Raw genomic sequence first — 241,820 nt, 5'->3', positions numbered from 1 at the left:
TGTACAATGCCAGGGACCTTGAAGTGAAACTGTGGTTATATGCATCTAGAGTAGTCCCAGATTTCAGGTGCACCATGAGGAGCTGCATTGCAGCATGCCCTGAGACACAGAGAATCAGAGAATCAGCCAGGTTGGAAGAGACCTCCAAGATCATCCAGTCCAACCTAGCACCCAGCCCTAGCCAGTCAACCAGCCTCATCCAGGCTTTTCTTCAACACCTCCAGGGAGGGTGACTCCACCACCTCCCTGGGCAGCCCATTCCAATGCCAATCACTCTCTCTGCCAACAACTTCCTCCTAACATCCAGCCTAGACCTCCCCTGGCACAACATGAGACTCTGTCCCCTTGTTCTATTGGTGGTTGCCTGGGAGAAGAGACCAACCCCACCTGGACACAACCTCCCTTCAGGTAGTTGTGGACAGCAATGAGGTCTGCCCTGAGCATCCTCTTCTCTAGGCTGCACACCTCCAGCTCCCTCAGCCTAGAGGGAGTTGAAGTGCCACAGAATTGCTTTTTCATCTCTCCAAATACATTAATACTGATATAGAAATCAGTAGGTATATCAACCTTTGGATGTAAAAAACTCACCTTCACTCTTGACCTTTCAAAATAGGTAAAGGTAATAAATACCTCCTCTAGAAACTAAAAACAGCATGAGCAATTTCTCTCCTCTTTTCAGATCTTGCTGTTATTCCCCTGGAATACAGTGACCTTACTGGCTTTGCTTACATAAGCAGTAAGATTGCCTGCTTGGAATTTTGCACTCCACACAAGCAATTTTACACACACTTTATGCCAGACTGATCTTTCTGCTCTTTGCATAGCTGAGCTTTCACACATCATCTCCCACAGCAGCCTGCAGAAGAAAAGCCTTGCTGCAGCTACCCAGCTGCACAGGCTTTTTATGCACAAAGATGCAGGTCACAGCAAACTCTGGAGACAGGCCTGAGTCACCAGCTGCTAGTCCTTTGCTTGAACACACTTGTAACAGCTGAGCTGCAGCCCATCATGCCCAGTGCTGCACCGTGGATCCAGCCAGAAGCTGTGGCTCCTGCCTGGCACCTATGGCTGCCCAGAGTCCTTCAAACAAACTCATCCCAGGGGGCAGGTAGCAGTAGACACACATTACTACCAGTCACATCAAACCTGTCTTAACAGCCACCTTGATTTATTTTTGCCTGATCAGTGAAGGCACATGTGCTAGTTTGAAGCTAGCTAGAATGTTTTGGTGAGAAGAACTAGATCACTACCTGAGGGGTGGTTGTGGCCAGGAGGAGGTTGCTCTCTTCTCTCAGGTGGCCAGCACCAGAACAAGGGGACACAGCCTCAAGCTATGCCAGGGGAAATTTAGGCTGGAGGTGAGGAGAAAGTTCTTCACTGAAAGAGTCATTGGACACTGGAATGGGCTGCCCGGGGAGGTGGTGGAGTCGCCGTCCCTGGAGCTGTTCAAGGCAGGACTGGACGTGGCACTTGGTGCCATGGTCTGGCCTTGAGCTCTGTGGTAAAGGGTTGGACTTGGTGATCTGTGAGGTCTCTTCCAACCCTGATGATACTGTGATACTGTGATCATAGGCTGTGAAAGGAAAACAATGGTGATGTCAACTTCCCTCAGAGTCTTGCTGAAGAAGAAATGAAAAGATTAGATAATACTCTTGCCATTTTGTCTCACTCTGGCTTGGGCTGCTGACTGAGCTGCATCTCTCTAACCTCACCTTCCATTTGGCCTAACCCACTTTGCTTCTTAACATTTTAGCCAAACCTCCATTCTTCCTTAGGACTGGGGTAAGGTTGAGAGTGGTAGGGGGAAGGTGAAGGGGTGGTTGAGAGCCCCTCCTGGGGACTCAGGTTTCTGGGAGGGCTGTTGTGTTTCTGCACTACCTTTAACCTTGTTTATTTCTGTCTATAACTGTATATGCTATAAATATCTGCTTGTACATTGTGCCAGCTGTAAATAAATAGCTTCATTTATATTCCCAGAGCCAGCTGAGTCTAGTCTGGGTGACCTCTAAAGTGTGTGTGGGGGGGAACACCCAAACCACCACAGCACATTTACCTGTTGTGTCTCTTTGCAACCAGTGGTCCCAACAGGATAGGGCAGAAACTCATCTTTAACCCCTCTCCCACATGCAACTCCTTCCTTTCTTCCTTGGAGGGCTCAGCCCATTTGAAATAAACTCTCAATTGAAGGGCAGTCATTCCAAGAGTCACAATCCTCACCCATCTGTTGTCTCCTAAAACACACAGAGAGCTTCTGACAGTTAATGGGAACATAATGCAGGTATCCAAGCTATTCCCAACTGATTTTCCATTTACCTGCAGTTACATCAGAACAGCTACAGGTGTGCAGGCAGTGCTGCTTCTTTGCTTAAATTGGATCACCAATAGTGTCAGAAACATGGACAGCACACCTGATACTTTCACAAGATCAAAGGTTAACGATTGGACTTGATCTTGGAGGCCTTTTCCAACCTTTACAATTCTGTGATAAGGACAAATGGACCCAGAAGCAATCTAAGGACCCACACTACACATGCAGTTCAACTTCTCTTGTTAGAAAGGCCCTCAAATCAATCTCCAAGGAGGCACCTGACTCTGTACAGAGGGGTTTTGTCACACATCATTAAACCTCATTACAAATGACCTCCTGTGATGTATGGAAAAACAACTCATAGAATTGACCAGGTTGGAAATGACCTCCAAGATCATCCAGTCCAACCTAGCACCCAGCCCTAGCCAAACAACCAGACCATGGCACTAAGTGCCTCATCCAGGCTTTGCTTCAACACCTTCTGGGACGGTGACTCCACCACCTCCCTGGGCAGCCCATTCCAATGCCAATCACTCTCTCTGACAACAACTTCCTCCTAACATCCAGTCTAGACCTCCCCTGGCACAACGTGATACTGTGTCCCCTTCTTCTGTTGCTGCTTGCCTGGCAGAAGAGCCCAACCCCACCTGGCTACAGTCTCCCTTCAGGTAGTTGTAGACAGCAATGAGGTCACCCCTGAGCCTCCTCTTCTGCAGGCTGCACACCCCCAGCTCCCTCAGCCTCTCCTCACAGGGCTCTGCTCCAGGCCCCTCACCAGCTTTGTCGCCCTTCTCTGGATACCTTCCAGCACCTCAACATCTCTCTTGAATTGAGGAGCCCAGAACTGGACACAGCACTCAAGGTGTGCCCTGAGCAGTGCTGAGTACAGGGGCAGAATAACCTCCCTTGTCCTACTGGCCACACTGTTCTTGATACAGGCCACTCATCCACAAGGTAGGCATTCAACACTAGGGTACTTAATAGCATGTTAGGAAAATGAACAAAAATTAAACCCTGTGCAAAAGAAAACATTTTAATACCATATTTGATTTGAAACTTTCAAGCACTGAACACCAGAAAACCGTTTTCCTAAATACATCCATGATAAGCACAGAAGCCACTAGTTCTGAAGAGAAAACAGAGATGTCTTTCATCATCTAGTTACTGCTGATGGCCTTTACAGCTACCAGTGCTGTCTTGGGTTTTGAGTAATCCCAGGGTCTCCTGTTCTCCGTGTACCCATAGAGCTTCCTCAGCGCCACGCGGGCTGCCTCTTCCTCTGCAGCGAGCAGTGTTTCACCAGGACCTTCAGCTATGATCTTCTTATCACTTGGGGAAGAAGGAAAAAATAAGATTAAACCCATTTTCCTCGTGGAACCCTGAGCACTGCTGTGTATCACAAACAAGGTCTGCCAGATTGCTTTTCACTTTCTATGGACACACAGATGTACAAACATTCCTGCTGGTCTTTCCTGCGATGACAAACAATTGTACATTCAACAATGGGAACTGCCATCAGAAATGCACTCATTTCCTGGAGGAGCACAGCTCTGTGCATTGGGATTCCTAGCACATCACTGATTCTTTTTAGCTCTGTTAAAAACATGCCAAGTTGTTACTCTGGTCAGTTTAAACAAAGAAGTTAAATGCTTCTCCCTATGTATTTTCAAACTCCTTCACAGCGTCCATGGGGAAGATGTCTATGTTAGGAAGAATGTACTCAGCTCTGTCAGATCAATATCTGTGGGCATGCAACAGGAACAGTTTGTGAAGGGACACAAGAGATCCCAGAAGAAAAATAATCAGAGTTCCTTTCTTTTATATAAGATAACAAATCTTAGGAGGCATACAACGCAAGGTATGATAAATCAGAACAAGCTACGGCAGTCTTCACACATTTACTTGCCCCTCACATGGCACAACAATGTGTGTTTTGGAGGAAGAAGGTCCTGTTGTGTTCCAGAGGAGTGATATTCCCCCTGGACAAGAGACCAGGACAAGTGCTGGCCACATCTGACACAAGCACACCAGGTATGATTGGCACTAAGTCATGTTTGGATCACTCTGCCAGACTTTACAGTGCCTGTGACTTGAACACTACTAAGTTTCTCTGGAATATAAACCCAGTCTCCCTCCAGTCCCACCTTCCCAGATGTCTGTGTTTTCTCACCCTCCTCTAAGCTCTGGATACAGCTGTGGCACTTCCAAAACTGTTCAGCTACGCTGCTGGCAGAGTCCATCTGTCAGCTCACCCAAAAGATACACCCAGGCTCTTCCATGCACTCAATTTATGCTTCAAAGCCCTTCAGCCAGAGACTGTTGGGGTCTTCTTATGTGTCACTGCAGCAAGCCCTGGGCAGCACTCAGAAGGCTGATTTTATATGGAACTCACCCTAAGGTCTCTCTTCTGGAATAACATGACCACAGAGCAGAAGCAGAAAAGTAGAAGAGCATCTTCCTGCCTCCCCTCTCCCACAGCTGAAATCCATTTCACTTCAAATTAACAGGGTACTAACCAGTACAAGCCAACGAAGTACACTGGCAGAACTGTGCTGGCTCCCAGCTGTCTGGTAATTCTTGGTTCTGGAGCAGAGATGTTCCTCTTGGTCAGTTCTTCCACAAGTAAGCCCATAGGATTTATTACTTCCCACATCTCAAACAGGTCTTTTCCAATCAATTGGGGAATAAAAAAATCCTGAACAAGGGTATTTAAAAGTTACAATTAATGGGAAAGACAACAAAGGCTCCAATTTCTGGTGTTTCCAGGTAACAATATGACACAGAGAGGCATTAACACAGCTGAGAGAGAAGAGATGAATGATGAAACCACCCCCACCACAGAAAGGAGTTCTTCATGATGGGAAATCATAGAATCAACCAGGTTGGAAGAGACCTCCAAGATCATCCAGTCCAACCTAGCACCCAGCCCTAGCCAATCAACCAGACCATGGCACTAAGTGCCCCAGCCAGGCTTGGCTTCAACACCTCCAGGCACAGCGACTCCACCACCTCCCTGGGCAGCCCATTCCAATGCCAATCACTCTCTCTGACAACAACTTCCTAACAACATCCAGCCTAGACCTCCCCTGGCACAACTTGAGACTGTGTCCCCTTGTTCTATTGCTGGTTGCCTGGGAGAAGAGGCCACCCCCCACCTGGCTACGATGCCCCTTCAGGTAGTTGTAGACAGCAAACGGAGCAAAGCCGAAGGTGGGGAGATTCAGACTGGACATAAGGAGATTCAGACTGGATGTGAGAAGGAAGTTGTTGAGCATGAGAGTGGTGAGAGCCTGGAATGGGCTGCCCAGGGAGGTGGTTGAGGCCCTATCCCTGGAGGTGCTTAAGGCCAGGCTGGATGAGGCTGTGGCCAGCCTGATCTAGGGTAGGGTGTCCCTGCCCATGGCAGGGGGTTCGAACTAGATGATCCTTGTGGTCCCTTCTCAACCCTGACTGATTCTATGATTCTGATTCTATGATCATGGCTGGACACAGGTGTCATTTCCTCATTGCAAAGTTAGTGATGTTTCACTAAGCAAAAAGGACAACTGGAAGGAGAGGAGTTGCTAAAATGTGTTACACTGTATTTGAATTTAAGCTGTTCATATGAAGTATCTTTAGGTGCTTGCACTCCTATGTAGAATCAACAGAATTGTTTTAACTGGAAAAGGTCTCTTCCAACCTGGTTGATTCTATGAAAAACACCTTAAAGATCATTAAATACAACCATTAATCCAGCATGGAAGGTCATCACTAAACCATGTTCCTCGGTGCCACACTACACAGCTTTTAAACCCTTTCAGGGGTGAGGACTCCACGACTGCCCTGGACAGCCTGTTCCAGGGCTTAACAACCCTTTCAGGGGAGAAATTGCTCCTAATGCACAGCCTAAAGCTACCCTGGCACAACTTGAGGCTGTTTCTTCTCATTATGCCACTTCCTATGAGGAGAGGCTGAGGGAGCTGGGGGTGTGCAGCCTGCAGAAGAGAAGGCCCATGGGTGACCTCATTGCTGTCTACAACTACCTGAAGGGAGGTTGTAGCCAGGTGGGAGGTGGCCTCTTCTGCCAGGCAAGCAGCAACAGAACAAGGGGACACAGTCTCAAGTTGTGCCAGGGGAAAGTGTAGGCTGGATGTCAGGAGGAAGTTCTTCCCAGAGAGAGTGATTGGCATTGGAATGGGCTGCCCAGGGAGGTGGTGGAGGCACTGTCCCTGGAGGTCTTTAAGAAAAGCCTGGATGAGGCACTCGGTGCCATGGTCTGGCTGACAGGATAGGGCTGGGTGCTAAGTTGGACTGGATGATCTTGGAGGTCTCTTCCAAGCTGGCTGATTCTATGATTCCTTCTTGAGAGAAGAGACTGACCACCCCATCTTACCTCAATGTCCTTTCAAGAGGTCCCCCCTCAACCTCCTTTTCTCCAGGCCAAACAGTCTCAGTTCCCTCAGCCATCTCTTACAAGACTTGCTTTCTAGACCTTCCATTAGCTTTGTTGCTCTTTTCTGGAGCCACTCCAGCACCTCAAGGTCTTTCTGCACTTCTTACCCATGAGCTCAGCCTTTGCTTTATGTAAAATGTTTGAAAACTGAAGATATGCCTGACCTTACAGACAAAGATTTTACTGACAGTGCAGTGTGTGGAGTAGAACACTCCCCCTTAGCAAGTGTCACCAAACACTGAGACATCACCTTGACACACCAGAAATGCTTGATTTCCTCTGCTTGACCACTGTGTGCATCTTTAAGAGAAGAACAAACACAAACAGAACAAAAACCTCCAAAACCCACTCCAGAACACACCAAACTCCCCCAAACTACCACCTGACAGACCTCTGTTGTGTTATAGCTATCGTTGAGCTTCTGCCACTTCCTTGCATCAAGATACAAGACAAAATATCTGTTTTTTGGCCTTTTTTCCCTGCAGTGTCTGAGGCTTTTAAAGGCTACTGTTATCAGTACAAAAAAATAACTGACCAGCAATGACTTACCCTGACAAAGATCTCTGTTTTCTCAGGCCCACTGCTGTCGAGCAGAGCTCCTATCACAGCAAAGAACGTCCTCCGCAGCACATCTGGTGGGACAGGAAAGTCTCTGCAGAGCGTCAGGTCTTGTATGGACAGGTTTTGAGCCACGTAAGAAACTAGCTCCTGACTGGTAAGGAAATCAACGAGTGCTCCTGTTCCTGCTGCAGGCAGATCTGGGTAGGCAGCTTCAAAGCACCGTGTCAGGTAGCAGCGTGAGAACGCCAAGCCCTGCTCACTAAGCTTGCTGTTATCCTGGAGGTGAAGAGCAACCGCTTCCTTGTCCAGCCCCAGCTGCCGGCGCCTCTCCTCCTCACTTTGGATGTAACAGCAGTTAACGAAGGCTGTCTTGAGAAGGTCCAACGAAAAGTTCTCATGCAGGCGGTGGCAGAAGGCTTGTATCTCGGCATGGTAATCCCAGTTTGGTTTCTCTGACCTAGAGAGGTGGAAAAGAAGTTCAGTATCGGGACGAGCAGTGAGCCATGCCGCAAGCACCACGCCGCCCGGGTATGCGAAAGGAAAGGAACGCGGAACTGCTTCTATCGAAGCCCATCCCGAGAAGCCCTGGTGCCAAACACGGCCGCTTCGCCCACCGCCGCTTTCCTGCTCCCTCCAAGCCGGGGCCGTGCTGAGACGCGGAGCTAAGGTCGCCCTGCTGCACACCGGGAGCAGACGCTGCCTGGGCGCCGAGATTCCACCCGCTGCTGCCGGCTGCGCTCCCTGCCCCGAGCCGCCCCCGGCGCCCCCACCCGCTCCGCCCAGCCCGGCCCAGCCCAGCCGGGCCGCGCAGCGCCGCGCCGCCTCTCACCGCCGCCGCGGCTGCTCCTGCAGGCGCTGCTGCTCCAGGTAGGCGCGAAGCCACCGCTTCTTGTTGGGGTTGGGCGCGGTACTGAGCGCGGCCCGCCCGGGCCGAGTCCCGGCCACCAGCCGCCGCGCCGCCGGCAGCAGCAGCCGAGCGGCCATGGTGCCCTCTGCGGCGAGGAACAGTCCGGCGCAGCTCGGCCCCGCCCGGAAACAGGAGCCCTTCCCTCTAGTTCCGGGCGGTAGCGTTCCCGGGCGGGCACAGAGCGAGGGGAAGCGGCTGCGGATGCCGCCGCGGTGCATGCCCGCAGAAGGCAGCGGGGCAGCGGCGTCTGCTGAGCTCGGTCGCGTCTGCCCCCGCCTGCGCTGTCGGCGGTGGCAGTGTGGGAGCGAGGAGCGGCGGCTTCGACCCGCCCCCGTCAGGCCAGACCGGCTGAAGGGCCCCGGGAGCCTGGAGCAGAGCCGCGTTCCAGCGCCGAGCTCGTAGCTCCTGTTCGCAGCACAGCCGTGAGGGGGGCCTGAGGGCCCCGTGCCGAGTTCAGCGAGGAGATGGAGGCGCTGCGGCAGCATCTCCTGCCGAGGCGAAGGCGGGCCGCTGCCCTGGGCTGCCTGTGCCCGGGCTCCGCAGCCGCACGCAGGCAGAGCGTGCGGATCAGAGAGGTGGTGGAGTCAGCGTCCCTGGAGGTGTTGAAGCAAAGCCTGGCTGAGGCACTTAGTGCCATGGTCTGGTTGTTTGGCTAGGGCTGGGTGCTAGGTTGGACTGGATGAGCTTGGAGGTCTCTTCCAACCTGGTCAATTCTATGGTCCTATGATCCGAGTGACTAAGGACACCCGCAGCCGCCCCCAAACCGCAGAGCTGGGCATGTGCCTAAAACGTCTGCCTCGGGTTTCAGTTCCATTGGCAACACCAAGGCTGGGTTTGGTCCCATAAAAGCAGCTTGCTGGGGTTGTGGCTGCTGCGGTGCTGCCAGGGGTGGAAGTGCCAGCTGCAGGTGTACAGGTCAGGAGGCCTCCACCAGGCAGGGAGGCCGAAGTCCCCCGGGGCAGCAGTGTGCATGGCTTAGTTCCTCAGGCTTCATCTACCACAAACCGGCTGAAGTGACACCAGGCTCCTGTCTTGTGCCAGTGTCCTTCAGCATGTACCCAGCTCCACACCACACAGGAGAGCCTAGCTGCTGCCTTGTAGTTTATCCTTACTTCAAAACCTGATAGCTCAGATGAACTCCCAGACTTTCTAAAATTATCCTTCACGGAAGTGGCAGCCTAAGTTCTAGCTGGGCCTTAGCCTCTCTAATTTTTCTCCTGCATAATCTGGCTATCTCCTTAAACACGTCAGGAGAAGCCTTCCCCTCCTTCCAGAGGTGATACACCCAATTCCTTCAGGAGCTCTTTGCTCATCCAGGCTGGTCGCCTCCCCCTGCGGCTCATCTTTCGGCACATGGGAACTGCCAGCTCCTGTGCCTTCAAGAGCTCCTGTTTAAAGTAGGTCCAACCATCCTGGACCCCTTTGTTCTCAAGGACTGCTGCCCAGGGGACTTTGGAAATAAGTTTCCTAAGCAAATTGAAGTTTGCCCTCCGAAAGTCCAAGGTGTAGGTTTTGTTGTAGTGCCTCCCTACCTCCCTGCATATTGAAAACTCCACTAACTCGTGATCACTACACCCCAGGCAGCCTCCCACTGCCACATCTCCTACCAGCCCTTCTCTGTTGGACAGCAGCAGGTCAAGCTGAGCTTGACCCCTGGGATTGTTTAGCCTGGAGAAGAGGAGGCTCAGGGGTGACCTTATTGCTGTCTACAACTACCTGAGGGGTGGTTGTGGCCAGGAGGAGGTTGCTCTCTTCTCTCAGGTGGCCAGCACCAGAGCAAGAGGACACAGCCTCAGGCTGCGCCAGGGGAAATTTAGGCTGGAGGTGAGGAGAAAGTTCTTCCCTGAGAGAGTCATTGGATACTGGAATGGGCTGCCCGGGGAGGTGGTGGAGTCGCCGTCCCTGGAGCTGTTCAAGGCAGGACTGGACGTGGCACTTGGTGCCATGGTCTGGCCTTGAGCTCTGTGCTAAAGGGTTGGAGTTGATGATCTGTGAGGTCTCTTCCAACCCTGATGATACTGTGAGACTGTGAATACTGTAAAATTAATACCCAACAATGTTTGGGGTTTGTTTTTTATTTTACAGTTTTATTAAATACACTACATCAGCACCTGGTACCCCACAGTCTTTCCATCACTCGCAGACTGACTTGCTTAAAAATTTATTTTATAGAAAAAACACCTGCAAAATTAAAGCTGAAAACAAACAAAACAAACCAACCAAAACATGACACAGCTGTGGACAAGCTGCAGGTTAGCAATGAAATAAAAGGAATTACCTCCGCGTGCTCAGGTGAACTGCTTAGAACAACCAAAGCTTTTCACGCTGCAATCTGCAAGCTGGGTTCATCCACACAACCTCACCACGTGTGAGAAATGTAGCACAGAAACCACAGCCTAGGAACTTGCTTCGAGATTTAACAGCAGCTTTGACATTCTGAGCAGTTAAAAGTGCTGCGTATCTGACCAGAAGCCACACAAGGGCAGCGTGAGATGGATTTCAGTTCAGAGCTTGGGGGACCACTCCGCTGCATGGCTGCCTTGAGGGTGGCTGTTTTTAAGAATCACCTTTTGAAGTGATTACTTTTTAAAGTAATTCCTTTTATTATGATCTGGACGTGGGCTTAAGCAAGGAACACACTCATGAAACAGAACACACTCCTCGGGTACGGCACACCTCAAACTATCACACTACAGGAGAACTTCTGCGATCACGATTAATGGCATCTAACCACAGAACAACAAAATGTACACTGTATTCCTTTGTCTTCCTTACTTTTCCCAAGCCCACTCTGTGCATTCTTTTCCCAGCTCCACAAAATGTCTCAGTGGTCATTCCTGCGGGTCACAGTCCTTACGCTGCGTGAGGCCAACGTGGTGCTGGCCGAGCCGCGCTGACACTGAAGCATGCAAAGGAGGCTACTGCGAGCGCCGGCGATGCGAACCTACCGAGCAGGGTATGACTCAGCACAGGGTGTCCCATTGCTGCAGCCCTCAGCTGTGGTGGCAGTTCCCAGTGTTATGAATTATAAAACAGCATATGATTCAGAAACAAAAACAAAGGGCTTGGAGAATTGGTTGTTTCCAACTGCCGGCTCTCCAGAGCGGTGCCTAGCGCCGGAACCAGAGCCAGCTGTTGAGCAGCCAGAAAGCCACGGTGATGGAATACATGATCATCTCCCTTTTGGCACGCTCTTTGTTTTCTTCTTCCAGGAGCTGTAGACGGCGATTAAGTTTGATTATCTAAAAATAAACACAGGGGTTTAATACTTCCTTGAGAGCTGCCAGACTCCAGAAGCTTCTGAAGAGTGAAATAAGATAAGATAGGTATCTCAGGCAGATGGATTTTAAAGATAGAGACGCTGGATAGGACTGGGCCCAGCACTGTTGGAGAGTAGGAGAGCCCTGCAGAGGGACCTTGCCAGGCTGGATGGGAGGGCAGAGGCCAATGGGATGAGATTGAACGAGGCCAAGTGCAGGGTTCTGCACTTTGCCCACAACAACCCCAAGCAGCACTACAGGCTGGGGACTGAGTGGCTGGAGAGCAGCCAGGAAGAAAGGGACCTGGGGGTACTGATAGATAGTAGCTAAACATGAGCCAGCAGTGTGCCCAGGTGGCCAAGAGAGCCAATGGCATCCTGGCCTGGATCAGGAACAGTGTGGCCAGTAGGACAAGGGAGGTTATTCTGCCCCTGTACTCAGCACTGCTCAGGCCACACCTTGAGTGCTGTGTTCAGTTCTGGGCTCCTCAATTCAAGAGAGATGTTGAGGTGCTGGAAGGTGTCCAGAGAAGGGCAACAAAACTGGTGAGGGGCCTGGAGCAGAGCCCTGTGAGGAGAGGCTGAGGGAGCTGGGGGTGTGCAGCCTGCAGAAGAGGAGGCTCAGAGGTGACCTCATTGCTGTCTACAACTCCCTGAAGGGAGGCTGTAGCCAGGTGGGGTTGGGCTCTTCTGCCAGGCAACCAGCAACAGAACAAGGGGACACAGTCTCAAGTTGTGCCGGGGGAAGTACAGGCTGGATGTTAGGAAGAAGTTCTTCACAGAGAGAGTGATTGGCATTGGAATGGGCTGCCCAGGGAGGTGGTGGAGTCGCCGTCCCTGGAGGTGTTGAAGCAAAGCCTGGATGAGGCACTTAGTGCCATGGTCTAGTTGACTGGACAGGGCTGGGTGCTAGGTTGGCCTGGATGATCTTGGAGGTCTCTTCCAACCTGGCTGATTCTATGATTCTGTGATAAACACTTCAAGATAATGTGACTATTTTCCATTGCTAGCAGTCATATCCTGCTGTTCCCTAACAAGCAGGAGCAGACAGGGTGTCAACTTTCTGCACTGTCAGAACAGTTCAGGACACATGAGGATAAATCCAGCAGGGGTACAGAGAGGATCGCTCCTTCATCACTCCCTCTGCAGGTACCTTTGCAGCCCCAAGGAAAGCCTCTTCCCCCATTTTACCACTGGAGCTGTTTCTCAGTGCTACCAACAACCCTGCTTTACGTACCTGTCGCCTTAAGGAAGCAGCATCTACAACTGTCATGTCATCTGGTGTTCCCTCCAGCGTCGTATCCAAGTTGGAAAGACCGTACCTATGGAACAAGGGAGATGGCTTAGATGTCTCCTCCTCCCACCCAAGCCCCAGCAAGAACCACACTTTATCAACATTCTGGTAGATGCATTTTTTGGTGGTGATGGAGAGAATCACAACCTGTTTTCCTAGATTTTAGGGAGTTGTCGGTTTCATCAGGTTGTTTAGCCTGGAGTAGAGGAGGCTCAGGGCAGACCTCATTGCTGTCTACAACTCCCTGAAGGGAGGCTGTAGCCAGGTGAGGGTTGGTCTCTTCTGCCAGGCAATCACCAATAGAACAAGGGGACACAGTCTCAAGTTGTGCTGGGGGAGGTCTAGGCTGGATGTTAGGAGGAAGTTGTTGGCATAGAGAGTGATTGGCATTGGAATGGGCTGCCCAGGGAGGTGGTGGAGTCGCTGTCCCTGGAGGTGTTGAAGCAAAGCCTGGCTGAGGCACTTAGTGCCATGGTCTGGTTGATTGGACAGGGCTGGGTGCTAGGTTGGACTGGATGATCTTGGAGGTCTCTTCCAAGCTCATTGATTCTATGATTCTATTAGTCTTTTTAACTGAATCAAGCACAAACACACATTAAGAGGGCTTGACTTCAACTGGTTTATTGCTCTATACATTTAAGTATTTCAGAAGATTTTCCATGCAGACAGACTTCTTGCTGTCATTTGGTCCCTCAAAAGACTGGTCCCAGTTATTTAGCTACTTAATGAAACCTGAAAACTGCCTGAGCTAAAACCACAACAGATTCTAAAGGGAGGCTGGGAAAGCCTCAGGTATCTTGCATTTGGTACCTACTTAGTATCCCAAAGGACACCCACTGACATTCATGATCCCACTCAGTATTTTAGGTAGAGAACCTTGCAAATAAGGAGTCAAGCACTGAGACTCTGCTTCCTGAACCCTGTGTGCATTAGAAAGTTTGATCTCTGAGCACCTCTCGGTTCTCTCAATGCAGTGATTCAGAGGAACCATTATTCCAACTCCAGGGCAAGTCAGTTAATTATGGCACAATTAGTGTCTGTTGGGAAGTGGCAGAGAATCCAGACAGAGTATGTGATAGCTCTTAACAAGATTCTTTTCCAAGAGCTAACAAGGAGCTCCTGATGCTGCACCCTCCACTGAATTTCTCACTTGCTATCTGAAACCCTTAGCTTCCCATTGAAGCATATGAACCAACAGCTTAGGCCATGGAACACAACAAAATACACCTGCAACAATGTTGAGCATTTAGTGACAGTTAATGGTCAGCTTTGACTGAGGTGCATACAAGCACAACTCTGAAGCCTGCAAAACACTCAAGTGCCAACACTGCTTCTGTGCTGCTGGTTCTTCATCACTTCTACCGAGTGTTCTCAGCTCAGGCAGGATTCCTGCCCCCAACAGACAGCTTGACAGAAGTCTCCCTGTACTCTTATATTGTTTATAAACAAGAACTGATTTTTCTAGATGAGAGTTACATTAGTCTGAACATAGAAATGATGAGATCTTTGAGTGACACTGTAAAAGAGAAGCAGCTAACTACATTTGCTCTGTGGGTTGTGGGTTGAAGAGCAAGGAAGGGGAAACCTTTTCCAGGTGAGAGCGTCATAAACCAACTTCTTGTGAGGGAACAGTCAATAATCAACATCTGTCCATAAAGTCATTGCTGCTTTAAAACCATGGTATGAGACAAACCCCTCACAGTTTTGGCAATTCTTTTTGTTGGAAGATTTTCTCATTCAGGCTATTATTGAGTTTTGATTCTAAGGGGAGTCCATGCATTCATTTAACTATAGCTTATGCTATTTACTACTTGTAGTTCTTTCAGTATGGGCAATATCAAAGGCACTGACATTGTTTGGCTTCCTCAGTGCTGTGAAGTTCACACTGCCAGCTCAGTTATTGGAAAAGTTGATTATAAAGTAATTCAGTTATTTCTACTATTAGGAAGTCCAAAGCTTTGCAGGCACACACAAAACAAGTCTTCCTTAGTCAAATGACCTATAGGCATCTGAAAGCCAAAGATGTTTCTCAGGACATTTTTTTCTGCATTTTCTTACTTGTAGTAGATGCTAGCAAAAAAGTAATGAACAAATAGGACAATGCCATCAGCTCCACAGCATTGTTGTCCATCCCCATATCCTGGCTTCCCAGTAGAGGCTCACCATTTCAGAGAGCTGGGCAGAGTCTTTCAGAACATCTCAGCTTTGCTATTCTCCAGTCTTCTCAGTGAGGAACATTCTAAAGCCTGTGGTAAATCTTAAAAAGGCTTTCTTTATTTCTCTGTTCTCTAACTTTGTCACAAAAGCTAACTGTTTGAGGGCTAATAACTTTGCAGATGACACCGAGCTGGGGGCAGATGTGGCTGGGTTGGAAGGCAGATGTGGCTGGGTTGGAAGGCAGAAGGGCTCTGCAGCAGGACCTTGACCACCTGGACAGATGGGCAGAGTCCAAGGGGATGGTGTTCAATAGCTCCAAGTGCAGGGTGCTGCACTTTGGCCACAACAACCCCATGCAGAGATACATGAGGAGAAAGTTCTTCCCTGAGAGAGTCATTGGACACTGGAATGGGCTGCCCGGGGAGGTGGTGGAGTCGCCGTCCCTGGAGCTGTTCAAGGCAGGACTGGACGTGGCACTTGGTGCCATGGTCTGGCCTTGAGCTCTGTGGTAAAGGGTTGGACTTGATGATCTGTGAGGTCTCTTCCAACCTTGGTGATACTGTGACTCTTTAGCTGAGTTTAAATCATAAGCTGAGGAACATAAGTTTTCAGCACATCTAAATCAAAAAGTTCCAAAGTTAATGTTTAGAATATATCTTTGTCTGCTTTGTGATCATCCATGGTTTGCATATAAATAAAGAACTTCAGTTTGCTTATATCAATCAGCTTTAGGTTACTGGGTATTCATTTAGAATATAGTAGCTATACTTTCTTTTTTTTCCAAGTGGTCAAAAAATACTGCAGTAAGTGGAAAGCCTCCTCTTGATATGCCACATTTTTACTTCAGTCTCACCAAGGCTGACCTCAGTGCTTTAAGTAGAGGAGGCAGTTTTCCACCTTTGCAAACTGAAGGCCATTTAGGAGCTGACTTGAAATGTGTCTGAGTTAAGTGCCTACTAGAAATACACACAGGCAGACCCATACAGAACTGTCACAAACCTACCATCTGCTGCTGTTCCCTTCTCTACAAAAAGCATTGTTATTGAATGCACATGGCAATTGGCAACCCTGCAGCCCATCAAAGTGGTTTCTTCTGGAAGGATTTGGGCAAGTTGGCTGAAAATCAGGCATGTTTTCAGTTTAGGTTTACACCGTACTTGCTACACCTGTGATTATTTGTTGTTGTGATCTATCAAGTCAGCGTCACTGCTGCTCTGTCAACTTCCCAACCGTTTCAGGAATTAAACCAAGGAGGGTAGTAGCAAGAAATCCCTTGAGAGAATCTCTTGGGCTGTTACAAGAGGTGAATTCTCCTGATAGAGAAGAATCTCTTGCCTGGATCCCGTCTGCTTCAGCAGAAATGTAACTGCTATTTTAATCGACACACAGAGTGCAGTGGCAAATAGGAGCAACAGATTGGGGAGGGACTGTTTTATCCTTCATCCTGACTGTGAGATTCTGTATCAGTCTTGACCAGTTCCACTTAAATTATGCCAGTCTGCCAAAATACAGGCAGTGAAAAGGCACCTACAGCTACGACTACCAACCACTGAGATCACCTGGAAAAATAAGGTGATGTCGCCGTCTCTGGGGCACTTCAAGGCAAGGTTGGACATGGCACTTAGTGCCATGGTCTAGCCTTGAGCTCTGTGGTGAAGGGTTGGACTTGATGATCTGTGAGGTCTCTTCCAACCCTGATGATACTGTGATACTGTGTGATATTGTGATACTGTGAACTCACTACTACACTGAAAATATTTTAAGTATATTGCTAATGTAATTTAGGAGCTCTCCTCACACACAGAGTCAAAATTTTGCAGCATACTGTGTCTATCAGACAAGTGAGGTCTTTGCAGGTGACCTGGATGGGCAAGGAATAAAAGCCTGAAACACCTCAAGAGCTGAGAGGGAGGACAGAAGTGAGAATTGCATCTGAAAATAAGGCCACTAGAAAGAAGGAAGCAGAAGTGTGAATTTTAGACTCTAGTGGATCATGACTAACAGAAAATCATTCTTTACCTGGTGTTGTCATGATGAGGGTTAGAGGAAGTGATAGCAGCTGACCCACCACGTAACACTGGCCTACAGCCGGGTTTGGAGGTAGGAAGCACAAGACAGAAACAGGAAATGACAAACAAAGAGAAGAGGTAAGCCACAGAGAACAAAGGAGCATAAAAACACTGCCACTTGTAGACTGTTTGCACACAATGTAATCTGCAGTTATCCTGTTGTGAATTGCACTTTCACAGCTCTCTCATTCAACTTTAACCACTTCAACACTGAATGTTTATGCAGCTACAATGTGTAGGCAAACTGTGGATTAAACAGCTTCATTTACGGAAGACAAATTGTTGCAACAGAGCTTTGGGCAGAGGTTATCCACTTTACAAACCACTAGGTTTAAAAAAATAATAATCACCCTCCCCAAACTCCAAACCCCACAAGAATGGAAAAAAAGCCCCAAAATTTTATCTACAAATACTTCTAAAATCCTTTTAAATATTTCTCTCCTCCCTCCCAGGAAAATGGAGATTTGTGTTCTCTTCATTCATCTAAACCCTAGGCCAGCAGCCAAAGGACCATTCATTGGATGTGGCACTTGGTGCCATGGTCTAGCCTTGGGCACTGTGGTAAAGGGTTGGACTTGATGATCTGTGAGGTCTCTTCCAACCTTGGTGATACTGTGATACTGTGATACTGTGATAGTCTGAGGAGAAGGAGATCCCTCCAGGAAGAAGTGACTAAGTTTCAAGCAGATAGTGTGAACATCCCTTGTAAGAGTTGCTCTTTCAAGTTCTTCTCTTTCTAGACAGCGAGGAAGGAAAGGCAGAGCTTTCCCAGTTGCTGCAACTATATAACGCACATGAACTTTGGGATAAGGAGTTCCTGTGTCCCATGTCATGTGGACACCAGCAGTACCTCCTGCTAGAGCCAGTACCCTGTTTTCAGCACCTCTGGCAATGAGGCATCAGTGTTACACATCCACAATGTGTAATAAACTGATCAAGAGCCTGAAAGGTTGCAGTTCCTTCTGTGCTCCCAATGCCAATAAGGGCTACCTGTGCCTGTACACTTAACTCTACACTCCAGGCTATATAGGTGTGAAGATCTTTCAGGCAGGTACATGCAGGAGGCATGGGGTGGTTGGGAGAGCATTGTAGCCTGGCTGAAAACAAGGAAGATCCATGCAAAAAGTATCACAACCACTAGTTTCCTAAGAAGGACCAGGATCTAAGAGTTAGTAAAACTACTCAGTGTTAACTAACTCACGCTGCCCTTCTCAAGGAGAGATGCAGGCCAGCAGAGCACTTGGATCTGTGCAGATCAGGAACCTGACTTAAACCAAATCCTCAACCCCTCTTCCCAGCACAGCCAGGCTGTTAAGAAGCTGCACATGATTATCTTCCTTTTGTTTGCAGTTCACATTTTATTTCTTTACAGGTGGACCCAAATGGATCACCAGACATTCCCCTGCCCCTCCCACACTTTTTACTTACTTGTTTGTGTTTTTTTATCAACAGTAACAACAAAAAAAAAATCATTATATAGGTCACAGTGACCTCATGGCTGATACCTGCTCACCTCAAAAATCTGCAGCAAGTATTTTGGTAAATACAGAATGCAGAAGTATGATACAGTCAAGCTGTTAAACACATGGTTGCCTTTAAAAAACTAACCAAGAGCACATTAAAACTTGGGAGTTTTCTGGCTCCTTCTGTCAATCCCATCCCAAACATTAACTCATGATCAGAAGAAGCCATAACTAGAGAACAGGAATACTCATCACTTCAGTATTTCATTGCAAACACAGTGGCAGCCTGAAACACGAAGGGAATGCACAGTAATTCAGCTTAATAATAGGCAATAAAGCACAGACCAATCAGGTCTGTCTTGTGCTGCTCAAGAGTGCGGCGTGCACTGGAAATACCACAGTGGTAATGCACTCAAACACATGGTCTGGGAGGAAAACCACACTGTGTGAACAGCCTAGGTACCTGGGTTGGCTTCTGTTGTGTCTGTGCATGTGCACTGGGGCCTGAGGCAAGCATGTGCTCTTTGCTGAGCAGAAACAGCAGCTATGAGCACCCCCAGTCTACTTTAAAACTCCTCTGGAAATCTCAGAGAGGCTGTAAGAACAGGCTCTAGGACTTCACAGGCAGGTTCTGGATGTTACCTGGGTAAGAAGCTCAGCTTTTGCAGCACAGGAAGGACTGGTGCATCGAGGAACCAGTGACTGGATGAAACTGCTCTCCTCACTTGTCTCCCTGCTTTACCTGGTTACTTCAGTAAAGCAACAGGCTGCTGCTTTCCCCAGGCTCCTTCACCTCTCAGACACATTTCACTTTCTTCTGAGCTCGCTTGTCTCAATCTGAAGCCGTGTGTAGCCCTCTTTGTTCACATCTTGTTTTAATTCTACCATGGAAATTGTCACCTACTTGCTCAATACAAAAAGTAATCTCATAACACCTCAGGATATGATCATGTGGGAGAAATTTGATGTTTAAGAAGGGTGGTGGCTTTTTAAACAGGGCTGTGCTGAAGAAAGGAACCAGTGATACAGTTCCTTATTTTCTTCTCCTGTGGTAAAGGGTTGGACTTGATGATCTGTGAGGTCCTTTCCAACCCTGATGATACTGTGATACTGTGAAAAAGGTACTGACTCAAGAGATGAAATTCATATAACTGAGATTTCACTGCAACTCTGTGCAGATATGAAATTGCCTTTTCTCCTGCACTCAAGACATCACTAAAGTCTCCTCAAATGCCAAGTTTGGGGGTTTTGTTTGGTTTTTGATTGCCTAGACCACAAAAGATCAGCATTTCCAAGACACTAGACACAGCTCCCGCAGTACTACTCAGCAGAAGTTGAAACAGAGAAATGGTTAGAACTACAAAACCAAAACTGACCTATTGTTCTTGTCCAAGCTGAAGGAAATGCAAGAGTAAACAGAGTGTTGAGAGTGACCATTAAACTGTTGTCCATTAAGTAACCTATTGTGCAAGCAGTGCTGGCTACACGAGGTATAATTCATTACCTGCAGTAGCAGCAGCAGCAAATCAGCACCTACCATGAGCAGGTTTAGTAGGTGGGAAAGTACTTGGGATCAAAATAAAATAAAGCAAGCCATGAACCAGGTTACAAATATTTACAGCAACAGATAGTCAGACATTGTTCATTTTAAAAGGTTTCATCCAGTATTAAGCATAAAACATTAAAGTAGAGAAGGTTTTGAGATAGAGAGCACATTGCACAGAGCGAAAGAAGAAAGTGCATAGTTAGAGCAATTATCAATCATTTTTTGCAACCATGCAAGTGGATCATCCAAATTTCACATTCCTGTGCCAGCTTGGAGTAATAGTGGCCATCTAAACAGCCACTAAGAACATGCTTGCACCTTATTGAAGGGCTCAGTATTTTTGCACCTGCTCGTTCAGGGGTGTCTGGAAACAGGTTTCCCATTTCTTCTGGGAAGGTTAGTAGGAACCCAAAGCAGGAAGAGTGGTGCAGCTTTTGAGTTCTAGGCATTTTCTGACAGCTGAAGCAAGCTGAAGGTGTGTGTCTGCACATGCCTGTGCCTGCCAGAATCCAAGGAAAGGCAGGCAAGGACATGCCCAATGGCAGCCAGGAATGAACCTGTCAGCTCTGCTGCAGACTGGGGCAAGGGCTGGGATTTCAGTCTCTATTTCAGCAAGGACCCTTGGCACAGTATCCACAAGTGCTGTTGTTCATAGATCCCAGAATTCCTCCTTAGGGGGAGCTTTAATTTTGTCAAACAAAATGAACTTGTAATTCTATCTAACTGTTAATACTGACAAGGGAAAAAAGGTATTGATGTCTAACTGGCATCAGTCCCACTTTAAAAACATAAAGGCCAGTAAGGCTGGAGTGCTCTACACACACTTCAGGGACGTTAATATGGACATCCATGTACTGTTAGATCAGCAAACCTGGTGAGCTACAGGTGGTGCCAGCTTGGGAAGTGACTGCAAACACACAGACATTCACAATAAGATTGGCTTGATAATCACTTTTTGTGACCAACCAACTGGAAAGCAAACAATTTACCCACACTACAAAATACTGAGAGTGCTGCTAGGCTATCACCAACCAGATGACAAGTTTCAAAGAACTTCCTAATGCAGGCCACAAGGATGAGTTGCAGGAGGAAGGAGCTGTACTCCTGATATTCTTGCTAGTGATCTCCTCTAACTGGACCTCTTGGTGAGGTCTTGGCTAGCCCTATGCTGGAGATGAGTGCAATTTGTACCTGAACCTCTAGCTGGCATGCTATTGACATGGAAATTGCTTCTGGTACATTAACCTTGCTAGTCTTAGTCTTTATCAATGTGTCTATAACATAAAACATGCTGTTCTTTCAAATGCCAAATCCATAAACAGTCCAGCTGTGCTAGTTTGAGCCTAGCTAGAATGTTTTGGTGAGAAGGACAAAATTATAGGCTGTGGAAGGAAAACAAGGCTGATGTCTACCTCACTCATAGGCTTGCTGAGATGTATAAAAACAAAAATCCAAACATAGATAAGGGAGTCTCACTTCTGCTGCTGGGGCGCTCTGAGCTGCATCTCTCTAACCTCACCCTCTGTTTTGCCTTCCTAATCCACTTTGCTCCAAACTTCCATTCTTCCTTGGGACTGGGGTAAGGTTGAGAGGGGTAGGGGGAAGGTGAAGGGGTGGTTGGGAGCCCCTCCTGGGGACTCAGGTTTCTGGGAGGGCTGTTGTGTTTCTGTATTACCTTTTCCCTTGTCTATTACTGTCTATAACTGTCTATACTGTAAATATCTGTTTGTATATTGTACTAGCTATAAATATAAGCTTCATTCACTTTCCAGAGCCAGCTGAGTCTAGTCTGGGTGATTTCCAAAGTGTGTGTGGGGCAGGGAACACCCAAACCATCACACCAGGGATATTAGCAAGTGGGCCTAACGCCACAGAAGAGCACAGAAATACTACATGCCACATACATGGAAATACTACAGCCACGAGGCTGGGTTTGGGTCACTGTCACTCAAGGTACCAGCTCATCCTTAAATTCAGGGGCAGCATTAAGAGAGGAGCAGCCAGCCCCTCTGTATGCATTGCCTTTCTTCCTGCCAGCATCCAGCAGCAAGGTCACCGTCAGCTCCCTACCAACCAGAGATAATTGTTCCCAGCACAAACAGTAACATCCTCAGCTCTTGACATGTTATCAAGAGCAGTGCCTACAACCTCCAGCACAATGTTCTACCTTGTTGCTGAACGTTTGTTTTACCCCATGACACCATCAAACCAATCTTATTGATGTGCACCATCACTCACCAAGGAGAAAGCAGAAAACAAGGCTAAGAAATCTGCAGGCTCAGGGTCAGGTGTTAACTGCAGGAAACTGACATTCTGGGGCCAGCAAAATCCCTTGCACTCACAGATCAACACTTGCTATTTTGATTTTTATTGGGAAGGAAACCCAAACAATGCTGCCTTTGACTGGAACAAAAGCATTTTGAAATGTGAATTTTGGACAATTAAATTGCTTACGAAGAGTGAAAGCAAAGGAAAAGGAAAAGCAAATCATTTCATCTCATAATTTTGCGAAACAGAAACCAAACTTGACTAAAAAAAAAAAGACAAGAAAAGGAAAAGAAAAATACACCAAAACCAAATCAGCAAAAGCTGGCAGAGTCAGTGACAACCAATCACCTGCGGTTTTCATCCAGCACATCCAAGACCTGCTGGTAAGCCCTACGAGTGGAAGACTGGATAAACGACAAAATGCCACGAGCAGAGTAAAGATTAGTCCCATCTTCAGGTAACATATTGGGAGGACAGACACGAGCCTGTTGCAGTGATGGTGTCACACTGTTTATACAAGCACAGTAAATGGAGAGAGAAACACTACAGTCAGCTTTGGAATTGGAGAAAAAAAAAAAAGAGCAAGAAGAGCTTTTCAGATAGACCCCATTCCAAAATGCTTATTGCTTGCTTTTGGTTTACCCTTCTCCCACCACTCCCAACTTCTAGTCACGCAGGGATCGTGTTTAGACATGTTCTGCAGAAACAAATATGAGTAACAAACCAAGCACAAACTAACAAGTTAGTTTCAGAAAGTCCTTGGTCCAGCTAAATCTGTAGCTGTTGCAGTCAGTATTCATTGTCATTAACAACTCCTACACATAGTCCCTTCTCAGAACAGGAGCAGTTTTCAGTAAGGAGAATCTCACAGACAACCTCTTCAACCAAAAATGTTTCTTTGAGCTGAGACTAAAGATCAGGACATGATTTGCACGTGAACAAAGTTTAAAGGCAACTGCAAGAAACATCAGTCAGTCCCAGTGTTTGGAAGCAAAACAAACATGGAATCACAGAAATGAGCATAATAATCTCCTCTGTTATTCAGAGTTTTTATCATGCCAATGATCTCTCTTAAACCTCCTGAAAGCATTTGTGATTGGCACAGGGTTTAATTCAAGTATTTCTTTTACAGTTCTGGGTGGGGGTATCAGAGGAAACAGCTTTAATTCAGGTTAAAGGCAGCCACACAGACAGACTGTCTTCTCATTAAAGACGTGCACACTCATCACCTTGTCTCCAGACTGGCATGAAGGACAGAATTTCTCAAACTGTGAAAAGTGAACTCTCCAGAGAGATTCCCTTTCCTAAGGGAAAAGACTGGAGCAGAAAAAAACCCCAAACATTAAATGCTGTCCCCTTTTCCATGTACTTTTGATGGCTTATTGGCTTCTGATGTGGAATTGGAATCCTTGCATTCAGAATTGCCTGGCAGTGGCCAACAAAGAGCTGTTTCTCCAGCTATTCAGAACTAGCCAAAGAAAGAAACAAGCACACTAAAGCTATTTTGAAATGCATTTTTTCCTTTGCAAATCAGTTCTGAGTTGAAATTATCCCTTTCCTTTGCCATCAGGTGTTCTTCCTCCGTGTTCTTCACACAGGGAAATGATTTGGTCGAGTTTGAGAAACCCTGAAGCACCATTAGAAACCACACACTCAGTGTAGCAAAGGCTCTTGCCAGTTTCCTATATGAAACTAGAGATGCTTAGTCAGAAAATTAGTACTGCAGAGAGCTAGAAGATGAAACACACTCTTGATTTTCATATACCAGGTAATATTTAGGCTTACGTGCAATCTTGAGTCGAATGAGGTGACTGGAACCGTGGCATTTTATTTCTTGGGACAGTACCTGATCCGTGCCACCTTGAATAATAATTGTAAGCTCTTAAGTAAGCATTCTTGTCTGTAAAGGGATTGTAATGTACAGAGCTGACATTACTGCTACACATCATTATTGTACAAGGTACCTGCTTGGCAGCCTCAGGTTCTGTTAAAGAATTGGGGTTTATTGAGAATTAATGTCTTGGGTGAAGCCCAACTCCTGAGACGTTCTCAGACTTTTCTTTATGTGCAAGTGGATGACAGAAGAGAGAGAAAAGGAAACAACCAACTGTTTGTACTCTGTAAAGAACAGTGTGAGAGGGACCCCAGACAACTTCTTCATTTCAATCTCACAGTCTATTGCAGAACATTTCATTTTGCACTTTGTAGGTCAAGCAAACTGCACGGTACATCCAAATGGGGGCACTGGTAGATAGCAGCTGAACATGAGGCAGCAGTGTGCCCAGATGGACAAGAGAGCCAATGGCATCCTGGCCTGGATCAGGAACAGTGTGGCCAGTAGGACAAGGGAGGTTATTCTTCCCTTGGACTCAGCACTGCTCAGGCTACACCTTGAGTGCTATGTCCAGTTCTGGGCTCCTCAATTCAAGAGAGATGTTGAGGGACTGGAAGGTGTCCAAAGAAGGGCAACCAAGCTGGTGAGGGGCCTGGAGCACAGCCCTGTGAGGAGAGGCTGAGGGAGCTGGGGGTGTGCAGCCTGCAGAAGAGGAGGCTCAGGGGTGACCTCATTGCTGTCTACAACTACCTGAAGGGAGGTTGCAACCAGGTGAGGGCTGGTCTCTTCTGCCAGGCAAGCAGCAACAGAACAAGGGGACACAGTCTTAAGTTGTGGCAGGGGAGGTCTAGGCTGGATGTTAGGAGGAAGTTGTTGTCAGAGAGAGTGATTGGCATTGGAATGGGCTGCCCAGGGAGGTGGTGGCGTCACTGTCCCTGGAGCTGTTCCAGAAAAGCCTGGCTGAGGCACTTAGTGCCATGGTTTAGTTGATTGGATAGGGCTGGGTGCTAGGTTGGACTGGATGATCTTGGAGGTCTCTTCCAACCTGGTTGATTCTATGATTCTAAATATATCATCCAAGAAGGACAGCAGTATCCTATATTAGAGCTTGAGTATTATAGTCCTATTGACAAAAGAAAGGTTTAAAAGGGAGTGCTCCATGTGGCTCTTCAATGGAGTCCTCATCACAGCATCTGAATGGACCACCCTGTCTATTGGGAAGTTGAATCCAGGAGGTAAGAGAAATAAGCATTGAAAAGAAGTATAATTTTCTATAGGAACTTAATATATTCATTCCAAGAATACATTTTAGTAGAATGCATTGACCTAAGTGGTCTAATTTATAAACAAGGAAGCTAAACTCAGAAGACAGAGACCACATTTGCAATGAACCTCTAATGGAAGTTGAGTTAGGTAACACTCAGTGCCACCTGAGCTAGCAGAAATTACACCAAGCAGGTGCTTGCTTCTGTTGCCTGTTTTCAGCCATACAATGACACTTTCACATGTGCAGCTTCTCTTAAGTAACTGCCACAACGAAAGCTGTATCACTTTTGTTTCCACTTGTGGTTTTATTTCCATGCTCTCTATAACTATCTGAAAGGTTGGAGCAAGGAGGAGGACAGCCTCTTCTGCTCAGTGTCAAGTGACAGGACTAGAGGAAATGGTTTCAAGCTGCACCAGGGAGGTTCAGGATGGATATTAGGAAATACTTCTTCATTGAAAGAGTTCTTAAACATTGGAATGGTCTGCCCAGGGAGGCAGGTGGAGTCACTGTCTCTGCAGCAGTGTGGGGACCTGGCGCTTAGGGACATGGTTTAGTGTTGACCCTTCAGTGATGGGTCAAGGGTTGGACTGGATGCTCTTGGAGGGCTCTTCCAACCACTGTGATTCTGTGAAACTTAAAATTCCTTTTTTGTACAGTCTATGTCCTGTGGGCCTACACAGTAAGGAAATGAGAGTCCAGAGATATCTTTTTCACCAAGTGCAAAGCTTGACTTTCCTGCATTTGTGTGAGCCATGCGACAACCAAGTGGCACAATCTGAACTGACAGAACCTTCTCCTGAGAGTCACCCAGGTATAGATTCATACCCTGCACTTAAGAGACTTGCAAAACCTGGATGAGGGACAAATGCCTGACTCAGCATCACTGCAGGTGTCACTGCACATCTAGAGAGACTTCTTTCTTTGGGTCACACTGAGCCAGGAGCAGCAATTAGCACAGAAAAGCAGCAGTTTCTAGGAACCTCAAGGATTTCAAAGCAGATGATTGCTGCATTAGGCACAGCATAACTTCTGTCATAAGAAAGCACTTGGGAGGACAGAGAGAAATGAAATACTACAAAAATGGGTTATCTGCAGGTCAGCAAATGTGGAATGTGCAGTGAAGAATGTCAGTTCCTTCTAACACGGGCAGTGGAGGGCACAGACACAGCAGGTTCCATAGCAGCTAACTTGGTGGTTTTATTCATACCAACAGAAGAGAAGAGCTCCAGGATCAATCTGAAGTTTATGTCATTTACCCAAAAGACTACTCATCATGGAAACTGCTGGGCATTAGAAGTTTGATGACAAACATTATGCAGGTACTGACATGGGCATCAAGAGAGGAGAACTCTTCTCCAGATGTGTCATAATTTCTAGGCTTCTGTAAATGCTAAGCTGAGTACCCCAAGCTGCCAGTTACATGTTCACTGATCACATCCATTCTAACTGTACAGGATTCTAGGTGTGTAGTGTATTGCAGAGCCTCTGAAGGACTTGCAAACTGACTGCAAATAATATTTAGACCATTTACAAGCAATACTTCTATAGGCAGCCCTTGAGCTGCAGCAAAGCACAGGGCTGAGTTTTACAGAATTGGGATATTCAGATTCAAGAAGCTAATAAGGACCTTAAAGGTAGGAATCAGCCCAATTAATCCATGTGACTTGGAGGACCTGAGGAACCTAGACATTTGCAGTCTGTAAGCTTGTATGACCCAAAAGTCTGATGAAGTAAGAAGATATGCAACAGTACTTCCACAAATATCTGGAGGAAGAGAAGGAGAATTCTAAGGTCTGGAGCATGCATCAGAATACATTGTCCAACACTGGTAAAAAGTAAACAACAGACAGGTCTGGAGCACACAGAGTACCTCCTAGTGTCCCTGATGTAAACAGAAGGAAACAGACATTTCTAGGACATAATCCACTTGATCTATTTCAGACTAAAAATAGATAGACCCTAAGTAGGTCATGCCCTTATTTCCCTCTGGTTACTGCAAATTAAGTTGATGGTGATTTAACAGTAATGTTGCACAGCCTACATTGTGACAGATGCATCAAATCTTTTAGGTCTTAAACCTAAGATCTTATATAAAAGAAGACTCCTCTCCCTTTTCTAAAAAGATTTTTAAGGGTTACAGCACAAAACCAGTTCCTGCCAGGTGGAAAGATGCTGCCACTCAGAATAAACCATGACTGATCAAAGATTATTGTGTCTAGTAAGAATATATAGATGAAGAGAATTGTTACATCAGATGGTAACAACACACAAAGCTGCTGTTTCTAGTAGGAATAGAAATATTCTGCTTGTCATTTTGGCCTCAAAAAAGATTAAGATTTCAATAATTAAGTAAAATTATTCTAATGATAATGTGAAAATACATATACATATATTTGCTCCCTGGGGTAGGACAAGGAGCAATGGATGTAAATTGCAGCACAAGTTCTGCCTCAACACAAGGGGGAACTTCTTTACTTCCCAGAGAGGCTGTGGAGTCTCCTTCTCTGGAGCATTTCAAGGGCTGTCTGGATGTGTTCCTCTGTGATCTGTGTTAGGTAGCATTGTCCTGCTCTGGCAGGGGGATTGGACTCAATGATCTTCTTGGGTCCCTTCCAATCCCTAACATCCTGTGACAGTCCTTCTTCTATGAATGAAAATCATTGTAATATTGAGAGTGGGAGAAAAAGGAACATTTTTGATGCACAGAGAATTTAATTTCCTCAAAATTCACACCCCATACTACAGCTCAGAAACTGAAAAATCTCCTGTAGTAACAGTTCATGAGAACTGGTAAGGCCACAAACAGTCACATCCACCCCCTGCAAGAGAATCCTCCACAAACGAGCCAGCCTTTCTAAACAGAAAGGCACAGAAGCGATGTAAAACGCTGCCCTTGTAATACTTTCAATTCTTTACTTGCCACAGCACACAAAATGCTCGCTGGAAAAGCCAGCTAGCAAGGAGCTAAAGAAGAGAGGAAATGGGTCAGGCAAGTGAGGCTGTGTGCCTGCACCCTGCTGTACTCACACGGAGTCGTTGCGGGCCAGCTGGCCGTTCTGCCGCGCCGCGTTCTCGCTCATGGAGCGCTCTCTCTTCAGTCTCCCCACCGAGCGAACCTGCGGGAACGGGGAGGAAGAGACAGGCAGAGAATCCCAGGAAAACACTTAGTAGTTTGCACTGGAGAGCTCTAAGTTAGATCTGCATTTTCACAGGGATCAGGAGCACAAAAGGCAGCAACAGGATCTGACACTGGCGCATGTGAAACCAAAGTCTAACCCTTATTGTAGTCCTGTTGTGATCTGTCTGTGAGATCTGAGGCCAAAATCCAACAGGATTTTGGTAAGAGAGAGAGCAGTATTCTGTTCAATGTTACTTCCTACCACCAGAGAGAAATCAGTTCCACTCCATATTTTGTAAGTCCCTCTGGCTTCATAAATGTTGTCTGGTTACTAAGATGTCAACTCCATCGCCCCCCCCAGGTGCCCATGTGAAACCCTTCTTTGAGTTAGAGCTCAGTAATTCTATGGCTGTAACACATCTGGACATGAACTCCAAAGTTAACATCTTTGGCAGTGATATGGACAGAGGAATCGAATGCAGCCTCAGCCAGTTGGCAGATGGCATCAAGCTGTGTGGCACAGCTGACTTACTAGAGGGAAGGGATCCATCCAGAGGGACCTGGACAGGCTGCAGAGGTGTGCCCAGGCCAACCTCATGAAACTCAACAAAGCCAAGTGTAAGGTCCTGCACCTGGGTTGGCACAATCCCAAGCTCAAATCCAGGCTGGGTGGGGAATGGCTGAGAGCAGCCCTGAGGAAAAGGTCCTGGGGGCCTGGGGTGGTGAAAAGCTCAACAGGAGCCTGCAGTGTGAGTGCAGCCCAGACACCAACTGTGCTGGGTTGTAGCAAGGGCAGTGTGGCCAGCAGGGCAAGGGAGGGGATTCTGCCCCTTTACTCAGCTCTCCTGAGCTGCAATACTCTGTGTAGTTCTGGAGCCCCTAACACAGAAAGGACATGGAACTGTTGGAGTGAGTCCAGGCTTCAAGGAGACCTTATAATGACCTTCCAGTATCTGAAGGGGGCCTATAGGAAGGCCGGGGAGAGACTATTTATAAGGTCTTGTAATGCCAGGATGAGGGGGAATGGGTTTAAACTGGCAGAGGGGAGATTCAAACTAGATGTTAGGAAAGGGTTCTTTGCATTGAGGGTGGTGAGACACTGGCACAGGTTGCCCAGGGAGGTTGTGGCTGCTCCTTTCCCTGTTGGTGTCCAAGGCCAGGTTGGATGAGGCCTTGAGCAACCTGTTCTAGTGTCTAGGTGTCCTGCCAATGGCAGGGGGTTGGAACTGGATGAGGTTTGAGGTCCTTTCCAACCTAAACCGTTCTATGATATACATTAAAAGAATGTTTTTGTTTCCAATAACCTGCAGATAAAACCAAGAAGCATGCAGCTTTCTCTGCCATCTAGAGACACAGAAATACCTAGATTGAAATCTAGACATTTAGTTAAAAGTGTTTAGAGTAGTTCTAATGATGACTTCATTTTTGTAAAGACTGTGCAGGAACAACATCCTTCACCATCTGCCAGTTAAACGCGGAACTTCAAAGGCACTACTAGAACTACTACAGTGCTAATAAAGATCATTTTGCACTTTCCCAACTCATGTTAGCACCAAGGTGAAATAATCACTGGTCACTTCACTTCTTCATTACAGAGAAAAGCAAAACAAGTACTAGCCTCTTCAGTCTGAGGTGTCTGCTGAGGTTTTTCTAGGTCCAAAAAATCTAGCGGTCGATCACTAAGAGAAATAACACGGGGAGGAGTTTTCAGTGCCAGTGGTTTGAATGAAGTAGACTGAAGAATGTCAAGGTCTGATGGTCTGGGAAATGGAATGTCTTCGCTATTACCTGCAAGAACATCAGTTGTCAGTAGAAAGCAAGTTGTTTCGAGGCCCGAGGGCCAATGCTAAAGCTCAAGACAACCCCACAGAAGTTACTTGCCAAATAATTAAGTCTACTTGTCTTTAACAGGGTCTGAATGTTAAAAACCATGGTTCAAGTTCGCATCAAGAGCACATGCATTGATGCCTATTGGAGCAGCCTCTGAAACAATGATCCTAGCGTCAACTATTACTGCAAGTGAGTGCAGTTTTCATCTCTAGATGTAGTCTTACTGAAGGTGGATGTGTAGATGTCACTCTGTCAAAGCATACCACACACATCACATGTTTTGCAAATGGTACAGTCTGCAGCACTAGCAGGTCTGTCACTGTAAAAACCATGACCATTTACAGTCATGGGCTGCCCGGGGAGGTGGTGGAGTCGCCGTCCCTGGGGCTGTTCAAGGCAAGGTTGGACGTGGCACTTGGTGCCATGGTCTGGCCTTGAGCTCTGTGGTAAAGGGTTGGACTTGACGATCTGTGAGGTCTCTTCCAACCCTGATGATACTGTGATACTGTGATACAGTCTAGCCAGTAACAGACAGATCCTTAACAGAGTTTACACTCTGTTTAGGAACAAATACATCTTGCACAGCTAATACACAGTGCACCCACAAAACTTGTGATAGATACATTGGCTTATACTTAAAGAAGAAACATTAGGAGTAAATCAGTAAACATTTGTGGTTTTTTTTTCCTCCTGAAATGGTTTAGTAAGGTGGATCTAGGTTTAGTAAGCCTGATCTAGGGTAGAATGTCCCTGCCCATGGCAGGGGGGTTGGAACTGGATGATCCTTGTAGTCCCTTCCAACCCTGACTGATCCTATGAAAAGTCAGCAATTAGACTTTCTGCTTGTAGTTCATTCACCAACTGTCTCCACTACAAATGATGTCAAAACTACCCATGGAACCTTTTCCCAAGTCAAAGCTGATAATTCACAGCTTTTTCCTCTTAAAACCCTACCAATATGTACTTTTTTCCAACCAGAAACCTAGGGAACTGCTTTCCTCCTATTGCAACGCAGACATACCTGCCACTACAATCCGCTCGGGCACCTGCATAGCCACAGTGGCATTTGGAAATCCTTCCTGGGCATCCTTCTCCAGGTCAGCATTTTGAGGAGCTACTTTGAGTTTCTCTGGGACCCTCATGCGCTGGCTGATGCCCTCGGTGTACTCCATCTCATACTGCAAGCGGTTCATCTCGGCCATCTCGGCAGCCGGCGACGGGAACGCAGCCCCGCTCATTCTGCCAAAGGGAAAAGCAGCCACATGGGAAACCACTGCAAGGTCTGGCAAGGTGTATAGGGTTAACACTCCGGGGGAGTAACCCTGAACCTGACCCTAGGGGTCTTGGCCCCTCCCCAGGAGTGGGCCACACTCCAGGTGATGGTTAGCCCACTCCCCCCACTGCCTGTCCTATAAAACAGAGGAGCTTCCTGCTCCTCTTCCTCTCTCTTTCCTTCGCTCCCTCTCGACACACACACACACACACACTGCATACCAGCACACCACGTGGCAGCCACACCATCACATTGCTTGGGTTGTATCCATCCCTTGTTGTATTTTGCTGTTTCCCCTTCCTTATCCTTTGTAAACTCCCCTACCTCCAATACCTTTTCTAAGTTATTGTTAAACTTTTCCTTTTTAACTTCCAAATCGAGGGAGATTGATTTATTGGGGTGTGCTTACCTCTCTCTCTCTCTCTCCCTATCTTTGGGAAAAGGAGGGGAAAGAGGGGAGGGCACTCTATAAATTCTCTAAGTTGTCATTGGGTCTATTAAATTTATTAGAGTCTCTGGGAACCTGCATTTGAACCCAAGACACAAGGAAACCCTTTAGATCCCAACTCAGATGATTTACACAGAGGCACAAGTTAGGTTGTAAAATTCACAGCAAGTGTAGGCACAGGAGCAATGACAGAAGAATAAAGTAACGCTGCAGGCAATGCTCAAAGCCACACCAGGAGTCCACAAATGGAGCTGGGACAGAAACCCCAGAAATTCTGCAGGTCTACCATTTCTGGCAGGAAAAGGAACCCCAACAAAGCAAGAAAGCAGAAGGAATGGGTAGGATTGGCAGGAAACCCATTCAGGATTGGTAAGGAATCTGAACTGTTGATCTATATTTACACAGATCCCATCCCCTGGTTTTTCAGAATGTGAATGAAGTCTTACAAAACTGCACACTGGAACAGGGGAGAGACAGAAAAGGCTCAGCATGGGCAGCAGTTCTCTGCTTCCTGGCACTCACTCAGACCCCACCTTGTCTTACAAGGACAAGGTCCTCATCAAGGGCCTCTAAGAGCAGCCTGAAAGCCCCACGTGTTCCTAACCCACTTCACACACAAGTAATTGTGTGGACTTCTCACTTCTGAATTTCTCTGTCAAGGAAGATCTTACTTTGCAGAACAGCTAGGAGGTGGGCAGAGAGAGAACAAGACTTGATTTCTGTGGAGAAGGCTCTGCCTTCAAACACACACTTTCCTGGAAAAGGAGGGGAATTTCAAATGAAGCAGGGGAGCAATCTCCCAGAAACGTGGCGGTGACAAACTTACTGACACCATAACTGCTGGGAGCCCCATGGAAGACAAATGCCAAAACAATGGTGGCTTGAAGTTAGGCTGATAGGTAAGAGAGAAAAAACCCTAAAGCTGCACTTGGAGGTGGGCTGCAAAGGGGACGATGCTGATGGAAACTCAGAACTAGTTGAGGTTAGGCTGATAATTAAGAGCACAAACAAACCCTAGAGCTGCACTTGGAGGTGGGCTGTAAAGGGGATGATGATGGTGATGGAAACATGGAGCTGGTTTGAGGTTAGGCTGATAGTTAAGAGAACAAAACAAACTCTAGAGCTGCACTTGGAGGTGGGCTGTAAAGGGGATAATGCTGATGGAAACTCAGAGCTAGTTGAGGTTAGGCTGATAGTTAAGAGACAAAAAACCAAACCCTAGAGCTGCACTTGGAGGTGGGCTGTAAAGGGGATGATGATGGAAACTCAGAGCTAGTTGAGGTTAGGCTGATAGTTAAGACAAAAAACCAAACCCTAGAGCTGCACTTGGAGGTGGGCTGTAAAGGGGACGATGCTGATGGAAACTCAGAACTAATTGAGGTTAGGCTGATAGTTAAGAGCACAAAAACTCTAGAGCTGCACTTGGAGGTGGGCTGTAAAGGGGATAATGATGGAAATATGGAGCTGGTTTGAGGTTAGGCTGATAGTTAAGAGAACAAAACAAACCCTAGAGCTGCACTTGGAGGTGGGCTGTAAAGGGGCTGCTGATGGAAACTCAGAGCTGGTTTGAGGTTAGGCTGATAGTTAAGAGAACAAAACAAACCCTAGAGCTGCACTTGGAGGTGGGCTGTAAAGGGGCTGCTGATGGAAACTCAGAGCTAGAAAAAGAAGAGGAATAGCTGTGACTACTCACGTGGGCAGTGGTTAGTGGACCTCACCGACTGAGGTGTAAACAGAAATACACTATGTAAATACAGTTTTCCTGCCCTATCTGCCCGCTGCAAGCAGAGCTGACTCTGGCCAGAAATCTTTAGTACTACTGCTTGAGTAATCCCCTAGCTGAAGAACTCTCTCCTGGCAAAAGGCAGGCTTTGCCACTCTAATTGCAGCTGCATTCCTTTGCTATTTTTGGCAGCAAGGCTGTGTCTGTTGCTGGTTGTGTGCACTCAGAAGCTGAACACGCAGAACTCTGTTATCAGAACACCTCGGCGCAGACCATCCATGCGGCAGGCAAGACCAAGCCATTGCTCCACCACCACACAGAACACTCCACCAACACAAACCCAAACTAGTGGTAACCTTCAGATGGAAGCACGTAGAAGGGTCTGGACTATGTTAACACTACATTACATGCACACATTTAGTACAGCTAAGATGTGAGCCACTTGGCAAGACACCCTGGGATCCTCAGTGTTATTTTCAGGACTTCCTATCACCAGAGATCAAATGAAAAAGCCTCATTAAGCTCAAAGTCTCACAGCAGGGGAACTGGGGATGAGGGCAAGGTGGTCACTGTTCCATGAGAACTTAAAAAAGTAGTTATGAAGGATCACTTAGAAAGGAGAACTTAAAAAATAAAGTGATGTGGGTTTAGTCCACCTGTTCTTACTGCTTGTATTCATCCAGAAATGGGGAAAAAACCATTTCCTTAGAAATAGGCACTTGAGAGGAGTTCAAGAAGTGCCTGAGCACTGTCTACAACTACCTGAAGGGGCATTGTAGCCAGGTGGGGGGTGGCCTCTTCTCCCAGGCAACCAGCAATAGAACAAGGGGACACAGTCTCAAGTTGTGCCAGGGTAGGTATAGGCTGGATATTAGGAAGAAGTTCTTCACAGAGAGAGTGATTGGCATTGGAATGGGCTGCCCAGGGAGGTGGTGGAGGCACCGTCCCTGGGGGTCTTCAAGCAAAGCCTGGCTGAGGCACTTAGTGCCATGGTCTGGTTGATTGGATAGGGCTGGGTGCTAGGTTGGACTGGATGATCTTGGAGGTCTCTTCCAACCTGGTTGATTCTATGATTCTATGAGCAGCTCTGTTACTTGATAGGAGTTCAAAAGGTGCCTGAGCAGGTCTGTTACTTCAAAACTCTGGAGATTTTTTAACTGTTTTTGGTCTCTGCCCTTAGGTTTTGCAAGCTACTTTTGCCCCTCTTGCAAGACACTGGCCAGATCAGCCAGAAACATGAACAAAGTACACAGCCTTCTGACACATTCACTCGACAAAAGGTGCTTTTCATTTCAAAACACAGCCTACGATCAGTAAAGCACTTCCAAATCAAGGGGAGTAAAAATCATGTCAATAAAGAGATTGAAACAGGAACTTAAAGGTACCCAGAATATCTAGCAGTAGCTTAAAAAAAGAGATACTGCTCATGAGGCTTGATAAAGGACACCTCACTGCCTGCTCACGTTCTTCTTGTGCAACACCTCCACAGCTCTGTGAGGTATCCACTATACTGCAGCAGGGTTTATACCCCAACTTCTCTAGAGTTTGACATGGCTTGTGTGTGACAACTGCTTTCCAGCTGTCAGGTGCAACACACACACACACACACACACTAAAATAGAGCAGCATTAGTACAGTCACTTTATAAATTATTTATAGACTAAACAGTGCTGTGTGAGTTTAGCTGTACCTGCCAAGGACCTGCACGTACAATATCTCAGGATCTTCCCACTCTTGCCTACTTTTCATCTGCTTTGTGTCGCTGAGAGTTGTATTTGCTGTCAAGATGATTTCAATTCTTACTCTCTTTTACAAGAGAATAGGAAAAGAAGAAACATTTCAGAAAGGGAGAACTAACAATAATTAAATGGGGCTTGTTAACAGACCCCCAATTTAGAGAATCATAGAATCAGCCAGGTTGGAAGAGACCTCCAAGCTCATCCAGTCCAACCTAGCACCAAGCCCTATCCAGTCAACTAGACCATGGCACTAAGTGCCTCAGCCAGGCTTTTCATGAACACCTCCAGGGATGGTGCCTCCACCACCTCCCTGGGCAGCCCATTCCAATGCCAATCACTCTCTCTGCCAACAACTTCCTCCTAACAGCCAGCCTAGACCTCCCCTGGCACAGCTTGAGACTGTGTCCCCTTCTTCTGTTGCTGGTTGTCTGGGAGAAGAGACCAACCCCACCTGGCTACAGCCTCCCTTCAGGGAGTTGCAGACAGCAATGAGCTCTGCTCTGAGCCTCCTCTTCTGCAGGCTGCACACCCCCAGCTCCCTCAGCCTCTCCTCACAGGGCTGTGCTCCAGGCCCCTCACCAGCTTTGTTGCCATTTTCTGCCCACGTTCCAGCACCTCAACATCTCTCTTGAATTGAGGAGCCCAGAACTGGACACAGCACTCAAGGTGTGGCCTGACCAGTGCTGAGTACAGGGGCAGAATAACCTTCCTTGTCCTGCTGGCCACACTGTTCCTGATCCAGGCCAGGATGCCATTGGCTCTGCTGCCCACCTGGGCACACTGCTGCCTCATCTTCAGCCACTATCCACCAGAAAACAGAAATCGAAGTTGTGCTTTCTGCAATGGTCTTGTTACACAAAGCACTTTAGAGAAGACATTAATAATAAATCAGGGAGAAGGAGAAGTTGGATATTTAGAGAAATGAGTAGCTCTAAAGAGGAATAAGCATAAATAAGAAATCTGAGCATGATGAGACAATAAATATAGTTACAAACACAGGACAAATAAATGAGAGCAGCTCAAGTACTAAAGAGCATCAGAGGTATTTATCAAGAGAAAAGGATAAGAGGATCCAGGGGAAAAGGGAGGAGAGAAAAAAAGAAGTTGAGAAAGCTGAATTATGCATGCTCAGAAAGACAGTGGGGTATCTCTTTCTCCCCCTCCTAAGCAACATCAGTAGAATCTACAGGCTGGGGACAGAGTTGCTGGAGAGCACCCATGAAGAAAGGGACCTGGGGGTACTGGTAGATAGTAGCTGAAGATGAGGCAGCAGTGTGCCCAGGTAGCCAGGAGAGCCAATGGCATCCTGGCCTGCCTCAGGAGCAGTGTGGCCAGCAGGACAAGGGAGGTTATTCTGCCCCTGTGCTCAGCACTGTTCAGGCTACACCTTGAGCGCTGTGTCCAGCTCTGGGCCCCTCAATTCAAGAGAGATGTTGAGGTGCTGGAAGGTGTCCAGAGAAGGGTGATGAAGCTGGTAAGGGACCTGGAGCACAGCCCTGGGAGGAGAGGCTGAGGGAGCTGGGGGTGTGCAGCCTGGAGGAGGCTCAGGGGTGACCTCATTGCTGTCTACAGCTACCTGAAAGGAGGCTGTAGCCAGGTGGAGTTGGTCTCTTCTGCCAGGCAAGCAGCAACAGAACAAGGGGACACAGTCTCAAGTTGTGCCAGGGAAGTCTAGGCTGGATGTTAGGAGGAAGTTGTTGTCAGAGAGAGTGATTGGCATTGGAATGGGCTGCCCAGGGAGTTGCCATCCCTGGAGGTGTTGAAGCAAAGCCTGGCTGAAGCACTCAGTGCCATGGTCTAGCTGACTGGACAGGGCTGGGTGCTAGGTTGGACTGGATGATCTTGGAGGTCTCTTCCAACCTGGTTGATTCTATGAAGATCTGAGGAGGAAGCAAGGCACACAGCTTCAGAGGATGGCTTTTTCTCAGCATTGTGCCAGTGATCAGCCACTGGCCATACCTGTGCTGCAGCCGCGAATGCCGAGCACAGTGCAAATGACCCAGTTAACCTGAGCTGCCTGAAGATAAGCCCCGGGAACAGCAGAGCTCTGCCAGAACAAAGAGCAAGCAGATTCTATAGCCTACACTGAGCTAACTCTGACTTCTCTAGATGTGTTACTGCTTGCTCCAGCTGGGGGCATTTTACAGCCACTCTGTTCCAGTGGACATCAGCTACGAAGTGCTGCTTCAGCCAGTGCCTGGGGATCCTCCAACAGGTAAAAGAGGAAGAAAAGAACTTAAGCAGATGTACTCTAGGGCCCAACGCGTCCTGCAAGTGTCCGAATATCTTCTGCTGAGGCATGTGAGATCAGTGGTTGGGAAGTAACGAGGCACAAACAGAACAAACTGAGGGAGAGAAGGGGGAAGTGTGGGGCACAAGGCTGCAGCCTGCTCTGCATGGGGCAGTTCTGAGGGTGAATTGTAACAGCTATCGCCCCTGGCCTTACCACGAGGGTGAGACGAACAACACAACAGCTACTGCACATGAGCAATGCTATAGGAGATTTTAACACCAAAGACTCGATTCCCAACCCCCTAAATAGAAACTATACCGAATACTGTAGAGGAAGCCTGACAATGATCTTTCTGACACGCTGCAAAATGTATGGCGTTGTAAAAGCAGTGAAGTGTTAACGAGAGGGCAGAGCACGGCTGGAGAAGCCCTGCACCGCGGCAGGGACGGCGACACGGGGCAGGACCGGGTGAGGACGATGCAGGCTGGGGAGGGGGCGGGGGACACAGGCAGCTCAGGCTGAAGGGAGGCGTTCAAGGTTGGGGCGGGGGGAGAGGTGTCAGGCTGAAGGGGAGAACGCCAGGTTGAGAAGGGGCCTCAGGCTGCGGGGATCTACGCCTGTGTGGCCGTTCCCCCTACACCACCCTATCTCCTTCCAGCCTGGTTTCCTCACCGGCTCGCCTCACGGACAGGCCAAGCCCGCCCGCCACAACCGGGATAGGGAGCCACCAGGCCCCGGCAGTCCGTACTCACCCAGTGCGGCGGTAAGGCAGCGGGCGAGCCCTGCCGCGGCCGGGCCGTTCAGCTCCTGCCTCGCTCTGACCCCAGCGCTGCCAGTCGCGGGCGTTAAGCGGCGCGACGCGCCCCGGCCCCGCTCCTCCGATAAGACGCCAAAATCGCCCGGCGTGTCCTCAGCGGGCTCCCGTAGGGGCTGCGGGCCGGGGCCGCGCCTCACGTGGTCGCAGCGGGCGGAAGCGGCTGCGGGTGGTGCCTCACGTGCTCGGCGCCTCCGGGCAGCCATTTTTAGTGCGGGCAGGCGGCGCAGACGCTCGTGGGCCGCCCCGGGCCGCCTGCGCCGCCACCTGCGGCAGCGGGGATCGGCAGCGGGGTGCGGCAGCGGGGATCGGCAGCGGGGAGCGGCAGCGGGGATCGGCAGCGGGGTGCGGCAGCGGGGAGCGGCAGCGGGGATCGGCAGCGGGGTGCGGCAGCGGGGAGCGGCAGCGGGGATCGGCAGCGGGGTGCGGCAGCGGGGGTTCGACAGCGGGGGTTCGACAGCGGGGATCGGCAGCGGGGTGCGGCAGCGGGGATCGGCAGCGGGGATCGGCAGCGGGGCGCGGCGGCGGGGCTCGGCAGCGGGGCGCGGCGGCGGGGCTCGGCAGCGGGGCACTCGGGAGAGAAGGGCTCTGCCTAGCTCACAGCCGGCGCCTCGCGTTCCAGAGGCTCTGTTTCGAAGAGCCGTGTAAGAGCACCCAGTCCAACCGGTAACCAGCCGTGCCAGGTCCCCGCTACGCCGTGACCCGCGGCAGCATCTGCGCGGCTTTAAAACACTCCAGGGAGGGTGAGCTCGGCGCTGCCCTGGGCAGCCTGTTGCAGGGCAGGAGAACTCTTTCAGGGAAGACATTTGTTCTGATGTCCAATCTAAACCTGCCCAGGTGCAGCTTAGTGCCGCTTCCTCTTGGCCTGCGATTTGCTATATGGTCGACTCCAGTCTCCTTTCAGGGAGTGGCAGGGACTGGGATGGAGTCCCTTCTTTCCACGGGGCTGAGCAGGCCCAGTGTCCTCAGACACTCCTCGGGAGACTACGTGCTGGATCCTCCACCAGCCTAACTGCCCTTCCCTGGACCCACTCCAGCGCTTCAGTGGCCTTGCACTGAGGGGCCCAAAACGGAGTCCTGTACGTGAGGTGCAGCCTCGTGAGTGCTGCGCACACGGGGATGGTCCCTGCTGTGTCCCAGCTTGTCACTAGGGCCTTTTTGCTCAGGTGGACACATTGCTGGTTCTCCTTCAGCTTATGGAATGCTTCTTTTTATGGAAAGCTGTCTACTTGTTCCTCATCAGTACAGAAATGGTATTTTTCTGGGGTTCCACTCCTGCATTGTCTGCACAGAGGGCAAGCTGCTTGCTTTAGCAGGGTGGGCAGTGCTCTGCGAGGTGCCAGCTGAACCAGCACCTGCTGACAACAGCCACTCTGCAACTCGGGTAGTCTACAACTACCTGAGGGGAGGTTGTGGCCAGGAGGAGGTTGCTCTCTTCTCTCAGGTGGCCAGCAACAGAACAAGAGGACACAGCCTCAGGCTGTGCCAGGGGAAATTTAGGCTTGAGGTGAGGAGAAAGTTCTTCCCTGAGAGAGTCATTGGACACTGGAATGGGCTGCCCGGGGAGGTGGTGGAGTCGCCGTCCCTGGAGCTGTTCAAGGCAGGACTGGACGTGGCACTTGGTGCCATGGTCTGGCCTTGAGCTCTGTGGTGAAGGGTTGGACTTGATGATCTATGAGGTCTCTTCCAACCTTGGTGATGCTGTGATGGAACCACTCCTTATGCCATCCGTCTGTTAAGCATTGGGCTGCATAGCTGTGTAGCTTCCTGTGGAGCACTCCACCTCTGCTCCCATCTTTGTGCTGTGGTGGATTAACATACTATTGTAATATGGAAACAGGAAGGTCTAATTATGTATTAAGTGGGTGGAAAATCTGGCTGGGTGTGTGATGAACCTGGCCTGCCACCCTCCCAGGCAAGGGCAAATGGCCAGCCACTTCAGGGCAGGTTTTCTGTAAGACAGATGGTTGCCTGGTTACTGCCTACACTGCAAAAATCTAGCTGCTAGTCAAGCTCCACACCTTACTGCTTGGTGAACTTCACAAAGGTTGTCTTGTAAACAGTCTCTTTTATATGTCAGTCAACTACACTAGTAGTGTTACATAGGATTTGTCAGCAAAAGTAGTAGACAACCATCCCTAAATTACTTTTGCATGTTGATGCTACTTGGCAGAGCACCAGCTCCTTCTGTCTGTGAACACTTCCATTAGGTGACTCCTGAAACCAGCTCTTTCTCATAGCATAGAATCATAGAATCAAACAGGTTGGAAGAGACCTTGAAGATCATCCAGTCCAATCTATCCCCCAGCCCTATCCAGTCAACCAGACCATGGCACCGAGTGCCTCATCCAGTCTTTTCTTGAAGACCTCAAGGGATGGTGACTCCACCACCTCCCTGGGCAGCCCATCAAGAGGAGCAGTTTTCATTGTGGTATGGGTAACTAGGCCTTCCCCATTTTATACAGAAAAATAAAATGAAAAATGCTGTTATATATAGCAAGTTTGGGATTTTTTTAAGAGAGAAAAGTAGCCTCTGAGCTTTCCCTGCATTTGAGTTATGGTCACAGTCATATTCTGTATCATAGAATCAACCAGGTTGGAAGAGACCTCCAAGATCATCCAACCAACCTCACCTGGCTACAGCCTCCCTTCAGGTAGTAGTAGACAGCAATGAGCTATGCCCTGAGCCTCCTCCTCTGCAGGCTGCACCCCCCCAGCTCCCTCAGCCTCTCCTCACAGGGCTGTGCTCCAGGCCCCTCAGCTTCATTGCCCTTCTCTGGGCACCTTCCAGCACCTCAACATCTCTCTTGAATTGAGGAGCCCAGAACTGGACACAGCACTCAAGGTGTGGCCTGAGCAGTGCTGAGCACAGGGGCAGAAGAACCTCTCTTGTCCTGCTGGCCACACTGTTCCTGATGCAGGCCAGGATGCCACTGGATATCTATGCCAGAGTGATAGGCTGTGCTAGTTTGAGGCTAACTGGAATACTTTTAATGAGAGAAATTAGATCACAGGCTGTGAAAAGGAAACAATGCTGATGTCTGTTTCACTCACAGGTTCGCTGAGACATATAAAAGCAAGACCACAAACACAGATAAGACAGAGTGTCTCTATCTGTCAGAGTTGGTGTCTGTTTTCTCCCTGGGCTTTTGCTGTGTAACCCAACTAATCCTTCTGCTTCCAACCTCCCCACGCTGATCCTCCAAACTCACCCTGCATGCAAGTCACACTCTGGGATAATGTAAAGGGATGGAAATAAGGTGGGAGGGTGTTTGGGAACCCCTCCTGGGGACTCTAATTTCTGTGAGGGCTGTTGTGTTTCTGTATTACTTTTAACTTGTCTATTTCTGTCTATAGCTGTATAGATTTGTAATATATTCTAACTCTCTGCTTGTATATTGTGCTGAGCTGTGAATAGAAAGCTTCATTCCTTACCTTTCAGACAGCTGAGTCTAGTCTGGGTGATTTCATAAGAGTGGAGGGGGCAGGTAACTCCCAAACCATCACATAGGCCTCTGGTGCAGCCCAAGTGGTGAGAGTGAGCATCCTTCTAAGGGCACACTTCACTTACTGTCTTTTAATTACATGACACTGTGTATAGAGAGTGGGAAAGATCCTTATGACTGAAAAGGTCAAAAAGCCAAGTAAATGGGTCTTTAGTCAAAATACTTTTTATTTGGCTGTATTTAGCAGAAGGTTTGCTTTCCCTTCCCCCTCCCCCCCCATTGCTCATTATTTCTGATTCCACATATTTCCATTCTTTCAGTACAATATATTAACACCTTGCACCTCGTCAGCATTGCCCAGTTAAGGCTCTCAAAGCATTTACAGACAGGAGTTAACTAATCCTCACAACAACCATTAGCAGTAGGGAAGTAAAACGATCTGCAGGTGCAGAGAGAACAGCTTAGTTCCAAGCTTTTCTTTGATTTCAGTGCTTAGCTTGTGTTAAGCTGAGCTTGAGAAATGCATATCCCTGCAGTTGTGTTTAGTGCTTTTGAAAGACTTGAGTCTGAGCACTCAAAATTTAAAGCTGTTTTTGGAAGTCTTTCTTTAGCAACTTGTTGAAAGCCACACAAGAAGCAAGCAGTGGACTCCAGAACTAGGAACAAAGCATAACTTCTAGTTCTTTGCTGTGAGACATAACAGCTCTCTTTAGCTTACCTTTGAGCTTTAAAAACAATCATCTGTTCCCTTCTCCTTACACAGTCCTCTACTGGCCATTTCCAGCAGACTTCAACTTCAGGTACTGACATTCTGCATTTCACCAGCACATTTTACATGAGGGCCCTCAGAATCATCCACTAAGTACCCCCTGTGGGTGACTGTCATGAGCCTTAAAGAAAAACACCAAACCCCCAACAACAGGACAAGCAATGTGTGTGGATTTTATCTGTATTTAAAGCAAACTTCAGAGTTCATGGAAAAATCTAGTATGTGATTACTTTGGGGCAAACACCCTCAACCAAATCTGGTTAAAGTGGAAGACTAAGTATTAACTCAACATCAGTACCTTCTTATCAGTAGTGCATCTGCATAGAGAGTCTTCATAAACCCCCTCAAATTCACAATTACACTTTGTGAACAGAAGTGCTGTGACTGTTCAAGCAAACGAGAACTTCACAATACCCATTCCAGCCATGTTAATGGTATCTTCACCTTGGCTCATCAGAAGATGCCAGCCTCAAATGCAGAGGAACCTTCTCTTCATTAGGATAACAGCGAAAATTCAGTCAGACAGACATGATGCAAAGTATTTTAACAGGAACAATATGAAATGTCACTGGCTTAAAAAGTCTAAATGAGAAATCTTGGCTATGTCAATGACGTGCTGGACCCTACACTGAAAATGGTGCCTTCACTCAGGTGAACTAAGCTGCTTCTAGAATGCTAAATACTGGAATTTGGATAGATTGTGCACGTATTACCATTTGAAATGTTAAACTTTACACTTTTAAACAGCCTTGCAAGTGCAATGTTATCAATGTTTAAAACAAAGATCTCAGCGCTACAACTTGATGTAAGTTAGATGAGTAAATGAAAGTGCTCTTCAAGTATTGATGTTCATCTACAGTTGGATTCTCTTTGTATGTGTCAGTGCTCAGATGGTAACAGTTTAAATGTCCAGGGTTTGATTTTTAGGTTTACTGGATGGAATAAATGGTATCATTAGCAGAGATAGGTGATAAATATTTCAAGACAGGATATAATTTGTGATGAGTATTTAAATATGGAATGTTAAAATAGGAATATAAGTGTTCTTGTTAGCCATTAAAAACCTGATTTAGAAAACCCTGATAATGCCACAGGAGCCCTGAAGCAATACAGTAATGGTTAACTCCATCAAAATCCCAAACTCTAATCTGGTACATGTGATCATAAAGGAAGCCCAAAGCTGTTACCTTGTGGGGACTGTAAAATAGCTCATGCTCTAGGTGAAGAGCTGTGGGATCTACTGCAGACTGTCCAGCACTGGGTGCGAGCCAGCCCTTAGCCAGGGTGGCTGTGGAGAACATGGCTAGCACATGTCACCACCACTATGCTGACTGCCTGAGGCATGGTCTTGCTCTTTCCTGGCTAGCCAAGACCCAGCATTATTGCTACAACGATTGTATTCCTGTTGGCCAGTCAGAGGAAGGGTGAGGTAAGTGGGGAGATAGTTGTTTATTAGACAAGAAAACCAAACCACAACAACCCCAAATGAGTCATTGTATACATTTAAAAGTGCACTGAGAATGTTTCTTACTGAACCCTATTTCTCCTAAGTGCCAGTTCTCATCTTACATTGCATGCACTTTGACCACTGAACACAGGCAAGCTGACACCAGCGCGTTTGGTGTGTCCTGCCATCTGAAAAGCATGTGACAAGGCAGCACTGACATCTGTCATGAGAGATCCGGTGGTGCTGTGGCTTTATCACGGAGACACAGCTTAGACAGGACATAGCCCAGCAGAAACCCTGCAGACTGCCACTGCAAGCTCTCTCCAACAAAGTGCTCTGTCATTTGCCACAGACAAAAGCCAAACTGTAGCCCTACCTCACGCCACAGTTATTTGCTTTCCAGGTGCAGCTGGACTTTAATAAATTAGAGCTCCTCAGAGTCAAGCAATTCTTTGTAACAGAAGCAGAGTTCCACATCTCATCCAGAGCAGCTGCTGCTTAGACTGGTCTCTTCATGCAGACCTGGCAACGGCTGATGATGTTTTCTAGTTCTGCTTTCAATGTTTGTGGCAGAGGTCTCCTGAAAGAAAGAACAGGGGGAGACAGTGAAACTTTGGGTATGGAAGAAGTGGCAAGGGAGTGGAACATCTCTCTTATGAGGAAAGGCTGAGGGAGCTGAGGCTCTTTAGCTTGGAGAGGAGGAGACTGACAAGTTACCTTAATGTTTATACATTTGTGAAGGGCAAGTGTCAGGAGGATGGAGTCAGGCTGTGGTCAGGGATGCACAATAATAGGGCGAGGAACAGGCTGCCTGGAGAGGTTGTGAAGTCTCTTTCTCTGGAGATATTCAAAACCTGCTTGGACACGTTCCTGTGTGATCCTGTTCTGGCAGGGGGGGCTGGACTAGGTGATCTTTCAAGGGCCCTTCCAAACTCTAATGTTCTGTGACAACACCACCTGGTTCACTGGAGGCATCTTGATGCTACAGAATGAGCTTAACCCTAACACAGTCTCAGTTGTGCCAGGGGAAGTACAGGGTGGATGTTAGGAGGAAGTTCTTCACAGAGAGAGTGATTTCCCATTGGAATGGGCTGCCCAGGGAGGTGGTGGAGGCACCGTCCCTGGGGGTCTTCAAGAAAAGCCTGGATGAGGCACTTAGTGCCATGGTCTAGTTGACTGGATAGGGCTGGGTGCTAGGTTGGACTGGATGATCTTGGAGGTCTCTTCTAACCTGCTTGATTCTATGATTCTAACAAAGTAGATGCCTGAGCCCAAAGGAATTGCTGTGGGAGCCCCCCCATTATTACCCAGGCAGTTACAGTCTCTTGAGGCAGATGCAGTGTGGTATGATATGCATGGACACAGGGAAGTCTACTTTACCTGAACATTCTTCTTGGATTGAGTGATGCCAACCAGAAGCTGTAGGAGTTTGTGTAGTAGTTGCAGGTCCCCCTGCCATGGCACTCTATGAATGGGATGGCTCGAAATTCTTCCAGACAAGACCCAGGAGATGCCAGTGCTTGGCCAGAAGCTTCTGAGCCGGCGCTTGTGTACTGTAACCACCAACACACGTTTAATGAGAACTTCTCCAGCAGCTTTTAGTAAAGTGCAGGCAAAACATATGAAACCTTTTCTAGAGCATACCTCATGCTCTCTGGGATAGCTTAGAGAAAACAAAATTAATGCAGATTCATTTTAATCAAACTTACAGAGATGCCTGAAGAAAGGTCAAGCACTTCTACAGCATTTAAGTCCCTGCAAAGCCTTTTCTGCTCCAGGAAAAGGCAGAGACTAGAAAGTGGTTGGATTCTGGCCAGTTGAGAACTACAGCAACTCAATTATCAGTAAGCCAAATTCCCTATCTTCTATGTGAGCAAGGAAGGCATTTTCCTTCTCTGATGTTGGTAAATGCTTCTAGAACTAGCTCCAAAATAATTTATGACAGTAGAAAATTGGCTGGAAAATACCACTGACATTTCATGATGTTGGAAGCAAGCAAAATGTTTTAATGAGATGCTGCAAAAAAGCTCTCGTTCTTCTCCAAGGCTGTTATTATTTATAACCATCACTACTTAGGCCTGAACCCCAGGAGAGAGAAGAAATTTCACATGAGATGTGAAAGGACTTGAGATTGTGCCAAAAACCAGGGGGGTTAATTTGGGTTTATACCTTACTTGCTGGCATCCCTATGACATCTCACAGGCATGATGTTGAGATACTGAAATATATCCAGAGAAGGGCAATGAAGCTGGTGAAAGGCCTGGAACACAAACCCTATGAGGTGAGGCTGAGGGGGCTGGGGGTGTGCAGCCTGGAGAAAAGGTGGCTCAGGGCAGACCTCACTGCTCTCTAAAACTACCTGAAAGGAGGCTGTAGCCAGGTGGGGTTGGTCTCTTCTGCCAAGCAACCAGAAACAGAAGGGGACACAGTCTCAAGCTGTGCCAGGGGAGGTCTAGGCTGGATGTTAGAAGAAAGTCGTTGCCAGAGAGGGTGATTGGCATTGGAATGGGCTGCCAGGGAGTCACCATCCCTGGAGGTGTTGAACCAAAGCCTGGATAAGGCACTTAGTGCCATGGTCTAGTTGATTGGACAGGGCTGGGTGCTAGGTTGGACTGGATGATCTTGGTGGTCTCTTCAAACCTGGTTGATTCTGTGATTCATGGATAAAGAAGACCAAGTGCTGTATCCTCTGGTATAGATACATCCTCATTCCCATAACCAATTCTCAGCTTGCAGTCTCATTAAGAACTTTGTTCACTCCTATCTCCTTATGGCATCACAACTGCTGAGGCACTGTCTGTAGACACTGCTCTGCCTCTGTTTTCATTTCAGCTTTCTTTGAAGTTTTAGAAACAGGATTGATAAAAGAACTGCCTGGCATGGGAGTGTGTCAGTGACTTCTCTGTATTTGTGTTCAGGATCAGTTTAACCACTCCCCAAACCTGTTTCCAGGGAAGTCAGAGCATGCAGTTATTTTTGACAGGCTAAAATCCTGTTGCTCTCTTTTCATCTTTTCCTGTTTTCCTCCTGCCACCTATTTTTTGAGGACAGATCCTACCAATGTTTCTAATGACTTAGTGCCTTCTTCCTGGCAAAGGAAGAGAAGAATGTAACAATTTTAGCAATCATTAGGAAACAAATGAGCTTTGAGCAGTGAAAAGTAAGAGAACATAAAATCAGTAATTCAAGTCTTTATATCCTTACCATAACAAAAGAAAAACCTTTCCAGAGAGATATCCAGCCATCTGGGCATGGAGGAACTACAGTTGACTGGCTGTGAACTGCTATGACCATTGCAGCTCCTTCACAGACAACACACCTGTAAGAATCAACATGCATGAATTCCTTGCAGATCTGAAGGAAAACAAGAAGACAAAAGTTGTACCTTCTAGGCTACTGGATGCTGAGGCCTACTATAAGTGTTACAACTCAGGCAGGTTTTCTCTGCTTAATGAGGAAATAAGTAAAGTGAAGGTAACCAAACACTGCTTTGCAGTCTATGCTAGTAGCACCAGGCCAAAGGTGGTATGAGAATTAGCCCCAGAGCATTTGAGCTTCCCAGTTTGCCTCTATTGAAATAACAAGCTGAAGTTTACCTTCTTCATGTGATCAATACTTGGTGTTGCTATGGTGTGCCAGTGTGAGCCTAGCTGGGATATTGTAGTGAGAGGAATTAGATGCCAGGCTGTGAAAAGGCAACAATGGTGAAGTCTGCACTCATAGGCTTGCTGAGATGGATAAAAACAAGAATACAAACACAGACAACAGAGTTGCTCTTTGGCTGCCTCCCCTCTCTAACCTGCTGTCTGTGTGACTAATCCTTCTGCTTCCTTACTCCCCTGGCTGAACTTCCAGACTTACCTTGAATGAAGGGCAAAGTCTGGGGTAAGGTAGAGGGGTGGAAAGAAGCTGGAAGGGTGGTTGGGAGCCCCTCCAGGGGACTCTGGTTTCTGGGAGGGCTGTCGTGTTTCTGTATTAGCTTTTTAACTTGTATGTTTCTGTCTGTAGCTGTAAATGTCCTGCTGGATATTGTGCTAAGCTGTGAATATAAAGCTTCATTCCTTAACTTCCAGCCACTGAGTGTAGTCTGAGTGATTTTCACAAGTTGGGGGGGGGGGGCAGGTAATACCCAAACCATCACATATGGTTTGGAACAAAGTTGTGTACCTCAGTTTGCTACAATTAGAAAAAGTCATCTTTATTTCCTAAACAAAGAAACTATGAAGCTGAACTAGACTGCAACACCTGGGCAGGGCAGGGCAGTCCAAAGCTTGCCTCCCCATCTTTGATTTTGCTGCTCTGTCTTTCATGCTTTTAGAACATGTCTTCTTAAGATACTCTCCATCCTTCTCAGCTGCTCTAAAGCAGCTAGAAAGGGCTATATTTGCATAAGGGTGTTTCATAGCAGAGAACCTTTAGTCCCCAACTTAAATGTTCTTTATCAACTACAATAAATGCACCACACAGAACCAAAGGTAGAACTTGATTTCACAGTATCACAGTCTCACAGTATCATCAGGGTTGGAAGAGACCTCACAGATCATCAAGTCCAACCCTTTACCACAGAGCTCAAGGCCAGACCATGGCACCAAGTGCCACGTCCAGTCCTGCCTTGAACAGCTCCAGGGACGGCGACTCCACCACCTCTCCGGGCAGCCCATTCCAGTGTCCAATGACTCTCTCAGGGAAGAACTTTCTCCTCACCTCCAGCCTAAATTTCCCCTGGCACAGCCTGAGGCTGTGTCCTCTCATTCTGGTGCTGGCCACCTGAGAGAAGAGAGCAACCTCCTCCTGGCCACAACCACCCCTCAGGTGGTACTATACACTGAATAATGAAGCTGTTTTTCTTTGATTTGAGTCTGTTTCTGATATGCACAACAATAGCTTCTGAACAAAATCTCAGTGCAGGCAGCAGGATTGTGTGCTGCCTTCTCATATCAGCCATGGAGATCAAACCCTGCAGTGGGACTCCAGCTTCGACCTAGCTTCTCTTCAGAGTATCACTGAGTATCTGACATATTCAGGGGTTGCTCTGGAGCACTCCAAATTCCTTTTTTCTCTCCCCTACCCACTGTGGGTTTGAATGGGGAGGAGAAGATGGTGTGAAAACTGCTTTCCCTTGCCTGCCCTGCAGGCTTGAAGGGGGAACAGCAGGAGGCCTTTCTGCACATGTGCTGCCCCATGTGGCAGCCGCGCTGGAGGCAGGCTGGTGCTTGGCTGAGGTTTCGCACCCAGTGTAAAAGGACAAATGGACACTTTGTCTAGAAAAGCCTAAATAGAGCAAGGGAGAAGGCACGAGAGGGCTCCTGCCTTGATAAGGTTCCTGCCTTGAGAGAGCTCCCAAGAGGACAGGTTCCTGCCCTGACAGAATTCCCGTTTCAGACCGTCTCTGCTTTTGGACAGCTCCTACCTTTTCACGTGGCTCTTGATTTTACACCGTCCCTGCCTTTGCATGGCTCTCCTACACTAGATGGTCTTGCTCTGGCAGGGGGGTTGGACTCGGTCTCCAGAGGTTCTTTCCAACTCCTAATATCCTATGATCCTTACTTTTGCACCATTCTGTGCAAACTTGCAAGCCTGGCAAGTCCTGGGGTCCATTTGAGAGAGCTGCCAGTGGCTCCCGGGCCCAGCTACTCTCAGACCGTATCACAGCCAACTTCCTGGCTGCCATTCCAAACTGGGCAGCCCCCAGCAGTGTGCCTCTGCCCTGCCCTGCCCAGCCAGTGTCGCTCCCACCAATGCCTGTCTGGTGGCAGCTGTGCCCAGAGGCACTCCTGAGCTTGGCAGCTCTGCCACTCGCCTTGGGCTGCTGCCACCTGGACCCAGGCTATTGGCTACTGCTTGCGGCGCCAGGAGGCAGCTGAGAGCAGAGAGATGCAGCAAGGGATCACTGCCCCATGCCCATCTCAGCTCTGTGAGCACAGCTGCTCCCTTCACTCTCTGCTCAGCCTGACTGACAGTGGGCTAGAGCTGTGCTTGTAGCTTAGCCTCTGCCATCTCCTGACTTCCTAAATCTCTGATTTTGTCCATAACATCCTTTGAAGGACTCCCAATTGCATTAGAATCTGTAAATAAGCCTAAACCAGTTTTGTGTATAGCCTGGGGGCAAGGTGGTCAGGAAAAGAATATAATGCTGTTTTTATCATTCCTGACTCAGCCACATTAACTCCCTGCCTCCACAAGAGGGGAGCAAATGAAAACCAAGTAGTGCTTGTACTGACTGACATGGCTAAGTCTTTGCCTGAGATCTGTGCTCGAAAAAAGTATGATTTATTTCTGCTTCCAAGCCAGAAGAGACAAAATTCTTCTCCTTTTACCTGCTTATGTGGGGCTCTAGTGCCCTGCCAGAAATGGGTGCCATGTCTGCTGAAATTAGTGTTGCAGTTGACAGCCAATACGAATAGTCATTGCGAGAAGCAAAGCTACAGATGTCATTGGTGCTACAGAACAAGAATGGCATGGTGGTGAATCTCTGCAAGCAGCTGCCAGCTGCTCCTAAAAGACAAAAAAGGAGAGGTTTGTGATAGAGCATAGCTATTGTGCCACATTATAGGAGATTGGGGTGGTGTAGTGGTTTGAACCATTACAGGCAATAAACAGAAGAGACACAAAATCATAGAATCAACCAAGTTGGAAGAGACCTCCAAGCTCATCCAGTCCAACCTATCCCCCAGCCCTAGCCAGTCAACCAGACCATGGCACTAAGTGCCTCATCCAGTCTTTCCTTGAAGACTTCCAGGGACGGTGCCTCCACCACCTCCCTGGGCAGCCCATTCCAATCCCTTCTACTACAGTGAGAATTAAAAGACCTGGTGCCCATAAAGAGGTTAAGTGTCTGCTCAAAACAGCAAACTTCTGATGGTGTATACAAAAATGTGTATGGGGGGTGTAGGAAACAATGCTAAGAGTAAAATCTGTTACAATAAAAACGTCTTGATTGATATTGGTCCTAGACACAGTGGTAGGCATTCAGCTACTTCAGGGAAAACTTCTGGTGTCATTTTTAAATGACACCCTAAAGCGTTCTATTTGGTCTCCAAAACCACAAGATTCTCTCTCAGATCCTGTGTTTGCTGCTAGCTCATGTTGTGAACATTTACAGGCTGGATGGGTGGGCAGAGGCTGATGGGATGAGATTGAACAAGACCAAATGCAGGGTTCTGCACTTTGGCCACAACAATCCCAAGCAGCACTACAGGCTGGGGATAGAGTGGCTGAGAGCAGCCAGGAAGAAAGGGACCTGGGGGTACTGGTGGATAGCAGGCTGAAGATGAGGCAGCAGTGTGCCCAGGTGGCCAAGAGAGCCAATGGCATCCTGGCCTGGCTCAGGAACGGTGTGGCAAGCAGGATAAGGGAGGTTATTCTTGCCCTGTACTCAACACTGGTCAGGCCACACCTTGAGTGCTGTGTCCAGTTCTGGGCTCCTCAGAGAGATGTTGAGATAGTGGAACATGTCCAGAGAAGGGCAAAGAAGCTGGTGAGGGGCCTGGAGTACAGCCCTGTGAGGAGAGGCTGAGGGAGCTGGGGGTGTGCAGCCTGCAGAACAGGAGGCTCAGGGCAGAGCTCATTGCTGTCTACAACTCCCTGAAGGAAGGCTGTAGCCAGGTGGGGTTGGTCTCTTCTCCCAGGCAAGCAGCAACAGAACAAGGGGACACAGTCTCAAGTTGTGCCAGGGCAGGTCTAAGCTGGATGTTAGGAGGAAGTTGTTGTCAGAGAGAGTGATTGGCATTGGAATGGGCTGCACAGGGAGGTGGTGGCGTCACTGTCCCTGGAGGTGTTGAAGCAAAGCCTGGCTGAGGCACTTAGTGCCATGGTCTGGTTGATTGGCCAGGGCTGGGTGCTAGGTTGGACTGGATGAGCTTGGAGGTCTCTTCCAACCTGGTTGATTCTATGTTTCTATGATTCTAAATAACTGAATTTCTCCTCAACCATGCCTAAGAACAGCAGAAAGGGGAAACAGTAGTGCAGGAAAGAAAGGTGTCTTTCACACCATGACTCTGAACTTGGCTGAGAACAGCAGCATGCTCTGGAGACTGATGGTTGGAACCATTGCTCATCTCAGGCACTCGCTGTGGGCTTGGTTTTACAGCTCGGAGTTAGTGGCCTGCAAAAGAAACAACTTGGAAGTTTTTAGCAGTACAGTACCAAGGTCTTGTCCATGTGCTCGCTCGTTGCCTTGCACGAAAAGCAGTGAGTAGCCAGCATAGATGGGTGAAGTGCCACCGGGGCAGGAAGGGATCTTTGTTGATTGACTGTGCCGGGTAAAGATAAAACCTCTTCGTGTGGGACCCGCAGCGATAGGACCTGGTGAGCCAGGCAAGCCCTGCAGCCCTGGAAAGCCAATCAGTCCAGGGTGTCCTGTAGAGGGGAAAGAAATAGGGCTGTAAATATTACCATTTTATCTGGAATGTTACTTCATCTAAATTAGTAGAACCACTTGAAAACTAGGAAAAAAAGAATCAGTAAGAAGCTAGAGATATGGAAAAGTGGCTGCACTTTGTGCCAGATGTATTTAACTCCTTCAGACCTAGCTCAGGCAGCTTTACCTTGCATAGTCTTATGGACTAGTGAGGTCTTTTTAGAGAACACAACCCTTTTTACCAAACAAGTTGTAAAGTAAAAACATTTTCTCATGGCTAAATGAAACTAACAGATGCTCAGAGGGCTGCAGCAGCTCTGCTATGAGGGCAGGCTATGAGAATTGGGGCACTTCAGCCTGGAGAAGAGAAGGCTTTGAGGAGACCTTAGAGTGGCCTTCCAGTATCTGAAGGGGACCTACAGGAATGCTGGGGAGGGACTGCTGACAAGGTCTGGTAATGACAGGATGAGGGGGAATGGGTTTGAACTGGCAGAGAGGAGATTCCAAGTAGATGTTAGGAGGAAGTTCTTTACAGTGAGGGTGGTGAGACACTGGCACAGGTTGCCCAGGGAGGTTGTGGCTGCTCCCTGCTGGAGGTGTTCAAGGCCAGGCTGGATGAGGCCTTGAGCGACCTGCTCTAGTGGGAGGTGTCCCTGCCTATGGTGGGGGGCTGGAGCTGGATGATCCTTGAGGTCCTTTCCAACCTAGACCATTCTATGATCTGCAGATTCAGCAGTAGCAGTCAAGCAGAGATGTCTGCTTTCCTCTACCTCTTTGTCCTGGAAATCCTCTGTCTCCTTTTGGACCAGGCAGTCCTGGTCGACCTGGATGACCAAAACTTCCTGGTAGACCTTTTATTCCTTTAGGTCCTAAATTGCAATCAGGAAGAAAACAGATTCATCTATCAGTAGTCATTTGATATGTAAATAACCATTAATGAGTAACACCCCTGTGTGAATATAGCTGTGTTAAAATAAAACCATAAGCATCAATTGAAGTTTTGAGACTGACTGTAGTGTTACTGTCACCATATTTGCTAGCATGAGTACATCTGGAGTACTTCTATGATGTGGTAATTTTCCATCCCCCAAAATGACAGCCTGAGGTGGTTCTGTTTGCATCAAAATTATAAACATTTGGATCCAGTTTGCTTTTTATTCCATTATTTTACCTAGGCTTTTGTTGAGGGAGAAACTCCCTCACTGACTGCGAGAGGTTATAAACATAAGCTTGTTGAGAAGGCACAAAAAAGGCTCTTTTTGAATACAGAGAGGTTATTTTTAAACACATTGCAGTTTTCTATGCAGAAGCACATTTTCTCACCAAACCAACACCTGTCACTTGGCAGCACATGCAAATGTGTAGAGAGATAGAAACATAAGCCACCTTGTAGTCCAGGGATCCCTTGAATTCCTTGATCACCTGGTGTCCCAGGGATTCCTGGCAATCCAGGAGGACCCTTGTGGCCTGGAAGAGAGAATATTCTCCCAGGGACTCCAGGTGGACCTAGCAGCAAAAGTACAATGAAGAGATATTGATTTATATTTAAAGAGAGCAAAGTCCCCAACACAGAAGGACATGGAACTGTTAGAGCCAGTCCAGAGAAGGGCCACGAGGATGATCAGAGGGCTGCAGCAGCTCTGCTATGAGGACAGGCTACAAGAGTTCAGGCTCTTCAGCTTGCAGAAGAGAAGGCTTCAAGGAGACCTTACAGTGGCCTTCCAGTGTCTGAAGGCTGGGGGGGGACTATTAACAAGGTCTTGTAATGACAGGACAAGGGGGAATGGGTTTAAAGTGGCAGAGGGGAGATTCAAAGTAGATGTTAGGAAAGGGTTCTTTGGAGTGAGGGTGGTGAGACACTGGCACAGGCTGCCCAGGGAAGTTGTGGAAGCTCCCTCCCTGATGGTGTTGAAGGCCAGGTTGGATGAGGCCTTGAGCAACCTGTTCTAGTGGGAGGAGTCCCTGCCTATGGTCCCTTCCAATCTAAACCATTCTATGATTCTAAGATTTTTTCCTAGCCTACTAATTTAATCTGAGATCATAACTGAGTTCTTGCAGTTCTACAACACCATAGTTTTAGAGTAGCCTCTGGTTGTAGTCATGCCTGTGGTGATAGAATCATTTGGGTGGGAAAAGAGCTATAAGATATTCAAGTCCAACCCAGCCCTGCTAGGCTGTTAGTAAATCATGTCCCTTGGACCATGTCTGCAGACTTATGCCACTGGAATGGGCTGCCCAGGGAGGTGGTGGAGTCACCATCCCTGAAGGTGTTCAAGAAAAGACTGGATGAGGCACTTAGTGCCATGGTCTGGTTGACTGGATAGGGCTGGATGATAGGTTGAACTGGATGATCTTGGAGGTCTCTTCCAACCTGGCTGATTCTATGATTCTCACATCTTTAAAATTGGAGCTCAGCTGCCCTACAGCTGAGCTTAGATTCTATGATCTAAGTCAGCTGGTATTAGAATGAAAAGGTTGGTTACCATGCTGGCCCTTGGGTCCCCGTGGTCCTTCTGCACCCTGTGGTCCAGGAGGTCCCTGATTACCCTTTTCTCCTAGAAAAAGAAGATTGAAAATATGTCTCTGGTTTAAAAATGTCCAAACCTCTGTCAGAGTTTTAGAGGTGTATTTAAGGTTTAAGATTTAAGAGTTTAGGTTTATTAAGAGTCCTGCCTGACCTATGCAGCTTTCCCTAAGAGTAACCCAGCCTACTGTCAGTTATGCTGATGGCTGTTGGGAGGAGTGTTTCAAGTGTTTGACATTCAAACAGTACTCTTCACTCTGCAAATGATGAGGTTACATTCAGATTGCCCTCCACAGCTTTGCTGGAAATACAAACAATATAACCTATTTTTATCATCACCATCATCTCAGGAGATTTGACTGACCATGTCCTAAAATGAGAACTTTCTTATGCATAAAAGCATTATTACTGTCTGTGTGGTGTGCATTTAGACTGCACAATAATTAGTGTGCTAGTTAGAAGCTAGCTAGAATGTTTTGGGGAGGAGAACTAGATTACAGGCTGTGAAAGGGAAACAGTGGTGATGTCTGCTGCACTCATAGGCTTGCTGAGATGTATAAAAACAAGAATGAAAACATAGATAAGGCACTACTCCTGCAGGGGAGCTCTGAGCTGCATCTCTCTCTAACCTCACCCTCCATTTTTCTGACTAATCCACTTTGCTTCCTAACCCCCTGACCAAACCTCCATTCTTCCTTGGGACTGAGGTAAGGTTGAGAGGGGTAGGGGTAAGGTGAAGGGGCAGTTGGGAGCCCCTCCTGGGGACTCAGGTTTCTGGGAGGGCTGTTGTGTTTCTGTATTACCTTTTACCTTGTCTATTTCTGTCTATAACTGCATATACTGTAAATCTCTGCTTGTCTATTGTGCCAGCTGTAAATATAAGCTTCATTCATCTTTCCAGAGCTGACTGAGTCCAGTCTGGGTGATTTCCAAAGTGTGTGTGGGGCAGGGAACACCCAAACCATCACACCAGGGATATTAGCAAGTGGGCCTAACGCCCCAGAAGAGCACAGAAATACTACATGCCACATACATGGAAATACTACAGCCACGAGGCTGGGTTTGGGTCACTGTCACTCAAGGTACCAGCTCATCCTTAAATTCAGGGGCAGCATTAAGAGAGGAGCAGCCAGCCCCTCTGTATGCATTGCCTTTCTTCCTGCCAGCATCCAGCAGCAAGGTCACCGTCAGCTCCCTACCAACCAGAGATAATTGTTCCCAGCACAAACAGTAACATCCTCAGCTCTTGACATGTTATCAAGAGCAGTGCCTACAACCTCCAGCACAATGTTCTACCTTGTTGCTGAACGTTTGTTTTACCCCATGACACCATCAAACCAATCTTATTGATTTGCTCCATCACTCACCAAGGAGAAAGCAGAAAACAAGGCTAAGAAATCTGCAGGCTCAGGGTCAAGTGTTAACTGCAGGAAACTGACAATCTGGGGCCAGCAAAGTGTGTGTGGGGGTGGGGAACACCCAAACCATCACAATTAGGATGGAACACAAACCAGTAGGTCCAATGGGTAACGACAGCTTTGCGTCACTGTGGATCACGCAGTTGAAAAGTCAGACCACTGGAGTAATGCAGACCTCTGTCAGATTTGCATCTTTAGAAAAGTGACTGAACCAAACAGATTTAAAATTCTGCCATAACACACCATGTAAATGATTGCATTTGGCACACAGAAGTGTGTGGTAATAAATACCTTTTACACCTGGGAATCCAAGAAATCCGGGATGTCCTCTAGCACCGGGGTAACCTGATCGACCTTCTGTTCCCTGCACATCAGATGACAGCAGTGACAAACAGGAAGCAGCACCTACACACTATCAAATACAGTCATAGAATCATAGAATCAACCAGGTTGGAAGAGACCTCCAAGCTCAGCCAGTCCAACCTAGCACCCAGCCCTAGACAAGCAACCAGACCATGGCACTAAGTGCCTCAGCCAGGCTTTGCTTCAACACCTCCAGGCACAGAGACTCCACCACCTCCCTGGGCAGCCCATTCCAATGCCAATCACTCTCTCTGCCAACAACTTCCTCCTAACATCCAGCCTATACTTTCCCTGGCACAACTTGAGACTGTGTTCCCTTGTTCTATTGCTGGTTGCCTGGGAGTAGAGGCCACCCCCCACCCTGCCAAAATGTCCCTTCAGGGAGTTGTAGACAGCAATGAGGTCACCCCTGAGCCTCCTCTTCTGCAGGCTGCACACCCCCAGCTCCCTCAGCCTCTCCTCACAGCGCTGTGCTCCAGGCCCCTCACCAGCTTTGTTGCCCTTCTCTGGACACCTTCCAGCACCTCAACATCTCTCTCGAATTGAGGAGCCCAGAACTTGACACAGTACTCAAGGTGTGGCCTGATAGGTTGGACTGGACGATCTTGGAGGTCTCTTCCAACCTGGTTGATTCTATGATTCTATGAAGTCTATTTTGTTCAGAATGATGCTCACAGAACAAGCTACAAGTAGAAGCCTGTGCTTCATTTGTGAGAATATTAGAAACAGTCAGATGCTGTGGTAGGTGTGCTAGTTTGAAGCTAGCTAGAATGTTTTGGTGAGAAGAATTAGATTACAGGCCATGAAAGGGAAATAATGGTGATGTCTGCTGCACTCACAGGCTTGCTGAGATGGATAAGAAAAAGAACTCAAACATAGATAACACAGTAACTATCTGGGCTGATTTTGGCCCTGATAGGCCCAAAATAGGCTTGCCCAGGCATGTTTTCATGCTCCACCAGAGTAGAAAGTGTGGGAAAAGAAGACAAAAGAAATCTGGAGCCACTGAGACTAAGGACTCTGGCCTGCCCAGACTTGCCTTGGTCCTGCAGTAAACAAGCTTGTGCCTGCCTTGTGCAAGGCCTGTGCTTTTCCCAAATTTGGGTAAAGCAAGCCTATGGCTTTGCCTAACATGGTAAGGTTTGGCTAACTGCCATTCTGATTGGCTATTCCGTGTCAAAAGGCCCATTAGTCTTGGCCCACATTGATAAAAGAGGTACGCAGGTAAGCAATGTGCTCTGCCGTTGCCTGCTGCCTCTGCTTACTGCCTTATTGTTTGCCTGGAAACTCCACTGTCACAAGTTTACCAGGCTCTAAATGCCTCCATGCAATCAGCCTGCATACCAAATGTTACATCATGCTGAGACTGCACACTGCAAGTCTGCTGCTAAGTTGAGAAGTCCTGGAGATACGCAGATCATCCAGAGGAGCCAGGAGACAAGGTCAGAGATTGTCTTCCTCCTTTCCCCAGAAGCCTGGGAAGAATCAAGTCTCAGCAGCCAATCAGACAGAGTTCCTTGAAAGTGTTTGGGCACTATCTGGGTCTGAGACTAGCCCCTGTGAGTTGGGTAATAATCTGTGAGTAATTACTTGAAGTCTCCATTGCCTCCTGCCATAAGCAGAAAGAGCTCCTTGAGTCCATCCAGTGGGCAAGTGGTGTATTGACCAGAAGTGGCATTTGACCACGGGAATCTTCTCTTCCAGATCAATTAATGTTTATATATTTTGCTGGTTATTACTAGATCTAGATATTATCCAGAGAATGTTTCCTAAGAACCTCAGTATTATCAAAACTAGTGGTCAGGGGTGGGCAAAGTTCTGAACATGAAAATTAATAAACAGGATTAATTTTGGAAGAAAATATCATCTCACATTAATTAATTTCCCCCCTTGGTAACATCATATCATTTCAGTTATTCTGGAATATAGAATGGCCAAGGAAATAGCATGCTAGAAACTCTCAGCAGTTTCTTTTTGCTCCATTTAAGCCTACAAACATTCATTTTAATATCTTTCCTCCATTGCAATGGAGTCTGGGGGAGGATGGGAGCAATTTCTGTGTGTTTTGGTTTGCTAAGTGTCAGGGTTAAGTCGTCCTGGGATTTTGATGGTGAGAGGAAATTAACAGTGGTATAAGAAACAAGCAATATTGCTTTCACTGACCTTTGGACCAGGAGGACCAACATCACCAGGTGGGCCTCTTGGCCCTGGTATGCCATCTGCCCCTCTGTCACCTTTGCTTCCTTTAATGCTGGGAATGGAAACACCAGGAGGCCCTGGAAAACCAGGAGCACCTGTAGAGAAACATCAGTTTGAATAAAGGTTAATGCCAGCAACATTTCACATACATTACATGCAATGCAGCACAACACTCATCACTCTGTAGTGCAAGTCATGTTTACTCCCACAGTGATTTCCAGTGAAACAGACCCATTTTAAAACAAATCAACACACTGGCACAGGTTGCCCAGGGAGGTTGTGGCTGCTCCCTCCTTGGAGGTGTTCAAGGCCAGGTTGGACGAGGCCTTGAACAACCTGTTCTAGTGAGAGGTGTCCCTGCCTATGGTGGGAGGTTGGAACTGGATGATCTTTGTGGTCATAGAATCACAGAATCAAGCAGGTTGGAAGAGATCTCCAAGCTCATCCAGTCCAACCTATCACACAGCCCTGTCCAATCAACCAGACCATGGCACTAAGTGCCTCATCCAGTCTTTTCTTGAACACCTCCAGGGACAGTGACTCCACCACCTCCCTGGGCAGCCCATTCCAATCTAAACCATTCTGTGATTCTACATTTTTTCCTAGCCTACCAATTTAATCTGAGATCATAACTGAGTTCTTGCAGTTCTACAGCACCATAGGTTTTGAGCAGCCTCTGGTTGTAGTCATGCCTATGGTGATCGAATCATTTGGGTGGGAAAAGAGCTATAAGATATTCAAGTCCAACCCAGCCCTGCTATGCCATCAGTAAATCATGTCCCTTGGACCATGTCTGCAGACTGATGCTATCTCGCACCTTTAAAATTGGACCTCAGCTGCCCTACAGACCTCATGGGAAGAAAGCAAATAATGCAGTGGAGTGGACTGGACTGCAAAACCTAGTGTTGTTTTCATTTGCATCCCACTGCACTGACCAGCACGGTGCTTGCAGTGGTAACTTTGCATTAAAGGGTAAAGGAATTAACCTGTTTAACTGTGAACGTCTCTTGGGGCCAAGGGCCCTTTCAACCTTGAGTTCTGGACAGACTGAATTCTACTTCCAATTATCAGTATGGTATGTCAGGTAAAGAAGGAGTTATAACAACACACCTGGTCTTCCATCTGCACCAGCAACACCTCTGTTTCCTTTTGGGCCAGTAATTGCCATGCCTGTTGCACCTTGAAATCCAGGTAACCCCACTAAGCCAGGAGGTCCAATGGGTCCTCGATCACCCTGATGACCTTTCACACCTGGGGGCCCAGGAAACCCAGGCAGTCCCATGTTCCCTTTGATTCCTGTGAAGTATGAATATTACACTTGAGGAGAGCTGTCAGGATGGCAAGAGGATGTGACTGCACAGAGTATGTGCATTTACTATACTGCAAAAGCAGAATTCAGCCTTTGTTTTCAGGAAGCAGAGGGGTCCTCAAAAGAACCTTGCTACTCTAAAGCAAAACAGTTGTGAGAAGACAGGACTCACTGCAAGGTTATGGACACACCAATAGAAATAAACTTGAGAGGAAAGTAGAAAGACCAGAGCAAGGAGTATTTCTTGAGGTGGAATAGGAGAAAATGCACATCAGAACTGGTAAATGCTTATAAATGGAACTGTAGCTGAAAGAATCAGTATGAATACAACAGAGCAAGAGAGGACTGCAAAAGGATGTTGTTCTAAGGCTGATCTTAGAGTGCATGGCCTCCTCCTACAGAGGATATGGAAAGAGAATTGTTTTCTAAAGCAAAATAATGTGTTTGTATTAGAAACACAATGCAAGCCCTAAAAAGTGGGGAGTGCCCTCAGACAACTTCTTCAGCAGCATAAAAGAGCAGGGGAACAAAAGGAAAGCGCAATCACTGCAGCTTTCTCGTGGTAGGCTTAGCATTCAGCAGCAGTTGTTGTCCTTAGAACATACTCTGCTAAGCAAATTAAGTAACAAAATACAATCTTTGAAGATTCTAGATGTGCACATCACAAAGCCACAGAAGTTAGCTCCTTCATTTTCCTTGCACAGTAGCCTTCACTCTACCATCGAGAGCTTGTCACATTTAATATGCAGCATCAAACCACTGGTCAAAAGCACAGAATTCCTCTTGATTTCCCCTGACAGTCTTTGTGCCATTTCAAGCATCCAAAAAGGAGGAGGTGACTTCAAGATGAAAATGACAAATCTGGTCTTTAAAAACAGAGCTCTGCTTTTGCCTTCTAAAAGACAACTCACCTTTACGACCAGGAATGCCACGAAGGCCAGGTATCCCTCTGCCTGGTGCTCCTGGAAGATATTAGGTCATGTTATACCTGAAGTCCTCAAACACTGTTAGAAAACATCACAGTCATCTAATAACTCACACATTGCTACAGAATTCACTGAATCAAAACACAGCTCTTAGCTATATGTAAAATATCATTTACTGATCACAGAATCAACCAGGTTGGAAAAGACCTCCAAGATCATCCAGCCCAACCTAGCACCCAGCCCTAGAAAATCAACCAGACCATGGCACTAAGTGCCTCAGCCAGGCTTGGCTTCAACACCTCCAGGGATGGTGACTCCACCACCAACCTGGACTGCCCATTCCAATGCCAATCACTCTCTCTGCCAACAACTTCCTCCTAACATTCAGCCTAGACCTCCCCTGCCACAGCTTGAGACTGTGTCCCCTTGTTCTGTTGCTGGTTGTCTGGCAGAAGAGACCAACCCCACCTGGCTGCAGCCTCCCTTCAGATAGTTGTAGACAGCAATGAGCTCTGCCCTGAGCCTCCTCTTCTGCAGGCTGCACACCCCCAGCTCCTTCAGCCTCTCCTCACAGGGCTGTGCTCCAGGCCCCTCACCAGCTTCGTTGCCTTTCTCAGGACACATTCCAGCACCTCAGCATCTCTCTTGAATTGAGGAGCCCAGAACTGGACACAGCACTCAAGCTGTGTCCTGACCAGTGCTGAGCACAGGGGCAGAATAACCTCTCTTGTCCTGCTGGCCACACTGGTCCTGAGCCAGCCCAGGATACCACTGGCCCTCCTGGCCACCTGGGCACACTGTGGGCTCATATTCAGCTACTATCTACCAGTACCCTCCAGGTCCCTCTCTGCCTGGCTGCTCTCCAGCCACTCTATCCCCAGCCTGTAGCACTGCCTGGGGTTGTTGTGGCCAAAGTGCCTTCTATTTTTCCTATCCTGAACCCCAAATTAAATTGGTACATTTTCCCTTCTGGTAATATGAATCTATATGAATAATTTGAGATACATACAGCAATAATAAGCTTTGTCTTTTTTCAGAGGAAGAAAAATCCCAAGAAAATTAGCATTTGGTAGTTACTAAGAAGAAATGAAGAAGAAATGCAAACACCTAATAAAGGCAAGCACTGTAACAGTGATTACAGCAAACTGAATATGAAAACCCCTGACCAAATGCTACAAATGCCCTCTCAGTATCCTCTGAATCCTAAAATGCAAATAAACATTTTCACTGTAAAATATGAAAACCCTTTCTGTCACAATTTCATAGAATCAGTCAGGGTTGGAAAGGACCACAAGGATCATCTAGTTCCAACTCCCCTGCCATGCATAGGGACACACTACCTGAGATCAGCCTGGCCACAGCCTCATCCAGCCTGGCCTTAAACACCTCCAGGAATGGGGCATCAGCCACCTCCCTGGGCAACCCATTCCAGGCTGTCACCACTCTCATGCTCAACAACTTCCTCCTCACATCCACTCTGAATGTCCCCCGTGAGATTCAGTGACCTCCAGCTTTGCTCCATTCCCTCCAGTCCTGTCACTCCATGAGAGCCTCAAAAGTCCCTCCCCAGCTCTTTTTGTAGCCCCCCTTCAGCTACTGGAAGGCCACAAGAAGGTCACCTGGGAGCCTACTCTTCTCCAGACTGCACAGCCCCAACTCTTTGTCTGTCAGGAGGGATTTGGGGGTGCTGGTGGACAAGAAGCTCAGCATGAGCCAGCAGTGTGCACTTGCAGCCCAGAAAGCCAAGCAGAGCCTGGGCTGCAGCAGGAGAAATGTGGCCAGCAGATCAAGGGAGGTGATTCTCTCCCTCTACTCTGCTCTGCTGAGACCCCACCTGGAGTACTGCATCCAGTTCTGGAGCCCCTATGACAAGAGGGATGTGGAGATGCTGGAGTGTGTCCAGAGAAGGACCGTGAGGATGCTCAGAGGGCTGCAGCAGCTCTGCTGTGAGGACAGACTGAATTTGAAGGACTACATCTATCTGTGGACGTTGATGACATCAGCAGTGGCATTAAAGGGAAGGTTTAAAACCCAAGGGCCAGGCCATGGAAACCTTCCACTCTTCACAGATAAGCACTGTAATTCTTTTTCAAATGCTATTTCCATGTCAGAGAGGAGACCCCTTTAAAGGTACTTTGGTTCTTTTCCTCTCTCTTTGTGATTAAATACACAAAAAACTGTTAACATCAGTACTTTGGCTCTTGCAGTCATTAATGTTTTTAGGTGATGTTATGACAAATCACATGCATAACAGTGACAGATGGATTTGGGTTGTTGATAGCATGTACAATTGCATAAGAATAACCTGTGAATCATGTGTGAGTGAAAAACCTTCTACTTTCTGTTGGGGTAGGCCTGCATAGGCCAAAACAGGCTTTACATGTCCTGCCCAGCCATATTGTTCAGCTCTCCCTCCTTCTGTTTTGGGGGAAAGCAACCACGGGAAAGAGGACAAAGCACCTGGAGCCACTGAGTCCAAGGACTGTGGCTCACCCAGATTTGTTTTGCTCCTGTTTACATCCTGTGGTAAATAAGGTACACACACTTGGCTCATGCCTGCCTTCTGCAAGACCTATGTTTTTCCCAAATTTGGGTAAAGTAAGCCTATGGTTTCACCTAATAAGATCAGGCTTGGCTAACTGCCATTCTGGTTGGCTATACTGTGTCCAGAGACCCATTAGTCTCGGGCTACATAGATAAAACAGTGTGTATCTCAAGCTCTTGTCTTTTGTAACTTTCCAGTTTGTGGGAAAGCTGTATGTATGATTTTGTAGCCAAACTTCTTCACTGCCTGAAGTGATTTGATGCTGGGATTGTCATGACTGTATTCATTTTTAGGTTGAGTGGTAGCTTAGTCTGATGTAGTGGTCTTCATAATATTCCATTACAGTGGAGAAGTTGGACTGTCAATGTTCTCAATGTTAGCATCCTGGCCTCATAAACTATGAACTCTGTTCAAGGCCAGGCTGGATGAGGCCTTGAGCAGCTGAGTCTAATGAAGAAGTGTCCCTCCCTGTGGTGGGGAGGTTGGAGTATACCTGCCTGAACATGAGCCAGCAGTGTGCCCAGGTGGCCAAGAGAGCCAGTGGCATCCTGGCCTGCATCAGGAATGGTGTGGTCAGCAGGAGCAGGGAGGTCATTCTGCCCCTGTACTCTGCACTGGTTAGACCACACCTTGAGTCCTGTGTTCAGTTCTGGGCCCCCCAGTTTAGGAGGGACATTGAGATGCTTGAGCATGTCCAGAGAAGGGCGACGAGGCTGGGGAGAGGCCTTGAGCACAGCCCTACGAGGAGAGGCTGAGGGAGCTGGGATTGGTTAGCCTGGAGAAGAGGAGGCTCAGGGGAGACCTTATTGCTGTCTACAACTACCTGAGGGGAGGTTGTGGCCAGGAGGAGGTTGCTCTCTTCTCTCAGGTGGCCAGCACCAGAACAAGAGGACACAGCCCCAAGCTACACCAGGGGAAATTTAGGCTGGAGGTGAGGAGAAAGTTCTCCACTGAGAGAGTCATTGGACACTGGAATGGGCTGCCCGGGGAGGTGGTGGAGTCGCCGTCCCTGGAGCTGTTCAAGGCAGGATTGGACGTGGCACTTGGTGCCATGGTCTGGCCTTGAGCTCTGTGGTAAAGGGTTGGACTTGATGATCTGTGAGGTCTCTTCCAATCCTAATAATACTGTGATACTGTGAGTAGATGATCTCTAAGGTCCCTTCCAACCTAAGCCATTGTATGAGTTTATTTCTATGAAAAAGAGATGAGCAGGTAACACAACATGCTCTGCCCTTGTATTTGTGCTTGCTTGCTGCTGTTGTCATTGCTCTCTGCTTCTGGCAGTGTTCTGCCTTATTGCATTCTGAACTGCCTGGAAACTGCCTGCCTCGAGTCTACCAGGATCAGGCTCTAACCGCCTCCACACGATTGGCCTGCATAGCCAGTGTGACATCATGCCAAGACTGCACATTGCAAGACATCCTGCCTACATCTGCCAAGATGAGGAGCCCTGAAAGGGATACACAGATCATCCAGAGAAATCAGGACCGGGTCAGAGATAGTCTGCCTTCTTCCCCAGCACCCTGTGGATTCTGGGAAGAATCAGAAACCTCAGTGGCCAACAAGACACCAACAGAATTCCCTGAAAGCATTTGGGGTGGTGTCTGAAGCTGTAGGCAGCCCCACCAGTCAGGAGATAATTTTTGGGAGTAAATACTTAAAGCCTCTTGTAATTCACTAATTGCCTTCTGCCATAAGCAGAAATGCGCTCCTTGAGTCCATCTAGTGGGCAAGCTGTATGTTGACTGCAAGAACCTTCTCTTTCAGCTCAATTAATGTTTATATTTTTGCTAGTTATTTGTTCTAGATCCAGTTATTCCTTTGTCTAATGTTTCCATGACTATTGCAAAAGAACTATTTTATTATTAAAATTAGTGGTCAGGGGGGGTGAGGCTCCTGAATATTGAAAACTATTGAACAATGTTAATTTTGAAAGCTATGATCTCACATCAATTAATATCCTTCCATCTGTTGTGGAGGGCCCATAGGCCTGAAAATAGGCTTATTTATGCTTTGTCCTGCCTGGATGTGTTTTTCTGCCCACACCAGGGGTAAACACATTAATAAGCATAAAGGGGCATAACAGACCTGGTGCCATGAAGTCTGGCCTGCCCAGAGCCCCTGATTGTGTAAACTTGGTTGTATAAGCCCATGCACCCAGCTCATGCTTACCGTGTGCTAGGCCCATGCTATCCCCATATTTGCAAGGTCCAGGCTTGTGGCTTTCACCTAATATGGTATTGCTTTGGCTAACTGCCAAGCTGATTGGTCATTTTGGTGGCCAAGGGGCCAATAATCTCAGCCCACATTTGCTAAATAGACATACACAGGTAAACAAGGAGCTTGCTCACTCGCTCTCATTATTATGCTTAAGCCTGCCTGTATCTATGGGGCTCAGTCTCCCGTGCAGCTGTGCACCCTATTGCATGCCTGCTGCCTTAGCACTGCCTGGTGCACACTACTGCTGCTGAGTTACCAGGAGCAGACCCCACTTGTCTGCACGCGATCAGCCTGCATGGCCAGCGTTAAATCATGCTCCTTGTGCACCTGAGGTCCTGCCTAAGAACCCCTGGACAGAGCGTCCAGAAGAAGCCAGGAGAGAAGGGCAGAGATCACATCCTTCACCAGGAGAACAAGGTCAGAGACTGTCCTTTACCCAGGAGCTGGGAAGATTCTCCTTTCCCCTGAAGCCAGGAAGATTCCAGCCCGTGTCCACGGGGAAAGCTTCCCTGAAGATTGGACGCTTGTAATAGGCTGCGATGTAGCCCCGGAGGGTGATTGATAATGAGTAAGAATCTGTGAGTAAATGCTTTAATGCCTCTGTAATTCTCTATAGCCTTCTGCCATAGAGCAGAAAGAGCTTGGGCCCATCTCCTGGGCAAGCAGCATATTGACCCCAAGCGGTATTTGCCGCGGGGAAAACTCCCCTCTCTGTTTATAGTTGGAATGTTTGCTAGTTATTAACAAGTTACTGTTTGATATTATTTCTATCATGTCTTCTGTAACCGTGTAGAACAGATACTAATATTAAAATTCAGTGGTTGGGGTGGTGAGAGTTCAGAATCTTGAAGTTAATAAATTATGTATTTTGATATATCATCCTCTCTCATCAATTAATTTCTCTCCTCCGCCACAATTGGCGTAGGCGGCAGAGTACCCCTCCGCGACACCATCGCACTTCGAAACTCCTCTTTGGCTTCAGAGAAGCTCTTTGTGAATGTTTCCCAAATAACCCTTTCCAGTTTAACTAGGGGGAAAGAACTCCACAGCTCTAAAACAGAACGAAAATCTTTCCCTGGTGTTACCTGGTTCTCCCTTTCCTCCCGGGGGACCAGGCATGCCGTCTCGGCCTTGACTGCCTCTTGCACCAACAAGTCCAGTTTTGCCAGGGGCTCCGACAGCACCTATGAATTATAACAGACCACAGTATCATTTTCACTTCTATTATTTTCATTTCCATGATAGAAGATATGAGTCTCCTTTATTAGAACTCCATTTGTTCAGCTGCTTCAAAGAGGGAAGCAACATTGTTGGTATATAAGCACCAGTAAAGAGCAACATATAATTTTTATGCAGCTCACTGGACTTCAATGCATTTAACATCCCTGCTGTTTTCAAAGATGGTAACTTCTTGCCTCTCAAAGACATTTTAGGACCCTGCTTTGATTTAACCCATGTGTGCTAGTTTGAGCCTAGCTGGAATGTTCTGGTGAGAAGGATTAGATCACAGACTATGAAAAGGAAACAGTGCTGATGGCTGCTGCACTCATAGGCTTGCTGAGATGGATAAGAACAAGAACATAAATACAGATAACAGAGTTGCTCTCTGTCTCTCTGGGGCTCAACCTCTCTCTCTAACCTAACCTGCTGTCTGTGTGACTAATCCACCTGCTTCCTAATCCCCCTGGCTGGCCCTCCAAACTACCTTAAACATAAGGCAAGATCTAGGATAAGGTAGAGGGGTGGAAGGGCGGTTGGGAGCCCCTCTTGGGGACTCAGGTTTCTGGGAGGGCTGTTGTGTTTCTGTATTACTTTTTTACTTGTCTATTTCTATATATATTGCAAATCTCTGCTTTTATATTGTGCTAAGCTTCATTCAATTCCCAGAACCACCGAGTTGAGTCTGGGTAGTTTTCCAAAGTGTGTGGGGCAGGTAACAACCAAACCATCACATCATGCTGGGGTGGAAGGGAATCCATGCAGGCAGTAAGGTTTCTCTCCCTGGCTTTATGACACATTCAAAGTTTCTCTGAACAGGGAGTAGTTTCTGATCTTTTCTAACTCTGCTGCTATGTCAGTGCAAGTTCACTGAAGTCTACACAACAACAACGTCATTATTTTAGTGAGCATCTCTGAATATAAAAGCATTCAATGCTCTGAGGAGAGTGACTGGCACTCACTTCAACATCTACATTACATACCTCTCCATTGCTGCATATTTACACACTCCCCCCAAAGTATATTTTGAATGGTTTGATTCATTCTGTTGCTTTCACAAACTACAACTCTGTCCCCTCTTTCCACACTGATTCATTTCCTCCTTCTCATCTAGCTACATCTTAGTTTATTATTTTCTTTCAGGAGGTAGAACAAGTCTTACAGTTGGGTGGATAGCACATCTTGAGACCTCTGAATGAAAAAAAGGCAGGCAAAAAAAGCTCCACAGTAGTGAAACAAAATTAAAACCTCTCCCCTCAGCTGAACTGCGATAACATTGAAACCAGGCTGTCAAAGACCTTAGCTGAAACCTAAGGTCTTTGGTTTACCTTGGTGAACTTCACCTCAGAGAAGGTAAACAAAGCCTTGAACTAAGATAAAGAGACACTAAAATTGCATCAGCTAAATACTGAAAAGCTCAGAAAAGCAAAAGCATTAACTGCCTTATTACACAGCAAAAAAACCCCAAACAATCAGAGGCAGGGCTTGGGGAGAGATGCTCTATACCATACCAGGAGGGCCTGGAATGCCCTGTCGTCCTGGGCGGCCTTGTTGTCCTTTGGCACCCATATCTCCAGGAGGTCCAAGCATCCCTGTATAAGAACGAGTTCAGAAGAGAAGAAAAGGATCCACACTCAACCTGAGAAGTGTTACCCTTTCTGCTTCGGCAGCTGAGGTAAGGCAGCCTGGCTGCACTGACTATACAGGAGGCGTTTAGCCTTACAGCAGTTAGACACAAAGGTGCCACCCCACGGGTGGTTTGAGAAGTGTTCTTCCAGAAGCATGTCAACATCTCACCACCCCTCCACAACACCACCTACCCGGAATTCCTGCACTTCCAGATTCCCCTCTCATCCCATGCGCTCCTGGTACTCCTGTATGCCCTGGATGACCTTGGGATCCTTTTTCTCCTTTGCTGCCCACAACTCCTGGGGGGCCTGGATCTCCCTGAGAAACAGCAGTTGCACACAAATGGGTGAAGAATCACACTACATAAAATACATTCCATTCCATATGTAAACCACAAAACCAATAACAACTGCATCTGAAGTTAAAGGTTAAGTAAGTGTATTCATGGTTTCTGATTATTTTCAGACAAAAAAAACCCAAAGTAGGCTAATATGAAGTGTTCTCATCATACCACTGATCCTGCAGACAGGATATCTCTCCTTGATCTGTACAAACCAACTCAAGTATTTAGATGGCCATAGACTTCCCTTCAGTTTTGTTCTAACAGCTCCTCTTTTGATCCAAACACACATTTCTTACAGAATATGCAGCTAGATTAAACACTGAAATGCATATTTTCCCTTGAGTTCCTACTGACTTGAACCACAGTCATCTCATTATGGCTACTGTGCTAGTTTGAGCCTAGCTGGGATGTTTTGGTGAGAAGAATTAGATGATAGGCTGTGAAAAGGAAACAGTGGTGATGTCTGCTGTACTCAGAGGCTTGCTGAGATGGATAAAAACAAAAACACAAATATAGATAACAGAACTGCTCTCTGGCTTTGGCTGCCTCCCTTCTCTCCCTAACCTGCTGTCTGTGTGACTAATCCATCTGCTTTCTAACTCCCCTGGCCGATTCTCCAAACTCCCTTGCATGTAAGGCAAAGTCTGGGGTAAGGTAGAGGGGTGGAAAGGAGGTGAAAAGATGGTTGGGAGCCCCTCCTGGAGACTCTGGTTTCTGGGAGGGCTGTTGTGTTTCTGTATTACTTTTCAACTTGTCTATTTCTGTCTGTAGCTGTATCTATTGTAAATACCTGCTTGTATACTGTGCTAAGCTGTAAATATAAAGCTTCATTCTTAATTTCCAGCTTGGCTGAGTCTAGTCTGGGTGATTTTCACAAGAGTGGAGGGGCAGGTAACACCCAAACCATCACAGGCTACCCAGCTAATACAGAAATAGCTGACAGCCTCCACAATGTAGCAGAGAATCTCTTATGTAAGACTCACAGTTGTCCAACAAGTGGAACATGTGGAGTAAATTCATATCCAAGTGACCCAAAAGACACTGGTTTTCAGTTAGCAATATGTATTACTGAGCATAACACATAATGAAGGAATATATTACTAAGAAAAACCCAATTCATTTTGTTTAACAATATTGTATCACAGTATCACAATATCATCAGGGTTGGAAGAGACCTCACAGATCATCAAGTCCAACCCTTTACCACAGAGCTCAAGGCCAGACCATGGCACCAAGTGCCACGTCCAGTCCTGCCTTGAACAGCTCCAGGGACGGTGACTCCACCACCTCCCCGGGCAGCCCATTCCAGTGTCCAATGACTCTCTCAGTGAAGAACTTTCTCCTCACCTGTGAGGCTGCCAAGCCTAAGGAGCACTACTTTAGTTTCTAAAACTTTCTTCTTTACCATACAGGAATTCCTACTGCTGATTTCTTACATGCAAATCCTTGTTTTTAATGGATTGGCAACTTTCACAGAAACCAACATTTCAAGAGGTTTCCTCCCTACCAATAAGAAACTGAAGAGAAAAATGAAATAGCATGAACACAAAAGTTCCTCTGGAGTAATGACACAATAGGATTGTCCCCTTTCTCATCACTAAAAATTCCTCTGCTTCTGCAACTCTGCAGCTGTTGCTTATCATAGAATCAGCCAGGTTGGAAGAGAACTCCAAGATCATCCAGTCCAACCTAGCACCCAGCCCTATCCAGTCAACTGGACCATGGCACTAAGTGCCTCATCCAGGCTTTTCTTGAACACTTCCGGGGATGGTGACTTCACCACCCCCCTGGGCAGCCCATTCCAGTGCCAATCACTCTCTCTGTGAAGAACTTCCTCCTAACATCCAGCCTCTGCTTCCCCCAGCACAACTTGAGACTGTGTCCCCTTGTTCTATTGCTGGTTGCCTGGCAGAAGAGACCAACCCCACCTGGCTACAACCTCCCTTCAAGTAGTTGTAAACAGCAATGAGGTCACCCCTGAGCCTCCTCTTCTCCAGGCTGCACACCCCCAGCTCCCTCAGCCTCTTTCTATATTCAGAGGCTCTGCTTATTTCCCAGTGTGACAGTGTTTCCATTCCCTTTATACCTTTGGACCAGGTTCTCCTGGAGGCCCAGCAGATGGATGCCCACGATCTCCTTTGTCACCTGGAAAGCCTCTGTAGCCTGGTGTACCAGGGTCACCTGGCAGTCCTGGAAAGCCTGGAGATCCTTTCTGTCCTTTGGGACCTGGAAAAGTACAGATAGTGCTACCACTCTTAAAAGGATCATAAGTGCATACCACAGCCTGTGTCTTGTAAGCTACTGCTTGTGTATTTGTATTTAGGACTTCATTTTTCATTCATTTACACAGGCAGTGATTTTATTTCTAAGCACTTCACAAAGAGGCCCTTGTGTCTAATGTGATGTAAGTTAAAGGAGTTGTATTTTACTCAGGAGGAAGGGAGAACTGCATTCTACAACTCAAGCAGATGCTGGGGTGGTGAGAGGTCTATAGGTATGGCCAAGAACCAATCCCAAGCTAAGCACTGCTTGGTGTGCTCTCAGATCTGTGCAAAGGCTTCAATAGGACTTGACAGAAAATGACCTGGCATTCCCATGTCCCCTTTGCTTCCTGGTGCACCTGGGAATCCTTGTCCTCCAGGAATCCCTGGAAGGCCCATAAATCCTTTGACACCTGCAAGAATGAGAGTAAGTGTCATCTTGACATTTGCCTTAGACACACTGGCTGACAAAGCTCTCAAGAACAGCAAATCCTCTGCTGCATACCTTGTCTTGCTATCTTATAAACACCTGTGCCCCAGACACAGAGAAATCATCATTATTGCTGCCAGAAAGTCAAGAAAACTACAAGCACTTTATATGTTGAGGATCTGGAACCACAGCACTTAGGAGCAGAAGCTGAAATACACTGTTGGAAATTCTGATCAGCATCATGACTTGTATTTACACGCTGAACTCCTTTTTCATTGTCCTCCCAAGTTCAGACTGCTTTCTGGGCATGTCACAATCACATTTCTAGCTCATTACACACTTACCACGAGTAATATGATCAAGAGTTTCTTATACAGCACTTCCCTCCCTGCCCCTATCTTTAACTCAGTGTAGCTAAGTTAGCATTCAGTTTAACGACTACATCTAGAATGTCCAGATGTCTAAACCAGCAGTGCTTGAACAAATAGGCAGGTGAGGTCTTATTTCCTTCACTTAAAAGGTAAGGAAGCAGTGGAGCATTTGCAGTTTTTCCTGTGATAGTTACACTGCAGTGCTAGGGATGCAGTTGCATCCTTACAAAAGATGTTAATGACAGACTACAGCAGTGATGTTATGGCATAGAATAAGTTACTGGCATCATGAGAAGACCTATTTCCATAGAGTCATAGAATCAGTCAGGGTTGGAAGGGACCACAAGGATCACCCAGTTCCAACCCCTCCTGCCATGAGTAGGGACAACCTACCCTAGATCAGGCTGCCCACAGCCTCACCCAGCCTGGCCTTAAACACCTCCCAGGATGGGGTCTCAACCACCTCCCTGGGCAACCCATTCCAGCCTCTCACCACTGTCATGGTGAAGAACTTCGTCCTCACCTCCACTCTGATTCCAAGTTGAAAAAGTATTTCTAATTGTCACTGGGTTTATATAGCTAATGATAGTGTCAAATTCCTTACTACAAAGAAGTTCTCTCAAGGAATCAAAACAACAGCACAGAGAAATGAAGGTGTTTTATGAGCTTGTAAAAACAGATGCATTATCTCACTGAAGGATCAACACATATTGTGGGATAGGAGGTGATGCCAGAGCAAAAAACTTTGTGAAATAGCTTAGGCAGGTTTGTAATTATGCAGGGTTTTTTTCTGTCTCCTTCTCCCTTAAGATCTGGTACTTTCCAAAACATAAACTGAACTTCACAGTCTTACAGTATCACCAAGGTTGGAAGAGACCTCACAGATCATCAAGTCCAACCCTTTACCACAGAGCTCAAGGCCAGACCATGGCACCAAGTGCCACGTCCAATCCTGCCTTGAACAGCTCCAGGGACGGCGACTCCACCACCTCCCCGGGCAGCCCATTCCAGTGTCCAATGACTCTCTCAGGGAAGAACTTTCTCCTCACCTCAAGCCTAAATTTCCCCTGGCACAGCCTGAGGCTGTGTCCTCTTGTTCTGGTGCTGGCCACCTGGGAGAAGAAAGCAACCTCCCCCTGGCCACAACCTCCCCTCAGGTAGTTGTAGACAGCAATGAGGTCTCCCCTGAGCCTCCTCTTCTCCAGGCTAACCAATCCCAGCTCCCTCAGCCTCTCCTCGTAGGGCTGTGCTCAAGGCCTCTCCCCAGCCTCGTTGCCCTTCTCTGGACACGCTCAAGCATCTCAATGTCCCTCCTAAACTGGGGGGCCCAGAACTGAACACAGTACTCAAGGTGTGGTCTAACCAGTGCAGGCTTTGAAAAGGGAAACAAAATCAATCTGATATAAAAAGCTTCTGAAATGTTTTTGTGCAAGGTTGTAATGTTTGTATTTCAGAATTCTTATGATATTGGAAATTCAAACTTCTCTTGGCTTTTATAGGTACCAATTTTTATTCATTTGCCTCAACCAGCTTTTAAAGCTGTTATTAGTCAGGATTTAATCTGATTTTCTGTTTGTAACCCAAAACAATGGTCTATGTGTGGAAGGAAACAAAGAATCACGTGGTGTGACATTCAAACAGCAGCTTCTGAAATTGCTCACTTACAGAATTCATAGAAAAGCTTCAGAGTTAATATAGAGAAGGCAGTGTTGCTGCTAGAGGCAAGGTGATATCATAGAATCAGCCACGTTGGAAGAGACCTCCAAGCTCAGCCAGTCCAACCTAGCACCCAGCTCTAGCCAGTCAACCAGACCATGGCACTAAGTGTCCCATGCAGGCTTTTCTTCAACACCTCCATGGATGGTGCCTCCACCACCTCCCTGGGCAGCCCATTCCAATGGCAATCACTCTCTCTGTGCAGAAGATATGCTAACACTGAGGTGATGTTAACTCTACCCTCCAGGGGAAACAGTAACTCTCAATGCACATGTTCCATACCTGGCAGGCCAGGTATTCCGTCTGGCCCATCACCACCTGGGGAACCTTGCAGACCACAATCTCCTTTTGCTCCTCTTGGACCCACTGTACCTTGAACTCCTAAAACAAAGACTTGTTTTAAAACAGATTTGGACTCGATTTCTTTGCAACCCAGCATCTCATTGGCAGTTGTACCATTTCTGTGCTCACAGGCCAGCAAATGTATTAAACACAGCATGAAGGTTTAAGCCTTAAGGTACTACTGACATCTACTACAGGTTTAACATTACAAGTTTTTCAAGGAATACGGACTCAGAATCATAGAATCAGAGTGTCAGCCAGGTTGGAAGAGACCTCCAAGATCATCCAGTCCAACCTAGCACCCAGCACTGTCCAATCAACCAGACTATGGCACTAAGTGCCTCAGCCAGGATTTGCTTCAACACCTCCAGGCACAGCGACTCCACCACCTCCCTGGGCAGCCCATTCCAGTGCCAATCACTCTCTCTGACAACAACTTCCTCCTAACACCCAGCCTAGACCTCCCCTGACACAGCTTGAGACTGTGTCCCCTTGTTCTGTTGCTGCTTGCCTGGCAGAAGGGACCAACCCCACCCGGCTACCACCTCCCTTCAGGTAGTTGTAGACAGCAATGAGGTCACCCCTGAGCCTCCTCTTCTGCAGGCTGCACACCCCCAGCTCCCTCAGCCTCTCCTCACAGGGCTCCTCACCAGCTTCTTTGCCCTTCTCTGGACATGTTCCACTATCTCTCTTGAATTGATGAGCTCAAAACTGGACACAGCACTCAAGGTGTGGTCTGATCAGTGCTGAGTACAGGGAAGAATAACCTCCCTTGTCCTACTGGCCACACTGATCCTGAGCCAGGCCAGGATGCCATTGGGCACACACACACAGTGGCCACCTGGGCACACTGCTGGCTTATGGTCATCTACTATCTACCAGTACCCCCAGCTCCCTTTCTGCCTGGCTGCTCTCCAGCCACTCTGCCTTGTTGAAATGGAAATAAATATTCAGTGTAATAACCACAGGTTCCAAAAAATCAAAAGGCAGTTACAGTGTTCATCAGTAATCACTTCAAAGCCATGTGAATCCTCTCAGAGGTAGTCAGTTTCTTTCCTGTTTGAGAGCCCACTGGAGCTGCCCTGGAGATGACCACCCAAACTGGCTTTGCAGGACAGAACCATGACTATGTACCTTTTAAGCCTTGTTCTCCTTTATTCCCAATACCAACCAAGGTCTCAGATGGTCCAGGAAAACCTTTATCACCTGGTTCACCTTTTGCTCCAAGAAACCCTTTTCTTCCCTTTATTCCTGGGAAGCCAGAAGAACCTGCAAGAAAATGTAATGATACTTCCTCAAGAAACCTGACTAGGGGATAGCATGAAGCAGGCAATAAAAATCCTGGCTTCAAGGGCAACTATGTATGTAAATATACATTCCAGATCAACCACCTAAACTAGTTTCTAACTCCAGCCATCAACAAAACATCAATTAGCACAGATTATGGCAAGAGACAGTAATTACTATACTGAATATAGACATAATCTTCTGCCTGCTGAAGACGTAATAATGAATCATAGAATCAACCAGGTTGGAAGAGACCTCCAAGCTCATCCAGTCCAACCTAGCACCCAGCCCTAGCCAATCAACCAGACCATGGCACTAAGTGCCTCAGCCAGGCTTTTCTTCAACACCTCCAGGGACTGTGCCAACCCAGGACCTTCCACTTGGCCTTGCTGAATTTCATGAGAAGAGATCATGTTGCTCCTACACAGCCCTGGGGTTGTGTGGCAACCACAAGTGGTGGCAGGTAGGACCTAGAGCAGTGTGAAAGGGCAGTCTCGAACTTAGTAGGGGCTTGTGTCCAGCTCCCAGTACAAATCTGGAAAGGCACATTTTAGTGCCATGGTCTGGTTGACTGGACAGGGCTGGGTGATAGGTTGGACTGGACCATCTTGGAGGTCTCCTCCAACCTGGTTGATCCTATGATTTGCCACAATTTTCTCAATTACTTCAGCCAGCTGCAGCTGGGACAGGTCACAGCGTTAAAAAGACAGGCAGGATTCTGCACCAAAGCTTCTGATCAGCCTACCGTGCAGTATATCATAGAATCATGGAATCAACCAGGCTGGAAGAGCCCTCCAAGCTCATCCAGTCCAACCTATCACTCAGCCCTGTCCAATCAACTAGACCATGGCAACTCCACCACCCCCCTGAATGTTTAGAACATGAACAGGATGGAAAGAACTAGAGTAAAAAAAGCTTTCTGCTCCATTTAGCAGATCTCCAGCCACTTTCACAAATAGCAATGAAACAGAAAAGATGGCAATCCAAAACTGCTAAAACAAAAGAAGTGAAATAAAATGATGTTGTCATTCAGCCTGTAGACTGCAGAGAATCATAAGGGTTGGAAAAGACCTCCAGGGTCATGGAAACCAACCATTAAACCCACACTGTCAGTCACCACTAAACCATGGAATCATAGAGCTATTAAGGCTGGAAAAGACCTCTAAGGTCATCAAATCTCACAGTCAATACACCACCACCATGGCCACTAAGCCATGTCCCCAAATGTCATGTCCACAGGTTTTCTAAACAGCTCCAGGGATGATGACTCCACCACCTCCCTGGGGATCCTCTTCATCGAATCATAGAATCAATATATAATCATATAGCATATGGTATAAATGCAGCATATAGAATCATAGAATCAACCAGGTTGGAAGAGACCTCCAAGCTCATCTAGTCCAACCTAGCACCCAGCCCTAGCCAGTCAACCAGACCATGGCACCAAGTGCCTCATCCAGTCTTTTCTTGAACATCTCCAGGGATGGTGACTCTACCACCTCCCTGGGCAGCCCATTCTATGCACACATATATATATGGCATGTATATCAAAGTCAAAGATTTGCCAAGGCTCAAAGAAATGAATCTCAAGACTTTTCCAGCATGGGATTTCCTATATTTTGAATAATAATGAAAGCAGATATTATGGCTGCTTGCCTGTGAGACCCGGGTAGCCTGGTCTTCCCATCGTGCCAGGGGGCCCAGGAATTCCCAACAGGCCCATTACACCTGGTTCTCCCCTTGGGCCTGTGGAATTGAAGCAACAAGAACATATTTGTTAGTGCTTTATCAGTGAAACAGAAAAAGTCCTTCAGGACACTACATATCTGCCTGTCAGGTAAGTGTTTATTTTTTTGTTCTGTTTCTGCAATACACTGAGTCAATTTTCCAGTCTTCAGTCCTATGAATAATAGAATCATAGAATCAACCAGGTTGGAAGAGACTTCCAAGATCATCCAGCCCAACCTAGCACCCAGCCCTGTCCAATCAACCAGACCATGGCACTCAGTGCCTCATCCAGGCTTTGCTTCAACACCTCCAGGGACAGCGACTCCACCACCTCCCTGGGCAGCCCATTCCAATGCCAATCACTCTCTCTGACAACAACTTCCTACTAACATCCAGTCAAGACCTCCCCTGGCACAACTTGAGACTGTGTCCCCTTGTTCTGTTGCTTTCAGCATCTTCAGTTTGGAAAAGCATGACTAAGAGTTTGTTACAAAGACTGACTCAATTTCTACATAAAAATATGTATTTGGGGAAGCCTTACCTGGGACACCAGTGATTCCTGGCCTTCCAGACTGTCCCTTTGGACCAGGTAATCCTGTATTTCCCTGAAGACCTATTAATCCAGGTTCCCCAGGCTCTCCAGAGATTCCTGGGATACTCATGCCAGGAAGGCCTTGTTTTCCTTTTGAACCTGGTAAACCTCTTCCTCCTAAGAAAAATGCAAGATACTGTAGTATGGTGCAAACCTTCATTGAATCAGTCAGGGTTGGAAGGGACCACAAGGATCATCTAGTTCCAACTCCCCTGCCATGGGCAGGGACACCCTACCCTAGATCTGGCTGGCCACAGCCTCATCCAGCCTGGCCATAAACACCTTCAGGGATAGGGCCTCAGTCACCTCCTTGGGCAACCCTTTCCAGGCTCTCACCACTCTCATGGTGAAAAACTTCCTCCTCATGTCCAGTCACCTGTAGCTTGCCATCACAAGCATGAAACTCTGCCTGTCTGAGGGCTAAGCATGAGATCTGTATGACAACACACATCAGCAGGAAATCTTAAGAGAGCTGTGGGTTATTTTTTTCAAGAGAAGAAAACTAGGCAAGGTTAGGCAATGCAATGGGTACCCAAGGGTGTTTCTTGCAGAAGAGTAATTGTACACAGCACATGAAGATACTTTTGAGACCCTAACCTAACATTCCACCTAGCTGAATGTACAGGGTAAAACCTCCAGGGGGAGTGACCTTGAACCTGACCCTAGGTGGTCTTGACCCCTCCCCAAGGGTGGGTCTGAACACCACCAGGTGATGGTTAGCTCACTCCCCCTTCCTGTCTAAAGACCCATAAAAGCAGGGGGACTCCCTGTTCTCTCTCTCTCTGTGCTCCCTGCCTCCCTGCTTACCAGCATCACCATTCCTGTTCCTGTTTCTCTTTCTTTTACCATGTGGCCATCACCCACGAGGTGGACAAAGCCATCACCACCAAAATCTGGTTGTATCTACACATTTTGTATTTGTTTTTCCCTTTCCTATACCTTTGTATCTTCCCTTCCTCAGATACCTCTTGTATTTACTGTTAAACTTTTCTTTTTAACTTCCAAGTCAAGTGAGATTTATTTATTTGTCTGTGCCTACCTTTTCCTCTCTCTACATCTAATTCCTTTCTCTTGGGAAAGAAGAGGGAAGAGGGAAGGGCACTCTAGAAATTGTTATTTGGTTCTATCAAATTTATTTGAGTCTCTGGGAATTTAAACTAGACACTGAGCTCTTTCTTTCTGACTTGAGAATCAAAGTTTGGCCCCATATAGGAGATGTGCCCAAAACAGCTTTTTTTCTGGTGGAATCCACCTGGCCCACTTTGTGATTATGCTTTACACTGTACAATGGCATCTGTATTTAAATCCATGAGATGTTTCCTCTTACCTGCAGCAAGTGCCTCTTCTAAATGGCCTCCCATTTTTTCCACATACCACAAACAAATTCAGCTCTCTCAAACGATTGGAAGGCAGAAACGAACCCCAGGCCCACCCAGCCAAATGGCACATTTGATTCAGAAGGTTCCTACCTGCTGGACCTGTAGCTCCCTGAACACCTGGCAAACCTGGCAGGCCAATAAGGCATTCAGCAGGTTTCCCTGGAAAACCTGGATCTCCAGGAACTCCAGGGGAGCCACGATCTCCTGAAAGAAAAGAGACTGGATTCACAATGGTTTAAGCAGAAGTCAGGCTTTGGGTGAGCATTGCTTGACTTGGCTTTCCTGCCTTTAAAATAACTTGCTGTGCTCCTTGACTTAGTTTGACAACAGTACCTCTTAAGCCAACATCACCATCACGTCCAGCATGTCCTGGTATGCCTGGAAGTCCTGGAAATCCAATATCACCTTTTGAGCCAGGAATGCCATGACCTCCTGGTGGACCCATTCTACCTTGCTCTCCAGGAATAACCACACCAGGGTCACCCTGCAACACACAGAAGAAGGTAAACAATCCACTTTGCTCAGCAAATCTGGCAAAATATTTTCTCCACTATGTGAGCAATTAACTTCTTTTCTTAAAGTAACTTTCATGTTATAATTTTTAGTGGCTCCCATTCAGCAAGCTGATGGATGTTCCTCATTGAGCAGCTGCAGGTTCCACACCAGAGGAACAATTTGTCTGGACAACTTTTGAGCTCTACCTCCTAACTCTGAGAAACTGCTACTGAGCAATGCAAGACCCTTCCCTCCACTTGGTCTTTACTGCATTGTGATGTTTACTGCAGCTATGAAAAAGCTTTGGAGCTGTACCTGAAAATCTGGTTGAAGTTCATGCAATTGTAACTTTCCCTTCATTTCTACACCACAGTCATATTTTTATCAACACATTTATTTAAATAATCAAGGTCAGCACCCAAATGTGTCTCAGAATAGTCAAAGTTACTGAGCTTTTCAAAATCATTGTTTTCCATGAAGAGTGGTTTTGTTACAAGTGTCCCAGATCTGTTCCCTGAATGCAAAGTCCTCCTATGAGGACAGACTGAAAGAGTTGGGGCTGTTCAGTCTGGGGAAGAGGAGGCTCTCAGGTCACCTTCTTGTGGCCTTTCAGTATCTGAAGGGGACCTACAAAAATGTGGGGAGGGACTTTTTAGTATCTCAGGGAGTGACAGGACTGGGGGGAATGGAACAAAGCTGGAGATGGATAGGTTCAGACTGGACATGAGAAGAAAGGTTTAGACTGGATGTGAGGAGAAAAGTCTTCAGCATGAGAGTGGTGAGAGGCTGGAATGGGTTGCCCAGGGAGGTGGCTGAGGCCCCATTCCTGGAGGTGTTTAAGGCCAGGCTGGATGGGGCTCTGGCCAGCCTGATCTAGAGTAAGGTGTCCCTGCTCATGGCAGGAGATTGGAACTAGATGATCCTTGTGGTCCCTTCCAACCCTGACTGATTCTGTGATTCTACCCATCTCCAGCTTTGCTCCATTCCCCCTAGTCCTGTTGCACCCTGAGATCTTAAAAAGACCCTCCACAGTCCCTCCCTTCAGATACTGCAAAGCCATAAGAAGGTCACCTGGGAGCCTCCTCTTCTCCAGACTGAACAGCCCCAATTCCCTCAGTCTGTCTTGGTAGAAGAGGTGCTGCAGCCCTCTGAGCATCCTCATGGCCCTTCTCTAGATACACTCCAGCATCTCCACATCCCTCTTGTCACAGGGGCTCCAGAACTGGATGCAGTACTCCAGGTGAGGTCTCAGCAGGGCAGAGTAGAGGAGGAGAATCACCTCCTTGGCCCTGCTGGCCACACTGCTCCTGATGCAGCCCAGGAACTCCTGCATACCTTATTCTTCTTAACTTATTTAATTTTATACTTCTTCTTAATTTTATCCTTCTTATCTTCTTAATTTTATACTCCTTATCTTCATAATTTTATATTTCTTCATTTATTATCACATCTTATGAATGGGAACAATGGAAAAGCCAATGCTGTATTTCTAACCAAACCTTTTCTCCTGGTTGTCCCAGGTTTCCAGCTCGGCCTGGATCTCCAGTCTTTCCTTCACAACCTGGTGAGCCTCTACCTCCTGGAAGTCCTTTATCTCCTGCAAAAGGAATTCAGTGGTAGTACAGATATTATGGTTGACATTTGGTTTCACAAATGGGGATTTGGGGGGGCAGATCTGAGCCTCAGATGCTATTAGCACACGAGTGCTAAAAACACTTGCCCGTGTGAGTAATGGCCAGTGCTATGTCCTTAACTTGTTGATTGTTTTTAATGTGGAATAATGTGTTCCCACTTTTTTCTCCCAAAGCAAATCAGAAGAGTTCTTTTTACCTTTTGGACCTGGGTTTCCAGGAAAGCCAAGCCCTGGAAAGCCTCTGTCACCTGTTGGCCCTGGATGTCCTGAATCACCTGGAGGACCTCTTGCACCAACCCTGCCTGTACAAGGGAAATAAATAAACTGGAATCTACCTTACCACAGAACATCCATTTGTAACATTAGGGCATTTACAGTTCACTGTTGTGAATTAGGCCATTGATGCACTGCTCCCCCTCTACTCTGCTCTGCTGAGACCTCACCTGGAGTACTGCATCCAGTTCTGGAGCCCCCATTACAAGAATGATGTGGATGTGCTGGAGTGTGTCCAGAGAAGGGCCATGAGGATGCTCAGAGGGCTGCAGCAGCTCTGCTGTGAGCACAGACTGAAAGAGTTGGGGCTGTGCAGGCTGGAGCAGAGGAGGCTCCCAGGTGACCTTCTTGTGGCCTTCCAGGATCTGAAGGGGGCCTACAAAAAAGCTGGGGAGGGACTTTTTAGGATATCAGAGTGATAGGACAGGGGGAATGGAGTGAAGCTGCAGGTGGGTAGGTTCAGGCTGGATGCAAGGAGGAATTTCTTCATCATGAGAGTGGTGAGAGGCTGGAATGGGGTGCCCAGGATGGTGGTTGAGGCCCCATCCCTGGAGATGTTTAAGGCCAGGCTGGATGGGGCTCTGGTCAGCCTGCTCTAGGGTAGGGTGTCCCTGGGCATGGCAGGGGTTTTGGAACTGGCTGATCCTTGTGGTCCCTTCCAACCCTGACAGATTCTATGATTCTGCATTAGAACTTGGCATTATTTCTCCTCCACACTAGACTTTCACAGTTAAAATGGTGCTTTTCTTCACAGTATTGAAGCAGGCATGAGTCTTTAAGTTATGTTTTTAGACAATCTGCCTGAATTTCATACTTCTGTCTGCATGTAGTTGTTCCTAGAAGTCTTCCACTTGTTGAGAAGATGCAAATCACACATTATAGAGGAGAGGCTTGGAACAGAAGTAACTATAGGAACTGAAGCTACCAAGAAATCTTCTTATGCCATTCAGAGCAGCTTTAAACACATTTGTTCTACAAAACCTAATCAAAGATGCCTTAAGAAAACAAAAGCAATCAAATAATAAAAAATCCCACCTAAAACCAAGCCCAAAACACACCCAAAAGAACAAACTCAATTTCTTAGTATTTAGAACAGTGGTTAACAACAGTGTGCTAGTTTGAGCCTAGCTGGGATATTCTGCTGAGAAGAATTAGATGCTAGGCTGTGAAAAGGAAACAATGCTGATGTCTGATGCACTCATAGGCTTGCTGAGATGGATAAGAACAAGAACATAAATATAGATAAGGGAGTCACTCTCTGAGCTTTTTGGGCTGCACTTATCTCTCTAACCTGCCTGACTAATCCATCTGCTTCTTAACTCCCTTTGCTGACCCTCCAAACTACCTTGAGCATAAGGCAAAGTCTGGGGTTAGGTACAGTGGTGGGAAGAAGGTGGAAGGGTGTTTGGGAGCCCCTCCTGGGGACCTAGGTTTCTGGGAGGGCTGCTGTGCCTCTTGTTTCAGGCTGTGCTAGTTTGAGCCTGGATGGGATATTTTGGTCAGAAGAATTAGATGCTAGGCTGTGAAAAGGAAGCAATGGTGATGGCTGCTGCACTCATAGGCTTGCTGAGATGGATAATAACAAGAACATAAATATAGATAAGAGAGTTGTGCTCTCTCTCTTGGGGCTGCATGAACTTCTGTCTAACCTAACCTGCTGTCTGTGTGACTAAACCTTCTGCTTCCTAACTCTCCTGGCCAAACCTCCAAACTACCTTGAGCATAAGGCAAAGTCTGGGGTAAGGTAGAGGGGTGGGAACAAGGTGAAAGGGTGGTTGGGAGCCCCTCCTGGGGACTCAGGTTTCCGTGAGAGCTGTTGTGTTTCTGCATTACTTTTAAACTTGTCTATTTCTGTATCTGTTGTAAATCTCTGCTTGTCTGTTGTGCTAAGCTGTAAGTATAAAGCTTCATTCCATTTCCAGAGCTGCTGAGCCTAGTCTGGGTGATTTTCACAAGTGTAGGGGGCAGGGAACACCCAAACCATCACAAACAGTCAGGTCAAAAAGGAACTGGGAAACTTAGTAATACATTTAGTTTTTTTTAACTGTGCTCCTGCAAAGCATGAGAAGGGCTAAGAGCTTTGGGAAGATTAAGAGTGCTTTAACCTAATTCTGTTCCTTTTGTTTTGGTGGTTGCAGCAGTCCCAGCATAATTTAGGACTTCACATCCACTCCAGCTCTCATGAAAGGGAACATTACTGCTAAATCCATAGCTTTTGTACCACAAGAAGCAGAGCAACCCAGAGCTGAGTAAGACATCCCAATTGAATTATCTCTGATTTTCACTGTATTTAGTGCAGATGTACAGACCTGGCACTCCTGGGGGTCCAGGTAAACCATGTGGTCCTTGAGGTCCTGGTAATGCAGGTAATGGAGTTATCCTACTGGTGTCTCCTTTCAGACCTTCAGCAAACACATAATCAAAGATCACAAAGGCTTACAGTCAGGCAGTGGGCAGTGTTTAGACATAGTAGTGACCAGTCTCCTCAGTTTAAAATGCACAAGTCTACAGTCCCCATATTTCCAAGGTTCTAACAGGCTTGGGAAATGCTTCAGATTCTGGCTTCATAAAGCCAAACAACTTGATTGACAGCAAGGCCACCTGCAGTCGTTTTCTCAGCCCTCCTGCAGTCTATCAGAGACCCAGAAAAGGAAGCACAAAGTCAGCAGGGAAATGATCCATCGAGAAATGCTTCATCTGCAACTTTGTTCCTCTTTAAGAATCTTTGACTACATCTGCTGTCCAACTCTGAATCCTTCAGCACTATGCTTCCCTATACATGCATACTCTGCTACATTCTTGGCTCTCAAGAATGAAGCCCTTTTTCCCCCTGACCACTGAGCTCACAGTAATGATGGTCCCTGGGTGCATATTTAAAGATATTTTTTTTTCCCCATGGTAAGGGCTGTCAAACACTGGAACTGGCTGCCCAGAGGTGATGGGCTGTCTTTGTCCTGATGTGGGAAAAGGGATAGAGACATAGAGTGCAGAAACCTAGTTAAATCATTAACTATGTGAGCACTGATATAAAGCATCATCAACCAGAGAAACACAAAGGAGATGGGTTAAGCTTGAGAGGGTCTTGAAACACTCTCACAGAGAAAAAGAATTCTGTATTCAAAGATGAGAACATTGGAGACTCCAGCCAAGAATGTGACCCACAACTGATGCCAAGGGGACAAAAGGTAGAGAGGTCAGAGTGAGAAAGAGGTTGGCCTTCCTCCCAGAGACCCCAAAAGGCAACCACCAGGTGGCAATGAGCACACGTAAAGAGGTGGGACAGTATGGAAATGAGTTCCAGGAACTGACTGTAATAACTCCACCTATTCCCAGAACTAATTGTAATCACCTTACTCCTGCACTGAACAGCTGTGATTTTGTAGCACCTGAGCAAGGTGAAGGGGTGCAAGGGCTTTGGAGGAGGACCTCCCCTTGTCACCCAGCACTGATTAAACATATCTTTCCTGATAGCACTCTCCCTGTTGTGAGGTCTCATTTTCCATATGTCAGTCCATGAAGCTTTTCAAAGCCCACCTGGATAATGCCTCAAGTATCTGACCCTGCTCTGACCAACAGTTTGGACCTGGAAGGGTCCCTTCCAATTCCTTTCAATTATTTTAGGATCCTAAGATTCCTTCTGTCTTTTCCAGTGGGATCAAAGTCCAAACAATCTACCTCTGCAATTTCAGTCAAGTACTCTTTAACATAGGTAATACAGGGTCAAATGGGAAGTTACAAACCAGCTTCTCCAGGTAATCCAGGCAGACCAGGAATTCCTTTAGAGCCTTTGAAACCTCTTATGCCTTGTGGTCCATATCCTGGCAGTCCAGGGAGCCCCATCTCTCCAGGAAGACCAAGACTGCCAGGCAAGCCAGGTAGTCCTCTATCTCCTTTTGAACCAGCCAGCCCCTATTAATGATGACACATAGGTGTACACCAAGCATTAATTGCTTTCCACACAAAAGGCCCAGTCCTATGACTGGATTCTTGCATTACTTTAGTAACAGAGTAGCTCTGCAAAAGAGGAATTTTGTCCTCTGATTTACTTGTGATTAGAAGTACATGGATTTTAGTATCAATGGCTACAAATTGATGTACAAGACAGAAATAATATCAGGTTTCCAACAATTCCCTATGAACTGCAAACATGCACACCCACCTCTTCACCTTTAGAGCCCTTGGATCCTTTAGAGCCAGGTCTTCCCAGAAATCCACTTGAGCCTTTTCTTCCTCTGTCTCCCCTGGACCCTGGATCTCCTCGCTCACCTTTTGGCCCTTCTGGATACACATATCCTGGTTCACCTTTTGCTCCTTTATGTCCTTGCTCTCCTCTAAAACCTGGAGGTCCCTGGAATAGATCAATCAATGGAATTACAGTGCTAGATCTGTGTCAACTGTTTCCAAACTTTCCTTTTTTCAATTAAATATCTGAGAGCAGTTCTCTTTATTCACAGCTGTAGTCACTGGAAAGGCACACTTCAATGCATAGGGTTTGTTTTTGTTGATACAGTGTGGGGCAGGGATGAAATCCAGAGAGACCTTGACAGGCTGGAGAGGTGAGCACAGGCCAACCTCAGGAGGTTCAACAAGACCAAGTGCAAGTATCTAGGTTGAGGCAATGCCAAGCACAAATCCAAGCTGGGCAGTGAGTGGCTGGAGAGCAGCCCTGAGGAGAGGGACTTCGGAGTGCTGCTGGATGAGAAGCTCAACAGGAGCCAGCAGTGTGCACTTGCAGCCCAGAAAGCCAAGCAGAGCCTGGGCTGCAGCAGCAGAAGTGTGGCCAGCAGGGCCAGGGAGGTGATTCTCTCCCTCTACTCTGCTCTGCTGAGACCCCACCTGGAGTACTGCATCCAGTTCTGGAGCCCCTGGGACAAGAGGGATGTGGAGGTGCCAGAGTGTGGCCAGAGCAGGGCCAGGAGGATGCTCAGAGGGCTGCAGCAGCTCTGCTGTGAGCACAGACTGAAAGAGTTGGGGCTGTGCAGGCTGGAGAAGAGAAGGCTCCCAGATGACCTTCTTGTGGCCTTCCAGCATCTGAAAGGAGCTACAAAAAAGCTGGGGAGGGACTTTTTAGGCTCTCAGGGAGCGACAGGACTGGAGGGAATGGAGCAAAGCTGGAGGTGGGGAGATTCAGCCTGGCTGTGAGGAGGAAGTTGTTGAGCATGAGAGTGGTGAGAGGCTGGAATGGGTTGCCCAGGGAGGTGGTTGAGGTCCTGTCCCTGGAGGTGTTTGAGGCCAGGTTGGCTGAGGCTGTGTACAGCCTGCTCTAGGGTAGGGTGTCCCTGCCCATGGCAGGGGGGTTGGAACTGCCTGATCCTTGCGGTCCCTATGAAGTCTGACTGATTTTATGATTCTAGCCTCATGAAGTGCAGCACAGATTAATCACACAGGTATTTATCTGCCTTACTGCTTGGGCTGAACTTGTTGCTGCACTGAGCAAACTAGTCCAGCCATACATTACAGCCTCTACCTAGGCCTCCCTATGCAGGCACATTCATTACTACAGAAAGGAAAGTGTTGAGATTGCTCTGTACTCAGCACTGGTCAGGCCACACCTTGAGTGCTGTGTCCAGTTCTGGGCCCCTCCATTCAAGAGAGATGTTGAGCTGCTGGAATGTCTCCAGAGAAGGGCAACAAAGCTGGTGAAGGGCCTGGAACATAAACCCTGTGAGGAGAGGCTGAGGGAGCTGGGGGTGTGCAGCCTGCAGAAGAGGAGGCTCAGGGGGGACCTCATTGCTGTCTACAGCTACCTGCAGGGAGGCTGTAGCCAGGTGGGGTTGGTCTCTTCTGCCAGGCAACCAGCAACAGAACAAGGGGACACAGTCTCAAGTTGTGTCAGGGGAGGTCTAGGCTGGATGTTAGGAGGAAGTTGTTGGCAGAGAGAGTGATTGGCTTTGGAATGGGCTGCCCAGGAGGTGGTGGAGTCACTGTCCCTGGAGATCTTCAAGGAAAGACTGGATGAGGCATTCATCCAGTTTAGTTTGACTGGATAGGGCGGGGTGCTAGGTTGGACTGGATGATCTTGGAGGTCTCTTCCAACCTGGTTGATTCTATGAACATCAGCCATGAGGTTCCTTGTGAAATCTGAAAAACAATCTGAAACCCCAAGGTCTTACTTGAACTCCTGGAAAGCCTGGTGCTCCTGGAGAACCTGGAGAACCTTTTGGACCTGTTGTTCCTTCTCTACCTGCAAAAAAAAAACCCAGCATATCTAGTAAAGAAGAACACAAACAAGGACGTAGATTTTGACAAGATTTGATAACCACACCCAGCATCCAGTGTTTCTGCTTGTTACACTGACTGCATCATCACAGATTGACCTGGCTTCAGGCTGCACCTATATCTATTAGCATTCTGACTTCACCTCTTCTAGAGTTTGCGTTCCTGTCAGTAGGTGATCTCACACTCGTCACCACCTCAGGCTAGCTCAAGGACTGCATGCTGCAAACATGCCCACACCTAATTCTTATGCAGGCAGCAAAATCACTGGCATTTCCTACTGCACTGTGAGAAACAGCAAAGTAACTCACCAGGCACACCATCCCGACCATGTGGCCCAGGAGCACCAGGAAGGCCAGGAATTCCCGGGATGTAGGTGCAGTCAGTACACACGTGAGCTTCGTCACCTGCAACGAAAACAATTCCTTAGTTGTTTCATAGCAAACCACTCCCAAGCTTAATTAACATGTCAGAGCTCACTGTACAGCTTCTTGGCCTTAGTTTTGTTGGTAAATCCCTTCCAGCACAGGACATAGAATCAGGTTGGAAGAGAGCTCCAAGCTCAACCAGTCCAACCTAGCACCCAGCCCTGGCCAATCAACCAGACCATGGCACTAAGTGCCTCAGCCAGGCTTTGCTTCAACATCTCCAGGCACAGTGACTCCACCACCTCCCTGGGCAGCCCATTCCAATGCCAATCACTCTCTCTGACAACAACTTCCTCCTAACACCCAGCCTAGACCTCCCCTGGCACAACTTCAGACAGTGTCCCCTTCTTCTGTTTCTGCTTGCCTGGCAGAAGAGACCAACCCCACCTGGCTACAGCCTCCCTTCAGGTAGTTGTGGACAGCAATGAGCTCTGCCCTGAGCCTCCTCTTCTGCAGGCTGCACACCCCCAGCTCCCTCAGCCTCTCCTCGTAGGGAATTAGTTGTGGCCAGGCAGTCATAACTGATTATATTTAATGGAAAACACAAGAAGATTCAGTCATAGAATAAGAATGGTTTAGGTTGGAAGGGATCTCAAAGATCATTTAGTTCCAACCCTCTGCCATAGGCAGGACACCTCAAATAGCCTCTCCCCAGCCTTCTTGTAGCCCCCCTTCAGATACTGGAAGGCCATTACAAGGTCTCCTCAAAGCCTTCACTTCTCCAGGCTGCAGAGCCCCAACTCTTGTAGCCTGTCCTCATAGCAGAGCTGCTGCAGCCCTCTGAGCATCTTTGTGGCTCTCCTCTGGCCTCACTCCAACAGTTCCACACCCTTCTTGTGTTGGGGGCTCCAGAACTGCACACAGTCAAACCCTCCTGAGCCTTTTTCAGATGCATCCACGACGGATCCTTTTCATGAAGATCCATGAAGGTTACCAGATTGCATCATCTACTACTGAGCAACATCTTTCTGAAACTGACCTTTCACACCAACATCTCCTGGATGTCCTGGAGGTCCCATACACCCTGGCTCTCCTGGAAGTCCTGGTGGGCCTGTTCTAAATGTTACTCTACCTAAAAATGAAACGAGCATGACACCATTACATCAGCTGATTATTCAGACAATTCACTGGTTGCTACATGAAGTTTCAGGGCTGTGAGCTGGATATACTGTTCTGATCCTCAGGGGTCCCTTCCAACTGGAGATATTCTCTGATTCATTTAAAAGAGAACTATCTGGACAAATTCAAAACACCTGCAGTATCTGAAAGTGCTTGAGGATAGATATGACCGTGCCAAAGTCAGTCTCAGCACACTGCTGGATCCATCTGTCTGGCCTTTAAAAAGCATAATCCTCTCTGGAGAAAGCACTTCCACTTTGAATCAGCAGGAAACATCATTCTTTCTTTTACCATGAATGGAAGAGAAACTTCTTGAAGATCCTAATGCTTGCCATGCATCTTGGACAGAAGTGTTCTGCTGTATTTACTGATGCTGGTCATGCATCTTGGACAGAAGTGTTCTGCTGCATTTACTGATGCTGGTCATGTATCTTGGACAGAAGTGTTCTGCTGTATTTACTGATGCTGGTCATGCATCTTGGATAGAAGTGTTCTGCTGCATTTACTGATGCTGGTCATGCATCTTGGACAGAAGTGTTCTGCTGTATTTACTGATGCTGGTCATGTATCTTGGACAGAAGTGTTCTGCTGCATTTACTGATGCTGGTCATGCATCTTGGACAGAAGTGTTCTGCTGTATTTACTGATGCTGGTCATGCATCTTGGACAGAAGTGTTCTGCTGTATTTACTGATGCTGGTCATGCATCTTGGACAGAAGTGTTCTGCTGTATTTACTGATGCTGGTCATGCATCTTGGACAGAAGTGTTCTGCTGTATTTACTGATGCTGGTCATGCATCTTGGACAGAAGTGTTCTGCTGTATTTACTGATGCTGGTCATGCATCTTGGATAGAAGTGTTCTGCTGTATTTACTGATGCTGGTCATGCATCTTGGACAGAAGTGTTCTGCTGCATTTACTGATGCTGGTCATGCATCTTGGACAGAAGTGTTCTGCTGTATTTACTGATGCTGGTCATGCATCTTGGACAGAAGTGTATTTACTATAGCTTTGGGCAAACAGAACATGCACTGAGCTCTTCCCAAGGCACTATTTGGAGGATAGATAGATTTTGCAAGGAAAGAGAAGCACTACATTGGCACTGGATCAGAGGAGCCCGTTTGGGCCAGACCACAAGATGCTGTTAGTACTTAATGTATCTTCTAGAAGTCTTATAAACTGCTATTGCTTTATTTTCATGCTGGCACAACTTCAGACCTGATGTAAGGCTCACTAAGACTTTTAAAGGCATGCAGGTGGTTTCTCCAGTTTTCAGATGAGCCCCTTCTGAACTGAGTTTCAGGGAAATCATTACACATTTTGTAAGTATTACTTTCAAGCAGAGATTTTTCTTTCATTAGTCTTTCCTGAGTTTATGTGGCAGGTTTTTATGGGCACAGTTATATAAAAAGGTAAGAAATCTTTACATTAGGAATGAATTGTATCTTCCCCACAGAATCTCTTTGACAATGGAGCACAGACCTTCACTAGATAGGTTTTCATGAATATCCAAAAAAAGGAAAATTTCCAAAGAGAAATTACATTGTGCTAGTTTGAAGCAGGCTAGAATGTTTTGGTGAGAAGGACTAGATTACAGGCTGTGAAAGGGAAACAATGGTGATGGCTACTGCACTCAGAGGCTTGCTGAGATGTATGGGAACAAGAAATAAAAACATAGATAACCACTCTCACTGGGGCTGCTGGCTGAGCTGCATCTCTCTAACCTCACTCTCCATTTGGACTAATCCACTTTGCTTCCTAACCCCCTGGCCAAACCTCCATTCTTCCTTGGGACTGGGGTAAGGTTGAGAGGGGTAGGGGGAAGGTGAAGGAGTGGTTGGGAGCCCCTCCTGGGGACTCAGGTTTCTGGGAGGGCTGTTATGTTTCTGTATTACCTTTTACCTTGTCTATTTCTGTCTATACTGTAAATCTCTGCTTGTCTATTGTGATAGCTGTAAATATAAGCTTCATTCATATTTCCAGAGCTGGCTTAGTCTAGTCTGGGTGATTTCTAAAGTGTGGGGGGTGGGGAACACCCAAACCATCACATATATTCAACCATATTACTCAAAACATACTCTGTAAGTGTTTAAACAATCTCATACATTAGATACTGGGATGAACCAATTTGTTCTTGTTCATGATATACCCAACACTGGAACGTCACCTGGTTCTCCTGGAGGACCTGGTAATCCAACAGAACCAGGTCTGCCAGTAACACCAGGTAGTCCTGGAGGGCCCACAATACATACTCCAGTTCGTCCTTTCTCTCCTTTAGTTCCTTTTGGCCCAGGAAATCCTGGGGGACCTCTCAGACCAGGTCTTGACACACCTAACCACAGAGCAAAACACATAAACATGAAGTTAAAGAAGAAATGGTGTTACAAAGCAAAGCAGTTGACAGGGTGAGGGAGGGACAAATGTAGTGAATCCATCCATAAAACCTTTTTTACCTTGCAGTATATTAATTACAATGCAAAGACACACCAAAATGGTTTTTAACATTTCCTTAAATGCTTGGCCCATCAAAGCTTTTGGGTGACTGTGCTAGTTTGAGCCTAGTTGGCATATTTTGGTGAGAAGAATTAGATTACAGGCTGTGAAAAGGAAACAATGCTGATGGCTGCTGCACTCATAGGCTTGCTGAGATGGATAAGAACAAGAACACAAACATAGATAAGGGAGTTGGCTCACTGGCTTGTGAGCTGCACTTCTCTCTCTAACCTAACCTGCTGGCTGACTAATCCATCTGCTTCCTAACCCCTCCTGGCCAGCTCTCCAAACTCACCTGGAGTCTGGGGTATGGTAGAGGGGTGGGAACAAGGTGGAAGGGTGGTTGGGAGCCCCTCCTGGGCACTCAGGTTTCTGGGAGGGCTGTTGTGTTTCTGTATTACCTTTAACTTGCCTATTTCTGTGTATAGCTGTATCTATTGTAAATCTCTGCTTGTATATTGTGCTAAGCTATAAAGATAAAGCTTCATTCTTCAATTTCCAGCAGCTCAGTCTCATCTGGGTGATTTTCTTAAGTGTAGGGGGCAGGTAACACCCAAACCATTCACAGTCACAGCATTTTACCACTTAGAAATATGTTTAATGTTATCTGAAGTAAAGATTCCACAAAGTTGACTGAGTATAATGGGCAGGAAGAACAATGCATTTTGCTGGTGGTGCTGGATGATTTCACATACCTGGTCTACCAGCAACTCCAGGAGGACCCTGTGGCCCTGCAAAAGCAATGTGCATAGAATCATAGAACCACAGAATCATAGAATCAAGCAGGTTGGAAGAGACCTCCAAGATCATCCAGTCCAACCTAGCACCCAGCCCTAGCCAGTCAACCAGACCATGGCACTAAGTGCCTCATCTAGTCTTTTCTTGAAGACCTCAAGGGACAGTGAACTGGAGAACTGGAGTTAAACCACTGCATATTCTGCAGAGTCACTACTCATTAATTGTGCTAGTTTGAGGCTAACTAGGATATTTTAGTGAGAGAAATTAGATGCTAGGCTGTGAAAAGGAAACAATGGTGATGTCTGCTGCACTCATAGGCTTGCTGAGATGGATAAAGCTAAGAACACAAACTTAGATAACACAGTTGCTGTGTGTCTCTTGCTGCCTGCACTTTTCTCCCTAACCTGCTGTCTGTGTGACTAATCCATCTGCTTTCTAACCCCCCTGCATGATCCTCCAAACTCACCTTGAGCATAAGGCAAAGTCTGGGATAAGGTAGAGGTGTGCAAAGGAGGTGGAAGGGTGGTTCATATAATCTGTTCATAGAATCAACCAGGTTGGAAGAGACCTCCAAGATCACCCAGTCCAACCTAGCACCCAGCCCTATCCAATCAACCAGACCATGGCACTAAGTGCCTCATCCAGGCTTTTTTTGAAGACCCCCAGGGACGGTGCCTCCACCACCTCCCTGGGCAGCCCATTCCAATGCCAATCACTCTCTCTGTGAAGAACTTCTTCCTAACATCCAGCCTAGACCTACCCTGGCACAACTTGAGACTGTGTCCCCTTGTTCTATTGCTGGTTGCCTGGCAGAAGAGGCCACTCCCCACCTGGCTACAATGCCCCTTCAGGTAGTTGTAGACAGTAATAAGATCACCCCTGAGCCTCCTCTTCTCCAGGCTCAACAGGCCCAGCTCCCTCAACCTCTCCTCATAGGATTTGTGCTCCAGGCCCCTCACCAGCTTTGTTGCCCTTCTCTGGACATGTTCCAGCACCTCAACATCTTTCTTGAATTGAGGGGCCCAGAACTGGACACAGCACTCAAGGTGTACTGGGGTAAGGTAGAGGGGTGGGAACAAGGTGGAAGGGTGGTTGGGAGCCCCTCCTGGGGACTCAGGTTTCTGGGAGGGCTGCTGTGTTTCTGCATTACTTTTAACTTGTCTATTTCAGTAAATTTTGTAAATCTTTGCTTGTGTATTGTGCTAAGCTGTAAAGATAAAGCTTCATTCTTAATTTCCAGCTCAGGTGAGTCTAGACTGGGTGATTTCATAAGAATGGGGGGGTGGGTAACACCCAAACTGTCACATTAATACTGACTGCAAACTTCAGGCTTCTGCACTTACAAAATAAAAGGAGAGGAAAAAAGTGCATGACCATGAGCAGGAGACCTACAGCCCCCACAGTCTGACTATGGCATGTACAAATAATGTGCTGATGTTCACTAAGGCCATGAGACAGGATGTCAGGGAGCTCAGGTGCTCAGCAAAACTGTCTGCATAGGGAAATGTGCCAGCTTCCTTATTTTTAAGTTGAAATACAGCCATGAATCAAAAGTCTCAGGACACACTGCAATCCTGCCATTTGATGAGACTAGTTTGGAACTGTTGTCAAGGCAGAAACAAGTTGCTGGGTGCTCAAAAATGTAGCCTGCAATGAGTCTTTTGAGGGGGCAGCCCTTGCTAAACGATTCTAGTTTGCATGTCCCACTCACCAGGCAAGCCACGACGACCTTTTGGTCCTGGAGGTCCAGGGAGTCCTTCATCTCCTTTTTCACCAACCACACTGTCGTAATACTCCGTCTTCAGAGAAAGATGGTAAGAAAGAGCAGTAAGAATGAAGAGAGAAGCACAGTACCTCATCTTGAACTGATTTCAGCTCACTTCCTCAACTCCTAGAGAGATCCATTTATAAATTCATTGAAGACTAAGAGTATGATGATCCAACATCACTACAAATGACAGGTGAAATTACTGCAGCTCAGTGAGACTTTACCTAGCCCTGATTGTGTATCCAGCTCCATGGGAAGGAAGGTGCTGTCTGTGAGACTCCCAGCAGCACCAGACCTTTGAGAAAGCCTTGCCTTGATTAGAGCATCACAGGACACCAGTTCTTGCCTCATACAACCAGCTTGGCATCACAGGACACCTGTTATTGCCTCATACAACCAGCTTGGCATCACAGGACACCTGTTATTGCCTCACACAACCAGCTTGGCATCACAGGACACCCGTTCTTGCCTCATACAACCAGCTTGGCATCACAGGACACACGTTATTGCCTCATACAACCAGCTTGGCATCACAGGACACACGTTATTGCCTCATACAACCAGCTTGGCATCACAGGACACCCGTTATTGCCTCACACAATCAGCTTGGCATCACAGGACACCCGTTATTGCCTCATACAACCAGCTTGGCATCACAGGACACCCGTTCTTGCCTCATACAACCAGCTTGGCATCACAGGACACCCGTTCTTGCCTCATACAACCAGCTTGGCATCACAGGACACCCGTTCTTGCCTCATACAACCAGCTTGGCATCACAGGACACCCGTTCTTGCCTCATACAACCAGCTTGGCATCACAGGACACCCGTTCTTGCCTCATACAACCAGCTTGGCATCACAGGACACCCGTTCTTGCCTCATACAACCAGCTTGGCATCACAGGACACCCGTTATTGCCTCATACAACCAGCTTGGCATCACAGGACACCCGTTCTTGCCTCATACAACCAGCTTGGCATCACAGGACACCCGTTCTTGCCTCATACAACCAGCTTGGCTTCACAGGACACCTGTTATTGCCTCATACAAACAGTTTGGCTTATTCTTATGCTAATAGTTTAGAAAAATGACATGATGAAGATTAATTCACACTTACTCGACCGCGAGCTCCAGGTGGACCAATGTTTCCTTTCATCCCCTTTATCAGATGACAGAGATAGGTTTGTTAAAAACAATACTTAAGTAGCAGTGGGCACCACATGTCATTGCTCATAACATTTAAGAAGAAATTCTGCTTCTGATCAGTCCTTCACTACCACCATTTCTGTTCCTTACACAGCTATTCAGTCACACTGTTGTGGTAGGTCTGACAGACCCAAAATAGGCTTAAACATGTCCTGCCTGCTCCACCAGAGAGGCAAGCATAGGAAAAGGACACAAAGGAACCTGGAGCCACTAAGCCTGGCCTGCCCAGGGTCCTGTGGTAAACAAGGTACACACACTTGGCTTGTGCAAGGCCTGTGCTGTTCCCAAATCTGGGAAAAGCAAGCCTGTGGCTTTGCCTAATGTGGTAAGGTTTGGCTAACTGCCATCCTGATTGGCTACTCTGTGTCCAAAGGGCAATTAACCTCGGCCCACACTGATAAAAGGAGATATGCATGTGAACAGTGTGCCATGCTCTGCCATTGCCTGCTGCTGTTGCACACTGCCTTATTGTTTGCTGCTAAACTCCACTGCCACCAGTTACCAGGAGCAGACCCTGGATGCCTGCACGGCCAGCGTGACATCGCGTGAGAGCACACAACAGCCTGCCCCTGCACCTCAAAGTCCTGCTTAGAAGAGCCAGGAGACAAGGGCAGAGATTCTCTGCATCCTTCCCCAGAAGCCTGGGAAGAATCAAGCACCACGGCCAACAAGACAGAGTTCCCCCTGAAAGCATGTGGGCACTGGCTGGACTGTGGCTAGCCCCTGTGAGGGTAATAACAATGACTTGTGAGTAAATGCTTAAATGCCTCTTTGTAATTCTCCATTGCCTTCTGCCACAGCAGAAAGAGCTCCTTGAGTCCATCTGCTGAGCAAGCAGCATATTGACCACAAGTGGCATTTGACTGCGGGAATCTTCTCTTCCATTTCAACTACCGTTCATATGTTTTGCTGGTTATTGCTAGATCTAGATACTAGCCATAGAATGTTTCCATGACCATGTAAGAACCTGAATATAATCACCAGTAGAACAAGGGGACACAGTCTCAAGTTGTGCCAGGGGGAAGTCTAGGCTGGATGTTAGGAGGAAGTTCTTGCCAGAGAGAGTGATTGGCATTGGAATGGGCTGCCCAGGGAGGTGGTGGAGGCACCATCCCTGGAGGTGTTGAAGAAAAGCCTGGCTGAGGCACTTAGTGCCATGATGTAGTTCACTTGATAGGGCTGGGTGCTAGGTTGGCCTCGATGATCTTGGAGGTCTCTTCCAACCTACTTGATCATTAAAATTAGTGGTGGGGGTGGGGTGGCAGGAGTTCTGTTTCCCCTCTGCAACACAGGCATACTAAAACATACAGGAACAGAAGGACACCAGTTGAAGCACATGATTTCAGCATATCCATTCCCTGTTCCATTATATCATTATTTATCATCTGTTAGGTGAAGTAAAACACATTGTACACACAGTGGTAAATAATGAGATGCAATAACCCCAAAACATACCTTATCCTCATCCCTGGAATTATAACAACAAACCAACGAGACAGTACCTTAGCTCCTTGCCTGCCAGCCAGTCCTGGCTTGCCCTGTTCACCTTTCTGTCCCTGCAGGTGACAGGACATAATTTTATGGGGGTTAATCTTTTAGCATCATCATCAGTAACATCTAAAATAGAAAGCTTTAATCTTTAATGGCAAGATGAATAAGGCTTGCACAAGAGGAAAATGCTCAGGGAAAGACTCAGACCAAGGTGGAGTTCCATGCCTGTGGGAAGTACTGCCAGTCTCTCATCTGGACCTGCTCCACCAATGCCAAGGTGGAGCTGCTCTAGATAGCACAAATGTAGGATGCTCTGCTTTCTTTTCTCTCTGCAAACTACTCTTTCTGAAAGGGGAGGAACTAAACACAACACAAGGCTCTCACATTCAGCAGCTGCCTCTCCCAGAATTTGGTCTGTTTGCATGATGGTCTGCTATTTTGACAAGAATGCTGATATTTGTAAGGTCACTGTGACCTCCATGATGCTGTTTAAGTAGAAGTCAAGTAAATATATACATACATACATATAAAAGCTGGGGTCAAACCAATTGAATACTGTAAGCCAAATACATTTCAACCACTTTAGCTTTTAAACTAGTACACAAACAAGATAATTTTCAGTCTAAAATGGCATATTTGAAGAACTATCAGATGAAAAGACAATGCTCTCAATATTAAATATATATATAAAAGCTGGGGTCAAATCAATTGAATACTGTAAGCCAAATACATTTCAACCATTTTAGCTTTTAAACTAGCACACAAACAAGATAATTTTCAGTCTAAAATGGCATATTTGAAGAACTATCAGATGAAAAGACAATGCTCTCAATATTAAATATAAACATATATATATAAAAGCTGGGGTCAAATCAATTGAATACTGTAAGCCAAATACATTTCAACCACTTTAGCTTTTAAACTAGCACACAAACAAGATAATTTTCAGTCTAAAATGGCATATTTGAAGAACTAAAAGATGAAAAGACAATGCTCTCAATATCATATATATATACATATATATAAGCTGGAGTCAAACCAATTGAATACTGTAAGCCAAATACATTTCAACCACTTTAGCTTTTAAACTAGCACACAAACAAGATAATTTTCAGTCTAAAATGGCATATTTGAAGAACTATCAGATGAAAGGACAATGCTCTCAATATTAAATATAAACATATATATATATATATAAGCTGGAATCAAACCACTTGAATACTGTAAGCCAAATACATTTCAATCACTTTAGCTTTTAAATTAGTACACAAACAAGATAATTGTCATTCTAAAATGGCATATTTGAAGAACTATAAGAGGAAAAGGTAACACTCTCAATATTAAATCTGTCTGTCCTCTTGTTTCAGGCTGTGCTGGTTTGAGCCTAGCTGGGATATTTTGATGAGAAGAATTAGATGCTAGGCTGTGAAAAGGAAATAATGGTGATGGCTGCTGCACTCAGAGGCTTGCTGAGATGGATAAGAACATAAATGCAGATAAAGGAGTCACACTCTCTCTCTCTTGGGCTGCATGAACTTCTCTCTAACCTAACCTGCTGTCTGTGTGACTAAACCTTCTGCTTCCTAACTCTCCTGGCCAAACCTCCAAACTCCTTGAGCATAAGGCAAAGTCTGGGGTAAGGTAAAGGCGTGGAAGGAAGGTGGAAGGGTGGTTGGGAGCCCCTCCTGGGGACTCAGGTTTCTGGGAGGGCTGCTGTGTTTCTGCATTATTTTTTATCTTGTCTATTTCTGTATCTATTGTAAATCTCTGCTTATCTGTTGTGATAAGCTGTAAGTATAAAGCTTCATTCAATTTCCAGAGCTGCTGAACCTAGTCTGGATGGACTTACAAGTGTGTGTGTGTGGGGGGGGTAGGGAACACCCAAACCATCACAAACAGTCAGGTCAAAAAGGAACTGGAAAACTTAGTAATACATTTACTTTTTTTAACTGTGCTCCTGCAAAGCATGAGAAGGGCTAAGAGCTTTGGGAAGATTAAGAGTGCTTTAACCTAATTCTGTTCCTTTTGTTTTGGTGGTTGCAGCAGTCCCAGCATAATTTAGGATTTTAGCTGCTGAGCCTAGTCTGGGTGATTCTCACAAGTGTGGGGTAGCAGGTAACACCCAAACCATCACACAGGCCAAGGCACTTGTGACTCCAACTGTAATTTTTCTTTGTAAAACATTGTCTTTGACTCTAGTGATTAAAATTTATTCATTTTGCCTCTTTATTTGTGCTGAAGTAAAGGTGTAACTCTTTTGCACAAACCAGAATTAAACTCAGCAGAATTCATTTTGCATAATTTGGGACTGTGTCACAAAGTCATTAGAGACCACCAAGCAACAGGCCTTTTTGTTTTACACAGAGGAGACAATATCTATGAACTTAGGTTCTCTCCTGCACCACCAAGCAACAGGCCTTTTTGTTTTACACAGAGGAGACAATATCTATGAACTTAGGTTCTCTCCTGCACCACCAAACAACAGACCTTTTTGTTTTACACAGAGGAGACAATATCTATGAACTTAGGTTCTCTCCTGCATAAACTTAGGAGGCCATAGTATGTCCCAAATCCAACTGTGTGAAAGGAAATGTTTTGGTGTGTGCAAATCAATCTTTTCAAACACATTCTGCAATGGGAAAAAGCTGTGACAGGAAGATAATGACCATGATAAACAGATGACTATTACTCAGAACATGTTTAGAAGGTTTCCTTCCTTACTGGTAAGCCAGGAGGACCTGGGGCACCTTCTTTTCCAGGTTTTCCCTACATGAGAAGAACACAAAATAAAACAAAACATGATTGAGAAGATCCAAAGAGGGATTTTTGCATCCAAACAGTGTAAGAAATAAATGTTTTGCCTATCACTGTAGGCATATACATGTGTTTACACCAAAGCAACTAATTATTTTTCTTAACAGTATTTACCAAGTGCTTTTCCAGTGCTTTTTCTTTGGAACCAAAAGATTTTGTTCAGGAAATGTCCCAAAACACTTTGGTTTATTTGGATATTTTAGGCTTCTCCCTGATTACATATTCAAAAGCAGTTATAAATTCAGTTTTAGTTAGTAAGAACCTGAACCTTTCACTCAAGTTTAACTGAGAGCCTGGTATTTTTCTATCTAAAGCTCTTCAAAATATAGGTATACTCAAGTAGATTATATTTTTGTGGAGTCTCCCTCTCTGGACATATTCAAAACCTGCCTGAATGCATTTCTGTGTGCTCTGGTATAGGTGATCCTCCTCTGACAGGGAAATTGGAATGGAAGAGCTTCTGAGGTCCCTTCTAGCCCCTGACATTCTGTGATTCTGTAGTATGCTTTTTAAAATAAACATATGATTTTTTTCCCCCTTATATTATCCTGTTGACAGAGTAACTCTTTTGACAACTTTCTTCACAACCTCAAATTCCTGCTGGTTGAACATAGTAATTTAAGCCTGCTACCTTAAACTCAGTGTCTTTAATTCTATTGTACTTAGGCACCAGCACTACAAAACCTGCTGAAACTCAGTGTCTTCAATTCTCTTGTACTTAGACACCAGCACTACAAAACCTGCTCAAACTCAGTGTCTTCAATTCTCTTGTACTTAGACACCAGCACTACAAAACCTGCTGAAACTCGGTGTCTTTAATTCTCTTGTACTTAGACACTAGCACTACAAAACCTGCTCAAACTCAGATGTCTTTAATTCTTTTCTATATAGACACTAGCACCACAAAACCAGCTGAAAGTCAGTGTCTTTAATTCTCTTGTACTTAGACACTAGCACTACAAAAACAGCTCAAATGCAGTGTCTTTAATTCTCTTGTACTTAGACACTAGCACCACAAAACCTGCTCAAACTCAGTGTCTTTAATTCTCTTCTACATAGACACCAGCACTACAAAACCTGCTCAAACTCAGATGTCTTTAATTCTCTTCTATATAGACACTAGCACCACAAAACCAGCTGAAACTCAGTGTCTTTAATTCTCTTGTACTTAGACACTAGCACCACAAAACCTGCTCAAACTCAGTGTCTTTAATTCTCTTGTACTTAGACACTAGCACCACAAAACCTGCTCAAACTCAGTGTCTTTAATTCTCTTGTACTTAGACACTAGCACCACAAAACCTGCTCAAACTCAGTGTCTTTAATTCTCTTGTACTTAGACACTAGCACCACAAAACCTGCTCAAACTCAGTGTCTTTAATTCTCTTGTACTTAGACACTAGCACCACAAAACCTGCTCAAACTCAGTGTCTTTAATTCTCTTTCCTTTCCAGCAAAACAAACAGATGTGCATCCACCACCATATGACCTTTCAGTCACAAGCTCATATACCACGACTTCATAAGAACAGTCATTTTGTTTGCTCTTTAACCTAGTTTGCTGAAGGAAAGAGCTTTCAAATATAAGAAAATTGGCTCTGAGTGGCATTAAAACAGAAAACTAAATAGCAACAGCAATGCTAAATGGCTTTTCAGGAAAGCCTACCATGGGTGTAATGACGGATTCACACATACCGGTGTTCCAGGTTCTCCTCGGTCCCCCTTTTCACTTTGAGAATCACCAACTGGCCCCTGTAACAAAACCACCCAAGATATGCAGATTGAGACTCACATTTTCTAAATTAAAAGTATCTTTTATCTGGGATGATGAAAAGCTCAACAGGAGCTGGTAGCGTGCACATACAGCCCAGACAGCCAACCGTGTCCTGGGCTGCAGCAAGGGCAGTGGTGGGTAGCAGGGCAAGGGAGATGATTCTCCCTCTTTACTCTGCTCTCATCAGACCCCACCTGGAGTCCTGTGTGCAGTTCTGGAGCCTCTGGCACAAGAAGGACATGGAACTGTTAGAGCGAGGCCAGAGGAGGGCCACAAGGATGCTCTGAGGGCTGCAGCAGCTCTGCTATGAGGACAGGCTACAAGAGCTGGGGCTCTGCAGCCTGGAGAAGGGAAGGCTTCAAGGAGACCTTAGAGTGGCCTTCCAGTATCTGAAGGGGGCTACAGGTAGGCTGGGGAGGGACTATTGACAAGGTCTTGTAATGACAGGACAAGGGGGAATGGGTTTAAACTGGCAGAGAGGAGGTTCAAAGCAGATGTTAGGAAAGGGTTCTTTGGAGTGAGGGTGGTGAGACACCGGCACAGGTTGCCCAGGGAGGTTGTGGAGCACAGAAGCACCCAATGTGACCAAAGATCACATTGGGTGCTTCTGTGCTCCACAACGTCCCTGGAGGTGTTGAAGGCCAGGTTGGATGAGGCCTTGAGCGACCTGTTCTAGTGGGAGGTTTCCCTGTCAATGGCAGAGGGTTGGGACTGGCTGATCTTCGAGGTCCCTTCCAACCTAAACCATTCTATGATTCTGTGATTTTTTGTCTCTACACCCAGGGGACAGCTAGAGTAGTATTAATAGATATTGTATTCTAGTCACTAGTTCAGTTCAATAAAGGTTGGGATAAGTAGTATACTATATAAATATAGTAGTATACCATTTAAGTATAGTAGTATACTGTAGAAGTAGTATATTTACTAGCACATACTACTCTAAGTGCTACTCCAAAGAGAATCATTTACAAGGTGACATTGCCTGACCACCTGGATTTTAGGCATTTAGTCCTAGTCACTTACTGTAAACCCCATTGGTCCTGGAAGTCCTCTTGATCCTTTTTCTCCTTTCTCTCCTTTCAAGTCCTATTATGCAGAAAATAATAATTCAATGTGGTCTCTTAAGTTTTTCTGTGTTTATCCTAACACTCGAGTTTTACTAATAGAAAATCCTTATTTTCACCAGCAAGATTCTTTAAGGTGCTTCCACTTAAACGACTAACAGACAGAAACTCTACATCAGTGCTCCTGCCTAAGTCTGTTATATGAAAAAAAAAGGCTCTGCACATACTTCTGACCACAGTGAGCAACCTACCTGTGATTGCACACAAGGGGACTGGAATAAATATCCCCAGAAATGGCAACAAATTGCAAGAAGGGAAAGAAATAAGGCCATCAATAAACCTTAGTTGCTGTATTTGAGATAGTTACCTCCAATAGGTAAATGCAGCAGCTGCCAAGAGGAACTTTGCCTCTGTGAGCTCAAGATTAGGTTACCTTCCTGGGTGGAGCAGGCTGGGGCTGGCTGTGCGGGGCTTACAGTGTCCTCCAGCATCCCTCATACTGCAGCCTGCTCAGAGTTCAGTGTGGAGCAGGTTGGGGCTGGCTGTGCAGGGCTCACAGCGTCCTCCAGCATCCTTCACACTGCAGCCTGCTCAGAGTTCACTGTGGAGCAGGCTGGGGCTGGTTGTGCAGGGCTCACAGCATCCCTCACACTGCAGCCTGCTCAGAGTGCAGTGTACAGCAGGCTGGGGCTGGCTGTGCCGGGCTCACAGCATCCTCCAGCATCCCTCATACTGCAGCCTGCTCATAGTCCAATGTGGAGCAGGCTGGGGCTGGCTGTGCTCGGGTCATATCCTAAATTCAGTGTAGAGCTAAAGTTTATCACTTGGTTAGACTCATGGCCAAACTATTTATGTAAGGAGTTTTTCATGTTTTTTAAACCCTAACACCCAATGTCTGTGAAAAATTGCCCTTCCCCTTGAGAAAGTGCCACAGCTGTGAGTGGGAAGAGTTCCAGATGGTTTGTATTTGGTTTCAACAGGGAAAAGCTGCTGTGCCTAACAGCTCAACTTGTCTTCTGCAATCTCTCTCTTCCCCCCTCAAGACATTCTAGATGCAAAAGTCACTTTTTATTTTAGTATATAGTGGAGAGGGAGCTTTGGTAACTCCATGGATTAGCTGCAAATTAAACAGGGAAAACAGAGTCAAGAACAGGCTGAAAGCTTGTTCTGTAAATATGTGAAGACATGTAACTATATAAGAACAAGACTCAAGGAATTCAATTCACAAAGCAACACCTAAAATGAACCAGAGCATTTCCTCTCTCCAATTCCCATTGTTTTACCAGCATTTTCCATGGTTACTCTTAATCCAGTAAAAACAATGAGAAATGATTAAATGCACATGAATAGGTTGTAAGCTTGCAGCACAGAGACCTGCTATTCTCAGTGACAAGGTCCAGAGATCAAAAGAGCTGTGGCTGTGACAGCCACTCAGAAAATCCACCTTGATTTGGTGAAGCTAGAAGTGATTTACTTTCCATGTAGTCAGCGATTCACAGCAGGTGGGTTGCTAGCAACCACTTAGCATTCCACTGTCACCATGCAGATGTGCTGTGAATACACAGGCCTCGGCTGAGCTGTACAGACACACTCTAAGACAAGCTTAGTATCCAACTAAGCAAGCCTGAAAAACGTTAGGATGGGCAAAGGGAAATGTTATCAGAACAAGGAAGAAGGAAAAAGTCCTCTCAAACTAAAACTTGGCAGGTATTTGAAGGTGACGTTGATCAATTTTCCTACCGTGATGTTGTCTGGTCCACTCAGGGTCACAATAACGGTTCCTGGGGGTCCTGGGGGGCCAGTTAACCCAGTGTCACCCTTGAAAGAAATAAGAGAAATAGAGCAATTACAAGCAGTGTGTTTTTACTGTTTGAAATGACTATTGCTACACTTCCCATGTCAGGAAAATGTTACTTTCATTACGCTTAGAATCATAGAATCAAGCAGGTTGGAAGAGACGTCCAAGATCATCCAGTCCAACCTAGCACCCAGCCCTGTCCAGTCAACCAGACCATGGCACTAAGTGCCTCAGCCAGGATTTGCTTCAACACCTCCAGGCACAATGCCTCCACAACCTCCCTGGGCAGCCCATTCCAATGCCAGTCACTCTCTCTGCCAACAACTTCCTCCTAACATCCAGCCTAGACTTTCCCTGCCACAACTTGAGACTGTGTCCCCTTGTTCTGTTGCTGTTTGCCTGGCAGAAGAGACCAACCCCACCTGGCTACCACCTCCCTTCAGGTAGTTGTGGACAGCAATGAGGTCTGCCCTGAGCCTACTCTTCTGCAGGCTGCACACCCCCAGCTCCCTCAGCCTCTCCTCATAGGGTTTGTGTTCCAGGCCCCTCACCAGCTTTATCGCCCTTCTCTGGACATGTTCCAGCACCTCAACATCTCTCTTGAATTGAGAAGCCCAGAACTGGACACAGCACTCAAGGTGTGGCCTGACCAGTGCTGAGTACAGGGAAGAAGAACCTCCCTGTCCTGCTGGCCACACTGTTCCTGACACTTAGATATTAATACAGTTAACATTTCTCTGTGCCTGCAATTTAGCTTCCAATTAAAAAGGCACATGGAAGACTCAAGACCACAACAACCTCCCTGTAGCTGAAAGAAGTAAAAATGCACTTGCTGCTTTCTGTTAAAGGACTTAGAATTAGCTTCACATTGTAATGCTATTTGTTTCAAAGTTATGCAAACCTATTGTTGTGGAGGGCCTGTAGGACTGAAAGCAGGCTTATTTATGCCTGCTCTGCCTGGACATGTCTCTGCCTGCACCAGGGATAAACAAGAGCAAAGGGACACCTGATGTGCCTGCCTGGTGCTGGGCCCATGTGATTCCCATACCTGGAGTCCAGGCCTGTGGGTTTTACCCAGTGTGGTAGGGTTGGGCTGACTGCCAACCCGATTGGTTCATTCCAGTGGCCAATGAGACCATCACCTCTCGGCCCACAGTTGATAAATAGGGGGGCACAGGCTCATGGGCAGCCTGCCCCACATTACTTGCAGCTCTGCCACATGCTGCCCTGCCTGCCTGTGTACTTCCTTGCAGCTTTATGCCTGCCTTTGTATGAGTGCCTGGTGTGCACGTTGCCCTGGGGAGCTGGGAGCAGAGCCACTTGTCTGCGTTCAATCGGCCTGAGGAGCAAGCATTGGACCCGTGCTCAGACTGCACGGAATCCTGCCTCTGCACCTGGAGATCCTGCCTGTGTACCCCTGCAGAGAGCAGCCAGCAGGAGCCAGCAGCAGTAAGGCCAGAGCCTGCCATTTCCCCTGATGCCGGAGGATTCCAGCCTAGAAGTCCACAGGCAGAGACCCTGAAGAATTGGACACTTGCAATAGGCTGATGCAGCCCCAGAGGGTGATTAATAATTGATAAGAATCGTGAGGAGATGCCTCTGTGATTTCTGTTACCTCTGCCATAAAGCAGAGAGCAGTTTTCAGCTCAGCTTTGCTGGGCAAACAGTACAAGACCTCAGGCAGCACTGAGCCGCGGGGAAACTCTCTCTCTGTTAATACTTTGAATGTTTGCTAGTTCTGAATAAGTTTCTGTAGATATAGATCCTAGAATGGTGTGGGCAGCAGGAGCAGGGAGGTCATTCTGCCCCTGTACTCTGCACTGCTTACACCACACCTTGAGTCCTGTGTCCAGATCTGGGCCCCCCAGTTTAGGAGGGACATTGAGATGCTTGAGCGTGTCCAGAGAAGGGCGACGAGGCTGGGGAGAGGCCTTGAGCACAGCCCTACGAGGAGAGGCTGAGGGAGCTGGGATTGGTTAGCCTGGAGAAGAGGAGGCTCAGGGGAGACCTCATTGCTGTCTACAACTACCTGAAGGGTGGTTGTGGCCAGGAGGAGGTTGCTCTCTTCTCTCAGGTGGCCAGTGCCAGAACAAGAGGACACAGCCTCAGGCTGCACCAGGGGAAATTTAGGCTGGAGGTGAGGAGAAAGTTCTTCACTGAGAGAGTCATTGGACACTGGAATGGGCTGCCCGGGGAGGTGGTGGAGTCGCCGTCCCTGGAGCTGTTCAAGGCAGGACTGGACGTGGCACTTGGTGCCATGGTCTGGCCTTGAGCTCTGTGGTAAAGGGTTGGACTTGATGATCTGTGAGGTCTCTTCCAACCCTGATGATACTGTGATATTGTGAATGTCTTCATAACAGTGTAAAGAGCAATCTAATATTGAAGTTCAGTGGTTGGGGGTGGCAAGAGTTGAAATATTGGAAGTTAATAAATATATATCTTTTCATAACTATCCTCTTGCATTAATTAATTTCTCCCCTCCGCCCAAATAGGCGCAGGCACTGGGAAACCCCCTCCACAACACCATTTTAACTCTGAATCAAATGAAAGCATCTCCTTGGTTCTAATCTTTCCTCTCAAGGATTAAGTCAATCAATAAAGTACACAAACTGTCTTTGGTGATAGCCTCATAGCTGCTGACTGCATTACAGGGAGAGGATTGTGACAATGCTGACAGATAAGGTTAGCTTTCGTGTGTTCTTATCTGAAAGCATTAATACTGGATGATATTTTATCATTAAGGATCTTATAGAACAGGGAAAGTTCTAAAAGTGAACTTTCCTGTGAAGCCCAGCAAAATAAAATTCACAATTTCTGGTGATTTTAAGCCCATGGAATGCTTTTGAGTGCACCTGCAGCACAACAGCAAAAAAACCCTCCTCTCTCCTAAGGAGGCAAAATGCTCTACAATCACCTGAGCTGTTACTAATGAATTATCAATTCTATGTTTTCCCAGGACACTTGCAGCACATTTCTGCTGGCAAAGGCAAAGTTAAAGCCAACCCCATCACCCAGTAGTGCTGTTCCAGCTCCCAGCTGAATCTGTTAGTGTAACTGGGAGATGTCCCTAGCTCTGAAAACACCCTGTAAAGACATTCAGATTGACTGCCCTGCTTCTCCAACTGCAGGTTGAGGTCCTCAGAGACAATATTTGTGCTTCCAGTCACTTCTAGCTTAATGTTAACTATATGGGATACAAAGCAAGACCATGGATGAGCCATTCAGATTGACTGCCCTGCTTCTCCAGCTACACGTTGAGGTCCTCGGGGACAATACTTGTGCTTCCAGTCTCTTCTAGCTTAATGTTTACTATATGTTATACAAAGCAAGACCATGGATGAGACATTCAGATTGACTGTCCTGCTTCTCCAACTGCAGGTTGAGGTCCTCAGACAATACTTGTGATTCCAGTCTCTTCCAGCTTAATATTAACTATATGTCATACAAAGCAAGAACATGGAAGAGACATTCAGATTGACTGTCCTGCTTCTCCAACTGCACATTGAGGTTCTCAGACAATACTTGTGCTTCCAGTCACTTCTAGCTTATGCTAACTATATGGCATACAAAGCAAGACCATGGATGAGGCATTCAGATTGACTGCTCTGCTTATCCAACTGCAGGTTGAGGTCCTCAGGGACAATACTTGTGCTTCCAGTCACTTCTAGCTTAATGTTAACTAATGTCATACAAAGCAAGAACATGGATGAGGCATTCAGATTGACTGGCCTGCTTCTCCAACTGCACATTGAGGTCCTCAGACAATACTTGTGCTTCCAGTAACTTCTAGCTTATGCTAACTATATGGGATACAAATCAAGACCATGGATGAGGCATCCTGGTTTTACTGAAAGTCTTGGGGTTTTCTAACATCAAAAGGCTGACACTCAGAGGATGTTGGCCATAAGAAGCTGAGAGGCTACAGATGCTATATATTTACTAATGTTTACATGCTTGCATCAGCATTTAGGAACACTGTGCAAATGATATACAAATTAATTTAACACTACATATTAGTAAATATTAATGACTTTCTCCACTTGGGTTTCCACTCTTTCATCAGGAAGTTTATATCCTTTACTCTCACATGAAAACAGTTTATCCTTAGATATTAACTGCCATGTTTTCCTTTTCCAATATAAGGCTTCCACATATCGTAGGGTCACAGGATATTAGGGGTTGGAAGGGACCCAAGGAGATCCTTGAGTCCACCCCCCAATACTGAACGTTATTTCACAGCACTTACTTCCCCAAACACATCACCACAGTGCATCAGAAAAGGCAGAGAACAGAAACACATCTTGTAAAATTAAGCATTTCATAGTTACCTTTCTTCCTTTGCTCCCTATGACCTTCAGGCCCATAAGACCCTGTAAAAAAAAAGTTTACATTCCCAAATGTCATTTCATTTTTAATTTTAAAAGCACCTGCAACAGGAGTCAACAACAGGAATTGGTCATTTTTATTACCAATCTGAGACTACCTTAGGTCCAGGAGGTCCTGCTTTCCCTGGCATGCCCTAAAAAAAAGCACAACAAAATGAATGATTCCTTGACTTAAAAAAGAATGACACACTGCAGCACCACTATAAGTCTTTTGAGGCACCCAATTTTCATGTGACTTATGTCACTATTTTTATTCATAGAATCAACCAGACTGGAAGAGACCTCCAAGATCATCCAGTCCAACCTAGCACCCAGCCCTAGCCAGTCAACTAGACCAGGTTTTGCTTGAACACCTCCAGGGATGGTGACTCCACCACCTCCCTGGGCAGCCCATTCCAATGCCAATCACTCTCTCTGACAACAACTTCCTCCTAACACCCAGCCTAGAGCTTCCCCAGCACAACTTGAGACTGTGTCCCCTTGTTCTATTGCTGGTTGCCTGGGAGAAGAGACCAACCCCACCTGGCTACAATGTCCCTTCAGGTAGTTGTAGACAGCAATGAGGTTGCCCCTGAGCCTCCTCTTCTCCAGGCTGCACACCCCCAGCTCACTCAGCCTCTCCTCATAGGGTTTGTGCTCCAGGCCTTTCACCAGCTTTGTCACCCTTCTCTGGACATGTTCTTTCTTCCATCTTTATAAGCACAATTTGATGTTGTCCTGGTAGGGCATAAATCCTGCCACGCCAGTTTAACCCTTGCTCTCCTCCTTCTGTTACAGGGAATCCCTGGGAAGTTGAGTCAGATGAGCAAAGCCTTGAGGGCTAGGGAGCTTAGCACTGCATGTCAGGTGTCTTATGCTGCCCTCAACATGCCTGCATGGTCAAAGAAGGCATGAAGCTTTGAGTTCATTGGCCAGAACAAAAGTGCTAGTGCCTATTGGCCAGTTTGGATTTCAAACTGAAGTATTTAAGGGGGATGATTTAGAAAGCCATGCTTTTCTGCATTCAGCCTTTCTGCATTCAGCCTGGAGCCTTCCTGCCTCTCCTCATTTGTGGCTCCTTAAAGGCAGCCAGGTGTTGCAGCTAACACTAGCAGCTCAGCAGCGTCTCCTTCCCTTCTGCCTGAAATAGCCTGTATTTTACCCTGGGATCATTATCCTGAGTCTGAAAGCATCAGAGCATACAGGAGCCTGACTCAGGAACCAAAAACATCATGAGTACATCTGCTGGAGTGAATGCCCAAACTCCATAAGCATAGTTAGAATTTTTCCTGGGTTTGTGTTACTATTTTCCAAGTTCAGATTATTTAAACTGGTTAATTCTGTGCAGTTGATTCCTGTAGACCAAAACTCCAAAGAATCTCAGGGAATTTCCCCTATTTTTAAATATTGATAATAAAATTAATATTCATACAGAAATTAATATTCATAATACATCACAATTATTAATTTCCAATGCAGATGTGAGTGGGTAGCAGAATGTCTACATAATCTAGTTGCATCTTCTACAGTTATAGATATTAGGAGTTAAAATGAATTTATGGGTAATTATGTGAAAATTGAAATCTGCTTACAGGGATGCATCTGAAAGCACAGAAATTATCATGGACAAAGATAACTCAAATGACTAAACAAATCAAATGTGTTCAAAGTACATGGATTTCACCTACATATCTCTAGACCTCAGAAAAAAAAGGGGAAGTGAAATACTTGTGTTTGAAGCCTATGGAGAGTCCTGCATCTAGGGAGGAATAATAAACTCCACCAGTACAGGCTGGGAGGTGATCTGCTGGAGAGCAGCCCTGTGGAGAGGGACCTGGGAGTGCTGGTGGCTAACAAGTTCACCATGGCACAGCAATGTGCCCTTGTGGCCAAGAAGGCCAATGGGATCCTGGGGTGTATTAGGAAGAGTGTGTCCAGCAGATCAAGGGAGGTTCTGCTCCCCCTCTACTCTGCCCTGCTGAGACCTCATCTTGAATACTGTGCTCAGTTTTGGGCTCCCCCATTGAAGAGTGACAGGGATCTGCTGGAGAGGGTCCAGTGGAGGGCTACGAGGGTGATGAGGGGACTGGAGGGCATGGCTGATTAGGAGAGGCTGAGGGACCTGGGGCTGCTTAGTCTGGAGAAGAGAAGACTTAGAGGGGATTTGATAAATATTTATAAACATCTGAGAGCTGGTCAGGAGAGGGGAGACAGGCTCTGTTCACTGCTCCCTGGGATAGGACAAGGAGTAATGGGTGTAAGTTGCAGCACAAGAAGTTCTGCCTCAACTCAAGGGGGAACTTCTTGACTGTAAGGGTCACAGAGCACTGGTTGTGGGGTCTCCTTCTCTGGAGACTTTCAAGGCCTGTCTGGATGTGTTCCTCTGTAATCTGTGTTAGATAGCATTGTCTTGCTCTGCAGGGGAGTTGGACTCAATGATCTCCTTGGGTCCCTTCCAACGACTAACATCCTGTGAGCCTGTGAATTACACTAAGGTTAAGGTAACAAGCGAGACTTAAGTTCACACTCACTGAAGGTCCTGGAGGGCCCTGTGGTCCATGTTCCCCAGGATATCCTTGAGCACCTGGGGCACCCTGTATGTTAGTAAAGAAACAGAAATAAAGTTTCTGTCAAGGCTATGAGCACACCACAATACTGAGCTCAGTGAAATGAGTATCAGACAGAGTAACAGCACTGCCTCTGAATTTCATTCCCTTGTTTCAGGATAACACAGAAGTGTAATTCCTCCTCACTCTTGCTTGGTAGGTATAGATACTGAAATGTGAGAAAACATACCTATTCTACAACTAAACTGCTCAAGAGAGGTTGTATGTCCTGTTTAACTGTAGGCATCCTCATAATCCATAGTTCTACTGCTGGGCTCTATAATCTCTCTAGTATTCTATGCAATACATTCTAAACTTTAAAGCTTCAAGATTTAAAGAAATGGGAAGTGTTAAAATTGTATTTTCCTTTTAATGTCCTGTGTTTATTGTAACAGTCAAAAGGAATGTCTGCTCTGCCTTCTATTAACCTCCATTTTATAACACAGATCATACTGACCTTTGCTAGTACTGCAGAAGTTGAACTTGTCTAACTGCTCAGTCTTAGGGGGAATTTTTGTAATTGATGGTCATAGAATCATAGAATCAACCAGACTTCCAAGCCTATCCAGTCCAACCTAGCACCCAGCACTAGCCAATCAACCAGACCATGGCACTAAGTGCCTCATCCAGGCTTCGCTTTAACACCTCCAGGCACAGTGCCTCCACCACCTCCCTGGGCAGCCCATTCCAATGCCAATCACTCTCTCTGCCAACAACTTCCTCCTAACATCCAGCCTAGACCCCCCCATGGCACAACTCAAGACTATGTCCCCTTGTTCTGTTGCTGGCTGCCTGGGAGAAAAGACCAACCCCACCTGGCTACAGCCTCCCTTTGGGTAGTTGTAGGCAGCAATGAGATCACCCCTGAGCCTATAGCTTCATCCTTTAACTTCCAGCCAGCTGAGTCTATTTGGGGTGATTTTCTTAAGAGTAAGGGAGCAGGTAACACCCAAACCATCACATCACTGTAAAAAAATATGGTATCTATATAAAATACATTACAATTACATATATCTAAATAATTTTGCTATCTAAAAGGTAAACTATCTTCCTATCTAGCTATCTCAGTCTGAATTATTTCCACATTACCTGAAGTCCAGGCATTCCTGGCAATCCGGGGTCACCTTTTACACCATACCCTTGGCTATATCCATCTGCAGGGCACCCCTGAAAATCAGGTAAAAAGGAAGATTAAAAGTTGTGCTGTGGAACTCTGTAGTGGATCAAATCTTAAAATCAAGTTAATATGGAAACAAGCAACATCGGACTTGCACAATGATGACAACTTCTCACTTTGGATGACCCTAAAGAAAGTATTATTAAGCAGGACATCAATCTTTTTCAGGCATTCCAGTCCTCTGTTAGGAGCAGTCTTCACTTCAGACACATCTACGTTACCCACCCACAGTCTTCACCTGCAATTTGGTTGTTTTGGTGCCCTTGATCCCTTTCAAAAACCTCTTCAGTACATCTGCAGAGTTCCATATGTTTGGAGGATGAGCTTAGTTCTGTGTGCTTAAAAGGGTTAAATTCACTACATTCCACAGCAGCAGTTAAAGGGAAAAATAAATTAACTGAATACTGTTTTGTAACTCAAGATGAATTAGTACAGATGAAGCACCAAAGTTTGTGGTTGCTTCTTCTGGAAAGTAAACCTTTCTGTTTCCCATCAATGGAAACTTTAAGAACTCTTCCAGCACTAAACATACCCACAAATGGTTGTTCACCAATACCTATTTCACATAACATGGTGTAAACAACTGACCTTCTCTCCTTTGATGCCAGCAATACCCTAGGGAGAAGAACAATCTTATTACTAAAAGAAAGAGACAATGGTGAAAGGAACAGTCTGGATATTCGCTCAGCTCAGTGCTCCTAAGTGACTTCATGGTCATAGTGTACAGCCAGGTACAGGTTTACTGTGCCAGACCTCAAATCAAGAAGAATGGGCATATTGTTAACCACTAGTCTGGTCTCAGACTTACAGCTCCACAAGTTGTGGAAGCAGAAGAGTTTGGAAGCCTGATCTTCACAAATAAAAGTCAGGAGAACTGCTTAAGCAAATATCACATTTAGAAGTTACTAGATTTGGTCCACTGTAACCTGACAGCATTCCTTTGCCAATTGCCAAGAAGCTGCTTTTACAAAGCACAACTTTACAGACATAAAAGAAATCCTAGAGTTAAACCACTGCACCCAGAAATTTTGCTTTTAATTCCTGCTTCTTACTGAAATAATTAGGCCATGTCCCCAAATATGTTTAGGTATGAATTGAAACTGCAATATATTAATATATATTGGACACTGTCTCAGTTCTAATTTAAACTCCCAGAGACTCAAATAAATTTGATAGAACCAAGTAACAATTTATAGAGTGCCCTTCCCTCTCTTCCCTTCTTTCCCTAATGAAAGGAATTAGATGGAGAGAGAGGAAAAGGTAGGCACAGACAAACAAATAAATCTCACCCGATTTGGAAGTTAAAAAGAAGAAAAAGTTTAACAGTAAATTCAAAAGGTATCTGAGGTAAGGAAGTTACAAAGGTATAGGGAAGGGAAAGCAAATACAAAATGTGTAGATACAACCAGATTTTGGTGGTGATGGCTTTGTCCACCTCGTGGGTGATGGCCACATGGTGAAACAAAGAGCACCAGGAACAGTATGGTGATGCTGGTAAGCAGGGAGCAGCACAGAGAAAGGGAGGAAACAGGAAGTCTCCCTGCTTTTATGGGTCTCTAGACAAGAAGAGGGAGTGAGCTAAACCATCACCTGGTGGTGTTCAGACCCACCCCTGGGGAGGGGTCAAGACCACCTAGGGTTAGGTTCAAGGTTACTCTCCCTGAAAGGTTAACCCTATACCTTTAGAGATGCAAGTATCCCTCAAGACACTGAAGAGCTAACACCAGGCAATGAAACTGCATGCACTTGTTGGTAAAACATCACTTTCAACTTTGGCTTCTTTACCAAACAGATTTCACATTAAGAAAATATTTGAGCTGTGGTCAACACCAGCTAATGTGAGGCCCTACACTCTTTCAGTGCATGGCTGTAAGCTGCAGAAATAAATGCACAAAGGAATGAAATTCACAGATACCTACTGGGACACCTGGAGCACCTCTTCTGCCAGGAGGACCTGGAAATCCTTGATCACCCTGAAAGCAGTAACAGTGGCCATGAGTGCATATGATTGTTTATTAGTTGGATTAATTTTAGCAATCTGATTACAAAAGAAGTTATGTCATCATACTAAAACTGGAGCTGCATTACCACTGTGTTTGCTGAAAGAGGCACAGCCTCATCTTTCTCCATTTAAAGTGCTTGAACACATCCAGAGAAGGGCACCAAGGCTGGTGAGGGGGCTGGAGCACAGCCCTGTGAGGAGAGGCTGAGGGAGTTGGGGGTGTGCAGCCTGCAGAAGAGGAGGCTCAGGGCAGACCTCATTGCTGTCTACAACTACCTGAAGGGAGGTTGTAACCAGGCGGGGTTGGTCTCTTCTGCCAGGCACTCAGGGACAGAAAAAGGGGACACAGCCTCAAGCTGTGCCAGGGAAAGTTCAGGCTGGATGTTAAGAAGAAGTTCTACATGGAAAGAGTGACTGGCATTGGAATGCCAATTGCCAGGGTTGGATGCCTGGGGAGGTGGTGAAGTCTCCATCCCTGGAGGTGTTTAAGAGGGGGCTGGAAGAGGCATTAGTGACATGGTTTAGTTAATTAGAAGGTGTTAGGTGACAGGTTGGACTCAATGATCTCAAAGGTCTTTTCCAACCCTGTTGGAAATTCTGTGATTCTGTGCCTATCCCAGGCACTTAGCTTTATTAGCTTTATTGGGTTTTATTGCAGGCTTACTGAGATGTATAAAAACAAAAGCAAAACATAGATAAGGGAGTCTCTCACTTCTCTTGCTTCTGCTGGGGAACTGGCTAAGCTGCATCCTACTCTCTAACCTCACTCTCCATTTTGGATGAATCCACTTTGCTTCCTAACCCCCCTGGCTGAACCTCCATTCTTTCTTGGGACTGGGGTAAGGTTGAGAGGGGCAGGGGGAAGGTGAAGGGGTGGTTGAGAGCCCCTCCTGGGGACTCAGGTTTCTGGGAGGGCTGTTGTGCTTCTATATTACCTTTTATCTTGTCTATTTCTGTCTATAACTGCATATACTGTAACTATCTGCTTGTCTATTGTGCCAGCTGTAACTATAAGCTTCATTTGCATTTCCAGAGCTGGCTGAGTTTAGTCTGGGTGATTTCAAAAGTGGAGGGTGGGGGGGGGAGGGGGCAGGGAACACCCAAACCATCACAATAGTAGTCATTCCTCTGACTTCTGAATGTTGGAAATATTTGCTCATAAAGCAAAGGAAACCAAGTCAATCTATAACTTAACCTTCCTCCTTTTAACTGCTTTCAGAGCTTCTGAATTGTCAGCTGCAAGTTTGCAGTGAAATGAATTATCTGTCACTTCTATGATTCGTTTCAACTTGTGTCAACCTGTTGGACAAAACTGATTAGGCCTTTTGCATTTAATAAAATTGGTAATTGCTAAGAACATCATTCTTAACTTTACAGCAGAGACCTGCTGTTATTGAAGTACCTCTCTTACACAAAAAAAAGCAACACTTTTATTTCCTCTGCCCTTCATTTTTTTTCCTAGTTGCTAAGGTCACAAAAGAAAACAAATCAAAGTTGTTGTGTATCAGGGGGAAATTTCAGAATGTTTTTTTGTCCATTCCCAAGCATAGCCAAACACAATCTCTGTAAGAGTCAGGTTGCTTTGTACCTTCGTGCCGTTGCATCCCGGAACACCCAAGCGCCCAGGAGGACCGACACTTCCTGGCTGCCCCTACAAAGAAGCAGAACATTGACACATTCTTTGCTTTTGCATGTTCATGTTGTGGTAGGCCTGATAGGCCCTAAATAGGCTTACACATGTCCTGCCTTGCCTAGGCATGTTTTTCTGCTCCACCAGAGAGGCAAGCATGGAAATGGACACAAAAGGACCTGGAGCCACTGAGTCTGGCCTGCCCAGGGCCCTGTGGTAAGGTACACACACTTAGCTTGTGCCTGCCTAGTGCAAGGCCTGAGCTTTGCCCAAGTTAGGGAAAAGTGAGCCTGTGGCTTTGCCTAATATGGTAAGGTTTGGCTAACTGCCATCCTGACTGGCTACTCTGTGTCCAAAGGGCAATTAATCTTGGCCCACACTGATAAAAGCAGATATGCAGGTGAACAACCTGCTTTGCTTCCCTGCTTTGCTTCCCTGCTCTTTGCTGTGCTCTCTCTGCTGTGCCCAGCCCTGCTGCTGTTGCACACTGCCTTATTGCTGCCTGCTAAACTCCACTGCTGCCAGTTACCAGGAGCAGACCCTGGATGCCTGCACATGATCAGTCTGTGTGGTCAGTGTGACATCCTGCTGAGACTGCACAACACTCTGAAAGCTCTGCTTAGCAGTCCTGGACATATACACAGATCATCTAGAGGAAGCCAGCAGACAAGGTCAGAGATTGTCTGCATCCTTTCCCCAGAAGCTGGGAAGATTCAAGCCTCAACGTCCAACAAGACAGAGTCCCCTGAAAGCATGTGGGCACTGCCTGGACTGTGGCTAGCCCCTGTGAGTGGGTAATAATAATAATCTGTGAGTAAATGCTTAAATGCCTCTTTGTAATTCTCTACTGCTTTCTGCCATAGAACAGAAAGAGCTTAAGCCCAGCTACTGGGCGAGCAGCACACTGACTGCTAGTGGTATTTGACCATGGGAATCTTCTCTTCCAGTTTAATTAAATATACATATGTATATTGCTGGTTATTACTAGATCTAGATATTATCCACAGAATGTTTCCATGACTGTGTAAGATCCAAAATATTATTAAAACTAGTGGTCAGGGGTGGTAGAGTTGAGTATCAACATTAATAAACAATATCAATTTTGGAAAACATCAATTAATTCTCATGTTCATTACTGTCTACAGCAACACTGAATGAGTTTGTGTGGGAGCAGTGTTTCACAAGCCTTGACAGATTACAACGTGTTCTTAAATCATTACAAGCAGTAGTAACTACTGACGTGGAGATTTTTATCTCTAGGCTAACTGACAGAGGCAGTGCTGGTGTGGAGATTAGAGTGAGCACATGGAGCTAAGGATAACTGTATGCTGAAGGCTGTAGAAATGGTTAAATCAGTTTCATTTTACTTACTGGAAGGCCAGGGGGACCTGAAAATCCAGGTATTCCTGGGGCTCCCTAATGATATAAAAACAGAGAAATAATAGCATAACTATCAAACTGGTTAGACCACACCTTGAGTCCTGTGTTCAGTTCTGGGCCCCCCAGTTTAGGAGGGACATTGAGATGCTTGAGCGTGTCCAGAGAAGGGCGACGAGGCTGGGGAGAGGCCTTGAGCACAGCCCTACGAGGAGAGGCTGAGGGAGCTGGGATTGGTTAGCCTGGAGAAGAGGAGGCTCAGGGGAGACCTCATTGCTGTCTACAACTACCTGAAGGGTGGTTGTGGCCAGGAGGAGGTTGCTCTCTTCTCTCAAGTGGCCAGCACCAGAACGAGAGGACGCAGCCTCAGGCTGTGCCAGGGGAAATTTAGGCTGGAGGTGAGGAGAAAGTTCTTCCCTGAGAGAGTCATTGGACACTGGAATGGGCTGCCCGGGGAGGTGGTGGAGTCGCCGTCCCTGGGGCTGTTCAAGGCAGGACTGGACGTGGCACTTGGTGCCATGGTTTAGCCTTGAGCTCTGTGGTAAAGGGTTGGACTTGATGATCTGTGAGGTCTCTTCCAACCTTGGTGATACTGTGATACGTGATGTAGCTCTTCTCATGATCACATTCACAAGGGGGATGACTACAAGTATGATTCTATCTAAAGACCATTTCTTCCTTAACCTTCTGGCTGCAAACCACGTATAAGGGTAGCTTATGCAGAGAGACAGAACACACCCCAAAGAAACTCTTAATGGAATTCTAGTCTGACTTTCTCATAGCATACCCTGTTGGGTACAGTAAAATTAAATACAGTGGTTTTATACAATTGTCTGACTGCGGTACAGCTATTGGAAATTGAAATAGTGGAACATGAGCCATGGACAGGTGAGAGTTCATGAGCTCAGTAAGTTCTGAGTTAAAGTGGAAGGTTGGAAAGACCTTAGAGAATGATGTAACAAATATAAACAAATGTAAGGCTGGAGCCTGTGGTTTTCACCTGTCTCTGCTGACAGAATGCTTAGACACAATACATGTGTTGCTGAGAGAATGTGAAGAATGTCTATGCTAATTAGTGTGTAATCCTAATGCAAATGTATGTAACCAATTAGTGTAACATGATTTGTAACCCTGTTATGTAGCCTTCTGATAGAAAGTATATAAGCCCACGCTTGGGGTGCAATAAACTGGATTGGAACTTGCTTATCACAGTACCACCAAGGTTGGAAGAGACCTCATAGATCATCAGGTCCAACCCTTTACCACAGAGCTCAAGGCTAGACATTAAGCCTTCTCCCTGTCTCTTACCCTATTAGCCATGGTAATCAGCCTGTGGCAATACCCCAGTACTAAAAACATACAACATGAACCTCACCCATAAAGTGTAGCAAAAAAGGAGAAAGTTCTAACAAATAGCTAATGAATATACACACACTCTGTCATCAGTGTTAAAGACCAGTCATCTATGATGTTTTCAGTTTCACAGACTGTGGAACTAAGCTGACATTTAACACATAAAAGTCTGTTTAAAATGTAAATACTTACTCGTATACCCTTGGGTCCAGCTAAGCCCCTAAGCCCTGGAGAGCCCTGCATCACAAAAGGGAAACAAGGCATTTCAATGAAACTGAGAAAAAGCACATCTCTCTCAAAAGAACATGAAATATTTTTACTACTAGCATGTGCACATGAAGCCATACAAACCAATCAGTGGTTTGAAGACACTAAAGCAAACGAGCATTTAAAACAAGATGTATAAATGCTGCCATTTTGCCCTCCTTTTTGATGTCATAGGGAATATAGGATTGAGTCACACTTTGGGTTGAAAGGGACATATTGACATCAGCTACTTCAATCCAGTCACAAATGACAACTGCAGCTGGTGACCACACAATATCATCTTCCTCACCAACAGAAGACTTTGAAACAGGTTCTGGTTTGGTTTTTGGAATAGAATTGTTTATCAAGTCATAGCTCACTTCACAGTCAAGCACAGTAGTCTCTCTCTGTCTGTCACACACTCTTCCTACCTTTGGGCCCTGTGGCCCTGGAGGCCCTTCTGGACCAGGAAAGCCTTGATGACCAGGTGGACCTGGAATACCTGGAAAGCCTTTTTCACCCTGTAAACATTAAGAAAATGAAGTTCTTACTATAGCAAATTTCAGTCTTCAATTGATCATAATGAAATTGCAAGCCTTATCTTGATTAAAGCGATTCAAGCCTAGAAACAGTGTCAGAGCTCTTTAGAGAGCAGCAATTTAGTGTGCTCCCTTCTACATCAGTGCAGAGCTTTTAGACTGCAAAGACAAGAGAGAAGAGGGTTATGGACCCTCCATCATTTTTCCTATTGCTTTATCACAGGAGATTCAGGCAAAAAAGCATGTGAAGTGTTGTTGTGCAGTTTGGGCATCTTACTATTTGATATACAAGATATGATCCAGAAGTCCTGGGGAAGCCAAACTACCTTGACTTATTTTCCCACCAATTCTCACCCCTTAAATTTCCACAAACTCACCAGGTTTCAAATAGCTTCTGTATTATAGAATCAACCTGGTTGGAAGAGACCTCCAAGCTCATCCAGTCCAACCTAGCACCCAGCCCTATCCAATCAACCAGACCATGGCACTAAGAGCCTCATCCAGGCTTTTCTTGAAGACCTCCAGGGATGGTGACTCCACCACCTCCCTGGGCAGGCTCAGGGGTGATCTCATTGCTCTCTACAACTACCTGAAGGGAAGTTGTAGCCAGGTGGGGTTAGTCTCTTCTCCCAGGCAACCAGCAACAGAAAAAGGGGACAAAGCCTCAAGCTGTGCCGGGCGAAGTATAGGTTGGATGTTAGGAGGAAGTTGTTGGCAGAGAGAGTGATTGGCATTGGAATGGGCTGCCCAGGGAGGTGGTGGAGTTGCCATCCCTGGAGATGTCCAGGAAAAGACTAGATTGGGCACTTAGTGCCATGGTCTAGTTGATTGGAGAGGGCTGGGTGCTAGGTTGGCCTGGATGATCTTGGAGCTCTCTTCCAACCTGGTTGATTCTCTGATTCTATTCTGTGAAAATAGAAATAGCAATATGAAGTGTCTGTGCGATAACCTGGATCATAAGTAGGCATAGTTCACAATATTGTGATGGTTTGGGAGTTACCTGCCCCCCACACTTAAGAAAATCACCCAGACTAGACTCAGCCAGCTGGAAGTTAAGGAACAAAGCTACTTTTACAGCTTAGCACAATATACAAGCAGAAATACACAAATATTTACAGTTATATACAAGTTAAAAGTAATACAGAAACACAACACCCCTCCCAGAACAACCAGATTGCCAGGAGGGTCCCTTACCCAAACCTCCATCCCCCACTCCCCACCTCTTTCCCTCCTATCAGAAGTAACCAGATCAACCCTAGTATATCTCACAAGATAAATCTGAAGAGATGGGTCAAAAAGATGACAAGGAGGTTAGAGGAAAAAGGTTTAGGTCTAATTGAAGAGTTAAGGCAGAGGCAACCACACAGACCAGATCACCAGAAAGAAGAAGCAGAACTGAGAGCTGAGCAGTGTGTGAGAAGTGAATATCTTATTGCCTAGTTGCGTTTCTCAGCAGAAGAATGAGGGATATAGATTACTGTCGGGGTTTTTCTTTCCTTTCTTCTCACAGCCAAGGATTTAATTTCTCTCAGTAAAATATTCCAATTAGCCTCAAACCAACACAAACAGCAAATTGTTTGTTTAATCCCCCAGCATCCTGAGAGAGGCACATAAAGTTACAGCTGTACCAAGAGTACTTGAGTACAAGCACCTTGAGTACTGCGTCCAATTTTGGGCTCCTCAATTCAAGAGAGATGTTGAGGTACTGGAAAGTGTCCAGAGAAGGGCAATGAAGCTGGTCAGGGGCCTGGAGCACAGCCCTGTGAGAAGAGGCTGAGGGAGCTGGGGGTGTGCAGCCTGCAGAAGAGGAGGCTCAGGGCAGACCTCATTGCTGTCTACAGCTACCTGAAGGGAGGTTGTAGCCAGGTGGGGTTGGTCTCTTCTGCCAGGCAAGCAGCAACAGAACAAGGGGACACAGCCTCAAGTTGTGCCAGGGGAGGTCTAGGCTGGATGTTAGGAGGAAGTTGTTGTCAGAGAGAGTGATTGGCATTGGAATGGGCTGCCCAGGGAGGTGGTGGAGTCACTGTCCCTGGAGGTGTCCAGGAAAAGACTGGCTGGGGCACCTAGTGCCATGGTCTAGTTGGTTGGATAGATCTGGGTGCTAGGTTGGACTGGATGATCTTGGAGGTCTTTTCCAGTCTGGTTGATTCTATGATTCTAAGAGGTGCCACCAGAGGGAGTACGGTGCCGATGCACACGGGGAAAGCGAAGCAGTCGACTTTGCTCCACGGACCTTGCTGCTCTCTCGCTCGGAGGTTTTCCTGCAGCCCTAAGTATTCTCCGTTCCCACTCACAGAACTCTGTTTCAATAACGAACATACCCCAGAGAATTTTTGCCCATCTTTGAATCTTTTTTTTCCCTAAAACCAAGGCCAGCAGCTTTTACTGTGGTGCAATGTGACATTTTTTTCATGGTACTAAAAGCCCAGGAGGGAAGTTGTGAGTAATTCCTCAGCAGTCAGATGCATTGAGCAGTGAGACCAAGCACTGACTTGTGGAATCTCTTGCTAATGTTTAGCACGGCTGCCACTGTGCCCACAGCTAGCTCGAATTAAGCCATGCCTTCTTTATAATGCCCCTTTCATTGGTGAATCAGCTGGAGTTTGAAGGAATTTTTGGCATTTGTGTAATTCAGGTTTGTCTAAAAGCCGCTGCGAGGCTCTGCCAAGCTGCTGTTGGCAAGAGGCAAAGCTGCAGCTCGGTTCTTTTGATGGATTCAATGCTGCTCCCTCGCTGCTGCCAAGGTGTTTGGGAGCAGGACCCAGAAACTCATCCCCTGTCTCAGGCTGCAGATTTGTCTGTCTGGCTTGGAACACAAACATTATAAGGAGAGGCTGAGGGAGCTGGGGTTGTGCAGCCTGCAGAAGAGGAGGCTCAGGGGTGACCTCATTGCTGTCTGCAACTACCTCAAGGGAGGTTGCAGCCAGGTGGGAGTTGGTCTCTTCTGCCAGACAACCAGCAACAGAACAAGGGGACACAGTCTCAAGCTGTGCCAGGGGAGGTGTGGGCTGGATGTTAGGAGGAAACTCTCAAAAGAGAGAGTGATTTGTCACTGGGATGGGCTGCCCAGGGAGGTGGTGGAGTTGCTGTCCCTGAAGGTGTTGAAGCAAAGCCTGGCTGAGGCACTTAGTTCCATGGTCCAGATGACTGGATAGGACTGGGTGTTAGGTTGGCCTGGATGATTTTGGAGGTCTCTTCCAACCTGGTTGATTCTATGATCCCAGTGCACACAGCTTTTCTTCAAGAGCAGGACAAGGGTGAGGATGAGTAAGGTCCAGAGACAGAAAGAGGGAAGCACTGAACATGACATTCTTGGTAGCAGTCTGAAAGCTGTGACACAAGAGCTGCTGCCACAGTAATGGTATTTGTGGGCATTTTATAGGAGTCAGGAGACTTAGTGCTTCAACCAGTGGTTCTGTTGGTGGTGCTCAAACATGTGATGAAAAAAATATACATTTTATATATATATATGTATATATATCACATATATATGGCATATATACATATAACATATGTAATATGTGATTAAATATACATATATTTATATCACACACACACATATAAATGTGATTAAAAATATATGTGTGTATCATAGAATCAACAAGGTTGGAAGAGACCTCCAAGATCATCCAGTCCAACCTAGCACCCAGCCCTAGCCAATCAACCAGACCATGGCACTAAGTGCCTCAGCCAGGCTTTTCTTGAAGACCTCCAGGCACAGTGACTCCACCACCAACCTGGGCAGCCCATTCCAATGCCAATCACTCTCTCTGCCAACAACTTCCTCCTAACATCCAGCATAGACCTCCCCTGCGACAACTTGAGACTGTGTCCCCTTGTTCTGTTGCTGGTTGCCTGACAGAAGAGCCCAACCTCACTTGGCTACAGCCTCCCTTCAGGTAGTTGTAGACAGCAATGAGGTCACCACTGAGCCTCCTCTTCTCCAGGCTAAACAATCCCAGCTTCCTCAGCCTCTCCTCATAGGGTTTATGTGTATATATATATATATATATGGTTAAAATATACATATATATTTCTATGTATATCACATATACATATGTGAGGCACTTAGTGCCATGGTTTAGTTGACTGGATAGGGCTGGGGGATGGGTTGGACTGGATGAGCTTGGAGGTCTCCTCCAATCTGGTTGATTCTGTGATTTTTATATATATATATATATATATATATATGTATGTGTGTGCATATATATTTATATATATGTTTTTTATATATATATATATATATGTTTAAGTCTCCTTAGTTAAACAGTGTCCCCAGCGTTATTTTAACAAGAGTTTTTTAAGGTAATAACATTTCTATCAGAATTCACTGTAGTACCTGTTGATGGACTATTATCACATAACAAATTCACTCACTGCCTCAACTCAGCTGGTGTATTAACAACTTCCAGGTATAAGCTCATCTTCACAGTGGAAAAATGTCTTTGTTCTTACCTTACTCCCTTTCATGCCATGGCAGAAGCAGGGACTTTTAACTTTGCACACACAGCTCTGGAAGAAAGGCAAAAAAAAAGGTCAATAAAAACATTCTTTTTGTTTGGTGAGGGACAATTGTGATCTGAGGGGTTTTAGCAAAGTAGTTATTTCACAGACAATACAACTGAAAAAAACCAGTGTTCTTGAAGAGTGCTTCATTCTCAGCAGTGTTAAAGAGCTCATGATTCCTCTGCGCTGTCTTTTGGGATAAATCACAGTATCACAGTCTCACAGTATCACCAAGGTTGGAAGAGACCTCACAGATCATCAAGTCCAACCCTTTTTTTTACCACAGAGCTCAAGGCTAGACCATGGCACCAAGTGCCACGTCCAATCCTGCCTTGAACAGCTCCAGGGACGGCGACTCCACCACCTCCCCGGGCAGCCCATTCCAGTGTCCAATGACTCTCTCAGGGAAGAACTTTCTCCTCACCTCCAGCCTAAATTTCCCCTGGCGCAGCCTGAGGCTGTGTCCTCTTGTTCTGGTGCTGGCCACCTGAGAGAAGAGAGCAACCTCCTCCTGGCCACAACCACCCCTCAGGTAGTTGTAGACAGCAATAAGGTCTCCCCTGAGCCTCCTCTTCTCCAGGCTAACCAATCCCAGCTCCCTCAGCCTCTCCTCGTAGGGCTGTGCTCAAGGCCTCTCCCCAGCCTCGTTGCCCTTCTCTGGACACGCTCAAGCATCTCAATGTCCCTCCTAAACTGGGGGGCCCAGAACTGAACACAGCACTCAAGGTGAGGTCTAACCAGTGCAGAGTACAGGGGCAGAATGACCTCCCTGCTCCTGCTGACCACACCATTCCTGATGCAGGCCAGGATGCCACTGGCTCTCTTGGCCACCTGGGCACACTGCTGGCTCATAAGGGCACTGGGTTAATTTTATCACTGGGATAAAGGACAAGAAGCCATGCCTAACACCACCAAGTGCTAAGTGCCAAATGCAAGCATTTGGACTAGCTTAACTAAACCTTGCCTATTCTTTAAAATAGAAACATACATAAATACTGATAGTGGCTGAGGTTACAGTGCTAGTATTGTTAACAGATTATTTTATGACCTTTTGTGATTGTGCTCACCTCCTGACCTTAGCTCCCAGTACCTAATACAATTACAAAGGACCCTCAGCTTGGTTGTTTCTTAATTCTGGAGGCTGTCTGAAACGAGCTGGATGGCAGTGGGTGCCCTCACACAGGGATGTTTCCATATTCCTGCAGCAAGTCTTGGCCTGTTGCTGCTATCAGCATGTTTGTATCTTCATGTGAGACGGGAGTTCAAAGCATCTACATATCTCTGAGTCTGTGATGTCTGTGGCCTCTGCTGACAGAGGCAGCAAGACAGCTGTTTACTAAACATGTGTACATCTGGGAGCAGCTACACTTTGGAAAACCTCAATTATTTAATCATGAGGAGATAGTCAGGTTTTTATTGTCCACACAAGTGAAAAACCAAGCAGCTCAACCAAGGACATTCAGTATGCAACTGGACAAACAGAATGACTCAATTATCTCACTCAAGCTCTAGGCAGTGCTGGTAGCAGGGCTCAGCAGAGCTGCAAAGCCCATCTGAGCTCCTGGGTGGCATAACAACACTTAACCCTCTGTGCTGTCTTTCTGCTCCCACTGGCCTGCACTCAGTACCTGAGCTAGCCCAGTCCAGCCCATCTGGGATAACTCTGCCAAGGACTCTTCTATACTTGTGTGGACATAGCCTGTTTCAGTGCAGTGGAGGACAAAAACCATAATCCTTTGTTAACACAAGTATTATACATACTGAAATACCACTGGGCTTATTTGAAGCCACCTGTTTCACAGAGATGTGGAGTAAACTGCATTTATTGCCCTTCTTTATATACTTAAATTCTTTCCATTGCTTTTGAAGCTCTTGCTGAATGATTTTTTTCAACTGTACCTCTGCAAATAAGGGTTATTTAATAGCTGACTTTAGTACACATGTTTAGACAGTAACCATATATTATGTTGTAGCTCTGTGAAATCTATCAGCCTAGCACTGGAATATCTGAATTCACTAAAGAAGCTAAATGACAGCTATCTTAAGCCTTCAGGTACAAATGCAGAGCTAAAGTGACATATCTCAAACATGTTTTGGAATAGACAACCAATTTTCTTTTTACTGCTCTATAACATTACTGTCCACCCCAAAATACTCTTTTCAAAACAAGTAGAAGCATAGAATCAGTCAGGATTGGAAAGGACCACAAGGATCATTCAGTTCCAACCCCCCTGCCATTGGCAGGGACACTCTACCCTAGATCAGGCTGCCCATAGCCCCATCCAGCCCGGCCTTAAACACCTCCAGGCACTCTCATACTCAACAACTTCCTCCTCACATCCAGCCTGAACCCATCCATCTCCAGCTTCACTCCATTCTCCCCAGTCCTGTCACTCCCTGAGAGCCTGAAAAGTCCTTCCCCAGCATTTTTGTAGGCCCCCTTCAGATACTGAAAGGCTACAAGAAGGTCACCTGGGAGCCTCCTCTGCTCCAGCCTGCACAGCCCCAACTCTTTCAGTCTGTGCTCAAAGCAGAGCTGCTGCAGCCTCTGAGCATCCTCATGGCCCTTCTCTGGACACACTCCAGCAAGTTCACATCCTTCTTGTAATGAGGGCTCCAGAATTGGATGCAGTACTCCAGGTGACATAGGCATTGGTGCTTGTCTGCTAGGTAGTGTTAACAGTGATAACCTTTCAATGTTTAGCATCCCAAAGAATGATGCCAATTCGGTTTGAAACTGATTGGAATACCTTAATGAGAAAAATAAGATTATAAGCTGTGATCACAATGGTGATGTCTGCTTCACTTAGAGGTTTGCTGAGACATATAAAAACAAGGACACAAACACATGCTGGAGTTAATGCTGAGTCTCCATAAGCACAGTTAGAATTTTCCTGTTTTCATTTTCCTATTTTTCCAAGTTCTGATTGTTTCAACTGTTTAACTCCATGTTCATCAATACCCCTGGTACAATTACTTCCAAAGAATCTCAGGGAATTTTCCCAGTTTTAAAAAATATGAATAATAAAAACTAATCTTCCCACAGAAATTAATATTCATAATCCATAACCAATTATTGATTTCCACCACAACATGGGGCTCGGACCCACGACCCTGGGATTAAGAGCTGAGCCAACTGAGCTAGCCAGGCTAGCAGGAGTCTTAAATTGCAGGCACTGCCTGTTACTGCTGCACAGGGCTCATGAGTGGCTCAAGTTATGATGTTCCTAAGGTTTGCATATGGAAATTGTAACTTACTTGCAAGATCTATGAGACCCATCTCCTCAGCAATCACAGTATCACCAAGGTTGGAAGAGACCTCACAGATCATCAAGTCCAACCCTTTATCACAGAGCTCAAGGCTAGACCATGGCACCAAGTGCCACGTCCAATCCTGCCTTGAACAGCTCCAGGGACGGCGACTCCACCACCTCCCCGGGCAGCCCATTCCAGTGTCCAATGACTCTCTCAGTGAAGAACTTTCTCCTCACCTCCAGCCTAAATCTCCCCTGGCGCAGCCTGAGGCTGTGTCCTCTTGTTCTGGTGCTGGCCACCTGAGAGAAGAGAGCAACCTCCTCCTGGCCACAACCACCCCTCAGGTAGTTGTAGACAGCAATAAGGTCTCCCCTGAGCCTCCTCTTCTCCAGGCTAACCAATCCCAGCTCCCTCAGCCTCTCCTCGTAGGGCTGTGATCAAGGCCTCTCCCCAGCCTCGTTGCCCTTCTCTGGACATGCTCAAGCATCTCAATGTCCCTCCTAAACTGGGGGGACCAGAAATGAACACAGCACTCAAGGTGTGGTCTGACCAGTGCAAAGTACAGGGGCAGAATGACCTCCCTGCTCCTGCTGGCCACACCATTCCTGATGCAGGCCAGGATGCCACTGGCTCTTTTGGCCACCTGGGCACACAGCTGGCTCATGTTCAGGTGGGTATCAATCAGCACCCTCAGATCCCTCTCTGTCTGGCTGCTCTCAGCCACTCCGACCCCAGCCTGTATCTCTGCATGGGGTTGCTGTGGCCAAAGTGCAGCACCCTGCACTTGGAGCTATTGAATGCCATCCCCTTGGGCTCTGCCCATCTGTCCAGGCGGTCAAGGTCCCGCTGCAGAGCCCTTCTGCCCTCCAACCCAGCCACATCTGCCCCCAGCTTGGTGTCATCTGCAAACTTGCCCTCATCCAGATCACCTATGAAGATGTTAAAGAGGATGGGGCCCAGCACTGATCCTTGAGGGACACTGCTAGTGACCGGCCACCAGCTGGATGTGGCAATCTCAGCTGCTAAAGCAAAGACTAGGCTTACAGGTTTAGTAGACACATGTTCAAGTCCAGGAAAGGTGCTGCTTACAATATCCCAGATTCCATGAGCTTCCTCAGTGTAACTGGCAGAATACTCAGGCTGACCATAAAGAGCTTAAACAGCTACAGCTGGCTTCTAATCATCCTAGTAGCAGTTATTTACAGATATTGCTACCTGTGAAAGTAAAGCTAGAAGCTGATTCTTCACAGTATTTGTACTCAAAGCCCTTTTCAGGACCTGTAGAGAAATCACCAGATGAAATTACACTCCTACAACAGATATAATCAGCAGAAGACTTGACACAGATAGACACAAGAAAAAACTTTCAAACTTCCAGTCAAAGAGAATTCCATGTGAAGTTAAATGCATGGGGAGGTAGAAACTTACAATGCTACACAACTAACCAAGGTTGTTAAACTATTTAAAGAGCGAGCCTTTGCTCTCCAAGGTGCCAGAACCCTTCCAATTTGCTATTAAGTAAGCTTTCAGATCACTTTAAGTCTCTTTGTGTAGGCATATGACTTTAAACAAAACTGAAAAGACTGAAGATGATTTTACATTACACAGTCAGTTAGCTGGAAAACACTAAGTGTTTTGGCAGAAGATTTTACATAAGATTTGATTATGCCTTCTCTAAAGGAGCTCTGAAACAAAAAATCGTTGCTCATTTACACTGTTACAGGTTTCCACGTCCTTGCAAGGTGCCTGCAGCTCCTTTACCAAAGGATTGTAACAAAACAGTAGTCTATTTCCAGTTGTGCCAGGACAGGTCTGGGCTGGATGTTAGGAGGAAGTTGTTGCCAGAGAGAGTGATTGGCATTGGAATGGGTTGCACAGGGAGGTGGTGGAGTCACTGTCCCTGGAGATGTTGAGGCAAAGCCTGGATAAGGCACTTAGTGCCATGATCTGCTTGACTGGATAGGGCTGGGTGCTAGGTTGGACTGGATGAGCTTGGAGGTCTCTTCCAACCTGGTTGATTCTATAAGGAAACTGAGTACGAGTTATTACCAGTGGAGCTGAAATGCAGGAACACAGTAATCTGCCTGCAGTGGGGCTGGAGTTCACACTTTTGGCCTGATTGGTCTTTCATCCAGTGAGTGAACTCCACTGATTCCAGAGGTAAATCCTGATTAACATACATGAAAGATGACTGTGAAATGTAAATAATGTTAAGATTAATTAAAAGCAGTGCAAGTGATACCCATTAATTGCTCTAGATAGCAGAACCAATCCAGGTGTCTTCTCTCAAGAGCTGTCACTGTCCTTCCCTCGCTGGTGCTTCTAAGAGCTGATCAGGCTTAAACTTATAGGATAGGGCTGGGTGCTAGGTTGGACTGGATGATCCTGGAATCAACCTGGTTGATTCTACTCTATTCTATATACATCTGCTTTTTTCCATTTGACTTTAATGTTTATTAACATCCCACCTACCCTTTGTTTTCTAACTTCACAGATTACTAAATTACAACTCCATCAAACTGTGTCACAAGCCTTGCTGGACAAGATCTGTTTTTCTGTAAGACTGTTTTTTTTTACCTTTCTCTTTTTCCATCTTTCTGCTTGTGATGGTTTAGGTATTCCCTGCCCCCCACACACTTTAGAAATCACCCAGACTAGACTCAGCCAGCTATGGAAATATGAATGAAGCTTATATTTACAGCTGGCATAATGTACAAGCAGATATTTACAGTATAAACAGTTATAGACAGAAATAGACAAGGTAAAAGGTAATACAGAAACACAACAGCCCTCCCAGAAACCTGAGTCCCCAGGAGGGGCTCTCAACCACCCCTTCACCTTCCCCCTACCCTTCTCAACCTTACCCCAGTCCCAAGGAAGAATGGAGGTTTGGCCAGGGGGTTAGGAAGCAAAGTGGATTAGTCCAAAACAGAGGGTGAAGTTAGAGAGATGCAGCTCAGCCAGCAATCCAAGTGAGGGTGATTACCTAATGGATTTATTTCTTGTTCCTACACCTCAGCAAGCCTGTGAGCGAAGTAGCCATCACCATTGTTTTCCTTCCACAGCCTGTAAGCTAGTTCTTCTCACCAAAACATTCTAGCCTGCTTCAAACTAGCACACTGCTCATGCAGTACAGCTATGCAGGTCATCACATCAGTCTTTCTAAAGTGAAAGCTAATTTCAATTCTCTATTCAGCTGATTGCCAGTTTTCTGTAATCTGTCATACTGCACTATTTACCAGGAGTTACACAGTAGTGAACCAGCTCCTTTAAGAGTCCAGACCATGACTTTCCAAGGGGTGCTGACACACTGAGATTTCAGAATTCTTCCTGTGCTCTCTCAGTGTAAAGAAATCACTTCACACATTCCAACGGCACCTATAAACTGCAGCTGAGCACATGGAATAATATTGCTCAAGCAGAATCATAGAATCAACCAGGTTGGAAGAGACCTCCAAGATCAGCCAGTCCAACCTAGCACCCAGCCCTAGCCAGTCAACCAGACCATGGCACCAAGTGCCTCAGCCAGGCTTTGCTTCAACACCTCCAGGGATGGTGTCTTCACTGTCCCTGGGCAGCCCATTCCAATGCCAATCACTCTCTCTGTGAAGAACTTCCTCCTAACATCCAGCGTAGACCTCCCCTGGCACAGCTTGGGACTGTGTCCCCTCCTTCTGTTGCTGTTTGCCTGGCAGAAGAGACCAACCCCACCTGGCTACCGCTTCCCTTCGGGTAGTTGTAGACAGCAATGAGGTCACCTCTGAGCCTCCTCTTCTCCAGGATAAACAACCCCAGCTCCCTCAGCCTCACCTCAGAGAGTTTGTGTTCCAGGCCTTTCGCCAGCTTTGCTGCCCTTCTCTGGACACCTTCCAGCACCTCAACATCTCTCTTGAACTGAGGAGCCCATAACTGGACACAGCACTCAAGGTGTGGCCTGAGCAGTGCTGAGCACAGGGGCAGAAGAACCTCCCTTGTCCTGCTGGCCACACTGCTCCTGAGCCAGCCCAGGATGCCATTGGCTCTGCTGCCCACCTGGGCACACTGCTGCCTCACCTTCAGCTACTGTCTATCAGTACCCCCAGGTCCCTTTCCTCCTGGCTGCTCTCAGCCACTCTGTCCCCAGCCTGTAGTGCTGCTTGGGGTTGTTGTGGCCAAAGTGTAGAACTCTGCACTTGGCCTTGTTCAGTCTCATCCCATTGGCCTCTGCCCATCCATCCAGCCTGTCAGGGTCCCTCTGCAGGGCTCTCCTACTTTCCAACAGCTCCACATCTGCTCCTAGCTTGGTGTCATCTGCAAACTTACTGATGCTGGACTAAATCCCCTGCTCCAGATCATCAATAAAGACATTGAATAGGACTGGGCCCAGCAGTTCATGTTAATACAGTGTTTAAAGTCACAAAGGGCCTGTTTCTCTGCTGGCCTCTACATATTTTCTATACATCTCATAGAAGTGCAGTAAGTGGGAAGTTTTGTTTTAACATCTATTTGCCTTGCAGACCTGTGTTTGCATAGGTAGGCTTCACAAAGGTGTGAAGTGCTGCATCTTCTGAAGGACACTAGGTAAAGCTTCCAGCTTTGGTTTTGAACATAGTGAACTATTAGAGAGGTGTCAGAGGAGAGCCACAAAGATGATCAAATGGCTGGAGCATTTCTCCTATGAAGACAGACAGAGAGTGGAGGTTGTTTAGCATGGAGACGGCTCTAGGGAGACCACAGAGCAGCCTTACAGCATTTGAAGGGGCCCTACAGAATAGCTGGAAAGAGATTTGTTAGACAGGTATGTAGTAACAGGACACAGGGTAATGGCCTCAAACTGGAAGAAGCCCGATTTAGCTTAGACATTAGGAAGAAATTCTTCCCAGGAGTAGTGAGGCACTGGAACAGATTGTCCAGAGAAGCTGTGGAAGCCCCAACCCTGGAAGCATTCAAAGGCAGGTTAGATGGGGCTTTGAGCAACCTTCTCTAGCAGGGGGTGTCCCTGCCCATAGCAAGGGGGGTGGAACTAGGTGATCTGAGCTGGCAGTGTGCGCATGCAGCCCAGACAGCCAACCGTGTCCCAGGCTGAAGCAAGAGCAGTGTGGCCAGCAGGGCAAGGGAGATGACTCTCCCTCTTTGCTCTGCTCTCATCAGACCCCACCTGGAGTCCTGTGTGCAGTTCTGGAGCCCCCAACACAAGAAGGATGTGGAACTGTTGGAGCCAGTCCGGAGGAGTGCCACAAAGATTCTCAGAGGGCTGCAGCAGCTCTGCTATGAGGACAGGCTACAAGAGTTGGGGCACTGCAGCCTGCAGAAGAGAAAGCATCGAGGAGGCCTTCCAGTATCTGAAGGGGACCTACAGGAAGGCTGGGGAGGGACTATTGACAAGGTCTTGTAATGCCAGGATGAGGGGGAATGGGTTTAAACTGGCAGAGGGGAGAATCAAACTAGATTTTAGGAAGAAGTTTTTTACAGAGAGGGTGGTGAGGCACTGGCACAGGTTGCCCAGGGAGGCTGTGGCTGCCCTCTCCCTGGAGGTGTTCAGGACTAGGCTGGATAAGGCCTGGAGTGACCTGTTCTAGTGGGAGGTGTCCCTGCCTATGGCAGGGGGGTTGGAACTGGATGATCTTTCAGGTCCCTTCCAACCTAAACCATTCTATGATTCTATGTTGTTTCCTAACCTGCACTAGCAAAGGACCTTGGAGCAGTGCTGTACAGAAATCCTCACTGTGGAACAGGCTATGTAAGGCAAACCTTTTTCCCCAGTCTGATCCAGAGTATCCCCCTCTACTGGGATACTGAGCTGGACTACAAGGGTCAGTAATTCTATCTAGCCACAGTTAGTAGATACGTGACCTTGACAGCATCGTCCTCATATTGCACAACCATAAATCACCATGCAGCTTGCATTGAAGAATGAGTCCCCTCACTCCAAAACATAGCTATCAAAACAAAATACCAGTCCCTCAATCTGCATACTAAAAGTTTTTCATGCATTCTAAGCATCAAACATGAATTCATTGAAATTATCAAAGACCACGAAGAACTTTGTGTTTTTTTTAGCAGCTGCTGGCCCAGCACAACAAAACCAAATTATTAAGCCTTCAGTAAGTATAGACAACATAGAGTAGAAATAGGAGATGATGAGATGAAGGAAAGCATGTCAGTTCCCCAACCCTGACAACATTGTGTAGTCTCTTGTGAACTGGAAGGCAGCCAGACATTCCTACCTTAGAAAACTCAGAAAACAGTGATGTGTGCTATCAGAATTCACAGCATTCTGCCTACCATTTGAGCACCTAGAAGCTGGCAGCACATCAGCAACTTTAACTGAGAAGCAATTGGTCAATAATAGGGAGATGGGATCTGAAAGGACAACCTGGCAAAAAACTGTTAGGTTACAGCTGTCGAACAAGCTCCACTAAACACTTTTCATGGGAATAACCACTGGATTGCTATTCCTCCTTGCTGACACAGGACCTGTATTACTGCTTATGTGCTGCTTCCAGTGTGAGGTGCAGAAGAAAAGGTCTGAGCATCCACAATCACAGGAAAAGCCTTCACAACAGTCAAGAGAAGCAGAACTTTGTGTTGAACAATTTGTGATTACATGTGAACACACAATACATCTACCTGAACTGGATTAGAATTGTCATACTTTCTACTCCTAAACTGACAGGAGTTCTTTTGGAAGGGATTTACCTCTTTAAGTAATATAAAGTTATATCTATAAAGATATATCTGTATCTACAAACCAACTATGGCAACAGAACAAGGGGACAGAGTCTCAAGTTGTGCCAGGAGAAGTCTAGGCTGGATGTTAGGAGGAAGTTGTTGGCAGAGAGAGTGATTGGCATTGGAATGGGCTGCCCAGGGAGGTGGTGGAGTTGCTGGATGAGGCACTTACTGCCATGGTCTTGTTGACTGGATAGGGTTGGGGGATAGGTTGGACTGGATGATCTTGGAGGTCTCTTCCAACCTGGTTGATTCTGTGATTCAATTCTATCAATCAACAGTAGATCTGTACCCATTTAATTGAGATGTTTTTATTTAACAGCCAAGCTGTGATCATTTGCCTTAAGATCCTATACCAGGCTTGAAAATTACTTCTATGATGACACATAAGCATTAAGAAAAGAGGTTTCACAGTCTGACATATTATTGATCTTGGAGGTCTCTTCCAACCTGGTTGATTCTATGAGGCACTTAGTGCCATGATCTAGTTGACTGGACAGGGCTGGGTGCTAGGTTGGACTGGATGAACTTGGAGGTCTTTTCCAACCTGGTTGATTCTATGACTGAAGAAGTAGCTGCAAGTGAACATTTAAACAAGTTTCTGTTACATCAATGAAGCATGTTTGTAAAACTTCCCCTCTTCAGAGACTGAAACCACTTTGAAAGCCTTCTCTTAGTTTTTAAAGCAAAACTCTGTTTAGGGAGATCCTTACATAATGAATAAATGATACAATCATTCAGTACTGTTAGCCAAAAGCCTTCATTAAACTAGTAATTTCTATCATGACTGCAAAACCCAGCAACACAAACCTTAAGTAAGATGGAAACAAATTTTCACAGAGCTTTTGGTATCTCTTGCTCATGTTTAAATAGAATAAATTATGTGCTTGGGGAAAAAATGCTTATAAAGTTAAACAACCTAACATCAACACCCAAATTCAGACCTGTAAAACACCCTGCCATTTATATATATATATATATATATATATATATATATATATTTATTGTCTAGCATAGCTTTTTTTTTGCTGTCTGTATGGAAGTTACCAGAAACTGCCTTAGCAGAGCTGTTCATAGAATCAAGCAGGTTGGAAGAGACCTCCAAGCTCATCCAGTCCAACCTAGCACTCAGCCCTATCCAGTCAAATAGACCATGGCACTAAATGCCTCATTCAGTCTTTTCTTGAACACATCCAGGGACGAGGACTCCACCACCTCCCTGGGCTGCCCATTCCAACACCAATCACTCTCTCTGTGAAGAACTTCCTCCTAACTGTTGATACTGGTTTTAGGAAAGCCCAGCATTCTGCCATCTTTTTCCTACTCCCACATGCAGCTTCCAGGTGCCAACCATGTCCATGTCCAAGCAGATACACTGCAGCTAATCATATGGAACATCTCCCTGCTCTCCATCTCACTGATAGTGAAGAATTAGGGAGTCTGAGAACAGCAGGGCTTAGCAATCTTCACTGGGCCTGCATGTTAGGATAAAACAGGTAAAAATATCTAATGTGGGTAAAAAACCAACCTAACACCTGGAGATTTCACAAGCTCAGGTGGCTTGTGAGCTCTGCAGTGATGACCACTAAGGTCTGTGTTGTAGAAGCTGCCTACTTTTCACAAGCTCAGGTGGCTTGTGAGCTCTGCAGTGATGACCACTAAGGTCTGTGTTGTAGAAGCTGCCCAGTTTTCACAAGCTCAGGTGGCTTGTGAGCTCTGCAGGGATGACCACTAAGGTCTGTGTTGTAGAAGCTGCCCAGTTTTCACAAGCTCAGGTGGCTTGTGAGCTCTGCAGGGATGACCACTAAGGTCTGTGTTGTAGAAGCTGCCCAGTTTTCACAAGCTCAGGTGGCTTGTGAGCTCTGCAGGGATGACCACTAAGGTCTGTGTTGTAGAAGCTGCCCAGTTTTCACAAGCTCAGGTGGCTTGTGAGCTCTGCAGGGATGACCACTAAGGTCTGTGTTGTAGAAGCTGCCCAGTTTTCACAAGCTCAAATGGCTTGTGAGCTCTGCAGGGATGACCACTAAGGTCTGTGTTGTAGAAGCTGCCCAGTTTTCACAAGCTCAAATGGCTTGTGAGCTCTGCAGTGATGACCACTAAGGTCTGTGTTGTAGAAGCTGCCTAGTTTTCACAAGCTCAAATGGCTTGTGAGCTCTGCAGTGATGACCACTAAGGTCTGTGTTGTAGAAGCTGCCTAGTTTTCACAAGCTCAAATGGCTTGTGAGCTCTGCAGTGATGACCACTATGGTCTGTGTTGTAGAAGCTGCCTACTTTTCACAAGCTCAAATGGCTTGTGAGCTCTGCAGTGATGACCACTAAGGTCTGTGCTGTAGAAGCTGCCTGATATTACTCTGTATTCTATGCACATGAAGCTGGCACCTTGTGTGCAACTTTGAAAAAGTAAGCTGAGACTCTCAATTATATCTCTACTTTTGTTTTTGCCTTTTTTTTGGCGGGGGGGAAGTGGAGGGGGATGCTGGGGAAGTGAATTTGTTTTGGTTCCTAAAGAAAAGAAACATAATTACTCCTCCTTTAAATACAGGGAACAATTATTTGATTTCTTCTGTGAAACCACTTATGTTTACAATGACCAAAATCTTACTCTACAAATAATCATAGAATCAACCAGGTTGAAAGAGACCTCCAAGACCATCCAGTCCAACCTCTCACCCAGCCCATTCCAGTCAACCAGACCATGGCACTAAGTGCCTCAGCCAGGTTTTGCTTCAACACCTCCAGGGACAGCGACTCTACCACCTCCCTGGGCAGCCCATTCCAATGCCAACCACTCTCTGCCAAGAACTTTCCCCAAACATCCAGCCTAGACCTCCCCTGGCACAACTTGAGACTGTGTCCCCTTGTTCTGTTGCTTCATCTCACTAGAGATGAAGTCACTGTGATGATGACTATCAGAAAGTGGAACAAACTGTTCATCCTATTTTCAGAGAGGTTTAATCTCCAGAGGCAGACACATAAAGCCTCTTTGGGTTTCTTCTCTTGGCCTTGAACAGGACACAGGGACAAAATAAATACTCCTCCTTTCCACAAGGAAAAACAGATGAAGCAATTCAGGACACAGGGTTTTTTTGTGTAGCAGTCTCTACAGGGTATTTAATAAGCTTATTCATCTGTGCTGTTCCTTCCTAACAGAAGGTCATCTTAAAAGAGCAAAAAGAGCAATCTAATAACAAGGCACACACACATCATTTAACTAGGGAATTTTTGCTTACCTACCATGATATGGTTTGTATTATATCCCACAATTTCTGCTTCTCCCCAGCTGTTGAGTGTGGGAATGGTATTCGCTAGAATTGTCTCCTCAGGTCTGTGTATTTGTATATTTGTAAACTTCTGTTAAGTGATGCAAACAGCAATGAAAGCAACACTAGCTTGCTCAGAGAAAGCTCACTGCACATGCTTTGTTTGGGGTTTCCTTTTTTGAATGGCTCTGTGATTGCACAGATCAAAAGGGGAGAAAAAAAAAGAAAGTTACTTTTTCTTGCAGCTTGCTCCAAAATAATCTGGGGAAAAATGCAGCATAAAATCCCAGTTAGAAAGCCTTCACTGAACCAGGCCAGATGAAAACCTGTCAACTTGGGAGACTTTTACTCTGTCACAAAACCATGATTAAAAAAAAAAAGACAATGGAAACAGAACTGAAAATTCACTAGTTATGGCAAATTTTCAGTATGTCCACAAGAGACTGGGGCTGGAAACAGTTAAGAAATAGAAAGATTTTTTGTATTTCACCTTCCTTCCATGCCAGCATACTGAGCTTCTAGTATTACTTTGTTAAGCAGCAGGGTGAGAATGTGACAGTCAAACAGATGACCGGACATCCCACACTAGCTGCACTTCATAGCAAAGGATTTTATTTCAAGACATGATAGGATACATCAACTCCAGTTATTGCAGAAGGGACTGCCAGCACAGACCTCAAAATAAAATGCTCTTAAGAGTTGTATGAAACACAAAGGAATGAAGAAAAGACCAGTGCTTGTCTGCCTCTTTTAGTCATAGAATCAACCAGGTCGGAAGAGACCTCCAAGATCAGCCAGTCCAACCTAGCACCCAGTCCTAGCCAGTCAACTAGACCATGGCACTAAGTGCCTCATCCATTCTTCTCTTCACCACCTCCCTGGGCAGCCCATTCCAATGCCAATCCCTCTCTGCCAACAACTTCCTCCTAACATTCAGCCTAGACCTCCCCTGGCACAACTTGAGACTCTGTCCCCTTGTTCTGTTGCTGCTTGCCTGGCAGAAGAGACCAACCCCACCTGGCTACAGCCTCCCTTCAGGTCATTTTAATCCAGCGAGGAAAATAACTTGAACTACAGAGTTGTGTTTCAGTGTGTATTTACCCTGCAGGTCTGTTAGGGAAAGGCTGTAAATCACATGCTACCAGCTCAGTTTTCACAGGAGGTTCATCTTCTTTCAGTTTTATGGTGCAGCAAACAAGTCCCTGGAACATTTCCTGGCCATCAGAGCAAGCCCCATGGGGTATAACACAACACAAATTTCATGGAATCATGGAATGGTTTAGGTTGGATGGGACCTCAGAGATCATCCAGCTCCAACCCCCTGCCATAGGCTGGGACACCTCCCACTAGAACAGGTCACTCAAGCCCTCAATTTGGATGTGCAAACATGAGGGCAACTCTGCCACTTCAAGCTCACTCTTTACCTAGCAGAAACCATCTAGCTCTGCAGTGCTCTGACACAGGCCTCTTTCTCTGTGGAGATGACGGATGAATGACACCTAATCAGAAAGGCAATAAGGGACCAGAGCAGTCCAATACAAATTGGGCACAATTATCAAAGTGACACCCCCACTGGCTCCAGAGCAGGGATCACACTAACCTCACTGAAGAAAGCACTGCACAAAGAACTTGTTTTCCTAATGCAATCAGTGAACTCTTCTGCACCTTCAGGTGCACATCTTCCCTTCTCAGCTGCCTTGTACCACACAGAACCTGGGCACCTCCAAGGCCTTGCACAGAAGGAAAGATCTCACTGTCACCCTTTGTCCATGCAGTGTTTTGATTCACAGTTAAACACAGTGATTCACCCTGCATCCTATTCCTAGCAGCCTTGGAGATGCCCACAGCTGAGCTACCAGAACACTTGTTTTTTAACTCCCAGAGCCATATATTAAGACCTATTTGTGACAGCAATATAATTTGCATACAATTAGGAAAAAGAACATTGGATGAAGACAAGACTTGTTTATAAATATTGGCACCTGCATTCTAACATTCATTAAACAATGAAATTGGGAAATAAGAGCACTTGCATCTAGTCACAGACAATAAGCCTAGAGAGAAAAGGGATGCAAAAGAGGTCACAGGCTCACAGGATGCTAGGGGTCAGAAGGGACCCAAGGAGATCATAGAGTCCAACCCCCCTGCCAGAGCAGGACAATGCTATCTAACACAGATCACAGAGGAACACAGCCAGATAGGCCTTGAAAGGCACCGCAGAAGGAGACTCCACAACCTCTCTGGAGAGCCTGTGCCAGTAGTTTGTGACCCTTACAGTCAAGAAGTTCCCCCTTGTGTTGAGGCAGAACCTCCTGTGCTGCAACTTACACCCATTGCTCTTTGTCCTATTCCAGGGAGCAGTGAGCAGAGCCTGTCCCCCCTCTCCTGGCAGCCCTCAGATACTTACAAACATTTATCAAACCCCTCTAAGTCTTCTTCTCTCCAGACTAAACAGCCCCAGGTCCCTCAGCCTCTCCTCATCAGCCATGCCCTCCAGTCCCCTCATCATCCTCATAGCCCTCCGCTGCACTTTCTCCAGCAGATCCCTGTCCCTCTTCAACTGGGGAGCCCAAAACTGAACACAGGATTCAGGATGAGGTCTCACCAGGGCAGAGAAGAGGTCATCTCAAGCCTTGCAGTCAGAGTGTTATCTCACCTCATCTGCCAGCACCACACGAACAAATACAGAGTACTGAACGAGACAAACACAGACTAGAGACCCTGTGAGCTAATAAAATAGTGCACTTGCACTACAAAAAGTGGTAGTAACATGAGGTGCCACTCTCTTACAATCAAGTAACCTTACTCAGGTAGGAAACCTCTTTAAACTTGTTTTGAGCACATGCTAACATACAATCATACAAACACCAATGCCACTAATAACCAGTATCGATTCCATACTAATGGACCTGGCCTGGGTAATTTTCTTACTAGTGGTACATCTTAGAGAATCTTTTCAGAGCAGTGTTTTGCTTCAAAACATACAAAAAGTACACTGACAGTATCAAAAGTCAGGACACACTCAGGAGAGCTAACTGGGATGCACATGTACAACAAGACAGCATCAGCTCCAGGTACTGTTGGAGAAAAAATACAGAAACAATAAGCAAGCAAATATTTTTTTAAATAGAAATAGGGAATGAGAAAGATTTCATTGCCTGAGGAAACATCCTGACCATTTTTGTTATTCTGCTGAAGTATTTCAACAGTGGGAACATGCAAAGAACCATAACAGCATTTGAAGGACTACATCAAGCAAGCTGAAAAGCCTTTGACATGGGAAGATGGTACTTGTGCTGAGTTTTCAGAAGAGGTGATTAGAGCATGCCAGTGGCCAAGAATGCAGATAATAATACTCCCTAGCAGGTGCCAGAAAGTTCAGCCTCCTCGGGGCAGGGAAGTCTGGGCTCTGTGGACCAAAATCTGCTGTATAAACAGCAGCAGGCACAAACTGACCATTTCCTATCTTATCTTAGGGAATAAAGGACTTATTTGGGTATGAAGAGACATACACTTAAAACTTTTTCTATGATGAAAGAGAGCTTAATTTACACATATAGCAAAGATATTGCTTGCTGTTCAAAAGTCAGCTTGTTTTCATATCAAAATGCAGCATACTTTAAAAATACAAACAATGCCTTTGTTTGGTTGGTTTTTTTTTGCAGCCAGGGTACAATGATTTATTCACCAATCATCTTATGTCATTTAACATTACCTGCTAATATTTAATTAGGAGTTTAGATTGCATTAGAAAATTTGGTTATTTCACAGGATCACAGGATGTTAGGGGATGGAAGGGACCCAAAGAGATCATCCAGTCCAACCCCCCTGCCAGAGCAGGACAATACCATCCAACACAGATCACAGAAGAACACATCCAGATAGGCCTTGAAAGTCTCCATAAAAGAATAGAATGCTGAAGAAAACAGCATTTTAAAGAACTGAAATGATGACACTGGAATCTTTAAGTGATCTATCTGTTGCAAATCCAGTTTAATTTCAGTGCACATTTGAGACTCACTGAATTTTCAGAGCACTACTGAATCGCTGCGCGCTGAGTTCAAACTTGGCTTAAACAGCAAGATTCCTGCCAAAGACACTTCTTGCCATGCCCAGTCCTGTCCTTAAAACCAAAGTGGGAAGGAGGGTCCATTCTAGACCACTGCTATCTCAGAACTTCATGATCTACCTTACGCAGAAAGGCTACTCATGAACTAGGCTACAGGAGTCTGCAAGGCTCTAGGATCCTACAGAAGTGGCTAAGAAGTGCTGGAGTGCTTTACTGTGCCAAACATGGGGTCTCACTCATTGACACACCTCCTTCTCTCTTTCTCTGTAGGCAAAATCGAAACAGGATGCCAGGATCAACGCAGCCAGGACAGAGGCTCAGAAGAGCTGTATGTATGTACTGGGAGGGAGGAGCTCCTGGTGCACAGCCTGCCCTTGTTAGCAGCCACTCAGGAGCACGTATCATGATGTCCATCTCCATGGAGAAGCAAGATCAAAGGATGGGAGGTACTAGCAGATTAGGAGTGGAATAAAGAACACGAAGATGGGTAGAAAAGAGGTGGCTCTTCAGTTTATTTGCATTCTAGATCTGCCTTTAGAGTAAGGATCAGCTCCAGGCAGAGCCTGAAACCACTCTGCAGAACATGTGCACTTCTACCTAAGAACCAAGAGGTATTTTAACTCCATCACAACTAAAACAATTAGATCTTTGTTAAATGACTAAGCTTGTCGGCAAGTTAAAGTGCCATGAAAGAAAACGTGTTTGGCAACGTGCTTATACTGTTTACTGACACCTTACCCAGAAGGGGGGAGTGAAAGAGGTGCACCATTTTAGATTAAATACTTACTCTTTGTTTCAGACAATCACAGCAGAATGTGGCTCCATTTCAGCAACAAAGATCAGATTTGTTTCCTTATAAAGCTGAACTGCAAAAGGTCTTGTTAGGTAGTAATGGATTTTCATGTACTAGTTGCAGCTTTACTCACAAGTGTGAAGAGAAATGCTTATTATTAAGGGAGAAACAGAGCTTTAACGTACTGAAACTGGCTGCTCCCTGTGATGCCTACAAGAAATCAAGTGTTGAGAGACACACTGACACTACCACCCTCACAGCCGACTGCTCCTCTCCTTGTTGGGAATATAGAGCCCAAGTGTCGTAATCAGAGAGCAAGAGAGGGACGGCAAAGACGAGGTGATGCACACTCCATCACTACACCTGAAACACAGACTTGGAGGTGAGTTTGTAGCGAGGGCAGCACAGACGAGGAGTGCTGCTCTAAAGTGTTCGCCTCAGAGACCACCCGAACCCAGCACCAGTCCAATCCTTACTGCCCACACCAGCCACCTCCCGCGGAGAGAAGCGCAGCCGCCGGCCAGGCCTCCAAGCCGCTGTCGGGGCTAAGACTCCATCCCATGCGGGATGTTTCCTTTTCGCACCCGAGGCGGGCGGCGAGGATGAGCCCCGTGCGGGACTCTCCTCACCTTGCCGCCTTCTCTCCCGGCAGCGCCGCGAGGTAACGGTACCGCAGAGCTGAGCCGGACAGACCTCACCGTGCCCAGCCGCCATCGAAGTGACGCAAATACCCTAAATTCGCCGCTCCTTTCTCAGAACCTGCCAACGCCGAAAGGCAGCGAGATTGGTTAGAGACGGACGAGGGGAATGAGCCCCACTCGGTCCCAAACAAGGCTGCGGGACGCCGCACGGCCGTCCCCCGCCTCAGCCCCTCCACCCCGCGCTCCTGTCAGTCACGCTGGGACCCTCCATCCGCAGCTCACTCACCTCCGCTGCTGTGGCGCGGCCCGGCCAGAGTAGGGCGAGCAGCAGCAGCAGCGGCAGCAGCGGCACTGGACGGCCAGGGCAGCCCCCACTGGCCATCTCCGTGCTGGGCGCTGGCTGCGCGGCGTCCCGCGGAGCTGGGCTTAGGCCGCTTGGACTCTGCCCCCAGCTTTTGGCCTGGGGGCTGCCGCTTCGCACCCGCCTCGGCGCTGCCGGCGCCCTGGGGTGGGGACGTGGGCGGGGCCGCGGGGCCGCTCAGGCCACCCTTCTGCGCTCGCCTCTCATCTCTGCGTCTCCTGCCGGGGATCTCGCCGGAAGGCGCCGTCCGTCCGTCCGTCCTCAGCGAGCATGGAGTGAAGGGGAGCTGAGGTGAGGGAGCAGGGGACTTTCCCGCTTGGGAGCTGAGGTGAGCGCCGCGGAGGGGCAGCCTCGGACGGCGGCACCTGCGCTCCTGACGAGTTCCTGCGCCCGTCCCGCCCGCACTCGGTGCCTGCCCCCGTCACGGGACGGTTGGAGGTGCTCCGGGGAACGGGACCCGGAGCTCCGGGAGGGCGCCGGTGTCAGACGCTGGCCAGAGCCCCGGGGTGGCGCGCGGGACCGGAGACCCGCCCGGGCACCGCCACGGCCTGCGCCCGCCCGCAGTGCCCCGGGGCAGAGACGGGATCGGTTAGCCGGGACAGGAGCGAGATGGGAGGCGGCGGCGCAGAGTGCGCCGGAGAGGCAGTACCGGGGCAGGCTGGCGACAGCTCTCGCCCCGCTCAGCGCCGGCCGTCCAGGCGCTGCCGCAGGCGCTCCGGAGTCAGGGCTTTCCTTTCGGCAGCTCTATCTTGGAGTGTTGCTTAACGGGACAGCGGAGACCGCGACGCCCCAGAAGGGACAAAGCGCTGCCCGCGGCAGAAACGACGAGAAGCGTTTCTCGCCTGGCTTTCCACATAGCTCAGTACGGTAGAAACGCTTTGTGAATGGAAGTGTGACTTGTGAAGTGTTGCTGATATGCAAAGTTCATCACATTTATGTTACTGACAAAGGTACTGCGTGTTAGAGGTCTTCTGAAGTGGCACAAACAGCAGGTGTGTCGGCCAGGCCGGCCACAGTGATCTTGCACTGTCTGCAGTGGTCTTAAATCCTGCATGACAGGTGTCCGTAAGCGATACAGAAACAACGAGAATGCAGAACGACATCATCTATGTGTATAAATCTGTTGAGAACTAGTCACAAGATTTAAGTCTAAAGCCTTTCGTGAGCATAAAGCTAACCACAGAGCTCTGTAAAACAGCTTTTCTTACGGGCATGAGAGTAGAGCAGGTTGTGGCTGTTAACTCCCTCTGAAATCCACTGTGAAAGCTTGAAGTGAGGCTGCTTCTCCCGAAGGTTTGGTGCTAGCAGCAAGAGCACACCTCTGCAAGAGGAGAGGCTGAGGGAGCTGGGGGTGTGCAGCCTGGAGAAGAGGAGGCTCAGAGGTGATCTTATTGCTGTCTACAACTACCTGAAGGGAGGTTGTAGCCAGGTGGGGGGTGGCCTCTTCTCCCAGGCAACCAGCAATAGAACAAGGGGACACAGTCTCAAGTTGTGCCGGAGTAGGTCTAGGCTGGATGTTAGGAGGAAGTTCTGCACAGAGAGAGTGATTGGCATTGGAATGGGCTGCCCAGGGAGGTGGTGGAGGCACCATCCCTGGAGGTGTTGAAGCAAAGCCTGGCTGAGGCACTTAGTGCCATGGTCTGGTTGACTGGATAGGGCTGGGTGCTAGGTTGGACTGGATGAGCTTGGAGGTCTCTTCCAACCTGATTGATTCTATGATTCTATGATATCACTTTGGCCCTGAAGGAATACGGAGAGAGGGGAAGATCCCATTAGATCTTGTACATCATCACAGATAATATCACTTTGGCCCTGAAGGAGTACGGAGAGAGGGGAAGATCCCATTAGATCTTGTACATCATCACAGATGATATCACTTTGGCCCTGAAGGAGTACGGAGAGAGGGGAAGATCCCATTTTTCAGGCTAGATTGATGGTGACTGTGTAAGGGAAATATCCTGAGATAAGCTGATGTATTTTATGTGTCAGGTTTGTAAGCCTGTTGACATTTTTTGCACTATAAAATACTTTAATAAGGACAAAAAGGGGGGCCACAATTGTTTGTAGGCCGATAGGTACCTATAAATTCTAAGTACCCAAGTCCACCACTGCAATTTAACGCTGGAAGAACTGGTATTAGGGGGTAGCAGAGTTTCATTTACACTAAAGTGAAAACAAGGAGGTTCCTGAGACAAGGTCAGAGCAAGTGAGATAGCAGTGGAAGAGAAGTCCTCAGGAGTGGTGCAAGTTTAGCTGCAGATGACTCGCTGTGAAAAGCAGGTAGTACTGAAGAGGACAGCTCTTGTATGCTAGGCCAGAGAAATGGTGGGAAAAGAAGCAGAAGGCTGGCAAACCACTGTTAGGAGAGAGAAATGAATATGAGCAGAGCACCTACTGAATTAAATACTGATGTATTAAAAAGGTACTGAGTCAGGGTTAAGTGATGAAAACCCTGTGTGGAAGATTGAAAGCAAGAAGACAGCAAAGTCAAAGCATAGGTGGGAAAGTTCTAGCAAAGGCCAGACAGCAGAAAGACAGGGCATTAAAAATGAAGTCCTCTTCCAGCCCAGTGCCACCTGTTTCCCTGACCCAGAGCAACTGAGCAGAATGGCCCAGCTGGGTGGTAATTGTGTGTGATCTAGTTACGGACTAAGAGCTGCAACAGACTAAAGTTTGGCTTGTTTCACAGTAATTGATAGTTAACAATTGTACCTTTGGTTTTGTTTTCTCAGTTCTCTCTGGTCAAACAGCACAACAGTATTTTCTCTTTTTACAGATCAGGAGTATTTTTGCAGGGGGCTTTATGGCTGTAGGAATTTAACGTGAAGTGCAAAGTTTCTAACAACACTGTAAACTAAAAATAGGGCTTAAGGAGAAGGATGCCAAGTGTGGAATATATCCATGATGAATGAGGCAGAAATGCTATGGGAAAGAGCATTTTGTACTTAAAATACTATCTTAATCATAGACATGAGAAAAGCACAGCAAATTTGAGTACAACTGAGTACAAAATTGAGTAATGTTTATTTGACAACTTTTGAATCCTTGACTTTGAGGCTTCATTGATTGGGTTATAGATGATGTTGGTTTCTTAGTATGTATGGAGACTACAGTTAGGGTTGCTGTGTGTCTGCCTACAGCTCTGGCTCATGTCCTGTGGTCTCTTATTTTATCTGAGTCCCCAAGAACAACATTGTTTAGCTTCTCAGTCCTTATCTAGAAACTAACCACCTGGGTTATATTACAGTGCCCTATCTGGCCTTTGAGAATTTTGTGACCTGAGGTTTGAGAATGCTTGTTCAAAATCGATTCCTTTAGGAATAAAATGACTAAGGTGTTTAATAAAATGACTAAGGTGTTTAATAAAATGACTGAGCTGTTTAAGGCCAGGCTGGATGAGGCTCTGGCCAGCTTGATCTGGAGTAGGGTGTCCCTGCCCATGGCAGGGGGGTTGGAACTAGGTGATCCTTGTGGTCCCTTCCAACCCTTACTGATGCTATGACTCTGTGACTACCATAGTCATAGAATCCAATTTAGGCTTGAGGTGAGGAGAAAGTTCTTCACTGAGAGAGTCATTGGACACTGGAATGGGCTGCCCAGGGAGGTGGTGGAGTCGCCGTCCCTGGAGCTGTTCAAGGCAGGACTGGATGTGGCACTTGGTGCCATGGTCTAGCCTTGAGCTCTGTGGTAAAAAAAAGGGTTGGACTTGCTGATCTATGAGGTCTCTTTCAGCCTTGGTGATACTGTGAGACTCTGATCTCTTCATGCATATAGAGCTTCTTTTGATCATCTGCTAATTACTCCTGTTTGTACATCAGATGTGTATATTTTATTATGAACAGGTTGAGAAGGCAAAACGACAGCAGTATGAGACAATGTTCATAGACCATCCATGAACAGGAAGAAAGAGAAGACCTGCTGGCTAACCCAAACCAAAAATATTAAATAAATAAAAGAAAGAAAAAAGTGCTGCATGTACAGATCCTGAGCAGCGTGAATGGCGTTAACAAAGGATTCATTTGAATGGATTAAGTGGCTTATCACAGCTGCCTGGTGAGTTTCACAGATCACTACATTTTTTTAGTTAGAGACACTCAGATATATATTCCTAGCTATCAATTTCACAGTAATAAACCAGCAGTTAAATCATTTGTACCCTGTCCTATATCTGACAAGCCTACAATTTGTTGGATTTGATTTGGATTGCTAGTCTGTAATTTATTTTACTGTTTAAAATTACAGGTACTTAACTGTTTAATATGGAAGAGGAACTGTAATTGTGTGTGGGTTTTAAAGGGAAAGATATTCGCTAGGACTAGGGGGATTGGAGCAAAGCTGGAGATGAGTAGGTTCAGACTGGATGTGAGGAGGAAGTTCTTCCCCATGAGAGTGGTGAGAGGCTGGAATGGGCTGCCCAGGCAGGTGGTTGAGGCCCCATCCCTGGAGGTGTTTAAGGCCAGGCTGGATGAGGCTCTGGCCAGCCTGCTCTAGGGTAGGGTGTCCCTGCCCATGGCAGGGGGGGTTGGAACTAGATGATCCTTGTGGTCTCTTCAAACCCTGACTGATTCTGTGATTCTGATTCTATATTCCTAGTGGTAAACATATTTGGAGGGAAAATAAAAAGAAAGCCGTCCCTGGAGCTGTTCAAGGCAGGATTGGACGTGGCACTTGGTGCCATGGTCTAGCCTTGAGCTCTGTGGTAAAGGGTTGGACTTGATGATCTGTGAGGTCTCTTCCAACCTTGGTGATACTGTGATACTGTGAAAGTAATGACCATCTCAAAGCTGAATGCCTGTCCCAGGATAATTTTGCAGATGATGAATAATTACTGAAAGGCATGAAGAAAACTTTTAGAGACTGATGGAAATGCCTGCTAGAAGCTGTGTCAGGACTTCTTTGTAGACAGATGTGAAATTAGAATGATGATAGCCTGGAATTGTTTGACTGGTGAAGGGAGATCAGTGAGTCCATCTCTAGGGGGAAAAAAATCCTTTCTTCTAGGAATACCAGTGTAGTTTTACCTCTTCATAAAACTGCTTGCACCAGTCTTTTCAGGAATGGGCCATCCAAAATATGTAGAAGCTCTTCCTGATAGTGAGGGAATCTCTGAAAACTGATTGATGTCCCAGCAAATGTATCAGCCTCCATGATAGGGACTCTTCTGTTGTGCTAATGTGCCTGATTCAATATCTTTTTCAAGTTTATTTGGTCTGTGCAAACCCAGACTGTTTGTTATTTAGATGTTCCCCAACATAGCAGCCTGCTAACCCAGATATCCCTTCAAGGCTTCTTGCCTTTTTCCTGTGTGGCCTGTGAATGACTTGCCTCTAGCAGTTGTGTGCTGAAATGAGTTTGCAGGCAGTATCTGTCTGGCTTCAGGAGGCCCTGGATTTTGAAATGACAAAGAACAGTGGCAAACAGATGACAGGGAAGAGAGGACACTGCAGAGGTGTGCATCAAGAACAGCATCATCAGGTTTCCATTACAGCTGTGCAAGGGTCTAAAATGTGAAATTGATCAGTATGTGTCAGTGCATATCCAGGTTAATCTGCAGATGAATTAATCTATGATTAATTAATAATCAGGGAGATAAATCATGAGTTTGCTGGCACATTTCTTAGTGCTCCAAAGAACTGACCATATGAATAACAAAGGAAAAGAAAAAAGGAAGTTGACCTTCATAGGACTTTAGGATGTTTAATAAATGCCTAAATATTTGTGGGGTTGGGGTAATTTTGATACAGGCTTCGCTGCAGCCGGGAGAATAATAGACACTAGTTACAGAATCATAGAATAGGATCATAGGATCAACCAGATTGGAAGAGACCTCCAAGATCAGCCAGTCCAACCTAGCACCCAGCCCTAGCCAGTCAACTACACCATGGCACAAGCTTTTCTTGAACACCTCCAGGGATGGTGACTCCACCACCTCCCTGAGCAGCCCATTCCAATGCCAATCACTCTCTCTGACAACAACTTCCTCCTAACAGCCAGCCTAGACCTCCCCTGCCACAACTTCAGACTGTGTCACCTTCTTCTGTTGCTGGTTGTCTGGGAGGAGAGACCAACCCCACCTGGCTACAGCCTCCCTTCAGGTAGTTGTAGACAGCAGTGAGGTCATCCCTGAGCCTCCTGTTCTGCAGGCTGCACACCCCCAGCTCCCTCAGCCTCTTCTCATAGGATTTGTGTTCCAGGCCCCTCACCAGCTTTGTTGCCCTTCTCTGCACACGTTGGGTTGGAAGTAACCTTTAAAAGTCATCTAATCCAACCACCCCTGCTGTAAGCAGGGACACGCCCAATTAGACCAGGTTGCTCAGAGCCCTGTAAATGACTGTGTTTAATTTATCACTTCATATAATGAGCATTATTCTAATTGATAATAATAATGTTGCTATCAATAATAATTTTTTTTATTGTAGTGTTGCAGAAATTTGGAGCTACCTTTTTTAATCCTTTTTTTTTTAATGTAGAAATAATGAAAGACATGATCTCAGGTTTGTAATCCATCACTAGCCCTGGCCTTTCCTAGTAGCTGCTCTGGAATTGTGTGGCTGTTGAGTGCTACTTTGCTCCCTGCTTCCTGACACTCTCTGAGCAAAATCAAACAGCAGCAGCTAAGTCATTTTGGAGCAGATCACCTCCACCTCTGCACAGTCTTCACCCTATGATGTCCATGGAAGGGCAGAAGTCTGCTTAGAATGGTTCCTCTGTGGACATTCCTAATTGTGGGATTTGAAACAGGTTACAAGGAGGAAGTTACAGGAATTTTTACCTGGTTTTATCCATGTCTCTTTGTGCTCAGCCTCACAAATACAAAATGACAAATACATGGCACATGCCAACCAGGTTGTGATGGTGCATACCCCTTAGAAATAGAATTACTCCAAATAGGATTTACTTGTGTGTATACAGTTAGAGGCTACATTTTTGTGCATGTTGGATCTTGGAAATTTAGTTTTAATTTAGCTTTCTCCTTCTTTTCCATCAGGTGGCTGATGGTTGTTTTATCAGGCAAAGAAGCTGATGGGGTAAGTGACAAGGAGCAATGGGTGTAAGTTGCAGCAAAAGAGGTTCTGCCTCAACACAAGGGGGAACTTCTTGACTGTAAGGGTCACAGAGCACTGGCACAGGCTCCCCAGAGAGGCTGTGGAGTCTCCTTCTCTGGAGACTTTCAAGGCCTGTCTGGATGTGCTCCTGTGTGATCTGTGTTAGATAGTATTGTCCTGCTCTGGCAGGGCGGGTTGGACTGGATGATCAGTTTGGGTCCCTTCCAACCCCTAACATCCTGTAAGCCTATAACAGTGGTATTTCCTTTTGGCAGGTTAAGGACAGGATGGTATGGTTCAAACAAGTGATACTTACAAACACCTAAATCACCTGCAGTTCTATACAAACCCAGTGATGTTTCTTTTTGTTCCTGTTGCTCAGCTTAACTACTAGCAGTTTCCTCTTTTGGATTCTTCTAGATTTTACCTTTGGCATCTTGAAGTCCTATTGTAGAGCTGCACATAAAAACACACTCTCTTGCACTTATCCTTTCAGTGGCTCTGCATTACAGCATACATCAGACTAGCTTCCAAGCCCTTGATATCTTCATCAACCCTCTCTGTACATTCCCATCTCTCCAAAGCCAAAGTTTCACATATCATACAGTGTCAATATCTGCTTTAGCTTCCTCTCTGTACTGTCCTCTGTGTTGCCATTATGTTTCCATCACCCTCACCAAAACTTCAAGTCTGTCCTCTTTGTTTCTTTCAAATATTTGGGTTTTTGTTTTGGTTTTTCATTTCCTTCAAAGTCATCCCTTTTTACTTGTTGAAAACTGAAATATGTTTAAAACCAAATGTGTTGATTTGGAACAAAGAGTTACAGCTTAGGTGTTAGTGGAAACTTGCATTCCACTGACATTTCTGCAGAGACAAGTTTTTTATAACTAGGTGAGGGGTGAGTGTGGAGTAGGTTGGTAATTCCGTGGGAAACCCGGTGTGCCAAAGAGAAACAGCCTGAGAGAGACCATCACACCCTCTTGTTCTGAACTTTGGGAGTATCAGATGCTCCAAAAATATTGTAGCTAGAAAGAACAGATTTTTCCTCCTTATCTACTGTTTGGCAGTGGTTTCTCCTTGAAAAAATGAAGTATGAACCTATTGTGTTCTGTTGGTTGTTAAAGCCAGCGACAAAAGAATGTCGAAGCTGACAAAAACGAAACCCACACATTTTCCTGCATCACTTTTTACTTGTTTGCCTTAATTATTCTTAAATCCTTCAAGTTCTTGTCATCTTTTTCATAAAAACTATGATCATTTACACAATTTTGCTGGGAAAAAAAAGGTCACCAACCATATAAGTGGGTTTATATAGTACAGTATGCATATACTATGTGTAATTGGTGCAAGCTTAATATTACACTTGGGGAAAAAGATCCACAAAATCATGTTCACTTACCACACAAGCAGTCTACTGGATTTGCATTGTGGTGTGGTTTAGTTTCTCTTCAGATATGTTTTTTAGTTTATTGCAATTAAATGAAACAAAGTTGTCACTTCTTTGCTATTAAGAGGACAGAAAACTTCCATGCAAGAACTAAGTGCATTAATGACAGGCAACGCATAACTACATCCTGCATATACTTCTGTCATCTAATAGACAATGAAGTGCAAGGTTTTATCACCAAGTGGGCTTGTTGCTGTTCATCCTGTTTTGCCTTTTTAAGTGTAGTTTAAAAATGTCCTAGCCTAGTGTGGTGAGTTGCAAATGTCACATGATTAGAAATTAGATTCTGATACTAGTTGCAGCTATTTCCTTAGTTGTATTCAGCTGTAATGTTTAGCAACACTTAACTTGCAGGTAATGTGCTGCAACTGTAACAGGCTTTTGCTTACTGCTTCTGCTTTACCAACACGTTTCTGCTGACAAGAGGTCCAAGCAGGCTTTTAAATGTAGTATTATTGATGAGTGCATTCTATTAAGCAAGTATGTTGAATGGTTTATGTGTGCCAAGCTGAAGAGCCACACAACATTCTGATGCTTCCCGTTACGGCAAATTGCATCATCGGAAGGAATTTGCCTTGTGAGTATGCAAAAGTAGCCAAATCTCTTGACTTAAAATATATCTAATTGGCTGATATTGTCAACTAGGTATATCTGATGAAGTGATTGCTGTCTGCTGTGTAATGATTAATCCATACACTTTCATTCTCCAGGGAGGATATGCATACCTTGAGCCATGTGGGGGACAGGACTGTTCAGTTTGTCGGTGCTTTCCAGAAAAAGGATCAAGAGTAAGTGATGGTTACAACTGAGGATCATTGCTGTTGTAAATACTGTTCATTTCATGCACATAACTGTTCTTTAGAATCAATTTGATAGGTACAAATCAGTTAATCAATAGGCAGACATAAATTAGTCTGACTATAGCAAACTAGCATAATTCTCTCACTGGTAAGAAGTACAACTCACCAAAGGGAGTTAAAACTGTAAACAAGTTTGCACGTGGATTGGCTTTGTAACAATTGTGATGCCTTTTTGTGTTAAGGATTCTTTGAGCTACACAAAGGTCATGTTAGGTTTAGAAATCTGTGCTTGATTTCTACCAGCTTAATGCACTACCCATAAAAAAAACACCACCCTGAATTGTCTTTCCTTTGTGGTTATAATAAAATGTTGAATCAGGCCAAAGGATCTTCATATTAAAAGTGGAAATTGTTAATTGCATGTTGATTTTTTCAACAGCTCAAGTAAAGGGGACCTCCAAAAAAGCTGGGGAAGGACTTCTTAGACTGTCAGGGAGTGCCAGGAGTGGGGGGAATGGAGCAAAGCTGGAGGTGGGGAGCTTCAGCCTGGCTGTGAGGAGGAAGTTGTTGAGCATGAGAGCGGTGAGAGGCTGGAATGGGTTGCCCAGGGAGGTGGTTGAGGCCTCGTCCCTGGAGGTGTTTAAGGCCAGGGTGGATGAGTCTGTGGCCAGCCTTATCTCAGGTAGGGCGTCCCTGCCCATGGCAGGGGGGTTGGAACTAGATAGTCCTTGTGGTTCCTTCCAACCCTGACTGATTCTATGATTCTATTAGTACATGCATGCTGATGGATAAAATCTCTCCACTGTAATAAGAGTTTTTATTTCATGCAGTTATTTCTACTAATCAATATGCAAGAAGCAAAAGTACTCAGCAGACCTTACCTTACATATGACATAACTAAACACTGAAGGGCAAACACTTTCTACACTAATGTACAGTGATGAATTATTTTCTATAGGATTAATCTCTTTTTTTCCCCATTTTACAATCCCCTTGATTTCTAAACTTTGCTGCCTTCTGCCTTTACACTCTGACACACTAACTTGGCTTTCCCAGCTTCAGTGGAGACAACCCCTTACAAAATAAAAGAACTGTTTACCTTATTGTTAGCTTTCTAGAATGCAAAACATCTGCTTTATCTGCTTTTGTTGTCTGAATTCTGCTCCTGGGCTGAGTGCTCAGAGTTTTGTGTCGTCCTCGATCCTTTCCTTAAAGTGCAAGAAACAAATGATCAGTGAAAGCCTCTGGCATTATACAGTATGCAAGTCTAACACTTCAGTTTATGAAATAATCTTTCTCTTTAGAGAAGCTGAGATAGAGGCAACAGTGTACATTTGGTTGCCTAGCACTGTTTTTTGCCTTTTTCATTAATTAGCACAAGCTAGCTGTCAATATTAAAAATTAACTGCCCTCTCAGCAAACATTTGCTGGAAGCACAAAAAGGCTGTAGAAAATTCATGTACTTGCTGGCAAAAGACAGTGGAACAACAACCTTATCCAGACCTGCTGGAAAGTCAACCTTATAGCACCCTCAAAGTTAACAAGTCCTTATTTAGCTCTGTTAAACCAACTGCAGTACTGGAGGCTTTGCACAGGCTGAGTGAGAGAGGCAGCGTCTGAGTGAGCTATGTCAGTGTAAAATCAACCAGGTTGGAAGAGACCTCCAAGATCATACAGTCCAACCTAGCACCCAGCCCTAGCCAATCAACCAGACTATGGCACTAAGTGCCTCAGCCAGGCTTTTCTTGAACACCTCCAGGGACAGTGACTCCACCACCTCCCTGGGCAGCCCATTCCAATGCCAATCACTCTCTCTGACAACAACTTCCACTTAACATCCAGTCTAAACCTCCCCTGGTACAACTTGAGACTGTGTCCCCTTGTTCTGTTGCTGCTTGCCTGGGAGAAGAGCCCAACCCCACCTGGCTACAACCTCCCTTCAGGTAGTTGTAGACAGCAATGAGGTCTGCCCTGAGCCTCCTCTTCTCCAGGCTAAATAACCCCAGCTCCCTCAGCCTCTCCTCATAGGGTTTATGCTCCAGGCCCCTCACCAGCTTTGTTGCCCTTCTCTGGACACCTTCCAGCACCTCAACATCTCTCTTGAATTGCGAAGCCCAGAACTGGACACAGCACTCAAGGTGTGGCCTGGGCAGTGCTGAGTACAGGGGCAGAATAACCTCCCTTGTCCTGCTGGCCACACTGCTCCTGAGCCAGCCCAGGATGCCATTGGCTCTCTTGGCCACCTGGGCACACTGCTGCCTCATCTTCAGCTACTCTCTACCAGTACCCCCAGGTCCCTTTCTGCCTGGCTGCTCTCAGCCACTCTGTCCCCAGCCTGTAGTGCTTCTTGTGGTTGTTGTGGCCAAAGTGCAGAACCCTGCACTTGGCCTTGTTCAGTCTCATCCTATTGGCCTCTGCCCACCCATCCAGCCTGGCAAGGTCCCTCTGCAGTGCTTTCCTGCCCTCCAACAGATCAACACCTGCTCCTAGCTTGGTGTCATCTGCAAACTTACTGATGCTGGACATAATCCCCTCGTCCAGATCAATAAACTTACCGAGTTACACTGATGCACATAGACCAGACCTCCTAGAATCATAGAATCAACCAGGTTGGAAGAGACCTCCAAGATCATCCAGTCCAACCTAGCACCCAGCCCTATTTCCTATTTTGTGTTTCTTTTGTAATCTCTCACCACAGCAAGTCAGATGCAGGGTATTCCCTTCATCATCTTCCACTGAATGTGGAATCTAAGACTTAGAGGGGAGCAAGGGCATTGTTGGACTGTTAAGGCATCATCTGTGTTAGAGACACACTGGGTCAGACCTATTATGAATTGCTTAAATGTGTTATTCAAACTCTTCCAAGAACTGCAGCCAAGTCCTTCATTAATCTAGCTGGAACATGACCATTCCTATGTTATTCTGAGTCTTTGTTGTTGGCTGAATTCTTACCAATGAAGTTCCAGTTTCAGAGGAATACTTCTGTTAACTTTTACCTCTCCTAAGAAATGCACTGGAGGAGATGCTCTTTAGCAAAGGTCATTATTTGTAAGACACCTATTGGAATGCAGAGGGATTATTATCCATATGAAGGATGCTCAATGAACCATAATGTAGGCTTTGCTAGGTTGATGCCATGTGTTCCACTTAAAAATGATAGTTTAACAGCTGAATAAGAACCTAGGTGGTTTGTTTTGCACATTGCTGCTGGTCAATTCCTTACATCCTTCTCCACACACTACAGAAAAGAGGATTTTTTAGAGCAGTCAGGATATCCATCTGCTGATCAAACAGCAGTTATAGAGTTTCAGAGTTAAGGTGTGCCCATCTGATAAGGGTTTCACTTTGTCAGCAGACTTGGAGGAAAATATTTTTGCTAGTTCAATTTAGGGATTTTTGTTGCCATATCAAATACAGGCATTTGATGATGTTGCCACTCTACTAATTTTAGTGTGTTACCTTCCTTTTCAGTCTTTTTTGGTGGAAGTATTGCCCACTGGAAATGTAACTACTCTAGTGAACAAATGTTATTTCTGGTTTTGGAGCAGATTTAGACCCCATCTGTAACAATTAAAGTAGAACAAAAGCCATAGAGCTGCTAGAAATCAGCTTTGTTTATTGGTAATTAACAGTGACAAGTGAAGTTTCTTCACATTTAGTAAAACTAATAAGATTGTAATCTGTGTGTGACAAAGCTGTAGCCTTTATCCTTAACATCTCTCCACTAAACCAGTACAAATATTAGGGTAATAAGATAATACACACTCCAAATTCACCTCCTTAATATATTTAGGTTGAGGAGTATGCTTTCCATAAGAATTTAGGACCTCAAACCTTGCCCTTGGCATTCTGGCATAATGCTCTTTCTTTCCCTCTGTTCTCTGAAGTGCAGGTGAAGTGCGATTAAAGCTATGGTTACCAGGACAGCATAAGAGCACTGTTCAGCTGACTGAATGCCATGGGAATGAGGACTTTGCCTTCTAGTTGTCCATTTGAAACTCTTTTACATGTCATCATAGAAAGCCTTCTCCACTGTAAATAGAAAAGATCTTTGAGGCTTTAGCTAGAGTGCAGATGACCACGGTGGTAAGAAAAGGAAAGGAGCTAGGCCATGCTGAACCTAATGAAACTAGGCAAGCTGGAGGAAAAGTGGGAGCAAATATCTCAACTTTACTATTTGTATTAAACTGATAAGAACAGATCTTAGCCAAAAGGCTGAGAAGCAGCCAGGAAGAAAGGGACCTGGGGGTACTGGTGGATAGTAGGCTGAGGATGAGGCAGCAGTGTGCTCAGGTGGTCAAGAGAGCCAATGGCATCCTGGCCTGGATCAGGAACAGTGTGGCCAGCAGGACAAGGGAGGTTATTCTGCCCCTGTGCTCAGCACTGCTTAGGCCACACCTTGAGTACTGTGTCCAGTTCTGGGCTCCTCAATTCAAGAGAGATGTTGAGGTACTGGAGGGTGTCCAGAGAAGGGCAACAAGGCTGGTGAGGGGCCTGGAACACAAACCCTATGAGGAGAGGCTGAGGGAGCTGGGGGTGTGCAGCCTGCAGAAGAGGAGGCTCAGGGGGGACCTCATTGCTGTCTACAACTACCTGAAGGGAGGCTGTAGCCAGGTGGGGGTTCATCTCTTCTCCCAGACAACCAGCAACAGAACAAGGGGACACAGTCTCAAGTTGTGCCGGGGAAGTGTAGGCTGGATGTTAGGAGGAAGTTCCTCACAGAGAGAGTGATTGGCATTGGAATGGGCTGCCCAGGGAGGTGGTGGAGTCACTGTCCCTGGAGGTATTCAAGCAAAGCCTGGATGAGGCACTTGGTGCCATGGTCTGGTTGACTGGCTAGGGCTGGGTGCTAGGTTGGACTGGATGATCTTGGAGGTCTCTTCCAACCTGGCTGATTCTATGACTGTTTGATTTTTAGTTCCAGACTGCAACAACTAAGACTTTCTCTGGCCTCTTCTTTCTGAGCTGAGGTGTATGGCATTCCAGTAGACAGTAGCAGTCAGTCTTTTTACTTAGAGGCAAACAGCAAATTCATTGGTTTAGATTTTTTTCTCCCCTTCATCCTTGGTCTCCCACAAAGTCCATGCTTTTAATTTTCTTCTGACAGGTTTAACAGGTAGTGAAATCTTTCCTCTGTTTCTTCCTCCTCCTCTAATTTTGGAAGTAGTTTCCTTGCTAACCTCTGCAGTATTGTATCAGTGACCTCCAAAAGTGCTGGCTGCCCTGACAAGTTAGTTAAAATGTTTGTGGTTAGCACTGCCTGATTGTAAACCTGTCCTGTGCCGACCCCAGAGTTTGATCCCATTCAATTCCTTTGGCTTTGTTTATAGAGTTAAGTAGATTTAGAAAGCAAGCATCTATTCATGACCCAACCTGATCTAGCTCCCATGAGATCATGTGAAATGCCTGGAGCAAAGTGAATGATAAATATAACTCAGCAAGACCAACATTTGTCCCTTTGCAGATGAAGTTAAATGGCCTCATTTCATTCCAGTGTAGGACTGAACCTAGCAAACAGAAACCTAAGAGGAAGGTCTCCCTTTTTGCTGGCATATGAGGTGTGAGGAGTAAGCATTCATGAGAGACATTAAGCCTGGGGATTGTCAGAGATAAGTCAGAAAGTCAGCTGGGGTAGATCTCAGTGCAGCAGGATAAGAATGGTGAATTTCATACTTTAGGTCTGTCTTCTGGCATCAGTATGCAACAGCAATCTGTGCTTTCCATGGAATCTCCAGCACTTCTATTTGAGTCTTAAAGCTTGGAAAACAGTATGTAAAAGCCATTCATTTGCTCTCAAATACAAGTGCTTAGTGGAATGCAGTATCAGAGAGATGCACACATGCATCTGGGGAAACACAGGCCTCTCCCATTAGTTGCCTCATACTTATTGATCATCTCCTCCAGTATTTTAGCTGTGATACAGTTTTAAAAGAGAAGATTGGAGCAGCTCTGCTATGAGGACAGGCTGCAAGAGTTGAGGCTATTCAGCCTGCAGAAGAGAAGGCATCGAGGAGACCTTATAATGGCCTTCAAATATCTGAAGGGGGCTACAGGAAGGCTGAAGAGGGACTACTGACAAGGTCTTGTAATGACAGGACAAGGGGGAATGGGTTTAAAGGGGCAGAGGGGAGATTCAAACTAGGTGGTGGGAAAGGGTTCTTTGCAGTGAGGGTGGTGAGACACTGGCACAGGTTGCCCAGGGAGGTTGTGGCTGCATCCTCCCTGGAGGTGCTCAAGGCCAGGTTGGATGAGGCCTTGAGCGACCTATTCTAGTGGGAGGTGTCCCTGCCTATGGCAGGGGGCTGCAACTGGATGATCCTTGAGGTCCCTTCCAACCTAAACCATCCTGTGATTCTTGAGACCAGGCATTTATTTCTATACTATTTCTCTTGTGTGCCACCTATGTTTCATGAGAACCACAGAAAACCAAATACAGAGAAATGAGACCCTAAATCCACACCTGGAGCAGATGAGAGTTGTTGGGTTGTTTTTTTCATCACAGGGCAGAGCATTAGGCTGTGATCTAGCTCCAGAAGTTGGGATTTGATCTAGTAGGGAATGGGTACTGCTTACCAGCATGTGAAACACAATCGCTTTCATCTCTTTAACTTAAGGGTCTTTTCAGGCTGTTCTTTTTCTAGTGCATCCAGCTACAGCACCTGTAAATAAGATTAATTTCCTGTTAGACATGTTTCCAAACTTTTCATCTGGTTAAGTTAGCCTTCCTTTTGTTCTTGAGCATCTTTCTTTCCCAAGTACTTTTGGTTCCCCTGTCTGAAAAGAGTGCTTGCTGCAGAATGGCAAGCTTTCCCACAAGCCAAAACCTCTACAAAGTCGTTCTTTTCCATAGATATGAATGACAAAACCTCTACAAAGTCATTCTTTTCCATAGATATGAATGACAAAACCTCTACAAAATCATTCTTTTTCATAGATATGAATGACAAAACCTCTACAAAATCCTTCTTTTTCATAGATATGAATGACAAAACCTCTACAAAGTCATTCTTTTTCATAGATATGACAAAACCTCTACAAAGTCATTCTTTTTCATAGATATGAATGACAAAACCTCTACAAAATCCTTCTTTTTCATAGATATGAATGACAAAACCTCTACAAAGTCATTCTTTTTCATAGATATGACAAAACCTCTACAAAGTCATTCTTTTTCATAGATATGAATGACAAAACCTCTACAAAATCATTCTTTTTCATAGATATGAATGACAAAACTTCTACAAAATCCTTCTTTTTCATAGATATGAATGACAAAACCTCTACAAAATCCTTCTTTTTCATAGATATGAATGACAAAACCCCTTGACCGCCTGGACAGATGGGCAGAGTCCAATGGGATGGAGTTCAATAGCTCCAAGTGCAGGGTGCTGCACTTTGGCCACAACAACCCCATGCAGAGATACAGGCTGGGGTCGGAGTGGCTGAGAGCAGCCAGACAGAGAGGGATCTGGGGGTGCTGATTGATACCCACCTGAACATGAGCCAGCAGTGTGCCCAGGTGGCCAAGAGAGCCAGTGGCATCCTGGCCTGCATCAGGAATGGTGTGGTCAGCAGGAGCAGGGAGGTCATTCTGCCCCTGTACTCTGCACTGGTCAGACCACACCTTGAGTGCTGTGTTCAGTTCTGGGCCCCCCTGTTTAGGAGGGACATTGAGATGCTTGAGCGTGTCCAGAGAAGGGCAACGAGGCTGGGGAGAGGCCTTGAGCACAGCCCTACGAGGAGAGGCTGAGGGAGCTGGGATTGGTTAGCCTGCAGAAGAGGAGGCTCAGGGGTGACCTTATTGCTGTCTACAACTACCTGAGGGGTGGTTGTGGCCAGGAGGAGGTTGCTCTCTTCTCTCAGGTGGCCAGCGCCAGAACAAGAGGTCACAGCCTCAGGCTGTGCCAGGGGAAATTTAGGCTTGAGGTGAGGAGAAAGTTCTTCCCTGAGAGAGTCATTGGACACTGGAATGGGCTGCCCGGGGAGGTGGTGGAGTCGCCATCCCTGGGGCACTTCAAGGCAAGGCTGGATGTGGCACTTGGTGCCATGGTCTAGCCTTGGGCTCTGTGATGAAGGGTTGGACTTGATGATCTGTGAGGTCTCTTCCAGCCCTGATGATACTGTGATACTGTGACAAAACCTCTACAAAGTCATTCTTTTTCATAGATATGAATGACAAAACCCCTACAAAATCCTTCTTTTTCATAGATATGAATGACAAAACCTCTACAAAATCCTTCTTTTTCATAGATATGAAGGAAGCAAAAATTGCCAATCAGTGACTTGTTTCAAGAAAACAAATTAGAGTAACAGTTAGTTTCATTTTCTGGCCTAATCTGATGTTAATTATTTGTGGTCTAAACCACTCTATTTGCAGGTCTCTGAACCATTAGCAGTGTTTCAGTGCTAAACTTTCTCTTAATCAGTGTTCGTTTAACACAACAGTGACACCCACTGGCTTGCTGCATGCGTTTTCTTTCCCTGGGTCCACAGGGTTAAAAGGCCAGACGAAGTACATGGTGAAAAAAGTTTTCAGCACTTCACTGTGATTTACTGTGCTTCAGTAGAGTACCAGAGTGAACACTAAGCTGCATCATCAGGTACTATGTTCCTATAGCATGTTAGGTCACTGTAAAATATGGTAAAAGAGCACAACATTTGCCAGTAGTTTGCAAAAAGACCCAGATGCTGAGGCAGGTCAAGCACCAAGATGCTACTGCATCATGAAACTCAAAATGATCAGTACCAAAAGTCATTATGTGACCTATTGTTTCTGATCAATCAGAGAATAAAGTGCCTGACCCTTACTGTGTAACCTACAGCCACAGCAAAATGTCCCCAATTAAGGACAAGAGTGTGGATTTAATGACAGCTTATGTGCTTTCTCAGACTGATCTCATCTTGATAAAGTCAACATTCAGAAGGTTGATTTTGGAGCCTTTGACTTCCAGTGAAAACGGTGTTGGTCCCAGTCCTACACAGAGTGGAGGAGTGGAAGCGTCACAGAATGGACACCCCTACAGGCACTGGAAGCTGTGGCTTTGCTCTTCCAAAAGCAGAGAGGACATGGGTGGAGCTTAGAGGAACATGCTCCCACTTCACTAAGCATGCTGCAAAAGAAAACGTCTGCAAATGCCTCTGTGTGCACTCCTCTCACCTCCAAACCACTCTACCTTCCTCCCTTTCTCCATCCTGCCCCTGGGTAAAAGGAGAAAGGCTGGTTACAAGCCAGAGCCAAGGGCAAGATGTAAAAAGGGCACTTTGTTATTTGCCTACAGTTTGATTCTGTGGCACCAGTGGGCATTTTCATTCCTGCCAGCAGAAGGTAAATGCATTTCACCTATCAGTGGTTCTTCCACATAGCCTGCAACATAAGGACTGTCCTACCTGAAAGGCAATAACTGGACTTCTTCTGATGTTACTGATAGGAAGCCAGACAGAATTCACTCTAAAAGCAAGAACCAGTGTTTTTGATTCCAGTAAAGGTTCCTTTAAAAACCTTTGCTTTTAGATAATTAAGGGCTCAGGGCACTCTAAAAAAAATAGGCAACCAAAAAAAAGTGATTACAAATAACCTTAGCTGTTGCCTTTCCCAGTCAGCCTTAAGTGCTTTGCTGCATGATTCTGAAGTATTTGCAGCCCTAGTCCTAGGAAGCATACTTAATTAAAAAAAAATAGAGGCTTGTTTTGTCAAAAGTCAGTTGCTTACTGCAGGTCAAGCTCAGGATATGCTAAAATAACAAACCGTAGTCTTGGCATGGGTAGTCCCTGACCTAGACAATTAGCAAGGCATTGAAATCCTAAAGGAATTTATTGGCATCAGATGGCAGAGCAGGCATAATATTCTGGACATTTTAACTGAGCTAATTTGTCATTTCCACATGAGCATGACTACCTTCATCCTCTTTATTTGTACAGCTGTCCTGAGACTGTAGTGCTGTGGTAGTCACATTGGATGGGCACAAATAATAGATGTGATAATAGATGTTATGACATGGTATCAGTTTGGTCTTAAACAAAGCTCCCAGTCATTATTAGTCTTTGAGCTGAAATAAAGAGAGACAATCCACCAGCTTCACATGGCATGCTGGAGTTGGATCAGCTGCCAAACCTATTGTGGATTCTGGATTCAGTCACTCTGCTTGATGACTTCACCACCTCCTACTGAAGACATAAACCATGGAGTCAATCGAATTCACAGGGTAGCATCTAATGAAGACATTTTATCAGCCCAAAGGACTACATGTCCTGGAAGTGTTTTCTTGGTTAGTTATGATGGATAAATGGCATAGAAATTGTAGTGTTTCAGCTTATGAGTGCCATCAAAACCACATATTCTATTTCAGCTCTTGGGTGCAGAGCATATACACAAGGAACTCAAAAGTTGGAAGTTATTGCAGAAACTTGTTGTCAACAAAATGCATGAAGGCAAAGGCCTTAGAGCATGACTGAGAAATGCCTTGTATGTGGTTTGTTGGTGCTGCTGGAGGCTGCATTTTGCATGGCACCAACTCACTAAGTGCATTAAAAAACCCATGCTGCTTCCAGAAGAGTGAATGGTTCAAACAGTAGTATTTCACTGGGTTCTGATTTTATTAGTTTCATTCTTTTCTTATACTCAGAATGATGAATTAAAACAGTTGTCCTTTCTTATGAAGTATTTAAAAGGTGCAATAGCTGCTTTAAAAGCAGTAAATAAACTAAGTTTTACAATAGGAATGTGCCAGGCATTGCCAATAGACAGGCTGCAACTGTTCATGCAAGCAAATACTGCAGCTAAACACACAGAATCCTGCGCTGTCCATTCATTGTTAACGAGGGTGCACAATCAGCAGGGCTTAATACCAGTAGCCCTTAATTTGCATAATTTTATACTGCTCAAATTATGGTATCAAGAGAATTCTAAGTGTTGCTGGATTTGTAGAATGGTTTAGGTTGGAAGGGACCTCAAAGATCATCCAGTTCCAACCCTTTGCCATAGGCAGGGATACCTCCCATTACAGCAGGTTGCTCAAGGACTCATCCAACCTGGCCTTGAACACCTCCAGGGAGGTTATGGATCACAGACTCAATATCCTGATTCTGGATCAAGGTTTAACTGAGCTGAGCCACTAAAGGCAAGTAGGAACATGACCTAAGGTAGTCCTTATTTGTAGGTGTATGGGTTCTTTTCCTATCCCCAGGACCAGAGCTGATCCAGTTCTGCTTCCAGTACAGCATAAGTGTATAGTAGTGCCTGTTCCAAGCAGGCCGTAGGTTACCTTCTCATTCCTCTGTTTCTTTGTTGATTTGATTGAGGTTATTCTTCCCCTGTACTCAAAACTGCTCAGGCCACACCTTGAGTACTGTGTCCAGTTCTGGGCTCCTCAATTCAAGAGAGATGTTGAGGTACTGGAACGTGTCCAGAGAAGGGCAACAAGACTGGTGAAGGGCCTGGAACACAAACCCTATGAGGAGAGGCTGAGGGAGCTGGGGGTGTGCAGCCTGCAGAAGAGGAGGCTCAGGGCAGAGCTCATTGCTGTCTACGACTACCTGAAGGGAGGCTGTAGCCAGGTGGGGTTCATCTCTTCTCCCAGGCAAGCAGCAACAGAACAAGGGGACACAGTCTCAAGTTGTGCCAGGGGAGGTCTAGGCTGGACGTTAGGAGGAAGTTGTTGGCAGAGAGAGTGATTGGCATTGGAATGGGCTGCCCAGGGAGGTGGTGGAGTCACTATCCCTAGAAGTATTCAAGCAAAGCCTGGCTGAGGCACTTAGTGCCATGGTCTAGTTGACTGGCCAGGGCTGGGTGCTAGTTTGGACTAGATGATCTCGGAGGTCTTTTCCAACCTGGTTGATTCTGATTGTCTGATGCATTACTGTACATTTCCTCACATCTAACTGTCAAATCACACCAGTCTTACTGAGCTATTTAAAAATACAAATAGGGAATAAATTAAAAATACCTTTGCTTGTAGTTCACAAGATAAGATTTTGCTCAGATGGAGGCTGTTGAAATGATTACACCGAAAAGCAAGCAATCAAATCCTGTTGCTTCAACTGAATTTTACTCCTAAAGTGAACACATCTTCTTCCAATCACCTTTGACTTCTGTCATTTTGTCTTCCTTCAAATCCATTTATAGAAATAAATATCTGGTCTGTCAGTTCTGTAAACCAGGTTGGACCAAAATGTCCTTTACTGCCCTCAAGTGGTCTCAGAGCCATTTGCTTTTCTTGGGAACACATTGGGACTCCAGTTTGCTCTCTCGTTATTCACGTGATAGAGTGCATTGAAAAGAAAGCAAAACACTTTTCAGTTTGGAAACAAAACAAGTTACAGCTAAACAAAGATGATGATGCAGAATGAAAAAGATGAGTAAGAGAAACAGAGACCTATAAATACGTAGGTTTTGTAGGGTGAAAGTGCAGACAGGGCACATGTGAAGTCTGATTAGAAAGCTTGCCTCATTCAGCACTTTGAATCTATCATTTCATAGTTGTTTAGCAGCACAGAACAAAAACTGCAACAAATTCAAACCAGCTCTACAGCAATGCTATGGACTGAAAGAAACAGTTGGTGTGGGAAGGATTTCAGAATATGTATTATGTTGGGATGGTTAGCAGAAACCCTTGGTGCTGGTCTCTAGGATACTGTGGGTACAGACCCTCCAGTTAGAGCTACATAGAGAGAAATTTCTGCAACCTCCCAAACTATTTTAGAATCATAGAATCAACCAGCTTGGAAGAGACCTCCAAGATCATCCAGTCCAACCTAGCACCCAGCCCTAGCCAGTCAACCAGACCATGGCACTAAGTGCCTCAGCCAGGCTTTGCTTCAACACCTCCAGGGACAGTGACTCCACCACCTCCCTGGGCAGCCCATTCCGATGCCAATCACTCTCTCTGACAACAACTTCCTCCTAACATCCAGCCTAGACCTCCCCTGGCACAACTTGAGGCTGTGTCCCCTTCTTCTGTTGCTGCTTGCCTGGCAGAAGAGACCAACCCCACCTGGCTACAGCCTCCCTTCAGGTAGCTGTAGACAGCAATGAGGTCCCCCCTGAGCCTCCTCTTCTGCAGGCTGCACACCCCCAGCTCCCTCAGCCTCTCCTCATAGAGTTTGTGTTCCAGGCCCCTCACCAGCTTCATTGCCCTTCTCTGGACACATTCCAGCAGCTCAACATCAATCTTGAATTGAGGAGCCCAGAACTGGACACAGCACACAAGCTGTGGCCTGACCAGTGTTGAGCACAGGGGCAGAATAACCTCCCTTGTCCTGCTGGTCACACTGTTCTTGATAGAGGCCAGGATGCCATTGGCTCTGTTGGCCACCTGGTCACACTGCTGCCTCATCTTCAGCCTACTAACACAATCTATTTTACACAATCTATTAATATTTAGACTTTCTGTAAATGTGGTGGCTAATAGTGATTTTTTTTTCCTGCAGGAAGCTTCACAAGTTTCAAACAAGACATTAAATAAGGCATTAATTAAGACATTAAATAAGAGCTAGAAAAAGGTGAATATAGTTAGCATATAGCATGACTTAAAAGAAAGAAGGAACTCTCCATCAAGTAGTGACAGAACTAGAGAAAATGGAGCAAAGCTGGGGGTGGGGAGGTTCAGGCTGGATGTGAGGAGGAAGTTCTTCATCATTAGAGTGGTGAGAGGCTGGAATGGATTGCCCAGGGAGGCAGTTGAGACCCTACGCCTGGAGATGTTTAAGGCCAGGCTGGAAGAGGCTGCGGGCAGCCTGCTCTAGGGTAGGGCGTCCCTGCCCGTGGCAGGGGGGTTGGAACTTAGATCATCCTTGTGGTCCCTTCCAATCCTGACTGATTCTATGATTTTTCCTAACCCTGCACAAAGTTTCTTTGTCTAAAATGAGCCACCTCTTCTCTAGTGGTAAAAATGCAATGCTCAGTGGAATCTTATGCTTGCAGAAGGTGATGCTTACTTTTGACAGAGCCAGGAGATCTTGCAGCTCAGAGATCAGTAGCCAGGAGGACTTGCAGTTCAGGCATCTCAGAGAGGTGATGCTGGAGACCTGGTAAAGGTGAAAAGAAATTAACATCTTGAGCAAGCTGTTAAATTTGCAGACTGTGTTCTTATAGCATTTGATTCATGATACCTGCAGGCTGTACAGCAAGCTGAATCGTGAGTGTGTAGACATTTTGAGATGGTTTTTATCCATGTGGTCATCTCCTGCTGCAAAGTTTACTTTCACACCTTTGGACTCTTTCAGGGTCAGCCTGGTGAGCTGGGAGCTCAAGGTCCAATTGGGTCCTTGGGATCTACAGGACCAGCTGGTCTACCAGGGGAAAAAGGACCGAGAGGTGAGAATGGGCAGCCTGGGCCAGCTGGAGAAAAAGGTGATAAGGTAGGAAACGCCACAGACAGCTTTTTTAGGTCTATGAAGTATACAATGTTAAATATTGTCAAGGGCAACAGAACCTAATTGATCAAAAAGCATTTGCTTTATAAGTTGAGAGGCTTATAACCTCTATAACTTTATAACCTTTGGGGAATGAATGGTGTGAGAGTCAGACGTTTGCCTTTTGCTGCACCATGCATTGTTCCATGGGTGACTGTTGGTTCTGGTCTACTGCTAAAACAAGCCCATGGAATATTTTTCAGATATTACAGCTTTCAATTTATTTTGCAAACAAGATTGGTTCTTGTTTCTTGCTACATAGTGTCACAGAGTCTTATTTTCATTCTGTTTCATTCTGAATTCATGACCTCAGCAGCTTTGCTTTGTCATCTCTTTTTAGGGCCCAACTGGAGTCCCCGGATTTCCTGGCCTAGATGGTGTTCCTGTATGTATTGAATCAATGTTACTCCATAAAAACTACAGGTTCTGTAGAGTCATAGCAAATCCTAGGGACATTGAGGTGCTGAACAAGTGCAGAGAACGGAAACGAGGCTGGGGAGAGGTCTGGCAAACATCACCTATGAGGAGCGGCTGAGGGAGCTGGGGGTGTTTAGTCTGGAGAAGTGAAGGCTGGGAGGGGACCTTATTGCCCTCTACAACTACCTAAAAGAAGGTTGTAGTGAGGATGGAACTGGTCTTTTCTCCTAAATTACTAATGATAAGGCATGGGGAAATAGCCTCAAGTTGCATTAGGGGAGGTTTAAGTTGGATGTTGGAGGAAGTTGTTTCCTGAGCAGGTGGTCAGGCACTGGGACAGGCTGCCCAGAGAGGTGGTAGAGTTGCCATCCCTGGAGGTGTTTAAAAGGAGAGTGGATGTGGTGCTTGATGCTATGGTCTAATGATGCAGGATGCTGAGATGAAGACTGGATGCTCCTGGTGGTCCTTTCCAACCACAGCAATTCGTAGCAATTAGATGATGTGCTGAGGGATTTGGACTTGTCAGTGTGAAACTAATGACTGGACTCAATGATCTTGAAGGTCTTTTCCAGTCTAAGAAATTCTGTGACCCTGTGATCCTCTAGCAGAATAATGGAGTCAATAAATTGTTTGGCTTTGTACCTTTTGTTGTCATGAAACTTACAGAGCTACACGATTGCAGATGGTTAAGGCAGTCAGGTTAACTTCAGCTGTATTTAGTACTGATGAACTCCACAAAATTCCTGTGAGGTAAGTACATCACTTTTCATGCAGGAGTGGGACAGTGAAGATCAGACAAGTCCATGTACATGTGTCAGTGCTAGGATGAAAGATGATTAATTCATTCTCTCAGGCTCTATAACAGGCTCTAGTCTGCGTGCTGCACTCCTAACACCTCTAAAAGGATCTCAAATCTTGTTTCCTGATCAAACATCTTCATTTTTGCCTGTAATCCTTTTGCTTGGAAGAAAAAAACAAAGAACTAAAAAAATCAACCACTGAGTCCAGTAATTTTAACATAAATTGAGACTGAAGAAGGAAAGTGTGTTCTAAGAGACTGAAAGAGTTGGGGCTGTTCAGTCTGGAGAAGAGGAGGCTCCCAGGTGACCTTCTTGTGGCCTTTCAGTATCTGAAGGGAGCCTACAAAAAAGCTGGGAAAGAACTTTTCAGGATATCAGAGAGTGACAGGACTAGGGGGAATGGAGCAAACCTGGAGATGGGTAGGTTCAGGCTGGACATGAGGAGGAAGTTGTTGAGCATGAGAGTGGTGAGAGGCTGGAATGGGTTGCCCAGGGAGGTGGCTGAGGCCCCATGGCTGGAGGTCTTTAAGGCCAGGCTGGCTGAGGCTGTGGGCAGCTTGCTCCCATGGCAGGGGAGTTGGAACTAGATGCTCCTTGTGGTCCCTTCCAACCCTGCCTGATTCTGTGATTCTAAATATATCTTTGGAATTGTATGACACTATCTCTTCCTGAATGTCTTCTTCAGTGTGAAAATGGGTGTGGTAAAAGGTACTCCAGTTATCATGGTGCATCTCTAATAAATGTCAAACTGTCTTCCAGGGGTTACCAGGAAGTGAAGGACCCAGAGGCAAGCATGGTCCAGATGGCTGCAATGGCTCAAGAGGAGATCCAGGATTTCCAGGCGAAAATGGTTATGTTGGACCGAGAGGTCCTTATGTAGGTGAAAGGCATCCCTGCTCTCTCTGAATGCTCTGCATGTACATTTCACCTCCCAGCTAACAGCCCTACCAATGAAAGGAGTTTTAGGCTATGGCTATATACTGCACAGTGAATTTCCAGGCATGCTTACTAAGGTTAATGGCAGAAAAGGACACTTGGTACCTTAACAGATTGAGCTTGAATGTGAGATATCCTTGAGAGTTAAACTCTGCTCTCATAGAATCATAGAATCAACCAGGTTGGAGGAGACCTCCAAGATCAGCCAGTCCAACCTAGCACCCAGCCCTATCCAGTCAACCAGACCATGGCACCAAGTGCCTCATCCAGGCTTTTCTTGAAGACCTCCAGGGACAGTGCCTCCACCACCTCCCTGGGCAGCCCATTCCAATGCCAATCACTCTCTCTGACAACAACTTCCTCCTAACATCCAGCCTAGACCTCCCCCAGCTCAATTTGAGACTGTGTCCCCTTGTTCTGTTGCTGGTTGCCTGACAGAAGAGACCAACCCCACCTGGCTACAGCCTCCCTTCAGGTAGTTGCAGACAGCAATGAGGTCTGCCCTGAGCCTCCTCTTCTGCAGGCTGCACACCCCCAGCTCCCTCAGCCTCTCCTCATAGGGTTTGTGCTCCAGGTCCCTCACCAGCTTTGTTGCCCTTCTCTGGACACCTTCCAGCACCTCAACATCTCTCTTGAATTGAGGGGCCCAGAACTAGACACAGTACTCAAGGTATGGCCTGACCATACCATTTCATGGAAGTACATCTAAGAAGGAGTAGCTGGAAACCATCACACCAATACTTGAAACTTCTTGAAAGCCTTAATAGTAAGGACATATCTGAGCAGAATTGACAGTAAATGGAAATTTCAACCAGTCTCAGTCCATAACACCTGAAGATTTTTAGTGACTGAGCACACAAGTGTATTAGTAGATCTCTTCCAATATCATGCTCTTGGTTTCCTGTGCTGCTTTTGCCACGTGGCTGCTCTGTACACACCTCATCCTGCCTAGGTGTTTGTCTGTACATGGAGAGATCATTTCAGTTTAGAATTAGCACTTCAATATAGTTTACTTCTGCTGATAACATGGAAAGCATTTTTAATTTGTTTAAATGGTTGTGTTAGCAATTCTCTTCAAATAAAGATAGATTCATGACAGCAAGGGATATAAATGACTGTAACTCTAAAGAGATTTTCTTCAACAGGTCTAGTTCCTGAACAGGTCTAGTCCCTAGTCTGACTTTCCATGGAAACAAGTCTTAGTTCTGAAGGGTTAATTAATTGTTAGTTAGTCTTAGAGCTTTCCTGTTGTTTTCCAAAGGAAACAGTAAAAACAAGTGCAATTTATGTGAAAAGTCAACTGTGTTTAGCAGGAAGAAATAAGATGCTGATTTAGCCACAGTGTGCAGTGGGTGCCAGTGTGAAGTTACTGGGAGTACTGCAGTGGGTGCCAGTGTGAAGTTACTGGAGTACTGCAGTGGGTGCCAGTGTAAAGTTACTGGGAGTACAGCAACTAGGAAAAGAATACAGCAACTAGGAAAAAATAGAGCAGCTAGGAAAAGAATACAGCAGCTAGGAAAAGAATACAGCAGCTAGGAAAAGAATACAGCAACTAGGTAAAAAATAGAGCAACTAGGTAGAAAATACAGCAGCTAGGTAGAAAATACAGCAACTACATAGAAAGTACAACAAGAGGTAGAAAATACAGCAACTAGGTAGAAAATACTGCAGCTAGGTAGAAAATACAGCAGCTAGGTAGAAAACACAGCAGCTACATAGAAAATACAGAGATAGAAAATACAGCAACTAGGTAGAAAATACAGTAACAGGTAGAAAATACAGCAGCTAGGTAGAAAAAACAGCAGCTACATAGAAAATACAGCAAGAGGTAGAAAATACAGGAACTAGGTAGAAAATACAGCAGGTAGGTAGAAAACACAGCAGGTAGGTAGAAAATACAGCAGGTAGGTAGAAAATACAGCAGGTAGGTAGAAAATACAGCAACTAGGAAAAAAATAATAGCAACTAGGAAAAAAACATAGCAACTGGGAAAAAACACAGCAACTGGGAAAAACTACAGCAGCTAGGAAAAAAATACAGCAGCTAGGAAAAAATAACAGCAGCTAGGAAAAAAATACAGCAGCTAGGAAAAAAATACAGCAGCTAGGAAAAAAATACAGCAGCCAGGAAAAGAATACAGCAACCAGGAAAAAAATACAGCAGCCAGGAAAAAAAATACAGCAGCCAGGAAAAGAATACAGCAACCAGGAAAAAAATAGAGGAACCAGGAAAAATATAGAGGAACCAGGAAAAAAATAGAGGAACCAGGAAAAATACAGCAGCTAGGAAAAAATACAGCAGCTAGGAAAAAATACAGCAACTAGGAAAAATACAGCAGCTAGGAAAAAAATACAGGAACTAGGAAAAAAATACAGCAGCTAGGAAAAAAAAACTATAGCAGCTAGGAAAAAAATAGCAGCAGCTAGGAAAAAAAATAATAGCAACTAGGAAAAAAACAGCAACTGGGAAAAAACACAGCAACTGGGAAAAACTACAGCAGCTAGGAAAAAACTACAGCAGCTAGGAAAAAAATACAGCAGCTAGGAAAAAAATACAGCAGCTAGGAAAAAAATACAGCAACCAGGAAAAGAATACAGCAACCAGGAAAAGAATACAGCAACTAGGAAAAAAATACAGCAGCCAGGAAAAAAAAACCAGCAGCCAGGAAAAAAAAAAAACAGCAGCCAGGAAAAGAATACAGCAACCAGGAAAAAAATAGAGGAACCAGGAAAAAAATAGAGCAACTAGGAAAAATACAGCAGCTAGGAAAAAAATACAGGAACTAGAAAAAAAAAACAAGAACTAGGAAAAAAATACAGCAGCTAGGAAAAAAATACATGAACTAGGAAAAAAATACAAGAACTAGGAAAAAATACAGCAGCTAGGAAAAAAATACAGCAGCTAGGAAAAAAATACAGCAGCTAGGAAAAAAATACAGCAACCAGGAAAAAAATACAGCAACCAGGAAAAAAATACAGCAACCAGGAAAAGAATACAGCAACCAGGAAAAGAATACAGCAACCAGGAAAAGAATACAGCAACCAGGAAAAAAATAGAGGAACCAGGAAAAAAACAGAGCAATAGGAAAAATACAGCAGCTAGGAAAAAATACAGCAGCTAGGAAAAAATACAGCAGCTAGGAAAAAAATACAGGAACTAGGAAAAAAATACAGCAGCTAGGAAAAAAATACAGAAGCTAGGAAAAAAATACAGCAGCTAGAAAAAAAATACAGCAACCAGGAAAAGAATACAGCAACCAGGAAAAGAATACAGCAACTAGGAAAAAAATACAGCAGCCAGGAAAAAAAAAAACCAGCAGCCAGGAAAAGAATACAGCAACCAGGAAAAGAATACAGCAACCAGGAAAAAAATAGAGGAACCAGGAAAAAAAATAGAGCAATAGGAAAAATACAGCAGCTAGGAAAAAATACAGCAGCTAGGAAAAATACAGCAACTAGGAGAAAATAATACAGGAACTAGGAAAAAAATACAGGAACTAGGAAAAAACACAGCAACTAGGAAAAAAATAGCAGCAACTAGGAAAAAAATAGCAGCAACTAGGAAAAAAAAAAAAACAGAGCAACTAGGAAAAAAATACAGTGAGTAGGAAAAGAACACAGCAACCAGGAAAAAAACCCATCAACTAGGAAAAGACCAGAGCAACCTGGAAAAGAATACAGCAACTAAGAAAAGAATAGAGCAACTAGGTAAGAAACACAGCAACTAGGAAAAGAATAGAGCATCTAGGAGAAAATCAAAGAAAATAGAACAAAAAATGCACAACCTTACACAAAACTTGGTAATAAGCTAATTTGGTGAACCACTCAAATTAACACCCCCCTCCTCCCCCCAGATGGTAAAATTACTTCCATTCAAACTCTAATTTTAGCTCATTTCCTTACTATGGCTTTCAGATTAAGAGGTTTTCCCTTTTATAATTAGTCAAATGACATAAAGGAAAAAATGAGACATGGACAAATTACAGCATAAATACTTCCAATGCCAGGCTCACACTCACTAGCAAGCCTAGAAAAGTGTTTGCCACCTACAGAGAATGGGAGACACAACAAGCATGTAGCTTTGGATATGCACACTGAAATTCCACTGCAAATTAAATTAGCTACTCAGAAAAGCAAGGCATAATTCCATATTTGCTTGCAGACAAGAATGCTGTTCCAACCACTCCATGCAGACTGCCTGTTTTTAAAGCAGCTTCTTGCAGTGGATTGTATATTGCAGCTAACATTTTTATGTGACTCTGATTTACAATCTTGTCCCATAGAATTTTATGTAATGCTATGTACAGATTCATCAACTTCTGTTCCCTTGTAGAATCTGTACATTTACCTCCCCAATAAATTAGGAAAGAAAGTTGTTTCTATTAGTAAGCCCTTTCCTAAGTCAGGTAGAAGGTAACAAACTGGATCTAATAAAAATGGTGTGGTGCATAAGAGGTCACAAGTAAAACAAGCCAAGACAAATGTCACTTCTGGTGTGTTTAATGTGTTCCTAGCACCTGCTCTTTGAGCTGTAATCTGCATCCAGACTATTGGAGCTATATCCAGCTGCAGACAGCTGTAATCCTCCTTTTGATTGTACCATTCCAAAGCTAAATACTTTCCTTCTTTCGTTCTGACCTTAGGATTTGCACAGCCAGTCTGGAACATCAGGAAACCAGTACAGTTTTGAAGTGGTTAAATTCTATGACAGACAATATCCCATTTCATTGAACCCAGTAGTTATGTGGCTAACTTAGTTCAGTTCTATCCAGTACATGTGAACTTCACATGAGGAAGCTTCAGAAATAATGTCTTAATAGATCTGTTCTTTACATGTGGACATATCATCTGTTCCTACTAGATCAGACTGAGGTTTTGAGAGTGCCATGCCTGGGAGGAAAGGCATTTTTATAAAGGACTCCACAGTAACCACAGGAACTTAAAAGCAGAGGGCATGCAGAAGGCAATTTTACTTTCAAAGTTCTCATTAGATAAAAGAACTGCAAAATCCTTGTGCAGTGATACTTGTATCCAGTTCTGGGCTCCTCGATTCAAGAGAGATTTTGAGGTGCTGGAAGGTGTCCAGAGAAGGGCAACAAAGCTGGTGAGGGGCCTGGAGCACAGCCCTGTGAGGAGAGGCTGAGGGAGCTGGGGGTGTGCAGCCTGGAGAAAAGGAGGCTCAGGGGTGACTTCATTGCTGTCTACAACTACCTGAAGGGAGGCTGTAGCCAGGTGGGGTTGGTCTCTTCTGCCAGGCAACCAGCAACAGAACAAGGGGACACAGTCTCAAGCTGTGGCAGGGCAGGTCTGGGCTGGATGTTAGGAGGAAGTTGTTGTCAGAGAGAGTGATTGGCATTGGAATGGGCTGCCCAGGGAGGTGGTGGAGTCGCTGTCCATGGAGGTGTTGAAGCAAAGCCTGGATGAGGCACTTAGTGCCATGGTCTGATTGACTGGCTAGGGCTGGGTGCTAGGTTGGACTGTCTGAGCTTGGAGGTCTCTTCCAACCTGGTTGATTCTATGATGATGGTTCTAGTGGGTTACGTAGTGATGTATGGGCACCAGGAAAGCACAGCCTGAGAACATTTGATCTCCATAGAGATGTAGGATCACATTTTAAAATACTTCTTTTCTTTCAAGGGTAATCCAGGGCAAAAAGGAGAAAAAGGAAATTCAGTCTATGTTTCATATTTTGGAAGAGGACCTCCAGTAAGTATCTGAGTGGGGAGGGGGAAAAAGCCTTGTAGGAAAACATGCATAGCAAATGTAATTGTTCTCATAACTCTTCACTTGAATGAAGCTTGGTGCCAAGAAACAAAAATTAAAGCAAATTTGCAACTGAACTAGATAGGTTGTGATCTTAATAGCTGTGAGGTTAGAAAATACCAACAACAAAGTTTTTAATCATTGATGTCTAAATGATTGTGATTACAGGGAGACAGAGGTGATCCTGGCCCCCCTGGCATGCCTGTAAGTACAGTCAGTGGCTTCTATACATGATTTTTGTCTTGAAGCTCTTTCATATTTTCCTTCAGGAGTAGGGAAGTGCTCATGCCCCTGTACTCAGCACTCGTGAGACTACAGCTTGAGTACTGTGCCCAGTTTTGGTCACCACAGTACAGGAGGGACATTGAGGTGCTGGAGCAGGTGCAGAGAAGGGTGATGAGGCTGGGGAGAGGTCTGGAGAACATCACCTATGAGGAGTAGCTGAGGGAGCTGGGGGTGTTTACCCTGTAAAAGAGGAGGCCGAGAGGGAACCTTACTGCCCTCTACAACTACCAAAAAGGAGGTTGTAGTGAGGCTGGAGCTGGTCTCTTCTCCTGAATTACTAATGACAGGACAAGAGGAAATGGCCTCAAGTTGCACCAGGGGAGGTTTAGGTTGGCTGTTGGGAGGAAGCTCTTTCCTGAGCGGGTGGTCAGGCACTGGAACAGGCTGCCCAGGGAGGTGGTGGAGTTGCCATCCCTGGAGGTGTTTAAAAGGAGAGTGGATGTGGTGCTTGAGGTTATGATGGTCTAATGATGAAGGCTGCTGGGATGAAGGTGAGGCTGGATGTTCCTGGTGGTCCTTTCCAACCATAGTGATTGATAGTGATTAGATGTTGTGCTGAGTGATTTGGTTTAGTCAAGGACTTGTCAGTGTGAAACTAATGACTGGACTCAATGATCTTGAAGGGCTTTTCCAATCTAAGAAATTCTGTGATTCATGGTAAAGCAATACTGAGGTTTCTCCCTGCCTGCCTTAAATTGCAAAACTCCATAATAAAGTTCTAGAAACATTGGCTCCTACAATCTGTCCTCATGACCTGTTGCTGGTGGCTGAAACAGAACATACCATCTGCATTAGCTGTGAACTGAGCAGCTGTCATCCTGGTACTCACTGTTTGAAGACTATTTCTTCCATGAAATTCAGGATGCTGGTACTGAGCTGCTCTAGTGACAGTCAGGTTTCAGCCATGGTGTCAGCTTCAGGCTGTGGATGGAATGTAGTGGCCCAGTAGACTCGAGTCCAGGTGATGCTGGCATTCTGGAGGGGCTAGTTTTGAGAGAAAAGCATATGCTCATGATATGTTCACAGACAGACCTTTTCCTGTCTTTTCCAGGGACCTAGAGGGTCAAGAGGTATAAGGGGCCCATCTGGATACCCAGGCCAACCAGGCTTGCCTGTAAGATCATCACAGTCACACAACCTTCTGTTTGTGGGATATGCATAAATCCTTGTCTACCAATTCCAGAAATTGCCTTAATGTGAATCAAAGCCTAGAAATAATAATTTTTTTGAGGCAGAAGATAAAGAGAGATATTTTTGTGTTGCCTTTTGACTTTGTAAGTACAGGAATTTGAGCATAGGTTGCTCCTTCCCATGTCCATGTGAACGCATTTCATTGTGGCAGTCTGGTCACAACAGAATGCTGGCAGTGCTCTCTCCTTATTTCCTTTCCCCAAGGCCACCCTGTGGGGACAGGGATATGGGAAGTGAGAGAGTTAATGTCTCTTTAATGAAGTGGCAAGGTGAAGTATACTGCACTTGGGGAAAGGCACATCCCAAAAGGAAATACTGTGAAGTATGCTGCACTTGGGGAAAGGCACATCCCAAAAGGAAATACTGTGAAGTATACTGCACTTGGGGAAAGGCACATCCCAAAAGGAAATACTGTGAAGTATACTGCACTTGGGGAAGGGCACATCCCAAAAGGAAATACTGTGAAGTATACTGCACTTGGGGAAGGGCACATCCCAAAAGGTAATACTGTTAAGTATACTGCACTTGGGGAAGGGTACATCCCAAAAGGAAATACTGTGAAGTATGCTGCACTTGGGGAAAGGCACATCCCAAAAGGAAATACTGTGAAGTATACTGCACCTGGGGAAAGGCACATCCCAAAAGGAAATACTGTGAAGTATACTGCACTTGGGGAAAGGCACATCCCAAAAGGTAATACTGTTAAGTATACTGCACTTGGGGAAAGGCACATCCCAAAAGGAAATACTGTGAAGTATACTGCACTTGGGGAAAGGCACATCCCAAAAGGAAATACTGTGAAGTATACTGCACTTGGGGAAAGGCACATCCCAAAAGGTAATACTGTTAAGTATACTGCACTTGGGGAAGGGCACATCCCAAAAGGAAATACTGTGAAGTATACTGCACTTGGGGAAAGGCACATCCCAAAAGGAAATACTGTGAAGTATACTGCACCTGGGGAAAGGCACATCCCAAAAGGAAATACTGTGAAGTATACTGCACTTGGGGAAGGGTACATCCCAAAAGGAAATACTGTGAAGTATGCTGCACTTGGGGAAAGGCACATCCCAAAAGGAAATACTGTGAAGTATACTGCACTTGGGGAAAGGCACATCCCAAAAGGAAATACTGTGAAGTATGCTGCACTTGGGGAAGGGCACATCCCAAAAGGAAATACTGCCTCTAGGTGATGCTGGCAAGAGGAGGTAACCATCAAAGCAAAGCTGCCTCTGATTCAGACATACTAACTTGGCTGTTCTCTTTTAAAGGGTATTCCAGGGTACCCTGGCTTACCAGGTGAACAGGTAGGCAACGACTTTTGTTAGTCAAATAGTGATTTATACTAAGATTTGAAGTGTTCCTTATGGCTAAAAAAACCTGACTTGATTAAATCCTCTTGTCAACATTTTCTGCTTACCTTCAAACTGTTTTTTTGTCCATTAGGGAAATCCAGGTGTTGGAGTGGATGGACAAAAAGGAGAGCCGGTAAGGAAACAAATACTGTTAAATAAAAAAACACCACCAAATATGTGTATTTTTTATAGATAAGTTGATATATAAAAATATTATTATATGATATTGCTGTAGAATTAATAGTATTTAGAATAGAAATCCTTTCTAATAGAAGGATTCTCGTTTTGTTCCCTGGAGCCTGTTTCATTTGTGGCTTCCCGCTAGTCAGGTTAGAGAAGTCAGATGAAGTAGTGATAGTTCTGTGCAGAACTGCACACAGGAATCAAGCATATTCTGGAGATTTTGAAAGGCACCTGTGCTAGTGTGAGGCAGATTGGAATCATTTAATGAGAGGAATTAGATGCTAGGCTGTGAAAAGGAAACAGTGGTGATGCCTTCTACACTCACAGGTTTGCTGAGATGGATAAGAACAAGAACAAAACCACAGATAAGACAGTGTGTGTGGGTCTCTGTTGGAGCCTGTGCTGTCTCCCTGGGCTGCTTCTGTGTAACTAATCCTGCTTCTAACTCCCCTTGCCAATCCTCCAAACTCACCTTGCACATAAGGCAAACTCTGGGAAAAGGTAGAGGGGTGGAAAGGAGGTGGAAGGGTGGTTGGGAGCCCCTCCTGGGGACTCTGGTTTCTGGGAGGGCTGCTGTGTTTCTGTATTACCTTTAACTTGTCTATTTCTGTCTATGGCTGTATAGATTATAAATATCTGCTTGTATACTGTGCTGAGCTGTGAATATAAAGCTTCATTCTTTAACTTCCAGCCAGCTGAGTCTAGTCTGGGTGATTTCATAAGAGTGGGGGTGGGGTGGGGTGGGTAACTCCCAAACCATCACAGCAACAAACAATAGGTTAGTGAGCATTTACACAGCAATTATCTTCTATATAGACACTGCCTAAATCCAACAGCACACTCCAGCAACAGTGGCTGTACACTGTCAGTCACTGAGTCTTACCTCCTCCTGTGAGCAGCAGCAGATGCCAAGAAAAAAGGGTCTAAGACAGTGGTAGAGAGGCTTAGAGATACAAGCTCTGTTTATGTGCAGGTGTTAGTACATGTTCAGTGAGTACAGGAATGTGCTGTAGTGCAGCAGGAAGACAGCCAAGTCTCACTGAAAGGCTACATGAAATGAGGTCTCTGCTGTTCCTCTGCTTCCACAGGGCGACACTGGACTTCCTGGGCCACCTGGGACACCGCTGTTAGTTGGACCTCCTGGAGCTCAGCTGTTCAAAGGGGAAAAGGTGTTAATGTTTCTTCCTATTTAACTGTGCTGAAGTTGACAAGTGCCATCTTGTGATGTAATTTTTGCAGAAATGACACGGGATGAATCTTTCTGTACTAACCACTCTGCTTTGGCAGGAATCCTGCTGTTCAACACTCTTCCTACAAGCATCCTTCCTTCACAAGACAGCCCATTTAGCTCATGTCCTTAAGGGAGAACTGTCTTCATGCAGAAAAGAGATGCTGCCCCTGCTTTGGTTTTCTTGACTTTTTGTCACTAGCAAATCTCCTTTCAGGCAGACTCTGCTATTGAACCTCTATTGTAACTGCTGCTGCTACTCTGCTGTGGAACCTCTTTAGTGGCTCTTCACAAACTGTTCCCATTTTCAGATCTTTGGCAGCTACTTGCTTTGAGATTTCTCCAGTGTAATGTCTTGAACTGCCAACTCTAACCCTTCTGAGGTGTTCTGTTAACATGAAAGTTAAGTGTGGTTTCGTTGTCTGGTTTTAATGCAAGCTCCTGTTACTTAGTCTACTTCAGCATTACACCTACTGTAACCACAGTTGTGTACTTTAAAGCATCAGAATGTTGGCAGAGAACAGGAGGTACAAAAATTGCATTACAGAGCCTGTACTGGAGTCTCTATGTTCTCACGTATGATTTCATTGAATATACAAGTCACAAGGTGAATTTGGCATTGCCAGCCTCAGCTCAGGGGCCTGGGAGATTTCACACATTGCACCTTAGGCTTTGATTCTGCAAATGGTTGCTGTATGCAAGTGTACAAGGAAGAGAGAAAGGGCGGAAAGGACTTAGAGAAACTCCTCATGTTACTGTGAAGTGTGACCTATGGTGCTGTGCAACACACAATATAATCATGGCCATGGAGTTAGCCATAGAAGCAACCAGGTTGGAAGAGACCTCCAAGACCATCCAGTCCAACCTAGCACCCAGCCCTAGCCAGTCAACCAGACCATGGCATTAAGTGCCTCATCCAGGCTTTGCTTCAACACCTCCAGGGACAGCAACTCCACCACCTCCCTGGGCAGCCCATTCCAATGCCAATCACTCTGTCTGGGAAGAACTTCCTCCAGCCCATACCTCCCCTGGCACAACTTGAAACTGTGTCCCCATGCATCCCATTCAGAGTGGGCCAATGCAGTGACCATTGATGCATGTGAATATTTGCAGTAAACTGAACAGAGCAGCAGAACAAAATAAAGCACTACGACTCCAGAGTCCTTAAGCTGCATTAACAGAAGTTAAAAATCAGTACATAACTGGTTTCCTTGGTTTTCTTCTGCTCAGTACAGCTGAAGGAACAGACTCAGTGCTTAAAAAAATAGAAGGAAGTTGTTGCCAGAGTGATTGGCATTGGAATGGTCTGCCCAGGGAGGTGGTGGAGTCACCATGCCTGGAGGTTTTCAAGCAAAGCCTGACTGAGGCACTTAGTGCCATGGTCTGGTTGACTGGCTAGGGCTGGGTGCTAGGTTGGACTGGATGATCTTGGAGGTCTCTTCCAACCTGGTTGATTCTATGATTCTATAATTCTACTAGTTAACAACCATCATTAAAAACAGCACTTTAATTGCACCAAGCATGTCCTGCATATTATTATACACAAAATCTCTCCTTTCTATGTAGGGCCAAAAAGGACTACCTGGGGTGACAGGACAGAGAGGGCCACGTGGACCCAAAGTAAGTAATATGATTTTTTTTCCTCATGGTGCTGGCAAAGTCCTTCAGTGGTTATATTAATATTTTAAAGCATGAGGTGATGGAAGAAGTAACAGGAGTTGTGTTGTGAGATTTCATCACCACCTAAATCAGTGTGAAAGCAGAAATACTTTAAAGCCTTTCTGAGTCTATTTTATACATACCTGTTGAATGTTGTCTGGCAGTGAAAGTCTTTTTTCCAGCTGGACTACTGACATGCAGTGGACTGAGATAGTGAAGAAAATAGAAGCACACATTATGTTTTCCTCAAGAGAAAAGTAGAGACTATCTGTACGTGTTCATAATGGGGTATGATGTCTGTTTCCTACATATCAGGTTAACTTCACATTAAAGGCATCATTGAGAGTGGAGAAGGCAGAACCACCTGTTTGGGGAGAAAGCTGTTGTTTCCCTTCTAGGTTTTCTTTGTGTGAGCATGACTAACTGAAACATTTGTGCTCTGGTAAGGTGTTCCTGGATGCTGAGCAGAAGTAGCCATAAAAAGGACTCTGAAGTCTTCCTTACTGATAGATGTGCAGGAGGAAAATCCACAGGCAGAACACTACTAGAACCAGAATCTAACTTGGGGCAAAAGAATGAGTCTAGTTTATGTCAAATACTTATTTAGATTTGTAGGTGAAAGAGAGAGAATCACAGAATGGTTTAGGTTGGAAGGGACCTCAAGGATCATCCAGTTCCATAGGCAGGAACACCTCCCACTACAACAGGTCACTCAAGGCCTCATCCAACCTGGCCTTGAACACCTCCAGGCAGGGAGCAGCCACAACCTCCCTGGGCAACCTGTGCCAGTGTCTCACCACCCTCACTGCAAAGAACCCTTTCCTAACACCTACTTTAAATCTTCCCTCTACCAGTTCAAACCCATTCCCCCTTGTCCTGTCATTACAAGTCCTTGTCAATAGTCCCTCCCCAGCCTTCCCGTAGGCTCCCTTCAGATACTGGAAGGCCACTCTAAGGTCTCCTTGAAGCCTTCTCTTCTCCAGGCTGCAGAGCCCCAACTCTTGTAGCCTGTCCTCATAGCAGAGCTGCTGCAGCCCTCTCAGCATCCTTGTGGCCCTCCTCTGGACTGGCTCAAACAGTTCCATGTCCTTCTTGTGTTGGGGGCTCCAGAACTGCACCCAGGACTCCAGGTGGGGTCTGAGGAGAGCCAAGGGGCAGAATCCCCTCCCTTGCCCTGCTGCCCACACTGCTCTTGCTGCAGCCCAGCACAGGGTTGTGTCTGGGCTGCACTCACACTGCAGGCTCCTGTTGAGCTTTTCACCAGCCCAGACCCTCAGGTCCTGTTCCTCAGGGCTGCTCTCAGCCATTCCCCACCCAGCCTGTAGCTGTGCTTGGGATTGCAGCGACCCAGGTGCAGGGCCTTACACTTGGCCTTGTTGAAGGTCATGAGGTTGGCTTGGGCACACCTCTGCAGCCTGTCCAGGTCCTTCTGGATGGATCCCTGCCTTCTAGCAAGTCAACTGTGCTACACAGATGAGAAGCCTGAACATCACATTTTTGAGTCAATCACTTTTACAGAAATTCACATTCCATTATAAAAGGACCACTGGTACCTAGCACTGGAAAAGGACACAAATCTGATCTTTTTACACTAGATTTACTTTGAAAAAGATGAGCTTTCTGTGCTGCTCCACCACTACCTGTCCACAGCTGGACACTGCTAATGGTGCTGTATGAATTAAGCCCCAGTGACTGAGCCTAGCAAGTGAAACAATCATAGAATCATGGAATCAGTCAGGGTTGGAAAGGACCACAAGGAGCATCTAGTTCCAACCTCCCTGCCATGGGCAGGAACACCCTACCTTAGCTCAGGCTGGCCACACCTCCAGGCTCTCACCACTCTCATGCTGAACAACTTCTTCCTCATGTCCAGCCTGCACCTACCCATCTCCAGGTTTGCTCCATTCCCCCTAGTCCTGTCACTGATATCCTGAAAAGTCCTTTCCCAGCTTTTTTATAGGCTCCCTTGAGATACTGAAAGGCCACAAGAAGGTCACCTGGGAGCCTCCTCTTCTGCATACTGAACAGCCCCAACTCTTTCAGTCTGTCCTCATAGCAGAGCTGCTCCAGCCCTCTGAGCACCCTCGTGGCCCTAGCAAGATGTATTATAACTTACTGCATCCATAATTTAATAACCATGCACCAAATGAAAATCTGTGGCAACCTTCACTGAGCATCTTGTTTAAACAAAGTATTCTGTATGCTTCAGGGGACACTTGGGAGAGGGGAGAAGGGTGAAAAAGGCATTCCTGGATTCCCTGGATTGCAGGTAATGAAGCTGCAGAATAAACTACTTGAAAATTCACTGTAATTATGCTCATGATACATTTTGCCAGTTTAAGTTTGCATTTCCAAGGAAGATTTTAAGTTTTTTGTTTTTTTTTTTAAAGTAATCTATCATAATTTCTGTATAGAGTGTTTAAGAATGCTTCCCTGCCTGGGACTCACCCTGTCTCAGACTTAAACACAAGTTCACCCAGATTTCACAGTATCACAGCATCACCAAGGTTGGAAGAGACCTCACAGATCATCAAGTCCAACCCTTTACCACAGAGCTCAAGGCCAGACCATGGCACCAAGTGCCACGTCCAGTCCTGCCTTGAACAGCTCCAGGGACGGCGACTCCACCACCTCCCCGGGCAGCCCATTCCAGTGTCCAATGACTCTCTCAGGGAAGAACTTTCTCTTCACCTCCAGCCTAAATCTCCCCTGGTGCAGCCTGAGGCTGTGTCCTCTTGTTCTGGTGCTGGCCACCTGAGAGAAGAGAGCAACCTCCTCCTGGCCACAACCACCCCTCAGGTAGTTGTAGACAGCAGTAAGGTCTCCCCTGAGCCTCCTCTTCTCCAGGCTAACCAATCCCAGCTCCCTCAGCCTCTCCTCGTAGGGCTGTGCTCAAGGCCTCTCCCCAGCCTCGTTGCCCTTCTCTGGACACGCTCAAGCATCTCAATGTCCCTCCTAAACTGGGGGGCCCAGAACTGAACACAGCACTCAAGGTGTGGTCTAAGCAGTGCAGAGTACAGGGGCAGAATGACCTCCCTGCTCCTGCTGGCCACACCATTCCTGATGCAGGCCAGGATGCCACTGGCTCTCTTGGCCACCTGGGCACACTGCTGGCTCATTTTCTGACCTTGGAAGGAAAGTAAATCTGTAGGGTGCAGCTCTAAATATTTAGAGCTGTATAAAGCTTCTCTGGAGCAGCACAGTACTGACACAGTCATTTCAATACATTCCATACATGCTGATGGAAGCTCCTTAGAGCAGCTTCTGCTTGATTTCCCTAACTGCTCACATCAGGCAATATGTCCACTACTGTGCTTGATATATAAGTGAAGTAAAGACCTGCCTGGTTTAGTTTGAGCTGTAGTTCAAATTCATGCCCACCTCACACAAAGTAGTTGCAAAAACTCTGCCAAGTTTTTTGAGCAACATCCCAAGTAATTATTATCTAAAGAATATTAACTGCTCTGCAATTTTGAGTACTGAACAATATCCCAAATATCTAAGGAACATTAAGTGCTCAGCAATTTTGAATAGGTGTAACTTTGAATAAGCATGAACTGGTTTAGCTCACATTCTACTTGCTTTTATCAGGGTAATCCTGGCTCTTATGGACCTGATGGTTATCCTGGAATGAAGGTAAGGAGAAGTGCAAGCAGCTCCTTGAACAGTGGAATCGATGAGATTAGCTTATTGAGTGGATTTCTGCAGCATTGAACTTCCACATACTTGATAGCTCACATTATCATAGAATCACAGTGTCAACCAGGTTGGAAGAGACCTCCAAGCTCATCCAGTCCAACCTAGCACCCAGCCCTGGCCAATCAACCAGACCATGGCACTAAGTGCCCCAGCCAGGCTTTGCTTCAACACCTCCATGGACGGCGACTCCACCACCTCCCTGGGCAGTCTATTCCAATGCCAATCACTGTTTCTGCCAACAACTTCTTCCTAACATCCAGCCTATAGCTCTCCCAGCACAACTTGAGACTGTGCCCCCTTCTTCTATTGCTGCTTGCCTGGCAGAAGAGACCAACCCCCACCTGGCTACAGCCTCTCTTGATAGGTTGGACTGGATGATCTTTGAAGTCTTTTCCAACCTGGTTAGTCTATGGTTCTATGAAATAAAAGTCTCTTCCAAGTGATTCTATGATTCTATGAAATATTGCTGTCCCAGTTGAGGCCATGAGCTACCCAGGACTCAAGGACAGAAATGAAACTCAAACAGTTAGTTACAACTTATTACTGGAGTGACAAAAAACAAATGTACGTATGTAGATACCCATCCTGCCTTTTCCTGTCTCCTCTCCCCAGCTCATTTCAAATCTAATTCAGGTAACGACCCTACTATTCATAAATTGCCCTAATGCACAGGTATTTACATCCCCTCTACTCTGCCCTGGTGAGACCTCACCTTGAATACTGTGTTCAGTTTTGGGCTCCCCCGTTGAAGTGGGCAGAATAGAGGGAGAGGAGAACCTCCCTTGATCTGCTGGACACACTCCTCCTAATACACCCCAGGATCCCATTGGCCTTCTTGGCCACAAGGGCACATTGCTGTGCCATGGGTAACTTGTTAGCCACCAGGACCCCCAGGTCCCTCTCCACAGGGCTGCAGTCACCTCCCAGCCTGTACTGGTGCAGTTTCTTATTCCTCCCCAGATGCAGGACTCTGCACTTGCCCTTGTTGAACTTCACCTGGTTCCTCTGTGCCCAGCTCTCAGTCTGTCCAGGTCCCTCTGGATGGCCACACAGCCTGCAGCTGGATTAGCCAAGCCTCCCAGCTTGGTGTCATCAGCAAACTTGCTGAGCAGACACTTTTCTGAAACAAACTACTGATGTTGTTATAGCACAACCCTAATGTATGACCTTACTGGTTTTGTTCAACTCTATTCACATCTTAACAGCTTAATTAAATTCTCTTTATGTCACCTTTTCTAGGGGGAAGCAGGATTTGCTGGCTTTCCTGGACAACCTGGCTACCCAGGCATACAGGTAAAAAAACCCAGCCCATCCCTGGATGCAGATGTGAGCACATACATAGATACACAAATGCTATGTAAGTGATAATGAGGCCTCCCAAATGTACCTGCTTGTCAGACCATTCCTGTTTTTTATAGTCACATTTACTGTTGTCATGATAATCACAGTTACTGAACACCATGGTAGTGATTAACAACGTAAGAAAATATTCTTGCTTTGTGCCTGGTCCTGTTCAACATCTTTATTGATGATCTGGACCAGGGCATTATGTCCTGCATCAGTAAGTTTGCAGATGACATAAGCTATGAGAAGGTGTGGATCTATTGAAGGGTAGGAGAACCCTGCAGAGGGACCTAGACAGGCTGGATGGGTGGGCAGAGGCCATGGGATGAGACTGAACAAGGCCAAGTGCAAGGTTTTGCACTTTGGCCACAACAACGCCAAGCAGTGCTACAGACTGGGAGCAGAGTGGCTGGGGAGCAGCCAAGAAGAAAGAGACCTGGGGGTGCTGGTAGAGAGTAGCTGAAGATGAGGCAGCAGTGTGACCAGGTGGCCAACAGAGCCAATGGCATCCTGGCCTGTATCAGGAACAGTGTAGCCAGCAGGACAAGGGAGGTTATTCTGCCCCTGTGCTCAGCACTGCTCAGGCCACACTTTGAGTGCTGTGTCCAGTTCTGGGCCCCTCAATTCAAGAGAGATGTTGAGGTGCTGGAGCATGTCCAGAGAAGGGCAATGAAGCCGGTGAGAGACCTGGAGCACAAACCCTATGAGGGGAGGCTGAGGGAGCTGGGGGTGTGCAGCCTGCAGAAGAGGAGGCTCAGGGCAGACCTCATTGCTGTCTGCAACTACCTGAAGGGAGGCTGTAGCCAGGTGGGGTTGGTCTCCCAGGCAAGCAGCAACAGAACAAGGGGACACAGTCTCAAGTTGTGCCATGGGAGGTCTAGGCTGGATGTTAGGAGGAAGTTGTTGTCAGAGAGAGTGATTGGCATTGGAATGGGCTGCCCAGGGAGGTGGTGGAGTCACTGTCTCTGGAGGTGTTCAAGCAAAGCCTGGCTGAGGCACTTAGTGCCATGGTCTGGTTGACTGGATAGGGCTGGGTGCTAGGTTGGAGTGGATGATCTTGGAGGTCTCTTCCAACCTGGTTGATTCTATGCTTCTATGATGTCAGAGTGGGAATTCCATTTTGCCTGCCATAGGGATTCATTAAATTACAATTGCCAATAGTTATCTGTTAGTGACACTAATGAACATGGCTCTAAACAGTCTGAACTACAGCAGTCAAGAAGGGTTTTGTTTCTCTCTGAAATAACCTTTTTGGAAAGCTGCATATAAACCAGTGAGTCTTCTTAAAGCATCAGTAGCAGCACCTCTGAAATGAGAGGAATGACACTCAGGAGATGTGAGCTAGAGTCATCTCAGATGTAAATTGAAGGCTAAAGTGGGAACACACTCTACTTCATCTCTGATGGCAAAAGGAAGTACATTATGGCTGGATGAAGCTTGCTACAAGTAGTATACTGCTAAAGACACAGCTGACAAGAAACAAGCAGCAGGTTTTCAGGAAGCAGGTTTACAAACACGTGGAGCAAATAAGTACAGTGCAAACATCTGCTTCAGTCACACACTTGTTTCAATGTTAAGACTGTCAGGAGAGTGCTAGAACAGCTTCTTCAGCCAAGATTTCATATATGTAGTCATGCTTGGTGGAGAGAAATAGCCCAGGGATGTTAATTTTCCCCTGCCATTTGCTTATTATCAGCTTCTTCACAACAATGTGGGATCATTCAGATCTTAATTAGCTGGAAAAATGACATCTCTTATTTAAACAGAAAAATCATTACAGCCCATTACTCCCCAAAAGCAGAATCAAACCAAAAGTGTTTTGTTGTTAAAAAGTACTCACCCTGATGTTTTAGTTGGGGGCATCATTAATAAACCTGAGTCAAAGACGTGGTATAGGCAGCAGAGTGTGTTCCTCAGTCTGCACTGATTAGCCCACAGCTTGAGAAGTCATCAGTTAACACTGCAAACAGTAAGCAGAAAATAATTGATTGTTAGTAGCTTATGCTAGAGTGAAGTTTGAGTGCCTGTGGTAATGATTTGGGAAGAGGAAAATACAATTGCTAACACTCAAAGTGAAAGAAGATGATCAAGTAGATGTTGAGAGAGATGCTGAGGTACTGGAACGTGTCCAGAGAAGGGCATCAAAGCTGGTGAGGGGCCTGGAGCACAAACCCTATAAGGAGAGGCTGAGGGAGCTGGGAGTGTGCAGCCTGCAGCAGAGGAGGCTCAGGGGGGACCTTACTGCTGTCTAAAATTACCTGAAGGGAGGCTGTAGCCAGGTGGGGTTGGTCTCTTCTGCCAGGCAATCAGCAACAGAACAAGGAGACACAGTCTCAAATTGTGCTGGGGCAGGCCTAGGCTGGATGTTAGGAGGTAGTTGTTGGCAGAGAGAGTGATTGGCATTGGAATGGGCTGCCCAGGGAGGTGGTGGAGTCACCGTCCCTGGAGGTGTTGAAGCAAAGCCTGACTGAGGCACTTAGTGCCATGGTCTGGTTGACTGGCTAGGGCTGGGTGCTAGGTTGGCCTGGATGATCTTGGTGGTCTCTTCCATCCTGGCTGATCCTCAGTAGAGCCACAGCTTAAAAGAACATCAGGTCAGTAACTCGTACAGCTACACAAAATTTGGAATGTTGCACAGGTGCTGTAGTTTTGCTTGGGAAACAGTTGGATAAATCTGATTGTTCCTGAGAAGTGCAGAGTATCCAGTTCTGCAGTCCCAGTTCTTCTTGTCTGTGTCCTAAAAAGCCCTTAACGACCATCCCAGGCACTACTTCACTATGCCGTTCCCACAGGCACATTCTTGTCTTCTCAGCTGCTGTTTGCCACACAGAGCAGGGTTGATTCCTAATCTACAAAGCAAAACATCTAACACTGTTTGCCACACAAGACACTTCCCTGAAGTCCACTTCACTTGCAATGCCAAATAGCAAAATCCAAGCTAATTTAGAAATCCTCCAAGCAGAAATGATTTTCCTTGCCATTAGGAGGCACTTTTATGTTTCCCTGATGCAGATGTCTTAACTTCTTATAAGAGCTTTGAATATTTCATATCATCAATAATATGTCTGACTGTGAAACCTCTTTTCTTAATGCTTATGTGTCATCATAGAAGTAATTTTCAAGCCTGGTATAGGATCCTAAGGCAAATGATCACAGCTTGGCTGTTAAGTAAAAACATCTCAATTAAATGGGTACAGATCTACTATTAATTGATAGAACAGAATCATAGAATCAACCAGGTTGAAAGAGACCTCCAAGTTCACCCAGCCCAACCTAGCACCCAGCCCTGTCAACTGGACCATGGCACTAAGTGCCTCATCCAGGCTTTTCTTCAACACCTCCAGGGATGGGGACTCTACCACCTCCCTGAGCAACCAACTCCGGGCTCTCACCACTCTCATGCTGAACAACTTCCTCCTCATCTCCAGCTTTGCTTCATTCCCCCCAGTCCTGTCACTCCATTCCAATGCCAATCACTCTCTCTAGGAAGAACTTAGAATCATAGAATCAGTCAGGGTTGGAAGGGACCACAAGGATCATTCAGTTCCAACCCCCCTGCCATGGCCAGGGACACCCTACCCTAGAGCAGGCTGCACACAGCCTCAGCCAGCCTGGCCTGAAACACCTCCAGGGATGGGGCCTCAACCACCTCCCTGGGCAACCCATTCCAGCCTCTCACCACTCTCATGCTCAACAACTTCCTCCTCACCTCCAGCCTGAACCTACCCACCTCCAGCTTTGCTTCATTCCCCCTAGGCCTGTCACTCCCTGGTAGCTTAAAAAGTCCCTCCCCAGATATTCTGTAGCCTCCCTTCAGCTACTGGAAGGCCACAATGAGGGCACAACTTGAGGCTGTGTCCCCTTGTTCTATTGATGCATCTTTTACAATAAATGAACGAAAGGAAATGTAGCAGCCCCAAGTTCTGAAGAGTCACAGATACACTCTTCTGTCATGGGATCTGGAAAGATATTGGCCATTTTCAATATTTTTGCTTGATTTTAAATGCTAGAAAGTGACAAAGTTGAATTTCCCAGGTGATGTGTGTCACCGTCCCTGGGGCACTTCAAGGCAAGGTTGGACGTGGCACTTGGTGCCATGGTCTGGCCTTGAGCTCTGTGGTAAAGGGTTGGACTTGATGATCTGTGAGGTCTCTTCCAACCCTGATGATACTGTGATACATCCTAACATACCCCAGCACTGCTGAAGTCTTCAGGTACGTGCTAGTGCAACTGCGTGCTGTATCTAGCAGTAAAACATGTTGTTCTATTCTTACAGGGGGATCCAGGAGAAGAAGGGCCCCCAGGTCCTCCTGGAGCTGTTGGAACTCCACTGCTTCCTATCAAAGGTGATGTCCAGTTTTGAACAGTCTTTCTGCTGTAAAAAGGGTGCAGAACCTGTTTTGCTAAGGTGCTTGAGTGTAGTCACGAAGAATTAGGAAGAGATCCTCAAGTATACTCCTAGTGGCCACATCCTTTGTGTGTCTCACTGATCACTGGAACTATGTCAGACATACAATCTGCAGGTAAGTGTGTGTCTGAAAGACCTTCACACATACAGTCCCAGCTACTTCTGCAGGACTATCCCTAGTTACTGAGCCTAAATGTATTTAGGAAGCAGCTATGAAAAATAAACTGGTGCTAGGTAAGGGATGACAAATAAGAAATCCAGCCTTCTCACTGCAGTTCCAAAGTCCTGCTTCCAAAATGGCCACAAAACACAGCTTTTAGACTACAGTTAGGCTTCCTGTCACATAGTGGAGGTGATCTGGTACTCCTGGAACTAGCATTCCCAGTAAAATACCTGGCAGTCTTACTACCTTCCTACCCAAACCTCAAGCTGTGGTTTTATATCCCAGCAGCCTTAATCCTGACCTTTACCATCTAGTTTGTGAAAAGATGTGTGCTAGTTCCTATTGCTTAGCAGGAGGCAGTAGGCAAGAAACAGGCCAGCTGCCTGCTAGGGATTTGTTTTGGCATCTCACACATGAGGAACCTGCACTGTAAGATTTTCACAGAATCAAGCAGGTTGGAAGAAACCTCCAAGATCAGCCAGTCCAACCTAGCACCCAGCCCTGGCCAGTCAATCAGACCATGGCACTAAGTGCCTCATTCAGTCTTTGCTTCAACACCCCCAGGGATGGCGACTCCACCACCTCCCTGGGCAGCCCATTCCAATGCCAATCACTCTCTCTGTGAGGAACTTCCTCCTAACATCCAGCCTAGACCTCCCTCAGCACAACTTGATACTCTGTCCCCTTGTTCTGTTGCTGCTTGCCTGGCAGAAGAGACCAACCCCACCTGGCTGCAGCCTCCCTTCAGGTAGTTGTAGACAGCAATGAGGTCTGCCCTGAGCCTCCTCTTCTGCAGGCTGCACACCCCCAGCTCCCTCAGTCTCTCCTCATAGGATTTGTGTTCCAGGCCCCTCACCAGCTTTGTTGCCCTGCTCTGGACACCTTCCAGCACCTCAACATCTCTCTTGAATTGAGAAGCCCAGAACTGGACACAGCACTCAAGGTGTGGCCTGACCAGTGCTGAGTACAGGGGCAGAATAACCTCCCTTGTCTTGCTGCCCACACTGTTCCTGAACCAGGCCAGGATGCCATTGGTTCTCTTGGCCACCTGGGCACACTGCTGCCTCATCTTCAAATACTCTCTACCAGTACCCTCAGGTCACTCTCTGCCTGGCTGCTCTCAGCCACTCTGACCCCAGCCTGTAGTGCTGCTTGGGGTTGTTGTGGCCAAAGTGCAGAACCCTGCACTTGGCCTTGTTCAGTCTCATCCCATTGGCCTCTGCCCACCCATCCAGCCTGGCCAGGTCCCTCTGCAGGGTTCTCCTACCCTCCAAAAGATCCACACCTGCTCCTGTCCTCATGTCCTCTGCAAGCTTATTGATGCTGTACTCAATTCCATGCTCCAGATCATCAATAAATATGTTGAACAGGACTGTGACCAGCACTGATCCTTGGGGCACACCACTACTGCCAGCTGCCAACTAGACGTGGCAGGATTTTAAAAGAGAACTTCTCATAAATTTTATTTCTAGTCCTGCAAATGCTCATTGCTAATTTGGAAGTAAGTTGTAACACAAGCTCAGCTCAGCAGAACATCCCCATCAGAATTATAGAATGGTCTGGGTTGGAAGTGACCCCCAAAACTCTATCTAGTCCAATCCCCTGTGCAGTAAGCAGGGACATCCTCAACTACTGCAGGTTGCCTGGAGCCCTGTTGAGCCTCACCTTGAATAGAGATGTTGAGGTGCTGGAATGTGTCCAGAGAAGGGCAACAAAGCTGGTGAGGGGCCTGGAACACAAACCCTATGAGGAGAGGCTGAGGGAGCTGGGGGTGTGCAGCCTGCAGAAGAGGAGGCTCAGGGCAGAGCTCATTGCTGTCTACAGCTACCTGAAGGGAGGCTGTAGCCAGGTGGGGTTGGTCTCTTCTCCCAGGCAACCAGCAATAGAACAAGGGGACACAGCCTCAAGTTGTGCTGGGGGAGGTCTAGGCTGGATGTTAGGAGGAAGTTGTTGTCAGAGAGAGTGATTGGCATTGGAATGGGCTGCCCAGGGAGGTGGTGGAGTTGCTGTCCCTGGAGGTGTTCAAGCAAAGCCTGGATGAGGCACTTAGTGCCATGGTCTGGTTGACTGGCTAGGGCTGGGTGCTAGGTTGGACTGGATGATCTTGGTGGTCTCTTCCAAGCTGGTTGATTCTATTCTATTCTAGTCTAGTCTAGTCTAGTCTATTCCATTCTATTCTATTCTATTCTATCTCCAGGAACAGGGCCCCAGCTACCTCCCAGGTCAACCTGTTGCAGTGTTCAAGATAGGAGCTTCAGCCAAAATTCAAGTGAATGTTTCCTTTTGGCTATGTAATTGCAATTTAAAACCACATTCAGTATAGCAATTTAGAAAATATATATTTTTTTAAATTCAGGTAATTTCAACTTGAATGATCCCAAAATGACCTCCCCTAAACTCACTGCCAAATGTTTGTAACATGAGTGGCACATTTATTTTAAACTCTACTTATTCTGGACCAACACATCTTGACTTCTGAAATATGTGACACAAAGAGACTGCTGTGGAGGGATAAAGAGTCAAAACTGTGCCCACAAAATGGAAGGAATCCATGAAAAAGGAACTGAATCCTCCCCCCCCCTAAAACTAAATTGTTCCACGTTTAGAAATGGTTCATAAAGACAACAGAAGTTACTGTGGTTTACTTTCATGGAGCTCAAAACTTACCATTTTTGGTTGCAGTTTAATTTAGATGTAAGCTGTCAGTGGCATAAGGTGTTCAGTTCATGTGTGGTTATGATTCTGTGCAGGTCCACAAGGAGATCCTGGATTTCCAGGTCCTGCTGGTGATATGGGGTCAGTTGGACCAATCGGTCCTGCAGGCCTGCTGGGAAGACCAGGACACGATGGAACAAGTAAGACAAGTAGGGGACAAAGGATGAACTATATATGGATAGGAAAGAAAGCAGCTAAAAGGAAACTGTTCTTTGTTCTTTCATGGTGTTTGTCACCAACACAGCAAGGACTTGAGCTCTGCAGAGAGTTCAATAAGAACATTAGTTCGGCACTTGGTGCCCCAAAAAGAACCCAAATGATCCAAACAGAACATTAGGACTTAGCAGAAAAGAAACAGAAGCCCAAGCAGAATGCTGCCACAAGCTGTAAAACCATGGTTTTACTTCTGGATCTGGAGTGTTGTCCTCCAAAGTTCTGTTCTCCATCTCAAAACATAGAAAGGAAATTGATAAGGATGACTTTGCTCTGTGTAAGGAATGAGAATATTTGAGATGTCTGAAACAGATTTAATAGGGAGGAGGAAAAGAAGGACTTTTGAAGGTTTAAAGCAGAAACTTCTTTTCCTGAGGATCCTGGGAAACCTAGAGATTTAGATGTAAGCTTTTGTTACACAGAAGCTCTTCTTCAGACAGTTCTGAATGCTCTGTCATTTGCTCCTTAATACACTGTAGTAATGGTTACTGTGAAGCTTTATGGACCATGGACCATTTTTTCTCTAGGTCTGCCTGGCCTACCAGGAGTGAGTGGGGCACCAGGACCTCAAGGTTTTCCAGGTGACCCTGGTTTCCCTGGAACAGGTGAACCAATCCCAGGAAGACCTGGATATCCTGGACCACCAGGTTTACCAGGACAGCCAGGAAGACAAGGACTACCTGGACTACCCAGTAGGTTCAGCAGCACTTATATGTTGAGCCTATTATTCTGCACATGAATAGATCCATTGCTTTTGTTAGTCCTACCAACAAAAATTAGAGGTCAGAAATAGATTTTAACAGATATATGAAACTTTTTGCATGGTGTGTAAAACTTCAGCCCCCATTACAAGAAGGATGTGGAGATGCTGGAGTGTGTCCAGAGAAGGGCCACAAGGATGCTTGGAGGGCTGCAGCAGCTCTGCTATGAGCACAGACTGAAAGAGTTGGGGCTGTGCAGTCTGGAGACGAGGAGGCTCCCAGGTGACTTTCTTGTGGCCTTTTGGTATCTGAAGTGGGCTAAAAAAAAGCTGTGGAGGGATTTTTTAGGCCATCAGGGAGTGACAGGACTGGGGGAAATGGAGCAAAGCTGGAGGTGGGTAGGTTCAGACTGGATGTGAGGAGGAAGTTGTTGAGCATGAGAGTGGTGAGAGGCTGGAATGGGTTGCCCAGGGAGGTGGCTGAGGCCCCATGGCTGGAGGTGTTTAAGGCCAGGCTGGCTGAGGCTGTGTGCAGCCTGCTCTAGGGTAGGGTGTCCCGGGGCATGGCAGGGGGGTTGGAACTGGCTGCTCCTTGTGGTCCCTTCCAGCCCTGACTGATTCTACAACTCTATGTTCTTCCTACTGTTCATCAGTGAGATTGTCATGGTCTTCCAGATGTTTGGAAAGCACAAAGTAACATGTATCAAAAATGTCCCTAAAACATATCATCTGAAGTCAAAACCACAGCAGACTGGGGAGAAAACCCAAATCCTTTAGTAAAGAAACAAGAGTCAGAGTTCTCAAGCGGGAAAATGGAAGAAGTGATGGCAATGAAAAAAACATGTGCCAGCAGGATCTCCAGGCAGACTGACTCCTGTAGTGTGATCCTGTCGCTTGGACAGATGGGCAGAGTCCAAGGGGATGGTGTTCAATAGCTCCAAGTGCAGGGTGCTGCACTTTGGCCACAGCAACCCCATGCAGAGATACAGGCTGGGGTCGGAGTGGCTGAGAGCAGCCAGACAGAGAGGGATCTGGGGGTGCTGATTGATACCCACCTGAACATGAGCCAGCAGTGTGCCCAGGTGGCCAAGAGAGCCAGTGGCATCCTGGCCTGCATCAGGAATGGTGTGGTCAGCAGGAGCAGGGAGGTCATTCTGCCCCTGTACTCTGCACTGGTTAGACCACACCTTGAGTCCTGTGTTCAGTTCTGGGCCCCCCAGTTTAGGAGGGACATTGAGATGCTTGAGCGTGTCCAGAGAAGGGCGACGAGGCTGGGGAGAGGCCTTGAGCACAGCCCTACGAGGAGAGGCTGAGGGAGCTGGGATTGGTTAGCCTGGAGAAGAGGAGGCTCAGGGGAGACCTTATTGCTGTCTACAACTACCTGAGGGGAGGTTGTGGCCAGGAGGAGGTTGCTCTCTTCTCTCAGGTGGCCAGCACCAGAACAAGAGGACACAGCCTCAGGCTGTGCCAGGGGAGATTTAGGCTGGAGGTGAGGAGAAAGTTCTTCCCTGAGAGAGTCATTGGACACTGGAATGGGCTGCCCGGGGAGGTGGTGGAGTCGCCGTCCCTGGAGCTGTTCAAGGCAGGATTGGACGTGGCACTTGGTGCCATGGTCTGGCCTTGAGCTCTGTGGTAAAGGGTTGGACTTGATGATCTGTGAGGTCTCTTCCAACCTTGGTGATACTGTGATACTTCATGAGATTTTGGGCTTTTCATGTGAGGAGAACAAGAAAAGTGAGTGGAGAAGCCATGAGCTAAGCTGAGGAAACTGTCAGCCTGATCCATGCCAGCTGTACAATCTGCTTTTTCAAAGGTGTAATCTGTACCGAGAGAGGGCTCCCTGGAGGACCTGGAGCACAGGGTCAGACAGGCCTTCCAGGAAGAAAAGGTGCCAAAGGAGAAAAGGGTAAGGGTGCCTGGAGACCAACAATTCACACAGCAGATCTCTGCCACACCACTCCAGACCTAACTTTACAAAAACTTTAAGGTAACTTAAACTTAGGAAATTCAACAAGGCCAAGTGTAAGGTCCTGCACCTGGGTCAGCACAATCCCAAGCACAACTCCAGGCTGAGAGCAGCCCTGAGGAAAAGGCCCTGGGGGTCTGGGCTGGTGAAAAGCTCAACAGGAGCCTGCAGTGTGAGTGCAGCCCAGACAGCAACCTTGTGCTGAGCTGCAGCAAGAGCAGTGTGGGCAGCAGGGCAGGGGATATGATTCTGCCTCTTTACTCTGCTCTCTTGAGACCCCACCTGAAGTCCTGGGTGCAGTTCTGGAGCCCCCAGCACAAGAAGGACATGGAACTGTTGGAGCCAGTCCAGAGGAGGGCCACAAGGATGCTGAGAGGGCTGCAGCAGCTCTGCTATGAGGACAGGCTACAAGAGCTGGGGCTCTTCAGCCTAGAGAAGGCTTCAAGGAGACCTTAGAGTGGCCTTCCAGTATCTGAAGGGGCCTACAGGAAGGCTGGGGAGAGACTATTGACAAGGTCCTGTAATGACAGGACAAGGGGGAATGGGTTTAAACTGGCAGAGGGGAGATTGGAAGTAGATGTTAGGAAAAGGTTCTTTGGAGTGAGGGTGGTGAGACACTGGCACAGGTTGCCCAGGGAGGCTGTGGCTGCTCCCTGCCTGGAGGTGTTCAAGGCCATGTTGGATAAGGCCTTGAGCAACCTGTTCTAGTGGGAGGTGTCCCTGCCTATGGAACTGGATGATCCTTGAGGTCCCCTCCAACCTAAACCATTCTATGATCTTAATTTACATGGTCTGCAAGATACAGAGTTCCCATCTGCCTATGGCAGGGGGTTGGAAATGGATGATCCTTGAGGTCCCTTCCAACCTAAACCCATTCTATGAACTTAGAGACTAAGACCTATCAGACTGAGGAGTTAAATGGCCTGTTGGCACTGGGACTTTTAGCTAGAGTCATGCAATTCCTCTGCACCATAAAAAGGCTGCTGTGCTTCACTCCTGTGACAGCCATCATGAGATAAAATGGTCTGTGCACAGTTCAAAGGAGAGCAGTGTTGTTTTTGGAGAATTAATTTTGCAGCTGTTTCAATGTAACTTTGACCTATTTGCACAGGAAATCAAGGCCTCTGCTCATGCACTGCTGGTCCTCCTGGTCCCCGTGGTGTGCAAGGACCTCCAGGTACTCCAGGAAAGAAAGGACAAATGGGATACCCTGGAAGACATGGAGAAAAGGGTGACCCAGGCTTATCTGGTGTAATTGGATCTCCAGGGCATCCTGTGAGTGGTTTTCATGAGCTTCAGCACAGAAGTAGCATCAGGTTGTCACTTAAAGCAGTAGAGAAACTGCCCTGGAAAGTTATCTGCAGGTTTTTTCTACTTTTGCTTATCACAATCTTGTTGGAGGATCATTTTATCAGTTTCTGATCTCTCTTGCAGCAGTGAGCAGTTTGACACCGAGAGACAGGATCTCATGCTGTGTTTGTGGGGATGTCAGGAGGCCTAGGAAAGCTGGATTTGCTCTGACTTGTTCTTTTAGTTTTGAATACTCATTGTTTGCCCTGAAAAGATTCTAAATGCACAAATTGCTCCAGTGAAGCTGAGCTTGGTGTCATCTGCAAACTTGCTTAGGTGTACTCCTCTGAGAAGAGGAGACTCAGGGGTGACCTCATTGCTGTCTACAACTACCTGAAGGGAGGCTGTAGCCAGGTGGGGTTGGTCTCTTCTGCCAGGCAAGCAGCAATAGAACAAGGGGACACAGTCTCAAGTTGTGCCAGGGCAGGTCTAGGCTGGATGTTAGGAGGAAGTTGTTGTTAGAGAGAGTGATTGGCATTGGAATGGGCTGCCCAGGGAGGTGGTGGAGTCACCATCCCTGGAGGTGTACAAGCAAAGCCTGGATGAAGCACTTGGTGCCATGGTCTGGTTGACTGGCTAGGGCTGGGTGCTAGGTTGGAGTGGATGATCTTGGAGGTCTCTTCCAACCTGCCTGATTCTATGATTCATTGTCTGTATCACTGATGAACAGATTGAACAGCACTTGTCCCACTTAAATGAGAAACAAGGACAAAGTCATCAGTTTGGAAAGAAATAATGCAATCTGATACAGAAGTGTTTTGGTCTAGATAGACTTCTTCCATTTCCCTGCTGTTTGCTTGCCACACACCTCCTTTTGCTTTTCAAACACTAATAACTGCTGACTGACAATGTGCAGATCTAGATATTTTCACAAGCACTCACTGCTAGTTTCAGACACTCTCAGAACTTCTGTCTTACACATGTCATGATTTACAGTCACTTCAGAAGTTGTGCTTTCTCCACCTGTTTCTTAATAAAAGATGCTTAGTGAAAAATTGCAGCACAGGAGATTCCACCTCAACACAAGGGGGAACTTCTTTATTCTAAGGGTCACAGAGCACTGGCACAGGCTCCCCAGAGAGGTTGTGGAGTCTCCTTCTCTGGAGCCTTTCAAGGCCTGTCTGGATGTGTTCCTCTGTGATCTGTGTTAGATAGTATTGTCCTGCTCTGGCAGGGGGGGTTGGACTTGATGATCTCCTTGGGTCCCTTCCAACTCCTAACATCCTGTGAGCCTGTGATGCTGAATCACAAGGAGACAAGGTAAATAACACCCCAGTTTTCCAGCCTTATTGGCTTTTTAGTTCATCGGAAATCCTTTGGGGGAAATGTATTCACCTCTGCATCCTATTGCAAGATCAGACCTTCACCAGTGATGAGATACAAACTATAGTCTGCTTGGAGAGCTGAGAGCCCAAGTTAGTGTGAAAATACAGAAAAGTACTTCTTTTCCTCTCTAAACCTGTCAAGTCATAAACCCTTCTGCCAATACCCAGTATCTAACTGGACAGAGATGACATTTTTTATTGGGAGATTGATAAGCTTTGACTCACAAGAAAAGAAAAAGCATCACTTACCTTTGCCACCACATTCCCTTCTGGGACAACAGCCCCATCCACCAAGCTCCAGAGATCCTGTCCTGCAGAGCCTCAGGGAATTGCAGGTCGAAGGCTGCAGTGGGAAGCATTTGTGACTCGTTTGCATCTTCCTCTTTCTGCATTCACAGCCATGTGCAGCCACAGACTCAGTTCTTCTAGTGTTGGAATTTCTTGCTGCTGTGTCTGTGCATTTGGGAGAATGAAGTTGCAAAGGGCAAGCACTATTCAGATGCCTATTAACAGAGATCAAGAGAGAGAAGGTTTTGTCTTTTGGGCCTGCTACTCTAACTGGCCTGGTTTTTTGAAACAATACAAAAGCAAGAGGTAGTTATTTAATTCCCCCCTGTGATGGTTTGGGAGTTACTTGCCCTCCCACTCTTATGAGTGGCTGGAAGTTAAGAAATGAAGCTTCATATTTACAGCTTAGCACAAGCTGCAAGCAGGTATTTACCATATTTACAGCTATAGACAGAATTAGACAAGTTAAAAGTAATCCACAAACACAACAGCTCTCCCAGACACCAGAGTCCAAATACCTCTGATTCCATCCAAACCAGGTGGTCCTTGATCACCAAGAGAAGCACTATCAGGACATCTTCCCCTAGGTCCACTGGGTCCAGCTGGGCCTCTTCTACCTAAAGGATGACATTTTCCACAGAGAACTCAAACACTCAACCAGAGCAAACCAAACAAACCCCAGGATGTTTTCCAGGTGACAGAAGCAAGTTACTAACTTGCTGCCAGGTGAAGCCATGGAGCTAGCCTGTGCTCTCACTTGTCCCCTGAGCACAGCAGTGCTTAGCTTAGTGCAGGCAGCTTGTAAAATGTGTCCTTCCTTCTGTGAAGTCTGCTGAACCTCAAGGCTGCATCCTCACAGGCTGGCAGCTGCCACAAGCACCTGCCTTGGCCCAGATTACAACAGTGGGATGTGATTGTTTGAGAGTTACCTGCCCTCCCTCTCTTATGAAATCACCCAGACTAGGCTCAGCTGGCTGGAGGTTAAGGAATGAAGCTTCATCTTTACAGCTTAGCACAATATACAAGCAGATAGTTGCAATCTATACAGCTATAGACAGAAATAGACAAGTTAAAAGTAATCCAGAAACACAACAGCCCTCCAGAGTCCCCAGGAGGGGCTCCCAACCACCCTTCCACCTTCTTTCCCTGCCTCTATCTTACCCAGAGTTTGCCTTATGTGCAAGATGAGGTTGGAGGATCAGCAGCAAAGGGGAGGTTAGAAGTAGGATTAGTTACACAGAAGCAGCCCAGGGCACCTCTGTGACAGAGACACACAACTGACTGTCCTGCTCTGTCTTATCTATGTTTGTGTTCTTGTTCTTAGCCATCTCAGCAAGCCTATGAGTGCAGCAGACATCACCACTGTTTCCTTTTCACAGCCTAGCATCTTTCTCATTAAAATACTCCAGTTTGCCTCAAACTAGCACACCCCCTCAAGTCCCACACTGATTCCTTGCTGGAGATAACTGACACCTTTTTATTAATGGCTTGTCCTTTTCTTTTGGGCAATGGTAAGGGGATACCTGGTTCTGCTGGACAACATGGTGAAAAAGGAGAGAAGGGTGATCCAGGAAGAGTTAGAATAAAAGGTAAATGCACATTTTGTCATTAGCAATTTTGTTTCCTATACAATGCCTAGGCAGTAGCAGGAGCAAAACTATCTTCATCTACTGTTTAGTAAAGTCATTAGCTCAGTAAGTTACTGAAGCCTAGAGATCATGTATGTCCAAACTGCTTTCTTGGTACCAACCCATTATTTTTCTTCTTAAACACAAACTCAGCACAGTGTTCTGCAGATTTAGTCACAAAACAGTTTGAACAGCTTGTTATTAATGCTAAAACCCAACTTCCAATGTCATGTGATTGACAGGATCCAGGGTTCTGGATTAGGATTCTGCCTAAGCAGAATACAGTTGCTGTGAATGTATGACTAAATATTCTTGCACAGAAGCCCCATCCTGAAGTGTCATATGGTAGTATCCCAGCTCTTACCTCTGCTTCAACTACCAACAACCTTCTTGTGAAAAACTCTTGAGATTCCTGCTCCTGCTACTAAAAATCACTCTTAACCAGGCTCTAAAGAGAAATGATAGGCTGCCAGTTGCATTCTTGTCATTAAATAGTTCACAGGTACAGCTAGGATGTGAACAAGCAAAAGAACAGAGGACAACAAATTACAGTGACCTAATGGCAAAGTCTGGTTAGAAATGCTAAACTATTTATTCAGACTATCTAGTTAGAAGTGCTAAACTATTTATCCAGACACCAAAAAATCTCCACCTTACTGTTAGTGATTAGTTAGCTATGAGTGCCTATGCCTGCTCACAGGTACAGTTATGGTTTGAAAAAGCAAAGGAAACAGAGAACAACAAATTACAGTGACCTAATGGCAAAGTCTGGTTAGAAATGCTAAACTATTTATCCAGACACCAAAAAATCTCCACCTTACTGTTAGTGATTAGTTAGCTATGAGTGCCTGTGCCTGCTCACAGGTACAGTTATGGTTTGAAAAAGCAAAGGAAACAGAGAACAACAAATTACAGTGACCTAATGGCAAAGTCTGGTTAGAAATGCTAAACTATTTATTCAGACTAAAACTTCTCCACCTTACTGTTAGTGATTAGTTAGCTATGAGTGCCTGTGCCTGCTCACAGGTACAGTTATGGTTTGAAAAAGCAAAGGAAACAGAGAACAACAAATTTTACAGTGACCTAATGGCAAAGTCTGGTTAGAAATGCTAAACTATTTATTCAGACAAAAACTTCTCCACCTTACTGTTAGTGATTAGTTAGCTATGAGTGCCTGTGCCTGCTCACAGGTGCCTGTGCCTGCTCACAGAAGGTTGATAGGTTGGACTGGATGATCTTGGAGAGCTCTTCCAACCTGGTTGATTCTATGATTCTGTTATTCTATTCTTCTACTGAACCCCATAGAGTCTTTAATCAAGTAAGTTTTTGTAATGGGGAGGAGCCCAAAGCATTAATCCTGGACCCAAGCATGCTATATGTTATAAAATTTTGGAGATTTGGTCCATCTGTCCTTAACATTTGGGGTGGGCTAACTAAAATGTATTACCAGAGCTTGTTTGTGTAGCTATTCTCATAGCTCGTGAGAGCAGACAATATTAATGGCCTGAGCACTGTACTGAGAATCAAGATACAGATATGAAGCCTCTAATGATACACAAATAATTATAAGTAGCAGCTGAGTGTTTCTCAGTCTGCATAAATATTTGGCTTTGGTTTTCCACTGTTATCTATTATTTTTCTTACAGTTATGATTTGAAAAAGCAAAAGAGGAGGCTCAGGGGTGACCTCATTGCTGTCTACAACTACCTGAAGGGAGGCTGTAGCCAGGTGGAGTTGGTCTCTTCTCCCAGGCAACCAGCAATAGAACAAGGGGACACAGTCTCAAGTTGTGCCAGGGGAGGTCTAGGCTGGATGTTAGGAGGAAGTTGTTGGCAGAGAGAGTGATTGGCATTGGAATGGGCTGCCCAGGGAGGTGGTGGAGTCGCTGTCCCTGAAGGTGTTGAAACAAAGCCTGGCTGAGGCACTTAGTGCCATGGTCTGGTTGACTGGATAGGGCTGGGTGCAAGGTTGGACTGGATGATCTTTGAGGTCTCTTCCAACCTGGTTGATTCTATGATTGTAAGAAAGAGAGAACAACAAATTAGAGCAATCTGATGGCAAAGTCTAGTTAGAAATGCTAAACCATTTATTCAGACAAAAACATCTCCATCTTACTGTTAGTGATTAGTTAGCTACGAGCACCTGTGCCTGCTCACAGGTACTGGAGCAGGGCAAAACACTGTTTCATTTGCAAAGGATTTCTTGACAACAAAATGAATCTTTGAGTTAGAACAGACTTATTGTCCTTGATGCAAAACCTCCATTTTCATAACTACCAGACAAAGAAAAGCATGGGTAAAAGAAGAAAAACCTTTGGGGAACATGGATGCAAATACCATAATGCATTGCTATGTCCTTCCTGCACTGAAACCATGAATAAAACTCATTTCCACAGCAAAAGATTTTCACTCTGGTTGAACACAAGCCACATTCTTGTGGTGCCTGTAAACATGTCTTTTACAGAGACCAAGTTGTTCCAGGAGGTGTCCAGCTACATACTGCCTCCCTAAGCCTAAGATACCTCGTTAAGGCAATGGGAATTCAAGCAGTAGAAGTGATCATACAGGTGTGATGAATGCTTACCCAGTAGTTACCTGGGCAGAGATAAAACCTTCAGAACTTACTGCAAATATTACACTTCTTTCTTTTTTAATTGTTTTAAGGAATAAAAGGAGAAAGAGGTCCTGCTGGGGCTCCAGGATTCCCAGGCCAAAGAGGTAATGATGGCAGAGATGGAGAACTAGGATTGCCTGGGGAAAAAGGAAATGAGGTAATGTTTGACTGTCTCAGATGGGTTGTTTTTTTCCATTTCAGATAACATTGTGTTATGAAATGTGCTGTGTAGTGAAGAGGATACCATTTCATTCCAAATTCCTAGCACATTAATCACTTCTATCACTTTATGTCAGCCAAGATAAAAAAAAAACATGTAGCTTTTATCAACCAAAAACTTAATTCTTTGGAAGTGTTACTGCTTAGTTTGGTATTCCTGAATTGCTGCATTTACTGTGTGCCAGTATTATGGGATTAGGAAGGGAAAAAAAACTTTACAGAATTCTATATCCCTTGTTCCTAATGTTTTCCAACACTTAAAATCATAGAATCAGTCAGGGTTGAAAGGGACCAAAGGATCATCTAGTTCCAACCCCCCTGCCATGCCCAGGGACACCCTACCCTGCATCAAGATGGCTACAGCCTCATCCAGCCTGGCCTTAAACACCTCCAGGCATGGGGCCTCAACCACCTCCCTGGGCAACCCATTCCAGCCTCTCACCACTCTCATGCTGAAAAACTGCCTCCTTACATCCAGACTGACTCTCCCCACCTCCAGCTTTGCTCCATTCCCCCCACTCCTGGCACTCCCTGACAGCCTAAAAAGTCCCTCCCCAGCTTTTTTGGAGGCCCCCTTCAGCTACTGGCAGGCCACAAGAAGGTCACCTGGGAGCCTCCTCTGCTCCAGACTGCACAGCCCCAACTCTTTCAGTCTGTGCTCACAGCAGAGCTGCTGCAGCCCTCTGAACATCCTCCTGGCCCTGCTCTGGACACACTCCAGCATCTCCACATCCCTCTTGTAATAGGGACTCCAGAACTGGATGCAGTACTCCAGGTGGGGTCTCAACAGAGCAGAGTAAAACTACTGATATCATCCATATAGGCACTTAATTGTGGAGGAGTAGTTTCTGTGGAGGAGTAATTTCTTCTGGTTAGGAGGAAGTTCTTCACAGAGAGTGTGATTGGCATTGGAATGGGCTGCCCAGGGAGATAGTAGAGTCACCATCCTTGGAGGTGTTCAAGAAGAGCCTGGCTGAGGCACTTAGTGCCATGGTCTAGTTGACTGGCTAGGGCTGGGTGCTAGGTTGGACTGGATGATCTTGGAGGTCACTTCCAACCTGGTTGATTCTATGATACTACAGATAATTCTCTATGACAGCTCTTGATAATCAAAGAGAGGAAAACTGTCATGTCTTTTCATTTCTTATCAGTGAATTCTTCCTTTTAGGGTGACTCTGGAGTATCACTGCTGGGTGATAAAGGATTTCCTGGAGTCCCAGGACTTCCTGGGATAAAAGGACAGCCAGGATTGCCTGGTTTGGGATTTCCTGGCCCTCCAGGCATCAGAGGTAGTCCCGGAGATGTTGGTGATACAGGTAGTGTTGGACCACCTGGTCCAAAGGGCCAGAAAGGTAATTCTGCATGCTTACTTTAAAAGCCAAATAAAAACAATGCACATTTCCTAGCATCCACTACTCTTTGATATGCATGTGTTAGTCACTTACAGTGAGAACTGTGGCAAACTCAGTGGTCATGTGAAGTACAGCCACTGAGAAGGCCCATACTACCAGTTTATAGCAGCAGATACTGATGAAAACACCAGCTGCCAGGTGCTTTACACCTGCAAAATGCCACTTGCAGGTTACCAGAGGAATTACTTTCTTGGATAAAGAATATCCCTGAGTGTAAGGATTTGCAAGGAAATGCTTTTGTGCTGAAGGAACAGGACAATACAACTCCTGCTTAAGGCTTGGTCTGCTTTTTGGTTATAAAATATCCCAACTGAAATAGAAATAGCTACACTGATAGCAGTATCTGTGAGGCAGAAATGTGCCTGGGATTGAGATGAAAATGCTATTTCTTTCTTGCAGCAGAGGGACAGATGTCTGTGGAAAGTGAGAACATGAATCTGTCCTTACAGCATACAACTGTGTGGCAGCAATTCAGAGAGTTATCAATATTCTCTAGAAAGAAGTGTTGAGAAAAATGCATCTTAAGATCTCCTATCAGTAATACATAAATGATGTGCATCAAAAGTCCTTTCTCTCTACTCTTGCACATCTAGTTGGTTAGTTCTACAGAAGTATTACAGTAAGTGCTCAGACAGTGCTCACAAAGACAGCTTCTTTATCCCTCTTGCTTCAGGTGAGACTGTCTGCATTACTTCACCATACCCTGGAAGTCCAGGTCCCCCAGGATTTAAAGGTGTTCAAGGTATGTTCACAGATGGGAGCATCACACAATGTTAGGGGTTAGAAGTGACCTTGAAAGATCACCTAATCCAACCCCTCTGCCAGAGCAGAACCACCTAGAGTGGGTCCCACAGAAATGTGTTAGGTGAGTTTTGAATGTCCCCAGAGAAGGAGACTCCACAACCTCTCTGGAGAGCCTGTTCCAGTGTTTTGTCACCCTCACAGTGAAAAAGCTTTTCCTTATCTTCATGTGGAACCTCCTTTGCTCCTGCTTGCACCCACCACCTCTTGTCCTGTCACTGAATGTCACTCAGCAGAGACTGACTCCATTCTCCAGACACTTACTCTCAGTCTCCTCTTCTCCAAGCTAGAGCCTCAGTTCCCTCTTAAGGCTGGTGTTCAACTCCCTTCATCATCTTTGTGGCTCTGCAATGGACTCTTTCAAGCAGTTCCCTGAGGCCCTTCTTGAACTGAGGGGCCCAGAACTCTTTAAGGGAAATGGAGCTTTAAGTTGATAATTAAAAGAAGAAGCTATCCTAAAAAGATAAACTGTGCTAGATTTCCATCAGTCTAAAACTGCAAATAGCCAGGAACAGAATCATCTGAAGGAATAAAGCAGTGCAGTTTGTACCATAAAATGGTGTGCAGGCTGCCTCCAGAGCAGGTAGCTTGAAACTCTGCCCTGCCTTGATTGGAATGCATGGGAGAGTCTGTAAAACAGACAGATGGGTGGAGCTGGCTGAGATCTAAGGTAGAGGAGAAGAAAAGGTATGAAGCAAAGATATAGAATCAGCCAGGGTTGGAAGGGAGCACAAGGATCATCTAGGTCCAACCCCCCTGCAGTGGCCAGGGACACCCTATCCTAGATCAAGCTGCCCAGAGCCCCACGCAGCCTGGCCTTAAACACCTCCAGGGATGGGGCCTCAACCACCTCCCTGGGCAACCCATTCCAGCCTCTCTTAGTGAACAACTTCCTCCTCACCTCCAGCCTGAACTTACCCATCTCCAGCTTCCCTCCATTCCCCCCAGTCCTGTCACTCCCTGATATACTGAAAAGTCCTTCCCCAGCTTTTTTGTAGGCCCCCTTCAGATACTGATATGCTGCAAGTCTGTAATTTCTACAACTGCATTGCTCATGGCAAGCTGCACTTGAGCCCTAAATTAATTACTATTCAAAGTAATTGCCATTACTTTAACTGGTTCAACTTAGTTTGAATTCAAAGCACTCACCTAGGAACTGGCAAAACATTGCTTGTGGTCACCTCCAAAACATTTGAGGTCCCCCAGGGAGTCCTGATCAGAAGAAGCAGATTCTGGATGTTCAAGCTGGTCAGTGTAGTCTTACACAGCACCCTGACATCAAAATTGTAGGTGGCAAGTAGAATTTATAGGGACATGAAAGAAGGATGAGCAGCATTTCAGAAGCAGCATCTAACACAGGAGAATCATAGAATCAACCAGGTTGGAAGAGACCTCCAAGCTCATCCAGGCCAACCTAGCACCCAGCCCTAGCCAGTCAACCAGACCATGGCACTAAGTGCCTCATCCAGGCTTTGCTTCAACACCTTCAGGGACGGTGACTCCACCACCTCCCTGGGCAGCCCATTCCAATGCCAATCACTCTCTCTGACAACAGCTTCCTCCTAACATCCAGCCTAGACCTCCCCTGGCACAGCTTGAGACTGTGTCCCCTTCTTCTGTTGCTGCTTGCCTGGGAGAAGAGACCAACCCCACCAGGCTACAGCCTCCCTTCAGGGAGTTGTAGACAGCAATGAGGTCTGCCCTGAGCCTCCTCTTCTGCAGGCTGCACACCCCCAGCTCCCTCAGCCTCTCCTCACAGGGCTGTGCTCCAAGCCCCTCACCAGCTTCCTTGCCCTTCTCTGGACACATTCCAGCACCTCAACATCTCTCTTGAATTGAGGGGCCCAGAACTGGACACAGCACTCAAGGTGTGGCCTGAGCAGTGCTGAGTACAGGGGCAGAATAACCTCCCTTGTCCTGCTGGCCACACTGTTCCTGATGCAGGCCAGGATGCCATTGGCTCTCCTGCCCACCTGGGCACACTGCTGCCTCATCTTCAAATACTCTCTACCAGTACCCTCAGGTCACTGTCTGCCTGGCTGCTCTCAGCCACTCTGTCCCCAGCCTGTAGCATTGCTTGGGGTTGTTGTGGCCAAAGTGCAGAACCCTGCACTTGGCCTTGTTCAATCTCATCCCATTGGCCTCTGCCCACCCACCCAGCCTGGCTAGGTCCCTCTGCAGGGCTCTCCTACCTTCCAACAGCTCCACAGCTGCTCCTAGCTTGGTGTCATCTGCAAACTTACTGATGCAGGACTCAATCCCATGCTCCAGATCATCAATAAAGATGTTGAACAGGACTGTGCCCAGCACTGATCCTTGGGGTACACCACTAGTGACAGCTGCCAGCTGGATGTGGCACCATTCACCACCCTCTCTGGGCTCTGCCCTCCAGCCAGTTCTTGAGCATACGAGAATTGGAGGTGACACATGGCAGTCACCCAATTCATATGGTGGATATCCTGTAACAATATTAAAGGAGAAAGATCATTTTATCTAATTTACTCTAACAATCTGCAGTCTGCTATCCATGGGTTTGGGAACAAGTCCACTTAGAAAAACAACAACCATGACTTGGTTATGACTTGGGTGGTGGCTTTTGCCCAAAATGTTAAAAGGAGATGAAATGCACTTGTCAAAGCACATGAATTTGCATGGGATAAAGACACAATTTGGCATCCTCCAACCACTCATTTTAAAGCTCTGACAGTTTTTTGTATGTTGCCTTTCTCTCTCCAGGATCAAAGGGTTTAAAGGGCCTCCCTGGTCGTCCTGGACTAAATGGGTTTGATGGGCAAAAAGGCCATCAAGGCAGGCCAGGAGCAGGAATCCCTGGGTCAGAAGGTGAATTGTGCTTTCCTTAATCCATGAGACCTGTTGCTTAAGCTCAAAATCATTCACTTTTACTGTCTGATGAGATGTAATATGGGATGCTGTTTTTCTTTGCAAAGTGATTATTTAATGCTGGTTAAATTTACATTATAGCATTCCACAGGTTTGGGGGGAAAAAAAAACACAGGGGAAAAAAATGCAAGAAACAACTTCCACATTGTGCCCTATTTGAATTCTAACATCCTCTCAACAGGCTTTCGAGGTGCAGGTGGTGATCCTGGTGATGAAGGTGAAAGAGGCTCTACAATTGATGGTAGACATGGTCGTCCAGGTCCACCTGGCATAGATGGTCAGAAAGGTGTTCCAGGTGATACCACATATGGTCCTCCAGGAATCCCAGGCAAGAGGGGACTGCCAGGACCCCCTGGTGCACAAGGAGCCAGAGGTGATCTAGGTGTTCCTGGGTTTCAAGGTATGAGCCAGCTTTTATGAAGCTTTTCCCTGTGTTTAAAGGAGAAAATCTGAGCAAAGTCAGATCAGTGTCCCTCTCAGAATCATAGAATCAGTCAGGGTTGGAAGGGACCACAGGGATCATCTAGTTCCAACCACCCTGCCATAAAGGATGCTGAGTAATGCAAGTAAAACATGTCCCATTGTTTGTTGTTTCCAGGACAACCTGGTACCCCAGGATTTCCAGGTCCCAAAGGCTTCAGAGGCCCAGAAGGTGATATAGGAGCACCAGGCTGTCCAGGATTCCCTGGTCCACCATGTGACACAGGCATACCAGGGCCACCAGGACTCAGAGGTGTCGTGGGCCTGCCAGGACCTCAAGGTACACAACATCCATAGAAGTGCCTCACAACTCTGAGCTTTGCACATCTTTTCTAGTGGATTTCATCACACGGTTTTGTGGCTGGCATCACAAATTTCCTGCTGGGGGGGTGTGCATGTCACTGCTGGGGGTGTACATTACCTGTTGCACATTTTCTTGAAGTCAAGGAGTGGAGAGTGTGCACCTCAGGTGCTTCCCATGCTGTTCTTTAACTGTCCAGACCAGCATGCTGACTGTCAAGTAGTAAACAGAAGAGTTCTCTTACTCTGTTGTCCTGAAACTGTCATTCCTGGGATACTTTCACCTTCTTTACTCTGAAATGGAAGTGTTATTTAGAGGGAGCTAGGAGACAACTACAAGAAGTATTTCACTTAGCAGGGACTTTTCACAGAGTGCTTCTACTGCTCTGTCTTGTACTGCAGCAATGCAACAAAACCAGCAACCCAGGTGAAAAATCCAGGGAGGGACACAACTCCAGCATGGGAGCAAAGTTTCCAAGTTCTTTTGCTATGTTTGATGATGCTCAAATTTATACCAAAATCTGTCAGTTTCTACAGCTGATGAAGCCTTTGCCTGCATTTGTATATGTAAATTAAACCTCTTTTTGGCAGGTTTACCAGGCTTTAAAGGTCAAAGAGGAGAGAGGGGCCTAGATGGGCCACCTGGAGTCAAAGGTCTCAAAGGCTTTCCTGGCTCCCAAGGTTCCCCAGGTCCTCCAGGCTCCCGAGGACTTACAGGACTCCCAGGCAATAGAGGTCCACTTGGTTTCCCAGGGCAAACAGGTATGTTAAACATCCTGCAAGCCACCTCATCTCTGAATTCTCTTGTAGAGGCAGCTGTTTCCACTGCTGTTAAAGCTCAGAACTACTTTGCACTTCCCTCCCTTTCCAGCTTCAAGAATAAACTGTGCAGCAGAGTAAAGGCAATAACAATGGAATCATGGACTGGTTGGAAGGGACCTTTAAAGGTCATCTAGTCCAATTACCCTGCAGTGAACCTGTGCTTAGAGCCTGTCCAACCTGACCCTGGAAAGTTTCCAGAGATGGGACACCTATCACCTCTTTGGGCACACCGAGTCAGAGTCTCACCACCCTCCATATGAAAGATTTCTTCCTTAGACCATCTGAACCTCCCCAGTTTTACTTTGAAACCATCAGTTGTCATCCTGTCCTGCTAAAAACTCTGTCCCAGTCTGAGAGGCCTCTTGAAGTACCAAAGGGCTACACTGAGGTCTCCCCAGAGCCTTCTTCAAGATGAACAAACTCAACTCACTCATCCTGTCCTGCTACAAAATCTGCCCCAATCTTTCTGAGAGGCCCCTTGAAGCACCAAAAGGCCACACTAAGGTCTCCCCAGAGCCTTCCTGAGGATAAACAAATTCAACTTACTCATCCTGTCCTGCTAAAAACTCTGTCCCAGTCTGAGAGGCCTCATGAAGTACCAAAAGGCTACACTAAGGTCTCCCCAGAGCCTTCTTCAGGGTGAACAAACTCAACTCACTCGTCCTGTCCTCATAGCAGAGGGGTTCCATCTTTTGAATCATTTTTGTGGACTGCTCTGAACTCTGCCTTTTGCTTTACACCCTTTAGAATATGACAATAACAGCATAACAGACAGAACATGTAAACAAAACATTTCTTATTACCAGGAAACAAAGGAATTCAAGGACCCCAAGGATTCCCAGGACTCCCAGGAACACAAGGCCAAATGGGAATCCCTGGTGTAAAAGGTGAAGAAGGAAAAATGGGTCCACCTGGGCCTAGTGGAGAATGTGGGGATATGGGATTAAAAGGTTTGTAAAAATCCCCTTCACTCTCTACTTCTGCAATTGCTGTGCTTAGCTTTGTTACTGCTGTCTTTAGGAACACATTTACTACTACCACTTGCTGTAATGTTCACTTCTGGTTTCAGAGATATTAAATGAAATTACCTCACTTAGAAATGCACAATGAAAAATAACTGAGGAAGAATTCACTGCATTCAGATCAATAGGTGCATCTACCACTGAGATCACTTAAACCTTGAATTCTGAATTGTACACATCTGAAACTTTAGATGTTGCAAGTTTTCTATCATGGTGTCTGTGTGTGCCTCAACCTATGTAAAATATAGGCAATAATCTCCCTAAATATGAATTGGGAGCTGGGGGTGTGCAGCCTGCAGAAGAGGAGGCTCAGGGCAGACCACATTGCTGTCTACAACTACCTGAAGGGAGGCTGTAGCCAAGTGAGGTTGGGCTCTTCTGTCAGGCAAGCAGCAACAGAACAAGGGGACACAGTCTCAAGTTGTGCCAGGGGAGGTCTAGGCTGGATGTTAGGAGGAAGTTGTTGGCAGAGAGAGTGATTGGCATTGGAATGGGCTGCCCAGGGAGGTGGTGGAGTCACCATCCCTGGAGGTGTTGAAGCAAAGCCTGGCTGAGGCACTTAGTGCCATGGTCTGTTTGACTGGACAGGGCTGGGTGCTAGGTTGGACTGGCTGAGCTTGGAGGTCTCTTCCAACCTGTTTGATTTTGTGATTCTATGAATATAGGAAAGAACAGCTATAGCTATCTCCAACCTGCAGACTCACAGACAATGCACTGTGGAGTGGACAACACAATTACCACCTTACATGTTCCAGACAAGCAGGGAGTAATTCTGGTTTAACACCACCTGGGTTACTACTGAACTAACTGAAAACCAAGGGAAGGACAACAGATTTCTGTGCAGTGATCCTGCTGAAACAACCATTAGTATTTGAAGACTTTCTCTGTCAGGGAAGTCATTAACTTTCAGGACATGTCACTCAATGAGGGTTTACTCACCTTCCATGTGCTTGGTTTGAAGGTGAAAGAGGGTCTCCAGGAGACACTGGCTATGTGAACATTCGCCTTGAGAAAGGACAGAAGGGGGAACCAGGGCTGCCTGGTGAGAATGGATTTAGAGGTGAAAGAGGTAAGAGCATAAAGTCCTGAACATACACACATTCATCTGACAGACTTCTCACAGCTGCAGTAACTTCCAGCCAGATTGTTCAACTAGCAGGGTTGTTTCTTTGGACAAGTGCTAAGTATGAGAGCAAAGTTGTGTTCTGAGCATCAAATAATGGCTTGACTATCAACCATTCTCTTGTTCTGCCATTACCTTCAGGTGAAAAAGGCAGCACTGGTTTCAGAGGCACCCCAGGGTTTCCAGGGAAGAATGGTGTCCCAGGAGTGCCAGGTGACCACGGTGACACTGGAGTGATGGGGTTTCCTGGAGTCCAGGGTTTCCCAGGACCAAAAGGCTATAGAGGAATTACAGGCTTTCAAGGACAACCAGGTGACCAGGTAAACAAAGTGGCTGAGTTTAGCAGTTATCTCCTGCCTCCAAGGAGTATGAAGAAGGAAACTTTTATTGTACTTATCCACTAGATGTTCCTCTTGACAAGACTATCAGTGCAATAAGAAAGGTAAAGTCCTTAATGTAATTCTTCAAAGCTTTGAAGACATTTTCAGCAGGAACTGCAGTAGGAGTCCACAGACAGCTTCTCTCCCCTCTCTGAGATGTGGCTGTGATGGTCAGGTTGTCACGTGGTAGAAGTTCAGGCTACACTGCACTAAGTATGGGGCAGGGGGCAAAAAATGGAGGCACAATCAGCCTGGGTGGAAGAGACCTCCAAGATCATCCAGTCCAACCCAGCAGCCAGCCCTAACCAATCAACCAGACCATGGCACTAAGTGCCTCATCCAGGCTTTGCTTGAACACCTCCAGGGACGGTGCCTCCACCACCTCCCTGGGCAGCCCATTCCAATGCCAATCACTCTCTCTGACAACAACTTCCTCCTAACATCCCGCCCAGATCTGTCCCAGCACAACTTGAGACTGTGTCCCCTTGTTCTGTTGCTGGTTGCCTGGGAGGAGACCAACCCTACCTGGCTACAGCCTCCCTTCAGGGAGTTGTGGACAGCAATGAGGTCTGCCCTGAGCCTCCTCTTCTGCAGGCTGCACACCCCCAGCTCCCTCAGCCTCTCCTCACAGGGCTGTGCTCCAGGCCCCTCACCAGCTTCATTGCCTTTCTCTGGACACATTCCAGTACCTCAACATATCTCTTGAATTGAGGAGCCCAGAACTGGATGTGAGGAGGAAGTTGTTCAGCATGAGAGTGGGGAGAGCCTGAAATGGGTTGCCCAGGGAGGTTGTTGAGGCCCCATCCCTTGGAGGTGTTTAAGGCCAGGGTGGATGAGGCTGTGGGCAGCCTGATCTAGGGTAGGGTGTCCCTGCCCATGGCAGGGGGGTTGGAACTAGATGATCCTTGTGGTCCCTTCCAACACTGACTGATTCTATGAATCTATGGGCACATAGATTCAAGGTGTGGCCTGACCAGAGCTGAGTACAAAGAAAGAATAACCTCCCTTGTCCTACTGGCCACACTGCTCCTGATACAATCAAGTCTCCAACATCTCTCCTAGGAACAGATTGACAAATCACTGCCGAGATCATAACACAGCAGCAGTACACAAAGGAAATCAACACATAGCTGTCTCTTCATGCCTGCTGTGTGGAGCAGCCCAGCCAAGGGACTAAACAAAACAAGTCTTCTGTGCCCATATCAACAGCTTGCACCAAACAGAGCCTGGGCAAGCAACTTTGCTCAAAAACAAATACACCCCCCCCCCCATATATCAAATATATATAAAAAATATCATAGGAGGATGTAGGGTGGAATTCTCAGGGGCTTGTGTGCTAAGTAGCCAGTGAAATTACATGAAACACACATAGAGTTGTGGGGTTTTTTTGGTCAAGGGTCATATCTCTGCTTGCCTTGTCTTTTATGTCATGGCTTAGAGGAGGTGATCTATGTATTGCTGATTATAGGCCATTGTGCAAAAGGACAGATGAAGAAACCTTTAAGTTTGGACTGTTTCATCACAACATATTTCTGGGTAATGTTTACAGTGAATGTTGGGTAACATACAACAATATTTGGTACATTTTTTAATAGTAACTTTTAAATCAAATTATTCAAGCCATCTGTGGGGAATTGAAGCTGTTTGAGCCAAGAGTCAGCACAAACTATAAAAGGAGAGATTCAGAAAGATTAGCAAGTCTAATCTCAGTTTCTTGGAAGTGTCAGTGGTCACTGTTAGATGTGTAACAAAGACAGCAGGCTTTGCTTTCCTGATGAGGTTAAGTATGGTGTTGCTACTCAGACTGATTTCTGCTCCATGTCCCAGTGTAAGGGAGCCAAATGCTCATAGAGATCATTCCTGCAACACATGCCCCATCTCAAACGCTTTCATTTTGCTTTTAAAAACATCAGGGTGACGTTGGCTTGCCTGGAATCCCTGGAAACCCAGGACTGACCGGCCCAAAAGGGTCTAAAGGTAAGGAATCTTGCCCGGAGTCATGCTAAAACAAAGTCGGTACTTGAGGACAAGCTGAGCTGTCAGATAATTTGCATGTGCCAAAGCATTTTTCATGCTGTGTCATCTCAGTCCCTTTCATAGCTGTTAATATCTGTGAGTAAATGATCTGATCTTACAAAATAGCTTTGGTTTGGGGGATGAAAAGGAATACTTGTGTGAAATCAAAGTCACTGTACCTCAACAGGCAGGAGAGGTGACCCAACTCCTCTGCTTGGTGCATATGGTTGCAAAGGACCTCCCGGAGATCCAGGACTACCAGGTACCTCTGACTGAAGAAAACACTAGACTTGAGACCTTATTTTCTCCAAGTGTTATTACCAGAGAAGAAGCTCTGCTTCCTCTGCATATGGAGTGCTATTTTCTGTATTTATCAACCCAGGGAACTAGGGAGGCATCACCATGTGCAGTATGAACATAGGAGGCAGAGGTTACTGTGGTCACGTACAGCACTGCTGAACATCCTAATACTGACTAAGATAAAGCCTGGCTTGGCCATACCTTCCTAGCCATTTCTGCTCTTTCAGCTACCACCAGAGAGATCATTCACTGCTCCTAAATAGATTCAGGGAGCTGAAGTATCTGAATAGAACTATTTTTCTAGTCAAAAAAGCCCTTACTGAGCTTTTATCTTGTTAAGCTTATCATGAGCTGTAGAACAGACATGAAACTTGAAACAACTTGAAACAAACAAAGATTAGATTCTTATTTTTCTTCCTTTAAGGACTCTGTGGATTCCCAGGAGAAAAAGGCTCACCAGGTATCCAAGGACAACCCGGAATACCAGGACCCAAGGGCGACCCTGGATACCCAGGAGTACCTGGACTCCCAGGTAATGCCAAAGGTTAATAAAGTAACAGCTCGGGTATGGAACAGGGAAATGCAGCTGAAGAGGAGGCTAGAGAAATCAGAGAGCACCTGAAGGTGTGTATTGAAAGCCATTTCAGCACTTACAGACAGCAGCCATAGTCTGCCCAGGCTCTCGGTGAGCCGGGTCCATCAGTTCGTCACACATCCCCAGCACTTTCAGGTACCTCTGGTCAACACAGTGTGCTGCCTAGCATGAGAAAAGCCAAACAAGCATCAGCAGTTCAATGGATTTGCATATTCACAAGTTACTGGGCTTTTTTCCCTCCATTCAGGAGCTACAGGCCCTCAAGGATTGCCAGGAGAACCTGGAGAAAAGGGGAGGCATGGAATTTTGGGAGCTCCAGGATTGCAAGGATTAGCCGGACCCCAGGGCAGAAAAGGTAAACAGTAACAGTGCAGCTCTACTGGTAACAGAGCAGTGCCAGACATAAATACCTTTTGGTGGTGAAAATGGAAAGGCCTAACTGTGAGCAGGCTGAAGATGAGCCAGCAGTGTGCCCAGGTGGCTGAGAGCCAATGGCATCCTGGCCTGTATCAGTAACAGTGTGGCCAGTAGGACAAGGGAGGTTATTCTGCCCCTGTACTCAGCACTGGTCAGGCCACACCTTGAGTACTGTGTCCAGTTCTGGGCCCCTCAATTCAAGGGAGATGTTGAAGTGCTCTTCACAGAGCGATTTCCCATTGGAATGGGCTGCCCAGGGAGGTGGTGGAGGCACCATCCCTGGAGGTGTTCAAGAAAAGCCTGGATAAGGCACTTAGCGCCATCATCTGGTTGACTGAATAGTGCTGGGTGCTAGGTTGGACTGGATGATCTTAGAGGTCTCTTCCAACCTGGTTGATTCTATGATTCTATGATCATTGTGATACTGTGAGCATCATTGTGATACTGTGTTCTCTTAAACCAAAGTCACTTCACATCATCTCTGAAAAGTCATTTAAATGTTACCTCAGAGAACTGGGCCACAGTGTAAAATGAGCAAGGGAGAAGGTAGAAACAGATTCTGGCTCAGCTGATGAAACCAACAGAAGCTGAGGAAGGAAAGAAGAGTCTGCAGTATTTCCAATGTTTTTCAGTTGTGCTGTGTTCTGCCTTTTCACCATGGAGTGCCACTGTTACTCTACAAAACCAGCAGACTGCTGTCATGCCTCACTCCTCTGCCTTAACAAATTGCAACAAGATATCTTGGGCTGTGTTTTGTTGTTTTCTCCTAAATCTAAGTTTTGATGGATTTAGAATCATAGGATGGTTTACATTGGAAGGGACCTCAGAGATCATCTAGTTTCAACCCCTTGCCATAGTCAGGGACAGCTCCCACTGGAACAGGTCACTCAAGGCCTCATCCAGCCTTGAACACCTCCAGGGAGGGAGCATTAACATAGAAACGTTTCTACCAAATACTAATTAGCACTTAGAATCAGCCAGGTTGGAAGAGACCTCCAGGATCAGCCAGTCCAACCTAGCACCCAGCCCTATCCAGGCATCCAGACCGTGGCACCAAATGCCCATCCAGTCTTTTCTTGAACACCTCCAGGGATGGTGACTCCAGCACCTCCCACACTGACTGTTTTGACACCACCTCCCACACTGACTGTTCTGTTTAGATTGAACAGCAGTTCATACACACAGCTGTTTTTTCTGGGAGAACACTACTAACTTTTACCATACTCAGAATGATATATTGAAATGATAAGTTAAATTGATACTTAAGAAAGGTGCACTTTGAATCCTCTTTCATAGTGTGCTTGGTCACCAGCTCCTGGACAGGAAGAACAGACTTAGCACTCCATATACAGCAATCACAGTGAAGTAACACCTAGGGCTGTAATAAATGGTTAGAAAGGATTCGCTCTTCCAAACTCAGCCTAAGGAAAGACTGAAGAGGTTTATGATAAACTACAAAGGAATGGAAACTGGGAAGCCATGTATGATTGCTTGCCCTTGTGATGGTTTGGGAGTTACCCCCCACACACACACAGTGAAATCACCCAGACTAGACTCAGCTGGCTGGAAGTTAAGGAATGAAGCTATATTTACAGCTTAGCACAATTTACAAGGCCTGGAACACAAGCCCTGTGAGGAGAGGCTGAGGAAGCTGGGGTTGTTTAGCCTGGAGAAGAGGAGGCTTAGGGGTGACTTCACTGCTGTCTACAACTCCCTGAAGGGAGGCTGTAGCCAGGTGGGGTTGGTCTCTTCTGCCAGGCAAGCAGCAACAGAAGAAGGGGACACAGTCTCAAGTTGTGCCGGGGGAGGTCTAGGCTGGATGTTAGGAGGAAGTTGTTGGCAGAAAGAGTGATTGGCATTGGAATGGGCTGCCCAGGGAGGTGGTGGAGTCACCATCCCCTAAGGTGTTGAAGCAAAGCCTGGATGGAGCACTTAGTGCCATGGTCTGTTGGATTGCATAGGGCTAGACTGGATGATCTTGGTTGGATTGGTTGGACTGGATGGATAGCTTGGAGTGGATGATCTTGGAGGTCGCTTCCAACCTGGTTGATTATATGATTTAAACATACAGTTATATACAAGTTAAGACTAATACAAAAATCCCTCCCAAAAATCAGATTGCCAGGAAGCTCCCAACCCAAGCCCCCTCCCCACTCTTTCCCTCCCTTCAGAACTAAGCAGATCAACCCCTGTATACCTCACATGATAAATCTGGAGATATCTGAGGTGAGATGCCAAAAAAGATGACAAGAAGCTTAGAACAAAAAAGGTTAGGTTGGATTAGAGTTAAGGCAGAGGCAACCACAGAGAGCAGACCACCAGAAAGAAGGAGCAGAACTGAGAGGTGAGAAGTGTGTGAGAAGTGAGTCTGTATTTTGCCTAGTTGCATTTCTCAGCAGAAGAATGAGGGATATAGGGTACTGTTGGGGTCTTTTTCCTTTCTTCTCACAGCTAAGGATGTAACTTCTCTCAGTGAAACATTCCTATTAGCCTCAAACCAGCACAGCAGTAAATAAGCTGTGCTGATTTGAACTGGCATGACCATTTCTTCCTAGTGCATAATCTGCAAGAGACCATGGCCTGCATTCAGCTAGGACAGGGCTGAACCCAGAACAGATCATTTTGGTTTTGCAAACAGTGTCTGCTGTACTAGAGATCTGCAGTGACAGGGATGTCTAAATTGAGAGGGGTAAAAAAGAACCCAAACAAAAAAGCTCTGCAAGTCCTCCTTCTGCTGAAAACTTCTCAGTGGCAGATGGACTTGAGCAGCCTGGTCTAATAGGAGGTGTCCTTACCTATGGCAGGGGAATTGGAACTAAATGATCTTTAAGATCCCTTCTAACCCAAACCATTCTGTGATTCTGTGACTCTTCCCTTGTTGTAAGTGGCAAGACACTTCTTTTCTGTGAGCAGCCTGCTCTAATAGGAGGTGTCCTTGCCTATGGCAGGGGAATAAGAACAAGAGGATCTTTAAGATCCCTTCTAACCCAAACCATTCTGTGATTCTGTGACTCTTCCCTTGTTGTAAGTGGCAAGACACTTCTTTTCTGTGAGCAGCCTGCTCTAATAGGAGGTGTCTTTGAGTATGGCAAGGGAATTAGAACAAGATGATCTTTAAGATTCCTTCTAACCCAAACCATTCTGTGATTCTGTGACTCTTCCCTCGTTGTAAGTGACAAGACACTTCTTTTCTGTGAGCAACCTGCTCTAATAGGAGGTGTCCTTGCCTATGGCAGGGGAATAAGAACAAGAGGATCTTTAAGATCCCTTCTAAACCATTCTGTGATTCTGTGAATCCTCCCTTGTTGTAAGTGACAAGACACTTCTTTTCTGTGAGCAGCCTGCTCTAATAGGAGGTGTCCTTGAGTATGGCAAGGGAATTAGAACAAGAGGATCTTTAAGATCCTTTCTAACCCAAACCATTCTGTGATACTGTGACTCTTATCCTTCTTGTTCTAAGTGGCAAGACACTTCTCTGTGTTGTGTAGAAGTTATCCTAAGTCTTGCCCAGGAAACATAAATTAACACAGATGCTGCAGAGTGAACAGTTCAGTTCAGGCAGCATTTCACTAGAGAGCAAATTGCCTGTGTTGTTGAAAATGAAGTCAACACCTTTGATATTACACCCAGTAATGAAAGCTAAATAGCATTTGTACTCCAATTCAATTGGAGAATATTGACCTTAACACTATTTGCAATAAATATTGTTGTTGGTATGAGAAGTCAGATGGTTGATTGGCTGCTCATAGCTTAGTACACAGCCTTTTTAATCCAACTGCTTCTCATTTACATTAAATGTTATTTTTTCCTCCTGTTTTTTTGTTTTTAACATTTGTTGGTCAAGGGCTTAAGTCTGGCAAGCCTTACTGGTGAGTAATCCTTGATGAAGCAAGTAGTATTAAGGACATCAGCAGAATTACTAGTGTGAGTAGAAGTTGAACTGGGCTGTAAAACACAGAAACAGCAGTTCATACATAGGTCAGCCAATTCAGCTGTACCTAGAAATATGGGGCTCCAGCAAGCCAACACTCTAGAGTTACAAGTGCTGATATTATAATGGATTGTTGGCAAAGGTGGCTGAAATTCCCTGGAAAGCAAGTAAACCAGGCCATCAATCTTGACTGAATAAGCTGGAGATGAAAAAAAGTTTTAAATGCTGACCTCAGTGCCAAAAACAGTTAGGAGTTCATAACCATAGTAAAATGCCACTGTTAAATCCCCCAGGTTGGCATGCAATAAATGTGAACATGGAAACGTGCCTGAAGCACAGGCAGGCTCCAGAAAGCAGGTCTGAAGCCTGGAGCATCATGAAAAGTTAAAGAGCAGCTAATTAAGGGCATAGAAGATATTACAGGCTGGATTATTAATATCCCATATTAGAAAAGGGATTACATTATCAATGCCTTGCAGCTCTTCAAACAATCTGCTGGAGTTTTTTTTTCCAGAGAGGTGTTTGACACAGGCTGGGCTTAGTTTAATTTTTTCCCCTTTCTTTTTATTCCTTTGTTACAATTTAACTACAATAATTCATCAGTTTCTGAGAACAAAGATGTGGGATTATGTATTCTTGGTGTGTCCATTAGATAACTCCAGTGCCCTTCTATTTTTCCTGTCTCAGATGACCCATCTTTGAACTAAGGACCTTTAAATTTGGCAGGTGAAACAGCTGATGAAGGACATTTATGTTGCTGTCCCTGTGATTCATGCACTGCAGGACAGGCTGGGGTCTAGTACAGGAACTGAAACAGAACTTCCATCTGTATCAGCAAGTAGCTAGATGGGGAATAGGAGACAGACAGAAAGATAAATCAGACTGTTGGAAAACAAACAAACAAACAAGACACAGCAACACTACAGCTGGACTGGAAATCCTACATGGGAGGACCTTCCCCGGGGTGGTGGGGGGGAAGGAAATTAAGCACAGACAAGCAGCAAAGGTGGAATCACAGGAAATTAGGGGTTGGAAGGGACCTCAGAAGATTGTCTAGTCCAAGCCCTCTGTCAGAGCAGAACCACCTAGAGCAGGTCACACAGGAACAAATGCAAACAGGTTTGGAGTGATTCCAGAGAAGGAGACTCCACAGCCTCTCTGGGCAGCCTGGTCCACAGCTTTGTCAGCCTCACAGGGAAAGTTTTCCTTATGTTCTCATGGAACCTCCTCTGCTCCAGCTTGCACCCGTTGCCTCTTGTCCTATCATTGGACATCACTGCACAGAGTCTGGCTCTGTCCTTCAGACACTCTTCACATATTTACAAACACCAATGAGGTCACCTCTCAGTCTACTCCAAGCTAAAGAGACCCAGCTGCCTCAGCCTTGCCTCATAAGGAAGATGTTTCACTTCCAGTGCAGAGCCACAAAGAAAATGAAGGATTCTTTCAAGCAGTTCCCTGAGGTCCTTCTTGAACCGAGGGGCCCAGAACTAGACACAATATTCCAGATGCAGCCTCACCAGGGCAGTGTAGAGGGGGAGGAGAACCTCTCTTGACATATCAACCGCACTCCTGCTAATACACCCCAGGATGCCAGTGGCTTTTTTGGGCACATTGGTGGCTCACAGGCATCCTTCTGTCCACCAGGACTCCCAGGCCCTTTTTCCCTATGCTGCTCTTCCAGCAGATCAGCCCACAGCCTACACTGGTCCACAGAGTTGCAAGACTCTGCACTTGCCCGTGTTGTGTTTCACTCTCCTCACCCAACTCTCCAGTCATCACAGGTCTCGCTGGAAGAGAGACAGGGCAGGCACTGACAGGATGATTCAGCTTCTTGTGATCTGTGTCCACTCCAATCTGCCCCCCTCTGGAGCAAGAAGCATCCCAAGTCAGTTTAGCACTTTGAAATCTCCTTAGAACCTGCTACTAAACAACCCACTCCTTTTGCCAGGTCTGCTCCTATCACCAGGTGACAGGCTGCTGGCTGCAGCTGATGTGTACATCTTCACAGCTGATACTCAGCTATACAGCTTAGGAAAGTACACGCTGCTAATGACAGGGAGAGACTTCACCTTTCACCAAACACCATCTCAGATTAGTTCAGCAGGTGAAACAGATAAATTGCCATCTGTTTTTACTTGTGTTCCAGCAACTTGCCAAAAAGCACAGATTATACAGCAAAAGTTACAACAGTGCCATCAATACTCAGCCTGTGGTCTGGTCACCTAAAGAACATCACTAGGGACAAAGCTGCTCTGTACTATCCATGTCAGCACAGCTCTCAACTACAGATTTGTTGTCTTCAAAGACTCTGCTGTCACTTTAAAGGCTTTTTGTAATAGAGTGATGCAAAAAAGCAGAGTTCGGTGTGAGACCTGCAGGACCAGGGAAAAGAAGGTGGGTGATAATTTCACTCCTTTCTAGCACAGCTAGATTAAATTTGGCTTAAAAATGGAAGAGAAGCTGTAAAGAAGTGACAGCTTCACAGTTATTTTAAGTAGTGCCTGCATCCCAGTTGCCTGGTCACATAGAGATAACACTGCTAATGCTGGAGACTAATCACAGGTAGCAGCAATAACCTGGCCACAGGCATGAGGTTCATGAGAGAGTGAATTAGTCCCATACTGAGCTCCTGCTGCTAGCTGTAGCATTGAAATACCTAAAGGATTAAATCATTCATTCAGGTTGGACATCATTGCTGTCTACAACTCCCTATGAGGAGAGGCTGTAGCCAGGTGGAGTTGGTCTCTTCTGCCAGACAACCAGCAACAGAACAAGGGGACACAGTCTCAAGTTGTGGCAGGACAGGTCTAGGCTGGATGTTAGGAGGAAGTTGTTGTCAGAGAGAGTGATTGGCATTGGAATGGGCTGCCCAGGGAGGTGGTGGAGTCACTGTCCCTGGAGATGTTCAAGCAAAGCCTGGCTGAGGCACTTAGTGCCATGGTCTGGTTGACTGGCTAGGGCTGGGTGCTAGGTTGGACTGGATGAGCTTGGAGGCCTCCTCCAACCTGGCTGATTCTATGCAAAGATCTGTGGGATGACCAAGTCTCAACCGTTGACCCTACTCTAACAGAGTTCACCCCTAAACCATATCCCCAAACACCACATCCAAACCACCTTCCTGGGGAGCCAGTTTTAGTATCAAAGATACACTTTTCTGGTTGCTCTAATGTCAAAGTGTTGTCACGGCTGGTCTCAGATTTTCCTTTTCAAAAAGGCTGCACTTAGGGGCAAATAAGAATCAGCTTCAGCAAATACCCTCTTGATTCAGAATGTGTTGGCAAAAGGAAAGAGGCATAATGTTTAATTGTGACAGTAAAAGATGAGTGTGGCACCCTGTCACATCTCTAATATTCCTCAGGTCTTCCTGGACTGCCTGGATTGGATGGCTTGGATGGACTAAAAGGTCAAAGAGGTTCTGCAGGAGCTCCAGGTAAATAAGGGAACAGAAAATCTTCTCTTAAGTGACTGAACATGCAGGGACTGCTGCATGTCAGATGTTTGCCCTGCCAGAAGACATCATTCAGGCTCAGACAAACTTTCAGACCAAGTAAGTATGCCTGGTGACACACCTGCAGCTGAGTGCAGGAAACTTCCTAACTACCATTCACCACATAGTTTTGTTGGATCCTTTCAAGCCTGTTTATAAACTGAAAGTGTTCAGTGCAGATGACTCAAAGGACAGCCAAGTCTCCAGGTTTTCTATATGTAGAAGATGAAACTAACAAATTAGAAGGAAACTTTGAAATCCCAAGCCCATTAACATCTGTGGGAGCTGTGCCACAAATTCAAGAGGAATCTGGATTCCACTCATGCTGATCCATTTGCAACTTTCCAAGGTGGTTTTGAATCACTGTTCAAAAACACCACCTCTCCATCTACCTGGAGATTACAAGTTTGTGCTGACAGGAAACTACATTTAGGACCATACCTCAAGTCAGAGGTAATGACAATGCTGGATAAGACAACCCCTGAAAAAAGAGCATTAAAAGCAGAGATTACTTTCTTTAACAGAGATGAATTAGGGCCAGATTCAACAAAACTCTGTGCAGCTTCCAAGAGAGCACCAGAAAAACAGCACTAGGCAAGCCATGCAAGGAGGAACATCTGCAGGTGGTATTTCCATTCTGCACATCTGTATTTGTACTCACTGCATGCTTTATGTATGGGATTGTTTTCCTATAAAGGTCAAAGTGAGACAGGGCCTCCAGGATACCCGGGAGAACTTGGACCAAAGGGAGACAGAGGTGAACCTGGATGGCCTGGCATTTCGATTCCAGGCCCCCCTGGAGAACAGGGATTCCCAGGATTCCCAGGTAAGAGGGGTTTTCTCCTTAGTGCTGCTTTGCAGAGGCAAAATAGAGCTCATAAAGGGTATTACCCTGGTTGTGATCAACACTGGCCAAGAGAGCAAAGAGCATCCTGGCCTGGCCTAGGAACAGTGTGGCCAGTAGGACATAGGAGGTTATTCTGCCCCTGTACTCAGCACTGCTCAGGCCACACCTTGAGTGCTGTGTCCACCCCTGGGCTCCTCAATTCAAGAGAGATGTTGAGGTGCTGGAAGGTGTCCACAGAAGGGCAACAAAGCTGGTGAGGGGCCTGGAGCACAGCCCTGTGAGGCGAAGCTGAGGGAGCTGGGGGTGTGCAGCCAGGAAAAGAGGAGGCTCAGGGGTGACCTCATTGCTGTCTGCAACTACCTGAAGGGAGGTTGTAGCCAGGTGGGGTTGGTCTCTTCTGCCAGGCAACCACCAACAGAACAAGGGGACACAGTCTCAAGCTGTGGCAGAGGAAGTATAGGCTGGATGTTAGGAGGAAGTTGTTGGCAGAGAGAGTGATTGGCATTGGAATGGGCTGCCCAGGGAGGTGGTGGAGTCACCATCCCTGGAGGTGTTGAAGAAAAGACTGGATGAGGCCTTTAGTGCCCTGGTCTGGTTGATTGGCCAGGGCTGGGTGCTAGGTTGGACTGGATGATCGTGGAGGTCTCTTCCAACCTGGCTTATTCTGTGATTCTGTCATAAGCTTCCCCACCTAAAAACATTTGCTACACTAAAATGCTGATGTTACATGATGAAACAGTGACCCCAGCTTCTCTTGTTCATTATGCTATGGGAGAGGAAAGAATGAGAATAGAAAACAGTGAACTTGGGCAGCCTCAGGAACTTACCCTGTTTCATGCAGAATGATTTCACAGCCCCCACTCAGCTGACATTTTTAGCATTTCTCCAATGTGCTGGTTTGAGGCTAGCTGGAATATTCTAATGGGAAAAATTAGATGCTAGGCTGTGAAAAGGAAACAGTGGTGATGTCTGCTGCACACACAGGCTTGCTGAGATGGGTAAGAACAAGAACACAAGCATAGATAAGACAGAGCAGGACAGTCAGTTGTGTGTCTCTGTCACAGAGGTGCCCTGGGCTGCTTCTGTGTAACTAATCCTTCTGCTTCTAACCTCCCCTTTGCTGCTGATCCTCCAACCTCATCTTGCACGTAAGGCAAACTCTGGGTAAGATAGAGGCAGGGAAAGAAGGGGGAAGGGTGGTTGGGAGCCCCTGCTGGGGACTCAGGTTTCTGGGAGGGCTGTTGTGTTTCTGGATTACTTTTAACTTGTCTATTTCTGTCTATAGCTGTATAGATTGCAACTATCTGCTTGTATATTGTGCTAAGCTGTGAATATAAAGCTTCATTCCTTAACCTCTAGCCAGCTGAGCCTAGTCTGGGTGATTTCATAAGAGAGGGAGGGCAGGTAACTCTCAAACAATCACATCCCACTGTTGTAATCTGGGCCAAGGCAGGTGCTTGTGGCAGCTGCCAGCCTGTGAGGATGCAGCCTTGAGGTTCAGCAGACTTCACAGAAGGAAGGACACATTTTACAAGCTCCCTGCACTAAGCTAAGCACTGCTGTGCTCAGGGGACAAGTGAGAGCACAGGCTACCCCCATGGCTTCACCTGGCAGCAAGTTAGTAACTTGCTTCTGCCACCTGGAAAACATCCTGGGGTTTGTTTGGTTTGCTCTGGTTGAGTGTTTGAATTCTCTGTGGAAAATGTCATCCTTTAGGTAGAAGAGGCCCAGCTGGACCCAGTGGACCTAGGGGAAGATGTCCTGATAGTGCTTCTCCTGGCCCTCCTGGTGATCAAGGACCACCTGGTTTGGATGGAATCAGAGGTATTGAAACCAAAAATTTAAACTTGATGAAGTGAAAAAAAGAAACTTCAAACCCTGAGGCTCCTGGGAGCCACTGCAATACCACATAAAAGTGCATGGGGAATGGAGAAAGCAGCCAGTACCTCAGTGAGCACTGGAGAGATCACCAGAGCAAGGAATGAAAGGAAGATCTCCAGCTTCATTTTCTAGCTTCTGTGGTAATTCTGTACAAGGCCTCCTGCTACAAGACAGCTCCCTTTCCACAGAAGCAAACAGAAACAAGGTTACTGACCTCTCTTTCTAGCAAGAAGGATGCAACAGCTGTCCAGAAACTGCTGTTGGTAAACCCACAAAAAGCTTTCCAGTTCAGTTCCAGCCCTGGGAACACTCAAGCTGCCAACTCTTCTGTAAGCATGTGCACAGACCCCACTTCAGTTACAAGCAGGGGCTGCCAGGGATCCAGAAAAGCCTGGATGAGGCACTTAGTGCCATGGTCCAGTTGACTGGATAGGGCTGGATGCTAGGTTGGACTGGATGAGCTTGGAGGTCTCTTCCAACCTGGTTGATTCCATTCTATTCTATTCTATAGATCCTGGTCCTCAGATGGAGCTCTCTCAAGTTGTTCTGACCTCTGATGAAAGTTTGTGCTTTGTGCATGTATCAAGTATAACATTCCTTTCCAACAGGTCATCCTGGGAACCCTGGTCCTCCTGGACAGACTATCTTTGTGCGAGGAGATCCTGGAGATCCTGGTTTTCCAGGGGCACCAGGCAATCCTGGGCAGCCAGGGCAGCAAGGAGCCAGAGGCCTTCCAGGGAACCAAGGAAGAGAAGGCCCAAAGGGTAATGTATGATGCACAACGTTTGTCACTAACACCTGGCCCTGTGCAGCTGAGCCTTGAGCACAGGGAACTGCCACTGCAGGCAGAGCCAGACCAGACAAAAAAGGCCTTGAGCAACCTGTTCTAGAGGGAGGTGTCCCTGCCTATGGCAGGGGGTTGGAACTGGATGATCCTTGAGGTCCCTTCCAACCTAAACTATTCTATGATTCTATGAAAAAGGGGGAGACTGGAAATTTTGGAGGGTAGGAGAGCCCTGCAGAGGGACTCTGACAGGCTGGATGGGTGGGCAGAGGCCAATGGGATGAGACTGAACAAGGCCAAGTGCAGGGTTCTACACTTTGGCCACAACAACCCCAAGCAGCACTACAGGATGGGGACTGAGTGGCTGAAGAGCAGCCAGGAAGAAAGGGACCTGGAGCTGCTGGTAGAGAGTAGCAGAAGATGAGGCAGCAGTGTGCCCAGGTGGGCAGCAGAGCCAATGGCATCCTGGGCTGGCTCAGGAGCAGTGTGGCCAGCAGGACAAGGGAGGTTCTTCTGCCCCTGTACTCAGCACTGTTCAGGCCACACCTTGAGTACTGTGTCCAGTTCTGGGCTCCTCAATTCAAGAGAGATGTTGAGGTGCTGGAAGGTGTCCAGAAAAGGGCAAGGAAGCTGGTGAGTGGCCTGGAGCACAGCCCTGTGAGGAGAGGCTGAGCGAGCTGGGGGTGTGCAGCCTGCAGAAGAGGAGGCTCAGGGCAGACCTCATTGCTGTCTACAACTACCTGAAGGGAGGCTGTAGCCAGGTGGGAGTTGGTCTCTTCTGCCAGGCAAGCAGCAACAGAACAAGGGGACAGACTCTCAAGTTGTGCTGGGGAGGTCTAGGCTGGATGTGAGGAGGAAGTTGTTGGCAGAGAGAGTGATTGGCATTGGAATGGGCTGCCCAGGGAGGTGGTGGAGTCACCATGCCTGGAGGTGTTGAAGAAAACCCTGGATGAACCACTTAGTGCCATGGTCTGGTTGATTGGCTAGGGCTGGGTGCTGGGTTGGACTGGATGATCTTGGAGGTCTCTTCCAACATGATAAATTCTATGAAATTTCATAGCTGTGCTCTGTTACCTACCAATAAGAACAGAAGGTCAGAGTAGAGTCAGCTTCACATATTGTGCTTCCAGCAACTTGCAGAAGACTTCCCTGCCAGCCTCAACACGAGGCAGAATGTTTTTGCTCTACCATGTGAAGTAAACCTCCCTCCTCTGCAAGGGTCTTGTGAAAGTATGGAAGGTGCAGAAGTATTTGAACACAGTCTCACATCTGCCACCTCTCAATAGCTTTAGGCTTTCCACAGGTCCTTTTGTTTGAAAACAGCCATCTAGGTGCTGTGCTCCTCCCACACACTCTACAAGTTCTATCTACACCAGTCCCTTCCAGTCTCTATGAAAAGGGAAGTCATACATTGAATTCAGTTCAAGACCAAGGAGAGAAGAGGGAAATCTGCAGTTCTACCTGAGAGACAGAGCTGAACTGCCTCAAGCATTTTTTGTTACTCAAGCAGCCAGACTTCACCTTATCTATGCATTCACCTCAGAAAGCAATCCCATGTAACCACACAACTGTTTTCTTTCCAGGTCCTATGGGAATCCATGGCCCACAGGGGCCACCTGGTGCTACAGGACAACATGGAGACCAAGGTTTTCAAGGAAAACCTGGTCCCAGAGGTCCCACAGGTAGTTGTGAACCTGTTGCTCTCCTTGTCACTCAGTTGTAACTGTGATCTTTACAGAGAGGACCTAATTGCATGCACACAATTTAAACAGTTTCTTGTCTGAGTTGTGTGCAATTTTCTGAGCTGTGTCTTTGTTTCTGCTGTTACCTCAAGTCAGACATTTCCCTTCTCATTCCATCCTTTACTCTATTTTACATGCCTAAAACTTGCTCCTGCCTGCCCTGCAATGGTCGCCATCTGCTTTCCGTTCTTCACATCCTTCAGGTCTCACAGGTAAATTGTGACTATTGATTGTTCTTTTCATGGGGGCTTCCTTCTGGAGGGATATTTCACTCTTACTGGAGAGCATCCTGGGCTTGGTCACTAGGAAGAGTAGATACAGCTACAAGAAAAGGGTTCTGCATTTTGTCACACTGGTAGTGAGCACAGCCAGCCAGAGCAATCTGAACTCTGTGTGACTAAAACTGATCCAGTGATGATTTTGTCTGAACCTACATATAGCAAATAGCTTCTGGTAGCTTCAGTGCACCACGAGAGTGGTGAGAGCCTGGAAAGGGTTGCCCAGGGAGGTGGCTGAGGCCTTGTCCCTGGAGGTGCTTAAGGCCAGGATGGCTGAGGCTATGGGCAGCCTGCTCTAGGGTAGGGTGTCCCTGCCCATGGCAAGGGGGTTGGAACTGGCTGATCCTTGTGGTGCCTTCCAACCCTGACTGCTTCTATGATTCTAATAAAAAATAAAGAATGGACACATTTTCTCTTAAGTGAGTGTCAGGAATTAAGCTTTTTTTGCTTGGTTACTGATGCATCTGCATCCACAGAGCAGGCAAAATACTGCCAAGGTGTTTACACTGAAGTTGGGTACCCTTTAGACTGCAACCCAAATCAGTTTGGGGCACATCAAGACAAAAACTGTGTGCCAAATACTCGAAACACATCAGGTGGCATATACTGGCTAGCACATACTTGCTCTACTAAAACACCAAGAGCAAAATCAAAAGCAGTGAAACTCCAGAACTCCAGATTTCCAAATAGTGAAAGCTAAGCCTGCCAACAGTGACACTGGTTTTTCATCTGGGAGTTATTAACTCATCTTCTGTCTGATTTGCTTCCCTTTCACACGTTCTAGGTGACCCTGGTGAACCAGGAAAAACAGATGATTCCTGCCCTGCAATCCCAGGGCCTCCTGGGGAGGCAGGGCAAAGAGGAGAAGATGGCTCTGTAGGAATACCAGGGCCAATAGGCCACCCTGGGCCCCAAGGTAAGCTTGTCTTTGGAAAGCCTGGATGTCTATTTCAGCCATGTAGATTACAAACTGGGTCAGTTTTGCTTTGCTGTGGCCATCAGGAGCTTAAACACAGCCCTGGCCTTCCCCTTCCTCACCAGGGGCAGTCCAGGTCTGCAAGTGCTCCAATATCTGCATCACTATGGTTAAAGACTTGGCTGACTTGGGTCCTAAAAGATGAAGGCCTGCCCTAGGATAAATTACAGCTCCTTACATGGTGCAGGTTACTGATGGCAGTTCTGCAAGAGGCTTCTCACAGTACTGTGTGGCAGTGCTTTGATTTCAGCTGTAAATCACTGAAGTTCTGTAGAGAGGACATAACACCTCAGCAGCAGCTGCTGTTGCTGAAATCCTGTCTCTGAGCCACTACTGTGGCCTCAAAGCAAATCAGCTGTGAAGACAATTCCCAGGAGAAGCACTTCTGCCCCTCTCTGCCCTGCAGCCTCATTTCTTGGTGGTGGCAGCTCTGCTGACTTGCCCTTTGTGTGCTGTAACCTTTGGGTTTCACAAGGCTGCATTTAAAACATGTCACTTTCCTTCATCTAGGACAAAAAGGGGAAGAAGGGTCACGTGGCCTGCCAGGCCAGGATGGCTTACCAGGGGCACCTGGGCCACCAGGTGACCAAGGGAACAGAGGAGAGCAAGGATACACCGGGCCGCAAGGTAAGTCTGGAACGGCCTTTGGACAAGGGACGTGCAAGGTGATGCAGGGACTAAGTTTTCTCTCTGCTCCCCCCATCACACATGGGCACATCCACCTCTAGCCTGAGATGCCATGGCATTTCTTTGCCCCTCTCAGTTCTGGCACTGACAGTGACACCTGTGAATGATTTTATAACACATCAATTTTCTTTTGCTAAGTCTTCTTATCTTAGCATCCATTATTGACCAGAAAGGCAATTAGCACACACGCAGCAACACCACAAATCACCAGGTCTGCCTTTCTGAGCCCGGGCTAAGAGAGCCCTGGCTGTGAGTAATTAGAAGGGTATTTTAACTGTGCCTGCTACTTAATGAATTAAGGGTTTAAGCCAGTTGAAGAAAGGCCACAGACTGTTACTGCATGTATTCAACTTCAGTCTAGTGAAGTCATCCTAGCGAGTGAGAAATGATTGCCCACCTTGGTTCACACAATTCTACCAGCACAGGACAGAGCCATGATACAAGGCCAACTGCCCAGGGTTCCACTGCTGTCCCACTAGAAGGATAACTTGAGTCTACTGGTGTCACTGTTGCCCATGACCACCTAGGAAGTTATCAGGAGCCCCTTACTGAACACTTAAGTACAGTGAAAGATAAAAGCTCCCACTTGCTATGTGCACAGACAAGTACATTTCTCTACCTTCTCTCCTGTGTCTAAGGTCCTCCTGGCCAGACTGGTATCCCAGGACCACCAGGCCCCCACATTAGATCTGCAAGTGGCTTCTTGCTTGTCCTTCACAGTCAGTCGGACAGAGAACCGCTATGTCCACAGGGGATGCCCAAATTATGGACTGGCTACAGTCTGCTGTACCTGGAAGGACAAGAGAAAGCTCATAATCAAGATCTTGGTATGTACTGTAGCACACAATTGCCCTCCAGTTAAGGTCTGAGCTGGTGTGGTCTGTGCAGTGGAAGTCAAGTCAAATCCAGCACACCACAGCATCAGCAAATACCTGCTTTCTACAGGCTCAAAGCTGATTTGCACTGAGTATGATGAATGTGGTTATTCTGTCCTGTTATGTGACCCATTTAAAAGTCTTTCCTACCTCTAAGTAAGTGTGAGTAGATGTTGGGGAGATGAGTGGTTTCCCTCACTCACCCTCGCTAGTCATTCTGGGCTGTCTTTGAGCTCACTGAGGAGATTTTCCTAGAGCAGGAATTTCATCTAGCTACTCTGAAATAACTCCCTGGAGGATCTGCTCCTTTTTGCTGCAGAGACAGCTTGGGAAAAGAGCTGGGTAGCTCAGGTGGATACATTTGTGTAGTGCAAATATGCTTTACAAACAAAATCATGTGTGTACAGCCCAATTGTCTGCTTTAAGACTCAGAAGGTGTTTTTTTGGAAGAGACAGAGCCCAGTTTCTCCCAAAGACAGCCCTTTTTGATGCCTCACATCATTCTTTCTACAATTCTGTGTAGAATTAGCTCTCTAAATAAGCTGCCTGATGTCCAACCTCAGAAACTGATGAGAGGCAATTTGTACAAAAGGTATGTCCTGGCCCTTTTTGACTTGTTCTACAAGAGGCAAAGAAATCTCCTGGGAGGAAAGATCAAGGACCTAATAAGCAGGATACAACAACAGCAGCAACAAAAGTGGTAGCAAACAGCAATAAAAAGATATATTTTTAGTACAGCAGTGTCATTTGGAGATGTTTTCACCATTGTGCATTTGGCACTCCCCAGGAGTGCCAGTTGGTAACAGAATGCCTCATAAAAGCAATGAAAATAAGACTCAAGAGAAAATGAAGTCTCTCTTTCCTGTGACCAGTGTGTTACTTCCAGAGACATTTTCTGAGTAAGGAAAATCCAGATCCTTTATTAGTAGTGGAATGGAATATTATCAGTGGTAAACAAAGCTGGCCTCTGTGTAGAAAGATCATGTCTTTAAGGAGGGCATTAGGGCTTTGGGGGGGGTCTTACAGAACTAAGACATCACACAGAGTTCAAAGCAGAACTTATCTGCAGTGATTATTAACAGCTAAATAAATTATCATGGGCTTGTTCTGGCAAAGGAACTTCACCTCTGCAGTGTGCTGAAGTGCACTTTAGTCACTGCCTAATTCCCACTGCTGTCTGCCTGATGAAAGCTGCATAGGACTGACTGCAAAATCCCCTCATCTTTCCCTTTGAGAGGCTCTGAAACCTTTCTGGTACACAGTAGGTTTCAACTCAGCACCCTGGTAGCAGCAGCTTGCTGTACTGCACCACAGCTTTCTATTTATCAGTGGTCAGCTTCTCACTGCTCCTCACAAGCATGCAAACAGCTCATCTCTTCTTAAGCATGCCACATCCAGTTGCCATTGGAATGGGCTGCCCAGGGAGGTGGTGGAGTCGCCATCCCTGGAGGTGTTCAGGAAAGACTGGATGAAGCACTTAGTGTCATGGTCTGGTTGGCTGGATGAGAGGTTGAACTGGATGAGCTTGGAGGTCTCTTCCAACCTGGTTGATTCTATTCTATTCCATTCCAGCTACCACCTTAGCATTGGCACAGCTAAGAAATTTGTTGTTGTAACTGTTGGCCATGATCTAAATGCTGGGTTGAGACAATTAAGTATCATTGGTCAAAGGTAGCTACTTCTCGGAAGGAAAAGATTCTGTTATCAGTAGAAGTTGCTTTAGGTCAAGAACCTGGGAGTTTGGTGCACTACAAACCTCCTGTTCAATTGTGTGTGCAGTACACCAAATCCTCTTTTCAGCTTACCAAGAATGAAGTGGAATGATCCTCCTTGTTGTTGTTACTTCCAGGCTTGGCAGGCTCTTGTCTCCCCATGTTCAATACCATGCCCTTTGCTTACTGCAACATCAACCAAGTCTGTTACTACGCCAGCCGGAACGACAAGTCTTACTGGCTGTCCAGCGCTGCCCCTTTGCCCACGGCACCGCTCTCAGAAGAGGAGATCGAGCCCTACATCAGCAGGTGTGCCGTGTGTGAGGCCCCAGCGCAGGCAGTGGCAGTGCACAGCCAGGACCAGTCCATTCCCCCCTGCCCCAGCAACTGGAGAAGCCTCTGGATAGGATATTCCTTTCTGATGGTAAGTCTGGGCATCCAATGCTGTGATCACAGTCTCACAGTATCATCAGGGTTGGAAGAGACCTCACAGGTCATCAAGTCCAACCCTTTAGCACAGAGCTCAAGGCCAGACCATGGCACCAAGTGCCACGTCCAGTCCTGCCTTGAACAGCTCCAGGGACGGCGACTCCACCACCTCCCCGGGCAGCCCATTCCAGTGCCCAATGACTCTCTCAGTGAAGAACTTTCTCCTCACCTCCAGCCTAAATTTCCCCTGGCACAGCCTGAGGCTGTGTCCTCTTGTTCTGGTGCTGGCCACCTGAGAGAAGAGAGCAACCTCCTCCTGGCCACAACCACCCCTCAGGTAGCTGTAGACAGCAATGAGGTCTCCCCTGAGCCTCCTCTTCTCCAGGCTAACCAATCCCAGCTCCCTCAGCCTCTCCTCGTAGGGCTGTGCTCAAGGCCTCTCCCCAGCCTCGTCGCCCTTCTCTGGACACACTCAAGCATCTCAATGTCCCTCCTAAACTGGGGGCCCAGAACTGCCCCCCCCACTTTAGAAGTTACCCAGACTAGTCTCAGCCGGCTCTGAGAATATGAATGAAGATTATATTTACAGCTGGCACAATAGACAAGCAGATAGTTACAGTATATACAGTTATAGACAGAAATAGACAAGGTAAAGGGTAACACAGAAACACAACAGCCCTCCCAGAAACCTGAGTCCCCAGGAGGGGCTCTCAACCACCCCTGCACCTTCCCCCTGCCCCTCTCAACCTTACCCCAGTCCTAAAGAAGAACAGAGGTTCAGCCAAGAGGTTATGAAGCAAAAGTGGGTTAGGCAAAATGGAAGGTGAGGTTAGGGAGATGCAACTCAGTCAGAAGCTCAAGGCAGAGTGTGAGACAAAATGGTGAGAGTGTTATCTAATGTTTTCCTTTCTTCTTCAGCAAGACTCTGAGGGGAGTAGACATCCCCATTGTTTTCCTTTCACAGCCTGTAATCTAGTTCTTCTCACCAAAACATTCTACCCTGCTTCAAACTAGCACACATGCAAGCGTCTTTCATACAGCTGGAGTGTTGCAAAGGACGAAAGACTTCTACCTCTGCAAAGCAAACTATCCAGTAGCTGGATATACACAGAAATACACAAAAAGAAATGAGATCAGGGCTAGTTCCAAACTGCAGAATTCACCTGTAGCTTTACAGACTGAAGTCACAGCCTAAGCTCCCCATTTCTCCCAGTCCCAAAGACTTTGCTTGTTGGCCTTTAATAAACAACAGGATCTTCACCTACAAAGACACCTCTCAGAAACAAAGCCCAGGGCTTTTTAATGCTACCCTCCAGTTCCATTCACAGCAGCTTAGATAATAGGGATGCTCAGAACTGACCTGGATTATCCTTTTCTTCTAAGTACCAGGAAAGTGAATGAGCTGGCTCTAGGCTTCTGAGGTCAACTTACTGCAGAGCACATGAAGATTTGCTCCAGCACAGGAAGCTAACTCCAGCCTAAGATCACCAAAAGAAATAGTACAGTTAAAAGCAAATACAGTCAGGAGGTGACAGATTAACACCACGTCTGTATTTCTTCACACACTTAGCAAATTCTTTCCCTGTTCTTTCCAGCACACCGGCTCTGGTGATCAGGGTGGTGGGCAGTCCCTAATGTCACCTGGAAGCTGCCTAGAAGACTTCAGATCAGCTCCATTCATCGAATGCCAGGGCCAGCGGGGGACGTGCCAGTTTTTTGCTAACGAATACAGCTTCTGGCTAACGACCGTGCTGCCCGAGCTGCAGTTTGCATCAGCCCCCAGACCAGGGACTCTCAAGGAAGGCCAAGAACAGAGGAGAAAGATCAGTAGGTGCCAGGTATGCCTGAAGCACGGCTAGCAAGTGAAACAGAAGTGGGCAGCCAAAGCCGAACTTGTGTGGAGATGAACATGTTAAAAGGTTTAAAGAGGTCTGATCATCGTTTGGAACTGTGCAACACTGCTCCTCTGTTTTGGAGAGGCTGAGAGCTAAAGGATCTGCTGAGCCTCATCCACCCATGTACAGGTAGTAAGTTTGGTGTAAATGGCTTGAAACAACAGAACTGTCACACTAGAGTCCACCGCCTTCGTGCACAGGGAATGAGGTGAGCTGGGAGGGTTGGGAAAGGCAAAGAAACCACACCTGTGGGCACCACGAAGCATTTCCTGTTAGAACTGGCAAGTACAGCAGAAAGAGTAGGTGCACTTACACAGCATCTTACACACATTTATCCTTTTAGATACAGACCCACAAAGATACAAACGCCTTAGAGCCCTGCAGCTGAATTTCCCAAGGTAAAAATCTCACCCTGTGTTGTTTGAGGGAAAGGCAAATGTAACTGTTAACAACCTCATGACAAAAACGATGAAGATCAAAGTCCTTTACGATGGCAGTATTGAACTAGACTGCCAAAGACCTGTTAATTGGGCTTTCATCAGCAACAAAGAGTTGCAAATCCATTTAACAGCAGATTAGGTAAGGAAATAAGGTTAGCTGAGATAATGGATCCTTTAAAAGCTCTATTTGTAGTCACAATTCATTTCTAAGAGCAGTTAAAAGTATTAAAGCTCCAATTCAAGTAGCTGAAGAAAATAGATCATTTTCTACTATTAATGGAAAGGAAACAGCAGTATGGTAATAAAAACGAGTGAACTTGAATAGTGAATATAAGACCTGGTAAGACAACGATCTGAATTTGAGGCTAAGGAATTGTGTTCAATTTTTACTACTTCTTCTGTAAATACACTACCAAAACCAGAACCCTCACCTTTTAAGGTATTTATGTAACCACAGCTCTCAAGACCCTCTTTATTTTTCAGAGCACTGACTGTTAAAGTGTTGATAAGCTAAAGCACTAGTCACCTTCGGATAGTTCCACATTCGTGCCTCATTTGTTCAGCTATAAACCCAGGACAGTTAAATGTGGATTTGAATTGTGGTTGAAGCTACTCAAAACAGATTGCAAGTGGAGCAGTCATTGTGTGCACAAGGGCCACAAATGCTCCACTTACCACTGAAGCTATGTTTTACTAGGAATAAAATGTTTGTTGGTTTTTTTTTTCCCCCCAGCACTTTTCCTTTCAATTTGTGTTCAGTGAGAGTTGCTCCAGCAAAAAGGGTTTTCAAGGAAACAGAGATACACATCCAAGAGTCACGATTCAGAGAGTTCTCCCTCTAGAAGCCATCAGGAGTGCTATCACAGGCTCAGAGGATGTTAGGGGTTGGAAGGGACCCAAGGAGATCATCGAGTCCAACCTCCCTGCCAGAGCAGGACCACACAATCTAGCACAGATTACAGAGGAACACATCCAGACAGGCCTTGAAATTCTCCACAGGAGACTCCACAGCCTCTCTGGGCAGCCTGTGCCAGTACTCTGGGACCCTCACCGGAAAGAAGTTCCCCCTTGTGTTGAGGCAGAACCTCCTGTGCTGCAACTTACACCCATTGCTGCTTGTCCTATCCCAGGGAGCAGTGAGCAGAGCCTGTCCCTCCTCTCCTGGCAGCCCTCAGATACTTATAAACATTTATCAAATCCCCTCTAAGTCTTCTCCAGACTAAGCAGCCCCAGGTCCCTCAGCCTCTCCTCATCAGCCATGCCCTCCAGTCCCCTCATCATCCTTGTAGCCTTCCACTGGACCCTCTCCAGCAGATCCCTGTCCCTCTTCAACTGGGAAGCCCAAAACTGAACACAGTATTCAAGATGAGGTCTCAGCAGGGCAGGGTAGAGGGGAAGCAGAACCTCCCTTGATCTGCTGGACACACTCTTCCTAATACACCCCAGGATCCCATTGGCCTTCTTGGCCACAAGGGCGCATTGCTGTGCCATGGTGAACTTGTTAGCCACCAGGACCCCCAGGTCCCTCTACACAGGACTACTATGAGCAAAGTGACAACCAAGAGAATCATTGTGATTGGAAAATACCTCTAAGGTCATTGAGTCCAATCATAGAATCATAGAATCAACCAGGTTGGAAGGGACCTCCAAGATCATCCAGTCCAACCTACCACCCAGCCCTGTCCAGTCAACCAGACCATGGCACTAAGTGCCTCATCCAGTCTTTTCTTGAAGACCCCCAGGGACGGTGCCTCCACCACCTCCCTGGGCAGCCCATTCCAATGCCAATCACTCTCTCTGTGAAGAACTTCTTCCTAATATCCAGCCTAGACCTACCCTGGCACAACTTGAGACTGTGTCCCCTTGTTCTATTGCTGGTTACCTGGGAGAAGAGGCCACCCCCCACCTGGCTACAATGCCCCTTCAGGTCATTAACCTAAAACCACCATGGCCATTAAAGCATGTCCCAGAGTGCCACAGCTACATGTTTTTTCAACACCTCCAGGGACGTGACTCCACCACCTCCTGGGCAGGCTACTCCAATGCCTGGCCACTCTCAGTAAAAACAAATTAACATCTTCCTAACACCCAGTCTAAAGCAGGGAGGTGACTCTCCTGGCACAATTTGAGGCAATTTGTTCTAGCACCTAATACTAGGGAGCAAAGACTGATATCCCCAACCTCACTACAACCTCCTCTATGGTAGTTGAAATAAGGTAAAATAAGTTTAATAAGGTCTCTCCTCAGCCTCCTCTTCAGCCTGAGTAATCCTGGTTCCCTCAGCCTCTCCTCACAAGACTTGTTCTCAAAGCCAACTTTGTCACCCTTCTCTGAACACACTCTAGCACCTCAATGTCTTTTGTGTAGTGAGTGGCTCAAAACCAAACCCAGTACTTGAGGCACAGCCTCACTAGTGCTGAGTACAGAGGAACAAGCACTTCCCCTGCTAACCACCCTGTTGCTGGTAAGGCCAAGATGCTGTTGGCTCACATGGCCACCTAGGCACACTGATTGATCATGTTCAGCCAGCTGTCAGCCAGCACCCCCAAGTCCTTTCCTGCTGGGCAGCTTTCCAGCCACTCTGCCCCAAGTCTGAAACACTGCATGAGGTTGTTGTGACCCGAGTGCAGCATCTGGCACTTGGCTGTGTTAAACCTCATACAACTGACCTCAACTCATCAATTCAGCTTGTCCAGATCTTTTTGCAGAGCCTTGCTATCCTCAAGCAGATCAAACAACTCTCCCAATTTGGCATCTATCATCTGCAAACTTGATGAGGGTGTCTCAACACCCTAGTCCAGACCACTGATGAAGACATTAAAGAGAACTGGCCCAGCACTGCACCCTTGGGAACACCACTTGTGACTGGCTGCCAGCTGGGTTTAACTCCAGTCACCACCACTTTTTGGGCCCAGCCACCCAACCATGTTCAATCCAGCAAAGCATCCACCTAGCCAAGCCACATGCTGTCAGCTTCTCCAGGAGGATGCTGTGGCTTTACTGAAGTCCAGATAAGCATTCACAGCCTTTCCCTCATCCACTAAGTGGGTCACCCTGTCCCAGAGGGTTTGTCAAATAGGACGTGCCCTTTATGAACCCACAGTGACTGGGCCTGATCAGCTGGTTGACTTGCACTGTGCTGCATAATGGCACTCAAGATGATCTGCTCTATCATCTTCCTTGGCTCTGAGGTCAGACTGACAGGTCATAGTTCCCCAGGCCCTCCCTTCCAGTCCTTCTCACAGATGGGAGGTCTAGGTTGGTTGTTAGGAGGAAGCTGTTGGCAGAGAGAGTGATTGGCATTGGAATGGGCTGCCCAGGGAGGCAATGGAGTCAACGTCCCTGGAGGTGTTGAAGCAAAGCCTGGCTGAGGCACTTAGTGCCATAGTCTGGTTGACTGGATAGGACTGGGTGCTAGGTTGGACTAGATGATCTTGGAGGTCTCTTCCAACCTGGCTGATTCTATGATTTGTCAATCAGATAGGAATCAACATCTTGACTTCACAAGATGCTGAGTATCTTCAGAGCTTACCCCTGCAAGAAGCAAGCAGCAGGTAGAGAAGCACCACACAGCAGTCACCTCTTCCTTAAGGTATGCAAACTACTTTCAGAAGGCAGCAGGTGGACCCACAGTGGGGCAGCAGCTTCAGCTGATGTTCAGTGGTGGTGCTGGTGATGTCCTGACAGTACTCACCAGCTCCTCCTGACAGTACTCACCAGCTTCTTCATTGCTAGAGTGGTTAGAATCTCTCTGGAGCCAGGCACCTGCTTTGCTGTGGGGCTTCTGGTACCGACTGCACTGAGGTACATCACAAAGGCTTTCCTTACACACACTCTTACTTGCCATAGTAAGGCAGGCTGAAGCCAAGATGGAACAAAAAAGGATTTTGCAATCTGTGTTTACTTATCTTGAACAAGGGAAAGAGTCTCAAGAGTATCTGAGAACCAACAAAAAGCCCTGACAATCCAAAGAAACCACTCCATGGCATCTTACAGCCTTACTCTTCTGTGTGATTTAAACCCATCATGTTCTGTTCTTCTGATGCAGCTTGTGCACCTCTGCCTGTCACACTTCACAGTGTTCTACAGGCATACACTATATAGGAGATGTAATTTTAAGCTGCCACTGACAGGTTCAATATTTTCTAGGTTCTCCTTTCACACTTAGCTGAATCCAAGACATTTGTCAGAAACATTGTTCTACTTCAAAATGAAACTGCAGATGAATTGCTTCGTACTACAAAGCAAAGAAGACAGCCCAGAAGAACAAGCAGCATGTGCTGGAGCTCTGCAGTCATTTGTCCAGTGACTAGATGCAGGAAAATAACTGGTCAGTTATTCACAGGGGACCTCATTATCAAATTGAGTGTGAAAAGGAATAGCTGGAACTGTCCAGGAGTAGAAACAGTCAAAAGGCAATGGCCTTGCACTAGTCCTTATAGCCCAAACTAACCAGACCACTGCGTTCAGGACCTTTGGGTCTAGCATAGGCCAGTAAAGATGTGAATTCTATCCTCAGCAGCAACCTAGAAAAGCAATAAAAGTATGAAGGAAGTCCAAACCCACTGAATTCTTGGAGTCATTTTTTGCCTGTTTGAGGCAAATTAAACAAACCTTTTGCCTGTTGACTCAAGCTGTGGTTTATGATTTGAAGAACAACTCCCCCAAGTTTTAAAGCACTCCAGTTATTAGTGGTGATGGTCAGGTCACTGATCTGTTATGTTTCAAGACTGTGCCTGTTAAGAATGCTGATAGTACTAATTCAGGGGGCAGAATTTCTTCCATGCTTTCTGATGCTTCCTCCTTGTGAGAGTCTGATCCTCTCTCTTGTTAATCAACAAAGATAAAGATTGCATTGTCCCTCCTTAATCTTGTTACTTCTGGGACTCAGACTCGGTGCTTGGCCCAAAAGCTCAGAGATGCAAATCAACAGACAATACCTTTGAAACTCCTAGACCTCACCCTGGCTGGACTGCCCAGGAAGCCTCCACCTTATCTCAGCTGCCCCCAAGGGCTGTGTATGCAGGGTGTGGACAGGTGTAGCCGAGAGAGGGCGGAGGCCCTCCCCCCGGCGACGCCGGACCCCTGCGAATGTGTGAGAATGCACAGGAAGATGCCCTGGGGGGGCTGCAGCTGGACACTGAGCAGAAAACTGTATAAAAAGGCAGGAGAAAGGCCTGCCAAAGTGTGGCATCCCCACCAGACCAAGGGTGGTATCCCCACCAGTGGTATTCCCACCGCACCACCATTCCCACCGGACAGAGAGTGGCACCTCCATCGGACCACCAGTGACATCTCCACCGGACCACCGAGGGCAGACCATCACCAGACCACCAGAACTGCACACCACCTGAAGAACCTCTGACAAACTCCGCAGAAGATCATCCCTGGGCCATGCACCCGTTTCTCTCTCACTCCTTCATCTGCGACTGAGGGTAATATGCTCACAGCCTTTTCCCCTTCCCTGCTCCTTCTTTTCTTCTCCATCGATCTCTTTATCTTTCTCTCTCCCCCTTCTCCCCTCTCTCCCTCTGTTCTGATCTTTCTCTCTCCCCCTTCTCCCCTCTTTC

At 46.4% G+C, this 241,820-nt stretch overlaps 4 protein-coding genes and 1 long non-coding RNA gene across 12 annotated transcripts; 2 read left to right on the top strand and 3 right to left on the bottom strand.

The window, feature by feature from the left end:
* Positions 1–3,325: 3,325 nt before the first annotated feature.
* Positions 3,326–8,400, bottom strand: MRPL44 (mitochondrial ribosomal protein L44). Its single transcript, XM_064152814.1, has 4 exons — positions 8,131–8,400; positions 7,290–7,758; positions 4,825–5,003; positions 3,326–3,637 (listed from the first exon to the last, which is right to left on the bottom strand). Exons 1-4 carry the CDS (start codon positions 8,283–8,285, stop codon positions 3,466–3,468), a joined length of 975 nt encoding a protein of 324 aa, XP_064008884.1. The 5' UTR covers positions 8,286–8,400; the 3' UTR covers positions 3,326–3,465.
* Positions 8,401–10,274: 1,874 nt separating this feature from the next.
* On the bottom strand, positions 10,275–38,725 carry MFF (mitochondrial fission factor). Of its 8 annotated transcripts, XM_064152806.1 has the most exons (10): positions 38,482–38,725; positions 31,335–31,552; positions 30,102–30,271; positions 28,393–28,481; positions 24,050–24,124; positions 22,613–22,771; positions 19,827–19,844; positions 16,938–17,000; positions 12,705–12,789; positions 10,275–11,450 (listed from the first exon to the last, which is right to left on the bottom strand). In XM_064152806.1, the coding sequence occupies exons 2-10, from the start codon at positions 31,549–31,551 to the stop codon at positions 11,319–11,321; spliced, it is 1,008 nt and encodes a 335-aa protein (XP_064008876.1). In that variant the 5' UTR covers position 31,552; positions 38,482–38,725; the 3' UTR covers positions 10,275–11,318. The 8 variants fall into 8 exon arrangements, with proteins under 8 accessions (XP_064008876.1, XP_064008877.1, XP_064008878.1 ...); XM_064152807.1 differs by lacking the exon at positions 19,827–19,844 and having other exon boundaries at positions 38,482–38,724; XM_064152808.1 differs by lacking the exon at positions 24,050–24,124 and having other exon boundaries at positions 38,482–38,722.
* LOC135180422 (uncharacterized) lies at positions 30,406–31,764 on the top strand. The gene is made up of 2 exons (XR_010304423.1): positions 30,406–30,502; positions 31,292–31,764. It is a non-coding gene; the product is annotated as an uncharacterized LOC135180422 (long non-coding RNA).
* A 3,543-nt stretch (positions 38,726–42,268) lies between the features above and the next one.
* On the bottom strand, positions 42,269–143,894 carry COL4A3 (collagen type IV alpha 3 chain). The gene is made up of 52 exons (XM_064152805.1): positions 143,491–143,894; positions 124,425–124,481; positions 119,862–119,951; positions 119,377–119,421; positions 117,826–117,870; positions 116,413–116,475; positions 114,742–114,795; positions 113,411–113,437; positions 112,735–112,812; positions 111,571–111,633; positions 109,159–109,194; positions 109,004–109,045; positions 104,618–104,695; positions 102,837–102,899; positions 101,735–101,791; positions 99,948–99,992; positions 97,238–97,291; positions 95,647–95,688; positions 94,471–94,558; positions 92,717–92,752; positions 91,696–91,860; positions 89,389–89,481; positions 88,293–88,388; positions 87,879–87,949; positions 85,925–86,113; positions 85,506–85,674; positions 84,075–84,167; positions 81,690–81,794; positions 81,359–81,456; positions 79,698–79,848; positions 79,455–79,568; positions 77,935–78,102; positions 77,322–77,411; positions 75,513–75,647; positions 74,319–74,417; positions 71,843–71,932; positions 71,345–71,484; positions 69,107–69,233; positions 68,798–68,878; positions 67,154–67,252; positions 61,289–61,339; positions 60,179–60,364; positions 59,033–59,163; positions 56,798–56,870; positions 55,048–55,119; positions 53,951–54,070; positions 53,335–53,433; positions 52,351–52,563; positions 50,523–50,700; positions 47,410–47,524; positions 45,586–45,758; positions 42,269–44,785 (listed from the first exon to the last, which is right to left on the bottom strand). The coding sequence occupies exons 1-52, from the start codon at positions 143,584–143,586 to the stop codon at positions 44,704–44,706; spliced, it is 5,025 nt and encodes a 1,674-aa protein (XP_064008875.1). The 5' UTR covers positions 143,587–143,894; the 3' UTR covers positions 42,269–44,703.
* On the top strand, positions 143,651–236,998 carry COL4A4 (collagen type IV alpha 4 chain). Its single transcript, XM_064152804.1, has 47 exons — positions 143,651–143,893; positions 147,408–147,618; positions 150,554–150,593; positions 152,769–152,846; positions 167,079–167,213; positions 167,608–167,652; positions 169,244–169,360; positions 175,057–175,125; positions 175,351–175,386; positions 176,519–176,581; positions 177,930–177,965; positions 178,105–178,146; positions 179,285–179,365; positions 180,991–181,044; positions 183,293–183,352; positions 184,675–184,719; positions 186,022–186,075; positions 190,403–190,472; positions 193,448–193,552; positions 194,153–194,317; positions 196,139–196,231; positions 197,403–197,566; positions 200,771–200,843; positions 203,546–203,652; positions 204,883–205,066; positions 205,800–205,868; positions 208,664–208,768; positions 209,010–209,228; positions 209,427–209,588; positions 210,200–210,370; positions 211,237–211,380; positions 212,414–212,521; positions 212,717–212,895; positions 214,869–214,932; positions 215,159–215,233; positions 215,696–215,803; positions 216,114–216,221; positions 223,576–223,647; positions 224,402–224,530; positions 226,268–226,375; positions 227,041–227,196; positions 228,800–228,898; positions 230,021–230,152; positions 230,723–230,839; positions 231,538–231,726; positions 233,624–233,910; positions 235,511–236,998. The coding sequence occupies exons 2-47, from the start codon at positions 147,563–147,565 to the stop codon at positions 235,772–235,774; spliced, it is 5,037 nt and encodes a 1,678-aa protein (XP_064008874.1). The 5' UTR covers positions 143,651–143,893; positions 147,408–147,562; the 3' UTR covers positions 235,775–236,998.
* Positions 236,999–241,820: the final 4,822 nt, after the last annotated feature.

The sequence above is a fragment of the Pogoniulus pusillus genome, chromosome 13 (genome assembly GCF_015220805.1).
Source record: "Pogoniulus pusillus isolate bPogPus1 chromosome 13, bPogPus1.pri, whole genome shotgun sequence".
NCBI classification, from domain to species: domain Eukaryota; kingdom Metazoa; phylum Chordata; class Aves; order Piciformes; family Lybiidae; genus Pogoniulus; species Pogoniulus pusillus.
Note: the sequence above shows the minus strand (reverse complement) of the source record. Positions and strands in the feature narration are given on the sequence as shown.

What these genes read in the sequence shown, in the direction of transcription:
- MRPL44 (XM_064152814.1), bottom strand. Translation starts at nt 8,285, where the DNA reads ATGGCCGCTCGGCTGCTGCTGCCGGCGGCGCGGCGGCTGGTGGCCGGG. An exon ending in AAACAGAGATCTTTGTCAGG is followed by an intron (nt 5,004 to 7,289) that starts GTAAGTCATTGC and finishes ACCCTTGTTCAG; the next exon opens with GATTTTTTTATTCCCCAATT. An exon ending in TACTTCGTTGGCTTGTACTG is followed by an intron (nt 3,638 to 4,824) that starts GTTAGTACCCTG and finishes TTCTTCCCCAAG; the next exon opens with TGATAAGAAGATCATAGCTG.
- MFF (XM_064152806.1), bottom strand. Translation starts at nt 31,551, where the DNA reads ATGAGCGGGGCTGCGTTCCCGTCGCCGGCTGCCGAGATGGCCGAGATG. An exon ending in CTGGCCCGCAACGACTCCGT is followed by an intron (nt 24,125 to 28,392) that starts GTGAGTACAGCA and finishes TTATTATTCAAG; the next exon opens with GTGGCACGGATCAGGTACTG. An exon ending in CTGCTTCCTTAAGGCGACAG is followed by an intron (nt 11,451 to 12,704) that starts GTACGTAAAGCA and finishes GTTTATTTTTAG; the next exon opens with ATAATCAAACTTAATCGCCG.
- COL4A3 (XM_064152805.1), bottom strand. Translation starts at nt 143,586, where the DNA reads ATGGCCAGTGGGGGCTGCCCTGGCCGTCCAGTGCCGCTGCTGCCGCTG. An exon ending in CAGGTCCCCCTGGCCTTCCA is followed by an intron (nt 116,476 to 117,825) that starts GTAAGTAAAATG and finishes GCTTCTTTGTAG; the next exon opens with GGGCAGCCAGGAAGTGTCGG. An exon ending in AGGAATCACTGGTGTCCCAG is followed by an intron (nt 77,412 to 77,934) that starts GTAAGGCTTCCC and finishes TCAATTCCACAG; the next exon opens with GCCCAAGGGGAGAACCAGGT.
- COL4A4 (XM_064152804.1), top strand. Translation starts at nt 147,563, where the DNA reads ATGGCGTTAACAAAGGATTCATTTGAATGGATTAAGTGGCTTATCACA. An exon ending in AGGATTTAAAGGTGTTCAAG is followed by an intron (nt 205,869 to 208,663) that starts GTATGTTCACAG and finishes TTCTCTCTCCAG; the next exon opens with GATCAAAGGGTTTAAAGGGC. An exon ending in AGGTTCTGCAGGAGCTCCAG is followed by an intron (nt 223,648 to 224,401) that starts GTAAATAAGGGA and finishes TTTCCTATAAAG; the next exon opens with GTCAAAGTGAGACAGGGCCT.